General features: G+C 36.2%; 10 protein-coding genes, 5 long non-coding RNA genes and 1 pseudogene across 24 annotated transcripts; 10 read left to right on the top strand and 6 right to left on the bottom strand.

The window, feature by feature from the left end:
• Window positions 1–10,661: 10,661 nt before the first annotated feature.
• Window positions 10,662–15,011, top strand: LOC126729147 (uncharacterized). Of its 2 annotated transcripts, XM_050434845.1 has the most exons (5): window positions 10,662–11,257; window positions 12,988–13,156; window positions 13,984–14,016; window positions 14,165–14,259; window positions 14,512–15,011. In XM_050434845.1, the coding sequence occupies exons 1-5, from the start codon at window positions 10,895–10,897 to the stop codon at window positions 14,740–14,742; spliced, it is 891 nt and encodes a 296-aa protein (XP_050290802.1). In that variant the 5' UTR covers window positions 10,662–10,894; the 3' UTR covers window positions 14,743–15,011. The 2 variants fall into 2 exon arrangements, with proteins under 2 accessions (XP_050290802.1, XP_050290807.1); XM_050434850.1 differs by lacking the exon at window positions 13,984–14,016 and having other exon boundaries at window positions 10,664–11,257.
• A 2,287-nt stretch (window positions 15,012–17,298) lies between these two features.
• LOC126729135 (protein TOC75-3, chloroplastic) lies at window positions 17,299–21,628 on the bottom strand. Its single transcript, XM_050434836.1, has 7 exons — window positions 20,327–21,628; window positions 19,622–19,843; window positions 19,385–19,492; window positions 19,081–19,272; window positions 18,728–18,976; window positions 18,032–18,286; window positions 17,299–17,828 (listed from the first exon to the last, which is right to left on the bottom strand). Exons 1-7 carry the CDS (start codon window positions 21,509–21,511, stop codon window positions 17,589–17,591), a joined length of 2,451 nt encoding a protein of 816 aa, XP_050290793.1. The 5' UTR covers window positions 21,512–21,628; the 3' UTR covers window positions 17,299–17,588.
• Window positions 21,629–27,926: 6,298 nt separating this feature from the next.
• On the top strand, window positions 27,927–31,186 carry LOC126729124 (pentatricopeptide repeat-containing protein At1g11290, chloroplastic-like). Its single transcript, XM_050434829.1, has 2 exons — window positions 27,927–30,410; window positions 30,697–31,186. The coding sequence occupies exon 1, from the start codon at window positions 28,020–28,022 to the stop codon at window positions 29,877–29,879; it is 1,860 nt and encodes a 619-aa protein (XP_050290786.1). The 5' UTR covers window positions 27,927–28,019; the 3' UTR covers window positions 29,880–30,410; window positions 30,697–31,186.
• An 880-nt stretch (window positions 31,187–32,066) lies between these two features.
• Window positions 32,067–34,166, top strand: LOC126714006 (low-temperature-induced 65 kDa protein). The gene is made up of 4 exons (XM_050413992.1): window positions 32,067–32,213; window positions 32,420–32,677; window positions 32,864–33,586; window positions 33,938–34,166. The coding sequence occupies exons 1-4, from the start codon at window positions 32,135–32,137 to the stop codon at window positions 33,979–33,981; spliced, it is 1,104 nt and encodes a 367-aa protein (XP_050269949.1). The 5' UTR covers window positions 32,067–32,134; the 3' UTR covers window positions 33,982–34,166.
• Window positions 34,167–40,887: 6,721 nt separating this feature from the next.
• LOC126728999 (60S ribosomal protein L7-4) lies at window positions 40,888–44,946 on the bottom strand. The gene is made up of 7 exons (XM_050434769.1): window positions 44,780–44,946; window positions 42,781–42,962; window positions 42,588–42,685; window positions 42,443–42,500; window positions 41,545–41,624; window positions 41,340–41,442; window positions 40,888–41,256 (listed from the first exon to the last, which is right to left on the bottom strand). Exons 2-7 carry the CDS (start codon window positions 42,958–42,960, stop codon window positions 41,041–41,043), a joined length of 735 nt encoding a protein of 244 aa, XP_050290726.1. The 5' UTR covers window positions 42,961–42,962; window positions 44,780–44,946; the 3' UTR covers window positions 40,888–41,040.
• Window positions 44,947–64,114: 19,168 nt separating this feature from the next.
• Window positions 64,115–67,573, bottom strand: LOC126729011 (60S ribosomal protein L7-2). The gene is made up of 7 exons (XM_050434776.1): window positions 67,380–67,573; window positions 65,796–65,977; window positions 65,603–65,700; window positions 65,460–65,517; window positions 64,749–64,828; window positions 64,546–64,648; window positions 64,115–64,454 (listed from the first exon to the last, which is right to left on the bottom strand). The coding sequence occupies exons 2-7, from the start codon at window positions 65,973–65,975 to the stop codon at window positions 64,239–64,241; spliced, it is 735 nt and encodes a 244-aa protein (XP_050290733.1). The 5' UTR covers window positions 65,976–65,977; window positions 67,380–67,573; the 3' UTR covers window positions 64,115–64,238.
• Window positions 67,574–107,223: 39,650 nt separating this feature from the next.
• On the top strand, window positions 107,224–110,879 carry LOC126728983 (L-type lectin-domain containing receptor kinase SIT2-like). 2 transcript variants are annotated; one of them, XR_007656450.1, is made up of 2 exons: window positions 107,224–109,637; window positions 110,178–110,879. XR_007656450.1 is itself a non-coding variant. In XM_050434762.1 (1 exon), exon 1 carries the CDS (start codon window positions 107,421–107,423, stop codon window positions 109,461–109,463), a length of 2,043 nt encoding a protein of 680 aa, XP_050290719.1. In that variant the 5' UTR covers window positions 107,224–107,420; the 3' UTR covers window positions 109,464–109,841. The 2 variants fall into 2 exon arrangements, 1 of the variants encoding a protein (XP_050290719.1); XM_050434762.1 differs by lacking the exon at window positions 110,178–110,879 and having other exon boundaries at window positions 107,224–109,841.
• Window positions 110,880–114,893: 4,014 nt separating this feature from the next.
• On the top strand, window positions 114,894–117,992 carry LOC126729077 (uncharacterized). 4 transcript variants are annotated; one of them, XR_007656493.1, is made up of 5 exons: window positions 114,894–115,170; window positions 116,083–116,221; window positions 116,506–116,878; window positions 117,529–117,681; window positions 117,782–117,992. It is a non-coding gene; the product is annotated as an uncharacterized LOC126729077 (long non-coding RNA). The 4 variants fall into 4 exon arrangements; XR_007656492.1 differs by having other exon boundaries at window positions 114,896–115,170; window positions 116,506–116,562; window positions 116,675–116,878; window positions 117,529–117,992; XR_007656495.1 differs by having other exon boundaries at window positions 116,506–116,951; window positions 117,529–117,992.
• Window positions 117,993–119,657: 1,665 nt separating this feature from the next.
• LOC126728945 (L-type lectin-domain containing receptor kinase SIT2-like) lies at window positions 119,658–122,148 on the top strand. The gene has a single exon (XM_050434714.1). The coding sequence runs from the start codon at window positions 119,903–119,905 to the stop codon at window positions 121,964–121,966; it is 2,064 nt and encodes a 687-aa protein (XP_050290671.1). The 5' UTR covers window positions 119,658–119,902; the 3' UTR covers window positions 121,967–122,148.
• Window positions 122,149–133,354: 11,206 nt separating this feature from the next.
• LOC126728952 (L-type lectin-domain containing receptor kinase SIT2-like) lies at window positions 133,355–245,319 on the top strand. Of its 4 annotated transcripts, XM_050434737.1 has the most exons (3): window positions 141,941–142,244; window positions 154,871–154,942; window positions 243,325–245,319. In XM_050434737.1, exons 1-3 carry the CDS (start codon window positions 141,989–141,991, stop codon window positions 245,037–245,039), a joined length of 2,043 nt encoding a protein of 680 aa, XP_050290694.1. In that variant the 5' UTR covers window positions 141,941–141,988; the 3' UTR covers window positions 245,040–245,319. The 4 variants fall into 4 exon arrangements, with proteins under 4 accessions (XP_050290701.1, XP_050290694.1, XP_050290686.1 ...); XM_050434744.1 differs by lacking the exons at window positions 154,871–154,942; window positions 243,325–245,319 and adding an exon at window positions 133,355–133,772 and having other exon boundaries at window positions 142,178–144,204; XM_050434729.1 differs by lacking the exon at window positions 141,941–142,244 and having other exon boundaries at window positions 154,230–154,942.
• On the top strand, window positions 137,782–140,051 carry LOC126729115 (uncharacterized). The gene is made up of 2 exons (XR_007656512.1): window positions 137,782–138,167; window positions 139,790–140,051. It is a non-coding gene; the product is annotated as an uncharacterized LOC126729115 (long non-coding RNA).
• LOC126729103 (uncharacterized) lies at window positions 150,058–153,102 on the bottom strand. Of its 2 annotated transcripts, none has more exons than XR_007656508.1 (2): window positions 152,687–153,102; window positions 150,058–151,476 (listed from the first exon to the last, which is right to left on the bottom strand). It is a non-coding gene; the product is annotated as an uncharacterized LOC126729103 (long non-coding RNA). The 2 variants fall into 2 exon arrangements; XR_007656504.1 differs by having other exon boundaries at window positions 150,058–151,420.
• LOC126729095 (uncharacterized) lies at window positions 157,198–239,434 on the bottom strand. The gene is made up of 4 exons (XR_007656500.1): window positions 239,115–239,434; window positions 238,237–238,332; window positions 236,471–237,378; window positions 157,198–157,345 (listed from the first exon to the last, which is right to left on the bottom strand). It is a non-coding gene; the product is annotated as an uncharacterized LOC126729095 (long non-coding RNA).
• LOC126729069 (uncharacterized) lies at window positions 179,009–189,622 on the bottom strand. Its single transcript, XR_007656482.1, has 2 exons — window positions 189,494–189,622; window positions 179,009–179,315 (listed from the first exon to the last, which is right to left on the bottom strand). It is a non-coding gene; the product is annotated as an uncharacterized LOC126729069 (long non-coding RNA).
• On the top strand, window positions 233,627–236,098 carry LOC126728973 (L-type lectin-domain containing receptor kinase IV.1-like; annotated as a pseudogene).
• A 20,216-nt stretch (window positions 245,320–265,535) lies between the features above and the next one.
• Window positions 265,536–268,012, top strand: LOC126728942 (L-type lectin-domain containing receptor kinase SIT2-like). The gene has a single exon (XM_050434701.1). The coding sequence runs from the start codon at window positions 265,701–265,703 to the stop codon at window positions 267,732–267,734; it is 2,034 nt and encodes a 677-aa protein (XP_050290658.1). The 5' UTR covers window positions 265,536–265,700; the 3' UTR covers window positions 267,735–268,012.
• The last annotated feature ends 20,346 nt before the right edge of the window (window positions 268,013–288,358 follow it).

The following is a 288,358-nucleotide window of genomic DNA, read 5'->3' as shown; positions in this document are numbered from 1 at the left end:
GAAAAGGCAAGTCGAGGCGCTTGAGGAAGGCGAGGTGGGTCCTCGGAAGGGGACGAAACAACAGAAGGTGGTCCCAGATGCTCGGGACAAGAGATCCTGATCCATGGACAGCTGGGAAGAACAAAATATGGCTGATATGCGCATGACACAACGCACATGAAGTGTTCAGCTTGAAGTGGATGGGACTCCCATCCTTTGGAATGCCTTGGTCCGAGAATTTCAAAGGGGTCGAGTGGGGTATATAGCTGAAGCCCTAGAGCAGCCTTTACTCCTTCCCAAGGATATGGAAGCTTACAGGCGCTTTATGCAGAACGACCTCTTCCTGTCCCTGAAGAGGGACCTTGTTATAGTAAATAATCTACATACTTATGAATTTAAATGCTAAATCGTGCTTTTGTTTTTAACTCATATTATTTTTCTGTGGTCTTTGGGTAGATTACTCAACAAGTTTTCGTGGCCGAGGAGTGGTATCGTGTCGCTCGTAAACAGGTCGAGGCTGAGGCCCTCACTTGTGCCGATGTTGAGAAATCATTGGGGGCCCTTAAACAGGAGCAAATTAAGATGTCCGAGAAGCTTAAAGCGACAGACCAAGCTCATTTGAGTGCTGAGGCCAATTTAAAAACCGTTGAAAGGCAGGCTGAAGATCAGCGCCAAAAGCTGCACTTGACCGAGATAGATCTGGCCACACAAAGGCAGTTGGTCGTAGATCTTAAGGTTGAGTTGCAGAAAGCTAAGGAAGCAGCTCAACTGGCCAGGGAAGCAGCCGAGGCTAAGAAGCAGGCTTCATATCTGCTTGGTGTGGAGGAGACGCAGATAAGGCTCGCTGAGGAGCTTTTAGAGGTATGCAGGGATTATTGCAACGTAACATGGGATAGGGCCCTTAGCGTTGTAAGAGTCCCTGCAGACTCTATTTGGAGGCAACTTGGGAGTATATACTACCATCTGGATATCTGCGAAGTCCTCGGTGCCATCTCCTCTCCTTCTGCCCCTGCTCCAGAATCTTCTGAGCAGCCTTTGGCTATCCTAGATGCCTTCCCTCTTCCTAAAGCTTCGAAGGGATCCAACCAGGCTGGTGATCAAGGCCAGGGGGCTGAAGGGGAGAAAGACAAAGACAAGGGCAAGGGGAAAAAGCCTTTGCAGAGGCCAATGATGCTGCCAAGGATAGGGAAGCTGTAGCCAAGGCGAAGGAAGCAAAGGCCAAGACCCAGGAAGTTGATCCTAAGGCCAAGGATGCTCTATTTCCCAACCGAGCCAGAAGGAAGATCCTCCTGCTTCTCCTGCTAAAGTCTAACACTTAGGATTCTCTTTCTAATTCCTTTTGTAGTAGTTTTTTTTTTTTTTTAATTTTTTTTAAATGACACTATGTCAATGCGTACAATGTACTTTTCTTGTCATTTAATGAGAATGTTCTTCTCTTCATCTCCTGTTCTTTTGCTTTATGTACTTTGAAGCTTGTCATTTTTATACGTAGTATTGAACTGTCATTACTGTGTCTTCAATAAAAGCCAACAATAATACGTTGCTTAGTAGTCTAAGTAATTTGATCAAGTGTCAAGAGCAAAGTTGTGTATTAAGTGTTCGTATTGTGAATTGAACCTTATGTAATGAAGGTTGATATTGATAAATTAATATCATGTGAGGGAAAATAAAAGAGGTAGACAACCTGCATCTTGCTCATCACTTATGTAAATAAATATAAGTTTCAATTTACTTAAAGATTTCAACTCGAGGATGTAAACATAGCCTTGGATCTGTTTTGACAAAATAAAGGGGTGTTACAAAATGTTGATTTCCCTAAAGTGTGTGGTCCGAAGGACCTTACACAACTTAGATTCTGTTTATACGCTTATATAGATATCTTTGAGTGTTAATTTCATCCAAACATGTGGTTCGAGAGACCTGACATATCTTAGGATCTGTTTAAACACTTATGTAGATGCCCTTGAGTATTAATTTCCCCTCAGCCTGCGGTCTGAGGAACCATGCAGGACTTAGGTTCTGTTTAATACTTGAATAGATGTCAAAAGTAATTAATTTCCCCTAAGCCTGTGGTCCGAGGAGCCATACAGGACTTAGGTTCTGTTTAATACTTGAATATATGTCAAAAGTAATTAATTTCCCCTAAGACTGTAGTTCGAGGAGCCATACAGGACTTAGGTTCTGTTTAATACTTGAACAGATGTCAAAAGTAATTAATTTCCTTTAAGCCTGTGGTTCGAGGAGCCATACAGGACTTAGGTTCTGTTTAATACTTGAACATATGTCAAAAGTAATTAATTTCTCTTAAGCCTGTGGTTCAAGGAGCCATACAGGACTTATATTTTGTTTAATACTTGAACAGATGTCAAAAGTAATTAGTTTCCTTTAAGCCTGTGGTCCGAGGAGTCATATAGGACATAAGTTTTGTTTAATACTTGACCAGATGTCAAAAGTAATTAATTTCCCCTAAACCTATGGTCTGAGGAGCCATATAGGACTTAGGTTTTGTTTAATACTTGAATATATATCAAAAGTAATTAATTTCTCTTAAGCCTGTGATTCGAGAAGCCATACAGGACTTATATTTTGTTTAATACTTGAACAGATGTCAAAAGTAATTAGTTTCCTTTAAGCCTGTGGTCCGAGGAGTCATATAGGACATAAGTTTTGTTTAATACTTGACCAGATGTCAAAAGTAATTAATTTCCCCTAAACCTATGGTCTGAGGAGCCATATAGGACTTAGGTTTTGTTTAATACTTGAATATATGTCAAAAGTAATTAATTTCTCCTAAGCCTGTGGTCTGAGGAGCCATACAGGACTTAGGTTCTGTTTAATACTTGAATAGATATCAAAAGTAATTAATTTTCCCTAAGCCTGTGGTCCGAGGAGCCATACAGGACTTAGGTTTTGTTTAATACTTGAACAGATGTCAAAAGTAATTAATTTTCCCTAAGCCTGTGGTCCGAGGAGCCATACAGGACTTATGTTCTGTTTAATATTTGAATAGATTGAGTAACAGGAAGCATGATGCCTTTACACAACAAAAGAATTTATTGATAAAAGAAATTTTCATTAATAATAATACATTTTCAGGTTATTTACATTCCAAGGGCACGGTATTACATGTTCATCTAAGTCTTCTAGGAAATATGTCCCTACACCAGCTACAAAGGTGATGCGATATGGTCCTTCCCAATTGAGTCCTAACTTTTCCCATGTTGGGTTTTTTGCAGTGCCCAGAACCTTCCTCAATACCAAGTCACTAGGCACTAGTGGCCTTAGCTTTACCTTGGCATCATAACCTTGCTTAAGTTTGTGTTGGTAGTATGCCAATTGGACCATTGCAATTTCCCTTCTTTCTTCAATAAGATCTAAGCTCTTTTCTAGCAATTCATTGTTACTGCTCGGACTGAATGAGCTGGTCTTTAGCGTTGGGAAGTCCGTTTCTATAGGATAATAGATAATAGTCTCGGCTCCATAAGTCATTGAAAATGGGGTCTCCCCTATTGACCTGCGAGGTGTGGTTCGATAAGTCCATAGGACATGTGGCAGTTCTTCCACCCATCTTCCCTTCGCATCATCCAAGCTTTTCTTGAGTCCGTTCACTATGACTTTGTTAACAGCCTCGGTTTGTCCATTCCCCTAGGGATAGGCTAGGGTAGAATATTTGTTCATAATTCCTAATTCACAGCAGTATCTCCTAAAAGACTTATTATCAAACTGTTCGAGATGAGGGAATGAGGGACCCCGAACTGAGTAACAATGTTTTTCCAGAAAAACTTCTTAACGTCCACATCTCTGATATTTGCTAAAGGTTCAGATTTAACCCATTTAGTGAAATAGTCAGTGCCGACCAGCAGATACTTCTTGTTCCCTACTATTTTAGGGAAAGGGCCAACTATATCTAAGCCCTATTAAGCAAATGGCCAGGGGCTGGATAGGGGGTTAAGAACTCCTCCCGGCTAGTGTATGTTTAGTGCAAATCTCTGACATTGATCACACTTCTTCACATACTCTTGTACTTCTTTCTGCATATTTGGCCACCAATAACCCTGAGTGATGGCTCTGTGAGACAAAGACCTGCATCCTGTGTGGTTTCCACAAATCCCTTCATGTAGCTTCTCAAGGAGTAGCTCTGTCGCTTCAGGGTGAACACAGAGTAGATATGGCTCAGAAAAAGAGCGCTTGTACAATTTTTGGTACTCGGACAGCCAGAAACAAGGCGCCTTTCTCCTTATCTTATCAGTTTCTGATTTGTCTTCTGGCAAGATGTCCTTTCACAGATATAGTACTATAGGATCCATCCAATTGGGCCCTACTCTGATGTGGTGAACATGAACCGCTTGTCCCTTTACCTCCGTGGGTTTGCACAAGTCTTCGATAAGGATAACCCGAGGTAAGCTCTGTGCCGAGAAGGTCGCAAGCGTGGCTAGGGAATCGACGTGTGTGTTTCCACTCCTGGGGACGTGCAATAGGGTGAAGGATTCAAATCCTGATTGCAAATGCCTAACCTGACTTAAATACCCTTGCATTCTCTCATCTCTTGCTTCTAGTTCGCCCTTCACCTGGCCGACGACCAGCCTCGAGTCCAAGAACATCTTTACTGTTTTTCCTCCCATTCTTTGAACCATAAACATTCCCTCCAGCAAGGTTTCGTATTCAGCTTTATTATTCGTGGCCGAGAAGCCCAATCTTAGTGACTTCTCAATGGTGAGCTTCTTGGGTGAGATTAGAACTAGCCCCACTCCAAAGCCCCTTTGATTTGCCGCACTATCAATGTATACCTTCCAGAATAAAGGTTCTTGCAGGGAGATTGTGCCAACCATTTTCCATCCATGTTCTGTGTTGTTGATGTTTCTTCTAATGGGGGTTTAGCTAACTCGACCACGAGGTTTGCCAGTACCTGATCCTTGACAGAGGTACGGGGCACGTATTTGATGTCAAAAGCCCCTAGAATTGTGCCCTACTTTGCAATCCTCCCTGTGTATTCAGCACTTTGAAGTATGGCCCTAAATGGAAGTTGAGTTAGGACGATGACTATATATGCTTGGAAGTAATGGGGAAGCTTTCGTGTACCATGCACCACTGCCAGGATGGCCTTCTCTAGCAGTAGATAGCGAATCTCGGCCTCATGTAGTGATTTGCTCACATAGTAGACTGGCCGTTGTACTCTACTGTAAACTCGTATCAACACCAAACTTACAGCATGAGGGGCCACCGCAGGACCTCATCCATCTCAGGACTGGACATGATAGGTGGTCGAGATAGATATTCTTTAAGTTGTTGAAATGTCAAAACACACTTCTCAGTCCACTCAAATCCCTTTAATTTATTCATTAATAGGAAGAAAGGTCTGCATTTAACTGCGGATGAAGAAATAAATCGGTTTAGAGCAGCAGTCATTCCGGTTAGCTTCTGAACTTCTTTGGGATTCCGAGGTGGTTGTAAATTGTTTATCGCCTTAACCTGGTCGGGATTAACCTCAATTCCCCGATGGGTCACCATATAGTCTAGGAATTTTCCTGATCCCATGCCAAAAGAACATTTGGAGGCATTAAGGCGCAACTTGTGTTTTCTCAGTATTTCAAAAATATTTCCAAGGTCTCCCACATGCTCGGACACTACCTTACTCTTCACCACCATGTCATCTATATAGACTTCAATATTCTTGCCCAACTGAGGTTCAAACATCTTAGTCATCATTTTTTGATAGGAGGATCCCGTATTTTTCAAGCTGAAGGGCATTGCCTTGTAATGGTAATTTCCAGTGGGAGTAACAAAAGCTGTCTTCTCTTGATCATCTGGAGCTAGCGATATTTGATGGTATCATTGAAAGGCATCTAAAAAGCTCATCTGAGGATGGTCTACGGTAGCATCTACCAGCTGGTCTATCCGAGGCATAGGAAAGGGATCTTTTGGGCAAGCCCTATTTAAATTCGTGAAATCCACACACACTCGCCATTTTCTGTTCTTTTTCTTTACTACTACAGTATTGGCCAGCCACTCAGGATAGAAAAGTTCTTTGATAGCCCCTGCTTGCTTAAGCTTCGTCACCTCATCTTTGACAGCATCAAAATGATCTCTCGATGAGCGTCGAGGAGGTTGTTTTTTGGGGGGTAACAGATGGATTGACATTCAAATGGTGGCAAATGAAATTTGGGTTCACCCCTGAAGCTTCATAAGCATTCCACGCGAATACATCCATGTTTTTTCTTAGGAATTCAATTAGCTCTTCTCTCTCTTAGGGAGGCAGTTGGGAGTCGACTTGAAAGAACTTCTCCAGATCATTGCCAACAGCAACCTTTTCTAGATCTTCGCACTTTACTTCCTTAGTTGATCCATAGTCGGGCAATACCGAAGTTCTTGATTGCTATAAGTCCCTTTTAGCAGAGGCCAAGGACTCCGCATTGGGCCTATGTTAGATGGCAGCCACCATGCACTGCCTAGCCATGGACTGATTCCCTATAATCTCTTTAACCTGGTCATTGGACGGATACTTCACCTTCTAATGTAGGGTAGAAGAAACAGCTTCTAAGGCATGAAGCCAAGGTCTAGCCACAATAGCCATATAAAGTGAATAAACATCCACCACATTCGAATCGGTTTGTATGGGCAGTCTAATCTGACCTCTTGGAGTAACTGTCTTCCCCTCGAAACTTACTAGTGAGGAATTGTACGCTGTTAGGTCCTTGGGTTTCAAATTTAGCCCCTTGTATAGGTCGGGGTACATTATCTCAACAGCACTTCCCTGATCTACTAATACTCTTTTCACATCATACCCCCTATCCTGAGTGTGACCACCAAAGCATTGTTATGGGGTTGGATAGTTCCGATCTTATCGTCGGCCCAGAAGCCCAGAACCAGCGGAGCCTCTATTCTAGCTCTTTTTGGCTCTGAATTACTATCTTCGGTTGATAGCTGAACCACAGACATCATTCTGGAGGGACAAGAGCTGGTCCTACTAGGGGCAGCAAATATGACATTGATCGTTCCCAGAGGAGGTCTTGAAGAAGCATTTCTTCGAGGATTCGAACTTGTCTGCCCCACTTGGGTACTAGAATGGTGCAGCAGCTACTTCAACTTCCCTTCTCGGACCAACTAGTCCAAATGGCCCCACAAATTCCTACAATCTTCTATAGTGTGCCCCTGGTCCTGATGATATTGGCAATAAAGGCCCTGGTTACGTCTCATGGGGTTTCCAACCATCTTGTTTGGTCATTTGAAGATTGACTCGTTCTTAATCTTTTCTAGGACCTGATGCACCAGTTCTCGGAATACTGCATTAACGGTCTGGGTGTTGCTAGACCCTGATTGTCCAACAAAATCTCTCAAAGGTCGGTTGTTATTGAATCGGTTCGACCTGAAATCCCTCCTCTCCTGAGGGATAACCTTAGCCTTTCCTTTACCCAGTTGCTGGTCTTCCTCAACCCTTTTATACTTGTCAATCCGGTCCATGAGTTGGCGCAGGCTAGCGACAGGTTTTCCTGTTAGGGACTTCCTTAAACCATGCTCGGTTGGGAGGCCGCTCTTGAAGGTACTAATGGCGACGTCTTCAAAGTTACCATCTATCTCATTGTACATCTCTCAATACCTGTCCGAGTATGTTTTTAGGGTCTCCCCTTCTTGCATGGACAAAGATAATAGGGAGTCTAAGGGCTGAGGGACCCTGGTACATATGATAAAATGGGAGCCAAATGCCCGAGTGAGCTCCTTGAAGGAATTTATAGAATCAGTCCTCAAGTTGTTGAACCATCTCATCGCCACGAGTTCCAAACTGGATGGGAACACTTTGCACATCAAGGTTTCGTCCTTAAAATAGATAGTCATTCTCTAATTGAAATGGCTCACATGCTCCACCGGGTCCGTTTGCCCATTGTAGATGGTGAATGTTGGCTAATGGAAATGCCGAGGAAGAGTTGCCCTTTCGATCCTATGTGTGAAGGCGGACTTGGAAATCTGGTTCAAGGCTTTGCTCATCGCATCATTTCCTATTCCTCTGTGAGTTGGGCTCTTGCATCTGCGTTCACTGTAGTGCTCCTCTTCATATGAGAAGGATTTGCTAGGAGGAGTACTTGATTTGCGTCAATAACTGCTATCCTTTTCATCGTTAGAAGAGGAATCAAATGGGGTGGGAGTTCGTTTTCGTTGTGCATGGCATAATTTCTTCTTTAGCTAGTCGATTTCCCTTTGCATGGCTTTATTGTGTTGCTCTTGAGAGACGTGACTCCCAACTCGAGAGTGACTTTTGCTTGTATGCATAACATGCACGATGCCCTCTTGATCTCTTCTACACTCAAGGTTGGCGAAAGGATTTTCACATTGAGATGCCATGGATTCTGCCTGATGTGGGCTTGAATCTACCATAGTTAACCGTTGCTTTCACTATCACACAAGTTCTTCCCACAGACGGCGCCAATTGTAGGGTCTCGATTTACAGTCTAAGCCTAAAATGTATGGGATATTGGCCCAATGAGCCCAATACAATAAATTTGTAAAGAGTGAGTCCAAGAATTAGGCCCTAATGAGTTGAACAATGGCTAGTACTGAATTAAATGACAATCAAACACTAAATAAAAGATTCTAATATCAATAGACTTTCATTCCGAGGAGGTCACACTTGTATATATCGATCACAATTGAATACAAAGACAATTTAGATTGCTACAGTCTTGTTTCTCTCTTTTTTCTCCCCCTCTCTCAGGGAGGGTCTCTCACATTATATAGATCCCTCTAGAACATCTTAATTCTACACTTGTTGATCATTTGAGTCTCCACTTGAGTACCTGTCCCATCAGACACCCTATCTGGCTTTTTGTGAGTTGTGGTAGCCAAGGTAACACTGTTCAGAGGTCTTCTCCACATAAATGCGGCCAGAAAAGTAGCTACCATGAATTTAATGCAGTGGTAGCAGCTTTCCCCAAGATATTTTTGGGCTTCCTGTCTTCTTGTATGTTCATGAAGCATATTCCTATCATTGCAGCTTCTTGGAGGATCATTCTACTTGCTGGAATACATATTTGAGCTACACACGCCACATCCCAGGAGTAATTCCTCCTCGGATTACCTTTCATTCGTTCCTTACTCATGAGACTTTAAATTGGGACCCTAAATGACTATTTGCCCCTCCTCGGACCATTCAGCGTTCTCGGACAAAAGCCCAAGGCCCAACATATTATTGTAGACCTTTATCCCTACAATGTATATTTTTAAATACGTAAAAAAAGATCTTCATAGTAAAGCAATCTCCCTCCATTTCAAAAATAAATGGGAGAGGATGTTACTTTGCATATTTGTTTTTACTAATTTAGATACACAATTTATTGAGGTAACAAGATAGAATTCATAGATAAAAAAAATAAGTGTTTGGTTAATGAGGATTGAGGACCTTTAACCTTAGGATATTTGTTGATTGACTATTTTAGGAAAGTTTTTGTAACACTTTTATGAGAAATATAAAAAGCTTTCATAGAAACTAATTACTTTTTTCTTTTCCTATAAAAAATTTCTAAATATATTTCCTAAATTAGCTTCAGAGTATTCATTAACTTTTCCTAAAATGAATAATAATGGTTGGTACTGGGTACATATCTCCACCAATCTCAATTTATTGAGATAACAATAAGTTTAGAGGCATACCAAAATTGACAACAAATTTCACACAAGTCTAAGGTGGCAAATTATTAATGATGGATAATAAAGTAATATTAATAGTGGGCCCATATGAAAATTAATAATAACCTGCCAACTCAACAAGTGTAAAATTTATTGTATATGTAATAATACTCGTTAGATAATAAATTGCGAAAAGATTATAAAATATACTTCTCCGTCACCATTGCTCTATATATTTTTTGATTTAAAATAAATGATATAGAGAACTGTATATTAGACAAACATTTACAATTAGTGAACCACAAATGGTATTAGTATAGGGTTTACTAATTGATATTAGACTATGGTTTTGGTTGGAGTTTAAGACATATATTAACCATCAAGTGTTTCTCAAAAAAAAAAAAAAAAAAAAATATTAACCATCAATTTTAGGAAACATTTTATGAAAAATTTAAAAAGCTATAAAAAAAGTTAGTCACTTTTTCATTTTTCTATAAAAAATTCTTAAAATAGTTTACTAATGTATTCCTCAAAGAAATGTGTTAGTAAAACCCTTAGACTACTAGTATATAGTAGAGTGCGAATAATGGATACCCTTAAGTTCATGGGAAATGTTAATGAGTGCCTTTAGGGCACTGGTTAAGAATCTAGTTAAAGAAAGTTTTTATGGGAAAAGAAAAAAAAAACAATTAATGTTTTGACAGCTTTTTTCATTTCCAATAAAAGTGAAATCAAAACTTTTTCTAAAATGAATTGTTAATGAGAGTGCCCTAAGGACACTCGTTAGCATGACCCTAAGATCATTTATTAATGGACTATTTTAAGAGTTTTTTTTTTCTTTTTTTAAATTTAACAACATTTTTATGAAAAGTATAAAAAATCCTTAAAAAAATTAGTTACTTTTTTCTTCTCTTACAAAAAATTTCTAAAAATATATTCTAAACTAAAACCAATGCTCTTAGCATTTGTTAACTCTTCCCTTTTCCCTTTTCCCTGGACTAAGACAGGTAAATGTGTGTGCCTAGGATTATTTTGACCTATAAAATTTAATTCACTTGTTTGAAGAATAGAACGATAACATTTAAAGAATTAGCTAACTGAATCGAGGATCCTAATCTTGTGACCTTAAACAACACTATTTCCGACCGTGAATAATTACCTGCTCTGTAACAGAGTATATCAAGAAAACCGGACCACTAGTCAAAGAACAAGGCAGGAACCAAATCCAAAGCAACATGTCTCAACGAGAATCTTAATTGTCACGACATAGATTATAGTGGATTTAGTTTACTTGACGAACATGTGTGGGTTGGTTCTGCCTCTCACACCACACAACACCCTCCCCTGTTTCTCTGGCCTCTGTTCCAGATCTCTTCCTCACTTTTCGTTTCTCTCTTTGCAAAACCAAACCAAATCTTCGATACCCATTTGCAGATTCAGTTCTAAAAGTGAATCCAATCTTCGTTTTCTAGCTCCGAAGTCCTCCACGCCTGGTTTCTGGAATTACAAGAAGAAAAGAAGAAGTGGTATTACCTATTTGAGAGCGAGTCTCAGAGAGTCTCCTTATGAGGTTTTGGGGGTGTCTCCCTCTGCAACTCAGGGTGAAATCAAAAGGGCTTATCGAAAACTTGCTCTCAAGTATCATCCTGATGTCAATAAGGGGGTAAATTACTAAATTAAGCTCTCTATCCAATTTTTTCCCCTTTCTTGGTTAACATATAGGAAAAGTTAAAAACTCTATCTTTACTTTTTTTTCTTTTTTCCTGTGTTAATTGATTTTATAAGAATTTTCTTTTGATTGTGTCATAGTATGTTCTTTAATTCAATTTCTGCTTTACTTGCTTGAAAATGTGAATGTGAAACTGTTGGTGGCGGCAGTTCTATTCTAAGGAGTTTGATTAGATATGATTAGTATTTTATAGGAGTTTGGTTAGAAATAATTAGGTGAAAAAAATTTGTGGATTTGGCCTGAGAAATATTATGGAGAAGAATGGCAATGAAAATTTTGGAAACACGAGAAAACTAACCACACAATTATGACAAATTATATATGTATATCACATGTTGGGGATACGACTAGAGGCAATTTGTTAAATAAATAAATCCTTTTTCATTGGTGACTACGTAAATCATGAAAATCCAGACTTCTCTCTTGAACGATTTAAGAAAATTGGAATGGCCAAACGTCTTGCTTTGTGATAATTATGCCTTAACAACTATGATCACACCTAGAACTCTGTGAGAGCAATTCATAGAAGTACTTGAGACTCAAAACCTCATCGTGAATTGCTAATCCAAGGGAGTAGATATGTAATTTAGATGATCACTTCTACTTCAAACAATAAACTTTCTTTGAAGGGTAATTTCAACCACCTGTTTCCCCAATATGCCATTCATTAGGAAGATAGGATGAACAGTCATTTTATACTTCCAAGCCTAACAAAAGCCATTAGTAAGATTGATGCGTGTTTCACTATGAAGAAGAATATTTTTACATAACCTTGGCTATGTTTTGCCTTCTAGTTTATCTGCACCATGGACATTTTTTCTTTTTGTAATGTGGAGTTTGAAATGAATAAGAAATGTGGAGTTTGATCAAAATATCTAGTTAAATGTGTACTTCACTGGGTTTATTCATGCAAAGGCAAACTAATGACTTGCAAAAATTAGTGTGCATACATATTTCTTATTTTTAAAATATAATTTTTGAAATGATGTATTAACTGTCTCTAGGAACCCTACAGGTAGAGACAAGCTTATACAGAATCTCCTTTTATGTAGAAACCGGCCAGGATATTATGGTACTAAGGAGTTCATTTTAAGTTTCCATGTTCCTTTGTGGAGTGCTCAATAATCTCCACCTAACCTCATGTGTTATTATTGCTTTAACCTACCTCAGTTTGTAGTTAAGAAGTTGGATGAGCACCTATCTAAATATCATCAACCATTTTTATGCTTCTAGACTTTAAGCAGGCGCTGCTCCTGACCACAAATGATGTTAGCTATGGAGGTCTAGCATGAGAAACTAACTGACCATTCTTTGATGATTTCAACTGGACTTACATTCTACCAGCATACCTTTTTGTGTTTCTTATTATTGTATATTTTGGATGCTTTAAAAGATGAAGGAAAAAGTCCTTACCTCTTCACAGCATATTGTGTTTTTTTTTTTTTTTTGGCAGTTTATCTTGTACAACAATACTTTTCATTCTTGAGTTTTATTGTGCTGCTACCTTTTCTAGTTTATTATTTCTTGACACAAATAATTAGGAGTACACTACACCAGTTCATAGTTTGCATGCAGTTGGTAAAGCGTATTTAAATTTCTAACCTAAATCTGCTTCTTTAACGTGTATGTTGATAGATGGTGCTAATAAAAATTTTGATGCACAGGTGAATGCAAAGGAGAAATTTATGAGGATTAAACATGCATACAATACGTTGATGAGTTCTGAATCTAGGAGGAAATATAACACTGGAAATCGCAGATCCGATTATTCCTACTCAGATGCTCAAAGAAGCGAAAGTACAAAAACACAAGATGAAGAATTTTATGGTTTTGGTAAAAACTTATAATCCTATTAAAATCTAACTGATTTGGCAGGATTTAAAAAGTTTGTATGAACATGGAAGCCTATTTTCTAATTTATACTTAGTATTTACATGATGAAGGGTGTCTACTTCGATGCATTCCCTTTCAATGGTTGCAAGACTGCCTTTTTTTAAAATGAAATTCTCCATTTCATTTTTAAAATTTTTTTTGTACATTTTCTTCAGAGAAGGGGGATTTAAACCTTAGAAATCTCTGTTGGAAATACCAAGAAGTACCAATTGACCTAGATGTCATTGGCCTTTCTGCCACTGACATGTCACTATGTGGTTGGCAGAGTGACATGCGGGTTAAGTGGAACCTTAACCGAAGGAGATAACTTACAATGGACCTGTAAAATTTATCCTAACCATCCAAGTAACTGCATTCTTCAACAAGAAGGTTTTAAAGGAGTGTCTAGATTGACTAATATATTTGGATCAACAACTTGAACAAATTTATAATGAAAGGAATTTCCTAATGAACCTTTAGATCAATAGACTCGCTGCCTTTTTATGTCATCTGCATATTATCTTCTTGTTTGGTGGACTCTAGTGGTCCATGTCCGTGTTACCTTTGGTTTCCTCATAGCCATTACACCTGGCTTCCCTGCATGTCATCCATCCTTTTTATGTGTTCTGCAAAAACCATTTAAAAAAAAAAAATCCTCTTTGTTAGTCCTCCAAATGGTCAAAGAAAAGATTTTCTGCCCTTCTCCTTGTTGTCTATCTAATCCTTTTTCAGAGTTAGATTTATTCTCTATTCTCTATGTTCTTATAATTAAGCCCTTTATGCTGCAGGTAATTTTTTCAGGGATGTTCAAATAACAATAGGTAGATTTGTCCTCTCTGTTAGACATCATATAGGCCATAAAGCCAACTTTCATTATCCATAAATCTTGTTTGGCATCTGTTTACTTTTCCCCTTGATGCTGCAATATTACTTCATCAAGGTGGTCTAATTCTGGATTTGATGTCACAGAGGACTTCTTTAAAGATCTTCAAGAAGAATTCCGGAATTGGGAAGTGAATGCTGCTTCACAAGGAAAGCCAAAAAGCCTATGGGAAGAATTGGCGGTGAGACATTATTGTCTTTATCAGTTACAATGTATACATGAACATAATCATCTCAAAACTTTCTTCACAGATTTAATTTATAAAAAACACACACACACACACACACACACACAATATATATATATATATATATATATATAACTTTCTTTAAATATTTAAAATATTATGTATTCATGAAAACTTGTGTAATCTATAAGGAAGAGTCCCAGTGGAGGAAAACTATCTTATTTTCTGTAAATTTGCACTTGATAGGAAATTGGAGAAGAATTTGTGGAATTTCTTGAGAAGGAACTCAACATAACTGATGAAGAAGCATATAATAGCAGTGAAGGACCTAAGAAAGACAGTTCTTTTAGAACATCTGGGACAGAGAGAAGTGGAAGTGTTGGTAAAGAGAAAGCAGGAGAGGAGAGCAGCATTGAGGACAATATTAACGATATAGAAGCTAGTCTTGCTCAGTTGAAGAAGGAATTGGGTTTATAGCAGGAAATGCAGCTTTGCATTGACCCATGGTCAGCAGATGTTAAAGGTGAAGACCAAGTTTGTTTGCCACCTTAAACATGTAGAGGAAATGTTGTGCAGTGTCATTTTTAAATATCTTAAAATGGCTTTTAAGGCCTAAATCATATTCCTCTCAAATATTGTTGTAAATGAATCACACTGTTTATAAACAATTTAGGCCCAACTCAAAAGCATTTTTATATTCATTTATTAAGCAAATAATCCATGCTCAAGCTTAGGTTTAAGCTCAATTTTGAAACGATTTCAATTTAAATATAAACATATATAAAAATATGTTCTTGTACAAGCTTGTGAGTATGAGCTTGATTTTAAGTAAAATAATATGTACATATATATTTTTTATTTTTTTTGGTTGAGAAATCTCATGTACATAGATTTGAGATTGAATTGTGTAATTTTGTAAATAAGCATGTAACATATCGGATTATTATTTGTAATATTTTAATAATATAAATAATGCATATATAATTTTCAATAATACAAGGTTGATAAATCTAATTTATAAGTGTGGGCGGGCAAAAACTAGGCCTCGTGGACCACCATGGATTACAGCTAACAAGCCTCACACGATCTATTTATAATAGAACGATTGGGAATAAACACTCTACAATGGGAAGCTCAAATAGTTGATTTCATTGACAAAATACATGTTACCATGGTATTACAAGTATTACATCCTAGTTCCTTACTTATCCCCGTGGTGTTATACATTCTCTCTCTTTTTCCTAGGTTGTCTCACTTCTTTTTTTTCTCCAGACCAAAAAAGAACCTCCTCTATTTTGCTTCTTTCTCCTTATTTATAGGGACACTTCTTATTTTTATCCCTAGAGTTGTCCTATTGCCAACTAAATACTCAGGGATATTTTTCCTTACTTTATCGGTTTCCTCCCCTCCCTTATCCTTGAGCTTTGTCTTTTGGGGGATATTTTCTCTGTTTAGGTTGTGTCAGATGTAATTAATGCGGTAGAGGTTAGGTGAGGGCTCCCAAATTGATGCAGAGGTGAAAATCTCCAACCTTCTTGTGTGTTCTAGAAGTTTCCCGCAGTACTAGGCACCGTTTGGGAGCTACATGCGGATCATCCATGTGTCTTGCTTTTAGTAAGGTTTGTCCCTCACCTTCACCATGAGAGCCTTTTTCCCGTGATGTTTTCCTCTCTTGGATATGGGGAATGGTTCAGCTTTCTCTTTCTCACAACCCGTTGCCCTTTGGGACTCCTTTAAGCATATAGGCTTGGGCCAGTTCGTTCTCGTGGCCCAGTCAATTATTGGGCCTAAGGCCTGGACGGGGATTCTTTTACTTCCCACAATAAGTATAGACGAAAATTAGTCTATCTATTTAATTCAAATAATATAATTTCAATTATATTTTAATTATTAATATAAATTTGTGAAGGGGATATTTGAGTCATGGTGTCTACTATATATGGAGAAAGAACAATTTAATCAAATAAATAAGCTCAAGCTAGTTCAACAAGAAAATGGATTAAACTTGAACATGCAAGCTAACTTGGTGATGAACTTGAATTGGTTTGTGTTTGAAAAAAATAAATAAATGATGGTGATGACTGATGAACTTGAATTTGGTTTGTGTTGAAAAAAAATAAATAAATGAACTAATTTAACTTCAATACTCAATTTGGCTTGACTCATTTATAGCTTTAATTTCTCTTCTTTTTTATTTATAATTTTTTTTTTTTTGAAGTAACGAAAATTACAGCTATAATTTTTTATAAAAGAGTTTTGGAGGGAATATATGCAAGGACTGCATAGACTTGAGATATTGGACTAGCCAGAAATAAGCTTGTACATCTGCTGCTCTCTTTAAGCATTAATTGTACTTAATCGGCCAAAGAAATCAATCTACTTTTTCTTTTTCTTTTTCTTTTTTTCGCTTGCAAAAGCTACTAGCCTACTACAATGTTATGTTCAGACCATAGTAGAACAATTTGAAAATAAATTTCCACTTTTGACTCTTAAGAGATAGCAAGTGAGGATATCAATGAAAATTGTTTCACAAATGGTATTCCCTACCTTCCTCTCTCTTTCAGACTCTCCCCCTTTGTGTTAAGGGCAAGGTTGTTTTCTAAGGCTATTAACGTGTTGCTATCGTTTCAACTTTCAATTATAACAAAGGGCTGCATTGAGACTTTGAATCCAATAAAACAGTATCTAACCGAAATAGGCTTTTAGAAGCTGTTTACCAAAAAAATGAAGGTTGATTTATTTTACCAAAAAAAAAAGAAGGTTGATTTCACTCCAGCCAGACGGTTAACCCTCCCAAGTCCCAAACCCTATTTTTCATTTTGCTGGTAAACAAAAAGGGTAGTAAGGAAGTGACAGCACCCCAATCCATATTCTAGTTCTAGGAAGGTAACCCTGAGAAAGGATATTTATGACATGCTGCTAACATTGTAACAGTGGATTCAACCCAAGCATTCAATAATGAGAACGACCATGCATCAGTGATATACTTCTTTAACTAATTCACATGGTTTAGGCTTCTATCATACAGAGCACTGCAGTAAAATAAGAATATTTATTAAGCACTCATCTATACCATCCAGCATGTTGATCTTCTCACAACTCTTAGTTCTTTGAGAACCAGATATAGTTCATCAAAATCAGTCACCAAAAATAATAAAAATCAAAACAAAAACAAAAACAAAAATACATACTTCCACTCTAATTGAATCATATATATTAGTTTCAAGCATCTTAAAAAGCCTCTGCTAACGTACAACTCCAAATTATCCCAAAACCTAACGACCATAATGTAATCAGGGGAAAAAATTGAAACCAATTGCATCTCAGAACCTCTCCCCAAATCGGAAGAACAATGCACCAGTGCCGGAGTTATGATCAACAGCATACTCAGCTCGGACTAGACCTAGCTTTATACCAGCACCATATGAAGACCCATGACCCAGCCGTCTGTAGACTTCTGTTGGGTTTCCCTTGACATCCTTTGAACTTCCCAGATCATTGCCATGTTCTGCAAATGCATACACATGTGTACCTTTTATGGGTATCCGTAGCTCTGCTGCAAGCTGTAGGAAACGTCAGGACATGGAATCAGATGTTTTTTTTACCCATGGAGCAGTACAAATATCATAACCATAATCATATTTTGCATCCATAGGATATATAGATAGTAAGCTCTTTTAATTGCTTATAATTGAAACATTTAAGTATTTTAGGATGACTACATCTAAAGGACTGCTTAATCAAATATCTCTCCCATAATTCCTACCTCAAGGATGTTTCTGGCAGCGCCTATCTCACCCATGTTGTAACCCCTCACAGAATAGGGACCTCCAAGGGTAAAAGCATCATAACTTGGAAGGTCTCCAACACAGCCACCATAATGGCCATGAAGGACAAGGACAGGTGGTGGGGGATTACTAGCACCTTCTTCCACTTCCTTCAACGGGAAAAATCGTGTCAATGTTAGCTGGTGGCGGTTGAAGAACGGAAACTTGCTGCCAATGCCGAGGCCTTGGTCTACCTGCAGTTTATACATGAAATATGCTCAATAGATAGGAAATAAGATGAAGTGTAGAAAAATTGACAAACCAAGATGTGTAGTATAGAAAATTTGGCAAACTGGTGGACAACAATGTTCATGTATAGAGCAAAAACTTCTAATTCAAATTGTTCACAACTCCCAACCATCATAATAACTATGATATCCATTGAACACTAGTGAAATAGCTGGAAACAAGGACAGAAGTCCTCTTGACTCATCAGAAACTATCAAAATACCAAAAAGAAAAAGAAGGCTCCTGACAAAAATTGATTGGAAATAAGATGATCCTGCTAATATGGCTTCCTTCCTAAAGATCTTTTATGCATTTTTCTTCCTTCCAAGGTCTTTTCAAACCAAAATAGAAGTAGAAGGCATTCGCAAATAAAAATCAAGCTACATGTTACTAGAAGCTAAACTCACCTGAAATACATTCCTTGACCCAACTATAGCTCCATTTAAGAACTTGGTGTTATCGCGTGTAATGTTTGCTTGTAAAAAAGCCATTCGGTCAATGCCAGTACCACTGAGGGTTGTGGGAGGTCCGTCTGCACTAATTCCTCCACTGGGCAGCACTCTTTGGCCATTTGGACAGATATGACTGCTTTCATCACGTGTTGTTATCTCTTCCATTACAAGTCCATAAGTGAATTTGCTCTGCCGGGTGAAATTCTGCTAGGCATATAATGATAATATACATTGAGTCATCACCATAAAAAATTTACTGAAAATTGCTCACATAACAAACCAATAAACATAAAACCACAAAACAATACCTCTGTAATATTAGTCTTAACTCCAGCTCGATCAACCCATATAGGGGGGACTTCATCCACCCCTGGCCCACCAGTGAAGACCGGACTCAGTTTCCGGCTATTGAAGCAGCTCACTCGTAGAGTACGGTTGCGTGGATTATACACGCCATCCAAATAAGGATGTGCATACTCAAGTTTGAAAGCAAGATCATCCTGAGGAGAGAAGATATCAGAACATTGCACAGTACAGGATCTTCCACAGATGAAACTAAATCAATCATAGAACAAAATCGAGAAAGATAGTTTTACATTAAAGTAAGCTTACCTGAGGATTCAGGAAGTTGCTGGTAGTCACTGAACCCATAATGGATCTGTTTAGCCCACTGAGATTCCGGTGTTCAAAAGTAATAGTTCCACCAGGCTGTAATGAAGCCTAAACATGCGACATACACAAGAAAGAAGAAAATACAATGAGACCTTCAAAACTGTAACCCCAAAAATTTGATGATTTGTGGGGGGCAGACTGCAGAGAGCAGAGATATAAACAGACAGAAAAGTATACCAGAGTGGGACGCCCTCCACGTCCAGGAACAATACTCCATTCTGTAGCAACTTCAGCACTCTTCTGTTCTAGTTCTTTAAGCTTTATCTCAACAATTATACCTCCCTCATTCTTCTCATCAGGCCGTGGGTTCACCTCAATGTTTGAAAACAGACCTAGAGAATTAATGTTCCTTAGAGCTTGCTTCCCTGCCTCAATGTTAAAAACTTGGCCCGGTCGAAGCTGTCATCCCGATACATACATTCACCAACAGAAATAAACAACCAATCAATCATCCATCCAATCTCTTTTACCTATGAATCGCCCATTTAACGTTCAAAATAAAAGCGCACAGTTTTAAAGCCAATCACCCTCCTAAAGTTTGAAATCTGTAACTCTTAAATCAATAGCCAAATAGAAAAAGGTCGTGACTTGAAATCAAGGTGTGAGTTTGGGTTAGCTTTTCGGTTTATTTGCTTATGTACAGCTCTTTAAAGCCTCACTCTAGTTACAACTGTATAATTTTGCCAACTTTCAGCAAAAAGCTAATCCAAACACACATATATAATCCAAAAACCAACAATTAGGCAATTACCCATTACACAGAAATATTCAAACAAATTAAAAATCACCAACTTTAATTGCATAGTTACTAAAATCCAAAAAAACAACCAATTAGGCAAATACCCATTACATCAGAAGTACAGAACATAAAAATGCAAATACCTGTCTGGGCATTTCTCTTTTCACCACAGCAACCTGGGTGTTCCCTTCAACAACATTTCCAAGCTTATCCAAGAACTGAATATTACTCTGAGTAATGTCACCTTCCACCACCTCACAAACCACCTCCTTGGTATTCAAATTCCCAAAATTCACAACCTGAGCACATGCATACCCTTCATCATAGTACCACTTCTGAACCCGGTCCCTTATCCTCTGCAAAAGCCTTGCACTCACTTTCCCTTGATCCCTCAACATCTGCATTATCTCTCTATGCACCGGCGGCGACAACAAACACGGCCTCGCCCTCTCGATCCTCCTCTTGTAATCCTTCTCCAAACTCCTATAGTACTCTAGCTTCTCCTTATCGGTCATATCGGCGTCCATCTCTATCGGCTTCGATTGCGGCATTAGACCGACATTGATGCACCGGAACCTATCGGCCGATTGCCAAGTGCTCTCGGCGAAGGAAATGGTGACGGCAATCGTGCCGTCCGGATTGGTTTTCCCTTCCATGTCGACTTTCTCGAACATTCCGCAAGTGGCTAGGGTTTCGAGCTCTTTCTGGAGCTGCGATTTCGTGTAGGTACCGCCTGGCCGGAGAGAGACCATTTCGAAGAAAGAGTCGTCGGTTCCCACGGTGGTGTAGCGGCGGCGATCGAAGAAGAGGATCTCGGAGACTTTGTACTTCTTGAAGCCGCTGAGCTTGTTGAGCTGGACGACGATGTTGGCGGGAAGGCCATGGGCGTCCCAGTCCTGGTTTTGGGGCTCGTCGGCGTTGGCTGTCGCCGGAGAGAGGAGTTTGTTCCAGAAATCGTTGAAACCATCGCTTCCGCTCCCGTCGCCGCCGTTGCCTCCAAATCTACCACCGTTACCGCCGTTGGAGCCACCACCACCACCTCCGGAGGAAGAGGAGAAGGGGGAGGGGAGGGAGCGGAGGTGGAAGAGGAGAGTGGCGGCGGAGGTGGCGGCGAGGGTTTTGAAGAGGGGTTTGAAGGGAGAAGAGGATTTGAGGGGTTTAGTATTATTAGGGTTTTGAGAAGAGGAAGGGGAAACGTGACATTGAACGGTGCGTTTTGAGGAGGAGTGAGAAGGAGAAGGAGAAGGAGAAGGCAATTTGCGCCGTCGGGAAGAAAGAGCTGGGGTTGTGGAATGAAGATGGGTTGTTGGAGCGGCGAAGGAATGCATTCTTTCTTTCTTTGTTTTCTCAGAAACAAAGAAAGTAGTAGAGTGAAGAGATAAGGGGTGGGACTGGGGAGCAGCAGTGAAGTGAAAAAAAAGAGAAAGGAAGACGGGGTTTGGGTTTTTTTGGGGTTTGGGTTTTTTGTTTGTTTGTTTGTTTAATTGAGAAAAAACAAAAAAAAATACAGGGGAGTGGATGAGTTGGCACTTCCACCTAACGACTAACCACTAGTATTACACTACTATTGCCACTTGACTCTTTTTTTTGGACGGGGTTTGGGTTTTTTTGTTTATTTGTTTGTTTAATTGAGACCCAAAAAAAAAAAAAAAAGGGAGTGGATGAGTTGGCACTTCCACCTAACGACTAACCACAACTATTACACTACCATGCCACTTGGCTCTTTTTTTTTTTTTTTTTTTTTTTTAACTCAATTAATAAAGTCTCTGATAGTTGAATAAAAGATCTGTGATTCAATCTCCGTCTACATCAAAAACTGATTGGAATCTTGATCTTGAAGAGAGTAGTAATCTAATCTTCTATCATATATTTTGTTTGCACCCTTTGATGACTTGAGTTGACTTCTTTTGGGTTTGAGTTGTGTTTCAAAAGGTGGATGAGAGTTCTTCGGGTTTGGGGGCGAGATCTACAATGCTTGTCAAGACATTTTATTTTCTTTTAGAATAATTAATTCTTTCAATCTATCAACACACTTAATATCTCACATAATTTCACAACTTATTAACTTGTTCGAATGTGATCTAATTGTGCAATCTATTACTTTTTATAGACCATTCACAATTATATAAGTCAAAAAATTGTAAAATTTGGTATTGAAATGGTTGTGCCCATAATATTATTGCATAGATAATTATAAATTAAGTTCTTAATTACCAATTCAAAAGAGCCTTAGGCTAGAATGGATGTATAGGTACTCAATTTTTCCTTGCGTACCCGTATCTAATACATAACGTACCGGTATCATATTGGATACCTGTAAGATACATATCCAAGTCTTTTTTTTTTTTTTTTTGTGTGTGAAAAGAAAAGTGTCAATACATCTAGGATACACTTGTGATACAGCTTGAATACCTTTGTAACTCAATCTTTTTTTCTTTTTTCTTTTCTTGAGAAGCATTGTAACTCAATCCTTCATAGTGAGAGATAGCCCAAACTTGTATGAATTTTAATTTATATTATATATATATATATATATATTAGTTTCGAACATTTATCTAGCTATCCTTTATTTACTCATTTGGATTGGTTTGTATTCTAAACATTAGTTAATGCCTATAGATTCGCTTTATTATCCATTATTGCTCTTAAATTGATATATGTTTAATAATGTATGAAAAATAAATGCTTAACAATATATATAAAATATATTTAATAAGTAATTAATAAATGTATCCCTGACATATCATACCCTAAGTTTTTCAAGAAATATTGTGTCCATGTACTTGTACTCATGCATCTTTAGTCTTAGGGTTATTAGACTCCATGGAATTTTTTTAAGAGGGTTTCCTTGCACTCCTACTAAGGCTGGGTTTGGATTCAACTTTTGCGTTTTCAGCAGTTTTTTTTTTTTTTAGCCGGTTTTGTTGACTTTCCACGGTGAACAGTGCATCCATGCACTGTTCATGGACCCACAAATTCCACTTTTCAGCAACTTTTTCATTAAAAATAGGCCCCACGGCACTATTCACACATTTAAAAATTGTTTTGTTATAGTGTTTTCAGTTTTCAGTTTTCAATTTCAGCAAAATAAGTTCTCTCCAAACAGACTCTAAGTATTGCTTCAAACACTGATTGACAGCCCAACCCTCTAACCTTTTGCCTCATAAGCCTCTACCTTACCCTTCCCTCTTTCTCCCTTGTTATCTCACACCCCTCTATGTTTGCCAAACCCCTTCCATTCTTCCTCTCTTTCTTTTTATAGTCTCCCCTTAGTAGGGACCTAAATGATTACTTCTCCATCTTTTCACATGTGGCCCCCACTTTTGCTTAGAATCCCTCGTAAATTGGTTTACTTTGAAGATTTTCTTGAAATTTGCAATAGACGCCAAACAACGCTCGGTAGCAGATTCCCCCAAGGCACTAACAGTGTTCGGTTACCGATCCCATATTTGACTATTGAGTCTTTGGTTGTCCTCAGCCCATTTGTTGACATCGGGCCAAGCTAGTCCAATAACGACAAGCTATCCTCAAGTACTGATCCTATGTCTATATATTATGGATACTGGGTTGGGCCTATCCCCATGGGAGTGGGCCAATATTGGTCACTGACCCTATGTCCCTACAATTAAGTTTATATAACATTTTTATTTTTATTCTGTTGTCATTATTTTTATAAAAATATTTTAAACTAAATGGAAAAAATTTAATCCACTTGTATTGTATTCATCATTGACCCACACTCATCTATACATAAATAATATACTAAGTGTCTACTTAACTAATCAAATACTTCTTATGAAATAAATAAATAAAAACTAATTAAACGCTTGAACAATCACTAATTTATACTATTTTTTTCTTAACTCGCTAACTTTATAACAAAAGTTATTCTAACATAATAACAATACACAAACATGTGACAAACCTTTGTATTTCGTAATGATTAAATTATTTAAATTTATATATATGTGCGCACATTTACACACATAACAAATAATAATAATAATAATAACAACAACAACAACAACAATAATAATTGTGGGAGTAAATGATCTGAGCACATTTTTAGGCTATGGGCCCTGTCCGAGGATGATTAAAGGTCCACATATATGTTAACTAAAATTTGACACGTGGACCAAGTCTGAGGAGGGAAGATGTCAAGGTCATTCTGAAACAGACGAAAGTTGTGAATGAGAGGTCTGAGGAGAAAAGGTAGATTGGTTCACCAATCGAGGATCTCGAGGAGTAAAGACACCTTGGGAATACTTTCAGTAACTCCTTACATTGGAAAGTAAAGTTTCAGAGAAGACAACAGAGTCGTGCAAGCAACGAAAGGGGCAAATATCTGGGAAAGTGACTGCCACCTCCACATTTAATGCACTGCACCAACCAAACTGGCCGTATTTATGAGGAAAAAACACTTGAACAGTGATTTCACAACTCATAGCCCTTTCTACCACCTGTAGAAGGGTCTTAATGGGACAAGCATCTAAATGGTTCCCCTAAAATGTACGAATAGAGGGCTCAGATTCAATGAAATGGACTATATAAGGAAATGACCCCCCACATAAATAAGGGATGAACGCCTTACAAGAAAAAAGACATCAAGAGAGAGAGAGCACAACATCATTCTGTAAACATATCACTCTTTTTTCTTTTTTAATGAGAAACCCATCCTCAAACTTGCCCGATGAGGAGCTTATATTGAATTGTCGTTCTTTTCGATCATACTAATCGCTTTGGTTTTGTTGGTCCTAAGTTTGTAAATTCCTTATCATTGCACTTGATTCAGAAGCCCACTTTCTTAAAAAAATTCATTGTGTTGGGCTTGACTTGAAGGACTAGGGGCCACTATTCTAGGTGGGCTTGAGCTTTTCTTTTTAAGTCCTTACAATAATAATAACTAGTCTCACCACATGCGTTTCGCACGTACGATGATGCTCTTTTTTTATTTTGAGTTTAATATAATTTTTCAATTTTCAATTTTTAGTGAGGTTAGTAGAGGTACACTCTTGGTTGCTCCAGAAGCTTATAAACCTTGAGTGGGAGGGTTTTCTAACCGATGTGGGACTTGGGTGAGCCTAGGTGTCAATCACCACAAAGGCAAAAATCCTGGGGTTCCACACTCGGGGACGAGGACAAAACCGTGAGGGACTGGCTCCCCAAAGTGGACAAAAGCCTTCTAATGTCCCCACAGTTTTTTTTTTTTTTTTTTTTTTTTTTTAATTTTGTTGAATTGCAATTTTAACCCAATTTTTTTTATTTTTTAAGAATATAGATTATCTAATTAAATTAGGGGTAGTTTTGACATTTTTTGAAATCATAACTAACTTTCTAAATCTTCTTAATATTAATAATAATAATAATAATAATAATAATAATAAGGGATAATTACACATAACCCACCTGTGGTTTGGGCGAAAATCACTTTGCCTATCCGTGGTTTGAAAAGTATTACTTAACCCACTTGTGGTATGTTCCGTTTATTTTCCATAACCCACCTCTGTTAAAATCAGGGGCAAATAGGTATTGTTGCTCAAATTTTATGTCTCTCTCCTCCCCAAACAAAAAATAGAGCAAAAATACAAGAAAAACAAGATCAAAAAGTGGTATTTGTCTCTCTCTCAATTCACACAAATTTTAAACATGAAGAACGTACCCAAAAAAAATAAAAAGCCTAAGCCCCATTGCCTCTCTCACTCCTATTTTCTCAGAACCCAAACAATTCACAAACTAATTTTCATACTCTTTTCCTTTCTCAACAATTAAATAAACCAAACCACGCACCAAAACAACAAAACAAATTATACTCCACCTTAAGTTTCAGCTCTCAAAGTCCCACATTGCAAAACAATCTAAAAACCCCATCCCCCCAAATACCCATTTTTCTCTTCTTTTATTTCCCCCATTTTCCCACCACCCAAACACAACACAAACTAATCTTCATGAGCCTCCTCGATGAGCTCCTCGACCTGGCCACAACCGAGCTTCTTCTCGATGAGCTTCTTCTCTGTCACTCTTGGTTCAGATGCTTGAAGGTTGCAGTGACAGTAGAAGCAAGGGACGATGGCGGTAGGGGTAGGAAGACAGTGACAGCAACGGTGGCTTGAATATTTTTCATTTCTGGGTTTTCGTTTCACTTGTCGTGGTCGACGATGGTGGGCTTTGCTCGCCATGGGTTGTGGGCTGTGGGTGGGGGGCTTTGCTCGTCGGTAGTTGCTGGGTGTTGGGGTGGCTTTGGATGTTGGTTTGGTGGTTGTTTGGGTGTTGGTTTGATTGGTGGATGTTTGAGGCAGTGGGTCTTTAGGTGGCAGTTTTGGGTGGCACAGAACAATACTGGGATATCAGGGTCCTATAACTACTCTATCTCCCGGGTTAAGACTTCAGAGAAAAGGTCCAGTTTTAATAAGAGTGGTGGCTTTGGGCTCAAATGGTCGTGCTGGTGAAGGAAATGCAGCCGTTTTGGTAGAGAAGAACAAGTTGAAGGAAATGAGAGAAGAGTCAAAGTCACCCTCATCCTCATCAACATCATTTTCTGTACAGGATCTCCTTTAGTGATGTAAGCTGCACTAAACCCACAAATGAGATGAGAACAGACACAAAATCTAAAACCCTAAATCGAGAACAGACACAAATACGTTGATTTTCTTTACCGAAACTACCTTCCCTAGCTTCAATGTTGCGAAACTTGTGTTTTCTCCCTCTCCAGACACTCCAAACCACGAAGAACATGTTGACCTCACCACAGGTCTCTTTCTAGAAAATTTTCCAAGTTTTGGGTGTTTTGATTCGCGTTATGTTGTGTTTTGGGGTTAAGAGGTGTTTTTGTAACGGTTGGGCTTGAGGTGGGTTACGGAGATTGATGGAAACATACCACAGGTGAGTTAAGTGATACTTTTCAAACCATGGGTAGGCAAAGTGATTTTCGCCCAAACCACAGGTGGGTTATGTGTAATTATCCCTGATAATAATAACAACACACACAATTAGTATTAGACACACACTCACACATATATAATCTAAATCTATAATAAAGAGAGATATTCACAACTTACAAACACTTGCTCTTTACTTTGAAAGCTATAGATATATAGATAGTCAAATAGAGAAGATAAATATGATAATATATATGAGAGAGAGGGAGAGTGATCAATGAGTCAAATAGAGAAGATAAATATGATAATATATATGAGAAAGAGGGAGAGTGATCAGTGATTTGTGTTGTTGTTTGGTTTTGGTATGGACTAATCTAAGTTGTTATTTGATTTTGGGTTAGGCTGATTTGTGATCAAGGTGTGCAAATGAACCACCTGACATACACGTAGAGCATACACGTAGAGCCACCCACTATTACAACAATTTTAAAGATGGATAATTAGTATTTTACAATTTAAAGAAAAGTTAATAAAGATGCAACTAAATAATCGAATTATACAAAAATAGAAATAACTATTCTATTACAAGAGTTATTACAGCGTACAAAACACGTCTTAAATGTATTTTTCAATTTTATAAAAATAAATGTGACTTGAGCATTTTTATTATTTCTATAATAATATAGTTGTATACCTTTATATTCTTTTATGAAATAGTAAGATTTTACTCCTGGAAAATTTCAACCTCTTGAATATAAATTATATAATAATTTTTTTTATTTAAAAAATCCCTTTTAATTTTCAGGGGAGCTCATATTTTTTGGGTATCAAAAAATTTAAAAAATAATAATTATATTTATATAAAACATTAATAAAATTTTCAAATTTTTTGAGAGGACCATGGTGATAGCATCCACAGATTCCACACTTCAAACATTTTCACCTAGTTTTGTGTTAGGAAATGAGCTTGCGATCGTCCGCTTCTCAAATACGGTGCACCTTGTGGAAAGCAGCCAATCGGGTGGTTTCCCGCGCTCCAATGACCCACACTTTCCACAGTGACACTGACCCAGAACACGATTTTGTATGCTCTATCGAGAAGCTATCGAGGCCAGTTGATTTGGACCTTTTGGCTCAGTTTCAAGTTCATGGGTATGGGACTCTACTCAACCCTCACGTTCTCAACAAATTCATGTCCTTTTGCGCCAAATTGGGACTTCTTCATATTGGAATTCAAGGCCATTCAATTATTATCAAAATGGGTTTCGGTTCAAATGTGTATATATGCAGTGCTCTGGTAGATATGTATGGTAAATGTGGTGAAATTTCAAGCGCTCAGAAAATGTTTGATGAAATGCCTCAGAGAAATGTAGTCACTTGGAATTCTTTGGTTTCTGGGTATTTGCATGTTAGTTGCCCGGGAATTGCTATTGATTTATTTTTGGAGATGTTGCGAGTGGGGATAGCTCCAACTCCATTCAGTGTTTCGGCTGTTTTGGTGGGTTGTTCCCAATTGGAAGCTAAAAGGCTTGGAACTCAGGTGCACGGTCTAAGTTTAAAAGCAGGATTTTGCTCTAAGGTTGTTGTGGGAACAGGTTTAGTTGGTATGTATTCAAAGTGCTGCAGTGTGGATGATTCAAGGCGGGTATTTGATCAAATGTTGGATAAAAATATCTTAAGTTGGAGTTCCATGGTTACTGGCTATGCGCAAAATCAACAACCAGATGAGGCGATGGTGTTAGTAAAAGATATGCTGCATTGGGATCTTAAGCCAAATTATGTAACTTATAATAGTTTGCTGAGTTCATTTTCTAGTCCTAATTATTTGGATCATTGCAAGCAGATTCATTGCCGTGTAATTCAGGATGGTTTAGTGTCTAATGCATATATAGTGGTTACCCTTGCGATTGCATATTCGGAATGTGGTGGTAGCTTGGAGGAATTTCGGAAGATTTGTTTGAGTGTCACAAAATGGGATCAAATCTCATGGAACGCAGTCATTGCTGGGTTTTCTAATTTAGGTTATGGTGAGGAGTCCTTGAAATGCTTCTTTGAAATGAGGTTGGCTGGTGTTGATGTAGACTTCTTCACATTTGCAAGCATTCTAAAAGCTGTTGGAATTATTTCAGCTCTTGAAGAGGGGAAGCAGGTCCATGCTTTGGTTTTCAAAAGTGGACATGCTGCAAATTTATATGTCCAAAACGGGCTTGTTTCCATGTATGCAAGATGTGGTGCTATTGATGATTCTAAGAGAGTATTTATATCGATGGACAGACATGACATGATTTCCTGGAACGCTCTTCTTTCTGGTTGTGCTCATCATGGGTATGGTAGAGAGACTGTTCAATTGTTTGAACAGATGAGAAGAGCTCACATCAAGCCAGATAATACCACCTTCCTGGCTGTGCTCACTGCTTGTAGTCATGCAGGTTTGCAGGACAAAGGGCTTGAATACTTTAATTTGATGAGAAATGATGATTTTCTTGAACCTCCCCAAATGGAGCATTATGCTACAATTGTTGATCTTTTTGGTCGAGCTGGGAATCTCCATGAGGCAGAAGCCTTTATCAATAGCATGCCAATAGAGCCAGGACTGTCAGTCTACAAAGCTATTCTAAGCGCTTGTCAAGTTCATGGAAATAAGGAAATTGCTCTACGTTCTGTAAAAAAGATCCTGGAGCTGTGGCCGAATGACCCTGCAACTTATGTGTTGCTATCAAATGTGTTGGAGACAGGGGGTTACTGGGATGATGCATCCAAAGTACGGAAGCTCATGTGTGATTCAGGAGTGAGGAAAACTCCTGGTTATAGTTGGATTTGAGTGAACGAATAGGAAATGGATTCTGTAGTGTGACAGAAAAGGACTATTTGATACTCCCTTGGTGTCCCTGGGCAGTTGATCTTGAACTCGTTTGTTAAGAAGAGGCAGAGAGTAAACTTCTGTTAATGCCATACGGTGATCAGCTGAGTTGGGCATATTGAGAATGGGGTTGGAAGATCCAACACATTTGACATTCCATACTACTCAGGATAGTTTTTCTCCCATTACATAGTACAATCTCTCTCTCTCTCTCTCTCTCTGCAAAAGGTGAATAAAAAGAAAGAATGAAAGAAAACACTAAACAATAATACAACAGGGCTCATCCCTCAAAAGAGCGTCCAGAACCCTCCTAGGAAAAGCATCAGGCCAGATTGAACACTTAAAACCATTGAAGAAGCTCCATTTGGCAAGCTCATGGGCCACTACATTACCAAATTCTGCTGACCTAAGAGAAATCTATCTGATGAGCAGAGTTCTCTAGCTGTAATTGCTGAGTAGATGCAATTAGACCAGAAACTTCTCAATTCTAAGGTTTTCCAGCAGAAACTTAGCCCCCCCCCCCCCAACTATAACTTGTTTAGCTTGAAAATTATGATCAGTTGAATCTTATGCTTCAGAAAGAATATATGTAAAAGGTTTTTCATGTTTGAGTAGTAGCGGTGTAGCACCTTGTTCCAATTTTCTTGATTTATGGTGAATTCTCTGTGGGGACGATTCTAAAGATTTGGAGCATTTTTTACTGCATTTTCATTTAAAAACAATGGTATTTCTGCTGATGGTTGGTCAAGCTGACTGCTTGGTTATTTAACAATTTCAGGATAAATCAACTCATGGTTTTAACTTACAACTGCGGGGTGATCAGTTAAATCTTAAGCTCTTCTAACTTGTCAAGTTCGTAAGGAAATTGCTCCACCCTTTTTCAGTTGATCATACTGGACATACTGCTGATGTTATGCAATATCTTGTGCTTTATTGACCAATTGGCGGGACAAAAAGGCAACCATGGCTTTACCCATTAGGCATGTAGTTGTGGAGTTATAAAATGCCAATACTCGATGGAGCATCGCTCTTGAACAAATCAAAGTAGGTTGTAAATGGCATACCAAAGCCTCTAGTCCTTTACTAGTTGGGCTTATGTGGACGAAGGCTACTCCTAACTAGGAATGAACAACCACCCTTAGTGTGGAATCTGTGGATTATGTGCTTAGAAGAAGTCATGTTTAATTGCTCGTGAGACATTGTAGTCAAGATCTTTGTACACCGTTCTAGATTGTATTGCAAATCCAACTCTGATGGTGATTTCTTCCTTTATTCTGCATTTGGGAAAAAAATGTTGGGACATATTCTTTTGGGTAAAATGCAATTTTGAATATGGGGTAGGTTCGATTTTAAACGTTAAGTTTGGTCCTTCAATTTTAAAAAAAAATGTTATAATAATTTATTCCTTCCGTCTTTTATTTTTTTGTTTACTTGACTAATGGAATGCTTAGAAAGTAAAAGAGGTATGGCTTAGTTTTTCTCCTCTAAGAAATTTTGTTCTACAGTGCACTGCAACAATATAAAAAGAAAAGAGAACTTTCAAACCCAACAATGCAACGAGAGCACAATTTCTGATGTATTTTATCTTTCCAATTTTATTTTATTTTGAGAAGTTTTATCTTTCCGATTAAAGCATTTAGATTTGGATAAAAGTTGTACACACGTCCTTACCCACTTTATTTTGGACCATTAAAAATAAACTGTGTAAGGATGTGTGTACGGACTAATAAATACTACCCTTTAGATTTTATGCCAACTTTCACCATTAACCATGCAACGTAAGAGAATCCTATGCCTACTTCAATGGATCAGGAGATTCAGGTCCCCTCAGAGTCGTTGGCTATTTTAGATGCCCCTTAATTATGTCTTTCACAAGAAATTCCTGTCACAAGGCATAATCCTCAGGAAGAGGGAAAATGGTCGTTCCCATCCTGGTCAAAAATTTCTATTTCGACCCTATGCTTAATGAGTTGCAAGTGGCAAGCAAAAGTCAATGGCTACATTCTGTTGCCAAGTGTAATAATGGAGCCCACAAATATATGAACTAGATGAAATGTGGCTCTTGTTCATTGTCCATGCAAGAACCCCGGAATTGATCACCGTTCCTCTCTCTTAAATTTCTCTCAATGTTAAGAGATAAAGGAGCAGCATAACTTAGAGTTATTTGAAAAAGGCATAAATACACTAGGACCCTCTCTATTCTGAATTAAAAAACAATGAGTCTTGACCGCATGCATAGATATGGTGATAATCCTAAAAGTCCTACAAGCCCCACTTTTGAACAACTTCTCCGAGGTAATTCATTGCAGCCATGCCATCATTGGTTTTAAGCATCCTACATAAATTTGTGCTTTGGTCCAAGTGGTAGAGAGTTTGTTAGTACATATTCATACCATGAATTTCAAACTATATATAACATTGCTGGTTTGGTTTTTTTGTTAAATGTTACATTTAATGCTTGGAGCAATGAAAAATCCTTGTCTTGATCATGCTTTTCATAGGCGATGGTTCAAAGTGGTCACCAATCTCCTCATCACCTACATTTGGGAGGGATCATGACCCAGAAGAAGATCATGCCCATCCTCAAAAGAAATCAGTTCTCACCAAAGTGAAGGAGAAGGCCAAGAAATTGAGAAATACTCTCAGCAACAAGAAGAGGAATAGTGAGGATGATAACACCACACCTTCTTGGGGTGTCAGCTTAGATGATTATGAAGAAGAAGAAGAAGAAGAAGATGCTGAATACCTTGGAGCCCCAAGTAAAATCATTACACCCTCATTTTGTTTAACAGATATGTTCCTATGTTTTTTCTTTCTTTATTGTTTTATTGCTTTTTGTGAGGTAAACGGCAAAAACTTCAATGTGGTTTCCTAATTCCTAAAGCCCCTTATCAACAAAGTTCTAGCTTGGCGGATTCTGCTATATAATATCATTTCATTTTCAGTGTATGAATCGGAGCTGGCACCTGAGATGTATAGGGAAACTGCCAGGCAGCATCCAAGAGAAATACCTGTGATTTCTGAAAAGCATGTTTTGTCAAGCAGTGTCAATTGTAATGCTGAACAAGAAAAAGAGAAGACTACTAGTCCAAACAAGACAATAACTGAAACTGTGACTGAGAGGTTGGCACCAGCTTATGCTGCAGTATCGGATGCAACCTATGCGCTTGCCTCAAAAGTCCAAGGCCTCACAGTTTCAACACCAGCAGCTTCACAGACCACATCAAGGGAGGCTATTGCTCCACAGCCCTTGTCAGGCCAGACAGTTCCACAAACTTATTCAGGCACTTCGGTTCCACAAACTTATTCTTCCTCTTTTGCTCCTGAAATAGGAACGCATGCTAATCCTAATGAGCAAATATGGGATAAGGGTGTTTCAGTGAAGGAGTATTTGATGCATAAACTTGAGCCTGGGGAAGATGAGAGAGCACTTTCTCAAGTGATATCTGAGGCAATGAGTCCAAGGTCAAGGAGAACTCCGGGTGATATAGGTGTGGTGGAGAAGGTGAGAGAGGCTGTGACTTCTTTGCTCTGGCATGAAGAATCGTCCAAACACACAGCTGCGAATTCAGCTAAAAGCACAACATCTCACCTGCCAATTTCCACCAATGCACATTTGGCTAAAAACTCAGCATCACATATTCCGATCTCCACCAATGTTCATGAAGGTAATTTTTTTCCCATTCATTGTCAAATTTGATCATGAATGTAAGTGGAGACAAATTAACAAGCTTCAATTAATATTGCTAAATCATGGTCATGTGAGGATGTTGAAATCTTGTTGGACCAACCTACATATGCATGAGATGATATTTACAAAGTATTCCATTGAAGTTTCTTTGTAGACTCTGTGCTAACCATGGGATGCATTTGATACATGGCAAGAAATGACTTCGTCAAATGTGTATCTCTGATTAGTTATTAGAACAAGGTCCTGACCAGATTCCATGTACTATGGTTTTTATTATTTTTTATTTATGGTAAAATAATTCATCCTCATGTTTCTTTCTCTATTGCAGTTGGTGAGGAAGAAAATCATGGAAGAATACTCCAAGCCAATTAAATATGAGGAATCCTACTTTTGAAAAGGAAGCAAATTTCTGAATTATGTACAAGCTTTATGTATCAATAAGTAGTTCGCAGAGATAACTTCCTCTGTTTGAACAAGCTTTATATGGTCACCAATAAATTTTTTTTGCAGCTCTGTAAGTTAAAAAAATGTACAAATTAATCCAACAAATGTGAACCTCTCCCTGTCTATGAATTTTCAATGCTAATAAAATTTTACATTGTCAAATATGAGTCATGAACATGATTTAATGTATCGACAATACTAAATCAGTTAGCTGCAATAGCGGATCTGTTACAATATTGTGTAAGTGCCAATGTTATCAATATATAGCCGAGCTAGGTTGCTTTAGCTTGTAATTCTAGTGATGGGATGCTTGCCTCAGAGTGGTGAGATAATGATAGTTGTATTAGGCTGGCAGGTATATGAAACAAGAATTCCTAGATTCAAATGTAATCATGCAGTGGAAGAAAAAGAGCTGTTCTTGGAGATAGGCCTGCTTTGTTCATATAACACTGTCAATAGCTAGCTTAGCATGAGGCCAGTAATGCATTATTTGGACCTCAAAGCCATCTTTCTGGGGATAATACTCATGGTGCCATGATCCTTCTGCAGAGCTTGCTATGTTTTTCCTTCAGTGTATGAGAAGGTTGCTTCTGATTACCTAGCACGTATTGAAATCTTAGGGAGTGTTTTGGAAACAGCAACACTTGATGGTTCTAGATGATAATTTGATACTGGGGACTGTTATGTTGGCAGTTTTAGGAGTGTCAGGAGGAATCCTAAAGATTATGAATTTATGATGTATACAGGTTCTGCTACTTGTCAATAGCTTCTATAAGTAATATGAATTTACAGTCTATTAAAGTATACGCAGGATAGCATTAATTTACATCTTTCATTACTTACCAATGCTGAAGAGAAACTTCTTCTAGAATTTTCATCATTGCTTCCAGCAGTTTGATCAATGCTTTGAGCTGATGGGAGCTTGAGGACAGGAAAATTCACCTGTAGGCTAGCCTCACCTGCACAAGACAGCCTCACCTGCACCAATCAAATAATTAAAGGCTGAAATAGTGGCTCTCATTTTCATGAGAGAGAGAGAGAGTTGTAATAGTCTTCTAGAGCTTATTTCTGTCTCACTTTGAAATTTTGGACATAATAAAGGCACATGGTTGAGTTTTTTTTGCATCAAATCCATAATATCCAAAACCTTCACTTTCTTTTACTTGTCATATGAAGGAACATTCAATGTTGGAGATTGATTAAAAAATCCCCACTCTTTGCTGTTTAGAGTCCTAAAAGCGAAGTATTTTCCACATTCATCTTTTCTTACAGCAAATACACCCCGAAATTCTTCATACACATGGAGAAGCATTGTTGGAGCGAAACATGTCATTGAACAAGGATCTAGATGGAGAGTGGGTACAGGAGAGAAGATTCTGATTTGGAAGGATCGCTGGCTACCATGCCCATCACATACAAGGTGCAAAACCCACCTAACCCTTCCTGAAAATGCCACAGTAAACCTCCTGATTGACCAAAATACTGGTTGCCGGAAACACGAAAGTATTGATGCTGTGTTTACACCAAATGAGGCTCAAATCATTAAATCCATCCCTAAGTCGCAGAAATCATAAAGACATATTGATATGGAATGGGACAACTCGTGGAGATTTCACCGTTAAAGTGCTTACTACGTGTTGAGAGCAGCTGAAACTTGTAACACAACAGGGGAATGTTCAAATCCAAATAACAGTCAATTTCTGTGGAAAGGTATATGGGAGGTGAAACTTCCATCGCGGATCAAAATTCTAATAAGGAAAGCTTGCTGCAACGGATTGCCAACGAGACAAAATCTATACAAAAGGAAAATGTCTATCACTTAACATGTCCTCTATGTCAAGAGGAGGCTGAATCTGTAGACCATGTGATGTACTCCTGCGAAGTAGCCTAAGCTGTACGGAAGATGACTCCAGGGGCCTCTGGAAGTGAGTCTGCAGGTATTAAAAAAGTTACTGATTTTGTGGCTTTGGTTTTGAGTATTAGAGAAGTCTATTGTCCAGTTGATCTTCACTACAGCATGGATGATATGGAATGCTCAGAATGAACTAGTGTGGGACCAAAAGCATAGTTCTCCAACTCAAATCACCCAAAGAGCAGCAGCGTATACTACAGACTTCCTAGATAATCTGGACTTAAGGAGAGCTGTACCACATGCTCAAAGTAATAAATAGGAACTCCCTCCATCCCATCTATACAAGATTAACTTTGCCATTGAAAAAAAGGAGAATGAGCCAACTGGAGGCATGGGCGTTATAATCAGAGATGGTGAAGGTGAGACTATTGGGGTTGCTGTACCAAAATTCCAGAATTATGGAGACAAAGTGCAACTCATGACTGAAGCTGCCCTACTTGCTCTATCTTTTGCTGCTGACTTGAGTTTGTATGATATCATGATTGAAGGTGACTGCACAGATCTATTCCTAGCTCTACAAAATCCAGAGAAATGTCTTGCCCCTTTTGGAACATTGGTTAAAGACTTCCAGTGGATCACACTTCAGAAAAGTTGTTTTTAGTTTTACAAATTCTTTATATAATCAAGTAGCTCATGTAATAGCAAAGGAAGTGTTGGGTTACACATATGAATGAAGTCCCACATTGAATAAAAATGAGAAGAATGAGCGGTTAATATAACATAATTGAGCATATACCCATTGGGCTTAAGTCTTTTGGGTTAAAGTGTGTCTCTATATATTATATTAATTACTTAAGGAAGCTCCCCAAGATGTTTATTCCCCCAACAATTGGTATCAAAGCCCATGGTAGTGTGCAGCGAAGGTGGTGAGGTGCTCATGGTCCCTACCCAGCGAGGACAGAGAAAGCCTAAACGACCCACACATAAAGATCCTAGAGAAGAAAAAAAAAAGGCTCTAGTGAAAAGCCCATTAGGCAAGGGGGAGTGAGTAGGACTGAAGTCCCACATTGAATAAAGATGAGAGAAATGAGTGGTTAATATAATATAATTGAGTACATACACATTGGGTTTAAGCTTTTTGGGTTAAAGTGTGCCTCTATATATTATATTAATTACTCAAGGAAGCTCCCTAAGATGTTTATCCCCCAGCACGAAGTTCTCAAGAGAAATTCTATAGGAATTTGGGTGGAGGAATGCCCACCTTTTCTTCTTAATTCTATACATGAAGTTGTGATTTTTTGATGGTAGACTAGGTAGATATTGTAACCACTATTTTAAAAACCGGACCGGACCGATCGGTCCGACTAGTTCAGCCAGGAACTGAGAGACTATCCGGTAGGTTAAAAGCCCCAAAACTGGTCAACAATCGGAAAATCGGCCAAAAGCTGGGGTTGAACCGGAAATTAAAAAAAACGGTTCTATGTCCGGTTCGATTTTTAAAACTATGATTGTAATTGCTCTAGAACATGTCGATTGTATGCAAGAGATTTGATATTGTTTTAGAAGCCTTTCAATCGGAGATGTCTCCATCTTGTACTGAGCAAGTATACTCCTAGTGTATAGTTTGCTTTGTTTTGAATAAAAATTTCTGCCGTTTAATCTCAAAAAATGAAGGAACATTGGGTAAAAGGACAAGACCACTGCCTGAAAAATCCAAATTAAAGATGGCCGCATCTTCTAACATGTTGCCAGTCTATACAAGTTATTTCTACAAAAAGAATTTACTTCAAAAGCATTTAATCTATTATCAAGTGCCACTGTCTAAATAAATTTCTTGTTGAAGTATTAAGTTTTGAACGCTTGTAACAAATAAAATTGGTACAAGGAGTTGATCTGTCACATTTGAAGGAAAAAATAAAATAAAATTTGGAAAGTAAAAAAAGAAAAAGAAATCATATTTTGCTGTTGATTTTCTACACCCATTGTGGGGGTAATTGATAAGTTCCCTATGGCTATGCAGTTGTGGCACCACGTTTAGTCAGGAATACCCTTATCTGAAAAAAAAAAAAAATATATATATATATATATATAATAATTAAATTTTTTTATTTGTTTACCCTTAATAATAAAAAAAAAGTAGGAATACCCTCAACCAAAATTAGGAACACCCTCAAATAAAAAAATTAAAAAAAAATTATTTGTTCTACTTCCAAGCAAAAAAAAAAAAAAAAAAAAAAAAAGCCCAAAATTTTTTTTTGAACTAAAATCTAAAGAAAAAAAAAATTGTAACAGAGCAAGCCCACCAAGGAAAAAAAGCCCAACATCAATCTTAAACAACAAATTACAAACCCAATCTAAAGAAAAAAAAACAAGGTACAACAAACTCAACATGGTAGCAAACCCACAGATTCTCCAAAAAAAAAAAAAAAAAAAAAAAAAAAACCAAAACCCAATATACGCGATTACAACCTAACCTAAAGAAACCAAAGCAACAAATTCATCAAGTAAAGCAAAACCAGAACAGAGCACATCAACAACAACAACCAACGGACGGTGCCTCCGCCTCGAGCAACGCTACAACAGAGCAAATTGGTCATCACATCGGGCCTTAAACTCGAGCTCCAGAACTAGAACACATTGTGCATCGAAGATCAAAGATCGAACAGATCGGATCAAAGATCGGTCTTCCTTGCCTCGATGTGCTGCTCAATGGCGCCGCCCCTCAGCCTTAGGCCTCCCACTCCCTCAACCTCAAGGTATTTTATTTTTTCTCTCTTTAGTCTCTTACATATACTGGTTAATGGGTATGAGTTTCTCTTTTAGACTCTTTGTCTCTCTCTCTTTATCTGAAGACTGAAAGCAAATGAGAGTCTCTCTCTCTCTTTGAGACTTTATTTGAGACTTTATCTGATTGCTTAACTTTACCTTATCACTTTATTAATATTTGCCTATGTTTTTGACTTTATCCGTTGGTGTTAGTGTTGGTGAGATACAATTAATTGTCTTTTAGTGTATTGTGATTTGTGATTGTGAATTTTTCTAATTGGCTCTTGTGATTGGGGGCCATGAGGCTTGTCTGTTGAGTGGGGTTGGATGGGGGCATGGGGCCGGGGTGGGATATTTGAATTGGGGGAAGTAAATGCACATGGGGTGTGTGTACTAGTGCAACTAATAAACAATAATTTAATTAACCAATAATTAATTGGGGGAAGCAACTAATAAACAATAATTAATAATTTAATTAACCAATACATTATAAAAGACAAAAAAATTAAATTATGTTAGGCTAAACAACAATTTATAATTTTATAATTAATGAAACAATAATATAACAACTTATAGTTTATAAAAGACAAACCAATTAATGAAACAACTAAACAACAATAATTAATAATTTTATTAATATTTCAAATAAACTTAGAGTTTATTGTTTATTCTTTTGCTAGAATTATGGGCAAATATTTGATAAAAAAAACCATGTAGAAGACAATTGTAAATTTTATGTATTTACGTATTTTTTGATTGTTGTTGTTGTTGTTGTTGTTGTTATCGTCAATATACAATTTTTTTTTTATTAGATTGTGTAATTTAAGCTTGTTAAAGAACACCCTAAAAAAAATTTCTAGAGCCGCCACTGTGTTTATGAGAACTAGATGCTGACATTTTGGCTTATACTTTTGAATCCAAAGAAAAATAAAAATCATTGAAATTTTCTCGGTCATAGCAGTCTAGTGTAAAGCCCGTAAGACTACTTCTTTCCTATTCTGTTCAATACAATTACGCGTTCCCATCAAAGGGTTTTGCATAAGAAATACAGTGAGTAAAATATAATATTATACAACCTACTGTATTATACAAAACCAGCACCTAAACTTTTTGAAATCCTACAAAATTGCCTCTGAAAATCTACCTTTTTCTACAAAACCAGCACCTTTTCCCACTTTTCTTAAATGGCTACAGTTCTTACATCCCCTCCTTTTCTGATAATCCTCTACTTAATTAGTATTCCATTGAAATTTGCTCAAGATGTTAACTTCATCTATAATGGCTTCCATCAAGCCAATCTACATCGAGATGGAATTTCAAAAATCCACCCCAATGGTCTATTGCAACTAACCAACACTTCAAACCAACAAGTTGGTTATGCTTTCCACCCACTCCCTTTAAAATTCAACACAACTTCTACTTCTAGTTTAACCCCATCTCTTTCATTTTCCACAAACATTGTATTTGCAATAGTTTCTCAAATACCAAATTTGGGGGGTCATGGCCTTACCTTCACCGTCACTCCCTCTTGGGACTTCACCCACGCTGTAGCAAGTCAGTTTCTGGTACTCTTCAATTCCAAAGATGATGGCCTTCCAGCAAACCACATATTAGCCATAGAGCTTGATACTCTTCTGAATCCTGAGTTACTAGATATAAATAAAAACTATGTGGGAATTGACATGAACAGCATGATATCAGTTGAATCAGCTCCTGCATTATACATTCCTAATAAAGAAGGGAAGAATATAAGCTTGGACCTCTTTTTTTTTTTTTTTTTTGAGGGGAAAGCTTGGACCTCTTAAGTGGCAACCCAATGCACCATTGGATAGACTATGATGAAGCAGAAAAGATATAACACATAATAAATGCTTCTTATGGCCAACCATTCACTGTCTTTCTTATCATACATACTCTTTATTAATTTCGCTCCTTCTCGTACATACTCTTTTATTAATTTTGAAATTTAGAGAAAGTAGCCAAATAGCATATAAAATTGATGGATGGAAAACTAATACTTTCTTTTCAAGAAATTAACAGACGTTATATTTGGTTGTATCTTTTGGAGAACTATTCCGACATTGTTAATAATAAATTTAACTGGCCAATCAGACAGAACATTTGAATGTCACAACTCCCACAACCAGTGCTTTTTTTCTCCCTCTTAAAAATAAAAATTAATTTAACAACCCAATCTGTTAAAATAAAAACAAAGGTAGACACCATTAACTAGTTCTGATATTTTAAAAAAATATATATGAAATTGTCTAAGTTCAGACAGGAAAATTGGTGTTCAGATTACTTCCAGAAGCCAGTAACAAAAATAAAAATAAAAACCTCACTCCCCACTAACAAAATAGTGCAGTAGTCTAATTCATTCTCCTGATTAGCTCATTGATGAAATTCTCGCGATTTCCAGCATCACCTCCCTCAACATAGTGGTTCCTCTTCTTCTTTAGGCCACCCAAGGGTGCCTTCAGCTTAAACGGCCACAGGAAGTTGTTTGCCTGCTTGAAGTGAGGTCCAACTGTCATTATCTCATGGATGAGATCTTCTGTGCAGATAATGCCGTACTTACCCAGGGCCTGTGACAACATCATAGCATATAAGAAACAAGTTCAAGCAAAAACCTCCCTTTATAAAACAGCAGTTGCTTGGAATTACAAACCTGTTCAACGATGGCATTATCAGTCAAAGCAGTTCTCTGCTGGTTCAACTTTCCATATCCTCTCTTATAGATCAGTTCCCTCACACTCTTCAAGTTGGGATATCTATAAAAATGCACATCCAGCTAATGAGAGATGATGTAAATTTTGAACCAGACATGTTTATGCAAGGCAAATGAGACCAGAGGAAGAGAGGAAAATACGCACCCATAAGTCACATAAGGCTCAACCCTCTGGAGCATATTCACTGTAGCCTTGTTCACTTTCAAAAATACACCATTGAAGATCTGTTTTAAAGAAAATTAAAAAAGAAAGATGAACGAAATTAGCAGTCTTGTCTAAGAAATACGTTTAATCAACAAGGCATTTTGTTAAACAACATAGACAAAAATACATCAAGCAAATAGAACTTGAAGACATAACCATCATGATTAAATAGTACTCAAGCAGACTAGGAAATGGTAATCATGTTAGCCATAATTGATAACACTGGTTAAATAATTTTACTAATTTCCCTAGTCATTTAATTTCATCATTTCAGTCAAACATATTAAAATATTGAAAGATCATCATATACTTCTGGTCCTAGATTACTAATCAGCCAATCACTGTATACTGAAGATGTGTTATCAATAATACCAAACAGATTCCATTTTTAAGTCCACAGTCACCAAGTCCCAGCTTTCAGAATAAAAGAATCAGGCATAGTTTCAGATAAGCTTATCATAATCCTCTCAACAAAGGGCTTCAAGGTTTCAAACTATTCAACAGTAACCCTACTACAAATAGTGTCTACTTAATGCTTATATAAAGATCTAAAAGGTCAAAATAAAAAAGGTGCTTAGACCCAAACACCTTGACACTAGATGTTTGAGCTTTTTGCCTCAAAGATTTCTAGCTATGACTCAAGCAGCTTAAGCTTAAATAGCTTAAAAAACAAGAGTACTTTTACTAAAACTACCCAGTACAATAAGCATATAGTCTGAACCTCCTTAGACTTCAAAAGGATATATTTACCGTCATGACCAAGACAAAAACATAAATAGAAACTACAATAACCAGATACCATTTTATAACACAATAAGGGACAAGTTTCATGTAATACCTGTCTCAAACGCAAGAGCTGCAAGATCTTTCTTGTCTTTGGGTGCATGGCATTGATACTGTAAGTTCCAAATTCAAAAAATATAAGAACCTGGTGATCTACCATAAAGATTCATGTAACGGAATAATCAAACAGGAAAACTTACCCACGAATGCGAATGATAAACAGGAGCTTCGCCTCTGGGTCAACATAAAACCCACCTTTCAACTTTGCCTCACGCTTCAACCTAATCAGCTCCTTCTCCTGAATAGCTCAAACAGATAATCAATTATTAAGGAATCATCAAAACATAATACTCCAGTATGCACTAACAATTAGTACAGATGACTAAAACATACCTGCTCTTCATACTCCTTTGAGTACAGCTTGGCCCTATTGAAAATCAACTTCCGGTTTTCTGCATTTTTCTTTTTTGTAGCCTCAAGATCTTGCTTCTTTGCCAATGCCCATTCTTCTTCCCTCTTCCTCTTCTTCAACACTGACTCTGGAATCACTGTCTTGACTGCCTCTTCACCCATCTCTGCAGAAACAAAGATTAATCAAGAAATAAGCTATACAAGTTCTAAGAAAATATCAAAGATCATTTCAGCATGTTATATTTTGAACATCAATTAGAAGTCTACTACATAATATATGATCATTATCACTTCTAAGCATATATTTAATAAAATATCCTGTGTCATTGCTTCCAAAATTAGACTGCAAAAACAACCACTACTTCAGACAAATAAAAATTCAAACCATAAATCCTTTCACTGCACTTAGCGCTATTCTTCTCAATTGGTACTATAGTAATAGGTTTAATAGGAATTAGAGGATCCTATTTGATCGAGTGTTTATTTGGGAACTGTGCATCATAGAGATAATTGACACAGTCGAACTGATAATTATTTCCGGTTTTTGATACCACAAAACACAATAATTATGTGAAGTTCTATCATTATCTCCTTTGAATAATAAAAAATTAAATGGTAAATAGAATAAACAACAATAAGACTCATTCTTTATTCACCACAGGCAAGAAATGACAAGAAAAAAGATTATCGAATAGCCTTATTATAATTTTCAATAGAGAAATGACAGTATATATGAATAAACGCAAATTAAACAACCAAATTGAACCCAATACAAACTATGATAAGCATTCACAGATAAATGACGGACTAAAAACGAATTTATTTAAACCACCACCAGATATCAGCTTCACCACTACGGATTAGCTTCATACTAATACTTTGCCATGAACACATAAATATCTGGAATGAAATAATACTACCAATTCACAATTCCTGAATTTTACCAGCAACCAAACTAGGTTCAAATTATAATTTTTCTAGGTATGGGTCTAATCCTAGCACATTTAATTAGCTTAATCAAATATTATTTCTGTTGCCAATGAGATAAAACCCCCACAAATATAATGGTTACAAAAGATAAAGTTACTCAAAACTCAGGTTTCACTTAGCCCTCCTATTAGGATTATAGGAATCTATTATTCCCAACAAAGAATTATGCAAAAAAAAGGCCAAATTATATAAAGAACATAGATAAGTACAAGACTATAGTTTATTCAATGCGATAATTCAACAAACTAAACAAAATTTTCAATTTCCATGCTTTACCATTATTTTCCCAACTCCCAAATGTAAAACAAAACTTGAAACATAATGTGAACACTTAGCTCTCCTAGAAAGCAAATGGGGAAACAGTCATCGAAAAATCAACTCTATAATAGGAATCTATTATTCCAAACAAAGAACTATGCAAAAAAAAAAAAAGGCCAAATAAAATAAATAACACAAATAAGTACAACACTATCGTTTATTCTATGTGATATTTCAACGAACTACATAAAAATATTAATCAAGAAATAAACTACACAAGTTCTAAGCAAAAATCAAATGTTATTCCAGCACATTAGATTTTGAACATCGATCATAAGTCTACTACATAATATATGATCATTATCACTTCCTGTGTCATTGCTTCCAAAATTAGACAAATAAAAATTCAAATCATAAATCCATTTCGCTGCACTTAGCGCTATTCTTCTCAATAGGTACTGTAGGAATAGCTTAATACAACTACAAACTCCACAAAATCTTAACTTTCCACGCTATTAGCACCCAACCAGAAAATAAAATCAAAACCCAAGTAGCATACAACAAAATGTGAACACCCACAAAGCTTAAAACATTCACAAACCCTGGATTCATAGAAACCACAAGCTAATTGAACAGATCGAGAACAAAATGAAACATTACTTAGATTCAGAAAGAAATGAAAGGATTCATATTAGGATTTGAGCTGAAATCAAATATCTGAAGGGGAACTCACCGAAGTTTGGTCTTCTGATGTGCGCGTAGAGAGAGGCACTGAGAATTTAGGGTTTTCACTCGGCCGTGATAAAAAGAAGGCGAAGAGGGAAGCTAGGGTTTTGTAGTAGGGTTGATGCGTGGGCTTGGGATGTTTTGTTTGGGTTATGGGCTTGTGCAGCTCATTGCCCAATAGACCCGTTTTGCTTGTGGAAAATTGATACTTGGGCTTTGGTCATTTTATATTTGTTAGTCTATTTCATCCATAGCTCTAAGGTCAGTGTACAAGGCCCACTTCATGTGGGAAATAGTTGCATGGCCTTTGGTCTTTTAGGCCCGTTTGGTAAAGGAGTTTGAGTAATGTTATTTGTATTTTTTTGAAATACGTGTAAGTGATAAAGTGTGTGAAAATACGTGTAATGTTGTTTAAAAACTGAAAACAAGTTGTTTAACTACTTTATCAAACGGGACCTTAAATACTCAAGGATCCCTTTGCAAAATCATATCATATCATACTACATAATAAAAGTTGGGCTTAGAAGTCGTAGTTGCACTAAATGACTGCACCAAATTGCAAAAAAAAATTTAGATTTTTAAGAAAATAAATATAATTTTTTTTTTTTTTTGTTTTTATCTCTTCTTCTCCTATAATTTCTAAATTGATAAAAATCTTAATTTGATTATTGTAGGGGTATTAGGCCTAATAGCTTATTATCCATGTACATATTGGGCCTAAAGCCCAAGTCGAGGATTAGAGGTCGTCTGAGGAGGAGTAAACATTATCAAGGGAGTCTGTGTTAGTAGATGAAAATGTCAGTTTTGGTCATGATGGCATGAGAGGGTAGGCCAAGGACAAGTGTCACCTTGGCTAACCAAAGCCGAGGTTCGAATAGGTGATCAGCCATCCAGGGGAATGTTCCAGGGAGTTCTATTGGTATGGATTAGCATTGCAGAAACATAGGATAGAGGGGAATCCTAAAATATCTAAGGAGAAAGCTGCTACCACCGCATTAATTGCTTTGCAGCTAACTCTCTGACCGCATTAATGTGGAGGTGATACCTAAACAGTGGTTTTCAGCCTTACAGCTACTACATGAAGACTTTGGGAAGGTGCTGATGGGACAAGTATCAATACCAACTATTTGGCCAACACGTGGAGGGTAGAGATGAAAGGGGAAAAGAGTATAAAAGAATAATGAAGCAATGGGAAAATGGGATTGAGAAATTAAGAGAAAAACACTGTAGCAGTAAGAACTGACTTTGTAATCAAACCTGAAAGAAATATATAAGAACAGATCTCCTCGAACTTTGCTGAGGACGATTTTCTTCAGCATAAACATGTCTATTTTCATTCTCTTGTCATCTGAATCTACTTTAGTGTTTGTCTGATTCATTAAGGCCCAGTTTTTCCAATTCACTCTCTACAAATTCATTATTTTGGGCTTTTTGGGCCCAAGTCCATCCACCTTTTGGGCTAGGGACTCAAATTTAGTCCCTACAATTACAATCCAAACTCTTCATCTAATCATTTTATTATTATAATTTATAAGTTAATAAAAAATCTTAATTTGATTACAATTCAAAATCTTCATCTAATTCTTTTTTTATTTAAATTATATTACTACATATAAAAAAAAAAATATATATATATATATATATATATTAGTACACATAGAAAACAAAAACAACAACAATCTTCATCTATTCCTTTAAAAAAAAAAAATTATATTACTTCGTGTATTAAAAAAAAAAAAAAAGGCGAAATCTTCCTCTTCACATACGTGACTTTTTTTTTTTGGAGATAATTATTGTAACATCTTATTAATTCTTATCAACTTTTCTTCTATTGGTTTATCACTTATTTGGATAAAATTATGTTGATAACAACTGTAAGGGCGGTTTTTGGGGCTCAGGCCCAACAGGCAAGCGATTCTGGCCCAAAAGACCCTTAACAATGAATTTATAGAGAGTAGGTTACAGAACTAGGTCTTGACAGAGTAAACGTAGTTATAAGCAAGCCATGCAACCATTTGGACGTGGGGATATTCCTTTAAGCTTCTTGGGATAACAGTCCGTGGGGCTGTATCTTATGCTTTGTTCACAGAACTCCTTTCTCTTTCTCCCTTTTTTCTCCTTTTTTCCGATCGCCTGGCCATGGGGATTTTCTTCTCTTATATAGCATCCTTCGAACGATAATGACCCTACACTTGTTAATCATCTGGGCCTTTACTTGAGTGCCTGTCCCATAGGACACCCTCCTTCTTTTTTGTGAGTTGCACTGGCCAAGATAACTCTGTTCTCCTGTCCTTTCCACACTAATGCGGCTGGAAAAGTAGCTTCCTTGCATTTAATGCGGCAGTTGTGGTTACCCCCTGAACGTCCTGCATTTTCCCTTGATTTTGGATGACCTTTCACCATGTAAAGGGTGTGAATCAGACTCCCATTTGGTGCGTCCGAGGAGGTACTCCTCCTCGGACGCCCCTTAAGCAAGCCCGGCCCAACATGATTGGGCTGGGGGGTTCTCTGCCCGTGTCTTCGCTTCCTATTGTGGTTGGGCTTAATACGAGTACCATGGCCCAACGTTGACTGGCGAATTTTACCCCCACAATAGCCCCTCAAAATTCCGGCTTTTTCTTCTTGGTTTGAGGAGGAAAGACGGGATTTTGATGCCTACTGGACAGTTCGTTGTGGATTCCTGCTTCACACGTATGGGGGGCGCGCCCTCACGTGCCTCATTAATGCTGAAGGCGTTTAATGACCCGGGGGAAGGTAATTGCAGCTTTTTGGGGTTTTACACTCTTTCAATCCAACGGTTGGAAACCGGATCAACGGTGGACAACGTTTCATTTGCTCTAGACGGGAGTATGTCTGTCCAACTCCGTCTGAGTATATAATGTTTTGAAGGCGTTCATTCCTCATTTTTGACGAACACTCCAGTATCCAGAACGTCTCAGAGCCTTCTCCTTCAGTCCGTTCTTACTTTCGCCGCCATTCTCTTGAAGACTCCGTCGAGCTTCTTACCCGTAAGTGCGCGCTTTTTCTTCGTTATTCTTCATTAGTTAAACTGCCTTCACGTTGTCTAGGATTAGAGGGGATGGGTGGGCTTGAAAGAATGGTAGACTCTCCGGCCGGTATGGCGGGCTTCAGGGCGAAGTATCGTATTCCACCGGAGGTAGGTTTAGAATATTGCCATCAAGAGGACATTTTGTTCAAGAGGAGAACAGGGGAAGTCGCAATTCCAATGATAGCCTTCGTGGAAGGAGGAATGACGATTCCAATGGGGAGAATAACTAGGGACTACCTACGTGGTCATAGATTGACCCCCCATCAATGCACCGCGAACCTGTTCCGGATCCTGGGGTGTGCCGACGCCTTAAACGACCAGATGAACCTCGGCCTTTCATGGCACGACGTGGTTCATCTTTATAAATGCCATAAGCTCGGCGACTCATACTACCTAAAGTCTAGGACTGACGAAGTGAGGTTGATATCCTGCCTTCCCAAGTCCAGCAAAGGCTTAAAGGACGACCATTTGATCGTCTCCGGACCATGGCATGACGGCCTTCACTGTCCGACTAGGGCGGGAACGCCAGGTGGGGTGTCATAGAACTAGATTCCGTGGGGAGGACCTTAGTTTTGAGCTCCCCTCCCCCCTTTTTTCTTTTTATTTTAAACTTGTTGGTTTGGTTGCATGTCTCCTCGGACTAACATAAACCCTTTAACGGCCTTTGCAGACAAGGAGCGAACATCCCTTCGGTTGAGCTTGGTCAACATCCAGGCTCTAAATTACCTCCTGAGGTCTGAGATCTTCGTAAGCGAGGACGGACAACTACGGTCGGCTTCTTTGATTTTGGACTACGTTCCCCTCACTCGATCCTTGGTAGACGCCGGCCAAGCTATAAGGGCTGGCAGTCCGAGATTGGCACGCATTGACGTATCCATACCAGGGTTCCTCGCTGCAACAGACTTACCTCCTATTCAGCTGCCTCCCTAACGTGCCTTTCCCCCAGTGGTTATCCCGGAGGAGGAGGCTAGTTCTTCGCATTCATCCTTAGAGGAACAAATAGACCAGTTCCAATTTACCGAGGAAGGAGAGGTGTCGGTCAGAGTAGTAGAGCTCTCGGACTCCGACACCGATCTAGATCGCGCCTCAGCGGCTCCTGATACTGGTTTAGTCATCGCACAACCTGATATCAGCGAAGAGACAGAAGAAGAAGGAATGGATTTGTAGCCAAGGACTGGCCTCAGGGGCCTTCTATCTAACAGGACCAAGGGGCAGTCCTCCAAGGACGTCTCGAAGGGACAAACTGCCCCTAAGGCTCCTGCTCCTCCTCTCCCTCCCTCGTCGGATGCGGCGCTGCAGCCTATGCCTAACTTAAGGCGAAAAAGGCCTGTAGAAGAAATGGAGGAGGGAGAGATTGGCCGTGAAAAGGCCGGGCCTAAAAAGAAGGGCAAGGAGACGAAAGAGCCTCGAGAGAAGAGGACTAGGTCCACTGATAGCCGAGACGAGGCGGCCATTCTTAGGGAACAACGAACATGGTCGCCTCGGATCGAATTAGACGGCGCCCCAATCCCCTGGGATGCGACCCTATGGGAATCCCAACGAGGGCAGGCATCATTCTTGGCCGAGGCCCTGCAGCAGCCTCTTCTCTTGCCTCGTGATATGGAGGGTCTCAGAAAGACTCGTCAGCCAGAACTTTTCATGTCACTGAAGAGGGACATGGCCATGGTAAGTGGAATCTTCTATCTCGTCTCTATATTGTGTACCCTCTTATCGTCATGTTTTAAGAGTGTTTTTATTTCCTTTCGAGCGCAGGTCACTCAACAAATTTTTGTTGCTGAGGAGTGGGCCAAGAAGGCTCGTGAGGACTTGCATAGGGAGGCTCAGTCCCGCTCTGCCGCTGAGAAGGCCGCTGGCGATCTCAAACGGGATTTTGATCGTCAGAATAATGAAATAAAGGAGGTGAAGAAGGCTCATGCGAGTGCAGAAGCTGGCCTTAAAAATGCTGAAAAGCAAGCTGACGAGCTGCGCATACAGATCCGCCAATCTGAGGAGAAACTGACAGCGGAGCAGCAGGCAGTTTCAAAGCTCAAGGTTGAGCTTGCAAGGACCAAGGAGGAGGCTCACTTGGCCAGGGAAGCTGCCGAGAAGGCTGTGGCGGCTTCATATGAACGTGGAGTCCATGATACTGAGGTTAGACTGGCTGAGGAAGTTGCCACCGTCTGCAGGGAATACATCACCATGTCCTGGGGTGTAGCCCTGGATCGGGCAGCCGTCCCAGCAGATTCTGATCTCAGGAAGGCTGAGAACATCTTTTTCCCGGAGGACATACGCGAGGTTCCTAACGAGGTTGCCTCCACCAAGCCTCTTCCAATAGACTCCTCTATTCCCGAGGCTGGGGGCACGGAGTAGGCCGCGCAGGGCAAGTCACCCGAGGACAGCCTTCGCATTAGTGAGATCCTTGCACAGGCCAAGGAGATTGCCCCGGAGAACCAAGCAGCAGATGATCAGCCCGCTCTGACTCAGGGCTCTTAGGAAAGTAGTATAGGAATTTATTTGTTTTGCTTTTCGTGTTTTGTTCTGTTTTGCATTATTAATGTTTGTGAACCGAACCACTTTTAAGATTGAATGATAAAGGTTATTTCCTTTCAGATATCGTTGTTTTATTCTCTTTTGTTTTCATCATGAATGGATATCAGTTTTGTCATTTACTGTTGAAAGTTAAGTATAAATGAATACGTGAAAATAACGATAATTCATAATTAGGCAAAAACGGCTGCGAAGTTAATTTCCCCCAAGTCTGTGGCCGAGAAGCCGTGCAGGACTTGGGTTCCGTTTAACACTTAGTGAGAATCGTATAACGGTTAATTTCTCCCAAGTTTGTGGTCCCAGGAGCCATGCAAGACTTGGGTTCTGTTTAACACTTATTGAGAATCGTGGCGTGGTTAATTTCCCCCAAGTCTGTGGTCCGAGGAGCCATGCAGGACTTGGGTTCTGTTTAACACTTACTGAGAATCGTAGCGTGGTTAATTTGCCCCAAGTCTGTGGTCCCAGGAGCCATGCAGGACTTGGGTTCTGTTTAACACTGATTGAGAATCGTGGCGTGGTTAATTTCCCCCAAGTTTGTGGTCTGAGGAGCCATGTAGGACTTGGGTTCTGTTTAACACTCATTGAGAATCGTGGCGTGGTTAATTTCCCCCAAGTCTGTGGTCCGAGGAGTCATGCAGGACTTGGGTTCTGTTTAACACTCATTGAGAATCGTGGCGTGGTTAATTTCCCCCAAGTCTGTGGTCCGAGGAGCCATGCAGGACTTGGGTTCTGTTTAACACTCATTGAGAATCGTGGCGTGGTTAATTTCCCCCAAATCTGTGGTCCGAGGAGCCATGCAGGACTTGGGTTTTGTTTAACACTCATTGAGAATCGTGGCGTGGTTAATTTCCCCCAAGTTTGTGGTCCGAGGAGCCATGCAGGACTTGGGTTCTGTTTAACACTCATTGAGAATCGTCGCGTGGTTAATTTCTCCTAAGTCTGTGGTCCGAGAAGCTATGCAGGACTTGGGTTCTGTTTAACACTTAGTGAGAATCGTACCGTGGTTAATTTCCCCCAAGCCTGTGGTCTGAGGAGCCATGCAGGACTTGGGTTCTGTTTAACACTTAGTGAGAATCGTATCATGGTTAATTTCCCCCAAGCCTGTGGTCCGAGGAGCCATGCAGAACTTGGGTTCTGTTTAACACTTATCCCAAATAGCTGTACAGTAACACGGCATCAAGCATGGTGTCCTTCATTAATAAAAGTACCTTTTCAGGTTATTTACATTCCACAGACGTGGCACTACATGTTCGTCCAAGTCTTCCAAAAAGTACGCTCCAATGCCGGCCACGGATGTGATACGGTATGGGCCCTCCCAGTTTGGTCCAAGCTTTCCCCATGCAGGGTTCCTCGCGGTGCCCAGGACTTTCCTCAGCACTAGATCCCCGGGCGTTAAGGGCCTTGACTTCACCTTGGCGTCGTAGCCCTGTTTGAGCTTTTGCTGATAATAAGCTAGGTGCACTATCGCACTTTCCCTTCTCTCTTCGAGGAGGTCCAGGCTTTTCTCTAGGAGGCTGTTGTTAGCAATGGGGTTGAAGGCAGTAGTCCTCTGGGTGGGAAAGTTTATTTCTAGCGGAATGACGGCCTCGGCTCCGTAGGTCAATGAAAAGGGGGTTTCTCCTATGGACCTGCGAGGCGTGGTGCGGTACATCCACAAGACGTGGGCTAGCACTTCAACCCACCTCCCTTTCGCGTCGTCCAACCTCTTCTTCAATCCATTCACTATGGTTTTGTTGATGGCTTCCGCCTGTCCGTTACCCTGCGGGTAGGCTGGTGTGGAGTATCGGTTAACAATCCCCAGTTCATTGCAATATTCTCTAAAAGCCTTGCTGTCAAATTGGAGGCCGTTGTCCGAGATCAGGGTGTGCGGGGTCCCGAACCTAGTGATAATATTTTTCCAGATAAATTTCTTGACATCGATGTCCCTGATGTTTGCCAGCGCCTCAGCTTCGACCCATTTCGTGAAGTAATCGGTGCCGACGAGAAGAAACTTCTTGTTCTCGGCCGCTTTGGGGAACGACCCTAGTATGTCCAGGCCTCATTGTGCGAATGGCCAAGGGCTGGACAACGGGTTAAGCACTCCGCCCGGCTGATGTATGTTCGGGGCGAATCTTTGGCATTGGTCACACTTCTTCATATATTCCAGAGCCTCTTTATGCATGCACGGCCACCAGTAACCCAGCGTCATGGCCCTGTGGGAGAGGGACCAACCCCCCGTGTGGCTTCCACAAACCCCTTCATGTAACTCTTCCAGGATGAGTTCCGTAGCCCTTGGGTGTACACACCGCAAGTATGGCCTTGAGAACGAGCGTCTGTACAGTTTGGAGTCCTCGGATAGCCAGAATCGAGAAGCTCTCCTCCTGATTTTGTCAGCCTCAACCTTATCGACCGGTAAGGAGTCGTGCTTTAAGAACAGCACCAGAGGGTCCATCTAGCTAGGTCTTGCCCCGATGTTGTGTACCCGAATACCGTTGGGCTCCTCTTCCGTTGGGCGGTAGAGGTTTTCAACTAAAATAACCCGTGGAAGGGGCTAAGCCGAGGAGGTGGCTAGTGTGGCAAGAGAATCAGTATGGGTGTTCCCACTTCTGGGTATATGCGTTAAACGGAAGTCATCGAAATGGTTCTGCAGGTGTTTAGTCAGGGTAAGGTACCCTCGCATTCTTTCATCCTTCGCATCTAATTCCCTATTTACTTGTCCCACTATGAGTCTTGAATCCGAGAATATGCTCGCGCATTTCCCACCCAATTTCCGGATCATAGACATCCCCTCCAACAGTGCCTCATACTCGGCTTCGTTATTCGTTGCCGAGAATTCGAGCCTCAACGACTTTTCTACGGTTATCCCTTCGGGAGAGACTAGAATGAGTCCCACCCCGGAGCCCCTTTGGTTTGCTGCACCATCGATGTATGCTCTCCACCTATTGTGCTTTTGCTGAGAGACCGCGCCAACCAGTTTCCCATCGGCACTTGGTGATCCCGACACTTCCACCCCTTCTAGCGTGGGCTCCGCAAATTCAGCTACCAGATCGGCGAGGACCTGACCCTTTATGGCGGTGCGAGGCATGTATCTAATGTCGAATGCGCCCAAGATGGTTCCCTATTTAGCTATTCTTCCTGTGTAGTCGGCGCTACGAAGGACTGATTTCAGTGGAAGTTGGGTTAGCACAACTACTATATGTGCCTGAAAATAGTGGGGGAGCTTCTGCGTGGCTTGTACGACGACCAATATAGCCTTTTCGAGGGGGAGGTACCGGGTCTCTGCCTTCTGCAGCGATTTGCTTACGTAATACACGGGCCGCTGCATGCCATTGTCCTCTCGGATTAGCACTAGGCTCACCGCATGAGGGGCGACTGTGATGTATGCAAACAACACCTCGTCGGCGTCGGGACTAGACATGATCGGTGGTCGGGTGAGGTATTCCTTGAGCTGTTGGAAGGCTAAATCACATTCTTCAGTCCACTCGAAACCCTTCCACTTGTGCAATAGGAGGAAAAAAGGCCTGCATCTGTCCGCTGAGCGGGAGATGAAACGGTTTAAAGCAGCTATCATGCCGGTAAGCTTCTGAACCTCTTTGGGATTCCGAGGAGGTTACATGCTATGAATGACTCTTATTTGGTCAGGGTTAACCTCAATTCCTTGGTGGGTTACCATATAGCCCAAGAATTTTCCTGATCCCACCCCAAATAAGCATTTGGACGCGTTCAGTCGCAGCTTGTACCTTCTCAGGATTTGAAACACTTCGCCGAGGTCTCTGATGTGGTCGGCCACCAATTTGCTCTTTACTACCATGTCGTCTATGTACACTTCAACGGTTTTGCCCATCTGCTGTTCAAACATCCTAGTCATCATCCTCTGATAGGTCGACCCAGCATTCTTCAGGCCAAAGGGCATCACCTTATAATGATAGTTGCCAACTGGGGTGACGAAAGCAGTTTTTTTTTTGTCTTCGGCAGCTAGGGATATTTGATGGTAGCCCTGGAAAGCGTCCAAAAAACTCATTCGGGGATGTCCGACAGTCGCATCTATCAGTCGGTCTATTCGCGGCATTGGGAAAGGATCCTTCGGGCAGGCCCTGTTTAAGTCCGTGAAGTCCACGCAGACCCGCCATTTCCCGCTCTTCTTCTTTACCACGATTGCGTTTGCCAACCATTCGGGGTATAATACTTCCTTGATAGCCCCAGCTTTCTTCAACTTTGTGACCTCCTCTCTCACAGCGTCTGCGTGTTCCTTTGACGGGCGCCGAGGAGGCTGCTTCTTCGGTGTTATAGCCGGATTAACATTAAGGTGATGGCGTATGAGGTCTGAGTCAACCCCGGGGGCCTCGTAAGGATCCCAGGCGAACACGTCCTCATTCCGTCGAAGAAAATTAATTAGCACTGACTTCTCCTGTGCTGGTAATTCCGAGCCGATCTGAAAAAACCTCTCAGGGTCTGATCCGACGAGCACTTTCTCCAGCTCCTCACAGCTCACCTCCATGGCCGGTCCTCCATTACCCTCAGTTGGAACTGGGGTCATTGATTGCTATAAGCTATTTCCGGCTGAAGTGGAAGGTTCGCTGCTTGATTGTTGTGAAATTGCCGACACCATGCATTGTCTGGCCATTCCTTGGTTCCCTACTATCTCTTTGATTCGACCTTCTGACGGATACTTCACTTTTTGGTGCAAGGTTGACGACACAGCCCCTAGTGCATGAAGCCATGGCCGGGCCACAATAGCTGTGTAGGGGGAGTATGCATCTACGACGATGAAGTCCACTTCCACTACTTCTGAGTCTGTTTGCACAGGCAGCCTAATCATGCCTTTCGGGATGATGACTTTTCCTTCAAAGCTAAGCAGGGGTGAATCGTATGGCGACAGGTCTTCCTGCTTCAAGTTCAGCCCCTTATACAAATCTGGGTACATTATCTCCACGGCGCTACCTTGATCAACTAACACCCTTTTCACGTCATAACCTTCTATTCTGAGCGTCACGACTAGGGCATCATCATGGGGTTGAATAGTTCCTTGCTTATCCTCCTCTGTGAACCCGATTAATGGCGGGGCCCCCACTCTGGCTCTCTTGGATTCCCTTTCCCCTGGCTCCGTCGGGAACCTACCCACTGACATTACTCTGAACGGGCCGGAGCCAGTTCTCCCTGGTGCGGCAAGAATGACATTTATCGTGCCTATGGGTGGCCTCAATGCGCCTTGTCTGGTTTCGACATTCGACTGCTCAGGGTGGTGCAATAGATGCCTTAGCTTTCCTTCTTGGACAAGTCGATCCAAATAGTTTTTCAGGTTCCTGCACTCATCGGTGGTGTGACCGGGCTCTTGATGGTATGCGCAGTATAGATTCTGATTGCGTTTTGAGGGGTCGCCCGCCATCCTATTCGGCCACTGAAAGAAAGGTTCGCGCTTCACTTTTTCCAGGATCTCGTTCAATGGTTCTCGGAACACAGCATGGACTATCTGAGCTTCAGTAGGTCCGGACTGTTCCATGTAATCTCTTCTCGGCTTGTTACTACTGCTAAAGCGGTCCGACCTGAAGTCCCTCCTCTCCTGAGGGACAACCTTCGCCTTTCCCTTCCTAATATGCTGGTCCTCCTCGACCCTTTTGTACTTGTCTATTCTGTCCATGAGTTGTCACATGTTGGTGACTGGCTTCCCAGTGAGAGACTTTCTCAAGCCATGCTCTGTCGGCAGGCCCCTTTTGAATGTACTAATGGCGACGTCATCGTAGTTTCCTTCTATCTCGTTGTATGTTTCCCAATAGTTGTCCGAGTAGGCCTTCAGCGTTTCTCCTTCTCGCATGGATAAGGATAAGAGGGAGTTGAGGGGCCGAGGGACTCTAGTGCTGGTGATGAAACGGGAACCAAAAGCCTGTGTCAGCTGTTTAAAGGAATCTATGGAATTCGGCGGGAGGGCATCGAACCATCTCATTGCCAGGGGTCCCAAGCTGGATGGAAACACCTTACACATTAACGTCTCGTCCCTAGAGTGGATAGCCATCCTCTAGTTGAATTGGCTCACGTGCTCCACTGGGTCAGTTCGACCATTGTATATGGCAAACGTTGGCTGATTGAACCGCCGAGGAAGCACCGCCCTCTCTATTCTACGTGTGAATGGCGACTGGGAGATGCGATCCAGGGCCTTGCTCATGGCGTCATTGGCAAGGCCTTGGTAAGACGGGCTTTTGCGGCCGCGTTTGCGAGGCCGTTCTTCCTCATAGGAAAACGTCTCGCTCGGAGGGGTTCTTGACCTTCGTCTGTATTCGCCATCCTCACCACTGCTAGTGTCCGAGCCGGGTGAAGGACGTTTTCGTTGGGCTCGACGCAGCTTCTTCTTCAAATCGTCAATCTCTTGCTGTAGAGCCTTTCGCTCGTTGTGCTGGTGGGATGCATGATCCTTCCCTTTTGAGCAGCTTCTATTCGTGTGAGAGGTGTTCACATTGCCCTCTCGTTGATTATCTTGGTCCTTCGCTCGTTCGAGATTTAAAAAGTTGTCCTGTCGTTGAGATTCTGCACGTCCGATTTGGCGCGTACCTGATCCTTCCATCCCTTATTGTTTCACTTGTCGAGACACAAGTTCTCCCCACGGTGGGCGCCAATTGTAAGGGCGGTTTTTGGGGCTCAGGCCCAACAGGCAAGCGATTCTGGCCCAAAAGACCCTCAACAATGAATTTATAGAGAGTAGGTTACAGAACTAGGTCTTGACAGAGTAAACGTAGTTATAAGCAAGCCATGCAACCATTTGGACGTGGGGATATTCCTTTAAGCTTCTTGGGATAACAGTCCGTGGGGCTGTATCTTATGCTTTGTTCACAGAACTCCTTTCTCTTTCTCCCTTTTTCTCCTTTTTTCCGATCCCCTGGCCATGGGGATTTTCTTCTCTTATATAGCATCCTTCGAACGATAATGACCCTACACTTGTTAATCATTTGGGCCTTTACTTGAGTGCCTGTCCCATAGGACACCCTCCTTCTTTTTTGTGAGTTGCACTGGCCAAGATAACTCTGTTCTCCTGTCCTTTCCACATTAATGCGGTTGGAAAATTAGCTTCCTTGCATTTAATGCGGCAGTTGTGGTTGCCCCTTGAACGTTCTGCATTTTCCCTTAATTTTGGATGACCTTTCACCATGTAAAGGGTGTGAATCGGACTCCCATTTGGTGCGTCCGAGGAGGTACTCCTCCTCGGACGCCCCTTAAGCAAGCCCGGCCCAACATGATTGGGCTGGGGGGTCCTCTGCCCGTGTCTTCGCTTCCTATTGTGGTTGGGCTTAGTACGAGTACCATGGCCCAACGTTGACTGGCGAATTTTACCCCCACAACAACTTATTCTTCTTTGTGTGTTTTTTTATTTTATTTTAGGTTTTAATTTCTACATTAATTGATAATTAGGTTTAGGAAAAAAAATTCTATCCTATTTCCTCACAACTATCCATCACATCTATTCCTTTATTTATTTATTATATTACTTCTTGTAAAAAAAAAAAAAAAACAGCAATATCTTCCTTTTCACATATGTGACTTTTTTTTTTTGGGGAGATAATTATTGTAACATCTTATTAATTCTTATCAACTTTTCTTCCATTGGTTTATCACTTATTTGGATAAAGTTATGTTGATAACAACTTATTCTTCTTTGTGTGTTTTTTTAATTTTATTTTAGGTTTTAATTTCTACATTAATTGATAATTAGGTTTAGGAAAAAAATTTCTATCCTATTTCCTCACAACTATCCATCACGTTTTCTTTTCTTTTTTTTAAAAATTTTTTATGTTATGTTCACGTATGATTTTTTTATTTTATTTTTTATTATAACTCAAATTGCATCAATTATTTTTAAATTAAAAAAAAAGTAAATAAATCCGCTTCTTTGTTCTTATTAACTTTTCTTCTATGACTTTATCACTTTTTTGGATAAAGTTATGTTTCTAAAAACCTTCTTCTTTTTTGGATAACTTTAAAGTTCTAAGCTGATTATAATTTTTTTTAATTTATTTTAAATCTATCCTATTTCCTTATTGCCATCATTCACATTTACTTACTTTTTTTTTTTATGTCAACATTTTTTTTTTCATTCAATTTATATGACATATTTTTTGGATAACTTCTTCTTCTTCTTCTTCTTTTCTCTCCCCCATTATCAATAATTTTCATTCTCTTACGAGTCCTTCCTATGTTGTTTAGAAATCTAACTCTCCTTTGTTTTGTTTTGTTTTTTGTTTTTGTTTTTCCTTATTATGTAGGCAATTTGATGTTTGTGAAATCCATAGTAGAAGTCTTTATCAAACCTACCATCCAAACTATTACAGGTATGTATTTCTCTTCTTTGTTTTTGTGTGTGTGTGTGTGTGTGTGTGTTTTTTTTTTAAGGTTTTGCTTATGAGTCATAAATGTAATTTTAAATCCATGAAATCTATTATATAAACCTCTATAAATATTTACGCTTAATCTATTTATTGTTTAAGAATTATCAAATTTTGTATTCTCTCCTACAACAAAGGTTCCATATGTATTCGTGTTATGTTTATATATGCGTTATTAGATTAAATTAATTTTCTTGAGTTGTAAAATTTTTATTAATAAAAGGAGAATAATTGAGCAAAAGCATGATTTTATTTTTTAATTTATTATTTTTTTAGTTTTTGAGATAAAAGACAAACGTGTCCATTCAACTTGACCCAACTAAACCCAACGCCACCTACAGTTTGAAATTTTTTATTATTTTTAAATAAAAATTAACTAACCCAACTTAACCATAAGTGGAGTGGAGTTTAATTTGGTCAAATTGGAAGGACACATATTGCCATTGATGTCATTAGACTCCTACCATCACAAACAAGGATTGAAATAGACTTTCTTTTAACTTAAATATTATAGATTTTTTAATTATCAATATTTTAGAATGATTCTTGATTCTAAGTTTTAGTGGCAAAATAAGAGGGTGTTTGGTTTACTAAGGGCATGTTTGGTTTGTGCATTTCACTCAAAACTCAATTCTCATAACTCAAACTTCTAACGCATGTCTCATATCCTATTCTCTATTTTTTTTTCTTAACTCACTCAACAATGTGTTTGGCGAGAATATTGAGTTTATTTTCCAATTTAAAAACTCAACTTTAACTCATAAGATGTGGAGCCCACATATTTTTTTCCCCCAGAACGGTAACAGTCCTTCTCCCACCACAACCAATGTTATTTTCTCCCCCCCACTTCTCTTTCATTTTTCTCTCTAAAACTTTCATCTTCCTCTTTCATTTCGCTCTTCCCCACACATCAAAATAAAGAACCTAACCCAATCCTAGCTCATAAACACAAAGATACCTCATGTACACACATATCAACAAAAACAATCCTACCTTAAACACAAATGAAAGATACAAAACATAAACCTAAATCAAAACCCACAAATACAAAACTTATAAACATACAAACACAAACCCACAGATACCCAAATCAAAATTCCATTTTCCAAATCCTTAAACCTAAATCAACCAAATCCCCAAACCCACAAATAACCACAATATGTAGAGGGATTTTCTGCCATAGGTAAAGAAAAACAAGAAAAAAAAAATAGAGATAAAGGGGAGAGGAGAGAGGAACTTAAGGGTTTCAACCTAAAGGTATTGATCTAGAAAGGATGAGAGGTTGGAGCTCTCAAGCTTCGGCCATGGGTTTTGAAGTTGAGTAGCGAGATAGAGAAGAAGAGTTAGAGTAGCAAATGGAGGGATTGAACCACCTTTGATGGTGGTTGTGACAAATCTAGCCATGGAGGTTTGGTCGGTGTTTGGGACCTTTGGGCTGAAGATGAGAAGAAGAGGAGAGAACCTAGAAGGAACTTTAGGTTGTAGTTGCAGATGAGAAAAAGAGGAGAGGGAACGGTTTAAAGGAAGTTAAGAGAGAAAGAAAGAGAGAAGCAGGCGTGAAGTAAAGAAGAAGGAAAGAAAAGAAGAAAGATAGTTGGTATGAGAAAGATGAGGAGATTCAGGTTATGTTTTTAGATAATGACCACCAAAAGGGGCATTCTTCAGCTCTTAGAAGAGATGAGTGCTATTTGGGAAGAAAATAGAAAGAAACAAAACTAAAAAGAAAGGAAAAAGAGTATGGTATGGAGAGAGGGATAGAGCCATTGGAGTGAAATAATTATGGGTTGGTATGATTAGACAAGACTGAGCAGTGAGTCCCATAAGATGAGTGAAATTACAATAGTGTCATCGTAACTCATTTTTCATAACTCGAAAACACCCAAAATCTATTTTCATTTTTAGCAATTCATCACTCATTTTGTTGAGTTATGGGTGATGAGAAATGGGATTGAAAACTTGGTTAAAAGCATCCATGGCAATGGTGCTAAATAGCTATATTACTATTTTTGGCACCATTAAATACCAAAATGTGCCCTGCAATAGTGGAGCCAAAGCTATATTTTTTGGCTCTACATTTACAGTGCACAGCTACTTTTGGTTGTGCACTGCTATGCACTGTAGTTGAAAAGTTAAAAAAAAAAAAAAAATATATATATATATATATATTTATATAGATATATATTTATTTTGCTTTCACATTACTTTTCTTATTTTCTTTCTTTCTTCTGTGTTTCATTTTCCTCCGTGCATTTATTCTCCATGTCTCTCTCCTCACTACCTCTCCATCTGCTTCTTTCTTCCTCCACGCCGATTTGCACGAGCCCAGCCACCACAGACCCATCGTCGTCGACCTATGCTGACCCATCTTGGTTTCTCTTCTCTGTTCTCGGCATTTGTGCTTGTGTTTTGGCATGGATTTCGGGCTGTGTTTGTGTTTTGAGCTGGGTTTTTGTTTCGGGCATGAATTTCGGTTTGGGTTTGTGTTTTGGGCAGGAATTTCGGCCTCTCTCTTGTGTTTTGGGCGTGGATTTTCAGCCTCTTGGTTTGTGTTTTTGATCTGGATTGTTGTCGATCTGCTCATTTTTTTTTTCTAGTTTTTCTACTTTCTTTTTTTGTTCTTCTTCACTGGTTTTTGATGGGGATTGGTTACAATGGTGAGGTTGTGGCTGTGTAGTGATTTCTATAGCTTTGATGGTGGTTGCGGCTGTGTTTTGGTGCTTGAATGAAATATTATTTTATTATAGTGTTTATGTTATTTTATTATGTTAAAAGCTAAAATAAAACCACTGATGTTGGATGTTTTGTAATATGAGAAGATAAAATAGATAAAGTGACTTTTTGTGGTGCTAAAAAGCTAAAAATTTGCCTCCACTACTATGGATGCTCTAAACAAATTTCTCTTGTGTGAGACCCACCAAAAGTGAGTAATGGGTGATGGAAAATGAGTGATGAAAACAAGACAAACCAAACAAGCTCCAAGTTCTGTAACTCAAAACTCAGTTTCCATCGCCCAAACTCAGTGTGTTTGGTTCAGTTTTTGAGTTAAGTATTTATAACTCAAAATTTTGAGTTTGAGTCACTAAATATGGAAAATTTTTTTGAACGATTTAAAGTTTTGAGTTTTTGTGGTAGTATTGTAAATAAATGCATCCGTGTGGAGACCGTGTCAACAAGTTGTCTCCAACTCTATCTATGAACGTTACTTAGGGGTTGTTTAGATTTGTTGTTTTCCATCACCCATTATTTTGTTTTCATTACTCATAACTCAAAACTGGTGGGTCCCATAGTTGAACGTTTGTTTGGATTTGTTTTCAGTTTTTGTTTCCATCACTCAATTCTCTGATTTTTGAGTGATGAGTTATGGAAACTGAAAACACATTTTAGATGTTTTCAAGTTATGAAAAACTAAGTTATGTGGCATTTTTGTAAATTTACTCAACCGGATGGGACCCACTTATGCCTTGTCTCATCAAGTTGACTTCATGAGCATGTGCTCTCCCCCTCTCTCTCTCTCATCTTTTTTTTTTCCTCTTCAAACACACAGCTCTCATCTCCTCTCTTCACTAGACCTCCACAAACCCATAACTCAGTGCCACATGAGCATCACATGCCACCTCCACAGACCTATAACTCATCGCCACCACGAGCATCACGGCATCACCGGACCTCAAAACCCAAATGCCAAAAACATAAATCAGATCCATTCACAGGGCTGGGTCACGCCACCTCTACAGACCCATAACTCACTGCCACCACGAGCATCATAGTATCACCGGACCTCAAAACCCAAATGCCAAAACACATAAATCAGATCCATTCGTCGACACCGTTGGGTCATGTCGCCGCTACACGTTGGAGGAGATTAGGTGGCCCAGGTGACGGTGGAGATTGGCGTCCGAGCTGTTTGGATTTTAGCTAGGTTTGGGTTTGTGTTTTGGGAGAGTAACGGGGCTAAAGGGGTGAAGGGGGAAATGAGTAGTGAGGAAAATGGTGGGGAATGAGGGTGAGGCAGGTAGGCTAACTATACTCACTAACATGGTGCTTGGGTATGGGTCTCATAAAAAGTACAAATATTTGAGTGATGAGAAGTTGAAAACAGTGTGCCAAGCGTGCAGGGTTTAGGAAGCTGAGGTATTTTAAATGATAAGTGATGAGTGATAAAAATTGAGTGAAGAATGATAAGTGATGGTTTTTTAAAAACCAAACAGCCCCTTATTCTCTTTATTCTTTCTCATAAGACAAACTTCACTCCATCACTCCAACCTCCTTTTATTTATTTATTTATTATATCAAACCATCACTCCAACCTCAGTAAAGCACACCCACCGCAAAAAAATTTCATAAATTTCTTCCCTCTTCATAATCTTTTGTCCTTCCCTTTCCAACCCTAATTGGTGCCGCGTGGGGGAACTAAATCAATTTGGTGCACCATTGGGTTCCATATAATAAGTAGAAAATTTTAATTAATTATTAGGCCAACGTCAAAAATTATTATAAGAGGGCCTGGTGCCACAAGTGCATATGGCACCTTTTGGACATCTAGCTTGGGCCACCCTACTCTAGGTAGGGCTGTCCAGCACCCGCCCGGCTTGACGATCTTCGACCCGATAATCGCCCGATCTGAGCGGTGGTTCGGTCGACTATGGGTCGCCGGTGTGAAGACCCAACATGATTGGTTCAAGTCTCGGTTTGACGGCCTTAGAAACCGAAGAACCCGACCCGCCCGATGTGAACTTCATCGACAAATATAATGAGATCTCAACCCGCTCGATGTGAACATTCATCGACAAATATAATGAGATCTTGGTTCAAGTCTCATGTTCCGGCGAAAAACCGATAAGTCTAAACTCAAAACTCCATCGATATAATGAGATCTCGGCTAGATCTCGACAAATATAGCGAGATTTGGGCACAAACTCGAAGGATATGGAGGAATATTGGCCAGATCTGTCGAGATCCGGCCAAAATCCGGCAAGATTTAGACCCCCTGTAGCGAACCTGAAACCGCCCGATATGCACCTGAAACCGACAAGACCCGTTTCGGCCAATCCAAAGCTCCACACAAGTCGATTGCGGGTTCTGATTTCTCCCACCTGAGTCTGTCGGGTCGAGTCCAGGTTGGCACAAACCCGACCCAGGCCGACCTGTGGACACCCCTAGCTCTAGGAGTTGAGGGGAGCCCATTTTGAAATTTAGAAAAAGTAACCAAAAATCATATAAAATTATCGAAAGTGGTCACACATTCAACCAGATCAAGCTAACAGTCTCGAATTATCACTAAGGATGGAAAACTAACACTTTTTTTCCAAGAAATTAGTAGACGTTATATTTGGTCGTATCTTTCAGAGAACGGTTTGGACATTGTTAATAAGTTTAATTGGGCAATCGGACAGACTACAGAGCATTTGAATGCCATAACTCAATGAAAAAGTAATATATGAAATTGTAATTCAGAGAGGAAAATTGGTGTTCAGATTACTTCCTGAGATACAAAAAAAAAAACAAAAACCTCACTCTTCCAACTAACAAAATAGTGCAGTAGTCTAATTCATTCTCCTGATTAGCTCATTGATGAAATTCTCACGATTTCCGGCATCACCTCCCTCAACATAGTGGTTCCTCTTCTTCTTTAGACCACCCAAGGGTGCCTTCAGCTTAAATGGCCACAGGAAGTTGTTTGCCTGCTTGAAGTGAGGTCCAACTGTCAATATCTCATGGATGAGATCTTCCGTGCAGATAATGCCATACTTACCCAGAGCCTGTGACAACATCATAGCGTATAAGCAACAAGTTAAAGCAAACACTTCCCTTTAGTCCTTTACAAAACAACAGTAGCTTGGAATTACAAACCTGTTCAACGATAGCGTTATCGGTCAAAGCAGTTCTCTGCTGGTTCAACTTTCCATATCCTCTCTTATAGATCAGTTCCCTCACACTCTTCAAGTTGGGATATCTATAAACATGAACATCCAGTTAATGAGAGATGATGTGAATTTTGAACTACAGATGTTTATGCAAGACAAATGAAAAGAGGGAGAGAGAAAAATACACACCCATAAGTCACATAAGGCTCAACCCTCTGGAGCATATTCACTGTAGCCTTGTTCACTTTCAAAAATACACCATTGAAGATCTGTTTTAAAGAAAATTAAAAAAAAGAACAAAATTAGCAGTCTTGTTTAAGAAATGTTTAATCAACCAGGCATTTTGTTAAACCATATAGACAAAAATACATCAAGCTAATACAACTTAAAGACGTAACCATCACGATTAAATCAGCAGTCAACCAGACTAGGAAATAGTAATCATGTTTGCCATCATTTCAGTCAAACATATTAAAATAGTGAAAGATCATCATAGACTTCTGATACTAGATTAGATTGTTGGGCCAATCACTGTATACTGAAGATGTGTTATCACTAATACCAACAGTAACCCCACTAGAAATAGTGTCCACTTAATGCATATATAAAGATCTAAAAGGTCAAAATAAAAAAGTGCTTACACCTAAACACCTTGACACTACATGTTTGAGCTATGCCTCAAAGATTTCTAGGCTATGACTCAAGGAGCTTAAACTTAAAAAGCTTAAAAAACAAGAGTACATTTACTAAAAATACCTAGTACAATAAGCATATAATCTGAACCTGAGTTACCTTCACAAGGATATATTTACCCTCATGACCAAGACAAAAACATAAATAAAAACTACAATAAACAGATACCATTTTATAATACCATAAGGGGTGAGTCTCATGTAATACCTGTCTCAAACGCAAGAGCTGCAATATCTTTCTTGTCTTTGGGTGCATGGCATTGATACTGTAAGTTCCAAATTCCAAAATATAAGAACCTGGTGATCTACCATAAAGATTCATTAACGGAATAATCAAACAGGAAAACTTACCCACGAATGCGAATGATAAACAGGAGCTTTGCCTCTGGGTCAACATAAAACCCACCTTTCAACTTTGCCTCACGCTTCAACCTAATCAGCTCCTTCTCCTGAATAGCCCAAATAGATAATCAATAATTAAGGAATCATCAAAGCATAATACTCCAGTATGCACTAACAATTAGTACAGAGGACTAATACATACCTGCTCTTCATACTCCTTTGAGTACAGCTTGGCCCTATTGAAAATCAACTTTCGGTTTTCTGCATTTTTCTTTTTTGTAGCCTCAAGATCTTGCTTCTTTGCCAATGCCCATTCTTCTTCCCTCTTCCTCTTCTTCAACACTGACTCTGGAATCACCGTCTTGACTGCCTCTTCACCCATCTCTGCAGAAACAAAGATTAATCAAGAAATAAACTATACAAGTTCTAAGAAAATATCAAAGATTATTTCAGCACATTATATTTTGAGCATCAACCAGAAGTCTACTACATAATAAATGATCATTATCACTTCCAAGCATATATTTAATAAGATATCCTGTGTTATTGCTTCCGAAACTAGACTGCAAAAACAACCACTACTTCAGACAATTAAAATTTCAAACCATAAATCCTTTCACTACACTTAGTGCTATTCTTCTCAATTGGTACTATAGTAATAGGTTTAATAGGAATTAGAGGATCCTATTTGATCGATGGTTTATTTGGGAACTGTACATCATAGAGATAATTGACACAGTCGAACTGATAATTATTTCCGGTTTTTGATACCACAAAACACAATAATTATGTGAAGTTCTATCATTATCTCCTTTGAATAATCAAAAATTAAATGGTAAATAGAATAAACAACAATAAGACTCATTCTTCATTCACCACGGGCAAGAAATGACAAGAAAAAAGATTATTGAATAGCCTTATTATAATTTTCAATAGAGAAATGACAGCATATATGAATAAACGCAAATTAAATAAACAAATTGAACCCAATACAAACTATGATAAGCATTCATAGATAAATGATAGACCAAAAAATGAACTTATTTAAACCACCACCAGAAATCAGCTTCGCCACTAGGGATTAGCTTCATACTAATAATTTGCCTTGAACACATAAATATCTGGAAAGAAATAATACTATCAATTCACAATTTTCTGAATCTTACCAGCAACCAAACAAGGTTCAAATTAGAAATTTGCTAGGTTTGGGTATAATCCTACCACATTTAATTATCTTAATCAAATATTGATTCTGTTGTCTATTATATAAAACCCCCCAAATATAATGCTTAAAAGACAGTTATTCAAAACATCAACTCTATAATAGGAAACTATTATTCCCAACATGAAAAATAAAAAGGCCAAATAATATAAAGAAAACAAACAAGTACAGGACTATAGTTTATTCAATGTGATATTTCAACAAACTAAACAACATTTTCAATTTCCATGCTTTACCATTATTTTCCCACCTCCCAAACATAAAACAAAACAAAAAAAGATTCAATAACCAATAAGCATACAACAAAAATGAACGCCCAGAAAGCTTTATACAGCTACAAACTCCACACAATCTTAACTTTCCACGCTATTCCACAAGTTTCCCAGCACCCAAACAGAAAACACAATCACAAAGTTTAAAACATTCACAAACCATAGATTCAAAGACAACACATGCTAATTTAACAGATCGAGAACAAAATGAAACCTTGCTTAAATTGAGAAAGAAATGAAAGGATACAGATTAGGGTTTGAGCTGAAATCAAATATCTGAGAAGGAACTCACCGAAGTTAAGGTCTTTTGATGTGTGCGTAGAGAGAGGGACTGAGAATTTAGGGTTCTCTCGGCCGTGAAAAAGAGGAGGCGTAGAGGGAAGCTAGGGTTTTGTAATAGGGTTTGTAGTAGGGTTGATGCAACTGTGGATGCTTTGTTTGGGTTACTACGGGCATGGGCAGCTCATTGCCCAATTGACCCGTTTTGCTTGTGGGGGAAATTGATATGGGCTTTGGTATTTCTTTACTCCTATTTGTTTATCTATTTCGTCCATAGCCATAAGGTTAGTGTACAAGGCCTTTGCAAAATGATATAGGAAAAAGATTTTCTCCAAACTATACTTCAAATTACTTTAAAATGGTCACATGTGTCCTTTTAATTTTTTTTTTAGGTAAAAGACAGACTTGTTCATTCAACTTGAACTAACTAAACCCAACGCCACCTATGGTTTGAAATTTATTTATTTATTTATAAATCAAAAACAACTAACCCAATCCGATCAAAAAAAAAAAAAAAAAAAACAACTAACCCAACATAACCATAAGTGGAGTGGGGTTTAATTTGGTCAAATTAGAATGACGCATTTCACCATTTTAAAATGATTTGAACAAGGGCGCTACACACTCTTCAGGGGGTTCAAATACCTTTATTATTTTTAATATATATATTACCAGCTTAATTTACCCCTAAAAATAATTTGGTCATATACGGTCTATTTAGTCCTTTTCGGTCCACTTAGCCCACTTTGGTGCTATTCGGTCCATTCGCTCTTATTTAGTCCACTTTGGTCCTATTTGTTTAAATTTGCTTCATTTGGTCCAATTTGGTTCTCTTTGGTCCCATTCTCAATTCAGTCCACTTTGCTCCTATTCAAACCACATTGGTCCTATTAGGTCCACTTTAGTCCTATTTAGTCCATTTGGTTCTATTCAGTCCACTTTTGACTTATTCAGTCAAATTCAGAGAATTTTGTTCACTTTGGTTCTATTCGGTCCAAATTGGTCTTATTAGGTCTATCGGTCTAAATTAGTCTTATTTAGTCCAATTTGGTCCATTCTGTCCACTTTGGTCCTATTCGGTCATATTTGGTCCTTTTTAGTCCACTTTGGTTCTATTCGGTCCATTTTACAAACTTTGGTCTACTTCAGTCTGCTTTGTTCCAATTCAGACCAAATTGGTTCTATTTGGTTCACATTGGTCTTATTTGGGCCAATTTCGTCCATTTTGACCATTTCGGTCCTATTCAGTCCAATTTGGTTATATTTGGTTCTTTTTAGTGCATTTTTGTCCTATTTGCTCCACGTTGGTTTTATTCAATTCATTTTGTCTACTTTGGTCCTGTTTGGTTGACTTTGGTTCTATTCGGTCCATTCTATCAACTATGTTCCTATTCGGTCTACATTGGTCCTATTCGACTCATTCTGTCCAGTTCGGTCCACTTTAGTCCTAACAGGACGATTTTGTTTACTTTGGTCCTATTTGGTCCATTCGGTCTTATTTGGTCCACTTTGGTCCTATTGGTGAACTTTGGTCCATTCAGTTCAACTCAGTCCATTTGGTATTCGGCCCATTTGTGTCCACTTCAGTCCATTCAGTTTATTTTGGTCTATTTTGGTCCATTCGGTCTATTTTTGTATACTTACATAATGGTAAATGACAGGTTTTGATTGAGATCACCTATTCTAAATAAGTAAATCAATTAAAAAAATATATAGATCTCATACTTGTAATACCTAAAATCTTAAGCATAACATTAATTGTTGCTACATTCTTGATGAGCCATATTAACGTAGTATTTTGGTCCACTTAAGTTTAACTAAATTTAAGTGAAAGTCTTTCGAAACATGAAGGTTATGAATATACAAATACACTTTAGGGCTGTTACACATTTTTTTAACATCATTACTTTTAAATGAATTGCATGAGATTGATTATATATTCAAGTAAAATAAATAAATAAATAAATAAGTAAATATATATATATATATATATAGATGCGTTCAAGTTATATTTGATGTAACTTAATCAGAGTTGACCTATTAGATCCAACAGTTAGCAATCACTTTTTGCATGTCATAAATAAGTCAAAACTTTTGTCTATTCTCAAAAGTCATTCTCCTCTGTCTGTGTCACTGTAGCCTTGTTCACTTTGAAAAATACACCATTGAAGATCTGTTTTAAATAAAATTAAAAAAAAGAAGAAGAAGAACGACATTAGCAGTCTTGTTTAAGAAACGTTTAATCAACCAGGCATTTTTTTAAACCATATAGACAAAAATACATCAAGCTAATACAGCTTAAAGACATAACCATCACGACTAAATCAGCAGTCAACCAGACTAGGAAATAGTAATCATGTTTGCCAGGATTGATAACACTGATTAAATAATTTACTAATTTCCCTACTCATTGAAGTTTCTTTGTAGACTCTGTGCTAACCGTGGGATGCATTTGATATATTGCAAGAAATGACTTTGTCAAATGTATATCTCTGATTAGTTATTACTTATTAGAACAAGGTCCTGACCCTTCTACAGATACCAAGGACTATGGTTTTTACTTATGTTATAATATTTCATCTTCATGTGTCTTTCTCTATTGCAGTTGGCGAGGAAGAAAATCATGGAAGAATACTCCAAGCCAATTAAATATGAGGAGTCCAACTTTTGAAAAGGAAACAAATTTCTGAACCACGTACAAGCTTTATGTATCAATAAGTAGTTCGCAGAGATAATTTCCTCTGTTTGAACAAGCTTTATATGGTTACCAATAATTTTTTTTTGCAACTCTTTAAGTTAAAAAAAAGTACAAATTAATGCCAAAAAATGTGAACCTCTCCCTGTCTATGAATTTTTAAGGCTAATAAAATTTTATGTGGTCAAATATGAGTCATGAACATGATTTAATGTATCGACAATACTAAATCAGTTAGCTGCAATAGCTGATCTGTTACAATATTGTGTAAGTGCTAATGTTATCAATATATAGTTGAGCTAAGTTGCTTTAGCTTGTAATTCTAGTGATGGAATGCTTGCCTCAGAGTGGTGAGATGATGATAGTTGTATTAGGCTGGCAGGTGTATGAAACAAGAATCCCTAGATTTGAATGTAATCATGCAGTGGAAGAAAAAGAGCTGTTCTTGGAGATAGGCCTGCTTTGTTCATATAACACTGCCAATAGCTAGCTTAGCATGAGGCCAGTAATGCATTATTTGGACCTCAAAGCCATCTTTCTGGGGATGCTACTCATGGTGCCATGATCCTTCTGCAGACTTTGCTATGTTTGCCTTCAGTGTATGAGAAAGTTGCCTCTGATTACCTAGTACATACTGAAATCTTAGGGAGTGTTTTGGAAACAGCAACACTTGATGGATCTAGATGATAGTTTGATACTTGGTACTGTTTTGTTGGCAGTTTCAGGAGTGTCAGGAGGAATCCTAAAGATTATGATGTATACAGGTTCTGCTACTTGTTAATAGCTTCTATAAGTAATATGAGTTTACAGCCTATTAAAGCATACGCAGGATAGCATTACTGTACATCTTACATTACTAACCAATGTAGAAGAGAACCTTCTTCTAGGAAAAATAATAATAAGGCAACCCACTTGTTAAATAATGTTTAAAATAGGAAATTACATTAAGATTAGGCTAAGTTTCCTTTACAACCAGAGTTACAGGATATTAGTCTGTGAAAACAAATTAAGTGGCAATATTACTATTTCCTACAGATCAAGAAGCATCTTCAACCTGACATGGCTAATGCCTAAAAGGCTAGAGTAAGCTTGGGTTCAATTCTAGAATTTTCATCATTGCTTCTAGCAGTTTGATCAATGCTTTGAGCTGATGGGAGCTTGAGGACAGGAAAATTCACTTGTAGGCCAGCCACACCTGCACCCGTCAGCCTCACCTGCACCCATCAAACAATTAAAGGCTGAAATAGTGGCTCTCATTTACGTGAGAGAGAGAGAGAGAGAGAGAGAGAGAGAGAGAGAGAGAGAGAGAGAGAGAGAGAGAGAGAGAGTTGTAATAGTCTTCTAGAGCTTATTTCTGTGTCACTTTGAAATTTTGGACAAAATAAAGGCAAGTGGTGAGTTTTTTTTGCATCAAATCCATAATATCCAAAACCTTCACTTTCTTTTACTTGTCAGATGAAGGAACATTCAGTAAAAGGACAAGACCACTGCCTGAAAAATCCAAATTAAAGATGACCACATCTCCTAACATGTTGCCAGTCTTTACAAGTTATTTCTACAAAAAGAATTCACTTCAAAAGCCTTTAATCCATTATCAAGTGCCACTGTCTAAATAAATTTGTTTTTGAAGCATTAAGTTTTGAATGCTTGTAACAGATCATATTGGTATAAGAAGTTGATCTGACACATCTGAAGGAAAAAAAAAATTGGAAAGTAAAAAAGAAAAAGAAATCATATTTTGCTGTTGATTTTCTACACCCATTGTGGGGATAATTGATAAGTTCCCTATGGCTATGAGAACTAAGATGCTGACATTTTGGCTTATACTTTTGAATCCAAAGAAAAAAAAATCATTGAAATTTGCTCGGTCATAGCAGTCTAGTTTAAAGCCCAGATGACTACTTCTTTCTTATTCAGTTCAATACAATTACGCGTTCCCCATCATAGAGTTTTGCATAAGAAATACAGTGAGTCAAATATAAATATTATACAACCCACTCTATTATACAAAAGCAGCACCTAAACTTTTTGAAATCCATCAAAATTGCCTCTAAAAATCTACCTTTTTCCACAAAACCAGCACCTTTTCCCACTTTTCTTAAATGGCTACAGTTCTTACATCACCTCCTTTTCTGATGATGATCTATTTAATTAGTATTCCATTGAAATTTGCTCAAGATGTTAACTTCATGTATAATGGCTTCCATCAAGCCAATCTGCATCTAGATGGAATTGCAAAAATCCACCCCAATTGTAATACCCAAAAAAGAAAAAGAAAAAAGAGAGACTTAAAAAGGTGGGATATTTAAGTAAATCTTTTTGTGGGGTCAATTTTATAATTAATATTAACAATGGAGTTTTTAGAAAATAAGGTTGAAACCCTAGCTATATATAAGCTAATTTAAGTCAATGTATAATGACGGATATTTGAGAAATGAGACTACCCAAAATACTCAAGTAGAGAATGTTTGACTGCACACTTGAGGTAAGAACCTAAGAATCTCTTTCTTGTCAAATCTAAGCTGATAAGGGTAATTTTGTAATATTGGGACTACACATGGCAAGGTGTAGAGTGACGTCCCGAATAAGCCCGTTGGCCTTGTGTCTGTCAACACTTGACGAACCGGAGGTTTACAAAGCTGACGAGATTAACTTCTAATTGGGGTTGGAAGCTGATGTCGCCATGATGAAGGGAGGAACTAGGTTGACGGTTTTGATGTAACCCTAACTTGGTCTCCACGTATACGTATAAGGAAGTTTCTTGTGCCACACACCCAATGATGATCAAAAAGACTCCCATAAGGAAAGGATTCTGAAGAATACACTCATAAGGATTCCTATATGGAAAAGACTTCTAAGCCAAGGAAAGAGAGGTCAACCTTTCTCTACTATAAAAGCCTCAATACCTTCATTAGCCAAGGTACGCATAATTTACCCACTCTGACACTCTAAAGTTGTGAGAAATTCTAACTTGACCTTCAGAGGGTATTTGGCTGGCACTACACTGTGCTTTCTGCAAGGTCTTCTCTTTTTGTGTCGTGTAGATGTTGTTTCGAGTACGGGAGGACCGTGTAGCTTACTGTTGATTTTTCAGCATCATCAGTTGGCGCCGTTTGTGGGAAAATGAGCACTTTAGCCTGTTGCTTCCCAGACAAAGAGTTGCATGGTACTTACTCGCTCGATGGCAACTACCAACAACGTTCAGGGAGACAAGCCGTGACCCACTGCCCTGGAGAGGTAGGTTTAAACCCTCATGGCAGTGGTGGAACGTCTCACTAAACAAAATCAAGACCTTGAAGAAAAACTACGGCAGAAGAACGCCGCTATGGGTACCCAAGAGGAAGACTAAGAAGGTACCAGTGTTGAGAGGAGAGACTGAGAAGGGCCGGAAGGTAGTAACGCCCCGAGCAGACCGGAGTGACAAGACATGAGCCATCCTTCCACTACAGACACGGCTTCCTCTTACATTGTAGCAGAGATGCAGATGATGAAGGAACGGATGGACCTTATGATGAACGCCCTCAAAGGACAAATGTCCAGTGACCTCGATGATCTGGTCCACCAAACCGACTCGCCTTTCACCACTTCCGTCAACTCCTTTGTACTACCACAGAAGTTTCATATGCCCCAGATAGAAAGCTACGACAAAGTTAAGGACCCTCTCGATCATTTAGAAACTTTCAAGACCTTGATACACCTACAAGGAGTAGCAGATGAGATCATGTGTAGGGCCTTCCCTACGACACTGAAGGGTCCTACGAGAATTTGGTTCAACTGACTGACGCCTAACTCCATTAGTACTTTCAAGGAGCTAAGCACCCAGTTCACTTCATACTTTATTGGGGGCCATAGGTATAAGAAGTCTACTGCATGCTTGATGAGTATCAAGCAGCGAGAGGAAGAGACATTGAGATCCTACATTGCCCGCTTTAACAAGAAAGCGCTCTCAATTAACGAAGCTGATGACAAGATACTTGTAGTAGCCTTCATAAATGGGTTGAGGAAGGGTAAGTTTTTGTTTTCTTTATACAAGAATGACATGTCAGATGTACTTTACAGGGCCACCAAATACATGAATGTCGAAGATGTGCTGCTGGCTCGAGAGGAAAAGCCTAGGAAGAGAGAGAGGCAAGAAGACAAGTGACAGGACAAGGGGCGAAAGATGGCAAGAACCGAAGAGCGAAGGGATGACAGGTGCTCTAAGCCCCCAGTAGGGAGGTTCACAAGTTTCACCCCGCTAACCGCCCTAATCGATCAAGTCCTAATGCAAATCAAGGATGAAGGAGCCTTAACCTTCCCGGGAAAGCTGAAAGGGGACCCCAATAAACGGCCTAGAGACAGGTACTTCCGTTTCCATTATGATCATGGTCATGACACGATTGATTGCTATGACTTAAAGCAACAGATCAAAGCCCTTATCAGGCAAGGGAAGTTATAGAAGTTCGTCAGTAGGGAGAGAATAGATCCGCCTCCTCAAGAGCAAGCCCTTCGACGGGACAACGAGCGTCCCAGACCATGCCTAGGAGAAATAAGGATGATTATGGGAGGCACAGCGACCACCGGCTCGTCCAAGATGGCCTAAAAGACCTACCTCAGAATGTTTAGATGATAGGCGTCGCCTCGAAGATGCCGCGGATTGATAACCCAATTATTAGTTTCTCAGAAGAAGATGCTCGATGTCTTCACCACCCACATGACAACGCGTTCGTCGTTAGCATCGAGTAGGAGACTATAACACATACTAGGTCTTGGTCGACAACGAAAGCTTCGCAGACATTCTCTGCTACCCAGCATTCTAACAGATGCGGATCAATAGAGAACGTCTAGTTCCAACCAACGCTCCACTTGTCGGGTTTGGAGGAACAAAAGTATACCCCCTTGGCGTGATCACATTGCTTGTAATGATCGGGGACTATCCTCAGCAAATCACTAGGGATGTTACATTCCTTATGGTCGATTGCTCCTTTGCCTATAATGCCATTATAGGACGACTAACCCTTAACTCATGGAAGCCCATAACTTCAACCTACCACTTGATAATTAAATTCCCTATGGAGTACGGAGTAAGAGAATTGCGAGGAGATCAAGTAGCTGCGCGCAAATGCTACATCGCGATGCTGGAGATGGACGACCATCTACAGACCTTGAGCATAGAAGAACAGTGGATAGGGGCGAAACCTGTAGAAAGGCTCGAGGAGATACCTCTTGATAGCTCTAGATTGGATAGAACCACAAGGATTGGCACTCTCGCTAGCCCAACGGTTTGCCAAGAGCTTGAAGCCTTCCTCAAGGCGAATCAGGACGGGTATGCCTGGAGTCATGAAGACATGCCAGGAATCGACCCGTTAGTCATAGTACACAGGCTGAATGTGTCACCTTCCTTTCCACCCATCCGGTAGAAAAAGCTAGTATTCGCCTAAGAGCGAGACTGAGTAATAGCAGAAGAAGTCGGCAAGTTACAAGAGGTGGGCTTAATCAAGGAAGTTTACTATCCCGACTGGCTAGCGAATGTGGTGATGGTCAGTAAGGCCAACGGGAAATGGAGGATGTGCGTAGACTTCATAGATCTGAACAAAGCATGCCCCAAGGAGAGCTACCCTCTTCCACGAGTTGACGTACTGGTAGACTCTACAGCTCAGCACCAGCTACTAAGCTTCATGGACGCCTTTTTAGGGTACAATCAGATCCAGATGGATGAAGTAGATCAGGAGAAGACTTCATTTGTTACCAGCCAAGGTTTTTTTTGTTACAAGGTAATGCCATTCGGCCTTGGGAATGCGGGCCCAACGTATCAAAGGCTCATGAACAAGATGTTTACGAATTAAATCGGGAGGAATGTTCAGGTCTACGTCGATGACATGTTGGTAAAAAGCTGAAGAGAAGAAGACCATTTGAAGGATCTTGAGGAAACCTTCAGTACCCTTCGCTCCTACAACATGAAGTTTAATCCGAGTAAGTGTGCATTCAGAGTAATAGCAGGGAAATTCTTAGGTTTTATGGTGTCTCAAAGAGGCATCGAGGCTAACCCAGACAAGATCAGAGCCATAGTAGAGATGGCCCCCTCGAAGAACGTAAAAGAAGTGTAGAGTTTAAACGGTAAAGTAGCCGCCCTGAACAGGTTTGTATTAAGAGCGACGGATAAATGTTTACCCTTCTTTCGCACGCTGAAGAAATCTTTTGAATGGATTGCCGAGTTCCAGTGAGCATTCGAGGAGCTAAAGGCTTACCTTTCTTCCCCACCGCTACTAAGTCCTTCACAACCGGGGGAAGAGCTCTTCCTGTATTTGGCTATCTCCCCGGCAGCTGTTAGCGTGGCCTTGGTTTGAGAGGAAGACAAGGTTCAAAAGCCCATGTACTATGCCAGCTGGGCATTTCGTGGTGCAGAGGAGAGGTATCCACCCATGGAAAAGCTTGCCTTTGCCTTAGTTACAGCAGCCCACAAACTCAAGCCGTACTTCCAAGCTTACAGGGTAAACGTCCTAACCGATAAACCCTTACGACGGGCCATAAGCAACCCCGAAGCTCCTAGTTGGTTGGCGCTATGGGCGATAAAGTTTAGAAAGTTTGACATTTAATACCGCCCATGCACCGCTATCAAAGGGTAGGTCGTTGTTGACTTCATAGTAAAGTTTACCAAAGGGGAACACAAGAGGGCAGATGAATATCCGCAGTAGAGCATACATATAGACGGGTCATCCAACAAGCAAGCCGGAAGTGTTGGTGTTGTACTTCTCTCTCTTGAAGGGGACCAAATTGAATGGTCCGTCTCGACTTCCCTACCACCAACAATGAAGCAGAGTATGAAGCCTTAGTGGCAGGGCTTGATCTCGCCAAAGCAGTAGGAGCCACAAGAGTGATCCTTTACTGCGACTCTCAGGTCATCACTAACCAAGTAAACAGGGTCTATGAGTGTAGAGGTGAAAGAATGAAAAGATATCTGGACCAAGTAAGGAGAAGGGTAGACAAGCTAAAGGCCAAAATTATCTAAATCCCAAGAGGAGAGAATGAGCAAGCCGACCGCCTTACCAAAACCGCTTCAGCTGAACATATGACTACCCTGGGTAACGTACTCTTTTTTGTTCAGCTTTCTCCACTAATAGACTCCGTCGATATACAGGAGATAGGTTCCGAAAGCAGCTGGACCACGTCGTTAGTCTCTTACTTGAAAAACGGCATCTTACCAGACAGAAGGGAAGCCGTAAGAAAGTTGAAGGTCCAAGCAGCACGGTTCATTTTGATGAAGGACGTCTTATATAAAAGAGGTTTCCCCCGCCCATACCTGAGGTGTTTGGGTCCCGAGGAAGCGGACTGCGAAGGGATCTGCGGAAATCACTTAGGGTTACGATCGTTGGCACACAAGTTGATCTGAGTAGGGTACTACTGGCCCACCATGCAAAAAGACACTCAGACTTATGTCAGAACCTGCGACAAATGCCAAAGATTCAGCAATATCATAAGACAGCCATTCAAAGAGTTGATCCCTATGACAGCCCTATGGCCGTTCGCTCAGTGGGGTTTAGACATTATGGGGCCTTTCCTAATAGCCATGTGATAGCTGAAGTTCCTGGTAGTGGGGATAGACTACTTCACAAAATGGGTGGAAGTTAAAGCCTTAGCCACCATTACGGAGAAAAACGTGAGAAGCTTCGTTTGGAGATCCATCATATGCAGGTTTGGGATCTTTAGAGTCTTAGTCTCAGACAACGGGAAACAATTCGACAACGATTCTTTTCGGGATTTTTGCTTGCTATTAGGGATCATAAATCACTACTCCTCCCCCGCCCACCCTTAAGCAAACGGACAAGTTGAGGTCACGAACTAATCCTTGCTCAAAATTATTAAGACTCGGCTCAAGGGGGCAAAGGGTATATGGCCTGAAGAGTTGCCAAGCATAGTATGGGTGTATAGGACAACGACGAGGACACCTATAGGAGAAACACCATTTTGGCTAACATACAGAAGCGAAGCAGTCATTCCAGCTAAGGTCGGACTCACAAACTATAGGGTAGACAACCATGATAAAAGGAAAAACGGCAGGCTATGTGTCTAGTTGATGAAGTCAAGGCGATAGTAGAATAAAGGCTCGCATGGTACTAGGACCGCATGGCTAAGCACTACAACTCTCGGGTCCGATATAGAGACTTTCAGGTCGGAGATCTCATTTTAAGAAAGGTCATGGGTGCTGCTAGAGATCCTACCTAAGGAAAGCTCGGCCCTAATTGGGAAGGACCCTACCGAGTCACGTGATGGCAAAGGAAAGAAACCTACCACCTAGAGACAATGGATGGACGGAAGTACACCACCTATGGAACACCGAGCACCTACGGAGGTACTACCAGTAAAGAGGATAGCGTGAAGAGCAGCATCCCCTTATTTTTAGTATATCTTAGTTAAATTTAGCTACACTCCTCAGTTTTTCTATTTTGCTTTAGATTTTGCTACAATAACTCTTTTTTGAGCCCAAAAGGTAGGTTTTTTATTTATTTTATTTATATTTTTTAGAACTACTTTTTCTACAAATGCATTGTTTATCATAATAAGAGGAGTTTCATTCAGATATGACTCAATGTGTTTTTCCTACAATATATTATCAAGTCCATAAAGTGGACGAATTTGCAACTAAGTCCAAAAAGAGGACGAGTCCATAAAATGGACGAGCTTGCTTCCAAGTCCATAAGTGGATGAGTTTGATACGAAAACCATAAGTGGATGTATTTATCATCAAGTCCACAAAGTGGACAAGCTTATTATTAAGACCACCATATGGACGAGCTTATTATTAAGTCCACAAAATGGACAAAGTTTATTACTAAGTCCACAAGAAGTGGACGAATTTATCATCAAGTCCACAAAGTGGACGAGCTTATTAAGTCCACCAGATGGACGAGCTTATTATTAAGTCCACAAAATGGACAAAGTTTATTACTAAGTCCACAAAAAGTGGACGGATTTATCAACAAGTCCACCAGATGGGCGAGCTTATTTCTATGTCCACAAAGTGGATGAATTTATCATTAGAGGTCCAATAAGTAGACGAAGCCCATTACCAAAAAGTGGATGAGTCCAAAAAATGGGCAGGTCGTCCACTAAGTGGACAGGTCCACCAAGTTTATGGGTTTAAGCCCATAGAACACAGATTATCTCACGTATGGACAAAAGAAAGAAGACGAACATACAACAGTGAAACGTACAGAAAGGAATGGATATAAATCAACATAAGTTAGTCTTTACAAAATCAAGCCCAAAAAACAACAGGGCATTTTACAGTGACTTAAAAACAGAACAGATAAAAAAGATTTACATAAAGTTAAGAAGCTGGAGGGATTGGAGAGTTTCCGTTAACCTTCTCCCCGACAACATTGTCCTCGACGTTCATGGGCTCAGTGGATGGGACTAAGGAGGAGACGAGGGCATCTATAATTGGCTGGGCTCGGACGACATTACCATCCTTTGGGTTAGACTTAGTAGAGTCATTAGTTTCCTCATGGATAGTGTTGTCAGCAGGAGTAGACGGCAGAGGCTCGTCCATAGTAACCTTGGAAAAATCTAGATGAGGGTAGAGGGACTTAACCTGCTTAAGGCAGTCCTCAAACCCTTCACCATAGTATCCACCACAGAAATCTATGAATGGCTGCGAGGCCTTGTATTCATTTACAATGTCAGCTCTGGCCATCTCCACTTGTTCAAGGAGGGTTGTCAGCTCTTTCTCTACTTTCTCCTTTGCTTCTTGCTCACTCTTTATTTGACGACCCTCCTTTTGTAGCTTACCCTTCAAATTTTTTACCTCCTCATTAAGAGAGTGAATGGCACCTTTATATTATTCCTCCTCGTCCATCAGGAGCTCTATGTGCTTATGTAAGTGTGCAATCACTCCTTCTTTAGCGATGCCTCTATCTTTTGTAAAGCTTTCATATGCACCAACGCCTACAAGGCACAATAGCCGTCAGCTACTAGACAAGTGTGTAAGAAAGATAAACACAAAGGAAAACATACCCTTCTCAGCACAAGGATCTATATCCTTATCTCTGATGATGGATTCCACCATCTCCATGGCATAGTCCTTGTGTGTAAGAAGACGACAGTCTGGTCCCTAAGCAATAGGGCCTAACGACGTCATCAGACCCTTACCCACTCCATGGCTAGTCTTGGGGAGCATCAGCTTTTTTGAGGATTTGTCCCCAACGGTAACAACAGACTTCTTAGGTGGACAATCATCCTTTCTATCAGGTTTTCTCTTGAGTGCGCCCTTCCCGACAACTTTTGGAGCTGACGAAGACGCTCCATCCCCCTTCACCTTATTCTCTTCTTCTTTCTTCTGTTGGGCAGCGTATGCGCGCATTTGCACCCTCAACCTAGCAGCCTCCATTTCTACATACATTAAGTGACAGATATAAGTTAGGAGATGCCTAAAAAGTAAAAGGAATAAAGCGACGGGGGTAAATAAAAGATACTCATGACGACGAGAATAAGAGTTAAGTTTATGAGTTGCAGGGTTGACACTGGACCACCGCAATATGCGTGTAGCGTATTAATGGTAATCAAATCCCTACACTTGCGCTTTTCAAAAGGGATTTCAAGAACTCGTTGGATGAAGGCCTCCTGCTCACTGGTAATGGTTGGGTGAACACTAGCTGAAATAAGAATAGACGACGACATTAGAAAACTTGCAAGAAAATTGAAAATTTAGCAAGAAAAGATGACGGCATAAAACTTGACTCCTTAATTATGCCCCAAGTGTTATCAAAGCTGTAGAGCATTGTGTCCCACTCTTCTAGATGGCATACCTAATTTGTCCCTTTAACAAAAAAGTACCTATCCTTCTAGTTCCTGTTGGAATCGGGCATGTCTGATACAAGTCTTAGTACTTTTTTCAAAGCAGCAAAGTGATAAATCCCTTGAGAAGAGACAATATGTTGGGGCCGGTAGCACCAGGAAAACTCGTCTAGCGTAAGCTGATGGTTCCCTCCACTTAGACGACCCCACAAGATCTTCGATCCTATGAAGATCCTCCAGGCATTAGGGGCGATTTGGCTAATGGATAGACCGAGAAAGTTAGCTAGCTAACAGTGTAACGCAGTCATTGGTAACCTCAACCCCGCTGCCAGTGTAGCGTCATACATACCAGTATCCTCCGTCTCCCAGAATAGCACTTCTCAAACTTCCCAAGAAGACGGATTGGTATGTGATTTGGGATTTGGAAACGGTTTCTCAAATTCTTGAAAATCTTGGACGTTATCTTCGGAAGGAAATCATTTACAGTCCACATTTGAGGAAGTATGAATGGACGAACGTGCCCACTTTCAGGGTTTACTAAACTCCCAACCTCGGGGGTCCTACCATCTGTGTCATCTTCGTCCCAGTCACCCTTCATTACCCCGTCATCTTCAATCTCTTCCTCACCGTCAATTTCTCCCTCATCATTAACTTCTCCCTCGTCTATCTCTTCCTCATGTTCTTGTCTTATATAATCCCCATCCTCGTTAGAAGAACGGGCTGACATCTCTCTTTCTGACAACTAGGATTGACCCTCCTCGGGCTCTTGTCCTGTTTGGAAGACTTCGTTGTAGCCTACTTCTTCATGGACTGACGACTGCTCACTAATCGCTTCCCTAGTCATTTTTTACCTACAAGCGATGGAGTTATTCTATGCACTTAAGTTGACAGCCTCGTTAAAAAGCTACACTACCAACTAAAGCGCAATAATAAAATGATTGATAGGAGAAGAGAAGAGAAGACTTACCAAGTAAACGGTCTCACGACAAGGTTCTCCAAATAGTAAGCCCTCTCTCTCTCTGGATAGGCAATAAAATGGGGAGGATGAGAAAACTAAGGTATATATAGAATCAAAGGGTGCATGGAAGACGAAGCGACATCTTTATCCAGAAGCGGATCCAGTTGAAATGCGACACATGTTCAAACAATTAATGCACGGTGCTCGAGGGAACATCCATAAATGTCTCTTTCTTATCCCTGAATAAATACAATTAAATAAATAAAGGTAAAAGGCTGAACTCCACAACTAGTCAACTTTAATTGATGAGGTTATGGAGTAGGGGGCAGCTGATAAGGGTAATTTTGTAATATTGGGACTACACATGGTAAGGTGTAGAGTAACACCCCGAATAAGTTCCTTGGCCTTGTGTCTGTCAACACCTGATGAACCAGAGGTCTATAAAGCTGACGAGATTAACTTTTGATTGGGGTTGGAAGCTGACGCTGCCATGAGGAAGGGAGGAACTAGGCTGACGGTTTTGACGTAACCCTAACTTGGTCTCCACGTATATGTATAAGGAAGTTTCTCGTGCCCCACGCCCAATGATGATCGAAAAGACTCCGATAAGGAAAGAATTCCGAAAAATACGCTCATAAAGATTCCTATATGGAAAAGACTTCTAAGCCAAGGAAAGAGAGGTCAAACTTTCTCTACTATAAAAGCCCCAATATCCTCATTAGCCAAGGTACACATAATTTACCCACTCTGGCACTCTAGAGTTGTGAGAAATTCTAACTTGACCTTCAGAGGGTATTTGGTCGGCATCACAGCGGTGCTCTTTGTGAGGTCTTCTCTTTTTGTGTCATGCAGGTGTTGTTTCGAGTACGGGAGGACCGTGTAGTTTATTGTTGATTTTTCTGCATCAATATAAGCTTTATTTAGAATTAGAGTATTTTGACCAGTAGTGAAACTATTTAAATATTCAAACGTTTTAATGATGCAATAGAAGTTTTGATTTATATTTTGGAAATTTGGACACTAACTACCTCCAGATTTTTCTATGCTTAGTATTTTATTTATTTTATTATTATTTTTTATATATACACTTTGTTGCGATAAGTGTAGATTGAAGCTGTAGATTTTAGGTGTAATGAGTTAGGGGTCAGGTTTCTGCACAGTTTTTGTTTAAAAAACTGTACTCGAATTGATGGAATTGGAGAAAAACAAAATGTCTAGTAAGTATAGGTTTGAAGCCTGACAAGTTTTAAGAAAAAAAAAAAGAAAAAAAGAAAAAAAAAAGGAAGAAAGGTGTAAACGCAAGTGTAGTACTTGAAGATGGCCCATGTGCCTTGTCTTTCCTAGTATTACATGGTACTAGGAGTTATAGCCTTATCTCTAGGGCATTAATGGTGGCATAAAAAAAGAGAGAAAAATATTATGATGGTGTGGAATTTTGGTGTGAGATAACAGTTATTAGATTTTGTTAATAGTTTCTCTTGTGGCAGTTTAGGTGATATTTAAGGATTTTAGAGTATTCACAACAGTGGAGTTAAAAATTTAACTATTTGGCACTATAAAAAGTTACTTTATCTATTTTATCTACTCACATATTGCAACAGTGGATCTATTTTAGCTTTCAACACAATAAAATAATATAAATATCACAATAAAATAATATATCTACTACAATAAAATAATACATCACACTAAAAAAACATCACAAATTGGTCATCGTCACAATTCACAACTGTAAGGTTGAATTTAATCAACCATTTGTTGGCTTTATTCCATGACAAATTTGCTTGTAATATAGCACTTAGAAACCCTGTATTTAGGTGGGAATCATGTAAGGGTAGTGTGTGAGAGAGTGTGAAGAAATGCTCAAGACTGTGCAGTGAAGTAGGGACTCACGGCTTGATCTTGCGGGAGGCTCGCGGCTTGCAAGCCGCCAAAAGTCGCACACACGCAGAGCATGCAGGGGAGCTGAACAGTCATGCCACCTGGAGCACTACAGGACAAAAATCCAGACTGGCCATTAAGTTAGCTCGCAGCTTGAACTCGCGACTCAGTCAAGTCGCGAGGTCAAGTCGCCAGCCAGCCCTGTTTTGGAAAAACTGACTCTTCGCATTCCATTCTCACACCAGTATAAATACCCCTCATTCCCACAAAATATGTGTGGCTATTCAGAAAGAAAAACCCTAAGAGAGGTTTCTTTAAAACACCCACTCAATTAGAGAGAGCTACTCATTCTTAGAGAGAAATCTTTGTAGTCTTTTCTTATTCCCTCTCTCATTGTCATACCTATTGAGAGGAGATTTCTATCCAAACACTACCCACACCCATTTAGAGTGTTGAGTGTTTTTGGAGCTTTGGGAAGCATTGGAAGATGCCAAGGATGGCGGATGCTATGGTTTAGTAGCGGAATTCGGTAAGTTAGAAAAGAAAAAGGTTCGGCGCAACCTCGTTGGAGCCAGAAGCTTGGAGGGCTTAGGTACATCGGGTAGATTAGGCTTGGAGGGTCTATTGCTGTTCATGTATCCCAACTACATTTTCTAGTGGATTATTGACCGCTTGGAGGGCAGCGGAGATGTTTTACGCCGAGGGCTTCGGTTTCCTCTTCGATAACACATCGTGTGTTGTCCTTGTGTTTGCATCTCTCTTCCCTTTATCTTTGCCTTTTATTTTCTACTGTGGATGTGATTTATAATTGGCTTAGATTGTTTTCCAATTCTGTTTATAGCTTATGTTCATTTTTCGCACACTAGTTGTTTGACATAAAGCTTGAATTGGTTATTTTGTAAATTGGGGGTCTAAACGTTCAAGGGTGTTTATACACATATTTGAACTTTCAACAACCACTGTTAACCAAGAACAACCACCCACAAAAACCTTTTAGCCAGCCACATCCACCTCGACCACCACTCCACTAGCAACAACCTCTATGTGACAACCGTAACCCATGGCAAGAAAAAAAAATCAAACCACCACCAACACAACCACAACCACCAACACAGCCCACAACAATCACAACCACAGCTACCAAACCACCACCAACATAGCCAACAAACCACCATTTCAACCACAATCCACGGTCACAACCAAACCCACAAAAAAAATCAAACACCAAAAAACCCATGCGAAGAAGAACCAAAAAAACCAGCAAAAAAAAAAAAAAAAAAAAAAAAAAATCAGAAACCCATAAACCCAACAATCCAAAACCCATGAACCCAAAATTCCCGCTGTTGTTGATCATGGCACCGTATGGACGAGCGATGTTACGAATTACCATTGATGTTCTACGATGAGTTGGAGCTGATGTTACAATGGGTTTAGTGGAGAATCAACCCTTCGTCCATGCTGCCCACGCTGTCAACATCCTCGCCGTGCTTTGGTTTCCAATTATGCTTTGATCTCATCACTCTATCTGTACATCTCTCTTTCGGCTTGGGACTTGGGGCTTAGGTTGGTGAGTTGGGTCGGCAGAAGGGGTGGGTCAGAGCTGGGTCTGTGGTGGCGTGTGTCGGCAGCATGGGTTAGGGGGGGCGGCGGCGTGAGACGTCTGAAAGTTGAGAGAGAGAGTTGAGAGTTATGAGAGTTCTAAGAAGAAAAGAAAAAGAAAAGAAAGAAAGGAAAAAAAATAACATTTTAATAAGAGGGAGAATAAATTTTTTTATTTTTTTTAGCTTTTAGCTACAGTGCACATCTATTTATAGATGTGCACTGTAATGAAGGTAAATTTTTTACCTTTAGCTCCACTGCTATAGTGTGGATTTTTGTGTTTTGGTGGAGCTAAAATAGCTATATAGCTATTTAGCTCCATTGTTGTGAGTGCTTTTAGTGGAAGTGTTAGAGAGAAGTTCTTTTGTAGTGAAATAGTTGAGGTAAGTAACTTTATTCTAATTGGTTTTATTTTGCTTATATTACTGTATTTTCACTATTGAAATTTGTTTATAATTGTTATAATTTTATTTAATTGTTTTAGCTACGTTGATTTAAAGTAAAGAATAAAGAATCATTACAAATATATTTGATTATTGAATATATAATTATATATATGTATTTGAATGAGATATATTTTTGTTTGAACTATGATTTGATATATATATATATATATATATATGATTTTGGACAATTTGACTATGTTTTGACTCTGATATCCAGCTAATGGGCGTTATTCATTGGTACTTTGATACCCCCCAATGAGGGTTATTCATTGGTATTGAAACTAGTTCAATTGGGGGCATCATGAGTCTATCGTGTTTTTGGACCTAGCTAATGAGGATATACATTAGCACGAAACTAGTTTTATCTGAATTTGATGCCCAGTCACGGGAATATAGCGTAACCATAGTCGTAAAGATTGTTAAGAATATAAATTATGTTGAATATTTGAACTGTTTTAAGTCCTTGGAACCTATTGTAAATTATAGCTTTGATATATGGAAAACTGATTATTTTCTAATCTATCTATGATATATTTGTAAGATTAAAATATTCGATCTATGTACAACTTATTATTTTACAAATCTATTTGCTTGATAGAACTTATTAGGACTTTGGTTACTTATTGAGTTGTCAACTTATCCCCCTCTTTCCCCTTTTAGATTCTGATTAGGAAGAGTAGCATGTGTTTGGGCTTCTGCTGGGATGTGCGTATGACTGAAGTTTAGGAATCATTGGAATAAGATTTGGACTTTTATGTTTAAAATCATTTGGACTTTTAGTCTTAAAGGATTTAGTTTATTTTTCTTTTGATGTTGGAAGATTATTATTTGAAGATCTTTTGAGAATTGCATTATTGAAGATATTTTTGGATTTATTGATGAAATTTTCTTTGAGGATAATTCTTTAGTTATTAAGAAGGCCTTTCACACTTGTAGGGTGTAAACTTTGTAAGTGTGTGGTTGTTGTCACGTGCCTAGCTCTTACTTGGATTCGGGATGTGACAGAAAGTTATTATTTGCCTCCACAAAGTACCTGCTTGTATGGTTTATAATGAGTGGTAGTAGCGTAAAGGCATAGAAAGAAATTGATGGAATAGACTCTGTTAATGAAATTAAACTACAATTTGTGATTATGTAGATAGTATATAATTCAGTAAACCAGAAATCCGAATGACTGTGTTAATCAAAATAGAATAGACAGAAATGGCTTAAAGGCTGAAAGAATTTAGAAAACAAAAACAGCAATTGATCAAAGCTAGCATTTAGCACTAGTCCTTAACTCTTGGTTTGGGAGTTTATAAAGGAATGAGATGAAATGAATAAATTATAAAGGAATGGAATAAGTATAAGTAATAGCAAGGAATGAAATGAAATAGAATGAATTGAAGTGGAGTGAAACTAAATTGTCTTATTGGAAGTTAAAATAAAAAAGAAAAAAGAAAAAGAAAAAAACAAATAGAAATGAATGAATGAAACTTAAAATAACCTTGTTTGGGAATTCCATGAGAATGAATGAAATTATTATTATTATAAAAAAAAAAAGTAAAAGTACTTAAAAAAAAAACTGATTATGATGGCTTAAAAGTATGACTCATTTATTGTAAGACAACGATATTGAGTTACACAATTTGAGGAGATGAAAAAATAATGATATCTTTAAATAAAGTGAGGAAACTAATAAGAGGGGCAGTACTGGAATTTGGAAAATATAAATGGGTATTATAAATATTTTTGGTCAAAATTTCATCAAACTCCATCCCATTTTCCTTTAATTCCTTCCAATTTTGGGAATGAAAAATTGAGTTTTTAAGGGAGGGAATAATGCGTTCCAACCTATCCATTCTACTATATTTGAGAGTTTATAAAGAAAATGAATAGAATGGAATGTATAAAATAAAAAATAATGTAAAGGAATAGAAAGGAATTAACTATTATCTCTCTTGTTTGGATGTTTGAAAGGAAAAGAATGGAATGTGTATGTTTTTAGATCCCTTAAAAACACAATTGGATTAACCTAGGTAATTAGCTAAGTTATTACTTAGTCCAAATTCCAAATCTAGGTTATCACAATCAAATAATCATATCATGCATAGCAGCGGAAAGATAGATAACACAATGATATGATCATCCAGGAAACCAAACCGGTAAAAATCTGGGGAGGATTTAACCTAGCTATCCTCAAGGTAAACCTGAATCCATTATGAAAGAATCGAAGTTTTACAATAGGACTTAGACCACTAACATCCTATTGCTACCCACCAGTAGAAACTTACTGACATGATTACGTGCAAGCTTCGAGACCACAGACTCCTTCTTTCTTGGATTCTCCAGCAAGTACAAGCACACTCGCTTGTGTTTCTTTAAGTTCTTATGGCAGCAATTGAATGATCATTAAGTTCTTGAACGAATCTCATCTTGATAATCCTAAACTTGTGTAAAGGAAAGCTCCTCACAAATCTCACAAGAGATTTACATAAACAGCAATATGAGCAGCACTAAAACATGGCTAGGGTTTGCCTTACATACCTAGGGCAAAAACACAAAACCCTAAATGTTTTAAATGAACTAGGGCTGAGTTGGAATATTACAGAAAAACGCATTTTGCCTGAATTTCGATTGATCGAGCTTAAGCTTCGATCGATCGAACCAGGCCGAATTGCACTTTTAATTCTGCATCAACTTAAATCCAACTTTACATAAATGACACAACTTTGAGCAAGTCTAAACACAACTAAACATCTTGTTTTGATCATGGTTTGCCAACAATTTACATTAGAGTTCTAAATACATAAGTTTCTAAGTCTTTAGAACCTAACAAACTCCCCCTTTGGCAATCCGTGACAAAACACAATCAAAAGCTCAAAGTTTACAAAGAAAAACCCTTTACAAAAAATGGTCATAAAAAAAAATCCAATCCTAACTACCATCCATTAGTTGCAAGTGTAGACAGCAGTTCAATTGAATCAGCCTGTATATTTCCTGAAACACTTAAACAAAATGCATAATCGCATGTGTGGAAAATACAAGTAAACAAAATAAATTCTTGATTTCACTCAACACAAAATAAAGACATATATCAATGAATAACTCATAAATATAAATCAATAAGCAATGAAACAAGAAACATATAAAACATATAAAACAATAAATGTATCTCCCCTTATCATGAGTAGCCTAACAAAAAAAACAAGAGCTAAAAATGTAAATATAAAGTGAAGCACCTAAATACAATCTAATCTCCACAAGAACAAACAAACAAAAATGCTCTCCCCTTGAAAACAAAAAACTCTACAAGTGCTCAAATCCAAGATGTACTCCCCCTTTTTGTGACGGAATGCCAAAGGGCAATCAAAATCCATCATCAAATGGAGGTGGAGGTGAGGATCGTCGAAACTATGCCAACTCTGAGCACAAAGTACGGATCTCATCGAGCACATCCACCAAAATCTGTCCATGAGCCACCTGAACGGTCAAGACATGATCCAACGTACATCGAATGTCTGAATCATCTGAAGTAGTCAGTGGAGGAACATCAACATCGGCAGTAGCAGCACCGGACGCCTCAGCCGTATCAACACTTGTAGAAGAGGGAGGAGGGGGAACAGCACCAGATGACACACCTCTAGGACGCGTAGAGCCAACTCTCAAGTGAGTAGCCCTCTGCCTAAGGAAGGTGGCACCTATGACATGTACGGGCTCACCGGGAAGGAAGTCAGCTAAACCGAGAAACAACAAAATCTTATGAATGAAAATAGGATGGATAAGAGCATGAGCTACGACAGAACTCCTATGAACTTCGTTCAAAGAACGAAGAAACAGATGAGGGAAATTGATAGACACACCGGAAACAAAGGCGTACAAAAACACACATCGCTCAAGAGGGATGGTGTGGAGATGAGAAATAGGCCACAAAGAATGACACACTATCCTAAAGAAAAGATAGGCAGTCTCAGTAAGCTCAGCAGACATGATCCAAGGATCAAAACCCCATTGGATAGAAGACCCAGTAATGTAAGACATAACGTCATCTAGAGGTGGAGACTCTTCATAAGGATAGACAGGCTCCCTAACAATTGGAACCCCAAGAGTTTCAGCCACTATCCGAGGGGTAATGGTGAACTAAATACCTTGTATCCAACTCCTAACCAGGGTGTTGGAATCATAGACGTGGTAATAGAGATTCGAGAAGAACTCTCTAATCAGGGCGGTCGGGGGTGGATGATCTACCTCTAACAAAGGCAACCAACCTCTACTCTCAAGGTTTGCCCTAATGGCAGGATTAACTTCATCTAACACAATAGAACGCTTAGCCCAAATCTTTCTCTTACAGTTCAGTTTCTTATAGAGCTCTCTGCTTTTGTCATTCCTGAACAACTCACTCCTAGAGGGAGACTTAGAGGAAGTGGAGGGGGTCCTATGAGCTCTAGTCTTCCTAGGCATGGTGCTAGGATAAGGACAAAGACACAAAGCCAAAAAAAAAACAAAAACCAAGGGCAGATTGCAAGTTAGCACAAAAAAAATATAAAACAAAAATCTATATGATGCATGAACAGTTTAAATGTTATGATGCATGCTCTAATGCAGTGAAATTAAGTTCAAATGAAGTTCAAGTTCACAAAATTGGCTTGAGCATAGAGTTTCTAACAAAACCTCCAAAAATTGGAAAAACCACTTGTTCAATTTGTAAAAAATTGACCAATTGATCATCACACAAGATTGAATACATAAAATAATGATCAATTACATCAATTGAAACCAATTTGAACAAAATCCCTAAATTTGGATGAATACAAGCCCTAGAATTTTCAATTTCTCACAAAACACCAAATTGATCAAATTAAACATCATAGATCATGATTATAACATTATAGGAACAAAACTCAATGATCAATTTCAGAAAAAGTGGCTTGAATCATCAAAAACCCCAATTTGAAAAGTTCCAAAAATACCCAATGAATTGCATGAAAAAAATGCATGAAACCATGAAATAAATTGCAAAAGGAAGGGCAAAAAGGACTTATCGGCTTAGAGAGAGGAAAACCTTGCAAAAAATTTCGGAGGAAAACAACAAAAAATTTGTTGGTGAGCCTTGTCCAATTCGGAGAGAGAGAAAAGTTTTAAAAAAACTTTTTGAAAAGTAAGTTTGAACAAGTCAAACTCTGATTTTAAAAAACCTGATTCATGATTTTCAATTGATCGAAAATCTGTTTCGATTGATTGAAATAGACAGAGGCTTCTTTGAAAATTTTAAAAAAATTTCGATTGATCGAAAAACAGATTGGATCAATTGAAGCAGACAGAGGCTTACAAAATTTTTGAGAAAAAACACAGTTTTTGAAAATAACAAAGACACATTTTAGAAACACCTCAAAGCATTGAAATTGATGAACAAAATCCATGAGTATGTGATGAAATGTATTTCAAAAACAACTGTTTTAAACCCAGTTTTCCCAAAATTAAGATCATCAAACGTTCTCCATAAATTCTCAAGCATCAAATATGTTTTGCATAAAAACTCAAAGTATTTACAAACTTGGTTGGTCAGACCAAAGACACACACAAAACATGTACAATGTTTAGCAAAGAGTAACTTGTGTAGTGTGTGAAATGTGTATAGCAATTAAACACAAAGTCTACAAAATTCATCACATAGAATTTGAAATAGACTATTACCAAAAGAGTTACATCATATAACTCCCATATCTCCTAGATCATAAGCTTGCAATCATGTAAATTTCTTGATTTTGCCTCATATTGTACACACAAATTTTAATTATTCAGAAACTTATTAAAATAGCTGGGATAATGTACACACCAATTTTAGCAATTATTTGATTTAGCTTTAAGTCCAATAATATACACTCCAATTTTAGCATTTAAACCAAGGCTACACTTTATGATCTTTTTGTGCATGTGCTAGACTTTCTCGAGCACAAAATCTTACGATATGCACTAAGGTGTATATGATTGGCTAGTGAACAGTGATGAGATGGTTATTTATGCCTTTCTCTAAAGGTTTAAGTCCGACAGTCAAAGACATGTGACTTCAAGATCAAGACAAAGTGATTAAACCCATAAACATCTTTCCCACACAACATGCACTACAAAGTTTCAACTAGTAAAGTGTAATAAGTAAGCTCATCAAAGCTAAACAAAGCACAAAGGACATGTTATGTGAAAATAAATTGACCAACCTTGTTTTCAAAAACCAAGAAAATAGTGCAAGACACAACTTGCTTCCTTTTTCTTCCCTTTTTTTTTTATTAAAAAAAAAAAAAAAACAACCTAGAATGAAATGCATGAATGTTACGCAATGCAAATCCTAGAAACAAAGAAAACAAAAACCAAAGAACAACGGTCACAAAGAATAGCAATGAAGCACAAGGACCATGTTAGAAGGACTCAATTAGATTGAGCCTTTTGCATTCAAAACTTTTTAGATGACCACGAGCATTGGAGTTCTTATTCACATATGAATGATTTCTAACTCCAGGATTGGAATAAAGGTTTAGAGCCTTTACCAATTCACCAATGAGTACCATGGGATCTTGTGCTTGAGGCACATATACTTTTAGTTTGTTTGCACTTTTAACAGCTTGCAACTTGTAACAGTTTGGACGAATGTGTCCAGACTTGCACAAAAATGACAAACTCATGCAGGCTTATCATGTGACTTATCCTTAGAGTGGGTAGGCTGCTTAGGTTTAGACTATTTTAGTTCAATCCTAATCTTCTTAGGAGGTGTAACTTCTAAGGGTTTGACAACCTTACTCACAGAAGGTTCAGAAGAAGATGAAGGAACAAAGACAATGGAATTGGGTGCAGACACACTGATGCTTTCTAGAAAACCTAACCCAATTTTGTCAGAAGGAGACTTTTGAACACTAAGCATATGGTCAAGTTTGGAACTAGCAGACTTATTAGATTGTTCTCTAGAAACAGAAAGCTCATGTTCCAAATTCTTAACTTTATCAAGCAAAATCATGTTCTCAATCTTCACATTATTCAAAAGTTCAGTAGCATTAAACAATTTAACAAGCAAATTTTTCTTATCAAGCTCAAGAGATGCAATTTTCTACAAGCCTAATTCAACATTCATAGCATCCTTTGCAGAAACTTTGCAAATTTTATTGTAGGCTTCTTGAAGATCTGCATCCTCAGAGAGTTCCCCATCAGAAGAGTTCTATTCAGCAGATACACTTTCATTGACTACAGTAGTAGTAGTGAAAGCAATGAAGTTTCCATCCTCGTCACAACCAGACTCATCATCAGAAACTTCACCATTACTAAGGGTTATAGCCATAGCCTTACCCTTAGACTTCAAGTAAGTAGGACATTTAGATTTCATGTGACCATACCCTTGATATCCAAAACACTGAGGACCCATAGAATTATTAGAAGATTGACCTACTTTTTCTCTAGGTTTATCAGTGTTGTTAACCTTAGTGGGATTATTCTTCCTAAAGTTTCTAGGTTCAGCAGTGTTCTTATCACTTGCCCTTCTATTGTTGTTTCTAAGGAAATTCCTAAAGTTCTTATCAAGGTAAGCAATCTCTGTAGTAGAGAGATCATCATCAAATCCACCAACATCAACATCATCAACTGACTTAAGAGTCATTGATTTGGATTTGCTAGTCTTAGGTAGGTCCAACTTGTAGGATTGAAGAGATCCTACAAATTCATCAACAGGGATGAAGTCCACATCCTTGCTCTCAATGAAGGCAGTCACCTTAGGCCTAAAATCTTCAGTTAAAGATCTAAGAATCTTCCTAACAATTTTAGGTTGATCATAGATTTCACCCAAGTTATATGCAGAATTAACAATATCATTAAGTTTAACATAGAATTCATCAAAAGATTCATCATCAAACATCCTAATGCTTTCAAATTTAGAAGTTAATTGCTGCAATTTATTGATTTTGATAGCCTTTGTGCCTTCATGCATAGTTTAGAGGATATTCCAAGCAGTATAAGCAACCTCAATATTAGAGATTCTCTTAAATTCCTCCATAGAAACAGCGTTAAAGATAGCATTCATAGCTTTGCTATTGAACGCGGCTGCTTCTTTTTGAGAAGTTTGCCACTCACTAACAGGAGTAGTGGGCTTCTCCCATCCGTATTCGATGGAGTTCCAGACTCTCTTATCAATTGATTTCAGGAATGCTTTCATCCTTACTTTTCAATAAGCATAATTATTCCCATCAAAGTGAGGAGGAATAACAAGAGAATGTCCATGACAACAAGGGTCAAGGATCAGCTCAGAGATCAAAAGATCAACAACAAGAGAGCAACTTGCTTTGATACCACTTGTATGTTTTTAGACCCCTTAAAAACACAATTGGATTAACCTAGGTAATTAGCCAAGTTATTACTTACTCCATATTCCAAATCTAGGTTATCACAATCAAACAATCATACCATGCATATCAGCGGAGAGATAAATAACACAATGATATGATCACCTAGGAAACCAAACCAGTAAAAACTTGGGGAAGATTTAACCTAGCTATCCTCAAAGTAAACCTAAATCCATTATGAAAGAATCAAAATTTTACAATAGGACTTAGACCACTAATATCCTATTGCTACCCACTAGTAGAAACTTACTGACACGACCACGTGCAAGCTCCGAGACCACGGATTCCTTCTTTCTTGGATTCTCTAGCAAGTACAAGCACACCTGCTTGTGTTTCTTTTAGTTCTTATGGCAGCAACTGAATGACCATCAAGTTCTTAAACGAATCTCATCTTGATAATCCTAAACTTGTGTAAAGGAAAGCTCCTCACAGATCTCATAAGAGATTTACACAAACAGTAATATGAGCAGCACTAAAACATGGCTAAGGTTTGCCTTACATACCTAGGGCAAAAACACAAAACCCTAAACGTTTTAAATGAACTAGGGTTGAGTTGGAATATTGCAGAAAAACACATTTTGCCCGAATTTCGATTGATCGAGCTTAAGCTTCGATCGATTGAACCAGGCCGAATTGCACTTTTAATTCTGCATCAACTTAAATCCAACTTTACATAAATGACACAACTTTGAGCAAGTCTAAACACAACTAAACATCTTGTTTTGATCATGGTTTGCCAACAATATACATTAGAGTTCTAAATACATAAGTTTCTAGTCTGGTTGACTGCTGATTTAGTCGTGATGGTTATGTCTTTAAGCTGTATTAGCTTGATGTATTTTTGTCTATATGGTTTAAAAAAAATGCCTGGTTGATTAAACGTTTCTTAAGCAAGACTGCTAATGTCGTTCTTCTTCTTCTTTTTTTTTTTTTTTTAAATTTTATTTAAAACAGATCTTCAATGGTGTATTTTTCAAAGTGAACAAGGCTACAGTGACACAGACAGAGGAGAATGACTTTTGAGAATAGACAAAAGAATGAATTTATTTTTCCCTTTTTCTTTGTATGCAATTTTATTGGATTTTAACAAGTATGTTTTTAACATGGAGATTGAGACTATAAACTAATGAGTAATGACCTCCGCACACTAGGACAGTTTATTATTTCAACATGATTTGGTTATTATGGTGCATGCAGATTTGTATATGCTTGCAATCCTTTAGCAAACTCAATCAAAATATGAGCAAATATTATATTCATACTAACGATCATATCATGGCTCTAAGCCAACTTCAATTCTTTGTTTTTCAATGATTTTTAAACCCTTTTTTTTTTGCTCAAAACCTAATTTCCCAACAGCAAGATGCGATTAGGCTAACTATATATTACAAATTGCAGATGATATGCTTCCATTTATGCAGATGATTGCTATGGCCGATATTGGTTTTTCCTTAAATGATTCAGAGAGGGCAAAGATGCCAATTGCCAAGGTAAGCTCTAAGTCCAATTTCTAAAAAAAAAAAAAAAATGAGCCATGGTTAATAAATAGAGCCTCAAAATTTATAATTGAGTAGATGACAGATGTCTTAAACTTATAAGACAATTTTCTCCTAAACTTCTCTGAGCTATAGGCCTGTATTCTTGTAGCTAGCATGGTATTTTAACAAGTATGTTTGATTGACATTGTGAGTACAAGAACTAGATATTTGGATCTTTACAGACTAACACTACTACTTCTTCCTAACATGGGTGTCCATAGCTCCTCAAGCACACAACTATTTCTCTGGATGTGTTTAGTATCCCCATCTCTCTTACATGTACATAAGCTATTTGATAAAATTCCTATGTGATTTTTTTTTTGTTATTCTAGGAGTCATATTACATGGAGATTAGTAAGGAAGAAGATAAGTAAAGAATGTGATGCTATGTTGCTAATTTAATCAAGTTGAGATGTGTTTGTCGGCCTTCTTTTTTCTATGTCATTTTTTGTGATGTAAAAAAAATGTCTAGCTAGGTTGCTTATACCTCTAGACAATTAAAGAATTTTGAACAAAAATTACCCAAACTCATGATTTGGAATTGGCTGATGTGGTTTTTGCTTCAGATATGATGGTAAAGTATTGAATGTTAATAATAGGCCCTTGGTTACAAAATTGTTATGATCCGATATGTATGTATGATATATAAAAGGTCCATATATGATTTTGGATGAGGGATAGCATGAATGTTTTATATAAATAGTGTAAAGAACTCCACTCATTTTTCTTATGCTTTTTCAATTGAACTAGGATGGATTTTGTTTCTCCAACTTAAAATGAATGATTGGCTTTTATGTGCTACACCTATTCTTTGAACTTGCTTTCAAGTTTCATATGATTGTATTCTTTAAGAAAACATCTATTAAAAATTTGTTGTTTTTGATTTATGACTATTATGCTACTATTTTAAAGTTGAGTATGGACATTTTTAATAATGTTCACTTTCATTAGATGTTGTTTCTTTTACATGTACACAAGGTGTTTGATGGAATTTCTTATGAGTTCTAGAAGCCATAATACATGGAGAGTCATAAGGAGGAAGATAGGTAAGAAATGTGATGCTTTATTGTTGATCTAATCAAGGTAAGCTATGTTTGATTCTTATTACTATTTATCGATTAAAAATGTATTGCATATAAATGTTTTTTTTAACAAGGGGTTGCTGATATTTCCTAGAGGTATGAAAGGTTTGATTTAGCATTGACAAAAAGTAGATAACTCAATTCAATTATGATCCTTCTTTCATGGAGGAAATGAGGACAATAAGACAAACATCTCATGAGTTTCACATACACAGTTGCAGAACTAGTTCATAAACCATAGATATATGGAATATGCAAATGGACAAATGTCCATGTACAATGATAGAATTGCTAAGAAGTGTTCATAAAAGAAATATTCAACTTGTGGTGGTGTTCATAAAAGTAACGTTCAACTAGCATTGATAACACCTACTCTTCTAAGTTTATGAAATTTTACATGTATTACTTTTGTGATCTTTTGAAATTATGTTGTTTTAGGTTTCTACAAGTTCTGTGTTTATTTTTATTTTTATGTGAACTTTTATTCTGAACAAATTGTTTTTATTTTCATATATTTTCAAGTCAATACCTTGAACAAAATAAATAAATTTAATTTCTATTTAACTATCTCGTGCATCGCACGGGTTAGCGACTAGTTTAGAGTAATGTAGAATTATTATCATCAAACAAATTTTTTTGTTGCCTAGTTCAATTTGATATAAAGTACTTGAGAAAGATTGGTCACATCCTAACAATTAAACTTTGTTAAAATTCAGAAATTAGGATGTTAGATCTATCTCAAACTGCTTACATAGATTAGATTCTAGCCAATGTAGCATGTAATACTTCAAGAAAAGATTTTTTCCTTTTAAGTTTGAAGTTCCTTTATAAAGGACTATAGCCCTAAGACATATAAAAGGAAGAGCATATTAAAATGGTTTCTTATACCAAATCGATAAGAAGTCTTTATGCTATGCTAAATACTAGGCCAAATATCTATTTTGCGTTGGGCATGGTAAGCAAATATCAATTAAATCAAAGATCACTTAATTTAGTGGGAGTAAAGCATAAACTCAAATATCTTAGGAGAATGAGGGATTATATGCTTGTCCACCAAAAGTGAGGTTTTGATAGTTACTGGATGTACAAATACTAACTTGTAGTTTGATTGTGATTCATGAAGTTGGACTTCAAGATATGTGTTCATCCTAGGTGATGAAGATACACATTAAGCATAAGCATTATCTCATTAGAGAGATATGAGTACGTGAGGTGTAGTAGTAGAAAAGATAATTTATGCAATAAATTTGGTTGAAACTTGTTTCCAACCTTGCCTTAGAGTGACTATGAATTACTTTAAAGGGAAATAAGTGTCGGAGATTGTTAGGGTTTGTGCTCTAAAATCCAATTTATTGATATGTTATAAATAATTAAATTGTTTAATTATATGAGACTATTTATAAATGAACTAATGAGACATTATCTTAGTCTATGAGATGCATAGTATGTGATTTATGTGATTTAGTCATAGAAGATATAAGTCACAAGTTCTTTGTAAACTCAGAATTTTAGTTCATAGTCGGTGATGAAACTGAGCATTTTATCTGCGAAGACTATAACATATCAATTAAGAAGATTTGTCTTGATCATGGAAGTGGAGACTTCTAGTTGATATGTTAATATGTTTTAAGAGTTAAGCCATATTGAACTGGATCGCTGTGAGATTTATTATTCTCCTAACGACTGTCAAATGAATAATAAATCTCATAACTTCTATTTATATCAACTCTAAATCCTGAGAGAATAATGGACCTAATCATGAAGTGTAGGTTACTTTAATATATCAGGAGTGAGATCTAAAGTTATGATCAAAACCCCCAGCATGTTGAGTAGCCACATTTAGTGTTGATGGAACATATATTCTCAAAATGAAATTCATAATCTTTTAATGGAGATATAAAATATTCCCTTGAGATAAGTTTAATAGGTTTGGTTATTTAGAGTGTTGGGCCCAATCACTTTAGTAAGAAGTTACTAAAGTATATATTTAGGAAATGGATTTCATAAATATATGATGAATAACTTAAAGGATTAAACCGGGTACTCAAGGATTAAGATGTAGTAATTTTCAAAGTGGCAGTCAACTTTCATGACTTTGTATTACTACGAATATTTTAATAAAGCGGTTGCATATATAATAAAGTCATGAGATATAATTTATTAATAAGGCCTAGAGTGTAATTATATTCATATAGTGGTATTGAATATAATTAATGGTAATTTTGGACTTGTCAAGAGTTGATTGAAAAGCCCAAGGCCCATTGGAGCTAGAGTCTTATTTGTTCCCTTTTGGTCCCACTCCAAGTTATATACTAAAGCCCAATTGGAATGGCCTAAAAGGCTAACCCAATTAGATAATTAGTTATATATATAAGGAGAGAAACATACAGAATTTCATAAGGATTTTTCATTAAGATCATATAAGGAATGAAATGATGTGTATGCGAGTGTAAGACATTCTCTTATTCTCCCATTGGAAATTGATTGAGAGACCACACTTCTTGGGCATTAAGTGAAATTGGAGTGAAGATTAAACGTGTTCCCAAGTACTTCTAATCTTTTGTTTTTGAATTTCACCACATCAAGGTACGCTTTCTTGTTCTTAAATTTTGAAACTTACATAGTACATGTTATCAATTGCGAATGAAGTAGATCTGTTAATTTTCCGTTGCATATGTTTTGTATGCAATATAAACGTGTATTTTTCCAACAGTTAATACAAAGATCAGGGATGTTCTCTTTACAGTGAGACTTTATATTTTCTTCCTTTCTCTCTTTTTTTCTCAGGTCGGCATCCCCATTTCTGTGGGGACCCTTTCCTTATATAGTTCCCTCCCTTGCATCTCAACTCTCCATCTATTCAATTCTAGGAAATCCTTTGGATGCTTGTCCCATCAAGCCCTTCTAGAGGTGGTAGAAAGTGCTGTGAACTGTGAAGACACTGTTTAGATGTTATTTCCTCATAAATGCGGCTAGCTCAATTGGTGCAATGCATTAAATGTGGAGGTGGCTGTCACCTTCTCGGATATTTCTTCTTTTTGTTGCTTACACAGCTCTGTTATTCTTCTTTGAAGCTTTGCTTTCCGGTATAGTCCATTATTTAAAGTATTCCCGAGGTGCCTTTTCTCCTCGGGAATATCGGTCCATGGGCCAATTCGCCTTTTCTCCTCTGACTTCTTGCCTATGTGTCAGATTTTTGCTTACGTACATATGGCCCTTTTATCATCCTTGGACAAAGCCCTAGGCCCAACGATATGCTCAGATCACTTGCTCTCACATATGTAATATACCATGATTATGCACGGTCTATTCCTAATTAAGTAATATATATATATATATATATATATATATATATAAAAGCAAAGCTTAGAGAGAATTCAATTAGAATCAAAATTGGAATTTTCTTTTGTTAGCCTTTATAAAAATTAAATTATTTAGTTTTTTAGTGTTATTTTTTTCTTTAAACTAATGAGCATTTTTTTTTATGCTATTTTTATTCAGATATTTTGAATGCAAAGATCTTGAACCTAAAAAATTGTTTTGAGTTGAACGATCCTATGCACCCATTCCTATTCAATTTAGGAGATACTATTGGATCAATTTATTCTTAATATTTTGTGTTGTATTTAGTAGAATTTCAAGTACAATAATTGTGAATTGATAATGTGTATGTAGTATCCAATAATGATTTTCAAAATTATATACATAATAGTAATGTAATGAGAAATTTGGCGTAACTAATTTCATAAAAATTGTAAGGAAAAACTATTTTAGTACCTCTAAAGCTAACATTAGTAGCACCACTTCAATTTATCATTTCCATGTGTAAGCATGGGTTACATACTAGTCTATATCTATATATTACTAAAAGCTGAAGCGTAGCATTTAATGTTGCTACGCTCCAGTTGAGCCACCTTATCCTCCACTTCTTATTTTTTTTTAAAAAAAATCCATTTTTCCTTTATGATTTCTCTCTATTTTTTTTAAAAAAAAAATTAAATATAGATCATGAGCAAACATGTTGATGAACTCCATTAAGATAACTATTCATCTCCTTCTTAAAAAAGAAAAAGAAAAAAAAAAGATGACTATTCATCTGCTGCTGATCTACTACATATACTAAATCATCCCAATTGTTATCCATACAACATAAGTTATTATCTTCAGTTACGACTATTCACATCCTTCCATCCAAAATTGGAATTTGAAAGCAAAACGGTTTTTATATTATTACTAAAAGCTGAAGCATAGCATTTAATGTTGCTACGCTCCAGTTGAGCCATCTCATCATCCACTTCATACTTAAAAAAAAAAAAAAAAAAAAAAAAATCCTTTTTTCCTTTATGATTTCTCTCTAATTTAAAAAAAAAAAAAAAATTTCAAATAGAGATCATGGGCAAACATGTTGATGCACTCCATTAAGAAAACTATTCATCTCCTTCTCAAAAAAAAAAAAAAAAAAAAAAAAAATACTATTCATCTGCTACTAATCTACTTCATATACTAAATTATCCCAATTTTTATCCATACAACATAAGTTATTATCTTTAGTTACGACTATTCACATCCTTCCATCCAAAATTGGAATTTGGAAGCAAAATAGTTTCTTTGTAACGTAAACGCAGAGTTAGAGTCTTCTATCCAAATCACCCTTTCACTTTCAATAGCTAATCCAAATCTTATATATTCTGCCTATAAGTTCTCTCTCTCCACTTTAGTTTTTTTTTTCCCCAAATTTCTATACTTGGCCAATGCCCAGTGAATATGCAAGACAAAGGTGTGCAAACTATCAAGAATTCAATTCCACTATTGATTATTGCTTACAATCCCAGAGGAATTTATCGATTCTTTATTGAAATTTTGGATGATCAATTTCTTTTACATATCACTCTTGATTTTTGTTTAGGTGTGTTTCACAATGTTGAATTATCACTATATTTGTATTGCAACTTCTAATGACTTTTTGAATGGTTAGTATTTTTTGTTTAACGTTAAGACTACTAATTTGCTCATAAAGTGCATGATGTTATATTTCTAGAAGGTAGCCAACCAATCAATGTAACTCAAATTTTTTCTTTTTAAAAATAATTATTCTGTGTTTTTTCATTGAGTGACAAGACAAATTGTTTTTTTACCAACCATTGGCATTGGCACCCCTATCTATGTGTTTAGCAATATTCATGAACTCTTCTCTTAGCTATGTATTATGACTTTTACATATATGAATTTTGGTCTGTAAAAAATGTGTGCCTTTATTATTTTCAAGGTATCTCTCTCTCTCTCTCTCTCTCTCTCTCTCTCTCTCATTACATTTTTCTTATGTGTATCATGTTTGTATTTGTCTATCTAACTTATATATATAAATAAAATCTTTTGATGCCTTTTTTTTTTCCCTGCCCTTAAGGTTGGCCCTTACAATAAATAGATTTCATACTAAACAAAAACTCAATTATGTTGTCATCATTTTTGTTTGTTTGTTTTTTTAAAAATAAATTTTTAAGGGATATTGAAGGAGAATAAAAGTGAATTTTAGAGTAGCTTGGAGTTCCAATCTTTCTAGGTAGACATAAAAGTTTGAACTATTTTATACAAAAATTATTGTGTATATATGTCAATTTTTTCTCAACATTAAACTTATCTCCTTGGCATATTTTGTCTATGAAAGCCAAATAGAATCATTTGGCATTTCTTCAATGGTGGAATTGTCTCCCTCTAAAGACTCATATCTTAATGAATTTGATAGCTCTACTTAGTAAGCTTCTATTCTCTCTCTTTCTTACTCTATTCTCACAATTCAATATTTTATTACAATCACCAAATAAAAAATATCTAGATTGTTATTTTGATTATGTGGTCTCTTTGTGTTAATGGATTCTTATTATTTTAATCATATTTTATTCATAAGGTAATCGATTAGGGTTTGGAATTATTTTATGTAATGTGATTGTAATTATGGGTTACTTGGATTAAAATAATTCCTTTTGGAATTTTTTCTTGCAATGTGTCTCCAAGAAACTTAATACACGGTTCTCATGCCCAATAAAGATTAAAGCATTTTTATAGTTGTTTGGAATGAAAAAGTATCAATATATTTTGTGGGAGATATTTTTGTAACATTAACTTGACTTGATTCTTTTAACATTCATTTAGTGATAATCATTCTATAAATTGTTAGATTTTTTTAGAACTCAAAAGTTTTATACATAACTTTTTTTTTTTTTGAGAAATATTTTATACGTAACTTATTGTCTATAGAAAATGATATTTGGATTTTTTCTTTATTTTCTTTAAGTAGTGAAATTGAAGTAAATGTGTTCAATAGACTTTGTTTGTTGTTTGAGAACTTAGAATGTGGTGGAGTTGAGACATATTCCAGCTCTATAAATGTGTGATAATCTTTGCTTTGATTTATACAAATTGCTATAATTTTGATAATATATATTTTTCACCTTTATGTTTTTTTTTTTTTTTGTTACATTCGTTTGTGTAATTATGGTTGGTAATAATTTCTATGCAATATACAATCTTATTAATTGAATTTTCACTTTAACATTGTCCTATCTTAGTCATTATCCTTTGTAAGTGAGCTATGTTTGGATGATAAGGTGCTAAGGTGCTATGTGTCATATTTGGATTGACATATGACAAATTTCAACAATTAATTTCTCAATAATTCTTTACAATTCATAATAATTGTAAGTAAATAAGAACCAAATGATTATTTTTGGAAACTGCTCATGTTAATATCTTTTCAAAAATATACTTAAATTTTCATCTAATTATTTGAAATTTGTTAAAAGAATCTTAAATTTCTAGAAATTGTATTTGACAATGCAAAAATTCACTGAGATAAAATCTTTAACTAATGAAGCATTAAAATTTATTTAAGTTTCTAGACTTGCATTTCTTAATTTTAGATTGAATGTTTAAGGATTGTGTTCTTTGAAAAGATATGGATAAAAGGTTGGCTTATTAAACTAAATATCTAATAATAAATATTCAAATTACAAACGTTACTATATATTAGATACAAATGTTTAACTATTTAGCCACCCAAATTGATTTCAACTTTTCGTTTTCTTCTTTATTTTTTCAAGTAATTATTAAAATTGAATAGTTTAGTGGATACAATAAAAATTTCAAGCATAATCTACAACCTAAAGATGACTTTTGTGTCTCTTCGTTTATCTACACTTACAATGTTTCTTCTTCCAAATTTTCAATTTTTCACAACTGTATTTCTCTCTCACTCACACATCAATTATTTTTTATTTAAGCTTTACAATATATCTACCAATGTAAATTCTAGATACAATCACCCCATCATTTACAACAAAAAAATTAGCTCAATACTATTTGTTCTTCACATTTTTCAATCAAGCTTTAGTTTTCACCATTTTGAGAAGGCATCGATTGTTTTTGTCAGAGATTTTCAAAGTTAAGTCGGCAAATAGGATGACCATTGAGGTGAACAAAATGCACAAATAGAAATGAACTTTTTTCCCCCTTTCTTTTTGGTATTCTTATATTTAGTCTATGTGAAGTGATTTTGCTGTTTTCCTTCCTAAATTTTTTAATGATATTGACTTTTGTTACTCCTAATTGACTTAGAATTGGCAACACAATTTTGGGTTTGGCTTACCTCCAGTACTTTTTTAACTGAACATGTTCTTTTATTTTAAATATACAATAGCAAATGGTAGTGGGTTTTAATCCCTACATTTTATTTAGTTAGTGGATGATGTGGCAATCTCTCATTAAAACAAAAGAAGATTCATTTTAAAAAAGTACTGGAGGTAAGCCAAACTCCACAATTTTAGTTAATCTGAGTTTTTTTGGTAAGTTTTTACATTGCTTAGTTGATTATCTTTAGGGAAAATATAAAAAAAGAATAAGACAAAATATAATTTACCCTAGAGCATCATTATGCTATTAATGTTTTTATGTATAGATACTTAAGCAACTTGTGATTAATTCTATTTTGGAATCCCAATTATTCTTTTGTCTAGCCTTCTAGATTAATTTTTAGGGGTGCAAATGATAGTCTAGAGGTAAATACATTCTTTGTGGTGTCCCATATTAGTGGTTCAAACCCCACCATCCACCACTATCTACCTATGAAAAAAAAGAAAAAAAGGTTAGTGTTTGTGTTAGTTTGAATAGCATTTTATTTCCCATTATTTGCTTAAATATTTCATATATGCAATGCTTAATTCATATAACATTTTTATTAATGTTTTGTTTTTCCCCACCTTTTAGTCTATTTGTGGTTTTGAAATTGCACAAATTCTGTTACATAGAACCAGATTAAGCTTATGTTGTGGTAACAATGGAAACAATGCCTAAGGTGCCCCCACTTTTGACAAATTAAGCATTACACCACATAAACTTCTCAATAGGGTTGATTTCTATGACGAAGTCATTGGTATTTGTAATGCAAGCCTTAGTATGTACAACATATGGAACAGGAAAATGAATTTATTTGTACAAAGTTTTGAATAGTTTTGTATACCTACTCTGTAATTGTTGTAGTTTAAATTTGTCAATGTCACCTTCATTCTGAAGAGAAATCAGGAAAAACAAAGAGCAAACTAACATAGTTGATAGTGTTTAAAAATTCTTTGATTAATTCCTCTTGGTTGAATGTGTACACTCCTTATAAAAAATATCTTAATCTCACTAAGCTGAAGGTAGTAAACTATTTAATCATTTTGCCAAATTTTTGTATTAAAGTTATAGATTCTATCTACTAATAGACATTTGTGTTAGATGATTTATATATTTATAATTAGTTATTCAAACTAAGAATTCCCCGTCATATGTTACTCTTTAAAGATCTTATTAGCTATATAGATGTTATTTTTGGATTAATGAGACAAGATCAACAAAACATGACTTTTATATAATTATATCTAGATGATACTGTAATGTTATGATGGATAGGTTGGTCTTATTTTACTATATAATCTAAGTAATCATGTGGTTTATGAATTTGAAGAGTTATATATTGTGGGATTTATTCAAATGTTCATATGATGAATTTTTTTTTTTTGAGTTTTATTTTATTTTATATTTTCACTTTATGGTATATGATTTACTGATTACGAGAAAGAACGAAATGCTAATCTATGTTTAGGTGAAAAATATACCTATAAGAGTTGATTCACAAGTATCTGTATAGTAATTAACAGAGTATATATGGTTATAACTTGGTCTAATAGTTCTCACATAATAAAATAAGAGAACTTTTTTTTTATTGTATTGTGTTTCATATTTTTCCGCGCATTGCGTAGGTCAGCGACTAGTTTATGTACGTTTTTAGACCCCTTAAAACACAACAAGATTAACCTAATTAATTAGCCAAGTGATTACTTAGTTAAATTATCAAATCTAGTTTAACACAAATATATCATATTATTGTAAAGTGCGGAAAATAAAGAACACAACAATATGATAACCCAGAAAAATCAAACCGGCAAAAAACCTGGGGAGGATTTAACCTAACTATCCTTAAGGTAAAACAAATCCACTATGAAAGAATTAAAGTTTACACAATAGCGACTTAGACCACTAACATCCTATTACTACCTTGAGTAGGAAACTTACTACTACGACCACGTGATAGCTCCGAATCCACGAATTACTTCTTTCTTAGATTCCTAGCAAGTACAAGCACTCCCACTTGTGTATCTTTAAGCTCTTGAATCTGCAACTGAATTGATCACCAAGCTCTCAACATCAATTTTGAGATTGGAAACCCTAAGTGTATGTGAAGGCAAACACCTTTAGATCTCACAAAAGATTCACATACACAGCATAAAGAGCAACCACTAAATGTGGCTAAGGTTTTCTCTTTTATATTTAAGACAAAACATAAAACCCTATACGTCAAACGGGCTTGGGCTGAGTTGGAAAAATTCTGTAGAAAAATAATTTGCATGAACTTCGATCGATCGAGCAAAGTAGATTTACACAGTAAATCCTGCAATACACTCGATTCCAACTTTACACTTAAACACACTTTGAGCAAAACAAGACTAAAGATTTTGATCATGGTTTGCCAACATTACAAATTGAAGTTCTAATACATTTAAATCTAAAGTCTTACAACCCAACAGTTTAAATAATCAAGAAACCTTGCTTAAAATTTTTGGCTAATTGCAAATTAAGCCGGCCAGGTGTAAGAGGGATTGGCTGCAAGTAGCTTTTGTAGCAGTTAATCATTAATGCTCCAAGGCCTAGAAAAATGAGAGTTCTACCACACATTATATTATCAAATCTCACTGTCACAATAAATAGATCACTTTAAACAAGTAGATTGAAGTAAAGAGGGGAGTGGAGTACAAGGTTCCCTGATGTATGGGACAAGTCATTTCATTAGTGCTCCAAGGCCTAGCAGCTGGGTCCGAGTTTGTTGTAGATAAAATGAGAGTTCTACCACACATTATATTATCAAATCTCACTGTCACAATAAATAGATCACTTTAAACAAGTAGATTGAAGTAAAGAGGGGAGTGGAGTACAAGGTCCCCTGATGTATGGGACAAGTCATTTTTTCAACTTGCTTTACAAACGATATTGACTAGACACTCTTATTTTCTTTGAGTCAATTGTTTGGTCAGCCTAAGACTATGGTAACACAGACTCTGATGTTAAACTTGGGCAAAGCTCATTTCAATAAAAATCCTAGAGTTTAAACAAGCAAAAAGCACTCTCTACACAAAAATGAGGCTTTTCCCACTTTTACCATTGGGTACAATTCTTGTAATTCTGTATGTTTCCAATATTCGCATGGTCTTTGCTCAAAATGAAAACCAATTCATCTACAATGGCTTCCTTCAGGCCAAGCTGCATCTTGAGGGATCTGCTAAAATTACCAGCAATGGCCTACTGCTGCTAACCAATACCGTAAACATTTCATACCCGCAAGTTGGTCACGCTTTCTTCCAATCTCCTTTAAAATTCAACACAACTTCCTCAGGTTTAAGTCCATCTCTCTCATTTTCTACAAACTTTGTATTTGCCATTGTTCCACAAGTGCCAAATGTTGGAGCTAACGGCTTGGTCTTCACCATCAGTCCATCAAGTAGCTTCACCAACGTTGCAGGAAATCAGTATCTAGGACTCTTCAATTCTTCAAATGAAGGCCTTACTTCAAACCACATTTTGGCCATCGAGCTTGACACTGTTCTGAATCCAGAATTTGGAGATATTGATAAAAATCATGTGGGAATCGATGTGAATAGCCTGAAATCAGTTGATTCAGCTTCCGCAATGTATTTTTCCAATAAAGAAGGGAAGAATATAAGCTTGGAGCTCACAAGTGGGAATCCAATGCATCTTTGGATAGACTATGATGAGGCAGAAAAATTACTGAGTGTAACACTAGCCCCGAACGGAATCCCAAAACCAAACCAGCCTCTCATGTCAAAGTCCATTGATCTGTCTCAATATCTCTTGGAATCTATGTATGTTGGTTTCTCTGCAGCAACTGGTACACTTGTTCCAAGTAACCACTACGTTCTAGGATGGAGCTTTAATAAAAGTGGACAAGCACAAAGCCTTGATGTTTCGAAGCTTCCTTCACTTCCCCGACAAAGGAAAGCAAAAGAGATATCAGGACTAATGATCATGGTTTTGCTCATAGCAGTAGCACTTGTGCTGATAACAATCACTGGAACTGCTTACAATTCAAGAAGGAAGAAATTTGAAGAAATACGTGAAGACTGGGAAAAGGAGTACGGTCCTCACAGATTCACCTATAAGTATCTCTACAAGGCAACCAAAGGTTTCTCAGACAAAGAGCTTCTTGGAGCAGGAGGTTTTGGAAAGGTTTATAGAGGAATACTTCCTTCTTCCAATACACAAATTGCAGTCAAGAAAGTCTCCCATGATTCCAAACAAGGGATGAAAGAATTTGTGGCTGAGATTATTAGCATGGGAAGGCTGAGGCACAGAAACTTGGTCCAGCTCCTGGGATATTGCCGGCGAAGAGGAGAACTCCTCTTGGTCTATGATTATATGCCCAACGGAAGCCTTGACAAGCTCTTATATAGCAATGAAAAGCCAAACCTTAACTGGATTCAACGGTTTCGGATCCTGAAAGGAGTAGCTTCTGGCCTTCTCTACCTCCATGAAGAGTGGGAACAGATTGTTCTACACAGAGATGTAAAAGCAAGTAATGTTCTATTAGATGCTGAATTAAATGGAAGGCTAGGAGATTTTGGCCTTGCCAGATTATACGACCACGGCACCAATTCTCAAACCACCCATGTGGTTGGGACAGTGGGCTATTTGGCTCCAGAGCTTACTAGAACAGGGAGGGCAACCACTTGCACTGATGTGTTTTCTTTTGGGGCTTTCATGCTTGAGGTGGCTTGTGGAAGGAGGCCTATAGAACTACAAGGACTGCCTGAAGAGGTTGTTTTGGTTGATTACGTCTTTCTGTGCTGGGGAAAAGGAGCCATCCTTGATGCTAGTGATCCTAGATTGGAAGGTAATTATGTGGTGGAGGAAATGGAATTGGTTTTGAAACTAGGCCTGTTTTGCTCACACTTAGTGCCAGAAGCTAGGCCTAGCATGAGGCAAGTGGTGCAGTTTTTGGATGGCAATGCTAAGCTGCCAGAACTACCAAATGACAAAGCTTGTTTTGGTACATCTACAAGTAATGAAGTGTCTGATTTCTTGTTGTCATTTCCCTCATCTTTTAGCATAGCTTCTGCTCCTTCCTGTTCTAGCATTGATTCAATCCTCAGAAGTGGTCGTTGAATTAGTAGTATATTGTGCTATGGGTTGAATAGATCATGGATCAATGCTTGGGACCAAATCAGCAAGTGGCAAATACAAAACACCGATTGCTTGGGTGTGGTGAGAATAGAAAATAGAAACTTTTGAAGAATGTGATGTTTATAGTTGCTTTCGCTTAGTGTAGAAACTGTTATGGTAGTCTTCTTTCTTTCTTTCTTTTTCTTTTTTTGGATAAATTTTAGTAGTCTAACTTATGCTCTAAGTAGTGCCACAATAAGGTCAATTTTGTTGTTGCAAGCTTTATTGATCAATATTTACGTAGTGTATATTTACAGAACCATATTTATGCAGTATTTAAGAAGGCATCATCCATAAATCAATCAAATGTTTAGTTTTAAATTATTTAGTCACAGACCCATCTTGCGTGGGATTATGTGTTTTTTTTTTTTGGTAATGAGATATAAGATATAATTTGTTCTATGAAAATTTGTTGACCATAATTTCTTAAGATTTGCCATTTTGTTAAAAAATTCTTTGCCTACAAAGGCGAACCTGTTGAAGAGGAAAGTCATTGGTGAAGACCTTTGTGAGCAATGCAAAAACCAAAAGGAGGACGTGGTCCACTATACCACTGCCCAAAATTACTCGACCTGTGGTCAAATGTGAAGCTCTGGAATCATAGTTGCCTGATGCAGGTGACATCTTTTATTGATCTAATAGGTTGTGTTTTTGCAGATTACAGGGATCCTACACTCTACACTCTTCTCCATGGTGGCGTGGGCAATCTGGAACCGGAGAAACAATCTTGGCCTCCGAAAACTTGCAGCCCCACTCAACGAGCTGCTTGCTCAGGCACAAGACAGACTGCGCGAGTTTAAGCTCTACAATTCCTTGGCCATAATCCCAGTCGGTCGACCACCTACCAGTTGGCAAGCTCCGAGCAGCGATATCTACAAAGCAAATTTTGATGGTGCTCTATTTGCAGCAGAAAACAGCGCCGGTTTGGGAGTGGTTATTCACAATGCAGAGGGACAGGTCATGGTCGCTCTCTCTCGGAAAAAACCACACTACCCTTTACAGCTATTGAGGTGGAAGCAATGGCAGCAAGGAGGGCTTTGACGCTAGCACTGGAGACCGGGTTTCAGCAGATAACCTTGGAAGGGGACTCGCAGATGCTCATCTCAGCACTAGAAAACAACACTCACTCTCTGTCAAGTTTTGGCCACATAATGAAGGACATTCAGTATCTCGCCTCTTGTTTTTCAAAAAATACATTACTCTCACGTGTGTAGGCATTGCAATACTTTAGCTCATTCTTTAGCAATAAGGGCAGTTTCTTTATCTCAAATGCAAGTCTGAATAGAGGATATACCACTAGATATTCTTCATGTACTTCAAGCCGACTTAACTGGCCTTCCTAAGTAATAAAAGTTTGATCTTCTTTCTAAAAAAAGAAAGAAAAAAGAGAAAAGAAAAAGTAAACTCATTTAGTCAAAGAGGTATTACAGCACCTAATATTTTTCTCTTATGAGTTCCCCCTGCTTATCATTCTCTCTTTCTCTCTCCAAATGCAACATGGTCTTTAGGTATTTCTTTATAAATGTTTCTTTCTATTAACTACTTTTTTCTTTTTCATTTTTTTTTTTGAGAAAGAAAACATCAACTTTATTAAGAAAAATTAGCCATGTTCAGCAAGAAATACAGAATTTAGGTGTGGAGGAACATTCTCAGTCCACACTGAAAAACCTCTAACATGTCTAGCATGTTTAGATAGGTTATGCGCTACACTGTTTCCGGAGCGACGAACATGGGAAAATGAAACACAATTGCTTGCCACTAACATGGACTTTGCTGAGCCGAGTATGTGTCCATAGGTAGATAGGGACATCTCTTCCGAGTTCAGGGTCTTTTTCATTTTTTTTTAAATCTTAAAATTTTTAACTTTTTATTATAGAGTTTTAACCTATGGTGTCCACTTATGATGATTGTATTTTTTATCATCAGACCAAAATATCAATCGGTTTTTAGTATAGGTGGGGATTGAACCTCAGATCTCTTATTCAACTATTTTTATCTTAGTTACTCTTTATTTGCATATTTTGGGTGTTTTTGTTTTTGTTTTTTTTTGTTTTATACATACATACATACATATATATATATATATATATATATATTTTTTTTTTTTACATATGTCATTTATTTCTAACTTGAGTTATAGTCGGTTATGTTTTCCTAGATTTCTTCCATACAACTGAATTTTCTAAGCTTCAAATTTATTATTTCTATCTCAAATCCCCAAATCCAAAATAAGTAAATATTAACCCAAACTAAAATCAAACTAAAGTTATAAGAGGGAGAGAGAGGGTTTGTGATGAGGAATTAAGAAACATAATAGCAAAATGCATCAACCTAAAGAACTATCAAAGACATTAAAACTAATCAACCCAAAGTAGAGTTGTAAGAAAGAATAAACAAAAAAAAAAAACATAAGAGAGGAGAACATAAAAAAGAAAAAAAGTAACTAACTTTTTTTTTTTGAGAAGCAAATTTATTTATTTTATTTTTTTTTGTTGTTGATAAAACATGTAATGAATGGGAGAGAGAGGTGCACAGAAAAGGAGCTATACTTGATGCTAGTGATCCTAGATTGGAAGGCAACTATGTGGTGGAGGAAAGGGAATTGGACTTGAAAAATGCCAGCAACTAGGCCTAGCATGAGACAAGCGATGCAGTTTTATGGATAGCAATGCTGATATGCCAGAATTACCACAATGGCAATGCTTGTTTTGGTAACTTTACAAGTGTTGGAGCATCTGAGATCTTATTGAATAGTATCTTAAAATGTGTAAGAGGGATTGATTGAAAATTGTAATGCCTCAAAATCATAAGCAATAAAAGTTTATTTAATCTGAAAAATCCATAAAAATATTAAATAAAAGAAACCAGCAACCTAAAATCTCATCACAAATGTTAGAGCTCTAATCCACCAAAGACAAAACATCCTCAAAATAATTCTCCAGTACAATGTTTAATGCCATAAAAATCATAATAAACTCCTTAGTTCCACAAAATAATTCGTAACTGTTATCTTCCACGAGTCTCTACTCCAATAATTCTTCTAATGTATCTGTAAGGGGAAATAAAAAGAGGGGGGGGGGGGGGTGAGATAACTCAATAAGTGAAATTCACTAACATTAGGGTGTGGGAACAAACCTTTCAAATAAATAATTCTTACAACAATTCATAACTTGTAACTTATCAATATTTTGTCATCAAATATTTCATATAAAAAATAAAGTATTTTTATATTGTGAGTCATCATAATATATATATATATATATATATATCAATATCATCATATAAACAATTTTCTAGGCTTTTCTCATAGTCAACGTTTATGCCCCGTTGACAGGGTTGTGCTGTCTCCTTTTAAGACTAGAACCTCCTTTTCATCCCTTTTCTTAAGGATAGCTCCTTTGGACCCTAAATGTGCACTCCCTTACTAAGGAGCTTCCTTTTTGGATTTTCAATAGTATACACCCTTGCTAAGGAGCTATCAAATGTGCACTGTTCCCTTTTTTGGGACTGTCCTTTGCTAAGGACTAGCTGCAATATGATTGTCCCTTGCTAAGGACTAAATATAATATTGAGTTTTTAATCACGACTTGCCATAGGTTTTCAAATCACATTTCAATATGCTCACAAAAATATTCCATTCATAATTCTCAAAATTACCATTTTGTCATTCAAAAATTCAAAAATTACAAAACTAAAAAAAAAAAAAAGCTTTTTTTTGGGTACTGGCTTGTACTTAATCCGATACGAAATGTTGGCGGTATATGTATTGGTACGGCATCGACCATCTTGATGAATATTATTATTTGCTTCCACAAAAAAAAATGTTTGTGTGGTTATAATGAGTTGCACTCATGTAAGGGCAGTTAAAAAAAAAAGAAAAAAAAAGTTTTATAGAGAGATGGAGAGAGTGGAAGCAAGGATTTGTGTGATTTGGATTGATGACGTATATTCACATTAAAAAATCCTTGGTGGCTATTATTACTATTCTAAATTGTGTTTCATAGTGAACCCTAAGAAAGGTATATATAGGTGCTAAAGTGGCCTTGGGAGAATCTCTTGATTGGATTAAAATCAAGGACAATTAATGTTTTTTGATTTTTAGTCAATCAAGGATATTAACATGTGCTAAATGTGATATACATGATACACTACATCCCCCTCAAACTCAAGGTAGAAGCATAATGATGACTTGAGTTTGAAATGTAAACTTGTGAAGATGCCCTAAAAATGACCACGATTGACCATATTGAATGTAGAATGGGCCAGGCACAACGTATAATAAATTATGCAAAATGTTGGTGATGGCAACAAACGATGATGGATGAATGCTAGAAGAGAACTGCAAGAGCCTAAGAATGACTGCCCTAGTGACCAATTGCCAAAGGACGACTACGTTGGTGGCTTAAGGAATATTGGCAGAAGATGACATTGTGACAAAGCATGTGATTGAGTTGATGAATTTCACATAGTTTGAGTGCAAAAAGAATGAGTGATGGGCCAAGTTGTGAGACTTTAGAGCCTCAAGTAGGAAAATGGAGCACAAAATTGAAATTTATGTGAAAAAGATAGTGTAGAAAAATTCTCTATTCTAAGAAAAAGAATGTCAAGACAATGATGATCAAATGTGGTTAACACCTATATCGAGTGATGGTTGGCGGTGAAATGCTTGAAATCTAGTGAAGAACACAAAAAAGTGAATTTGGCACAATGTTAAAATAAAATAAAAATAATAAAAAGTTTTAGATTTAGAAGGAGAGCAAAGCAAGCCTTTACGTTGTATGGCCAAATGACTTACATCCGCAATAGAAAGCCTGCAATGACTACATTTTTTCTCTACTTATTTTTATTTTATCGTGGACCATAAATAGGAACTAAAATATACTTAAGAGAATTCTTTGATTGGACTAAAATCAACAACAATTAATGTTTCTTAATTTTTTTTTTTTTTGAGAAACGATGTTTCTTAATCTATATATATATATATATATATATACATAAAACCGAAGCTTTTCAAGCTCCCACATTTTTCCACATCAGCATTATTTAAAAAAAAAAAAAAAAATCTAAACACCGTATCTATTTATCCCCAAAACAAACCCGGTAAAATTTACTCAGTTCAACCCCTAAACAAAACCCAATATAAAAACACAAACTCAGCAGAGTAAACTCAATACAAAACCTATTTCTCTGTCTCTGTCTCTCCTTCAAACGCAAATTCAACCCTTATATATATAAAACCGAAGCTTTTCAAGCTCCCACATTTTTCCACATCAGTATTATTTAAAAAAAAAAAAAAAAAAATCTAAACACCATAACTATTTATCCCCAAAACAAACCCGGTAAAATTTACTCAGTTCAACCCCTAAACAAAACCCAATATAAAAACACAAACTCAGCAGAGTAAACTCAATACGAAACCTATTTCTCTGTCTCTGTCTCTCCTTCAAACGCAAATTCAACCCCTAAACAAATCTCTATCTCCTTCAAACGCTGTCTTTGTCTTTCTGTCTCTGTCTCTCCTTCAAATGCAAATTCAACCCCTAAACAAATCTCTATCTCCTTCAAACGCTGTCTCTATCTCTCTTCCCCTGCGACGATAAACGAATTCAACTAAGCTACAAATGCTTTGCCTCACAACCAACGGCTACAGGTATAATCTTTTATATTAATTTTGGGTGTTTAATAGGATTTAGGTTCGGCTATTTTGTTTGGTTTTGATTTACGAAATTGGTTCAGATTTTGTTTTGATTTAGAATTGGTTTTTATCAATACTCGAAACCCTATATGGGTTCTGCCTCAATTTTGGTTCCTTTCAATATATCAAATGTTAGCAAGAGCAAGAGCAAGCCGAAGGAGAGGACCTGTGATTTCTGTGATTCTAGGTTCATGATTTGAGATTTAAGTAGAGATTTTTGGATGACAATGGTGAAAGATGATTTCTGTGTATGGGCAAAGTTCATTCTTCACTTGATTCAATTATAGTCTAATCCAGTCATGGGTAATTTGACATAATTACAACAATTTTTTATTTATTTTCTATTATCTAGAACAAAATTGAGCAATTTAGGTTTGAAACAGTAATTGAACCCTGGAGCTGAGGAAGTTTAATTGCTGTTTGTTACGGTTACTACGCTGCTTCATGCTAATGCCATCAGCAGGATTTTGCTAGAAAACCCTTTAGAGTCATTCATTATGTGTTGATTTATGCAAAAGAGCTATGCTGATTTTTTTACTGCATGCAATGTACAAGTTACAGGGCAATGCAATGGTGTAGTGTAACAATGGCTGGGTTTTTATGCTCTTTAATGCAAACTTTATATTGCTTGACATTACACAGAGTTGTCATGCATTGCAATTTGTATCTCATACACATGTGATACTTGGCTTGATTATACCCTGTTTGAGTGTTTATCCTTGGTTATAAATTGTGGATATTCTGCCTCCTTTCACCACTTAGTTTGGACTATTGTAATCAAAAGCAAAAGGTGACCTTAAGTCGCCAATGCCTAATTTCAAAGCCTTATATCAACATCCTAACCACCATTGTATCAATTGAAAACAGGGCAGCCAAGTAGGTGAATTTACAGGACAAGTCTGGAACTTTGGTAGAAGAAAGGGTGGTGAAAATGGACAAATATAGCCAAGGCTTTGTGGTTGAGTTTCTATTTCCTTTGATAATTTTGAGAAGCTGCCAAGGCTTTGTGAGTATTTGTTATCTATGTAATTGACTTTTAGAAAAGTTTGTTTAATGATTTATATATGCTTCACAATTGTTCATAAGGAACTGTTAAGAAAATTTTAGCTTCACTACTATGACATTGATTTAAGGGCATCTTTGTAAGTATGTGTTTCCATGTTCTTACCATGACATACTTTACATGGTTTTTCATTTCATCACAACAAGCAATGGGGGATCGCATTCTAGATGTGTGAGGTGAATTAGGACTGACCATTTTTTTTAATATATATTTTTTTTAAAATTCAGTGGTGTGGGCATGGGAGGAAACCTTGCCGCTTTTACTTCAAAGTAGTTGTTTTCATGGTAAATTTTAATCAATCTCATGCTCAGGTACATGGATAGGAGAATCGTCTAATACAGGTTTCTTTTAAATGTGCTAATAGTAGGAGCTTCTTTACTATTTTATTTTCTGCAGGTTATTTATAGCTTCTGACAGCGATGATATCTCCACAACTATACAGTTCATCAATAAGGCAAGGCCATGGATTACATTGATGGTCGTTGGCTGGGAATATGGTGCAAACATGTTGACGAAGTACTTGGCAGAAGCTGGAGAGAATACATCGCTTACATCTGCCATGTGCATAGACAATCCATTTGACTTAGAGGAGGCTACAGGGTCCTTTCCTTATCACATGGCCATTGGTCAGAAGTTCACTGGTGGGCTGATAGATATTCTAAGATCTAATAAGGTTGGTGATTGCTTTCAATCTTCTATCTATTTTGGTTCAAATGCTTTATGCCCCTCCATTCTAGCATTGTTTTAATGTTGAACAAACATAATCATTGATGTGGTATGCTTTGAATTGTGTTGGCCACCATTTAAGTGTAATAACTTATACTTAATTTTTTAATTGGGAATAACTTATGTTTAATGTCTACTTAACTTCTAAGAACTATTTCAAGGCAAAGCAAAAGGGTTTAACATGGAGTTGGCTTTATTGGCAAAGTTTGTTCATGATTTTGAAAAAGCAATATCTATGGTATCTTAGCACAAGAGACGTGGTTGGGAATGTGAAGATTCATGTTCTCTTTATATAGGTCAAACTTATCTAACTTTAATACCATCATGCTTTGATTTTTGTTCAGGATTAGATTAGTCATGTCCTACATTTGTTTACTGTTTATAAATCTTCCTGTAAATACTCTGTTTATTTCAATCATTCTTGGCCTTTTTTGGTTAAAAAAAAAAATCAGTTGAAAGAGATGGTTTATTAAAACTTATTTTGGAGCTGTGCTAAAATTTCCCATGATAACAATAATATGCAGGAAACCCCCAAATCAAAAACCATAGCCCCTTCCTATCAAAAAAGAAACAAAGAAGAAGAAGAAGGAAAACCATAGCTTCTCATCCGTTTCTCTCTCCAGTCTCTATGCTTCACCTTTAGTGCACCTTCTCCTTTGTCTCTACTCCTAATGATGGTAAGCGATTAAAAGTAAATGAAGAGATTTGTTTTCTCTTTGTTTCACCTTCAGTTCAATTGACAACCGATTTCCTATTGGTTTTTTGTGAGCTTTGCAGAATTGGGATTGAAGGGAGCAAAATCAAGATGCCGTGGACGTCCTCTTTTGATTCAAATTCATAAAAGCTTCCTTACTCTCTTTCTCTCTCCATGTGGCATGAGGTCAAATATTTGTTTTCTCTGTTCTAAATAACAATTTATAGAACTCAATGTTTTATGTTAAATAAATATATGATGTACTCTTCTATATAATGCAGATTTGTTGTATTATGTTCTTTCTCTACTCTTTTTGAGTCATAGCAAAAGAATTTAACATTAGTAACTATATTCTATTTATTTATTATGAAAATAAGATTGTGATCATTATTGCAATTTGTTTATTTGTTTATTCATAGAATATATGTAACTATGAAAATATCTTCATTGCCAATGGACCTATGGTAGTGGTATTAATCTTTTTGGCATGTATGTATTTTTATGGAGCTAATATACAGGATTTCTTTTAGTGAAGATTTTATGTTATGCTTGGCTCTTCGCCATTTAGTTGTATTATTTGATTAGTGAGTCTTGAGACATTCTGATTTAGTCCATCAAATGATAATTGCAATATTGTTTTTTTCTTTTTAAAGAATCTTGTGCATCGCACGGGTTAGCGACTAGTTTTAGTTAATAAAGGATATATTTTTTTTTGAGATATAAAAGATAAAGTTATTAAAGGATACTAACATGTATTGAAGTCTAAGTGTTTTTTTTATTTTTTATTGGAGAAGATACTAAAGTCTAAATGTGATTTGCATGATACTAAATTTGATTTGCGTGATACACTAATAAGGGCATAGAAAGGAGTTGATGAATAGTATCTTAAAATTTTTTCTTTCTTTTTATTTATTTATTTATTTTTAAGAAAAAAGCTTTATTTAATAGGAACCCAACCTCTAAACTCGCATATTCTTTGAACGTATTCATTACAATGGCATACCTCAAAGGATCGTTGCCCTTAGGTATTCAAGCATACTTGAGACTTAGAAGAATGGTCTCTCTCTCTCTGAGTTTGTGTTTATTTTCACACGTGTATTGCATATGCACACATGTGCTAAGTTCATAAGTCATAACAAAACTGATAAACCTATTGGAAATGAGAAATTTGCAAATACGGTACTAAAATTTCTACTTTACTGCAAGAAATCAAGAGTACAGACAACAACAACTAAGATGAAAAATAGAGCACTGATTATGATAAAAATAAGAAATACTTCACTGTTTTGAGAATGACAGCAATACAGGATATAAATAAGTCCGGCCATTTTCAAAAAGCATGTAAATAGCAAAGTATATAGTAGGGGTGGCAATTCATGTTCACATGTTGGATTTGTGGTATGTATGAGTATTCAATTATATGGGACGAACAAGACACGTTTATTAAATAGATTACAATTCCTCAACCTTAAAATGATTCGTTTATTAAAGGAGTCAATTGTATTAACTCATTTATCAAATTTTATGAAAGAGAAAAAAAAAATACAATTTTTTGTATTAATCCAGTTGATCCGGACTATAAAAAAAATAAAAATAAATAAATAGAGAGGTGAGATGAGATTGAGGTTTGAGAGTGAGAGGCAGCTATGGGATGTGGGAGAATGCAACTACGAAAGAAAATAAGATTATATACCTAGGGTTTTGAAGGGTATATTATTAAAATAACATTTGGTTAAATGGATTAGAGAGGTCTAGTGTGTAGTATACGGTAGGCTAGATGTTGCTTAGAGTCAATAGTGGCTGCTAACATAATTGCTCCTAGCTGCCGGGTCAAAATTTGCTGCTGATTGTGATTGATAGATGAGATTTCTACCAAACATTAATTGTCCAATTGACGCAATATATAGAGTTCACACTAGCTGATAGAAATAGAGAAGGAAGCGGACTTACACAATTCCCTTGTGTATCAAGAAACATTTTTTCATCGTACTTAAAAAAAACATGGATGACCAGGATTGCATTTTTCTCAAGTTTACACTAGAGCTTCTTTTCCAATCACAGTTCCTATCTTCTTTGTGAGTCAACTGTTGTTATCCCATAACTATAATAACACAGATACTGGTGTTAAACTTGGGCAAAGAAGAAGACATAAATCTCTGAGTCAAGTGACTCTTAATCAAGACAAAACCCCTCTCTTCAGAAAAATGGACCTTTTTCAACTTTTCCCAATGGCTACAATCCTTGTATCACTTCATTTCCTGATAATTTTCTATGTTTCCAATATTCCCCTGGCCTTTGCTCAAAATGAAAACCAATTCATCTACAATGGATTCCATCCAGCCAAGCTGCATCTTGATGGCACTGCTCAACTTCTCAGCAATGGTCTGCTGCAGCTAACCAATAGCAAGAACATTTCATCCCCCCAAATTGGTCATGTCTTCTACCAATTTCCTTTAAAATTCAACACAACTTCCTCAGGTTCAACTCTATCTCTTTCATTTTCTACAAACTTTGTATTTGCCATTGTTCCACAAGTGCCAAGTAGTGGTGGTGGTCACGGCATGACGTTCACCATCAGTCCATCGTGGAACTTTATTCAAGCTGGAGGAAATCAGTATCTGGGACTCTTCAATTCTTCAAATGATGGCCTTCCTGTGAACCACATTTTGGCCATTGAGCTTGATACTATTGTGAACCCAGAATTTGGAGATATTGATAGAAACCATGTGGGAATTGATGTGAATAGTCTGAACTCAACCGAATCAGCTCCTGCAATGTATTTTTCCAATAAAGAAGGGAAGAATATAAGCTTGGAGCTCACAAGTGGGAATCCAATGCATCTTTGGATAGACTATGATGAAGCAGAAAAGTTACTAAATGTAACACTAGCCCCAACCAGAATCCCAAAACCAAACTGGCCTCTCGTGTCAAAACCCATTGATCTGTCTCAATATCTCTTGGAATCCATGTATGTTGGTTTCTCTGCAACTACTGGTTCCCGTGCTCCAAGTGACCAGTATATTCTTGGATGGAGCTTTAATAAAAGTGGACAAGCACAAAGCCTTGATGTTTTGAAGCTTCCTTCACTTCCTCGACAAAGGAAAACAAAAGAGATACCCAGACTAATGATCACAGTTTTTGTCATAGCAGTGACGCTTGTGCTGATAACAATCACTGGGGCTGCTTACATTATAAGAAGGAAGAAATATGAAGAAATACGTGAAGATTGGGAAAGGGAGTATGGTCCTCACCGGTTCATCTATAAAAATCTCTACAAAGCAACCAAGGGTTTCTCAGACAAAGAGCTTCTTGGAGCAGGAGGTTTTGGAAACGTTTATAGAGGAATACTTCCTTCTTCCAATGTACAAATTGCAGTCAAGAGAGTCTCCCATAATTCCAAACAAGGGATGAAGGAATTTGTAGCTGAGATTATTAGCATGGGAAGACTGAGGCACAGGAACTTGGTCCAGCTCCTGGGATATTGCCGGCGAAGAGGAGAACTCCTCTTGGTCTATGATTATATGTCCAACGGAAGCCTTGACAAGTTCTTATATAGCAATGAAAAACCAAACCTTAGCTGGTTTCAACGATTTCGAATCATCAAAGGTGTAGCATCTGGCCTTCTTTACCTCCATGAAGAATGGGAACAGGTTGTTCTACACAGAGATGTAAAAGCAAGTAATGTTCTATTAGATGCTGAATGGAATGGAAGGCTAGGGGATTTTGGCCTTGCCAGATTATATGACCATGGTACGAATCCCCAAACCACCCATGTGGTTGGAACTGTAGGTTATTTGGCTCCAGAGATTATTAGAACAAGAAGGGCAACCACTTGCACTGATGTGTTTTCTTTTGGGGCTTTCATGCTTGAGGTGGCATGTGGAAGGCGGCCTGTAGGGCAACAAGGACTAACCGAAGACATAATTTTGGTTGATTGGGTGTTTGAGTGCTGGAGAAGAGGAGCTATCCTTGATGCTAGTGATCCTAGATTGGAAGGTAATTATGTGGGGGAGGAAATGGAATTGGTTTTGAAATTAGGCCTGCTTTGCTCACACTCAGTGCCAACAGCTAGGCCTAACATGAGGCAAGTGATGCAATTTTTGGATGGCAATGCCAATCTACCAGAATTACCAGATGGAAGTACTTGTTTTGGTACACTTAACGGTAATGAAGAGCATGATTTCTTATTGCCGCTTCCTTCATCATCTGGCAAGGGTTCTGCTTCTTCCTTGTCTAGCACTGATTCAATCCTCATAAATGGTCGCTGAATAAGTTTGTTTCATGCTATGGGTCATATAGACCATGGATTAAGGTTGGGACCAAATCAACTGGTGGCAAATAGAAAGCCAACTGATTGCTTGGGGGTGGAGAGAAGAGAAAAGTGTAAATTTTGAAGAATATGATGTATACAGTTTGTTTGGCTTAATATAGAAACTTCATTTAGTTAGTAGTCTACTTATCCTCTAACCGGTACTAAAATAAGATTGATTCCGATGTAACAAGTTCTATAGATCAATATTTACGTAGGGAATTGCAGAAACTAGATTAAGTGTCTCATTAAATTTCAGCTTACTAAAAGCCCATAGCCAGCGATTGCTATCCTTTAAGAAGGCATCATCCATGAATATAAAAATCATCTATTTTTAAATTAACTAGTCACTAACCTACAAAAATGTGCGGAACAGTTTTGCATGAATGTATGATATATATACACTTGATGAAACAATTTCTCAATTGTCGAAGTCAAAATAATCACTCTCTCAGGGAATCAAAAGGTAAGAAAGGGAAATTTTCTATTCCTAAATAACATTTATTAATGAAATGTATTGTATCATCCCAAATACACTACTAGTAATTATTCTCCAATCCATATATGAGCATACATTTTATAGGAATTAGGGAAATGAGGGGGAAAATGGCTATTTAGCCTTAATTTTGGAACGTAGCCAAACAGTACCCTTTCAAACTTTGTAGCAAAATACCCTTATTTTAGAACTAAATATTGTTGATGTCGAGTTTTGCCTGGACATTAGCAATGTCAAGTTATATGCGTATTTTGCCACTTAGATTTTTTTGAAATTTGTGTAGAGTTCCACTTAAAATATGCATAGAACTCGACATTGATAACGTCGAGTTCTAGGCAAAACTCGACATTAGCAATATTGAGTTCTAAAACATGGTTATTTTGCTACATAGTTTGAAAAAGAGGCTATTTGGTTACATAGTTCAAACATTAAGGGTAAATAGCCATTTTCCCCTGAATGAGGGATGATACTCCACTCTTTAATATAAAAGAAGCATGAGAGAAACCAAAAAAACAAAAATAGAATTAAACACCAACGTAAGCAAAAGAATAAATAACCAAAATATAGTCATGGAGAACATGTCATTGATATATCATATAAAACTTGTCTCATACACCAAAAACATTAGACCATTGCATAGTTGATTATAGTTATAACAATAAAGCATGATTACATACATTTACAAACAGTTTACTCAATAGGAATTGTTAAGCCATGCCGTCTAGGTAACATTTCCATTTAACTTCTCATCTCCAACCACCTTTAAAATTCAGTGGTTACCTTTGCTTCCTGCCCAACACAATTCCATGGATTTTATTTTATTTTTCTTGTAGGCATATGTTAAATTTTTTTATTCACTTACCAGCACCACTATGGAGTGTCTATAAAACTACTTTGTAGCAGAGCTTCTCTAGTTCTCCAAAACCTTTTACATGTTGCTTACCATCTCCAAACTTCTGGATATATTTCTAATTGGCTTTTTTTTTGGCCAAGTTTTTGTTGAAGACCCTGATCATCAAGAGAAAAATACAATATAACCAAAAAATAAAAGAGAGAGAGAGAGAGAGAGAGAGAGAGAGAGATTTGACTGGAATAAAAGTCAGAGGAGAAAAGCTCCCATCTTCCTTCTCAATACAAAGCAACACCACATTACTTGACACACAAAATTTAGCAATGGTGGAGAGAAATATGCATCATAGAGCCTCCAGATTTGTTGATTTTCCTTGAACAAAAATAAAGTGAAAATATTCAATACGACATGTTAATGCATACAAATTACAAATTAAAAAAAAATGACATTTTAATCAAAACAGAAAGTACTGCATGTAAATTGGAAGCAAATTAATATTCATAGTTTTACTTGTCTAAAACAAATCCCAAATTGTGAGCTTCTTGAATATATAAGAAAGCCATGTACAATTACAGGCAAGCTCTATAAAAAAGAAGTAAGCATGATTATACTAATACATATAGAAATTGTTTTTGTGTGAAAACTAAATTAAGAATTAGTAAACTAAAAAGGGTACTGTGTCAAATTTTATATCAAGTCCAAATAAATAAAAAATAAACTAAAAATTTAAGGTGGAATAATAAATCATACAATTGATCATCCTTCAATGTTTGTAATCTTAAATATCTGTACAGGCTTTCATCAATTATTGACCTACTAAATATCAAGAAGAAAGTAATACAACTTAATATAGACTTGTAGATATGTGAATGCAGAAGCAACGTTTATTTCATGTCAGCTAGGCAGAGCAACATGCTTTCATCCCCTTGAGAACATTTTTAACAAACAATACAAGCATCACTCTAATAAAAATTTAATGAATCTCATGATAGTCTTGAATGTCATAACACTAAGAAAGATAACAAGTACCTAACAATACCTGACAGAACTCTTAGTTGCATCCAAATCAAAGTTCCCCTTGAGAACATTTTTAACAAACAATACAAGCATCACTCTAATAAAAATTTAATGAATCTCATGATAGTCTTGAATGTCATAACACTAAGAAAGATAACAAGTACCTAACAATACCTGACAGAACTCTTAGTTGCATCCAAATCAAAGTTCCCCTTGAGAACATTTTTAACAAACAATACAAGCATCACTCTAATAAAAATTTAATGAATCTCATGATAGTCTTGAATGTCATAACACTAAGAAAGATAACAAGTACCTAACAATACCTGACAGAACTCTTAGTTGCATCCAAATCAAAGTTTTCCAGTGATACCATCAAGCATATCAATTTGCTCAACAATCGGCTCTACTTGTACAGTTGTACATTAGTCCACAAATAACAACCATTCAAAAGAATCCGAAGAAAAAAAAAAAAAAATCAAATCTAGTCTGAATACTGAAATTTAATTAAACCATAATTATCAATCTAATCACCGTCAATTTTGATTTCAAAATTTTTGGTTTTTGTTTTTTCCTCCCCCCTTAAAATTCAACAAGAATAAACCTTATACACTAAGATAGCTAAGTTAATTGAAATTCAAATTCTTGCAATCTTCAAGATAATAAACAGTGAACAGTAATAAATGTACCAATAATGATCTGAACACTCTCCTCATAGTGCATTCTAAAGAAAGATTATTAATAGGATCAACATTTCCATGAACTATTAAGGTTCTTACGATTAAGGCCATGAATTCAGATTGCAACTTGTTTCATAAGACAATAACAAAGGAAACAGCATTAGAAATCCTACAAACCCCACTTCACACAAGTCCGTGAATAGTATGTATAATTTTAGTAGTCTTCTATATCTTATTTCAGTGTTACCTTGAGATTTTGAACACAATGAAGGCACAACTGGTTGGTTTTTTTTTTTTGAAGGAGCATCAAATCCTTAATATCCAAAACCTTCATTTTCTTTTACTCATCGTATGGAGAAACATTCAGTAGAACTGTAGAAGTACAAGACCACTGCTTGTAAAATCTAAACTAAATTGAGCTTTAAATTTTGAACTGAATTGCCAGTCTTGAAACGTTATTGACTTATTTCTAAAAAAGATTCACTTTAAAAGCAATGTAATCTATTTTCAAATGCCACTGTCCAAATAAATTTCTTGTGAAGTATATGTTTTGACTGCTTCTAATAGATCAAATTGAAATAAGAGTTTGATCTGAACCATTGAAGTAACAAATAGTTGCTCACAGGTGCCTATAGCAAGAAAAAGCAACCTTCCCAAGATCTTGTACGCACAAGTATCTTTCACATGGAAAATTTTAATTTCTAGAATTTTCTTTTGTTCATTTCAAGCGATGCCAAGGTCCTATACACTTTTCTAAAATGGTGTGCTAAGGAATAGTAGAGATATCATTCCGTCCTTTGTGTGTATGAATTCAAGAAGGGATTTAAACAACCATTTTTCCTGCTCGACTGCTCATACTGACCATGTCTGGATTAAGAGAAATATATATAGGTAGCATAAGACAAAAACTTTGCGGACAAAAACATTGGATGTGAATTTTGACAAAATCATCATTAAATTATATTTTTTTCTTATATTCTTCGTGCTTGCAAAATTTCCAAAAAATCAAATATCAATAACTATATATGATATCAATCAAATGTTTAAATTTCAAATTTTTATAGTCTAAAATTATGCATACAAAATAAGTTTATGAATCAAATAGTAAATAATATTCGATAGATACGAAATTTGACATGCATGTTAAGGATATAAAGAACATGCAATCTAACGGTTGCATTTTCAAAATATGTAATCATATTAATTTTTTTAATACAAGTTATAGTCATTAGCTACAACCAAGTTTGTAGCTAAACTTTGTTCAAAAAAGAATATTTCTTCTATTACTTATTTATGTTTGTGTTCATTGTTTATGAAAAATTGCACTTTCCATCTTTCTAGTTTTGAATGAAATGTTATTCGTAAAAAAAAGTTTGAGAGATAATATCTTAGGAGATTCTATTTGAGGTCTTAATATAACATATATGGATGCCATTCAACCCAATAGTTTAAGTTTATGAGTTGGGGAAAATTATATCTATGATATATCTAATAACAAAAGCCTTATAATTAATTTTTTAGGCCTCCTATTTTGCCAACTCATCCACCACATCCCTTTATATTTTCTCTCTATTTTTTTATTTGAATAAATTAAATATAGATAATATAAATTGTTCAGTTCACCACCTCAAATTCATTTTTTTCAAACTCAATTACTTTGTGAAAGTCACCATGGCATAGAAAGGGGGTTGATTAAGTAGTATTTAATTTTTTTTTCTCCAATGAAAGTCTCCATGGCATAAAATGACAATCGATCTCAATGCGTTTAGTTTGTTCATGGAAGATATCATTGTGAGCAATACAAATGACACTCTGGTTGTCACAATAAAGAGGAGTAGTAGAGGATGTGGATACACCTAAGTCTTTGAGAAGCCATCGTAGCCAAAGGAGCTCAGATGTGGTATCAGTAAGGGCACGATATTTTGCTTCTGTACTGGAGCGGGCCACATGAGTTTGTTTCTTACTTTGCCAAGAAATCAAAGAAGAACCAAGAAGAAAGCAATAACCACTGGTGGATCTGCGATCAGTGGGATCTCCTACCAAATCAGCATCAGAATATGCATGGAGAACAAGAGGAGACTCAGCAAAGTAGAAAAGACCATGGAAGAGAGGGCCTTTAGGTATCGAAGAATACGCAGAACAGTAGCATAGTGAGTCGATCGTAGAGCAAACAGATACTGACTCACTTGGTGAACAACATAGGAAATGTCTGGATGAGTGACAGTGAGATAAACTAGGCCGCTAACCAAGCATCTGTAAAGAGAGGGATTAGATAATAGTTTCCCTCCTAAGGGAGTTAGATGCGCATTAAGCTCAATTGAAGTTTCAACAGTCTTGCTATCAGTAAGTCCAGCTCGAGACAAGAATTCAGACGCATACATGGCTTGAGTAATATAAAGTCCATCTATAGAATGAGTGATTTCAAGACACAAGAAGTACCTGAGATGTCCAAGATCTTTCATTTCAAACTGTTGACTAAGAAAATCCATGAGTTCTTGAATGCTACTAAGGCCATCACTAATTATGATCATATCATCCACATACAAGAGAAGTAAAATAATGCCTTTGTTAGTGTGTTAAAGAAATAAGGCAAAATCATAATGACTGGCCATGTAACCCAAGCGAGAGATGGTAGAGCTGAATTTGGCAAACCAAGCTTGTGGAGCTTGTTTAAGGCCATAAATTGCACGTTGAAGGTGACAAACCTTGTTTGATTCAACAGAAAGACCAGGAGGAGATTGCATATAAACTTCTTCACTTAAATCACCATTAAGGAATGCATTTTTGACATTCATCTGAAAAAAGTCCTATTTACTGGAAGTAGCAACAGCTAAGAGGGCACAAATAGATGAGATACGAGCAACTGGAGTAAATGTTTCTTCACAATTAATCTCATACTCCTGTGTAAAATTTTTTGCAACAAGATGAGCTTTGTAGCGCTCAATGGACCCATCAGAGCAAGTCTTAATCTTGTAGATCCACATACAACCAACCGCAGATTTCCTAAGGGGGAGAGTCACCAAATCCCAAGTATGGTTTTTAGATAATGTATTAAGTTCCTCTTTCATTACAATCTACTATAAAAGGTTAGTGGAAGCCTCACGATAGGTGTGAGGCTCGTGCAGTGTAACAAGGGCAATGTAACAATGATAGTCAAGTAAATGTGCAAGAATGGATTTTACCCGAGTTGAGTGACGAGGTGGAATATCTTGTGAAAGATCTTCAAGTGGAGCAGGAGCAGGGGACCCAAGCTTGGGGTTGGGTAGCTCGTCTTCGACCTGTTCATCTTCAACTTGTTCATTAAAGGGTGAACTAGGAAAGGGATCAAGGATATCTGGTGGTTGGATAGAGAAGTCTATAGAAGAATCAAGAACAGCCTTAGGAGGATCAGGAATAGCTACAGAAAGAATATGTGCCTCATTTAGAGAAAGTTCTAAGACAAAGGAGGAAGATAGGGAGGCATGGAAGTGAGAGAGCTCGACAAAGGAGCGATGTTCCCAAAAGAAAACATTGTGAGAGATACGAAGACGATGATAGATAGGATCATAACACCGATACCCCTTTTGAGTTTCGCCATAGCCAAGAGATCAACAAAGCCTTGACCAAGGCTCGAGTTTGTTATACTTATGTGGCTGAAGAAGAACGAAACAAGTAGAGCCGAAGGAGGTGATAGTTTGGAGTTGACCCAAAAAGGCGTTCATATGGAGTTTGATTTTAGATAACAGGACTTGGAATGCGATTAATAGAATGTATAGCATGAAGAGTAGCTTCGTCCCAAAAAGAAAACATTGTGATGTATAGCATGAAGAGCGATGTTCCCAAAAGAAAACATTGTGAGAGATACGAAGACGATGATAGATAGGATCATAACACCGATACCCCTTTTGAGTTTCGCCATAGCCAAGAGATCAACAAAGCCTTGACCAAGGCTCGAGTTTGTTATACTTATGTGGCTGAAGAAGAACGAAACAAGTAGAGCCGAAGGAGGTGATAGTTTGGAGTTGACCCAAAAAGGCGTTCATATGGAGTTTGATTTTAGATAACAGGACTTGGAATGCGATTAATAGAATGTATAGCATGAAGAGCAGCTTTGTCCCAAAAAGCAGTAGGAACTTTGGCAGAGAGAATGAGAGCATGAACAGTGTCAAGAATATGACGAAGTTTTCATTCGGCTCTACTATTTTGCTGAGAGGTACTTTGACAAGTTAGTTAATGAATAGTGCCATAGGAATGCAAAACAACTTGGAAAGCATATTGAGTGTACTCAAGGGCTTTATCAGATCGAACATTTTTGATATGTTTGGAAAATTAAGTTTCAACCATTTTTGCAAAATTAGAATATACTTGCAATAATTTAGAATGATATTTCATATGAAAAATCCAACTATAGTGAGAGTAATCATCAACAAAGACAACAAAATATCAAGATCCACCAATACTAGAGACAAAGAAAGGCCCCCAAATATCAGAACGAATAAAGTCAAAGATATCAGTGGATATTGATTCACTAGTATTGAAAGGAAAAGCTGGTTGTTTTCCTAATTGACATGAAACATAATCAAAATTTTCTATAGACACTAAACCTAACAAACCTCTAGAAGCTAATTGTTGTACCTGAAAGAAAGATGCGTGACCAAGTCGAGCATGCCAAAGTGCAAGGGAAGGAATAGAAGAAATTGCAGTAGCTGCAGCAACAGAAATAGGAGAAACAAGTGGAAGACAAAGGTTGTCAACGGGAAACATACGCCCTACTCTAGGATTGATCCCAAGCTCCTATCCCGTCCTCGGATCTTGCACAATACACCTAGAATAGTCAAAGATAATACAATAACTCAACTTAACTAATTGTCCCACAGAAAATAAATTGTATGAAAGGTTAGGAGCATTGAAGACCCCAGGAACGGAGAGGTTGGAGGTCAAAACGGAACCTATATTATGACCAGACATTGTGGAACCATTTGCTGTGCGAATATTAAGAAGGTGTGGTGCAAGTTTAAGTTCAAAAAATAAGGACGAGTGAGGTGTCATATGATTACAACAAGCAGAATCCATAAGCCAAGAGGAAGGAGACATACTAGATAAAGCTGAGAGAGAAGAGGAATAAGATGCATTACCAACCATACGAATGACGTTAGCGATAATGTTTTTAAGGTCATTTGTGGACATGGTGAAAGTGCATCCTAAAGACTTAGATTGTGTAGAGACGGGAGTTATTAGTTGGACACTCTCTGTGTTAGTAACAGGAGCAGCAGAAATTAAAATAGCTAATTTGTTACGATGATAGCAAGTCCTAATATTGTAGCCAAAATATTTGCAAAAATTGCAAAAGCGTTTGTTGGATTATCAGTGACAATTATTGCAACAAGAAGAAGACCTGTCATTATTCTTCATTTAGAGGCAAAATATGTAAAAATGGACCGCAAAAATGAAATCTACGTGAAAAACTGGATAAGAAGCACCTAGACAGCAAAAAGTCAACTATGGCACAAAGTCAACGGTCAACTACTGCGGCAGTCAACGATTAAGTAGGCAGGATGACCTCAGCAAATTTCTAGAGCTGACGTGTCAAGTGATGACATCTCGGATGACGTTTGCAAGATTCCTAGTGGCACGTGGGCTAGACACACTGATCTTCAAGTGGGGCGTGAGGGCACGTGGAGCGTCCATTGATGCCGATTCCTTGCCGACGCGGTAGTTTGGAGGAGGACGATTTGGATGGTTGTAGTAGTGTTAATATTGGAGCAACACTGAAGGCGAATGGATAGTCTTCGCTGAAACTTTGACCGGCACGTGGAGGCGCGTGGTTGGTCAGATGGGGATGATTTCGGCGACGTTGAGTAGATCAGTTTAGGATCTACATAATGGTATCTTTGGTGTCATAATCGGAGGTCACAATTGACAGACTCGAGAAGGCAGTGGTCTTTTAGCAGCGGAGAGAGTGCTTTTGGTGGTAGAGATTTAGCCTTGGGGACCTCTGACGGCAGTGGAGCAGTCGGGAGAGGACGCAGAAAGCTTACTGACCGGAGAAGTTGAGGCAACGGAGAATACCAACAAAGACAAGACTGCAAGATACAAGAAAAGGTTAAAGCATTGGCATTGATACCATGTCAAATATTAGCTATGATATATTCCATATTGAATATGCTTGAATATATGCGGAAGAAAGAAGCATAAAATAGGAACACAAGAACACAAGGCTTCCGTAGTTCAGCCTTACAGCCTACGTCCACGAAGGAACCCCTTAAGGGCTACATCTTTATTATATAAGAGTGTAATACAAAACCTGTGTTATAATGAACCATAACATGAGTATATATAGTAGACTAAACCCTAAACTAATAGACTTGTAATACAAGTAGGAGACTTGACTTACACACAAAGTAGAATTAGGCTTGGACCTATACTAATGGGCTAATATATCTTTAACACTTCCTCTCAAACTCAAGATGGAAGCTTCATGAAATCTTGAGATTTGATAAGAGTGAGAAAATCCCTTGAATGAATTTTGGCTTTGTGATAGTGGTTTGAGGAAGACAATGGTTTTGTAGTGTTGATGCGACTTCTAACGGTGGCATGACTATACCGGAGAGTTTTGATGATAACAGTGGAAAGCCAAAAAAGATGAACGCAGCGAAGAAACATCGAGGAAGACAAAGATTGTTCTTAAACACACTATAAGGACAAAAAACCATGGCCACAGGAAGGTGGCTCTGATACCGTGTAAGAAATATTGAATGCAATAATATTGTATTTCATTGTTAAAGAATGTACATGAGAGCCTTTATATAGGAGGCATATATGTGTAGTACAAGAGTGTAGTACAAGCATGTGTGCTATACAAATAATTTAAGTGGGCCTAATGCTTACAACACTATACACGTTAACACTTATATTTTGTTATCGTTGTGGTATACTAGGTCATCAGGATCATGAATATAAAAAAATTACTAAAGGTTGTTTATCTCCAGATGACAATGGATTTCAATTTGGTCCCTGGCTTCGTGCTTCAGCTCCAAATATTAATAAAAAGAAGAATGGTTTTCAACAATCTAGATTGAGAGATGATGATGTTGATGATTTCATCACCACTAGAGAGGACAAATTTGAACCAATTTTTCCCCCACTATGCTGCCAATTGACAAACACTTTGATGGCTGGAAAAAATTGATGAGCTGACAGGTTTATAGTAACAAGATGGCCCCACCTAAAATTCCACTAAGCGAGATAATTCCAAATCCAACAAATAAAAAGAAAGCTCTACTATTGAGCCTTTAACCCTTCCTGTTCCTGCTAAATTCAAAACACCTGTATCCCCTCCGTCAAAATTCAAAATACCTGATAACTCTATCCCCACTCCAAATCTAACTCCTAAAGCACCAGAACATCCCCACATAGATTCTCCCAATGACCCTTTGGCAAATAAGCATAATCTAATTCCAGTTGCAAAATTTTCAAATAGGACAGACCCAGCCACAAAGGAAAGCGTTGACAGATATGGACAACAACAATTCAAATGAGGATAATTCAAATATGGATATGGAGATGGAACGTATGTCCAATTATACTGAGGATTGGCTGGGTCGGCCAAAAAGAACTTGCACTGAGATCACAGAAACGTATTCTTTAGAGTTCCAATTTTCAAACTTCTATCAAGAATTTGCCTAAGCTTTAACATGTGGGTAAGCGACCTTCATCAGCCTCGTCTTCTTTGAACTCTTCAATTCACCTTGAACATATGGGATGAACATGACACGTTTACTAAACAGATTACAATTCCTCAACCTTAAAATGATCCGTTTATTAAAGGGGTCAGTTGTATCGACTCATTTATCAAATTTTATGAAAGAGAAAAAAAAAAATTTGTATTAATCCAGTTAATCTAGACTATAAAAAAAACAAACAAATAGGGAGGTGAGGTGAGATTGAGGTTTGAGAGTGAGAGGCAGCTATGGGATGTGGGAGAATAAAACTAGGAAATAAAATAAGTTTATATGCCTAGGGTTTGGAAGGGTATATATCTAAAATGACATTTGGTTAAATGGATCAGACAAGTTTCGTGTGTAGTATACGGTAGGCTAGATGTTGCCTAGAGTCAATAGTGGCAGCTAACATGATTGCTCCTAGCTGCTGGGTCAAAGTTTGTTGCTGATTGATAGATGAGATTTCTACCAAACATTAATTGTCCAATTAACGCAATATATAGAATTCATATTATCTGATAGAAATAGAGAAGGAAGCAGACTTACAAGATTCCCTTGTGTATGCACCAAGAAACATTTTTTCATCATACTTAAAAAAAAACATGGATGACCAGGATTTCATTTTTCTTAAGTTTACACTAGAGCTTCTTTTCCAATCACAGTTCCTACTTGACTAGACACACTATCTTCTTTGTGAGTCAATTGTTCTGTTATCCCATAACTATAATAACACAGATACTGGTGTTAAACTTGGGCAAAGAAGAAGACGTATATCTCTGAGTCAAGTGACTCTTAATCAAGCCAAAACCCCTCTCTTCAGAAAAATGGGCCTTTTTCAACTTTTCCCAATGGCTACAATCCTTGTATCACTTCATTTCCTGATAATTTTCTACGTTTCCAATATTCCCCTGGCCTTCGCTCAAAATGAAAACCAATTCATCTACAATGGATTCCATCCAGCCAAGCTGCATCTTGATGGCACTGCTCAACTTCTCAGCAATAGTCTGCTGCAGCTAACCAATATCAAGAACATTTCATCCCCCAAGTTGAATTTTTGAAATCAAATTTTGAATACCCAACCCAAAGAACTTTTCTCCTTTTATTTTTGAATTATTGATTTACATGAAGAAAATTACACCGTTAAAATCCCCAAAGATCCATCACTTAAAGTAGACCATATAATATGCACCTCCAACGTATAAATAGAATTTGAAATTTTGAATTAACAAAGGCAATGGCATCGTTTTTAGGCAAAATGTTGAGATTAGAAGCATTGGGATATGAACATGGTTCCATGTGACACCACAGAGCAGGGTCACCAGACATAGTGGTGGTCCCAATTAGGAGTCAATTTGTTTGGCCCACTCCATTTAAAAACATCTTCAAATTTATTTATGTGTGATTGATGGTCCTCATGGAGCTCCTTAAATAAGATCTTGTTGTTTTCTTCTCCTTCATCACAATCACAGGTTGGGGATAAGATTAGCACTTTATAGCAGTCTTTCAAATTGGATTACAAATATATGAATCTACAGCTTCCAGTATAACATCTATCTTTTTTTTGTACTTATCACATTTGTTGGAGAAAGCAAAACGCGGGGCCAAGTTAATTATGAAATTGGGAGGAAAAGGAATATCATATCCCTGAATTTTTTTTCCAGACTTTTTGGCTTTTTTAATTAAGGCAAGTCTTTGGGGTATACGAAAAATTGAAGCCAATGTTTTTGTCTAGACCTGTTTTAGTTTTGGACACGAAAACACACCTTAATTATAAGAAATAATGATAATGATTGATGATGATGCAACTTTATCAACTATGGGAAGTTAGTGATTAATTGCAAATAAAGTTTCCATATTGTCCACAAGATTAAGCAATGGGTTTTAATTATAAATTCTGCACCACAGCTGAAATAGAGTGAGGAAGCATTATGGTTAATTACTTGTAAACCAGGTGGGCTTAGTATAATTCTGCAAGATGTAGGAAAGCAGAGAAAAACAAGTTTTATGCAAAGAAAGTCTTCCTCGGTAAAGTCCAAGGAGAGTAGTTCTTGATTATATTACTCTTAGATTTGAATACAATTTTAGTTCTCAATGCTACAATGTTTTCTTTTCCAATTCTCTGATCCCCCCTTGCAATGGGACTTTTCTCCCTTATATTACCCCCCTTTACTCCATCTTAACTCTCCACGTGTTGATCAAACAGCTAGCTCTAATTCTTGTCCCATTAGCACCTTCTTGAAATTTTTAGTGGTAGCTGTAAGGTTGAACATCATTGTTCAGGTATCATCTCCACATTAATGCGGCCAGAGAGTTAGTTATAGAGCATTTAATGTGGTGGTAGCAGCTTTTCCTTAGATATTTCTTACTTTCCCCTTGTCTTATTCCTTCATGATGCTTATCCTCACCATTAGAATTGCCCAGAATATTGCTCTTGTTGCATGTCAACCAATCTGAACTTTGCTCCGTTAAGCCAAGGAGGCATTTATCCTCGGACCACTTTCCTGAAGCCTCATGACCAAACCCCTTTCTCCATTCACTATTTTGTACTCTCACACTAACGTTTACCTATCCTCGGACTATTAAATGTCCTCGAATAGGGCTCACGGCCAAACATACACTTTTGGGCCTATCATCCCTACATATATATATATATATATATTAATAGGTAAAGTTGAGAAAAAATCTATTTAGATTTCAAAATAGAATTCAATTAGAGTTTAATTTTGCATCACGTATCCCATCTAATCAAAAATTTTAAATTTTTGTACTAAGTTAGTTAGTTCAGTGTAAAAATTGGATTTTAATTAGAGTTTAATTTTATGGCACATCTATATATATATATATGTAATAATAGGTAAAGTTGAGAGAGAATCTAATTAGATTTCAAATTTGAATTCAATTGGAGTCTAATTTTGTACCACGTGTCCCATCTAATCTAAATTTTTAGATTTTTGTGCCAATTGAGTTAATATAATGTAAAAATTGGATTTTAATTAGAGTTTAATTTTGAGACATGTGTTTTATCTAATCCAAGTTTTTTTTTTTTTTAATTTTTTTACCAAATGAGTTAATTTAGTGTAAAAAACAAGGAGTCCAATATAGATAAACCATAAAAAATATAATTTTTGAATAATTTTATATTTATGAGCCTTTTTTTTGTAGAACTAAAAACAATTCAAATTTATTAGTCATCTATATATATATATATATATATATATATATATTAATAGGTAAAACTGAGAGAAAATTTAATTAGATTTCAAATTGGAATTCAATTAGAGTCTAATTTTGCGTCACGTGTCTCATCTAATAAAAAATTTTAAATTTTTGTACTATGTAAATTAGTTTAGTGTAAAAATTGGATTTCAATTAGAGTTTAATTTTATGACACATGTCCTATCTAATAATAATAATTTTTTAAAAAAAATTTTGTGCCAAATGAGTTAATTTATAGTAGAAAATGAGGAGTCCAACATAAATAAATCATAAAATACATAGTCATATATCTCACACTATATATAAAATTAGAGGAAGAGAGAATTTGAATGATTTTATATTTATGAGCCTTTTTTTTATAACTAAAAACAATTCAAATTTATAAGTCATATATATATTAGTAGGTAAAATTTAGAGAAAATTCAATTAGATTCTATAATTGAAATCCAAATTTGCGCCATGTGTCCTAAATTATTTATTTTTAGAGAGAGTTTTATTTCTTAATTTTGGAATCAAATGTGAGATCATATCATAAATATCCATTCAAGTGAATTATTGTGTACAAAAACCAAAAAGTTTAGAATTAATTAACATAAAAATATTTAAAAAAATGGACAATTTACATTTTCTACCTCATAACATTCTTACAAGATTAATTAAAGAGTTAAAAAAAATGAATATTAATAATATATAAATTATATATGTAAGAATTATACTATACATCATAATGTGTATCTTTTAAATATATCTATGCATATGCATGAGGTTACAAGTTAGTATATATTAATAGTTAAAACTAAGAGAAAATCCAATTAAATTCTAAATTGGAGTCTAATTTTGCGCCACGTGTTTGTGTATCAAGTAAATTATTAGGTTCACAAATCAAAGAATCTAAATTCAATTAGATTCTAAATTGAATTTTAATTAAAGCCCAATTTTGCGGCATGTGCCCTATCTAATTTTTTAATTTTTCTGGCAAATGAATTATTGGGTACAAAAATCAAAGAGTCTAGATCTAATTAGATTCTAAATTATATATATATATATATATATATGCAATTATGATTGTTTTTAAATAGGATTTTACTAATGTGTGCCCTTAGGGCACACATTAATTTCTATTTTTGAAAAAAATTTCTCGAGAATTGAAAAAGTAATGACAACTTTTTTAATTCTCGAGAAAATGTTTTCAAAAACAGAAAACTTAATGTGTGCTCTAAGGGCACACATTAACCGGACCCTTTTAAATATACCCGTGTATATACACGGGGTTACGTACTAATTTAAATCATAATAAAATCTTACTTAAAATTATTGGCTTATTGCAAATTGAGCCGGCCATGTGTAAAGAGGGATTGACTGCAAATAGCTTTTGTAGCAGTTAACCATGAATGCTCCTAGGCCTAGCAGCTGGGTCCAAGTTTGTTGTAGATAAAATGAGAGTTCGACAAAATATTATATTATCAAATCTCACTGTCACATAAATAGGTCACTTTAAACAAGTAGATTGAAGTAAAGAGGGGAGTGGAGTAAAAGGTTCCCGGATGTATGGGACAGTCATTTTTTCAACTTGCTTTACAACCGATATTGACTATCAGGATTGCATTTTGTGGCATAAAATTGACTAGACACTCTTGTCTTCTTTGTGAGTCAATTGTTTGGTTAGCCTATTACTATGGTAACACAGACTCTGACGTTAAACTTGGGCAAAGCAGAAGGCTCATCAATATATTACTAAAAGCTGAAGCGTAGCGTTTAATGTCGCTGCGCTCAAGTTGAGCCACGTCAGCGGCCACGTCATCCCAATCCTTTTTTTTTTTAAATTTTTTTTTACCTACAATTTTAAAACAATTTTTACAAGTTTCAGAATAATAAATCCCAGTATTATATGTATAATAAATCCCAGCCCACTCTCTATCTATTTACTTCTACCATAAAGCCCAGCCCAAGGCCTTTTCAACTTAAAAGAAAGATTTGAAACCGTGGAACCTTGAAGGGTTGTGTGTGAGAAGCACAGTGTGATACGCTTCAGCTCTATGGTTTCACAGTAACGGTTTCAAGGACAACCAAAGAGTCTGAAAATCTCCCCACCTTCCTACTCTACGATTTCACAGTAACGTCCGCTTATCTGAGTTCTTTCCTTGCTGTCTTCCTCTCCTCACAATATATAAATACTTACGGAACCTGGCTGATTTAGTTAGGTATCTCTAAACCCCAGTTGTTTTTGTGCTCCATTATTTTGCTTGATGTTTTTGGTTTCCCTTTTTGCATTTTGTTACTGCCTCTTTCGTGGAATGGTGTGGATGATTGTTATGGTGGCTGTGGTTTTTAATTGGTGCACTGTCTGACAGAAGCTACAGAAATACTGCCAGTAGTTTGTCTTTTGATTTATATGGATTGGTAGTAGTGGCTTGCTGCCTGTATGTTTTTTCTCTAACAAAGTGAATTTTAATCTTATGTCTTTGAAATTGTATCTGTTGCTATAATATGCTTGAATTAGAGTTTATTATTTTAATTGCCTTGGTCATTATAGGATGATTTCAAAAGGGAAAGAACAACCAAAAGTTGAATTAATATGTGATCATACAATTATTTGTTGTGGCATTTCCCCCTATCATAATTGTGGGTATGGGATGAAGACTATGTTATCTTTGTTTTGATCAATGAAAGACCTCGCACAATCAGAATGAGGAAGGGATGCAATGCTGTAATGTTCTTTATGTTTTGCTTTCTGGAAAATTGTAATGTATTTTTTAGTAAAAATGGTAGGTGTATTGTAGGACTATCAAGCCAAATTTGAATGCTACCTAAAGGATAAAAAATAAAAATAAAATAAAGTTTGCTAAGTGCTAAACTAGCCATGATAATTGATAATAAGATTAGATTTGGGATTGGTTTATAATTTAGCGTGTGTTTTGAATTGGATTAATTGACGGACTATTTATTTTATTCCTATTCATAAAATTTTAATGGAATTGTTTTGGATAGCTAGAATGCTAAATAGAGTGGAGGATTTCATTGCAAATCTATTTTATTTCATGCAAATTTTAGAGCATTTTATAACAATAAAACCATCATAATATCAGAACCATAATCATTAGTAGTGGCATCAGCAACAAAACCAGAAGTTTCAATTGGATTTGTCATGTGGTTTCACATTCAATTGTTCTTCTTCCATGTGTTCACAAAAAATTAACTAAAGGTATCCATGGTTGAATTGTTAACTAACAGCTCCTACCCATGTATAAGAATTTTGTTATGAAGCCTATTTGAATGCAAAATATCTAATAAAATGTTTGACAGAAAGTGCAGTACATGTTTCTAATGCATCTTCTAGCCACTCGATAATTTAAGTTAACAATGACAATGACACTGGAAGTGTCACTTAGGATGAATCTTTTGGTTGTCCATGGTTGAATTGTTAACTAACAGCTCCTACCCATGTATAAGAATTTTGTTATGAAGCCTATTTGAATGCAAAATATCTAATAAAATGTTTGACAGAAAGTGCAGTACATGTTTCTAATGCATCTTCTAGCCACTCGATAATTTAAGTTAACAATGACAATGACACTGGAAGTGTCACTTAGGATGAATCTTCTAAATCTAGCCACGTGATATATAGCTTATGCACAATTGTTTAATTCATTATATGTGATTAGTTTGACTCTATTCAATTTAATAGAAAATTGTCATCCAAAATTTTAATCAAAGTCAAAGGTTTGTGTTAATTTGTCGTCAACAGAATGTCCTCTGTTCTTGATTTCATAGATGCCATAGTTAAAAGCATATGAAACTTGATATATGCGTTTTGTATTTTCAGAGAGGCAAGTGGTGTTGTGGACCTCTTAAGGATGATACAATCAATTTTTTTGACCTTTGAGACCCCAATGCTCTGAAGGTGAAATTTTCATAACTATGTGGGGTTACTTTGATTTGTTTGTGATTGTAAACAAATATTTTGTTGAAGATTCATGGAGTTAATATTTTTAGCCACTGTAACACATAAGGGTTCAAATAAAAAATCATGTCAAAATCCAAGACTAGATTGTGATTTATATAATATCTGTTTCAATCTCTCTCTCTCTCTCTCTCTCTCTCTCTCTCTCTCTCTCTCTCTCTCTCTCACAAGAAAACCTTGACACTATTTTCTGTTTGTTTGTCATTGTTTTTTATTTATTACTATTTAAATCTTTCATATTGAGGGCAAGTTGTACATTTAGGTGATTATGCTGAGGTGTGAAAATTTCCATATTGAAGTTGATGAGGATGTAGAGATATATGTGTAAAAAGACGAAGATGTGTTATCATGAAATCACTCAGTGAACATTTTTTTCAAGAATTTTTGAAGTTGATGAAATATTTTCCTCAAATTGAGAAGTTTTAATTAACTGCATACTTTTTTTTAAAATCTATGCCTCTTATGTCATGTCACTACTATTTAAGCACGATGAGCTAAGGAAAAAGAAATCAACATTGAGATTAGTGTCTACAACATTTTTCAGCAACCATCTTGATGCCTTAGAACATGGTTAATTAATTATTTCCTAGATGTAGCCTTATATACATCATTAAGTTCAATAATTTAGTTGATTTTCAAAAAAGTTCAGTAATTTAGTCTTCTTATGAGGTCCATTCTGTGAAATAATTGCTACCAAAGGCCAAGCTTCAAAACATGGTTGTATACATAATACATTTCGAAGTACAAAAAAATAAAACTGCTATTGTTTTGGGTCTTTTGTCTATTGATCTCATTCAAAAGGAAGGTGTTAATTGCAATTATAGCAGTTGGAAAATCAATTGTGGAACAATAAGTTATTTAATGAATTTTTGACAGAAATTCACATGCTTGGTAGTGGAAGGTTTTAACACAAAGTGAAAGAGTAAAAACAAAGGTAGATTAAAAGCAAAAAAGGAGGGAGATTAAAAAGAATGAGGTTGGTCTAAAAAACTATTATAGTTTAAGTTTTTGGGTTGGTCTTACCTTGTGATATTTTAATTTTTAACGGAACTGCATAAAGACAGGAATCTCCAAATAGTCTTAGAAAAATGGTCTTCATGATACTTGTGTGAACTTACTTACCAAGTAGGAAGACACTATAGATAGATGACATAAAATATTATATATTTTTTTAGTGTTTGAGTGTGTATTTGCATGTGAGTGTTTGTGTTCATTTATCAAAAGATTAAAAAAAGAAAAAAAAAAAAAAGGGTCTTGGTGTTCAATGATGTGGACACCTGTCACCGTTTTGATTACTATTTTACTTACCAGTTGCTCACAAGTTACCTATTAATTTACATGTTTTGACATTGGATTGTTTTTTCAAGTATTTCTAACTTTTAATTATAAATAAAATGAAAAGGCTTTGCTAAAATATTCTTTATATTTTTATTTGGTTGTGTAGGTTGTTCATATTTTCTACCAGTTGATTATGGAATATCTATTAAATTGCAAGTTCAACAGCTATAAAATGAAAAGGCTATGCTAAAATATTTTTTATATTTTCATTTGGTTGTGTAGGTTGTTCATATTTTCTATCAGTTGATTACGGATTATCTGTTGAATTTCAAGTTCAACAACTAGATTGTTTCGTAAAGTATGTCCAACTCTCAATTAATGAAATGACTATTATAAAATTGAGATTATATTATCTTTTTTTGTGCTAAAATAATTTTTATATTCTCTTTTGGTAGGGTGTTCATATTATCCACCAGTTATTTGAAATGATTTTTTGCTATAATGACGGTTAAATGATGGTTGGTAGGACTTAAGTAGTAATACATTGAAAATTATTCAAAATTATTTGAATTTAAAATTCAATATCGGAGCCCAACTATTGAGAGGGCTTAAGTAGTAATACATTGAAAATTATTCAAAATAATAACACAATCATAAATAATAATAATAATAATAATAATAATAATAAATCAAAAAATTATCACGCGCAACGCGCGGGTCTGCGACTAGTTTCTATAAAAATCCTATAGTATCAAACAAGCAAAAAGCACTCTCTACACAAAAATGAGGCTTTTCTCACTTTTACCAATGGTTACAATTCTTGTAATTCTGTACGTTTCCAATATTCACATGGCCTTTGCTCAAAATGAAAACCAATTCATCTACAGTGGCTTCCTTGGAGCCAAGCTGCATCTTGATGGATCTGCTAAAATTACCAGCAATGGCCTACTGCTGCTAACCAATACCGTAAACATTTCATCCCCGCAAGTTGGTCACGCTTTCTTCCAATTTCCTTTAAAATTCAACACAACTTCCTCAGGTCTAAGTCCATCTCTCTCATTTTCTACAGACTTTGTATTCGCCATTGTTCCACAAGTGCCAAATGTTGGAGGTCACGGCATGGCCTTCACCATCAGTCCATCAAGTAACTTCACCAACGTTGCAGGAAATCAGTATCTAGGACTCTTCAATTCTTCAAATGAAGGCCTTACTTCAAATCACATTTTGGCCATCGAGCTTGACACTGCTCTGAATCCAGAATTTGGAGATATTGATAGAAATCATGTGGGAATCGATGTGAATAGCCTGAACTCAACTGATTCAGCTTCTGCAATGTATTTTTCCAATAAAGAAGGGAAAAATATAAGCTTGGAGCTCACAAGTGGGAATCCAACGCAACTTTGGATAGACTATGATGAGGCAGAAAAGTTACTGAGTGTAACACTAGCCCCGAACGGAATCCCAAAACCAAACCGGCCTCTCATGTCAAAGTCCATTGATCTGTCTCAATATCTCTTGGAATCTATGTATGTTGGTTTCTCTGCAGCAACTGGTACACTTATTCCAAGTAACCACTACGTTCTAGGATGGAGCTTTAATAAAAGTGGACAAGCACAAAGCCTTGATGTTTCGAAGCTTCCTTCACTTCCTCGACAAAGGAAAGCAAAAGAGATACCCAGACTAATGATCATGGTTTTTCTCATAGCAGTGACGCTTGTGCTGATAACAATCACTGGAGCTGCTTACATTATAAGAAGGAGGAAATATGAAGAAATACGTGAAGATTGGGAAAGGGAGTACGGTCCTCACAGATTCACCTATAAGAATCTCTACAAGGCAACCAAAGGTTTCTCAGACAAAGAGCTTCTTGGAGCAGGAGGTTTTGGAAAGGTTTATAGAGGAATACTTCCTTCTTCCAATACACAAATTGCAGTCAAGAAAGTCTCCCATGATTCCAAACAAGGGATGAAAGAATTTGTGGCTGAGATTATTAGCATGGGAAGGCTGAGGCACAGAAACTTGGTCCAGCTCCTGGGATATTGCCGGCGAAGAGGAGAACTCCTCTTGGTCTATGATTATATGCCCAACGGAAGCCTTGACAAGTTCTTATATAGCAATGAAAAGCCAAACCTTAACTGGATTCAACGGTTTCGGATCCTGAAAGGAGTAGCTTCTGGTCTTCTCTACCTCCATGAAGAGTGGGAACAGATTGTTCTACACAGAGATGTAAAAGCAAGTAATGTTCTATTAGATGCTGAATTAAATGGAAGGCTAGGAGATTTTGGCCTTGCCAGATTATACGACCACGGTACCAATCCTCAAACCACCCATGTGGTTGGGACAGTGGGTTATTTGGCTCCAGAGCTTACTAGAACAGGAAGGGCAACCACTTGCACTGATGTGTTTTCTTTTGGGGCTTTCATGCTTGAGGTGGCTTGTGGAAGGAGGCCTATAGAGCTACAAGGACTGCCTGAAGAGGTTTTGGTTGATTACGTCTTTCTGTGCTGGGGAAAAGGAGCCATCCTTGATGCTAGTGATCCTAGATTGGAAGGTAATTATGTGGTGGAGGAAATGGAATTGGTTTTGAAACTAGGCCTGTTTTGCTCACACTTAGTGCCAGAAGCTAGGCCTAGCATGAGGCAAGTGGTGCAGTTTTTGGATGGCAATGCTAAGCTGCTGGAACTACCAAATGACAAAGCTTGTTTTGGTACATCTACAAGTAATGAAGCGTCTGATTTCTTGTTGTCATTTCCCTCATCTTTTAGCATAGCTTCTGCCCCTTCCTGTTCTAGCATTGATTCAATCCTCAGAAGTGGTCGTTGAATTAGTAGTATATTGTGCTATGGGTTGAATAGATCATGGATCAATGCTTGGGACCAAATCAGCAAGTGACAAATACAAAACGCCGATTGCTTGGTGTGGTGAGAATAGAAAATAGAAACTATTGAAGAATGTGATGTATATAGTTGCTTTCGCTTAGTGTAGAAACTGTTATGGTAGTCTTCTTTCTTTCTTTTTTTTTTGATAAATGTTAGTAGTCTAACTTAAGCTCTAAGTAGTGCCACAATAAGATCAATTTAGTTGTTGCAAGCTTTATAGATCAATACTTACAGAACCATATTTATTTAGTATTTAAGAAGGCATCATCCATAAATCAATCAAATGTTTAGTTTTAAATTATGTAGTCACAGACCCATCTTGCGTGGGAATATGTGTTTTTATTTTTATTTTTTTTTTATATAATTTGTTTATTAAGATTTGCCATTTTGAAAAAGTAAACTCATTTAGTCAAAGAGGTATTATAGCACCTAATATTTTTCTCTTATGAGTTCCCCCTATTTATCATTCTCTCTCTCTCTCTCTCTCTCTCTCTCTCTCTCTACAAATGCAACATGCTCTTTAGGTATTTCTTTATAGATGTTTCTTTCTATTAACTACTTTTATCTTTTTAATTTTTTTTTAAATCTTAAAATTTTTAATTTTTTAAATAGAGTTTTAATCTATGGTTTCTATTTATGATGATTGTATTTTTTATCATCAGATTAAGATATCAATTGGTTTTAGTATAGGTGGGGATTGAACCCCAAATCTCTTATTCAACTATTTTTATCTTCTTTTTTTTTTTTTTATGAGAAAACTATTTTTATCTTAGTTACTCTTTATTTGCATATTTTGGGTGTTTTTGGTTTTTTTATACATACACACACACACCAAATATATTTTACATATGTCATATATTTCTAACTTGAATCATACTCAGTTATGTTTTCCTTGATTTTCTTCCACACAACTAAAATTTCTAAGCTTCAAATTTATTATTTCGATCTCAAATCCCCAAATTCAAAATAAGTAAATATTAACCCAAACTAAAATCAAACTAAAGTTATAAGAGGGAGAGAGAGGATTTGTGATGAGGAATTAAGAAACATAATAGCAAAATGCATCAACCTAAAGAAGAACTATCAAAAACATTAAAACTAATCAACCCGAAGTAGAGTTGTAAGAAAAAATAAACAAAAAAACCATAAGAAAGGAAAACATAAAAAAGAAAAATAGTAATTAACTCTTTTTTTTGAGAAACAAAATTTTTTTTTTTTTTTGGGTTGATAAAACATGTATTAAATGGGAGAGAGAGGTACACAGAAAAGGAGTTATACTTGATGCTAGTGATCCTAGATTGGAAGGCAACTATGTGGTGGAGGAAAGGGAATTGGACTAGAAAAATGCCAGCAGCTAGGCCTAGCATGAGACAAGCGATGCAGTTTTATGGATAGCAATGCTGATATGCTGGAATTACCACAATGGCAATCCTTGTTTTTGTAACTTTACAAGTGTTGAAGCATCTGAGATCTTATTGCCAATTCTTTCAGCATTTGGCAAGGGTTCTACGCCTTCCTTCCTACCATTGATTCAATCCTCAAAAGTGGTAGTTGAATTACTTACATTTCATACTATGGGTAGATTAGATCATGGATCAATGCTTGGGCTCAAATTACATCAATATTATACACACAACAAATTTCACAATTTTTTTTAACAACTTGTTGAGTATGTAAATTGTGATTGGTGCAACATCACTTTCATTGAAATCACTGTTGACATCACTTTTATTATAGATCAATCATTATCAGTCATCTTAACATGTGTAAAAAATATTGTAAAATTTATTGTGCCATTACACGTAATGATCAAATTAACCAGTGACAGACAAAAAGCTTAGAGATTGCTGCTTGGGTTGTGTAGAGAAGAGGGGGGGAAAAAAAGGAACTTGTGACGAATTTGATTTATATTGTTTCTTTCTCTTAATATTGAAACTGATATTAGGTAGGTAGTAGTCTACTAAAGCTTAGTATAACAATAAGATTAATTTCGTTGTTACAAGCTTTATAGTTTATAGATCAATATTTATGTTGTATATTGCAGAAACTAGATTGGATGGCTCATCAAATTGCAGAAACTAATTCAATATTCTACGTTTATTTTATTTTTTATTTTTTGTTAAATTGGGTGGTTCATCCAAAACTTTTAGAATACTGACAACCTACAGCCAATAATCACTATGTATGAAAATCAAGGGAGTTAATCTTGTACCGGAGGCTGTACCAGTTTGACCAATGGAATGATATATTTTGGTACTAGTCAATACCGGTGTACTGTTTCGGGTTTACCATTATTTTATATATATATTATAATAAATATAAAAATTTATCATAAAATATTATCTCAATTCATAAAAATTATTCATTGTTTTAGACTTTAACATCAATTTAAAAAAAAAAATACAATATAAAAAATAGAAAGCTTAATTATTCAGTGCATGCTAAGAAAATAAATAATACTAATAAGTTAATGCAAATAAGTTACCATTCTGCCCTTACAAAAATTCAAAAATTACAAAACTTATAAAAAAAAAAAAAACTTTTTTATTTCTTGTATTGGTCGGTAATGCTCGAAATCAGCCGGTATGGCCGGTATTTAAATTGGTACGAAACGTTGGTGTTTTGATATCGGTATATGTACCAGTTTAGTACATACTGGCCGGTATCGGTATAGTATCGACCACTTTGATGAAAATTATTATTTGCTTCCACAAAAAAATGTTTGTATGGTTATAATAAGTTGCATCATGTAAGGGCCATTAAAATAAAAAGAAAAAAAAAGTTTTATAGAGAGAAGGAGAGAGTGAAAGCAAGGGTTTATGTGATTTGGCTTGATGACATACATTCACATTAAAAATTCCTTGATGGCTATTATTACTATTCTAAATTGTGTTTTACAGTGAACCCTAAGAAAGGTATATATAGGAGCTAAAGTGTCCTTGGGAGAATCTCTTGATTGGATTAAAATCAAGGATAATTAATCTTTCTTGATTTTTAGTCAATCAAGGATATTAACATGTGCTAAATGTGATATGCATGATACACTACATCCCCCTCAAACTCAAGGTAGAAGCATAATGATGACTTGAGTTTGAAATGCAAGCTTGTGAAGATGCCCTAAAAATGACCACGATTGACCATATTGAATGTAGAATGGGCCAGGCACAATGTAGAATAAATTATGCAAAATGTTGGCGATGGCAACAAATAAACGACGATGGATGAATGCTAGAAGAGAACTGCAAGAGCCTAAGAACGACTGCACTAGTGACCAAAGAGTGGTTGCTATGGCCGAAGGATGACTACATTGGTGGCTTAAAGAATATTGGCAGAAGATTACATTGTGACAAAGCTTGTGGCTGAGTTGAAGAATTTCACATAGTTTGAGTGCAAAAAGAATGAGTGATGGGCCAAGTTGTGAGACTTTGGAGCCTCAAGTAGGAAAATAGAGCACAAAATTGAAATTTATGTGAAAAAAAATAGTGTAGAAAAATTCTCTATTCTAAGAAAAAGAATGTCTTGACAATGATGATCAAATGTGGTTAACACCTAAATCGAGTGATGGTTGGCGGTGAAATGCTTGAAATCTAGTGAAGAACACAAAAAAGTGAATTTGGTACCATGTTAAAATAAAACAAAAATAATAAAAAGTTATAGTTTTAGAAGGAGAGCAAAACATACATTTACGTGGTATTGCCAAATGGCTTACATCCGCAATAGAAAGCTTGTAGTGATTACATTTTTTCTCTACTTAATTTTATTTTATTGTGGACCATAAATAGGAGATAAATAGGAACTAAAATATACTTAAGAGAATTCTTTAATTGGACTAAAATCAACAACAATTAATGTTTCTTTTTTTTTTGGAGAAACAATGTTTCTTAAGTTTAGTTAATAAAGGATTTTTTTTTTTTTTTTTTTTTTTTTTGAGATATAAAAGATAGTCAATAAAGGATACTAACATGTACTAAAGTCTAAATGTTTTTTATTTTATTTTATTTTGGAGAAGATACTAAAGTCTAAATGTGATTTGCATGATACTAAATTTGATTTGCGTGATACACTAATAAAGGCATAGAAAGGAGTTGATGAATAGTATCTTAAAAATTTTTCTTTCTTTTTATTTATTTATTTTTAAGAAAAAAGCTTTATTTAATAGGAACCCAGCCTCTAAACTTGCATATTCTCTAAACGTATTCATTACAATGGCACACCTTGAAGGATCATTGCTCTTAGGTATTTAAGCATCCTTGAGACTTAGAAGAATGGTCTCCCTCTCTCTCTCTCTCTGAGTTTATGTTTATTTTTACCCGTGGAATGCATATGCACGCATGTGCTAAGTTCTTTTTTTTTTTTAGATAGAATTTCTACTCTAACCTAATTTAAATGTATATGTGTGTGAAACTCCCTTTTGGAGACTTGAACCCCAGCTCTTGCCCCCACGCCCTGTAAGCATTTATACTTATAGAGTGATCACCGCACCAAGGGTGCACAATGGGTACTTGTGCTAAGTTCATAAGTCATAACAAAACTAATAAACCTATTGGAAATGAGAAATTTGCAAATATAGTACTAAAATTTCTACTTTACTATGGTTGTATTTGGATGACAACATTTGGATTTGGATTTGAAATCCACTGATTTAAAATGCCTTGATTTGAAATATTTTGATTTTAAATTCCTTGTTTGGGTCTTTTTAAACAAAGAAGAATTTGAAATTCCATTGTTTGGATATCTAAATTTGGATTTGGATTTGGATTTGGATTTTGATTTAAGATCAATAAAATATATTTTTTTAATTAATATTTTTCTTAATCCTTCTACATTTTAATTTTAGTAATATTTTTAATAAATACATGAGGTAATATTAATAATTCAATCGACAAGATAATAACTAAATATCTTTAGTCATAAACAACTAAAAAAATATTTTGCCAATTATTGACAACTAAAATTTTTATATCAACTAGAGAAAAAACCCAAATGACAGATTTTTTAATAAAATTCAAAATCTCAAACTAAAAAATTACTCTTCAATTTCACTTATTAATGGTTTTGTCACAAAGTACTTCCTATGCAAACATATTCCAACAAGCATAACAAAAAACTCCACTAGCAAAGGCAAAAATCTCATCACCCCTTCCTCATTTACTTCAATCTCCTCTCTTTTACATTTTCGTTGAATGGATATATCTCTTCCATCATTGGTCATTTTTGTCTTTGTTAATTTTTCAAAATACAAACAATAAGAATCTATAACTAAAAAAAAAGGTTATCAAAGAAAATCCATGAAATCACACCAAACAAATCAATGCAATTGCAACTACAAATATGAATAATAAATAATTAACACAACTAAAGGTAAGCAGCCCAGTGACAGCTTGGTCAGCTTCAATCCATGCAAAGTAAAAGAAGGGAACACCCTCGATTTTTTGGGAATCTTGTTCCTTGAACTCCGAAATTCTGCTATATTTAATATTTTCGTAGCTGCTACAAATTTACTTTCAAAGATTATTAGGACAAACAAAGTCAATATCAAGTGGCTACTTGTCATTTTACTTTCTTGAAAGTTGGAATAAATCACTGCATATTTCTTCCTTGTTGACTCTGAACAAAATGACTAGGTACATAAGTACATTGCTCTTGATCCGGGTAAATGTATTCCAATATTGTCATTAGTAGTGATGGAAGAAATAATTGTCCACAAGGACACAATTGGACAATGAGTTTATTACCAAATATCAGAAGAAAAAGTACTTACATTTTGTTCATGCACGGATGGTGCATCAAATATGAATTTTGAAATCTACAAGTAATGTATAATCTGATAAGTAAATTATTCTCTCTCACACATACACACCCAATGCTTCTCTAGGGGTCCAAAGATTATTGAAGAATAGAAAATAAAGTATGGAAGGGAAAAATATAAGAAGGAATTAATAAATGAACTACAATATGATAGTACCAATTGCATGCACAGAAGGGAAATTTATCACAAAATGGAAAACTTACAGAACATTGAGACCATAACCCAATAATTTGAGCAAAATATTAATTGCTTCCTCCATTCCCCATTACACTGATAAAACCTATGAAGCATGGGTACGTTTCGGGACTCGAGTGTGGGGGCGGGTGCGGGACTTGACAATTTTTGAAAAAGTAGGATGCGGGTGCGGCGGGACTCGGCGATTAAAAAATTATTAAAAATATTTTTATTTATATTTTCTATATATTTTTACTATTAAAATATTCTTAAAAAACACATTACTATGCCTTAATTCACAAAACAAAGAAAGAAGAAGGCAAGAAACACATTACTATGCCTCTGAGGTGGGAATTTAAATACGATATCTCTAATTATTTAATAATTTGTTTTTATTAAAAATCACTTAGAAACTTATATTTTCTCCCCAAAAAAAAAAAATTTACAATTTGATACCCCTCTACCTTTTTCATGTTGGAGCTTTTGTACTGTTACTTTACGCAATAAGAAAAAAAAAAAAAAAAAAAAAAAAAAAAAAAAAAAAAAACTCAAATGCGGCACCGATGCATGGGCAACCGCATCGGGCCGCGTCGGACTTGGGTGTGGCACCCTCCCAGCTGCGTCTGTGCTTTCTAAGATAAACACAAACCCATTATTTTATTCTTAAAAGTGCAGCTTCTAAGTCCTAATATACATAAATCTTCAATCAGCTAGCTCTTACACAATGTAAGTCCATTGTACCAGAGGCATTTTCAAACCTCTTACCTCTTAACAATTCAACTAGGTACCTTTTCCCACCCTTCAAAGTTTCTTCCCAAATCCAGATAATTAGAACAACTTAACAAACTCTACGTGCTTTTTTTTTTTTTTTACTTACTGGTTTCAAAGCATAATTTTCCCACAAGTTTTCCCCATCAGCCATCAAGAAGGGAAAGCAACTCTCATGCACAGAATTCCCAGCATTGGAATTAGAAGGGGAAGAACCATCATTATTACCTTGCAGTCTCACAGTCTCTGGCTCTTGCTCATTCATTTCACAATAAGCCCCACCTTGATTGTATAGGGAAGACTCATTGAAAGATGACAAGGGGTGGACTTTAAAGCACAAATGTTGGGGGAACCTCCACATTCCCACTTCCATTTAAGCTCACTCCTTGTTTCTCTAGTGAACAAAATTACCTCAAGTTCTTCAAGTGGTGGATGGCTTAGTGAAAATGACTTCAACAAGGATAGGCTTGATCTTTTTTATTGGTTGTTAGCTGCACTCAGCCTCATCAACTTCTTTAATTACCTTTTCTGCTCTAAATGGTAATCTTATAATCCATCTCTATCATCCACTACTCCACCACAAGACTATAACAAGGAAGTGTGATTTTAGCTAGAGTTCATTGGTCACACAGACAAGTTGGCTGGTAGCCCCAATTACAATTGTCAGTATTAATCTTTAATCTATTACCATCAATCAATACGTCCAAAATAGACAAAAGAAATACACCTCAAAGCTATTAAATAAATTAGACCCAGCTCATTCTTGAACTATTAGAAATGCATTTGTGAAAAGATTTTAACAAGTACAAAAAACTCAAATGAGAAGGTAGCAAAATTCTGTTCCAAAGGTTCAAAGAGATTTTATACTTTCAAGTAGATTGTACATGTGCAACCTTCATATTTAAGGTTACCTTTGAATTCTAATTACCAGCATAAAATGAGAAGGTAGCAAAATTATGTTCCTAACCCAGAAGGCAGCTTAGAAAAGGAATTCAATGTTGACGGATACCATAAGCCTATTTAGGAAAATCAAATTTGAAAGAGAGCAATTGAGATCAAGACTGGACTTTTGGCAAGCCAAGTCAAATCTGATTAATCTCAATATTTAAGACCAGGCTCAAGTTTCTACTCTGAATATATATTATGCTGAGTAATCTTGTGGATATTGTGGTTACACAGGAGTCAAAGTGGTACATGCATGAAGGAAAAAATGTATTCTACAAGGGAAACATTACTAATGATCAAGTCTTTGACAGGCAGGTACAATGTACACAGTCAGCAACATAGGCAACTTGGTAACATGATGATAATCTGGTGGTATATAGAGAAAGAAGACATAAAACTGATGAGGTACGAAAGAATTGGCAATAAGCACCGATAGCTATAAAGGGAATATTTAACAAGTGATGGACAAATGATGATACAAGTTTTGAAGCTAAAGCAACAAATGGAATGAAAAAAATTTATGGGATGTATAAGCATTCACTATGACAGTAGTCCTCACTTTCCATCATCACAATATCATTGGTTCAAATGAATATTCTCTCACTTATTACTTCACAACTCATATTGAAGCATTTCATCAAACACATAATTTGCATTACAAACCCACAAATGAAAATAAAAATAGAAAATAAAAACAAACCCAAAACATATCATTGAAAATACCATGAAACAAGATGCACAAACAAATCAAACAAAACCCACAAACAATCAAATTAAACCCAAGCAAACCCACAAATAAATCAAATAAAACCCACCGGAAAAACCCACATCCCTTTTGAATTTAGATTTAGTAGAAAGAGAGAATTAGAGAGGTTAAAGAGGAAGATAAGAGTTGAGAGAACAAACCTATAGTTGCCTTGCCGAGAGAGAGGGGGAAGAAGAGTTTGTGAGTTACGGCTAGGAAGAGAGACACGGAGAGCCCAGAGAGAAACAGTGTGCGTGAGAGTGAGAGATTTCTAAATTCCTGGGTTTTTGAGGGTATTTCAAATCCATGGATTTGGACCCTGAAATCCAAGATGTATTTGGGCCAAATCCAAATCCAATTCTTTTAAGTTATCTAAACAAAGGATTTAGATTTGGACCCCCTCAAATCCAAATCCAAATTCATGTCATCCAAATCCAAATACAGTACTAAAATTTCTACTTTACTGCAAGAAATCGGGAGTGCAGACAACAACAACTAAGATGTAAAATAGAGCAATGATTATGATAAAAATGAGAAATACTTCACTGTTTTGAAAATGACAGCAATACAGGATATAAATAAGTCCGGCCATTTTCAAAAAGCATGTAAATAGCAAAGTATATAGTAACTTAGTAAAGGTGGCAATTCATGTCCACATGTTGACAGGGTCGGATCCAAGTGGGGACTCGGGTCCCTCGTGGACTCGAAAGTTTTTTTTTAATAGTTTAATTTTCAGTAAAAAAAATTAAAAAAAAAAAAACTATACTTGAGCCCCCCTTACTTTGTAGTTTAGGCTCCCTCCAAAATCATGAATCATCAACCTAGCACATGTAAATTAAAAAAAAAAAAAAATGTAAAAAATCAATAGTATTCTGTGTATTAAAAAATAATATTGTTTTGTGTCTTTTGTTTTTGTTGGTAGATGATTGCATCTTAATATATTAAGAAACAATGATTTTTGTGTATTTGAATTTTTTTGATTTTTGATTTTTTTTTTTTCCGCTTATCTCCGGCCCTCCCTAGCTTGAAATCTTATGTCTGTCCCTGCATGTTGGGTTTGTGGTATGTCGACTTATGAGTATTCAATTATAAGGGACGAACATGACACATTTACTAAATAAATTACAATTCCTCCACCATAAAACGATCCGTTTATTAAAGGGGTTAGTTGTATCAACTCATTTATCAAATTTTATGAAAGAGAAAAAAAAAATACAATTTTTTGTATTAATCAAGTTGATCTGGGCTATAAAAAAAAACAAACAAACAAATAGGGAGGTGAGGTGAGGTGAGATTGAGGTTTGAGAGTGTGAGGCAGCAATGGGACGTGGGAGAATGCAACTAGGAAAGAAAATAAGTTTATACGCCTAGGGTTTTGAAGGGTATATTACTAAAATGACATTTGGTTAAATGAATTAGACAGATTTTGTTTGTAGTATACGGAAGGTTAGATGTTGCTTAGGAATAAGTCTAGTGCCACACATTGTGGCACAACAAATACCACAACTCACCCATGTGACGAGTTGTAATTAGTGAAAAGGTGATGATACCTCTCCACCAACCATAACTCGTCACATGGGTGAGTTGTGACAATTGTTGTACCACAATATGTTGCACTAAACTTATTCAATGCTTAGAGTCAATAGTGGCAGCTAACATGATTGCTCCTAGCTGCTGGGTCAAAGTTTGTTGCTGATTGATAGATGAGATTTCTACCTAACATTAATTGTCCAATTGACGCAATATATAGAATTCATACTAGCTGATAGAAATAGAGAAGGAGGCGGACTAACAAGATTCCCTTGTGTACGCACCAAGAAACATTTTTTCATCATACTTTAAAAAAAACATGGATGACCAGGATTGCATTTTTCTTAAGTTCACACTAGAGCTTCTTTTCCAATCACAGTTCCTACTTGACTAGACACACCATTTTCTTTGTGAGTCAATTATTCTGTTATCCCATAACTATAATAACACAGATATTGTTGTTAAACTTGGGCAAAGAAGAAGACATATATCTCTGAGTCAAGTGACTCTTAATCAAGCCAAAACCCCTCTCTTCAGAAAAATGGGCCTTTTTCAACTTTTCCCAATGGCTACAATCCTTGTATCACTTCATTTCCAGATAATTTTCTATGTTTCCAATATTCCCCTGGCCTTTGCTCAAAATGAAAACCAATTCATCTACAATGGCTTCCTTCAAGCCAAGCTGCATCTTGATGGATCTGCTAAAATTACCAGCAATGGCCTACTGCTGCTAACCAATACCGTAAACAATTCATACCCGCAAGTTGGTCACGCTTTCTTCCAATTTCCTTTAAAATTCAACACAACTTCCTCAGGTTTAAGTCCATCTCTCTCATTTTCTACAAACTTTGTATTCGCCATTGTTCCACAAGTGCCAAATGTTGGAGGTCACGGTATGGCCTTCACCATCAGTCCATCAAGTAACTTCACCAACGTTGCAGGAAATCAGTATCTAGGACTCTTCAATTCTTCAAATGAAGGCCTTACTTCAAACCACATTTTGGCCATCGAGCTTGACACTGCTCTGAATCCAGAATTTGGAGATATTGATAGAAATCATGTGGGAATCGATGTGAATAGCCTGAACTCAACTGATTCAGCTTCTGCAATGTATTTTTCCAATAAAGAAGGGAAAAATATAAGCTTGGAGCTCACAAGTGGGAATCCAACGCAACTTTGGATAGACTATGATGAGGCAGAAAAGTTACTGAGTGTAACACTAGCCCCGAACGGAATCCCAAAACCAAACCAGCCTCTCATGTCAAAGTCCATTGATCTGTCTCAATATCTCTTGGAATCTATGTATGTTGGTTTCTCTGCAGCAACTGGTACACTTATTCCAAGTAACCACTACGTTCTAGGATGGAGCTTTAATAAAAGTGGACAAGCACAAAGCCTTGATGTTTCGAAGCTTCCTTCACTTCCTCGACAAAGGAAAGCAAAAGAGATACCCAGACTAATGATCATGGTTTTTCTCATAGCAGTGATGCTTTTGCTGATAACAATCACTGGAGCTGCTTACATTATAAGAAGGAGGAAATATGAAGAAATACGTGAAGATTGGGAAAGGGAGTATGGTCCTCACCGGTTCATCTATAAGAATCTCTACAAAGCAACCAAGGGTTTCTCAGACAACGAGCTTCTTGGAGCAGGAGGTTTTGGAAAGGTTTATAGAGGAATACTTCCTTCTTCCAATGTACAAATTGCAGTCAAGAGAGTCTCCCATAATTCCAAACAAGGGATGAAGGAATTTGTAGCTGAGATTATTAGCATGGGAAGACTGAGGCACAGGAACTTGGTCCAGCTCCTGGGATATTGCCGGCGAAGAGGAGAACTCCTCTTGGTCTATGATTATATGTCCAACGGAAGCCTTGACAAGTTCTTATATAGCAATGAAAAACCAAACCTTAGCTGGTTTCAACGATTTCGAATCATCAAAGGTGTAGCATCTGGCCTTCTTTACCTCCATGAAGAATGGGAACAGGTTGTTCTACACAGAGATGTAAAAGCAAGTAATGTTCTATTAGATGCTGAATGGAATGGAAGGCTAGGGGATTTTGGCCTTGCCAGATTATATGACCATGGTACGAATCCCCAAACCACCCATGTGGTTGGAACTGTAGGTTATTTGGCTCCAGAGATTATTAGAACAAGAAGGGCAACCACTTGCACTGATGTGTTTTCTTTTGGGGCTTTCATGCTTGAGGTGGCATGTGGAAGGCGGCCTGTAGGGCAACAAGGACTAACCGAAGACATAATTTTGGTTGATTGGGTGTTTGAGTGCTGGAGAAGAGGAGCTATCCTTGATGCTAGTGATCCTAGATTGGAAGGTAATTATGTGGGGGAGGAAATGGAATTGGTTTTGAAATTAGGCCTGCTTTGCTCACACTCAGTGCCAACAGCTAGGCCTAACATGAGGCAAGTGATGCAATTTTTGGATGGCAATGCCAATCTACCAGAATTACCAGATGGAAGTACTTGTTTTGGTACACTTAACGGTAATGAAGAGCATGATTTCTTATTGCCGCTTCCTTCATCATCTGGCAAGGGTTCTGCTTCTTCCTTGTCTAGCACTGATTCAATCCTCATAAATGGTCGCTGAATAAGTTTGTTTCATGCTATGGGTCATATAGACCATGGATTAAGGTTGGGACCAAATCAACTGGTGGCAAATAGAAAGCCAACTGATTGCTTGGGGGTGGAGAGAAGAGAAAAGTGTAAATTTTGAAGAATATGATGTATACAGTTTGTTTGGCTTAATATAGAAACTTCATTTAGTTAGTAGCCTACTTATCCTCTAACCGGTACTAAAATAAGATTGATTCCGATGTAAAAAGTTCTATAGATCAATATTTACGTAGGGAATTGCAGAAACTAGATTAGGCGTCTCATTAAATTTCAGCTTACTAAAAGGCCATAGCCAGCGATTGCTATCCTTTAAGAAGGCATCATCCATGAATATAAAAATCATCTATTTTTAAATTAACTAGTCACTAACCTACAAAAATGTGCGGAACAGTTTTGCATGAATGTATGATATATATGCACTTGATGAAACAATTTCTCAATTGTCGAAGTCAAAATAATCACTCTCTCAGGGAATCAAAGGTAAGAAAGGGAAATTTTCTAGTCCTAAATAACATTTATTAATAAAATGTATTGCATCATCCCAAATACACTACTAGTAATTATTCTCCAATCCATATATGAGCATACATTTTATAGGAATTAGGGAAATGAGGGGAAAAATGGCTATTTAGCCTTAATTTTGGAATGTAGCCAAACAGTACCTTTCAAACTTTGTAGTAAAATACCATTATTTTGGAACTAAATATTGTTGATGTCGAGTTTTGCCTGGACATTAGCAATGTCAAGTTATATACGTATTTTGCCACTTAGATTTTTTTGAAATTTGTGTAGAGTTCCACTTAAAATATGCATAGAACTCGACATTGATAACGTCGAGTTCTAGGCAAAACTCGACATTAGCAATATTGAGTTCTAAAACATGGTTATTTTGCTACATAGTTTGAAAAAGAGGCTATTTGGCTACATAGTTCAAACATTAAGGGTAAATAGCCATTTTCCCCTGAATGAGGGATGATACTCCACTCTTTAATATGTCCTGTCACTTGTAATGGTTAGCCACACACACAAGAATTTTATTTTTTGATCTTTTTCCAAGCAACCAAACAACAATGATCAAATAAAAGAAGCATGAGAGAAACCAAAAAAACAAAAGTAGAATTAAACACCAACATAAGCAAAAGAATAAATAACCAAAATATAGTCATGGAGAACATGTCATTGATATATCATATAAAACTTGTCTCATACACCAAAAACATTAGACCATTGCATAGTTGATTATAGTTATAACAATAAAGCATGATTACATACATTTACAAACAGTTTACTCAATAGGAATTGTTAAGCCATGCCGTCTAGGTAACATTTCCATTTAACTTCTCATCTCCAACCACCTTTAAAATTCAGTGGTTACCTTTGCTTCCTGCCCAACACAATAGCATGGATTTTATTTTATTTTTCTTGTAGGCATATGTTAAATTTTTTTATTCACTTACCAGCACCACTATGGAGTGTCTATAAAACTACTTTGTAGCAGAGCTTCTCTAGTTCTCCAAAACCTTTTACATGTTGCTTACCATCTCCAAACTTCTGGATATATTTCTAATTGGCTTTTTTTTTGGCCAAGTTTTTGTTGAAGACCCTGATCATCAAGATAAAAATACAATATAACCAAAAAATAAAAGAGAGAGAGAGAGAGAGAGAGATTTGACTGGAATAAAAGTCAGAGGAGAAAAGCTCCCATCTTCCTTCTCAATACAAAGCAACACCACATTACTTGACACACAAAATTTAGCAATGGTGGAGAGAAATATGCATCATAGAGCCTCCAGATTTGTTGATTTTCCTTGAACAACAATAAAGTGAAAATATTCAATACGACATGTTAATGCATACAGATTACAAATTTAAAAAAAATGACATTTTAATCAAAACAGAAAGTTCTGCATGTAAAGTGGAAGCAAATTAATATTCATAGTTTTACTTGTCTAAAACAAATCCCAAATTGTGAGCTTCTTGAATATATAAGAAAGCCATGTACAATTACAGGCAAGCTCTATAAAAAAGAAGTAAGCATGATTATACTAATACATATAGAAATTGTTTTTGTGTGAAAACTAAATTAAGAATTAGTAAACTAAAAAGGGTACTGTGTCAAATTTTATATCAAGTCCAAATAAATAAAAAATAAACTAAAAATTTAAGATGGAATAATAAATCATACAATTGATCATCCTTCAATGTTTGTAATCTTAAATATCTCTACAGGCCTTCATCAATTATTGACCTACTAAATATCAAGAAGAAAGTAATACAACTTAATATAGAATTGTAGATATGTGAATGCAGAAGCAACGTTTATTTCATGTCAGCTGGGCAGAGCAACATGCTTTCATCCCCTTGAGAACATTTTTAACAAACAATACATGCATCGCTCTAATAAAAATTTAATGAATCTCATGATAGTCTTGAATGTCATAACACTAAGAAAGATAACAAGTACCTAACAATACCTGACAGAACTCTTAGTTGCATCCAAATCAAAGTTTTCCAGTGATACCATCAAGCATATCAATTTGCTCAACAATCGGCTCTACTTGTACAGTTGTACATTAATCCACAAATAACAACCATTCAAAAGAATCCGAAGGAAAAAAAAAAAAAAAAAAAAAAAAAAAAAAAATCAAATCTAGTCTGAATACTGAAATTTAATTAAACCATAATTATCAATCTAATCACCGTCAATTTTGATTTCAAAATTTTTGGTTTTTGTTTTTTCCTCCCCCCTTAAAATTCAACAAGAATAAACCTTATACACTAAGATAGCTAAGTTAATTGAAATTCAAATACTTGCAATCTTCAAGATAATAAACAGTTAACAGTAATAAATGTACCGATAATGATCTGAACACTCTCCTCATAGTGCATTCTAAAGAAAGATTATTAATAGGATCAACATTTCCATGAACTATTAAGGTTCTTACGATTAAGGCCATGAATTCAGATTGCAACTTGTTTCATAAGACAATAACAAAGGAAACAGCATTAGAAATCCTACAAACCCCACTTCACACAAGTCCGTGAATAGTATGTATAATTTTAGTAGTCTTCTATATCTTATTTCAGTGTTACCTTGAGATTTTGAACACAATGAAGGCACAACTGGCTGGTTTTTTTTTTTTTGGAAGGAGCATCAAATCCTTAATATCCAAATGCCACTGTCCAAATAAATTTCTTGTGAAGTATATGTTTTGACTGCTTCTAATAGATCAAATTGAAATAAGAGTTTGATCTGAACCATTGAAGTAACAAATAGTTGCTCACAGGTGCCTATAGCAAGAAAAAGCAACCTGCCCAAGATCTTGTACGCACAAGTATCTTTCACATGGAAAATTTTAATTTCTAGAATTTTCTTTTGTTCATTTCAAGCGATTCCTAGGTCCTATACACTTTTCTAAAATGGTGTGCTAAGGAATAGTAGAGATATCATTCCGTCCTTTGTGTGTATGAATTCAAGAAGGGATTTAAACAACCATTTTTCCTGCTCGACTGCTCATACTGACCATGTCTGGATTAAGAGAAATATATATAGGTAGCATAAGACAAAAACTTTGCAGACAAAAACATTGGATGTGAATTTTGACAAAATCATCATTAGATTATATTTTTTTTCTTATATTCTTCATGCTTGCAAAATTTCCAAAAAATCAAATATCAATAACTATATATGACATCAATCAAATGTTTAAATTTCAAATTTTTATAGTCTAAAATTATGCATAGAAAATAAGTTTATGAATCGAATAATAAATAATATTCGATAGATACGAAATTTGACATGCATGTTAAGGACATAAAGAATATGTAATCTAACGGTTGCATTTTCAAAATATGTAATCATATTAATTTTTTTAATACAAGTTATAGTCATTAGCTACAACCAAGTTCGTAGCTAAACTTTGTTCAAAAAAGAATATTTCTTCTATTACTTATTTATGTTTGTGTTCATTGTTTATGAAAAACTGCACTTTCTATCTTTCTAGTTTTGAATGAAATGTTATTCATAAAAAAAAGTTTGAGAGATAATATCTTAGGAGATTCTATTTGAGGTCTTAATATAACATATATGGATGCCATTCAACCAAAAAGTTTAAGTTTATGAGTTTGGGCAAATTATATCTATGATATATCTAATAACAAAAGCCTTATAATTAATTTTTTAGGCCTCCTATTTTGCTATCTCATCCACCACATCATACACTTTTTTTTTCCTTTATATTTTCTCTCTATTTTTTTATTTGAATAAATTAAATATAAATAATATAAATTGTTTAGTTCACCACCTCAAATTCATTTTTTTTAAACTCAATTACTTTGTGAAAGTCACGATGGCATAGAAAGGGGGTTGATTAAGTAGTATTTAAATTTTTTTTTTCTCCAATGAAAGTCTCCATGGCATAAAATGACAATCGATCTCAATGTGTTTAGTCTGTTCATGGAAGATATTATTGTGAGCAATATAAATGACACTCTGGTTGTCACAATAAAGAGGAGTAGTAGAGGATGTGGATACACCTAAGTCTTTGAGAAGCCATCGTAGCCAAAGGAGCTCAGATGTGGTACCAGTAAGGGCACGATATTCTGCTTCCGTATTGGAGCGGGTCACATGAGTTTGTTTCTTGCTTTGCCAAGAAATCAAAGAAGAACCAAGAAGAAAGCAGTAACCACTGGTGGACCTACGATCAGTGGGATCTCCTAACAAATCAGCATCAGAATATGCATGGAGAACAAGAGGAGACTCAGCAAAGTAGAAAAGACCATGGAAGAGAGGGCCATTTAGGTATCGAAGAATGCGCAGAACAATAGTATAGTGAGTCGATCTTAGAGCAGACAGATACTGGCTCACCTGGTGAACAACATAGGTAATATCTAGATGAGTGACAGTGAGATAAACTAGGCTGCTAACCAAGCGTCTTTAAAGAGAGGGATTAGACAATGGTTTCCCTCCTAAGGGAGTTAGATGCACATTAAGCTTAATTGAAGTTTCAACAGTCTTGCTATCAGTAAGTCCAACTCGAGACAAGAGTTCAAAGGCATACTTGGCTTGAGTAATATAAAGTCCATCTATAGAATGAGTGATTTCAAGACACAAGAAGTACCTGAGATGTCCAAGATCTTTCATTTCAAACTACTGACTAAGAAAATCCTTGAGTTCTTGAATGCTACTAAGACCATCACTAATTATGATCATATCATCCACATACAAGAGAAGTAAAATAGTGCCTTTGTTAGTGCATTAAAGAAATAAGGCAAAATCATAATGACTGGCCATGTAACCCAAGCAAGAGATGGTAGAGTTGAATTTGGCAAACCAAGCTTGTGGAGCTTGTTTAAGACCATAAATTGCACGTTGAAGGTGACAAACCTTGTTTGATTCAATAGAAAGACCAGGAGGAGATTGCATATAAACTTCTTCACTTAAATCACCATTAAGGAATGCATTTTTGACATCCATCTGAAAAAGTCCCATTTACTGGAAGTAGCAACAACTAAGAGGGCACAAATAGATGAGATATGAGCAACTGGAGTAAATGTTTCTTCACAATCAATCTTATACTCCTGTGTAAAATATTTTGCAATAAGACGAGCTTTGTAGCGCTCAATGGACCCATTAGAGCAAGTTTTAATCTTGTAGATCCACATACAACCAACCACAGATTTCCTAAGGGGGAGAGTCACCAAATCCCAAGTATGATTTTTAGATAATGCATCAAGTTCCTCTTTCATTGCAATCTACCATAAAGGGTCAGTGGAAGCCTCACGATAGGTGTGAGGCTCGTGCAGTGTAACAAGGGCAATGTAACAATGATAGTCAAGTAAATGTGCAGGAATGGATTTTACCCGAGTTGAGTGACGAGGTGGAATGTCTTGTGAAAGATCTTCAGGTGGAGCAGGAGCAGGGGACCCAAGCTTAAGGTTGGGTAGCTCATCTTCGACCTGTTCATCTTCGACTTGTTCATTGAAGGGTGAACTAGGAAAGGGATCAAGGATATCTGGTGGTTGGATAGAGAAGTCTATAGGAGAATCAGGAACAGCCTTAGGAGGATTAGGAGTAGCTACAGAAAGAATATGTGCCTCATTTGGAAAAAGATCTAAGACAAAAAAGGAAAATAGGGAGGCATGGAAGTGAGAGAGCTCGACAAAGGAGCGATGTTCCCAAAAGAAAACATTGCGAGAGATACAAAGACGATGATAGATAGGTTCATAACACCGATACCCCTTTTGAGTTTCGCCATAGCCAAGAAATCAACAAAGCCTTGACTGAGGCTCAAGTTTGTTATACTTATGTGGCTGAAGAAGAACGAAACAAGTAGAGCCGAAGGAGGTGATAATTTGGAGGTGACCCAAAAAGACGTTCATATGAAGTTTAATTTTGGATAACAGGACTTGGAATGCGATTAATAGAATGTATAGCATGAAGAGCAGCTTCGTCCTAAAAAGCAGTAGGAACTTTGGTAGAGAGAATGAGAGTATGAACAGTGTCAAAAATATGACGAAGTTTTCATTCGGCTCTACTATTTTGCTGAGAGGTATCTTGACAAGTTAGTTAATGAATAATGCCATAGGAATGCAAAACAGCTTGGAAAGCATATTGAGTGTACTCAAGGGCTTTATCAGATCGAACATTTTTGATATGTTTGGAAAATTAAGTTTCAACAATTTTTGCAAAATTAGAATATACTTGCAATAATTCAGAACAATATTTCATATGAAAAATCCAACTATAGTGAGAGTAATCATCAACAAAGACAACAAAATATCAAGATCCACCAATATTAGAGACAAAGGAATGCCACCAAACATCAGAATGAATAAGGTCAAAGATATCAGTGGATATTGATTCACTAGTATTGAAAGGAAAAACTGGTTGTTTTCCTAACTGACATGAAACATAATCAAAATTTTTTGTAGACACTAAACCTAACAAACCTCTAGAAGCTAATTGTTGTACTTGAAAGGAAAATGCGTGACCAAGTCGAGCATGCCAAAGTGCAAGGGAAGGAATAGAAGAAATTGTAGCAGCTGCAGCAACAGAAACAGGAGAAACAAGTGGAAGACGAAGGTTGTCAATGGGAAACATACGCCCTACTCTAGGATTGATCCCAAGCTCCTGTCCCGTCCTCGGATCTTGCACAATACACCTAGAATAGTCAAAGATAATACGATAACTCAACTCAGCTAATTGGCCCACAGAAAATAAATTGTATGAAAGGTTAGGAGCATTGAAGACCCCAAGAACCGAGAGGTTGAAGGTCGAAACGGAACCTATATTATGACCAGACATTGTAGAACCATTTGCTATGCGAATATTAAGAGGGTGTAGTGTAGGTTTAAGTTCAAAAAATAAGGATGACTGAGGTGTCATATGATTACAACAAGCAGAATCCATAAGCCAAGAGGAAGGAGACATACTAGATAAATCTGAGAGAGAAGAGGAATAAGATGCATTACCAACCATACGAATGACGTTAGCGATAATGTTTTTAAGGTCATTTGTGGACATGGTGAAAATGTGTCCTAAAGACTTAGACTGTGTAGAGATAGAAGCCATTAGTTGGACACTCTCTGTGTTAGTAACAGTAGCAGCAGAAATTAAAACAGCTAATTTGTTACGATGATAGCAAGTCCTAATATTGTAGCCAAAATATTTGCAAAAATTGCAAAAGCGTTTGTTGGATTGTCAGCGACAATTATTGCAACAAGAAGAAGACCTGTCATTATTCTTCATTTAGAGGCAAAATATGTAAAAATGGACTGCAAAAATGAAATCTATGTGAAAAACTGGATAAGGAGCACCTAGACAGCAAAAAGTCAACTATGGCACAAAGTCAACGGTCAACTGCTGCGGCAGTCAACGATCATGTAGGCAGGATGACCTCATCAAATTTCTAGGGCTGACGTGTCGAGTGATGACATCTCGGATGATGTTTGCAAGATTCCTAGTGGCACGTGGGCTGGACACACTGATCTTCAAGTGGGGCGTGAGGGCACATGGAGCGTCCGTTGATGCCAATTCCTTACCGACGCGATAGATCGAAGGAGGACGATTTGGATGGTTGTAGCGGCGTTAATATTGGAGCAACATTGAAGGCGCATGGATAGTCTTCACTGAAACTTTGACCGGCGCATGGAGGCGCGTGGTTGGTCAGATGGGGATGATTTCAGTGACGTTGAGTAGATCGATTTAGGATCTACATAATGGTATCTCTGGTGTCATAATCGGAGGTCACAATTGACAGACTCGAGAAGGAAGTGGTCTTTTAGCAGCGGAGAGAGTGCTTTTGGTGGTAAAGTTTCAGCCTTGGGGACCTCTGACGGCGGTGGAGCAGTCGGGAGAGGACGCAGAAAGCTTACTGACCGGAGAAGTTGAGGCAACGGAGAATACCAACAAAGACAAGACTGCAAGATACAAGAAAAGGTTAGAGCATTGGCTCTGATACCATGTCAAATAATAGCTATGATATATTCCATATTGAATATGCTTGAATATATGCGGAAGAAAGAAGCATAAAATAGGAACACAAGAACACAAGGCTTCCGTGGTTTAGCCTTACGGCCTACGTCCACGGAGGAACCCCTTAAGGACTACATCTTTATTATATAAGAGTATAATACAAAACCTGTGTTATAATGAACCATAACATGAGTATATATAGTAGACTAAATCTTAAACTAATAGACTTGTAATACAAGTAGGAGACTTGACTAACACACAAAGTAGAATTAGGCTTGAGCCTATACTAATGGGCTAATATATCTTTAACACTCCCTCTCAAACTCAAGATGGAAGTTTCATGAAATCTTGAGATTTGATAAGAGTGAGAAAATCCCTTGAATGAATTTTGGCTTTGTGATAGTGGTTTGAGGAAGACAATGGTCTTGTAGTGTTGATGTGACTTCTAACGGTGGCATGACTATACCGGAGAGTTTTGACGACAGCAGTGGAAAGCCAAAGAAGATGAATGTAGCGAAGAAACATCGAGGAAGACAGAGATTGTTCTTAAACACACTATAAGGACAGAAAACCATGGCCACAGGAAGGTGGCTCTGATACCGTGTTAGAAATATTGAATGCAATAGTATTGTATTTCATTGTTAAAGAATGTACATGAGAGCCTTTATATAGGAGGCATATATGTGCAGTACAAGAGTGTAGTACAAGCATGTGTGCTATACAAATAATTTAAGTGGGCCTAATGCTTACAACACTATACACGTTAACACTTATATTGTGTTATCGTTGTGGTATACTAGGTCATCAGGATCATGAATAAAAAAAAAATTACTAAAGGTTGTTTATCTCCAGATGACAATGGATTTCAATTTGGTCCCTGGCTTCGTGCTTTGGCTCCAAATATTAATCAAAAGAAGAATGGTTTTCAACAATCTAGATTGAGAGATGATGATATTGATGATTTCATCACCACTAGAGAGGACAAGTTTGAACCATTTTTTCCCCCACTGTGTAGCCAATTGACAAACACTTTGATGGCTAGAAAAAATTGATGAGCTGACAGGTTTACAGTAACAAGATGGCCCCACCTAAAATTCCACTAAGCGAGAAAATTCCAAATCCAACAAATAAAAAGAAAGCTCTACTATTGAGCCTTTAACCCTTCCTATTCCTGCTAAATTCAAAACACCTGTATCCCCTCCGTCAAAATTCAAAATACCTGATAACTCTATCCCCACTCCAAATCTAACTCCTAAAGCACCAGAACATCCCCACATAGATTCTCCCAATGACCCTTTGGCGAATAAGCATAATCTAATTCCAGTTGCAAAATTTTCAAATAGGACAGACCCAGCCACAAAGGAAAGCGTTGACAGATATGGATAACAACAATTCAAATGAGGATAATTCAAATATGGATATGGAGATGGATCGTATGTCCAATTATACTGAGGATTGGCTGCGCCGGCCAAAAAGAACTTGCACTTAGATCATGGAAACGTATTCTTTAGAGTTCCAATTTTCAAACTTCTATCAAGAATTTGCCTAAGCTTTAACACGTGGGTAAGCGACCTTCATCAACCTCGTCTTCTTTGAACTCTTCAATTCAGCCCAAAAAAAAAAAAAAAAGCTATTTGTTCAGATAGTTTGAATGTTTCTCAAACATTTGTTGGGGGTAATCTTCCACCCCCTCTCCAACATGAAGATTTTAAGTCTTAACTGTTGAGGGCTTGGGATCCCAAAGGTACGTAGTAGAATTGTAGAAAAACTCCACTATTTGGCAAGAGAAAAATGTCCCAAAATTCTTTTTTTGTCTGAAACTCGTTTGGATATGGATGATTTTTTCGTAGATTAGAGAAAAAATTGGAATTAATAGCTGGTTTTGCAATATCCAAAATTGGATCTAGTGGTGGCTTGGCCCTCCTTTGGGCGGATAGTGTGGATTTGGATATCCTAATTTTTTCCTCACATCACATTGATGCTATAATAAATCAAGAGGGCATTGTTTGATGCTTTACTGGTTTTTATGGACATCCTAAAACATCAAGAAGAGGAGAATCTTGGGATTTATGAGTCAACTCCATGCATCTATCTCTTTTCCTTGGCTTTTATTAGGTGATTAATGAAATTTTGCATTCTGATGAGTATTGAAGTAATGGATCCCGGCCTTGTAATCAAATTGCTAAGTTCACAAAGGCTGTGGATGATTGTTTATGGCTAGATGACTTGGCAATTAGTGGAGATTGGCTTTGCTTTTTTGTCTAAGTATTAGTTTTTGCAAGGTGTCATTACGTGTAGTTTTGTTTATGTTTATGTTTTTATTTTTTTTTATTTTTTAATTTCTTTTCACCGTATACCTTTACAATGTAATCATGCTGTCTCAGCTTTGGCTAGTGCCGTAAAGGAGGAAAAAGAGACCATTGTTTGGTTAGAAGAATGCCCATCTTTTCTCTTCTTCATTGTACAACATGATTTTTCATAAATAAAGTCTACTATTGTTTTTGCTAAAAATATAAAAAATAAAAAATTCAAATAAATTATTTCTAATCACACAGACAAAAGATTAAAAAAGAAAATACCCACTTAATGTAAGAATAGGGTTTGCTTAAAGCCTAGGCTTAAAGGCCCCCAATGAGTCCATTGAAAAAAGGCCCCAATATTAATATAATAACTAATTGTTTTCCTTTATTTTTTTAAAACTTAAGTAGTTTTTTTTATTTTTTTATTTTTTTTATAAGAAAAAAGAACTTAAATAGTTTGTATGCCCTTTCTTCCACATCTAAGAAAGGCCCTAAAATATTGGGCCATAAAAGTATAACCCAATTGAAACTCTAATTTAAAAAAAAAATAAAAAAAATAAAAAATATGTAAGTGGATCTAATCATCATTGACTATTAATTTTCATTAAAAGCTCGAGAATTTAAATTTTGTAAACTAATCTCTCACATGGTAGATTGTTAACATTAGCCACTTAATCTCCTACTATATGACTACACACTAGACTCTCTCTCTCTCTCTCTCTCTCTCCCTCTCTCTCTCTCTCTCTCTCTCTCTCTCTCAATATATGTAAATATATTCAAATGCATGTATTATTTACAAAATTTTATTAATAATGCTGTTACCGTTGTTTATGTGTAAAGAGAATTTTAAAATTAGAAATGATAAAATTTTATTTAAGATTGATTATGTTACAAAAATATTAAGACTAGATATTACTAATTAAAAAGAGATGTATAAAAAACCTTAATACAAAACTTAAATTTTAATTTCAAGAAGTAAGAAAAATATTTTTTTTTTTACAGCTAGTTAACTAATGATATAAAAGTTTAATAATATTATTTAATTAAAATTTAGACATAAAAAAGGATCTCACTTAATTTATCGTCTTTGGCATCAAACTCCATTGAATGGATCCTAACACAATATAAAGTCTCTTATTTTATGTCTTTGTTTATAACTATTTATGTATTTGTTTATCATTTGAGATCTGTTGGGTCTATGATGTTAATAGGAGAATTACATATAAAAGACCAAGGGTCAACCTTAGGCTTAGGTCTTGCCTAGGGGCCCTCATCAAATAAAGGCCCCAAAATTATAAAATAAACAATTCACCAACTTTAATATTAGTTTTTTATTATTTTTTTTAGAGAGTTTTAACCTATAGTGTCGCTTCTGATGATAATTCTTTATCATTAGATTAAAATACCAATCGGTTTTTGTTGTAGGCAGAGATTAAACCTCATCTCTTCTATTCAACTATAAGAAATTTTACCAATTGTCAAATAATTGGAATCCACACTATGGTAGTTTGTTGAGTTAGCATGCAATCTGTTTTTTTGTTTTTTGTTTTTTTTTGTTTTTGGGTGGAACAGTGTTACATTACAGAGGGAATTGACCTGAGTTTATATTGGTAGTTTGGTACAAAATTTTTTGGGCATTCTAATGTGTGGACTGAGAGCCTACAATTCAACCTAATGAAACCTATTATTGCCCCTGCAATTTGGGTCTTTTTCTACGGAGGTCCACTAAAAAAAACTAGGAGATTTTGATGGTCAAACATGTAATATAATAATTATTGATGATTGGAAAAGACTATGTATATTTACATTCCAAATACATGTTATAGAACTTATTGAAAATATTTGTTATAATTATTTCTTTAGAAAATTATTTTACAAATTAAAATTGTTAAAATCCTTCATAAAATCAAATTTATCACAGAAATATCAAGTGAATTAGTCATATTATTAATTGAAAATGAGATGTTAGCAAATTTAAATAAAAAAGAGTTAAATATTAATTTTACATCTAAAATAGTAAGAAGATTGGGTTTTAAATAAAAAATTACTCCATGAAATATATATATATATATATATATTTACAGAACCATATTTATGCAGTATTTAAGAAGGCATCATCCATAAATCAATCAAATGTTTATTTTTAAATTATTTAGTCACAGACCCATCTTGCGTGGGAACATGTGTTTTTTTTTTGGTAATGAGATATAAGATATAAATTTTTTTATGAAAATTTTTTAGAGCATAATATATTAAGATTTGCCATTTTGAAAAAGTAAACTCATTTAGTCAAAGAGGTGTTACAGCACTCAACATTTTTCTCTTATGAGTTACCCCTGTTTATCATACTCTCTCTTTCTCTTTCCAAATGCAACATGTTCTTTAGGTATATTTTTTTTGTCTTTTGGATCTTTCTATTAATTACTTTAACATTTTTTTTATAAAGTTTTAACGTACGGTGTCCACTTCTGATGTTTGTGTTTAGTAGCGATGCCAGGAACTTTTTGTAGGGGGGCCAAGCTAAATGTAACAAAATTCTTAAAGTTTATTTATTTATTTATTTATTTTTAATTTAAATGGAAGATCCAAACAAGTAATTTATGCCATAAGAATTAAAAATGAATCATTTATAAATTATAAAGGAGCCATTCAAGTTTTTTTTTTTTTTTGGTTGATAATTTTGATAGTTAGAATGGGAAAAGAAAGATTCAAGCTCTAGATGTAATGGACACATCAAGAAATACCAACAAAATAAAACCAAATAAAGTTTGAAATAAGATAATAATACAAAATATAAATACATCACTCAGTATATACAACTCTATATTATATATATATATATATATATAAAATTTAAGTTATAAACTCAACCATACCATTTCTATATATAACATAATAATATATTATAAACAAATACACAAACATCAATTCACCTTCCGCCACATTTTTTAAGTGTTGTACAGCACATAAAAAGTTACTTTCTTTTTAACCACACATTCAGCTAGTAGCTTTCGCTCAAGTCTCAGAGCTCAAATCCTGGCTTGGAATGGGCGAGCCAGTAAAGAAGCCACTATCACACCTAGCCAACTAGAACCAAGTCAATGTTCCAGCACTTTCATGCCTCCACTGTAAGATTCTTTAAAAAACCTTCTCCTCTCTTGCTATGTGTGTGTTAAAAATACTTAGTATTCTTCCCAAAAAAAAAAAAAAAAGCTAGTAGCTTAGTTATCTTCCCCCCAAACATAACTCACAATAAAAAAGAACGACAGTACATAATAGCAAAAACAGAGCGAGATACTAATGGTTGCCTTTGGAATTAATTGGAGCAGGAGCGTGGAGCCGAGGAAATGACATTCGTAGATGCACACAGCATAATTGTATGTGTGGGGATGTAAAATCTATTCCCCGAGGAGTTTGCACAAATTCTCACTCGTACTATTTAAACAACATACATATAAGAAAACAAAAAGGGAAAAACACTCCATAATGGGAAACTCAAGCAATTGATCTCTCTAAACTCATGTACTACAACTTCAAGTTAGTTATTATAATAGATAACTCTCACGTTCCTATGGTGTTATCTTTACTCTCTATCTCTCTCCTTGGTAGATTTTTCTTATCTCTGTTTCTTTCTCCACTTTTTTTCCGATCTTTTCTCTTTTACCACTCTCCTCCTTTTATAGCTTCAATCCTTGTTCTTATCACTACAGCTGTCTTGTTGCCTGCTAGAGCCTTAGGGATATTTTCTTCAACTTTATCGGATTCCTCCCCTCCCTTATCCTAGAACTCTGACTTTTGGGGGTTGTTGGTATTGTTCAAGTTGTCTCACTTGTATTTTAATGCGGCAGAGGTGAGGTAAGAGCCCCATCATTAATGCAGAGGTAAAGATCTTTAACCTTCTTGCATGTTTCAGAAATTTCTCGTGGTTCTAGGAATATCCTAGAAATCACGCGTGGATCACTTGTGCACCGTACCTCGGGTAAGGTGGTACCTTACCATCTTCGCGGGAACTAATCTTTTGTGTGACTCATTTTTTCCATGGTACTTAGGATGACCTAGCTTTCCTCCTTTCAGGGTTTATTACCCATTGAGCCTTCATTTCAAAACATATGTTAGGCCCAATTCTTTCTCGTGCCCCAATTGCTTCTTGGGTTGGTTTGTCCGAGAGGTGACTGTTCCACTCCCTACAGTATGATATAGATTTTTTTTTTTTTGTTTTTGTTTTTTGTTTTTGGATTTGGAATATGTTAAAAGGAGATTTGGGGCTTTGCTAATATTTGGAGAGCTATAGGTTGAGGAATGGGCCAATGGTGAATTTTTTTTGTTGTTAGGCTTTTTGTACCAGATTCATTTTTTTTTCTTTGGTTCTTTTTTTACCAATTTAATTTGAAAAGTGTTACGTACACAATATTTTCACATTACTTTCACAATATTTTACATTTATTGGACTAGTTCAAAAATTTTAGATGCCAATTTTAAATTTTGAGAGTCAATTTTAAAATTTGGAGGGGCCGGTGAATAAATTTACATGTAATTTTAGTAATTTATAAATTTTCTTTTACTAGCTCTAATGGAGAATTCAAAAGGCTAGGGGGAGCCATGACCCCCCCTAGCCCCAACGTGGCTCCGCCCTTGATTGTGCTTTTATCATCTGACTAAGATACCAATAAATTTTTAGTATATGCGGGGATTGAACCCTATATCTCTTATTCAACTATTTTTTATCTTAGTCACTCTTTCTTTTGGGTTTTTTTTTTTTTGGTTTATATATATATATATATATTTTTTTTTTTTTTACATATGTCATATATTTCTAACTTGAGTCATACTTGGTTATGTTTTCCTAGATTTTCTTCCACACAAATGAATTTTTTCTAAGCTTCAAATTTATTGTTTTGATTTCAAATCCCCAAATCCAAAATAAGTAAATATAACCCAAACTAAAATCAAACTACAGTTATAAGAGGGAGAGAGAGGATTTGTGATGAGGAATTAAGAAACACAACAGCAACATGCATCAACCTAAAGAAGAACTATCAAAAACATTAAAACTAATCAACCCAAAGTAGAGTTGTAAGAAAGAATAAACAAAAAAAAAACCATAAGAAATGAGAACATAAAAAAGAAAAATAGTAATTAACTTCTTTTTTTGTTGATAAAGCATGTATTGAATGGGAGAGAGGTGCACAGAAAAGGAGCTATACCTGATGCTCGTGATCCTAGATTGGAAGGCAACTATGTGGTGGAGGAAAGGGAATTGGACTTGAAAAATGCCAGCAGCTAGGCCTAGCATTAGACAAGCGATGCAATTTTATGGATAGCAATGTTGATATGCCGGAATTACCACAATGGCAATGCTTATTTTGGTAACTTTACAAGTGTTCAAGCATTTGAGATCTTATTGCCAATTCTTTCAGCATTTGGCAAGGGTTCTACGCCTTCCTTCCTACCATTGATTCAATCCTCAAAAGTGGTAATTGAATTACTAGCATTTCATACTATGGGTAGATTAGATCATGGATCAATGCTTGGGATCAAATTACTGTTGGGTCCCAAATAATATTATCACAAATATTAGCAATTCAAAATAGCAATCACACACAGGAACACAAATATTTATGTGGAAAACCCTTTCTCTTTGAAGGGGAAAACCACAGGACAAACTTCGAATAATTTCACTATTATCAAATCAATTACAATAATTCTTGTGTATGCCTCACAGCTAAAGAAAAAAATCTCTCTTATTTTTCTTTGCTCTTACACACACAAATTATCTTTCTCAAAGGCGACAATCCTTTTTCTTTTCTTTTTCACTTTGCAGCACCCACCTTTTTTTTCACTGTGCAGCACACTTCTTTTCTTCTTTTCACTATATCTCTATATATATGTGAAACACACGTCCCAAGCTTTATATAAAAGCTCCTGCCACTGCCTGCCATTCTCCTAATTACATTAGGAATAGAAGTTTTATTCATGTAGACCACTTCACCTATTTCCACTTGCAATAGAAGTCTAAGTGGGCTGGACTATGGTGCATGTGCACCTAACAATCTCCCCCTCCAGCCCACCAATGGGAGGAGATCTTCATTCTATCTCTTCAATTCAATTTTTAGTCAAGCCAACACAAGGCTTGATCTTCTTCATTATCTTCACCAATACTGAAAACACCTCATCAATGTCAATCCCTTTCATTCTCAAATAATTAATCTCATATCGGATATCCTTAATCCAATCTCTTGGCTCCCCCTCGTTAGAAGCCCAATTATTCTGGAAGCTAACAGTTTGATGTTCTCCAGTAGTCCTCTTCTCATGAGGTTCAACAATTTCTAGTGGAGGATATTGCTCCCCCTACTCAAGCCCTATAGGATCTTTCACTTCATCGTCATCCCATGTAGCCTTAGCATCTTCATATTTTTCATCACTTACCACTTCCTCTTCTGAAGCACTATTAGGCAATGAGAATTTCACCCTCTTAGTTTCAACACCATTAATCCCAACATTTATCTTTGGAGTTTTCTCAAAATTTTTAATCTCATTGAACTTCTTCTTACAGGTCTTCACATGAGTCCTGTACAAACCGCAACATGCATGTCCTCTTGCAACAACCAATGGCCCTTTAGTAAGTTTCCATCTTCCATTACCAAGGTAGTTACAATAACCCGCTCGATCCATGGCCAATGTAGAAAACACATTCATCCTTAAATCTGGAACATGTTGCACATCCTTCAACATCATAGTGCTACTAACATTGGTTTCAATGCACACCACCAATTCCCACAATTTTTGAGTAACTAGAATTACCCATCTTCACTATACCAAAGTCTCCTGCTTTGTATGTGGTAAACAACCCCTTCGTAGGGATTATATGGTGGGCAACTGTAGAATCAACAACCAATTCAACATCATTATTAGTAACATGCTCACACTTTTGCTCTTCAATAGCAAGCACCATAACATCCTCATCAATCACAGAAGCTGAAGTATTTTTCTCACTATCATTCTTTTCATATTTTCCTTTATTTTGTTCCTTATTCCAATGCCAACAATCTCTTCTTAAGTGACCATTTTTCCCACAATGGAAGCATTCTCTAGTTTCCTTGAACTAAGATCTATCTCTTGATTGTGACCTACCATTGAATTTTTGATCATTAGGTCCTCTGCTTCTACCTCTACTCTTGTTCTTTGTGACAAAAGCTTGATCTTGTGCATTGCCTATATTTGCATCTCTCTTGCGAACCTCTTCACTTAAAATCAAACTTCGAATATCATCATATTTGAGTTTGCTTTTCCCTGCATAATTACTCACCACCATTCTCATGGCTTCTCAATTGTTTGGTAAAAAAGCCAAAAGTATCAATGCATGAACCTCATCATCAAATTCAATTCCCACTGTGGATAATTGATTTGTGATTGTATTTTGCACTACAGGAGTGCTTTCTGCCTTCTTCAGATTAAATAACTTCTTCATCAGATACACCTTGTTATTAGCCGACGACTTTTCATACATGCTAGAAAAAGCCTTCATCAAATCCACTGTTGTCTTTTCTTTCACAACATTGTGCGCAATTGATCTTGACAGAGATAATTGAATAACTCCCAATACCTGTCTAACAAAAAGGTTCCAGTCTTCATCCTTCATAGTTTTAGGTTTCGTCCCCAAAAGAAGCAGATGAAATTTCTTCCCATAGAAATAATCTTCAATCTGCATCCTCCAATATGCAAAGTCTGTTCCATCAAATTTCTTAATTCTTGAACCCTTGCCTTCTTCTCCAGCCATTGCTTCCACTCTAACCATAGCTCTGATACCACTTGTTGGGTCTTGAATAATATTATCACAAATATTAGCAATCCAAAATAGCAATCACACACAAGAATACAAATATTTACGTGGAAAACCCTTTTTCTTTGAAGGGAAAAACTACGGGACAAATTCCGAATAATTTCACTATTATCAAATCAATTACAATAATTCTTGTGTATGCCTCACGGCTAAAGAAAAAAAAAATCTCTCTTATTTTTCTTTGCTCTCAAACACACAAATTATCTTTCTCAAATGTGAGAATCATTTTTCTTTTCTTTTTCACTATGCGGCACCCACCATTTTTTTCATTGTGTGGCACACCTCTTTTCTTCTTTTCTTCTTTTCACTCACTCTCTCTCTCTCTCTCTCTCTCTCTCTCTCTCTCTCTCTCTCTCTCTCTCTCTCTCTCTCTCTCTCTCTCTCTCTCTCTCTCTCTCTATATATATATATATATATATGTGAAACACACGTCCCAAGCTTTATATATAAGCTCTTGCCACTGCCTGCCACTCTCCTAATTACATTAGGAATAGAAGTTTTATTCATTTGGACCACTTCACCTATTTCCACTTGCAATAAAAGTCTAAGTGGGCTGGACTATGGTGCATGTGCACCCAACAATTACATCAATACTATATACACAACAAATTTCACATTTTTTTTTTTTACAATTTGTTGAGTAGGTAGATTGTGATTGGTGCAATATCACTTTCATTGGAACCACCATTGACATCACTTTTATTATTGATCAATCATAATCAATTATCTTAACACGTGTGAAAAATATTGTAAAATTTGTTGTGCCATTACACGTATTGATCAAATTAACCAGTGACAGTCAAAAAGCTTAGAGATTGCTACTTGGGTTGTGTAGAGAAGAGGGAGAAAAAAAAAAAGAAAAAAGAAAAAAAGAAAAAAAGAGAGGCACTTGCGAAGAATATGATTTATACTATTTCTTTATCTTAATATTGAAATTGATATTAGGTAGGTAGTAGTCTATTGAAGCTTAGTACAACAATAAGATTAATTTCATTGTTACAAGCTTTATAGTTTATAGATCAATATTTATGTTGTGTATTACAGAAACTAGATTGGATGGCTCATCAAATTGCAGAAACTAGTTCAATCTTCTTCGTTTATTTATTTTTTTTTTTTTCTTAAATTGGGTGGCCCATCCAAAATTTTTAGAATACTGACAACCTACAGCCAATAATCACTATGTATGAAAATTAAGAGAGTCAATCTTGTATCGAAGGCTGTACCAGTTTGACCAGTGGAACGATATATTTTGGTACCAGTCAATATTAGTGTACCGTTTCAGGTTTACCATTATTTTTTATATTTATAAATGTATATTATAATAAATATAAAAATTTATCAAAAAATATTATCTCAATTCAGAACAAATTATTCATGGTTTTAGACTTTAACATCAATTAAAAGAAAAAAAAAAACACAATATAAAAAATAGAAAGCTTAATTATTCATTGCATGCTAAGAAAATAAATAATACTACTAAGTTAGTGCAAGTATGTTACCATACTACCCTTACAAAAATTCAAAAATTACAAAACTAAAAAAAAAATAAAAAAAAAAACCTTTTTTATCGGCCGGTATTTAAACCGGTACAAAACATTGGCGTTTCGATACTAGTATACGTACTGGTACGGTACATACCGGCCGATATTGGTACGGTATCGACTACCATGATCAAAATTATTATTTGCTTCCACAAAAAAATGTCTTTATGGCTATAATGAGTTGCAGTCATGTAAGGGATATTAAAATAAAAAGAAAAAAAAAAGTTTTATAGAGAGAAGGAGAGAGTGGAAGCAAGGGTTTATGTGATTTGGCTTGATGACATACGTTCACATTAAAAAATCCTTGGTGGCTATTATTGCTATTCTAAATTGTGTTTTAAAGTGAACCCTAAGAAAGGTATATATAGGAGCTAAAGTGGCCTTGGGAGAATCTCTTGATTGGATTAAAATCAAGGACAATTAACGTTTCTTGATTTGTAGTCAATCAAGGATATTAACATATGCTAAATGTGATATGCATGATTCACTGCATCCCCTTCAAACTCAAGGTAGAAGATGACTTGAGTTTGAAATGTAAGCTTGTGAAGATGCCCTAAAAATGACCATGATTGACCATATTGAATGTAGAATGGGCCAGGCACAATGTATAATAAATTATGCAAAATGTTGGCGATGGCAATAAACGACGATGGATGAATGCTAGAAGAGATCTGCAAGAGCCTAAGAATGATTGCACTAGTGAGCAAAGAGTGGTTGCTATGGTCGGAGGATGACTACATTGGTGGCTTAAGGAATATTGGCAGAAGATGACATTGTGACAAAGCATGTGATTGAGTTGACCAATTTCACATAGTTTGAGTGCAAAAAGAATGAGTGACGGGCCAAGTTGTGAGACTTTGGAGCCTCAAGTAGGAAAATAGAGCACAAAATTGAAATTTATGTGAAAAAAATAGTGTAGAAAAATTCTCTATTCTGAGAAAAAGAATGTCTAGACAATGATGATTAAATGTGGTTAACACCTAAATCGAGTGATGGTTGGCAGTGAAATGCTTGAAATCTAGTGAAGAACACAAAAAAGTGAATTTGGTACCATGTTAAAATAAAATAAAAATAATAAAAAGTTTTAGATTTAGAAGGAGAGCAAAACATGCTTTTACGTGGTATGGCCAAATGGCTTACATCCGTAATAGAAAGCCTGTAGTGACTACATTTTTTCTCTACATAATTTTATTTTATCATGGACCATAAATAGGATATAAATAAGAACTAAAATATACTTAAGAGAATTCTTTAATTGGACTAAAATCAACAAGAATTAATGTTTCTTAAATTTTTTTTTTTTTTTTTTTTGGAGAAACAATGTTTCTTAATTTTAGTTAATAAAGGATATATTTTATTTTGAGATATAAAAGATAAAGTCAATAAAGTATACTAACATGTACTGAAGTCTAAATGTTTTTTATTTTATTTTATTTTGGAGAAGATACTAAAGTCTAAATGTGATTTGCATGATACTAAATTTGATTTGCGTGATACACTAATAAGGGCATAGAAAGGAGTTGATGAATAGTATCTTAAAAAATTTTCTTTCTTTTTATTTATTTATTTGTAAGAAAAAAGCTTTATTTAATAGGAACCCAACCTCGAAACTTGCATGTTCTCTGAACGTATTCATTACAATGGCACACCTTGAAGGATCATTGCTCTTAGGTATTCAAGCATCCTTGAGACTTAGAAGAATGGTCTCCCTGTCTCTCTCTATGAGTTTGTGTTTATTTTCACACATGTAAGCGCATGTGCTAAGTTTATAAGTCATAACAAAACTGATAAACCTATTGGAAATGAGAAATTTGCAGATACAGTACTAAAATTTCTACTTTACGACGGTTGTGTTTGGATGGTGACATTTGGATTTGGATTTAGATTTGAAATCCATTGATTTAAAATGACTTGATTTGAAATCCTTTGATTTTAAAATTCCTTGTTTGGGTCTTTTTAAACAAAGAGGGATTTGAAATTCATCATTTCAAATTCCATTGTTTGGATATCTAAATTTGGATTTGGATTTAACAATAAAATATATTTTTTAATTATTATTTTTCTAAATCCTTCTACATTTTAATTTTAGTAACATTTTTAATAAATTCATGAGGTAATATTAATAATCCAATTGACAAGATAATAACTAAATATCTTTAGTCAAAAACAACTAAAAAAATATTTTGCCAATTATTGACAACTAAAATTTTTATATCAACTAGAGAAAAAACCCAAATGATGGATTTTTTTTCATAAAATTCAAAATTTCAAACTAAAAAATTATTCTTCAATTTCACTTCTTAATGGTTCTCTCACAAAGTACTTCCTACGCGAGCATATTCCAACAAGCATAACAAAAAAACTCCACTAGCAAAGGCAAAAATCTCATTGCCTCTTCCTCATATACTTCAGTCTCCTCTCTTTTACGTTTTCGTTGAATGGATATATCTCTTCTGTCATTGGTCATTTTTGTCTCTATTCATTTTTCAAAATACAAACAATAAGAATCTATAACTAAAAAAAAAGGCTATCAAAGAAAATCCATGAAATCACACCAAACAAATCAATGCAATTGCAACTACAAATATGAATAATAAATAATTAACACAACTAAAGGTAAGCAGCCCAGTGACAGCTTGGTCAGCAAAGTAAAGGATGGGAACACCCTCGTTTTTTCTGGAATCTTGTTCCTTGAACTCCGAAATTCTGCTATATTTAATATTTTCGTAGCTGCTACAAATTTACTTTCAAAGATTACTAGGACAAACAAAGTCTATATCAAGTGGCTACTTGTCATTTTACTTTCTTGAAAGTTGGAATAAATCACTGTATATTTCTTCCTTGTTGACTCTGAACAAAATGACTAGGTACGTAAGTACATTGCTCTTGATCCGGGTAAATGTATTCCAATATTGTCATTAGTAGTGATGAAAGAAATAATTGTCCACAAGGACACAATTGGATAATGAGTTTATTACCAAATGTCAGAAGAAAAAGTACTTACATTTTGTTCATGCACGGATGGTGCATCAAATATGAATTTTGAAATCTACAAGTAATGTATAATCTGATAAGTAAATTATTTTATCTCACACATACACAACCAATGCTTCTCTAGGGTTCCAAAGATTATTGAAGAATAGAAAATAAAGTATGGAAGGGAAAGATGTAAGAAGTAATTAATAAATGAACTACAATATGATAGTACCAATTGCATGCACAGAAGGGAAATTTATCACAAAATGGAAAACATACAGAACATTGAGACCATAACCCGATAATTTGAGCAAAATATTAATTGCTTCCTCCTTTCCCCATTACACTGATAAAACACAAACCCATTATTTTATTCTTAAATGTGCAGTTTCTAAGTCTTAATATACATAAATCTTCAGTCAGCTAGTTCTTACACAATGTAAGTCCATTGTACCAGAGGCATTTTCAAACCTCTTACCTCTTAACAATTCAACTACGTACCTTTTCCCGCCCTTCAAAGTTTCTTCCCAATCCAGATAATTAGAACAACTTAACAAACTCTACGTGCTTTTTTTTTTTTTTTTTTTTTTTAACTTACTGGTTGTGATTGCCTTAGTTGAGTTTCAAAGCATAATTTTCCCACAAGTTTTCCCCATCAACCATCAAGAAGGGAAAGCATCTCTCATGCACAGAATTCCCAGCATTGGAAATTTGGAATTATAAGGGGAAGAACCATCATTATTACCTTGTAGTCTAACAGTCTCTGGCTCTTGTTCATTCATTTCACAATAAGCCCCACCTTGATTGTATAGGGAAGACTCATTGAAAGATGACAAGGGGTGGACTTTAAAGCACAAATGTTGGGGGAACCTCCACATTCCCACTTCTATTTAAGCTCACTCCTTGTTTCCCTAGTGAACAAAATTACCTCAAGTTCTTCAAGTGGTGGATGGCTTAGTGAAAATGACTTCAACAAGGATAGGCTTGATCTTTTTTATTGGTTGTTAGCTGCACTCAGCCTCATCAACTTCTTTAATTACCTTTTCTGCTCTAAATGGAACTCTTATAATCCATCTCTATCATCCACTACTCCACCACAAGACTATAACAAGGAAGTGTGATTTTAGCTAGAGTTCATTGGTCACACACACAAGTTGGCTGGTAACCCCATCAATATGACCAAAACAGACAAAAGAAATACACCTCAAAGCTATTAAATAAATTAATCTTTAATCTTTAATCTATTACCATCAATCAATATGACCAAAACAGACAAAAGAAATACACCTCAAAGCTATTAAATAAATTAGACCCAGCTCATTCTTGAACTATTAGAAATGCATTTGTTAAAAGATTTTAACAAGTACAAAAAACTCAAATGAGAAGATAGCAAAATTCTGTTCCAAAGGTTCAAAGAGATTTTATACTTTCAAGTAGATTGTACATGTGCAACCTTTATATTTAAGGTTACCTTTGAATTCTAATTACCAGTATAAAATGAGAAGGTAGCAAAATTATGTTCCTAACCCAGAAGGCAGCTTAGAAAAGGAATTCGATGTTGACCGATACCATAAGCCTATTTAGGAAAATCAAATTTGAAAGAGAGCAATTGAGATCAAGACTGGACTTTTGGCCAGCCAGTCAAATCTGATTAGTCTCAATACTTAAGACCAGGTTCAAGTTTTTACTCAGAATATATATTATGCTTAGTAATCTTGTGGATATTGTGGTTCCACAGGAGTCAAAGTGGTACATGCATGAAGGAAAAAATGTGTTCTGACAGTTTTTAGACCCCTTAAACAATTGATTAAACCTAGATAATTAGCCAAGTTGTTATTTAGTCCAATTAAACAAGTCTAGGTTAACACAAAATAAAAGATCAAATCATGCAAAGCAGCGGAAAATAAATAACACAAGATATGATCACCTAGGAAACCAAACCGGTAAAAACCTGGGGAGGATTTGACCTAACTATCCTCAAGGTAAACTTGAATCCACTATCTTGAAGAATCGAAGTTCATACAATAAAACTTACAAGCCCCCACGCTCGACTTCTTATTGCTACCAACTAGTAGAACTTACTGACACGACCACGTGTAAGCTCTGAATCCACGGACTCCTTCTTTCTTGGATTCCCACCAACTACAAGCACACTCGCTTGTGTATTCTTTAAGCTTTAATGACAGCAACTGAATTGATCATGAAGGTGTAGATAAATCTTTTCCTTGAAAACCCTAAGCTTGTGTAAAGGAAAGCTCTTCTAGATCTCACAAGAAATTTACACAAACCGCAAATATGAGCAACCCTAAAACGTGGCTAGGGTTTGTCTTTTATACTTAGGACAAATAAGAAACCCTAAAAACGTTTTAAAACAAATAGGGCTGAGTTGGACGAATCTGCAGAAAAGCATTCTGCCCGAGTTTCGATCGGTCGAGCCTAAGCTTCGATCGATCGAGCCAGGTCGAAAGGCACAATGCCTCCTGCTTTAACTCGATTCCAACTTTACATTGACACACAACTTTGAGCTAGCTTAAAACACTTCTAAACACATTTTTTGATCATGGTTTGCCAACAATACATATTAGAGTTCTAAATACATAAAATCCTAAACTTTAGAACCTAACAAACTTCCCCTTTGGCAATCCGTGACAAAACACAACTTAGAAGCTCAAAGTTTACAAAATGAAAAGCCCTTTACAAAATAATGCTCATAAACCAAATTCAATCCTAACTACTATCCATCAGTTGCAAGTGTAGACAGCAGCTCAATTGAATCAACTTGTATATTTCCTGAAACACTAAACAAAATGCATAACCGCATGTGTGGAAATAATACAAGTAAACAAAATAACTTCTTGATTTCAAACAACACACAAATAAAGACATATATCAATGAATAACTCATAAATATAAATCAATAAGTAGTTTGAAACAAGAAACAAATAAAGTACCAACAAAACATAAAAACTCCCCCTAACATGAATAACCCATCAAAAACAAGGTAAGAGCTAAAAATGCATAAGTACAAAGTGAAGCACCTAGATACAATCTAAACTCCACAAGCTCCAACCAAAAACAAATAAACTCCCCCTGAAAACAAAAACTCTACAAAGTACTCCCCCTTTTTGTGACGGAATGCCAAATGATATCCATCATCAAAAGGGAGGTGGTCTAAACTACGCCAACTCTGCACGCAAGGCACGAATCTCATCTAGCACGTCCACCAAAATCTGTCCTTGAGCAGCCTGAACGGTCAAGACATGATCCAACGTGTGACGAATGTCTGAATCATCCGAAATAGTCGGTGGAGGAACATTAGTATCAGCAGCAGTACCTGTAGAAGAGGGAGGAGGGGGAACACCACTAGATGACGCACCTCTAGTACAAGAAGGAGCAACTCTCAACTAAGCAGCCCTCTAACGAAGAAAGGTGGCACCTATGGGAGCAATCACATGAACAGGCTCACCAGACGGAAAACCATCTAGACCTAAGTAGAGCAAAATCCTATGAATGAAAATAGGATGAATCAGTGCATGCCCTACGGCAGAACTCCTATGAACCTCGTTCAAAGAACAAAGGAACAAATGAGGAAAACTGATAGACACTCCAGAAGCAAAGGCGTACAAAAACACATATCGCTCTAAAGGAATGGTGTGGAAGTGAGAGATAGGCCACAAGGAATGACACGCAATCCTAAAGAAGAGATAGGCCGTCTCGGTAAGCTCAGCGGATGTGATCCAAGGATCAAAACCCCACTGGATAGATGACCCAGTGATGTAAGACATGACAACGTCTAATGAGGGTGACTCATCATAAGGATAGTCAGCATCCCGAACAACCAGCACCCCAAGAGCCTCAGCCACTACCCGAGGGGTAATAGTAAACTCTACACCTCGTATCCAACTCCTAACTAGGGTGTTGGAATCATAGATGTGGCAAGAGAGGTTCGAGTAGAACTCTCTAATCAGGGCGGTCGGGGGTGGATGATCTATCTCTACGAGAGGCAACCAACCTCTAGACTCAAAATTGGCCCTAATGGCCGGATCAAGCGCATCTAACACAACAGCTCGCTTAGACCAGATTTTACGCTTACAGTTCAAAGTGTCATAGGCTTCTCTACACTTATCATTCTTAAACAGCTCAACTCTAGTGGGAGACTCAGAGGAAGTGGAAGTGGTCCTATGGGCTCTAGTTTTCCTAGGCATGGTGCTAAGATAAGGATCAAAACACAGAGCGAAAGAACAAAAAAAAAGCACAAAACTAAAACCAAGGGCAGACTGTAAGTTAGCACAAAAACAGAATATAGAATAAAAATCTATATGATGCATGAACAAGTTTAAATGTCATGATGCATGTTCTAATGCAGTGAATACAGTCCAAAAGGTTCAAATTACAAAATTGGTTTGATCATTAAGGTTTTTAACACAAAAACCCAAAAATTTGAAAAATCACTTGATTAATTTGAAAAATATTGACGAATTGATCATTACACAGGATATAATAACAAAAATAATGACCAAATACATCAATTGGATAAGTCAATTTCGTCAATTTAAGCCAATTTGACAAAATCCCCAATTCGGATCAAATTCAAATCCTAGAATTTTCAATTTTTCAAAAACCACAAAATTGATCAAATTAAACTATAGGGAACATCATTATAACATCATAGCACAAAAACCCATTGATCAATTACACAAGAATATGTTCGAATCATCAAAAACCCCAATATGTTTGAAAGTGCCGAAAATACCCATGATAATGCATGAAAAATGCATGAAATCAAGAAATAAACTTGAAAAAGAAGGGCAAAAGGGACTTACTGGCTTCTAAGGACAAAAACCTTGCAAAAATCTTGAAGGAAAACGACAAAAAAATGGATGGTGGAGCCTAGAGCCAACGCAGAGAGAGAGAAAAGCAAAGAACTATTTGAAAAGTGCATTTGAAAAAGTCTAATTTTGCTTTTTTAAAAAACCTGATTCACGAGTTTCGATCGGTCGAAAATCAGCCTCGACCGGTCGAAACAGACAGAGACTCCCTCTCTCAAATTTTAAAAATTTTAAAAATTTCGATCGATCGAAAAACAGAATGGACCGATTGAATCAGGCAGAGGCTCACCATATTTTTAAGGAAAAACACAATTTTTGAAAAACAAGATGATTTAACTCAAAGTATTGAAATTTAAGAACAAAAATGCATGAGTATGAGATGATATGATTTTCCAATCAAGAATTTTAAGCCCAAAATTCCTAAAAACAAAATTTCTTGTATTCTCCACAAATTTTCAAGCAACAAATTTAGTTTGCACATAATTCAAAGTAATTGCAATAACTTGGTTGGTCAGACCATAAACACACACAATAACATGTACAATGTTTAACAAAGAGTAACTTGTGTAATGTGTGCGACTAGCAAAGACTTGAGATACATGTGAGGTGATATGTGAATAACAATCAATCACAAAATCTATAAAATTCACCACAAAGAATTTAAAAGAGACTATCACCTAAAGATTTACATCATATAACTCCCACATCTCCTAGATCATAAGCTTGCAATCATGTAAGTTTCTTGTATTTATGTCTCATAATATACATTCCAATTTTAAGTTATGTGAGTTTGACATCAAGCCTAATAGTATATACCAATTAGATTTTAAGAATTAAGCAATTTAACCGAGGCTTCACCTTATGTTCTTTTTGTGCATGTGCTACACTTTCTCGAGTACAAAATCTTATGATATGCACTAAGGTGTTCATGATTGGCTAGTGAACAGTGGTGAGATGATTATTTATGCCTTTCTCTAAAAGTTCAAGTCCAACATTTAAAAACATGTGACTTCAAGATTAAGACATAGTAATAAAAAACCATACACATCTTTCCCACACAACATGCACTACAAATTTTCAACTAGTAAAGTGCAATAAATAAGCTCATCAAAGCTAAACAAGGTACAAAAAACATGTTATGTGAAAATAAATTGACTAACCTTGTTCTCAAAAACCAAGAAGAATAGTGCAAAACAAAATGTGCTTCCTTTTTCTTCCTTTTTTTTATTTTTTTTTTATTTTAATAAAAATAAAAAAAACACCTAGAATGAAATGCATGAATGTTATGCTATGCAAATCCTAGAAAAAAAAAAAAAAAAAAAAAAAAAAAAAAAAAAAAAAAAAAACAAAAACCAAAGAACAATGGTCACAAAGGGTAGAGCAATGAAGCACAAGGACTATGTTAGAAAGACTCAGTTAGATCGAGTCTTTTGCATCCAAAACCTTTTAGTTGCACCACGAGCATTGGAGTTCTTATTCACTTGAGAATAATTACCAACTCCAGGATTGGAATAAAGGTTTAAAACCTTTACCAAATCACCAATAAGTACCATAGGATCAAGTGCTTGAGGCACTTGTACTTTTGGTTTGTTTGCTCTTTTAGCAGCTTGCAGCTTGTAGCAATTTGGATGGATGTGTCCAGTCTTTCCACAAAAGTGACAAACCCATGCAGGTTTATCATGTGTCTTGTCCTTAGATAGGGTAGGCTTCTTAGGCTTAGATTCTTTCAGATCAACCCTAATCTTCCTAGATGATGAACCTTCTAAGGGTTTAGCAACCTCACTCACAGAGGGTTTGACAGTTTCACTCACTATCTCACTCACTGAAGGTTCAAAAGAAGAAGATGAAGGAACAAACTTAGTGGAATGGGGAGTGGACACATAGATGCTATCAACATAACCTAAACCAATTTTGTCAAAAGACGACTTTTGAACACTCAGCATTTGATCAAGTTTAGAACTAGCAGATCTAGTAACAGATAAATCAAGTTCCAAAGATTTAACTTTATCAAGCAAAAATATGTTTTCAGTTTTCACATTGTTCAAAAGATCATTAGCATCAAACAATTTAACAAGCAAATTTTTCTTTTCAAGCTCAAGGGATTCAATTTTCTTCAGGCCAAGTTCAACATTCATAGCATCCTTTGTAGCAACTTTGCAAAATTTGTTATAGGCCTCTTGAAGATCTGCATCTTCAGAGAGTTCCCCATCAGAAGGGTTCTCTTCAATAGATATGCTCTCATCAACTATAGCAGTAGCAGTGAAAGTAATGAAGTTTCCATCCTCATCACAATCAGACTCATGATCAAAAACTTCACCATCATTAAGGGTTACAGCCATAGCCTTACCCTTATACTTCAAATAGGTTGGACATTCAGATTTCATGTGTCCATACCCTTGACATCTAAAACACCGAGAGCCCAAGGAATTATTGGAAGATTGACCTACTCTTTCTCTAGGTTTATCATTGTTATTAACCTTAGTGGGATCATGCTTCCTAAAATTTCTAGGTTCAGCAGTGTTTGTGCCTCTTACCTTTCTATTGCTATTCCTGAGAAAGTTTCTAAAGTTCTTGGCAAGATAGGCAATCTCTGTAGCAGAGAGCTCATCATCAAATCCACCACTTTCAACATCATCAACTGACTTAAGAGCCATTGATTTGGATTTGGTAATTTTGGGTAGATCTAACTCATAGGATTGAAGAGATCCTACAAGCTCATCAACAGGGATGTAGTCCACATCTTTGCTTTCAGTAATGGCAGTCACCTTGGGTCTAAAGTCTTCAGTCAAAGATCTAAGAATCTTCCTAACAATTTTAGGTTGATCATATATTTCACCCAAGTTAAAAGCAGAATTAACAATATCATTCAGTTTAGCATAGAATTCATCAAAAGATTCATTATCAGACATCCTAATGCTTTCAAATCTAGAAGCCAATTGCTGCAATTTGTTTATTTTGACAGCCTTTGTGCCTTCATGCACAATCTAGAGGATATTCCAAGCACTATGAGCAATCTCAACATTCGAGATTCTTTTAAATTCCCCCATAGAAACAGCGTTAAAAATCGCATTCATAACCTTACTATTAAACGAAGTTGCTTCTTTCTGAGAAGTTTTCTACTCACTAACAGGAGTAGTGGGCTTCTCCCATCCATATTCAACGGAGTTCCACACCCTTTCATCAATGGATTTCAGGAAAGTTTTCATCCTTACTTTCCAGTAAGCATAATTATTCCCATCAAAGTGAGGAGGAATAACTAGAGAGTGTCTATGTTCCATGACAACAGGGGTCAAAGATCAGCTCAGTGATCAAATGATCAACAACAAAAGAGCCACCTGCTCTGATACCACTTGACAGTTTTTAGACCTCTTAAACAATTGATTAAACCTAGGTAATTAGTTAAGTTGTTACTTAGTCTAATTAAACAAGTTTAGGTTAACACAAAATAAAAGATCAAATCATGCAAAGCAGTGGAAAATAAATAATATAAGATATGATCACCCAAGAAACCAAGCCGGTAAAAACCTGGGAAGGATTTGACCTAGCTATCCTCAAGGTAAACTTGAATCCACTATCTTGAAAGAATCGAAGTTCATACAATAAGACTTACAAGCCCCTACGCTCGACTTTTTATTACTACCAACCAGTAGAACTTACTGACACGACCACGTGCAAACTCCGAATTCACGGACTCCTTCTTTCTTGGATTCCCACCAGCTACAAGCACACCCGCTTGTGTATTCTTTAAACTTTAATGGCAGCAACTGAATTGATCATCAAGGTGTAGATAAATCTTCTCCTTGAAAACCCTAAGCTTGTGTAAAGGAAAACTCCTCTAGATCTCACAAGAGATTTACACAAACCGCAAATATGAGCAACCCTAAAACGTGGCTAGGGTTTGCCTTTTATACTTAGGACAAATAAGAAACCCTAAAAACGTTTTAAAACAAATAGGGCTGAGTTGGACGAATCTGCAGAAAAGCATTCTGCCCGAGCTTCGATCGGTCGAGCCTAAGCTTCGATCGATCGAGCTAGGCCGAAAGGCACAATGCCTCCTGCTTTAACTCGATTCCAACTTTACATTGACACACAACTTTGAGCTAGTTTAAAACACTTCTAAACACATTGTTTTGATCATGGTTTGCCAACAATACACATTCGAATTCTAAATACATAAAATCCTAAACTTTAGAACCTAACATGTTCTACAAGGGAAACATTACTAATGATCAAGTCTTTGACAGGCAGGTACAATGTACACAGTTAGCAACATAGGCAACTTGGTAACATGATGATAATCTGGTGGTATATGGAAAAAGAAGACATAAAATTGATGAGGTACGAAAGAATTGGCAATAAGCACCAATAGCTATAAAGGGAATATTTAACAAGTGATGGACAAATGATGATACAAGTTTTGAAGCTAAAGCAACAAATGGAATGAAAAAAATTTATGGGATGTATAAGCATTCACTATGACAGTAGTCCTCACTTTCCATCATCACAATATCATTGTTTCAAATGAATATTCTCTCACTTATTACTTCACAACTCATAAACAGTTTATTGAAACATTTCATTAAACACATAATTTGCATTACAAACCCACAAATGAAAATAAAAATAGAAAATAAAAACAAACTCAAAACATATCATTGAAAATACCATGAAACAAGATGCACAAACAAATCAAACAAAACCCACAAACAATCAAATTAAACCCAAACAAACCCACAAATAAATCAAATAAAACCCACCGGAAAAACCCACATCCCTTTTGAATTTAGATTTAGTAGAAAGAGAGAATTATAGAGGTTAAAGAGGAAGATAAGAGTTCAGAGAACAAACCTGAAGTTGCCTTGCCGAGAGAGAGGGGGAAGAAGAGTTTGTGAGTTACGGCTAGGAAGAGAGACACGGAGAGCCCAGAGAGAACCAGTGTGCGTGAGAGTAAGAGATGGCCAAAATTGGAAATTAACACTATTTTTCAAATAATATAATTAGTAAACACTATTTTCAAACTATATATATTACTAACACCGCTTGAATATTGAGTCTTTAAAACTCGATTTATAAATGGATCTTTTTTTTTTTTTTTTTTTGTTGATCGAAATAAGGTAGAATAGTATATTTGAATAAAACAAATACAAAAGGTGTAAGGAAGGATCTCAAGCCATGCAGGCCTACCCAATAGCCTGGGTATAAGTACAAGGACAGACTACCCACTGCCAAAAGCAAAAAAAAAATTGTATAAAATACAAAACAAAAGTTGGGTAGTCATAGAAAAAGGTATAAAATACAACTAAAAGTTAAGTAGTCATAATCATGTCATAATTAATTTAATAATTATTTAAAATATAAATAAATATAATAAATTAGTAAAAATTGGAAATTTAACTAAAATAGTTCAAATAAATATAGAAATTTATTTTGCAAATAAACATTTTCAACTTAAGATTTATGGTGAATTTATTATAGAATTAACGTTATTCTAAATATTAATTCGACATAAGAATTTATTTTAAAAATATTATAAAAATATTGTGTAAAAGTATCTTAATTTCTAACCTAAAACAAATTTAAAACTTTTTTTCTTTTTATTCCCTTCATTCAGCATCACGTCTGGTCTCATCAAGACATCAACTTCACCCATTTTTATTTTTATTTCCCCAAGGCTTCCATTTCCCAAAGTTTACTCTGCACCACACCTTTTAAAACAATCTCTACAATAAGTCAGCCATTTTTACTTTTAGTCTTCTTCCTATATTTATCTTCTTTCATCTAAGTTTCCTTTGTTTTTTCTGTCACTCCAACTTTTCACACTTTTTTTTTTTTTTTTAACCTATCTTAAGTTTTCTTAAACCAATTCAATTTCTATATTTATTTGAACTATTTTAGTTAAATTTTCCATTTTTACTAATTTATTATATTTATTTATATTTTAAATAATTATTAAATTAATTATGAAATGATTGTGACTACTCAACTTTTAGTTGTATTTTATACATTTTTCTATGACTATCCAACTTTTGTTTTGTATTTTATACATTTTTTTTTTTTTTTTTTTTTTGCTTTTGGCAGTGGGTAGTCTATCCTTGTCCTAGTGCCCAGGCTATTGGGTAGGCCTACATGGCTCAAGACCCTTCCTTATACACCTTTTGTATTTGTTTTATTTAAATATAATATTCTACCTTGTTTCGGTCAAAAAAAAAAAAAAAGACCGGCTTATAAATCGAGCCTTAGAGACTTGATTTCCAAGTAGACGTCACGTGGATAAAACGCCACATCAGACGTGATCAGACCATGAAAACCGAGTTTTTACGACTCGATTTATAGCCCTCCACAACTCGCCCATGGGGGAGAGGTGATGGTGAGTCCATGTGGGGACACCCCTCCACCAATCACAACTCGCCATATGAGCAAGTTGTGGCATTTATTGTGCTACAATATGTGACACTAGACTTATTCGTTGCTTAAAGTCAATAGTGGCAGCTAACATGATTGCTCCTAGCTGCTGGGTCAAAGTATGTTGTTGATTGATAGATGAGATTTCTACCAAACATTAATTGTCCAATTGACGCAATATATAGAAGTCATACTAGCTGATAGAAATACTAGCTGACTGAAATAGAGAAGGAAGCGGACTTACAAGATTCCCTTGTCTATGCACCAAGAAACATTTTTTAATCATACTTGAAAAAAACATGGATGACCAGGATTGCATTTTTTCCAATCACAGTTCCTTCTTGACTAGACACACTATCTTCTTTGTGAGTCAATTGTTCAGTTATCCCATAACTATAATAACACAGATACTGTTGTTAAACTTGGGCAAAGAAGAAGACATATATCTCTGAGTCAAGTGACTCTTAATCAAGCCAAAACCCCTCTCTTCAGAAAAATGGGCCTTTTTCAACTTTTCCCAATGGCTACAATCCTTGTATCACTTCATTTCCTGATAATTTTCTATATTTCCAATATTCCCCTGGTCTTTGCTCAAAATGAAAACCAATTCATCTACAATGGCTTCCTTCAAGCCAAGCTGCATCTTGATGGATCTGCTAAAATTACCAGCAATGGCCTACTGCTGCTAACCAATACCGTAAACATTTCATCCCCGCAAGTTGGTCACGCTTTCTTCCAATTTCCTTTAAAATTCAACACAACTTCCTCAGGTTTAAGTCCATCTCTCTCATTTTCTACAAACTTTGTATTTGCCATTGTTCCACAAGTGCCAAATGTTGGAGGTTACGGCATGGCCTTCACCATCAGTCTATCAAGTAACTTCACCAACGCTGTAGGAAATCAGTATCTAGGACTCTTCAATTCTTCAAATGAAGGCCTTGCTTCAAACCACATTTTGGCCATCGAGCTTGACCCTACTCTGAATCCAGAATTTGGAGATATTGATAAAAATCATGTGGGAATCGATGTAAATAGCCTGAACTCAACTGATTCAGCTTCTGCAATGTATTTTTCCAATAAAGAAGGGAAGAATATAAGCTTGGAGCTCACAAGTGGGAATCCAATGCATCTTTGGATAGACTATGATGAGGCAGAAAAGTTACTGAATGTAACACTAGCCCCGAATGGAATCCCAAAACCAAACCAGCCTCTCATGTCAAAGTCCATTGATCTGTCTCAGTATCTCTTGGAATCTATGCATGTTGGTTTCTCTGCAGCAACTGGTACACTTATTCCAAGTAACCACTACGTTCTAGGATGGAGCTTTAATAAAAGTGGACAAGCACAAAGCCTTGATGTTTCGAAGCTTCCTTCATTTCCTCGACAAAGGAGAGCAAAAGAGATACCAAGACTAATGATCATGGTTTTTCTCATAGCAGTGATGCTTGTGCTGATAACAATCACTGGAGCTGCTTACATTATAAGAAGGAAGAAATATGAAGAAATACGTGAAGATTGGGAAAGGGAGTATGGTCCTCACCGATTCATATATAAGAATCTCTACAAAGCAACAAAGGGTTTCTCAGACAACGAGCTTCTTGGAGCAGGAGGTTTTGGAAAGGTTTATAGGGGAATACTTCCTTCTTCCAATGTGCAAATTGCAGTCAAGAGAGTCTCCCATAATTCCAAACAAGGGATGAAGGAATTTGTAGCTGAGATTATTAGCATAGGAAGACTGAGGCACAGGAACTTGGTCCAGCTCCTGGGATATTGCCGGCGAAGAGGAGAACTCCTCTTGGTCTATGATTATATGTCCAACGGAAGCCTTGACAAGTTCTTATATAGCAATGAAAAACCAAACCTTAACTGGTTTCAACGATTTCGAATCATCACAGGTGTAGCATCTGGCCTTCTTTACCTCCATGAAGAATGGGAACAAGTTGTTCTACACAGGGATGTAAAAGCAAGCAATGTTCTATTAGATGCTGAATTGAATGGAAGGCTAGGTGATTTTGGCCTTGCCAAATTATATGACCACGGTACAAATCCCCAAACCACCCATGTGGTTGGAACTGTAGGTTATTTGGCTCCAGAGATTATTAGAACAAGAAGGGCAACCACTTGCACTGATGTGTTTTCTTTTGGGGCTTTCATGCTTGAGGTGGCATGTGGAAGGCGGCCTATAGGGCTACAAGGACTGACCGAAGACATAATTTTGGTTGACTGGGTGTTCGAGTGCTGGAGAAGAGGAGCTATCCTTGATGCTAGTGATCCTAGATTGGAAGGTAATTATGTGGGGGAGGAAATGGAATTGGTTTTGAAATTAGGCCTGCTTTGCTCACACTCAGTGCCAGCAACTAGGCCTAGCATGAGGCAAGTGATGCAGTTTTTGGATGGCAATGCCAATCTACCAGAATTACCAGATGGAAGTACTTTTTTTGGTACATTTAAAGGTAATGAAGAGCATGATTTCTTATTGTTGTTTCCTTCATCATCTGGCAAGGGTTCTGCTGCTTCCTTGTCTACCATTGATTCAATCCACATAAATAATTGCTGAATAAGTTTTTTTCATGCTATGGGTCATATAGACCATGGATTAATGGTTGGGACCAAATCAACTGGTGGCAAATAGAAAGCCTACTGATTGCTTGGGGGTGGAGAGAAGAGAAAAGAGTAAATTTTGAAGAATGTGATGTGTACAATTTGTTTGGCTTAATATAGAAACTGCATTTAGTTAGTAGTCTACTTATCCTCTAACCAGTACTAAAATAAGATAGATTCCGATGTAACAAGTTCTATAGATCAATATTTAAGTAGGGAATTGCAGAAACTGTATTATGTGTCTCATTAAATTTCAGCTTACTATCCCATCAAAAAAAAAAAAAAAAATTTCAGCTTACTAAAAGCCCATAGCCAGTGATTGCTATCCTTTAAGAAGGCATCATCCATGAATATAAAAATCATCTATTTTTAAATTAGCTAGTCACTAACCTACACAAATGTGCAGAAATTTTTTGCATGAATGTATGATACATATACACTTGATGAAACAATTTCTCAATTGTTGAAGTCAAAATAATCACTCTCTCAGGGAATCAAAAGGTAAGAAAGGGAAATTTTCTATTCCTAAATAACATTTATTAATAAAATGTATTGCATCATCACAAATACACTATAATTATTCTCCAATCCATATATGAGCATACATTTGATAGGAAGTAGGGAAATGAGGGGAAAAATGGCTATTTAGCCTTAATTTTGGAATGTAGCCAAACAATACCCTTTCAAACTTCGTAGCAAAATACCCTTATTTTGGAGTTCAATATTGCTGATGTCAAGTTTTGCCTGGACATTAGCAATGTCAAGTTATATGCATATTTTGCCACTTAGATTTTTTTTTGAAATTTTGTGTAGAGTTCCACTTAAAATATGCATAGAACTTGACATTGCTAAAGTCGAGTTCTAGGCAGAACTCAACATTAGCAATATCGAGTTCTAAAACAGGGTTATTTTACTACATAGTTTGAAAAAGAGGCTATTTGGCAACATAGTTCAAACATTAAGGCTAAATAGCCATTTTCCCCTGAATGAGGGATGATACTCCACTCCTTGTAATTTGGACAATACTCCACTCTTTAATATGTCTTGTCACATGTAATGGTTAGCCACACATACACAAGAGTTTTATTTTTTGATCTTTTTCCAAGCAACCAAACAACAATGATCAAATAAAAGAAGCATGAGAGAAACCAAAAAAACAAAAGTAGAATTAAACACCAACATAAGCAAAAGAATAAATAACCAAAATACAGTCATGGAGAACATGTCATTGATATATCACATATAACTTGTCTCATACACCAAAAACATTAGACCATTGCATAGTTGACTATAGTTATAACAATAAAGCATGACTACATACATTTACAAACAGTTTACTCAATGGGAATTGTTAAGCCATGCCATCTAGGTAACACTTCCATTTAAGTTCTCATCTCCAACCACCTTTAAAATTCAGTGGTTACCTTTGCTTCTTGCCCAACACAATTGCATGGATTTTATTTTATTTTTCTTGTAGGCATATGTTAAACTTTTTTATTAACTTACCAGCACCACCATGGAGTGTCTATAAAACTACTTTGTAGCAGAGCTTCTCTAGGTCTCCAAAACCTTTTACATGTTGCTTACCATCTCCAAACTTCTGGATATGTTTCTAATTGGCTTTTTTTTTTTTTTTGCCAAGTTTTTGTTGAAGACCCTGATCATCAAGAGAAAAATACAATATAAACAAAAAATAAAAGAGAGAGAGAGAGAGAGAGAGAGAGAGAGATTTGACTGGAGAGGAGAAAAGCTCCCATCTTCCTTCTCAATACAATACAACACCACATTACTTGACAAGCAAAATTTAGCAATGGTGGAGAGAAATATGCATCATAGAGCCTCCAGATTTGTTGATTTTCCTTGAACAAAAATAAAGTGAAAATATTCAATATGACATGTTAATGCATACACGTTAAAATTTTTTAAAAAATGACATTTTAATCAAAACAGAAAGTTCTGCATGTAAACTGGAAGCAAATTAATATTCATAGTTTTACTTTTCTAAACAAATCCCAAATTGTGAGCTTCTTGAATAGATAAGAAAGCCATGTACAATTACAGGCAAGCTCTATGAAAAAGAAGTAAGCATGATTATACTAGTACATATAGAAATTGTTTTTGTGCGAAAACTAAATTAAGAATTAGTAAACTAAAAAGGTTACTGTGTCAAATTTTATATCAAGTCCAAATAAATAAACTAAAAATTTAAGGGAAGAATAAATCATACAATTGATCGTCCTTCAATGTTTGTAATCTTAAATATCTGTACAGGCCTTCATCAATTATCGACCTACTAAATATCAAGAAGAAAGTAATATAACTTAATATAGACTTGTAGATATGTGAATGCAGAAGCAACGTTTATTTCATGTCGGCTGGGCAGAGCAACATGCTTTCATCCCCTTGAGAACATTTTTAACACACAATACAAGCATCACTCTACTAAAAATTTAATGAATCTCATGATAGTCTTGAATGTCATAACACTAAGAAAGATAACAAGTACCTAACAATACCTGACGGAACTCTTAGTTGCATCCAAATCAAAGTTTTCCTGTGAAACCATCAAGCATATCAATTTGCTCAACAATCGGCTCTACTTGTACAGTTGTACATTAGTCCGCAAATAACAACCATTCAACAGAATCCGAAGAAAAAAGAAATCAAATCTAGTCTGAATGCTGAAATTTAATTAAACCATAATTATCAATCTAATCACCGTCAATTTTGATTTCAAAATTTTTGGTTTTTGTTTTTTCCTCCCCCCTTAAAATTCAACAAGAACAAACCTTATACACTAAGATAGCTAAGTTAATTGAAATTCAAATACTTGCAATCTCAAGATAATAAACAGTGAACAGTAATAAATGTACCAATAATGATCTGAACACTCTCCTCATAGTGCATTCTAAAGAAAGATTATTAATAGGATCAACATTTCCATTAACTATTAAGGTTCTTATGATTAAGGCCATGGATTCAGATTGCAACTTGTTTCATAAGACAATAACAAAGGAAACAGCATTAGAAATCCTACAAACCCCTCATAAAAAGCCAATTCAAAAGTTCTCAAGTTTTCAACATCTATATTCTCAGAGATTCAAAAAAAAAACAAAAAAGCCAATACCCTAAAAAAACCCCATCTAGCTTTCTAAGTAACCCTTTTACAAACAGAAGGTGCAGATCATGAACCCAATATCCATACAAAGTCAGAAACAAATACCCAAAACAAGAACTCAATAATCCATAACAAATAGACAAACCCACACCTCAAAACAACCCATTTATCCTCTAAGAAACCTTTCAACAAACAGCTTGTCTACATATATTCAATAATCCTAAGCATATAATTAAAGTCACAAAAAAAATAAAGAAAAACCCAAATTCTTGACAAACCCAAATCTACCTTTTGAGAACAGACTGAGTATCAACGGTCTTAGCAGGAGGGTTTGGGTGATTCGGCGCCACGGCCACAGCCACAGCCACATCATTGTACCCAGTAATGGTTGCCATAGGTATAAGAAGACCGTTCTTTCTTGTTATTTCTCAAAAAGCAGATAGACAGAGAAGAGAGGAAAAAGAAAAAGAAAGGGAAAAGGAGCCGTAGGCTGTTTTGGGCTTTTTCGAATTTAGAAGAAAGGGTCCTTAGGGTCCTAAATAAAAAAATAATTAATGGGCCGGATATTTCCATAAAAAAAAAAAAAAAAAAAAAAAAAAAACTAATCCTATAAATATATTAAAAAACTAATGGGCCGAATAGCATAACCCGACCCAACCTTCTTCTATTCTAAATAACTAATGGGCCTTGGATTTTTAAAAAACTTCTTAAAAAATAATAATAAAGGATCAACCTTTCCATGAATTCTTAAGAACCTTCAAGTTTATGAATTGAAGACCAACTAAAGCATAGTGCTCCCACAATTAAATTAACCAAAAAAAAAAAACCACAATTTCTAATCACTCCTCATAATTGATTAGCTTTGCAGTGACTAAAATTAAGAAATCAATAAAAACTCACAGCTTCTAATCACGATCATTTTCATTCATGAGTTCTTCTTCTAAGGCTTAACTTGAAAATTGAAGGTCGAAAGCTGTGAAAACTCTAATTGAAAAGTGGTCTGTTGCACACTACACTATTGAGATAAGAAGAGAATAAAGGGGGAAAGGAATTAATTAAATTGGGAGGATGAAAATGGGGGAAGCGCTAAACGTTCACGTGAGAATGGTTGAATTAAATTAGCGGGATTTAATTCCAAGGGAGTTGGCAATTGAAAGGAATAAATGTTCTGAAAGGAATAATACCTTTACCCTTATGAAACAAAGGAATAAATGTGTTCTCTATTGACCTAAATTGTTCAAATTAATGAACCAATAATGATAAAATTAAATAAAATTTTCAAAAAATAACTAAAAAACGTACCCAAAAATGTAAATATTTGTGGCGGGCAAAAATAAGACAGGCTAATTTTTACTTCATACAATTAATTTATAGAGATGGAATGCCAATCAACCTTTGTTACCCTTGTTTAAATTAGTTAAACTTGAAATGAAAGGATAAGTACTAGGAATGAGTATGAGACAAAGAAATTGATTAACAATAGTCTCAGTTTGCTTAAATTATGTTCCTCAAGATTGATTCGAGGTACAGATTTACACTTGTTCTTGTATTAAAATGGTGTTACTTTCTTTTTCTCTTTCTTTAGATGTTTCATCCCCTCTTCACAGAGGCCTCTCTGGCTTATATAGTCACCCACGTTGTATCTTGGCCTTCCATTTGGAGGGCTATGATTCATTTCCCTTGATACTTGTCCCATCAAGGTCTTACTAGAAGGTTTCTACACTGGGTCATGAGCTGTGATGACATTGTTTAGGGGTCATTTCCACATTAATGTGGCCAGTTAAGTGCGTTCAGAGCATTGAATGTTGAGGTAATGGATACTTTATTTGTATTCTCCTCTTTCTTGGTCTGAGACCAACTTTCCCTCTCTTCCTCGGTTTGTGTTCGATGGTTTTCAGTATTGGACTTCGGTCCTTTGAAGGATGCGTCAGTATCCTTGGGGTCCTCGGGCATTCTAGTTTCCTTAGGCTTGTGGTTGTGTTATCGTATTTGCCCCGAGGATTCTTTGATAGTGTTTTTCGAGATGTGTTATTCTGGCATTGATCTCTTCTTGTTCACTCCTGTCCTCGACTTCTCATCCTCCCATAATATTGTTGCTGATCGTATGATTATGAAATTTAAACTTTTTATTCCATTAATTATAAATACATTATATTATACTAAAAATAATGCAAACTTGAAACACTTTCAAATTGCATATTTGTTATAGATAACCTATTTATTCATTTGTTACAAAATATTTTCATTTTCTTGCACATCGCACAAGTCCATGAATAGTATGTATAATTTTAGTAGTCTTCTATATCTTATTTTAGTGTTACCTTGAGATTTTGAAGGCACAAATGGTTTTTTTTTTTTTTTTTGGAGCATCAAATCCTTAATATCCAAAACCTTCATTTTCTTTTACTCAACGTATGGAGAAACATTCAGTAGAACTGTAGAAGTACAAGACCACTGCTTGTAAAATCTAAACTAAATTGAGCTGTAAATTTTCAACTGAATTGCCAGTCTTGAAACGTTATTGACTTATTTCTAAAAAAGATTCACTTTAAAAGCAATGTAATCTATTTTCAAAAGCCACTGTCCAAATAAATTTCTTGTGAAGTATATGTTTTGACTGCTTCTAATAGATCAAATTGAAATAAGAGTTTGATCTGAACCATTGAAGTAACATATAGTTGCTCACAGGTGCCTATAGCATGAAAAAGCAACCTTCCCAAGATCTTGTACGCACAAGTATCTTTCACATGGAAAATTTTAATTTCTAGAATTTTCTTTTGTTCATTTTAAGCGATGCCAAGGTCCCATACACTTTTCTAAAATGGTGTGCTAAGGAATAGTAGAGATATCATTCCGTCCTTTGTGTGTATGAATTCAAGAAGGGATTAAAACAACCATTTTTCCTGCTCGGCTGTTCATACTGACCATGTGTGGATTAAGAGAAATATATATAGGTAGCATAAGACAAAAACTTTGCGGACAAAAACATTGGATTTTGAATTTTGACAAAATCATCATTAGATTGCATTTTCTTCTTATATTCTCTATGCTTGTAAAATTTTCAAAAAATCAAAGATCAATAACTATATATGTCATCAATCAAATGTTTAAATTTCAAGTTTTTATAGTCTAAAATTATGCATACAAAATAATTTTATGAATCGAATAGTAAATAACATTCGATAAATACGAAATTTGACATGCATGTTAAGGACATAAAGAACATACAATTTAACGGTTGCATTTTCAAAATATGTAATCATATCAATTTTTCTAGTATGAGTTGTAGTCATTAGCTACAACCAAGTTTGTAGCTAAACTTTGTTAAAAAAAAAAATTATTTCTTCTATTACTTTTTTATGTTTGTGTTCATTGTTTATGAAAAACTGCACTTTCTATCTTTCTAGTTTTGAATGAAATGTTATTCATAAAAAAAAGTTTGAGAGATAATACCTTAGGAGATTCTATTTGAGGTCTTTATATAACATATATGGATACCATTCAACCCAAAAGTTTAAGTTTATGAGTTTGGGCAAATTATATCTATGATATACCTAATAACGAAAGCCTTACAATTAATTTTTTAGGCCTCCTATTTTGCCATCTCATCCACCACATCATATACTCTTTTTTTCCTTTATATTTTCTCTCTATTTTTTATTTGAATAAATTAAATATAGATAATATAAATTGTTCAGTTCACCACCTCAAATTCATTTTTTTCAAACTCAATTAATTTGTGAAAGTCACCATGGCATAGAAAGTGGGTTGATTAAGTAGTATTTAATTTTTTTTTTTCTCCAATGAAAGTCATCATGGCATAAAATGACAATCGATCTCGATGTGTTTAGTCTGTTCATGGAAGACATCATTGTGAGCAATATAAATGACACTCTGGTTGTCACAATAAAGAGGAGTAGCAAAGGATGTGGATATACCTAAGTCTTTGAGAAGCTATCATAGCCAAAGGAGCTCAGATCTAGTATCAGTAAGGGCACAATATTTTGCTTCAGTACTGGAGCGGTCCACATGAGTTTCTTTCTTACTTCGCCAAGAAATCAGAGAATAACCAAGAAGAAAGCAATAACCACTGGTGGACCTGCGATCAATGGGATCTCCTGCCTAATCAGCATCAGAATATGCACAAAGAACAAGAAGAGACTCAGCTGAGTAGAAAAGACCATGGAAGAGAGTGCCTTTTAGGTATCGAAGAATGCACAGATAGCAGCATAGTGAGTCGATTGTGGAGCAGACAGATACTGGCTCACCTGGTGAACGGCATAGGAAATGTTTGGACGAGTGACAGTAAGATAAACTAGGCTACTAACCAAGCGTCTGTAAAGAGAGGGATTAGACAATGGTTTCCCTCCTGAGGGAGTTAGATGCGCATTAAACTCAACTGAAGTGTCAACAGTCTTGCTATCAGTAAGTTCAACTTGAGACAAGAGTTCAGAGGCATACTTGGCTTGAGTAATATAAAGTCTGTCTGTAGAATGAGTGATTTCAAGACACAAGAAGTAGCTGAGATGTCTAAGATCTTTCATCTCAAACTGCTGACTAAGAAAATCCTTGAGTTCTTAAATACCACTAAGGTTATTACTAATCATGATCATATCATTCACATACAAGAGAAGTAAAATAGTGCATTTGTCAGTGCGTCGAAGAAATAAGGCAGAATCATAATGACTGGCCATGTAACCCAAGTGAGAGATGGTAAAGTTGAATTTGGCAAATCAAGCTCGTTGAGTTTGTTTAAGGCCATAAATTGCACGTCGAAGATGACAAACCTTGTTTGATTCAACAGAGAGACCAGAAGAAGGTTGCATATAAACTTCTTCACTTAAATCACCATTAAGGTATGCATTTTTGACATTCATTTGAAAAATGTCTCATTTACTGGCAATAGCAACAACTAAGAAGGCACGAATAGATGAGATACGAGCAATTGGAGTAAATGTCTCTTCATAATCAATCCCATACTCCTGTGTAAAACCTTTTGCAACAAGACGAGCTTTGTTGTACTCAATCGACCCATCAGAGCGAGTCTTAATCTTGTAGATCCACTTACAACCAACCACAGATTTCCCAAGGGGGAGAGTCACCAAATTCCAAGTATGGTTTTTAGATAATGCATCAAGTTCCTTTTTCATTGCAATCTACCATAAAGGGTTAGTGGAAGCCTCACGATAGGTGTGAGGCCCGTGCAGTGTAGTAAGGGCAGTGTAACAATTATAGTCAAGTAAATGTGCAAGAATGGATCTTATCCGAGTTGAGTGACAAGTTGGAATGTCTTGTGAAAGATCTTCAGGTTGAGCAGGAGCAGGGGACCTAAGCTCAGGGTTGGGTAGCTCGTCTTCGACCTGTTCATTTTCCACCTGTTCATTAAAAGGTGAACTAGAAAAGGGATTAAGGATATCTGATGGTTGGACAGAGAAGTCTACAGGAGAATCAAAAGTAGCTACAGGAGGATTAGGAGTAGCTACAAAAGGAATATGTGTCTCATTTGGAAAAAAATCTAAGACAGAAGAGGAAGATAGGGAGGCACGGAAGTGAGAGAGCTCGACAAATGAGCGATGTTCCCAAAAGACAAAATTGTAGGAGATACGAAAACGATGAGAGATAGGATCATAACACCGATACCCCTTTTGAGTTTCGCCATAGCCAAGAAAACAACAAAGCCTTGACCGAGACTCAAGTTTGTTATGCTTATGTGGCTGAAGAAGAACAAAACAAGTAGAACCGAAGGAGGTGATAGTTTGGAGGTGACCCAAAAAGGCGCTCATATGGAGTTTGATTTTGGATAACAGGACTTGGAATGCGATTAATAGCATATATAGTATGAAAAGTAGCATCACCCCAAAAAGGAGTAGGAATTTTGGCAGAGAGAGGAAGAGCATGAACAGTGTCAAGAATATGACGAAATTTTCATTTGGCTCTACTATTTTGCTAAGAGGTACCTAGACAAGTTAGTTAATGAACAGTGCCATAGGAATGCAAAATAGCTTGGAAAGCATATGGAGTGTACTCAAGAGCATTATCAGATCAAAAATTTTTGATACGTTTGGATAATTGAGTTTCAACCATTTTTGCAAAATTAGAATATACTTGCAATAATTCAGAACGATGTGTCATATGAAAAATCCAACTATAGCGAGAGTAATCATCAACAAAGACAACAAAATATCGAGATCCACCAATACTAGAGACAAAGGAAGGACCCCAAACATCAAAATGAATAAGGTCAAAGATATCAATAGATATTGATTCACTAGTATTGAAAGGCAAAGCTGGTTGTTTTCCTAACTGACATGAAACACAATCAAAATTTTCTGTAGGCACTGAACCTAACAAATCTCTAGAAGCCAATTGTTGTACCTGAGAGGAAGATGTGTAACCAAGTCGAGCATGCCAAAGTGCAAAGGAAGGAATAGAAGAAACTGCAGCAGCTGCAGCAATAGAAATAGGAGCAACAAGTGGAAGACGAAGGTTGTCCTTGGGAAACATATGCCCAACTCTGGGACTGATCCCAAGGTCCTGTCCCGTCCTTGGATCCTGCACAATACACCTAGAATAGTCAAAGATAATACGATAACCCAACTCAGCTAATTGTCCCACAGAAAATAAATTGTAAGAAAGGTTAGGAACATTAAAGACCCCAAGAACCGAGAGGTTGGAGGTCGAAACGAAACCTATATTATAACCAGATATTGTGGAACCATTTGCTATGTGAATATTAAGAGAGTGTGGTGCAGGTTTAAGTTCAAAAAATAAGAACGAGTGAAGTGTCATGTGATTGCAACAAACAGAATCCATAAGCCAAGAGAAATGAGACATACTAGATAAAGCTGAGAGAGAAGAGGAATAAGATGCATTACCAACCATACAAATGACATTAGCGATGATGTTTTTAAGGTCATTTGTGGACATGGTGAAAGTGCGTCCTGAAGACTTAGACTGTGTAGAGTCGGGAGCAATTGGTTGGACACGCTCTGTGTTAGTAACAATAGCAGCAAAAATTAAAACTGTTGATTTGTTGTGATGATAGCAAGTCCTAATATTGTGGCCAAAATATTTGCAAAATTTGTAAAAGCGTTTGTTGAATTATCAGCGACAATTATTGCAACAAGAAGAAGACATGTCCTTATTCTTCATTTAGAAGCAAAATATGTAAAAATGGACCACAAAAATGAAATCTACGGGAAAAACTAGGTTTGGAGCACCTGGACTGCAAAATGTCAACGGTCAAAGTCAAAGTCAATGGTCAACTACTGTGGCAGTCAACGATCACGTAGGTAGGATGACATCAGCAAATTGCTAGGGCTAACGTGTCAAGTGATGGCATCTCGGATGACGCTTGCAGGATTCCCAATGGTGCATGGGTTAGACGCGCCCATCTTCAAGTGGGGCATAAGGGCGCGTGGAGTGTCCGTTGATGCCGATTCCTTGCCAATGTGATAGATCGGAGGAGGATGATTCGGATGGTTGCGGCGGCGTCAATATTGGAGCAACACTAAAGGCGCGTGAGGCGCGTGGATAGTCTTTGCTGAAACTTTGACCGGCGCGTGGAGGCGCATGGTCGGTCAAATGGGGATGATTCCGGCAGCGTTGAGTGGATCTATTTAGGATCTATAGAATGGTATCTCTGGTGTCATAATCGAAGGTCACAATTGACAGACCCGAGAAGGTAGTGGTCTTTTGGCAACAGAGAGAGTGCTTCTGGCGGTAGAGATTCAGCCTTGGGAACCTCTGACGGTAGTGGAGCTGTCGGGAGAAGACGCAGAAAGTTTACTGACCGGAGAAGTTGAGGCAGCGGAGAATACCAACAAAGACAAGACTGCAAGACAAAAGAAAAGGTTAGAGCAGTGGCTCTAATACCATGTCAAATATTAGCTATGATATATTCCATGTTGAATATGCTTGAATATATGCGGAAGAAAGAAGCATAAAATAGGAACACAAGAACACAAGGCTTCCATGGTTTAGCCTTACAGCCTATGTCCACGGAGGAACCCCTTAAAGGCTACATCTTTATTATAAAAGAGTGTAATATAAAACCTGTATTATAATGAATCATAACATGAGTATATATAGTAGACTAAATCCTAAACTAATAGACTTCTAATATAAGTAGGAGACTTGACTTGCACACAAAGTAGAATTAGGCTTGGGCCTATGCTAATGGGCTAATACATCTTTAACACCCCCTTTCAAACTCAAGATGGAAGCTTGATGAAATCTTGAGATTTGATAAGAGTGAGAAAATCCCTTGAATGAATTTTGGCTTTGTGATAGTGGTTTAAGGAAGACAATGGTCTTGTAGTGTTGATGTGACTTCTAACGATGGAATGACTATACCGGAGAGTTTTGATGGCAGCAGTGGGAAGCTAAAGAAGATAAACGCAATGAAGAAACACCGAGGAAGACAAAGATTGTTCTTAAACACATTGTAAGGACAAAAAACCATGGCCACAGGAAGATGGTTCTGATACCATGTTAGAAATATTGAATGCAATAGTATTGTATTTCATTGTTAAAGAATGTACATGAGAGCTTTTATATAGGAGGCATATGTGTGCAGTACAAGTAAGAGTGTAATACAAGCATGTGCTCTGTACAAATAATTTAGGTGGGCCTAAAGCCTACAACAGTATACACGTTAACACTTATATTTTGTTATCGCTGTGGTATACTAGGTCATCAGGATCATGAATGTAAAAAAATTACTAAAGGTTGTTTATCTCTAGATGACAATGGATTTCAATTTGGTCCCTGGCTTCGTGCTTTAGCTCCAAAGATTAATCATAAGAAGAATGATTTTCAACAATCTAGATTGAGAGATGATGATGTTAATGATTTCATCGCCACTAGAGAGGACGAATTTGAACCAATTTTCCCCCCACCCTGCTGCTAATTGAGAAACACTATGGTGGCTGGAAAAAATTGATGAGCTGGCAGGTTTACAGCAACTAGATGGCCCCACCTAAAATTCCACTGAGTGAGATAATTCCAAATCCAACAAATCAAAAGAAAGCTCTACTATTGAGCCTGCAACCCTTCTTGTTCCTGCTAAATTCAAAACACCTATACTCCTTCCGTCAAAATTCAAAATACCTGATAACTCTATCCCCACTCCAAATTTAACTCCTAAAGCACCAGAACATCCCCACATAGATTCTCCCAGTGATCCTTTGGCGGATAAGCATAATCTAATTCTAATTGACGATTTTTCAAATAGGACGGACTCAGCCACAAAGGAAAGTGTTGACAGATATGGATAACAACAATTCAAATGAGGATAATTCAAATATGGATATGGAGATGGATCGTATGTCCAATTATACTGAGAATTGGCTGGACCGGACAAAAAGAACCTGCACTGAGATCATGGAAACATATTCTTTAGAGTTCCAGTTTTCAAACTTCTGTCAAGAATTTGCCTATGCTTCAACACGCGAGTAAGCAACCTTCATCAGCCTTGTCTTCTTTGAACTCTTCAATTCACCAAAAAAAAAAAAAAAAAAATGCTATTTGTTCAGACAGTTTGAATGTTTCTCAAACATTTGTTGGGGGTAATCTTCCACCCCCTCTCTAACATGAAGATTTTAAGCCTTAATTGTCGAGGGCTTGGGATCCCAAAGGTATGTAGTAGAACTATAGAAAAACTCCACTATTTGGCGAGAGAAAAATGTCCCAAAATTCTTTTTTTGTTTGAAACTTGTCTGGATATGGATGATTTTTTTGCAGATTAAAGAAAAAATTGGAGTTAATAGCTGGTTTTGCAATATCCAAAATTGGATCTAGTGGTAGCTTGGCCCTCCTTTGGGCGGATAGTGTGGATTTGGATATCCTAATTTTTTCCTCACATCACATTGATGCTATAATAAATCAAGAGGGCGTTGTTTGATGCTTTATTGGTTTTTATGGACATCCTGAAACATCAAGAAGAGGAGAATCTTGGGATTTATGCGTCAACTCCATGCATCTATCTCTTTCCTTTACTTTTATTAGGTGATTAATGAAATTTTGCATTCTGATGAGTATTGGGGTAATGGATCCCGGCCTTGTAATCAAATTGTTAAGTTCACAAAGGCTATGGATGATTGTTTATGGCTAGATGACTTGGCATTTAGTGGAGATTCGTTTTGCTTTTTTGTCTAAGTATTAGTTTTTGCAAGGTGTCATTAGGTATAGTTTTGTTTTTGTTTTTGTTTTTTGTTTTTTTTTTTTGTTTTTAATTTCTTTTCACCGTATACCTTTACAATGTAATTGTGCTATCTCAGCTTTGGCTAGTGTCGTAAAGGAGGAAGAAGAGACCATTGTTTAGTTAGAAGAATGCCCATCTTTTCTCTTCTTCATTGTACAACATGATTTTTCATAAATAAAGTCTACTATTGTTTTTGCTAAAAAAAATAAAAAATAAAAAATTCAAATAAATTATTTCTAATGACACAGACAAAAGATTAAAAAAAGACAATACCCACTTAATGTAAGAATAGGGTCTGCTTAAAGCCTAGGCTTAAAGGCCCCCAATGAGTCCATTAAAAAAAAGGCCCCAATATTAATGAAATAACTAATTGTTTTATTTTATTTTTAAAAAACTTAAATAGTTTTTTTTTAGAAGAAAAAAGAACATAAATAGTTTGTATGCCCTTTCTTCCACATCTAAGAAAGGCCCTAAAATATTGGGCCATAAAAGTATAACCCAATTGAACTCTAATTTAAAAAAAAAAAAAAAAAAAAAAAAAAATTTGTTAGTGGATCTAATCATCATTGACTATTAATTTTCATTAAAAGCTTGAGAATTTAATTTTTGTAAACTAATCTCTCACATGGTAGATTGTTAACATTAGCCACTTAATCTCCTACTATATGACTACACACTAGACTCTCTCTCTCTCTCTCTCTCTCTCTCTCTCTCAATATGTAAATATATTCAAATGCATGTATTATTTACAAAATTTTATTAATAATATTGTTACCGTTGTTTGTTTAAAGAGAATTTTAAAATTAGAAATGATAAAATTTTATTTGTGATTGATTATGTTACAAAAAGATTAAGACTAGATATTACTAATTAAAAAAGAGATGTAAAAAACTTAAATTTTAATTTCAAGAAGTAAGAAAAATAATTTTTTTACATCTAGTTAATTAATGATATAAAAGGGTAATAATATTATTTAATTAAAATTTAGACATAAAAAAAGATCTCACTTAATTTATCGCCTTTGGCATCAAACTCCATTGAATCGATCCTAACACAATATAAACTCCAAAAATGGTTTTTTCTCTTTAAAATCTGCTTACTTATTGGCAAGGGGTTTAAACCCTTTGAACCTTGATACTATTACAGTGGATTGGGTGTGGAAAGCTGAAACTTATCCTAAGATTCAATTTTTTCTATGGCTTTGTCTTCACAATAGCGTGCCCACCGGGGAAGTTTTGGGTTCAAGGGGTTTAAGTCTTGATCCCATATGTAACTTATGTCATCAAAGCATGGAAACAATTGATCATCTCTTAAGGGGCTGTCGGTTTGCTCGAGACTTTTGGCAGCAAATTCAGTTCCCGATTTGCATGAGGGAAACTTTCAATTTACTAGTTGGTAAATGGCTTGAAGTCAACTGTAAGGCAGATATCAAATACTATAGAATGGGCATTCCTTGGAAGATTTTGTTTCCCATGGGAGTGTGGCAGTTATGGTTACATTGAAACAACTTTATTTTCAAAACTGGCAAAGTGAACCGGTCATGTTTCAGGAGGAGTATTAAGGATAGTGCTGAGTTCTTCTCTGTTGGGTTGAATGCTAAGTTGCCTAAAGCCAAAACTGTTGTTGCAGTGGGTTGGGAGAAATCTCCATTGGGTTGGGTGAAGCTCAACTCAGATGGTTTTGCTCTAGGCAACCTTGGACGTGTAGGTGGGGGCGGTGTGATTAGGGACCATGATGGGAAATGGTTGAAAGGCTATGCTCGGCCACTTGGTAGCACCAGCAATTGTATGGCTGAACTGTGGGCTCTTAAGGATGGTCTTTTATTAGCTAAGGAAATGGGGCTGAATAACCTCATCATTGAGTTGGATGCTTTAAGTGTTGTTTTACTCTTGAACAATAATACCACCAACTTGATTTTGGAACCATTACTAAATGATTACAGGAACCTGGTGCGGGAGATACCCAACATGCAGATAATGCACATCTTTAGGGAGGCCAATCAATGTGCTGATGCAATGGCCAAACTAGGTGCAAGCAGCTTAACTTCTTTTGTTGTATTTTTGCATCCACCGCCTGTGGTTGAAAGAATTCTAGCTAATGATAAAGCTAGATTGTGTTGTAACAGACTTGTTAATGCCTAGTTTAATGCTATTTCCTTATTGACCAAAAAAAAAAAAAAATTACATATAAAAGACCAAGGGTCAACCTTAGGCTTAGGTCATGCCTAGGGGCCCTCATCAAATAAAGGCCCCAAAATTATAAAATAAACAATTCACCAACTTTAATATTAGTTTTTTTTTTTTTTTTTTGAGAGAGTTTTAACTTATAAGGTCCACTCCTGATGATAACTCTTTATTATCAGATTAAAACATTAATCGGTTTCTGTTGTAGGCAGAGATTAAACCCCATATCTTTTATTCAACTATAAGAAATTTTACCAATTTTCAAATAATTGGAATCCACACTATGGTAGTTTGTTGAGTTAGCATGCAATCTGTTTGTTTGTTTGTTTTTGTTTTTTTTTTTTGTTTTTGTTTTTTTTTTTTTGGGTGGAACAGTGTTACATTACAGAGGGAATTGACCTGGGTTTATATTGGTAGTTTGGTACACAATTTTTTGGGCCTTCTAATGTGTGGACTGAGAGCCTACAATTCAACCTAATGAAACCAATTATTGCCCCTGCAATTTGGGTCTTTTTCTACGGAGGTCCACTAAAAAAAACTAGGAGATTTTGATGGTCAAACATGTAATATAATAATTATTGATGATTGGAAAGGACTATGTATATTTATATTCCAAATACATGTTATAGAACTTATTGAAAATATTTGTTATAATTATTTCTTTAGAAAATTATTTTACAAATTAAAATTGTTAAAATCCTACGTAAAATCAAATTTATCACAAAAATATCAAGTGAATTAGTCATATTATTAATTGAAAATGAGATTAAACGTTCAAAAGTGTTTTTGTACACGTTTTTGAACTTTCAATTGGTATCAGAGCGGGTACACATCTGTTTGGTTTTATTACCATTGTGTGATCCTTGACTCCCTTTCTTTTTGAGATGGATAGGTCTCAATCCCTTAATGCACCTCCATATTTTGATGGAAGTAATTATGCGTTTTGGAAGGTTCGTATGAGAGCTTTTCTATGCTCTATTGATGAATCCGTGTGGGATGCTGTTGAGATTGGTTGGACCAAACCTGAGGCAGCTAAATCCACATGGGATAAGGCAGCACTTGCTGCATTTAATGCTAACAGTAAAGCACTAAATGCTATTTTCTGTGGTGTGTCTCCAGATGAATTTCACAGGATTTCTCACATTACCATTGCCAAAGATGCATGGGAGATTCTGGAAACAACTTATGAAGGCACGAAGAAAGTAAAAGATACCAAGTTACAAATGCTGACCACTCGGTTTGAGGAGCTCAAGATGAGTGAGGATGAGTCTTTCGACTCGTTCTATGGGAAGTTAAATGAAGTGGTTGTCAGTAAGTTTAACTTGGGGGAGAAGATGGAGGACTCTAAGATTGTAAGGAAGATCCTTCGATCATTGCCGGAAAGCTTCCGTGCTAAAGTGACAGCCATTGAAGAGAGCAAGGATCTTGACGACATCAAGGTACAGGAGCTGGTTGGATCTCTACAGACCTATGAGATGTCGCTGCCAAATCAACGGAAGGGTAAATCCCTTGCTCTAAAGACTGTTAATGAGAAGGTGGAAGATCAAGGCTCATCAGGAGAAGATATGGTGGACAAGGATGTAGCCTATCTTGTTAAAAATTTCAAGAAGTTTTTGAAATTCAAAAACAATGGAAAATTTGATGATAAGAGAAAATTCCAAAATTCTGGAAGGGAGAAGAGGGATTTCAACAGGAAAGATGGAAAAGAATCCCATTCCACACAAGGTGTCACTTGTTTTGAATGCAACGGGCATGGACACTTCAAGAAGGAATGTCCTAATTACTTGAAATCGAAAGGCAAGGTGTATGCCACAACCTTGAGTGATTCAGACTCGTCCAACTCAGAATCTGAAGAGAGCTGTGATGGAGAAGGGAACTACTCAGCTTTCATGACGATTGCTCATGTTGAGTCTTCGGATGAATTGAATTTGCTTGTTCAAGACCTTGGAGAACATAGTGAGGATGACTCACTAGGAATTGTTGAAGAATCAGAAGCTGAAGAAGAAGAAAGCACAGCTACTCTTCAAGAAAATTACAACTCACTTTTGGAGAAATCTGGTGAATACACAAGGGTGGCCAAGGCTGCTGTGAGAAAGATGAAGAAGGCTGAGAAGGACTACAAAAGTCTCCTAATCCGGTATAGGGAGGCCAAATGCGAGATTGAAACTTTGAATGGTGAGCTCTCCGAAGCTTACACTAAAGTGAGATTTCTTGAAAGTGAGGTTGTTCAAGCAAATGCAAAAATAGAGAGGGTCACCACCAAGAAGCTTGACGATGTTATATCTTCTCAAAAGAGCTTCTCAGACAAATCCGAACTGGGATATAGCGGAGGAAGTAGTTCAACTGGAAATGTCACCAAAGAAGTGAAGTTTGTCAAAGCCAAAGATCCAGTTGCAGCTGACCCTATTGGTGTGAAGCTCGAGGTGGAGGAGAAGAAGAATGTGGTGGACCAACGGATGCTGAATCATCGTAATCAGTATGTGGGCAGGTCTGAATCTCGTGCCAAGTCACGTCCTCGACCACAAAGAGGACCTAGAGGAATGTATGTGTGCCATTATTGTGGACTTCAAGGGCACACTCGACCAAATTGCCAAAAGCTGAGAGCAAAGAGCAGTGCAACTCCTCAAAGGTCAGGAGGACCCAGAATTGATAGGAGAACTTGGGCAGGGGATCAACATAGAGAGCAAAATGGAGATCCCGGAATGATGAACGTGATGAAGATGATTGGTGCATTTACCAACTGCTTGGAAAGCTTCTCACGAAGGTTTGAAAGCCCTAACTCCCGTACCCAATCCTTTAAGGAAATCACCCCAAACGCAAGTGACGTGTGGGTGAAAAGGGGTACTCATGCATAAGCATTACAACATGTCCATGCATTAATACTTCCTATGCTTTGTGACTATGTTTGTTTGGTATGCTTGTTGTTTTTGATTTTGGTTGTTTGTTTGTGAATATTTCTTAATTGTGTTTTATCAATCTTTTTGTTTCTTGAGTCAAAAATCCAAAAATTACATAAAAATTTGAAAATCAAAAAAACTTGATTGACTTTGTTGAGTTTTTGTCTTAAAACTCGTTTTGCCTTGTACCTTTGTGCTAATGGCTTTGTGCATTTTCGAGCATTGCTTGTTTTCATGCACTCATATCACTATGGGAAAAATCTTGAAATCTATGTGATTGTTGTAAATAGATCTTCAAACTTGTCATGAATGATTAGTGAATGGTTATGTTGATCTTGAAACATGCATAGACTTGTGTCTATATCTCTTCCCACTTTTTATTTTTTTTTGCTAAAAAGAGCTCACAAAATGTAAATCTCCAAATGAAAAGAGATATTGAGCTGCAAAAGCCTGTCGCACATTCTAGTATTTGACTAGGAAAAAGGGTAAGCGACCTTATATTAAAAGTGAAATTTCTTTCAAAAAGGCCAAAGGCCTGTTCTTCAAAGAAAAATGTTGTCTATACCTCTCACAATGAGAGATGATTGCCTCAAAAGATCAAATGTTATGGCTGAAAGTGGAGCAAAATGAAAAGCTCCAAGTTATGTTATCAAGTTATGTGGGAGGTCATATATTCATATTTCTATAATTGAGATTGGTCACATGATCTAGTGCTAATTGTGTATGCCTTGGTTGAATTGATCATTGAAGCTTCACATTAGACAAAGGACTATCTCATTGTTGATATCCACACACAACACACAAGTTTTTGTTCGATAAATGCCATATTCATTTGTGTGATTGTACTTGATAAAATGTGTTTTCACATGCTCAATCTTTGTTAATTCAAGCACAAAAAGATTTTTGAGTGTTTTAGGTGTTTTTGGAAAGTGTTTTGTTGGAAAAATCTGAAAATTTCAAAAATACAGTTTTGCCCTGTTTTGGCGGCTCAGTCGCGGGTATGTCAAGTCGCGAGCCTCAGTCGCATCTTCGCTGGTCAGTTTTGGCGACTTGTTCGCGAGTGGAAGGTCCAGTCGCGAGATTCACTCAGAGATTTTCGCGGCTCATCTCGCGACTCACTCGCGGGTAGACCTTCCAGTCGCGAAAAACACTTAGAAAAATTTTTCAAAATTTTGTTCTTAAGTGCTTTGGCGGCTTGATCTGGCGACTGTGTGGCGACTTAATCCAGTCGCGAAAATCGCGTGTTTTGCAGAAACAGGAGCAGTTTTTAAACTTTTTCAGTTTTTCCCTCGAATTTTTGTGACTGTTCATCTTCTCTCTAAACACTCTCCCTCCCAAACACTCCGTGCTCCCTTTTCCAATCTCTTGTGTTGCACTCTTTTAGCTCAAAATCGTCAAGTTACAGGTATGGGTTTTCTGTTTTACCCTCTTTTCTACTTGATTTTGTGCTTTTACCCTTGATTTTTCGCATTTGATTGTGTTTTTGAAATGGGTTTGAGTTTCGGTCTCTGCTTCTTGTTCTTGCTTAGCTTGTGGATGCTATTGCTATAGTTTGTGTTAAATGATTGTCATATGCTTATTACTCTTCATCTTGTGCTTAGCTAAGTGTTTATTTTATTTTAATCTGATCTTTGAGCTGTTGAGTGATTTCTATTGGTTCTGTTTGAGGTTGTGAGTTTTACTGTGCTAGATCTGCATGTTTTAGTGTGTTAATCTGTGGGAAGCTTCTGTTTGGATCATTATATTGTTTGAGTGTCATATTTTCCATTATCTGTCTCAATGTCATTTATCTGCCTTCAGGATAGTTTCACCATGTTGTTCATGTGTTTCCTATCCTAGGCTTGGTTTATCCATATGTTTGAACTAAATAGCTTGCTGTTTAAGTGTTTGAAGTTCACTTGTTTGGTTGATATCTCTCTCTGTTTACTACATGGTTCTGACTGGTTCTGCACATATATTGCTATATGTTGTTGTGGCCTTTTCTGATTGTTCACAGATGGCACCTTCACCTCAGAAGAAGAAATCTACTGCGAAGAAGGCTGACAAAAGACTTAAGATGGATTCTAGATTGTTTAGGTCAGTCCACCACTTTGAGAGATACAAGGATAACTTCTTGAATGCAGGAATCATTCAAGAGAGATTTGTGGATTTGGAGGATTTAAGGCAAACTTTTATTCCCAGTTGTTTTGAAGGAAGGGGATGGGAAAAGCTTTTGGGTGGTTTCCCTGTTGTGTGTGAACCCTTAATTAGGGAATTCTACTCAAATGCTGTGATAAAGGACAATGAATTGAGTTGCTGGGTGAGGGGTAAAGAGTTTGTCTTAGATGCTCATGTCATAGATGATGCATTAGGGCTTGAAGGATTAGATGATGAAGAATTTATCAATTACAAGGATAGGAGTGTGTCTATTGAAACAATTCAACAAAGGATAGGTGGGCAGAGAGAAGGGAAATGTTTGAATACCACTGCCTTTCCAGTGGACATGAGGTGCCTTACCATAATCATGATGTTTAACCTCTATCCCATTAGGAAATTGACTACAATCAACTGTGCTAGAGCAGTCTTTCTGATGGATCTCAAGGAAAAGAACTTCATAGACATAAGTTCCCACATTTATGACACCATTGTGGATGAGACCAGAACAACCTCTAGGCCTAAATTGATCTTTCCAAGTTTGCTTATGAGGATTTTTAGGAGTAAAGGAGTTCCAATCCCTCAAGACATCAGTCCAATGTCTACACCCTCTGCAATCAACAAGCTTACCTGCAAAAGGATAAGTGTTAGGCTTCCAGGAGAAGAAGATGAAGGTGATGAAGGAGAGGCTGCTCCAATGGAGACTGAAGCAGAAGCAGCTGGACTTGCATCAACTTCAACACCTAGGAGAAGTGGCAAAAGACACAGAGCTTCAACCTCTGCAGACACACCTCCAGATGCTTTCCAGATCATTCTGGAAAGGCTTGATGGGATCAGGGCAGTCCAGACTGAGCATTCTGACAGGATGAGAGCCATGCAAGACCAGATTGATGTCTTGGCTGCTACACTTGACAGCTTCACAACTCAGCATGACAAGTGACCCTTTGGCCATTCCATGTCAAAACCCTAAAACAGACTCTAGACTTAACATGTGAGTTGAGAACAGTTGATCAAAACTCACTCACACCTAACTCTAGAAGCTGTGAAGCACTTGAATCATATGAACATAAACTCCTGAAACACAACAATACACCATGATCATTGTAAGCAGAAAATTATAAATGCATATGAAACAGGCAACATGAGATCAAGCAAAAATGGAGTTAATAAACAAACCATGGCTTGATCAACCAAGTGAACACCACAAGGTAGTGATCACAGTGCTCATTCACAGTTGGAATGAACACAAGGACATACAAGTTAACAAGCACAAGGCAAGACACTTGTATGCTCAACACTCAACCAATGCATAGCACACAAGGCATATGCATCCAGGAACAATCCTACAAGGGCACAAGAGTGACAGTACATTCAAAATATATTTAAAGAATAAACCAAGAGTATATGAAAAGAGTTAGAAACAGTTATACACCAAAACACAGTGTATTAAAACCATAAAAACCATAAAAACACTAATTACTCCCCCTCAACAAATTACTCCCCCTTAAGAGCTGCTTTTCTGCTTCTCAATTATCAATGAACTTCTCCCCCTTTTTGACATGGAATGGCCAAAGGGTCACTTGTCATGCTGAGTTGTGAAGCTGTCAAGTGTAGCAGCCAAGACATCAATCTGGTCTTGCATGGCTCTCATCCTGTCAGAATGCTCAGTCTGGACTGTCCTGATCCCATCAAGCCTTTCCAGAATGATCTGGAAAGCATCTGGAGGTGTGTCTGCAGAGGTTGAAGCTCTGTGTCTTTTGCCACTTCTCCTAGGTGTTGAAGTTGATGCAAGTCCAGCTGCTTCTGCTTCAGTCTCCATTGGAGCAGCCTCTCCTTCATCACCTTCATCTTCTTCTCCTGGAAGCCTAACACTTATCCTTTTGCAGGTAAGCTTGTTGATTGCAGAGGGTGTAGACATTGGACTGATGTCTTGAGGGATTGGAACTCCTTTACTCCTAAAAATCCTCATAAGCAAACTTGGAAAGATCAATTTAGGCCTAGAGGTTGTTCTGGTCTCATCCACAATGGTGTCATAAATGTGGGAACTTATGTCTATGAAGTTCTTTTCCTTGAGATCCATCAGAAAGACTGCTCTAGCACAGTTGATTGTAGTCAATTTCCTAATGGGATAGAGGTTAAACATCATGATTATGGTAAGGCACCTCATGTCCACTGGAAAGGCAGTGGTATTCAAACATTTCCCTTCTCTCTGCCCACCTATCCTTTGTTGAATTGTTTCAATAGACACACTCCTATCCTTGTAATTGATAAATTCTTCATCATCTAATCCTTCAAGCCCTAATGCATCATCTATGACATGAGCATCTAAGACAAACTCTTTACCCCTCACCCAGCAACTCAATTCATTGTCCTTTATCACAGCATTTGAGTAGAATTCCCTAATTAAGGGTTCACACACAACAGGGAAACCACCCAAAAGCTTTTCCCATCCCCTTCCTTCAAAACAACTGGGAATAAAAGTTTGCCTTAAATCCTCCAAATCCACAAATCTCTCTTGAATGATTCCTGCATTCAAGAAGTTATCCTTGTATCTCTCAAAGTGGTGGACTGACCTAAACAATCTAGAATCCATCTTAAGTCTTTTGTCAGCCTTCTTCGCAGTAGATTTCTTCTTCTGAGGTGAAGGTGCCATCTGTGAACAATCAGAAAAGGCCACAACAACATATAGCAATATATGTGCAGAACCAGTCAGAACCATGTAGTAAACAGAGAGAGATATCAACCAAACAAGTGAACTTCAAACACTTAAACAGCAAGCTATTTAGTTCAAACATATGGATAAACCAAGCCTAGGATAGGAAACACATGAACAACATGGTGAAACTATCCTGAAGGCAGATAAATGACATTGAGACAGATAATGGAAAATATGACACTCAAACAATATAATGATCCAAACAGAAGCTTCCCACAGATTAACACACTAAAACATGCAGATCTAGCACAGTAAAACTCACAACCTCAAACAGAACCAATAGAAATCACTCAACAGCTCAAAGATCAGATTAAAATAAAATAAACACTTAGCTAAGCACAAGATGAAGAGTAATAAGCATATGACAATCATTTAACACAAACTATAGCAATAGCATCCACAAGCTAAGCAAGAACAAGAAGCAGAGACCGAAACTCAAACCCATTTCAAAAACACAATCAAATGCGAAAAATCAAGGGTAAAAGCACAAAATCAAGTAGAAAAGAGGGTAAAACAGAAAACCCATACCTGTAACTTGACGATTTTGAGCTAAAAGAGTGCAACACAAGAGATTGGAAAAGGGAGCACGGAGTGTTTGGGAGGGAGAGTGTTTAGAGAGAAGATGAACAGTCACAAAAATTCGAGGGAAAAACTGAAAAAGTTTAAAAACTGCTCCTGTTTCTGCAAAACACGCGATTTTCGCGACTGGATTAAGTCGCCACACAGTCGCCAGATCAAGCCGCCAAAGCACTTAAGAACAAAATTTTGAAAAATTTTTCTAAGTGTTTTTCGCGACTGGAAGGTCTACCCGCGAGTGAGTCGCGAGATGAGCCGCGAAAATCTCTGAGTGAATCTCGCGACTGGACCTTCCACTCGCGAACAAGTCGCCAAAACTGACCAGCGAAGATGCGACTGAGGCTCGCGACTTGACATACCCGCGACTGAGCCGCCAAAACAGGGCAAAACTGTATTTTTGAAATTTTCAGATTTTTCCAACAAAACACTTTCCAAAAACACCTAAAACACTCAAAAATCTTTTTGTGCTTGAATTAACAAAGATTGAGCATGTGAAAACACATTTTATCAAGTACAATCACACAAATGAATATGGCATTTATCGAACAAAAACTTGTGTGTTGTGTGTGGATATCAACAATGAGATAGTCCTTTGTCTAATGTGAAGCTTCAATGATCAATTCAACCAAGGCATACACAATTAGCACTAGATCATGTGACCAATCTCAATTATAGAAATATGAATATATGACCTCCCACATAACTTGATAACATAACTTGGAGCTTTTCATTTTGCTCCACTTTCAGCCATAACATTTGATCTTTTGAGGCAATCATCTCTCATTGTGAGAGGTATAGACAACATTTTTCTTTGAAGAACAGGCCTTTGGCCTTTTTGAAAGAAATTTCACTTTTAATATAAGGTCGCTTACCCTTTTTCCTAGTCAAATACTAGAATGTGCGACAGGCTTTTGCAGCTCAATATCTCTTTTCATTTGGAGATTTACATTTTGTGAGCTCTTTTTAGCAAAAAAAAATAAAAAGTGGGAAGAGATATAGACACAAGTCTATGCATGTTTCAAGATCAACATAACCATTCACTAATCATTCATGACAAGTTTGAAGATCTATTTACAACAATCACATAGATTTCAAGATTTTTCCCATAGTGATATGAGTGCATGAAAACAAGCAATGCTCGAAAATGCACAAAGCCATTAGCACAAAGGTACAAGGCAAAACGAGTTTTAAGACAAAAACTCAACAAAGTCAATCAAGTTTTTTTGATTTTCAAATTTTTATGTAATTTTTGGATTTTTGACTCAAGAAACAAAAAGATTGATAAAACACAATTAAGAAATATTCACAAACAAACAACCAAAATCAAAAACAACAAGCATACCAAACAAACATAGTCACAAAGCATAGGAAGTATTAATGCATGGACATGTTGTAATGCTTATGCATGAGTACCCCCTTTTCACCCACACGTCACTTGCGTTTGGGGTGATTTCCTTAAAGGATTGGGTACGGGAGTTAGGGCTTTCAAACCTTCGTGAGAAGCTTTCCAAGCAGTTGGTAAATGCACCAATCATCTTCATCACGTTCATCATTCCGGGATCTCCATTTTGCTCTCTATGTTGATCCCCTGCCCAAGTTCTCCTATCAATTCTGGGTCCTCCTGACCTTTGAGGAGTTGCACTGCTCTTTGCTCTCAGCTTTTGGCAATTTGGTCGAGTGTGCCCTTGAAGTCCACAATAATGGCACACATACATTCCTCTAGGTCCTCTTTGTGGTCGAGGACGTGACTTGGCACGAGATTCAGACCTGCCCACATACTGATTACGATGATTCAGCATCCGTTGGTCCACCACATTCTTCTTCTCCTCCACCTCGAGCTTCACACCAATAGGGTCAGCTGCAACTGGATCTTTGGCTTTGACAAACTTCACTTCTTTGGTGACATTTCCAGTTGAACTACTTCCTCCGCTATATCCCAGTCCGGATTTGTCTGAGAAGCTCTTTTGAGAAGATATAACATCGTCAAGCTTCTTGGTGGTGACCCTCTCTATTTTTGCATTTGCTTGAACAACCTCACTTTCAAGAAATCTCACTTTAGTGTAAGCTTCGGAGAGCTCACCATTCAAAGTTTCAATCTCGCATTTGGCCTCCCTATACCGGATTAGGAGACTTTTGTAGTCCTCCTCAGCCTTCTTCATCTTTCTCACAGCAGCCTTGGCCACCCTTGTGTATTCACCAGATTTCTCCAAAAGTGAGTTGTAATTTTCTTGAAGAGTAGCTGTGCTTTCTTCTTCTTCAGCTTCTGATTCTTCAACAATTCCTAGTGAGTCATCCTCACTATGTTCTCCAAGGTCTTGAACAAGCAAATTCAATTCATCCGAAGACTCAACATGAGCAATCGTCATGAAAGCTGAGTAGTTCCCTTCTCCATCACAGCTCTCTTCAGATTCTGAGTTGGACGAGTCTGAATCACTCAAGGTTGTGGCATACACCTTGCCTTTCGATTTCAAGTAATTAGGACATTCCTTCTTGAAGTGTCCATGCCCGTTGCATTCAAAACAAGTGACACCTTGTGTGGAATGGGATTCTTTTCCATCTTTCCTGTTGAAATCCCTCTTCTCCCTTCCAGAATTTTGGAATTTTCTCTTATCATCAAATTTTCCATTGTTTTTGAATTTCAAAAACTTCTTGAAATTTTTAACAAGATAGGCTACATCCTTGTCCACCATATCTTCTCCTGATGAGCCTTGATCTTCCACCTTCTCATTAACAGTCTTTAGAGCAAGGGATTTACCCTTCCGTTGATTTGGCAGCGACATCTCATAGGTCTGTAGAGATCCAACCAGCTCCTGTACCTTGATGTCGTCAAGATTCTTGCTCTCTTCAATGGCTGTCACTTTAGCACGGAAGCTTTCCGGCAATGATCGAAGGATCTTCCTTACAATCTTAGAGTCCTCCATCTTCTCCCCCAAGTTAAACTTACTGACAACCACTTCATTTAACTTCCCATAGAACGAGTCGAAAGACTCATCCTCACTCATCTTGAGCTCCTCAAACCGAGTGGTCAGCATTTGTAACTTGGTATCTTTTACTTTCTTCGTGCCTTCATAAGTTGTTTCCAGAATCTCCCATGCATCTTTGGCAATGGTAATGTGAGAAATCCTGTGAAATTCATCTGGAGACACACCACAGAAAATAGCATTTAGTGCTTTACTGTTAGCATTAGATGCAGCAAGTGCTGCCTTATCCCATGTGGATTTGGCTGCCTCAGGTTTGGTCCAACCAATCTCAACAGCATCCCACACGGATTCATCAATAGAGCATAGAAAAGCTCTCATACGAACCTTCCAAAACGCATAATTACTTCCATAAAAATATGGAGGTGCATTAAGGGATTAAGACCTATCCATCTCAAAAAGAAAGGGAGTCAAGGATCACACAATGGTAATAAAACCAAACAGATGTGTACCCGCTCTGATACCAATTGAAAGTTCAAAAACGTGTACAAAAACACTTTTGAACGTTTAGACCCCCAAAAACCAATTTAATCAACACACGCAATATGTTAAACAACTAGTGTGCGGAAACTTAACATATGCTATAACATGGAATTGATTAAACAACTATCTAAGCCACAACAAAATAAACCACAGCAGATAATGTAAAGGCAGAGATAGAGAGGAAGGAAGATGCAAACACAGCGATAACACCAGATATGTTATCGAAGAGGAAACCGAAGACCTCGGCGAAAAACCTCTCCGCCGCCCTCCAAGCGGTAATCAATCCACTAGAAAATACAGTTGGGATACAAGGACAGCAATAGACCCTCCAAGCCTAATCTACCCAATGCACCTAAGCCCTCCAAGCTTCTTGCTCCAACGAGGTTGCGCCGAACCTTTTTCTTTTCTAGCTTTCCGGATTCCGCTACTACACCGTAGCATCAACCAATGAATATTGGCTCCTTCCTAACTGCTTCCCAGAACTCCAAACGTCTGTCTCACAGAGATGATAATGGTGAGAACCAGGTTTGGTATAATGCCTCTTAAGGATTTGACAATGGAGAGGAAGAAAGTGAGGGATTTTGATGAGACTCTAAGGTAGAGATTGTGGGTGAAACAATCTGGTTTTTCTTTAGGGTTTCTCTCTCAAAATTCTCTCTGGAAGCTCTCTTTCAATCGTGGGTTAAAAGGGTATTTATACTGGAGTGAAGAGGAATGCGAAACGTCAGGTTTTTCCAAAACTGGGGTGGCTCGCGGCTTGACCAAGTCGCGAGATCCAGTCGCGAGTTAACCGTATGGCCAGTTGTCCTGTAGTGCTCCAGCTAGCATGACTGTTCATCTTCCAGCATGCTTGGCACGTGTGCATCTTCTGGCGGGTTGAAGCCGCGAGTCCACCCGCGAGTCCCAGCCGCGACACTCTGTTTTCTTGCACACTCTTGAGCAATCTTCACACTATCTCACTCACTACCCTTACAACAATCCCACCTAAATACAGGGTTACTAAATGCTGAATTACAAGCAAATTTGGCACGGAATAAAGCCAATTAGATGGTTGAATAAATTCAACCTTACAGAGATGTTAGCAAATTTAAATACAAAAGAGTTAAATATTAATTTTACATCTAAAAAACGTAAGAAGATTGGGTTTTAAATAAAAAATTACTCCATGAAATATATATATATATATATTTACGTAGTGTATATTTACAAAACCATATTTATGCAGTATTTAAGAAGGCATCATCCATAAATCAATCAAATGTTTATTTTTTAAATTATTTAGTCATAGACCCATCTTGCATGGGAACATGTGTTTGTTTTTTTTGGTAATGAGATATAAGATATAATTTTTTTTATGAAAATTTTTTAGAGCATAATATATTAAGATTTGCCATTTTGAAAAAGTAAACTCATTTAGTCAAAGAGGTGTTACAACACTCAACTTTTTTCTCTTATGATTTCCCCTTGTTTATCATTCTCTCTCTTTCTCTCTCCAAATGCAACATTTTTTTTTTTTTTTTTTGGATCTTTCTATTAATTACTTTAACATTTTTTTTTATAGAGTTTTAACGTATGTTGTCCGTTTCTAATGATTGTGTTTAGTAGCGATGCCAGAAACTTTTTGTAGGGGGGCCAAGCTAAATGTAACAAAATTCTTAAAGTTTATTTATATATATATATATATATATATATTAATTTAAATGGAAAACCCCAAACAAGTAATTTATGCCATAAAAATTAAAAACGAATCATTTATAAATTATAAAGGAGCCATTCAAGTTTTTTTTTTTTTTTTTTGTTGTTGATAATTTTGATAGTTAGAATGGGAAAAGAAAGATTCAAGCTCTAGATGTAATGGACACATCAAGAAATACCAACCAAATAAAGTTTGAAGTAAGATAATAATACAAAATTTAAATACATCACTCAGTATATACAACTCTATATTATTTTATATATATATATATATATATATATAATTTAAGTTATAAACTCAACCATACCATTTTTATATATAACATAATAATATATTATAAAAAAATACACAAACATCAATTCACCTTTCGCCACATTTTTTAAGTGTTGTACAGCACATAAAAAGTTACTTTCTTTTTAACCACACATTTAGCTTGTAGCTTTTGCTCAAGTCTCAGAGCTCAAATCCTGGCTTGGAATGGGCGAGCCAATAAAGAAGCCTCTATCACACCCAGCCAACTAGAACCAAGTCAATGTTCTAGCACTTTCATGCCTCCACTGTAAGATTCTTTAAAAAACCTTCTCCTCTCTCACCGTGGGTGTGTTAAAAATACTTAGTATTCTTCCAAAAAAAAAAAAAAAAAAAAAAAAAAAGCTAGTAGCTTTACTATATCTTCCCCCCACACATAACTTACAATAAAAAAGAATGACAGTACATAATAGCAAAAACAGAGAGAGATACTAATGGTTGCCTTTGGAATTAATTGGAGCAGGAGCCTGGAGTCGAGGAAACGACATTCGTGGATGCACACAACATAATTGTATGTGTGGGGATGTAAAATATATTCCCTGAGGAGTTTTGCACAGATTCTCACTTGTACTATTTAAACAACATACATATAAGAAAACAAAAAGGGAAAAAACACTCCATAATGGGAAACTCAAGCAATTGATCTCTCTAAACTCATGTATTACAACTTCAAGTTAGTTATTATAATAGATAACTCTCACGTTCCCGTGGTGTTATCTTTACTCTCTATCTCTCTCCCTGGTAGATTTTTCTTATCTCTGTTTTTTTCTCCACTTTTTTTCCGATCTTTCCTCTTTTACTTCTCTCCTCCTTTTATAGCTACAATCCTTGTTCTTATCACTACAGCTGTCTTGTTGCCTGCCAGAGCCTCAGGGATATGTCCTTCAACTTTATTGGATTCCTCCCCTCCCTTATTCTCACTTGTACTATTTAAACAACATACATATAAGAAAACAAAAAGGGAAAAAACACTCCATAATGGGAAACTCAAGCAATTGATCTCTCTAAACTCATGTATTACAACTTCAAGTTAGTTATTATAATAGATAACTCTCACGTTCCCGTGGTGTTATCTTTACTCTCTATCTCTCTCCCTGGTAGATTTTTCTTATCTCTGTTTGTTTCTCCACTTTTTTTCCGATCTTTCCTCTTTTACTTCTCTCCTCCTTTTATAGCTACAATCCTTGTTCTTATCACTACAACTGTCTTGTTGCCTGCCAGAGCCTCAGGGATATGTCCTTCAACTTTATTGGATTCCTCCCCTCCCTTATTCTCACTTGTACTATTTAAACAACATACATATAAGAAAACAAAAAGGGAAAAAACACTCCATAATGGGAAACTCAAGCAATTGATCTCTCTAAACTCATGTATTACAACTTCAAGTTAGTTATTATAATAGATAACTCTCACGTTCCCGTGGTGTTATCTTTACTCTCTATCTCTCTCCCTGGTAGATTTTTCTTATCTCTGTTTCTTTCTCCACTTTTTTTCCGATCTTTCCTCTTTTACTTCTCTCCTCCTTTTATAGCTACAATCCTTGTTCTTATCACTACAGCTGTCCTGTTGCCTGCCAGAGCCTCAGGGATATGTCCTTCAACTTTATTGGATTCCTCCCCTCCCTTATCCTAGAACTCTAACTTTTGGGGGTTGTTGGTACTGTTCAGGCTATCTCACCTGTATTTAATGCAGCAGAGGTGAGGTAAGAGCCCTATCATTAATGCAGAGGTAAAGATCTTTAACCTTCTTGCATGTTTCAGAACTTTCCCGTGGTTCTAGGAATATCCTGGAAATCATGCGTGGATCACCTATGCACCGTACCTCAGATAAGGTGGCACCTTACCATCTCCACAGGAACTAATCTTTTGTGTGACTCATTTTTTCTGTGGTACTTAGGATGACCTAGCTTTCCTCCTTTCAAGGTTTATTACCCATTGAGCCTTCCTTTCAAAACATATGTCAGGCCCAATTCTTTCTTGTGGCCTAATTACTTCTTGGGTTGGTTTGTCCGAGAGGTGACTGTTCCATTTCCCACAGTATGTGATGATTTTTAGACCCCTTAAAAACACAATTGGATTAACCTAGGTAATTAGCCAAGTTGTTACTTAGTCCAAATTCCAAATCTAGGTTATCACAATCAAACAATCATATCTTGCAAAGCAGCGAAAATATAAATAACACAATGATATGATCACCCAGGAAACCAAACTGGTAAAAACTTGAGGAGGATTTAACCTAGCTATCCTCAAGGTAAACCTGAATCCACTATGAAAGAATCGAAGTTGTTCAACAAGACTTAGACCACTAACATCCTATTGCTACCCACCAGAAGAAACTTACTGACATGACCACGTGCAAGCTCTGAAACCACAGACTTCTTCATTATTGGATTCTCCAGCAAGTACAAGGACACCTGCTTGTGTTTCTTTAAGTTTTTATGGCAGCAACTGAATGATCGTCAAGTTCTTGAACGAATCTCCTTCTTGATAATCCTAAGCTTGTGTAAAGGAAAGCTCCTCATAGATCTCACAAGAGATTTACACAAACAGCAATATGAGCAATACTAAAATGTGGCTAGGGTTTGCCTTATACACCTAGGGCAAAAATACAAAACCCTAAACATTTTAAATAAACTAGGGCTAAGTTGCAATTCTGCAGAAAACGCATTCTGCTTGAATTTCGATTGATCGAGCTTAAGCTTCGATCGATCGAACCAGGCCGAAATGCTATAATAAATCTGCATCAACTTAAATCCAACTTTATATAAATGAACCAACTTTGAGCAAGTCTAAACATGACTAAACATTTTGTTTTGATTATGGCTTGCCAACAATACACATTAGAGTTCTAAATACATAAGATCCTAAGTCTTTAGAACCTAACAGTATGATATAGATTTGTTTTGCTTTTTGTTTTTTGTTTTTGGATTTGGAATATGTTAAAAGGAGATTTGGGGCTTTGCTAATATTTGGAAAGCTATGGGTTGAGGAATGGGCCAATGGAGATTTTTTTTTTTTTTTTTTTGTTAGGCTTTTTGTACCAGATTCATTCTTTTTTTACCAATTTAATTTGAAAAGTGTTATGTCCACAATATTTTCACATTACTTTCACAATATTTTACATTTATTGGACTAGTTCAAAAATTTTAGATGCCAATTTTAAATTTTGAGAGTCAATTTTAAAATTTGGAGGGGTCGGTAAATAAATTTACATGTAATTTTAGTAATTTATAAATTTTCTTTTACTAGCTCTAATGGAGAATTCAAAAGGCTAGGGGAAGCCATGACCCCCCCCCCCCCCCCCTAGCCCCAACGTGGCTCCGCCCTTGATTGTGCTTTTATCATTTGACTAAGATACTAATAAGTTTTTAGTATATGCAGAGGATTGAACCTTAGATCTCTTATTCCACTATTTTTATCTTAGTCACTCTTTCTTTGCATATTCTGGGTTTTTTTTTTTTTTTTTTTTTTTGGTTTATATATATATATATATATATATATTTTTTTTTTTTCCCTTACATATGTCATATATTTCTAACTTGAGTCATACTCGGTTATGTTTTCCTAGATTTTCTTCCGCACAACTGAATTTTCTAAGCTTTAAATTTATTATTTTGATCTCAAATCCCCAAATCCAAAATAAGTAAATATAACCCAAACTAAAATCAAACTAAAGTTATAAGAGGGAGAGAGAGGATTTGTGATGAGGAATTAAGAAACACAACAGCAAAATGCATCAACCTAAAGAAGAACTATCAAAAACATTAAAACTAATCAACCCAAAGTAGAGTTGTAAGAAAGAATAAACAAAAAAACCATAAGAAAGGAGAACATAAAAAAGAAAAATAGTAATTAACTTCTTTTTTTGTTGATAAAGCATGTATTGAATGGGAGAGAGGTGCACAGAAAAGGAGCTATACCTGATGCTAGATTGGAAGGTAACTATGTGGTGGAGGAAAGGGCATTGGACTTGAAAAATGCCAGTAGCTAGGCCTAGCATGAGACAAGCGATGCAATTTTATGGATAGCAATGCTGATATGCCGGAATTACCACAATGGCAATGCTTATTTTAGTAACTTTACAAGTGTTCAAGCATCTAAGATCTTATTGCCAATTCTTTCAGCATTTGGCAAGGGTTCTATGCCTTCCTTCCTACCATTGATTCAATCCTCAAAAGTGGTAATTGAATTACTAGCATTTCATACTATGGGTAGATTAGATCATGGATCAATGCTTGGGATCAAATTACTGTTAGGTCCCAAATAATATTATCACAAATATTAGCAATCCAAAATAGCAATCACACACAAGAACACAAATATTTACGTGGAAAACCCTTTCTCTTTGAAGGGAAAAACCACGGGACAAACTCCGAATAATTTCACTATTATCAAATCAATTAGAATAATTCTTGTGTATGCCTCATGGCTAAAGAAAAAAATCTCTCTTATTTTTCTTTACTCTCACACACACAAATTATCTTTCTCAAAGACAACAATCCTTTTTCTTTTCTTTTTCACTATGCGGCACCCACCCTTTTTTTAATTGTGCGGCACACTTCTTTTCTTCTTTTCACTATCTCTCTCTCTCTCTCTCTCTCTCTCTCTCTCTCTCTCTCCATATATATATATATGTGAAACACACGTCCCAAGCTTTATATAAAAGCTCCTGCCACCGCCTGCCACTCTCCGAATTACATTAGGAATAGAAGTTTTATTCATGTAGACCACTTGCAATAGAAATCTAAGTGGGCTGGACTATGGTGCATGTGCACCCAACAATCTCCCCTTCCAACCCACCAATGGGAGGAGATCTTCATTCTATCTCTTCAATTCAATTTTTAGTTAAGCCAACACAAGGCTTGATCTTCTTCATTATCTTCACCAATATTGAGAACACCTCATCAATGTCAATCCCTTTCATTCTCAAATAATTAATCTCATCTTGGATATCCTTAATCCAATCTCTTGGCTCCCCCTCATCAAAAGCCCAATTATTCTCAAAGCTAACAGTTTGATGTTCTCCAGTAGTCCTCTTCTCATGAGGTTCAGCAATCTCTAGTGGAGGATATTGCTCTCCCTGCTCAAGCCCTCTAGGATCTTTCACTTCATCGTCATCCCATGTAGCCTTAGCATCTTCATATTCTTCATCATCTACCACTTCCTCTTCTGAAGCACTATTAGGCAATGAGAATTTCACCATCTTTGGAGTTTTCTCAAAATTTTTAATCTCATTGAACTTCTTCTTACAGGTCTTCACATGAGTCTTGTACAAACCGCAACATGCATGTCCTCTTGTAACAAACAATGGCCCCTTAGTAAGTTTCCACCTTCCATTACCAAGGTAGTTACAATAACCTACTTGATCCATGGCCAATGTAGAAAACACATTCATCCTTAAATCTAGAACATGTCGCACATCCTTCAACATCATAGTGCTACCAACACTAGTTTCAATGCACACATCACCAATTCCCACAATTTTTGAGTAACTAGAATTACCCATTTTCACTGTACCAAAGTCTCCTGCTTTGTATGTGGTAAACAACCCTTTCGTAGGGATAATATGGTGGGGGGCTGCAGAATCAACAACCCACTCAACATCATTGTTAGCAACATGCTCACACTTTTGTTCTTCAATAGAGAGCACCATAACATCCTCATTAATCGCAACAGCTGTAGTATTTTTCTCACTATCATTTTTTTTCATATTTTCCTTTATTTTGTTCCTTATTCCAATGCCAACAATCTCTTCTTAAGTGACCCTTTTTCCCACAATGGAAGTATTCTCTAGTTTCCTTGAACTGAGATCTATCTCTTGATTGTGACCTACCATTGAATTTCCAATCATTAGGTCTTCTGCTTCTACCTCTACTCTTGTTCTCCGTGACAAAAGCTTGATCTTGTGCATTGTCTATATTTGCATCTCTCCTGCGAACCTCTTCACTTAAAATAAAATCTCGAATATCATCATATTTGAGTTTGCTTTTCCCTGCATAATTAATCACCACCATTCTCATGGCTTCCCAACTGTTTGGTAAAGAAGCCAAAAGTATCAATGCACGAACCTCATCATCAAATTCAATTCCCACTGTGGATAAATGATTTGTGATTGTACTGAACTCATTCAAATGTTGCGCTACAGAAGTGCTTTCTGCCTTCTTCAGATTAAATAACTTCTTCATCAGATACCCCTTGTTGTTAGCCGACGGCTTTTCATACATGCTAGACAAAGCCTTCATCAAATCCACTGTGGTGTTTTCTTTCACAACATTGTGCGCAATTGATCTTGACAGAGTTAATCAAATAACTCCCAATACCTAAATATCAAAAAGGTTCTAGTCTTCATCCTTCATAGATTTAGGTTTTGTCCCTACAAGAGGTAGATGCAATTTATTCCCATAGAGATAATCTTCAATCTGCATCCTCCAATACGCAAAGTCTATTCCATCAAATTTCTCAATTCCTAAACCCTTGCCTTCTTCTCCGGCCATTGCTTCCACTCTAACCTTAGCTTTGATACCACTTGTTGGGTCCCAAATAATATTATCACAAATATTGGCAATCCAAAATAGCAATCACACACAAGAACACAAATATTTACGTGGAAAACTCTTTCTCTCTAAAGGAAAAAACCATGGGACAAACTCCGAATAATTTCACTATTATCAAATCAATTACAATAATTCTTGTGTATGCCTCACGGCTAAAGAAAAAAAAATCTCTTATTTTTCTTTGCTCTCAGGCACACAAGTTATCTTTCTCAAAGGCGACAATCCTTTTTCTTTTCTTTTTCACTATGCAGCACCCACCTTTTTTTTCACTGTGCGGCACACTTCTTTTCTTCTTTTCACTATGTCTATATATATATGTGAAACATACGTCCCAAGCTTTATATAAAAGCTCCTGCCACTCTCCTAATTACATTAGGAATAGAGGTTTTATTCATGTAGACCACTTCACCTATTTCCCCTTGCAATAGAAGTCTAAGTGGGCTAGACTATGGTGCATGTGCACCCAACAATTACATCAATACTATATACACAACAAATTTCACTTTTTTTTTTTTTTTTACACAATTTGTTGAGTAGGTAGATTGTGATTGGTGCAATATCACTTTAATTGGAACCACCGTTGACATCACTTTTATTATAGATCAATCATAATCAATTATCTTAACACGTTTGAAAAATATTGTAAAATTTGTTATGCCATTACACATATTGATCAAATTAACCAGTGACAGACAAAAAGCTTAGAGATTGCTGCTTGGGTTGTGTAGAGAAGGGGGGGGGGGGGGGAGGGGAAAGGAACTTGCGAAGAATATGATTTATACTGTTTCTTTCTCTTAATTTTGAAATTGATATTAGGTAGGTAGTAGTCTACTGAAGCTTAGTATAACAATAAAATTAATTTCATTGTTACAAGCTTTATAGTTTATAGATCAATATTTATGTTGTGTATTGCAGAAACTAGTTCAATCTTCTTCGTTTATTTTATTTTAATTTTTTGTTAAATTGGGTGGCTCATCCAAAACTTTTAATATACTGACAACCTACAGCCAATAATCACTATGTATGAAAATCAAGGGAGTCAATCTCGTACCGGAGACTGTACCAGTTTGACCAGTGGAATGATATATTTTGGTACCAGTCAATACCGGTGTACCGTTTCGGGTTTACCATTATTTTTTATATTTATAAATATATATTATAATAAATATAAAAATTTATCATAAAATATTATCTCAATTCAAAACAAATTATTCATGGTTTTAGACTTTAACATCAATCAAAAGAAAAAAAAAACACACACACACAATATAAAAAATAGAAAGCTTAATTATTCATTGCATGCTAAGAAAATAAATAATACTAATAAGTTAATGCAAGTAAATTACCATTCTACCCTTACAAAAATTCAAAAATTACAAAACTAAAAAAAAAAAAAAAAAAACTTTTTACTAGCCGATATTTAAACAGGTACGAAACGTTGGTGTTTCGATACCGGTATATGTACTGGTACGGTACATACCAGCCGATACCAGTACGGTATCGACTACCTTGATGAAAATTATTATTTGCTTGCACAAAAAAATGTCTGTATGGTTATAATGAGTTGTAGTCATGTAAGGGCTGTTAAAATAAAAAGAAAAAAAAAAGTTTTATAAAGAGAAGGAGAGAGCGGAAACAAGGGTTTATGTGATTTGGCTTGATGACATACGTTCACATTAAAAAAATCCTTGGTGGCTATTATTACTATTCTAAATTGTGAACCCTAAGAAAGGTATATATAGGAGCTAAAGTGGCCTTGGGAGAATCTCTTGATTGGATTAAAATCAAGGACAATTAATGTTTCTTGATTTTTAGTCAATCAAGGATATTAACATGTGCTAAATGTGATATGCATGATACATTGCATCCCCTTCAAACTCAAGGTAGAAGCATAATGATGACTTGAATTTGAAATGTAAGCTTGTGAAGATGCCCTAAAAATGACCATGATTGACCATATTGAATGTAGAATGGGCCAGGCACAATGTATAATAAATTATGCAAAATGTTGGCGATGGCAATAAATGGCGATGGATGAATGCTAGAAGAGAACTGCAAGAGCCTAAGAACGATTGCACCAGTGACCAAAGAGTGGTTGCTATGGCCGGAGGATGACTACATTGGTGGCTTAAGGAATATTGGCAGAAGATGACATTGTGACAAAGCATGTGATTGAGTTGACCAATTTCACATAGTTTGAGTGCAAATGGGCCAAGTTGTGAGACTTTGGAGCCTCAAGTAGGAAAATAGAGCACAAAATTGAAATTTATGTGAAAAAAATAGTGTAGAAAAATTCTCTATTCTAAGAAAAAGAATGTCTAGACAATGATGATCAAATGTGATTAACACCTAAATCGAGTGATGGTTGGCGGTGAAATGCTTGAAATCTTGTGAAGAACACAGAAAAGTGAATTTGGTACCATGTTAAAATAAAATAAAAATAATAAAAAGTTTTAGATTTAGAAGGAGAGCAAAACAAGCCTTTACGTGGTATGGCCAAATGGCTTACATCTGCAATAGAAAGCCTGTAGTGACTACATTTTTTCTCTACTTAATTTTATTTTATTGTGGACCATAAATGGGATATATATATATATATATATATATATATAGGAACTAAAATATACTTAAGAGAATTCTTTGATTGGACTAAAATCAACAACAATTAATGTTTCTTAATTTTTTTTTTTGAGAAACGATGTTTCTTAATTTTAGTTAATAAAGGATAATTTTTTTTTTTTGAGATATATAAGATAAAGTTATTAAAGGATACTAACATGTACTAAAGTCTAAATATTTTTTTTTTTGGAGAAAATACTAAAGTATAAATGTGATTTGCATGATACTAAATTTGATTTGCGTGATACACTAATAAGGGCATAGAAAGGAGTTGAAGAATAGTATCTTAAAAATTTTTCTTTCTTTTTATTTAATTATTTATTTATAAGAAAAAAACTTTATTTAATAGGAACCCAACCTCTAAACTTGCATATTCTCTGAACGTATTCATTACAATGGCATACCTTGAAGGATTATTTTCCTTAGGTATTCAAGCATCCTTGAGACTTAGAAGAATGGTCTCTCTCTCTCTCTCTCTCTCTCTCTCTCTCTCTCTCTCTCTCTCTCTCTCTCTCTCTCTCTCTCTCTCTCTCTCTCTCTCTGAGTATTTGTTTATTTTCACACGTGTAATGCATATGCACGCATGTGCTAAATAGTCATAACAAAACTGATAAACCTATTGGAAATGAGAAATTTGCAGGTACAGTACTAAAATTTCTACTTTACTACAAGAAATCAAGAGTGCAGACGACAACAACTAAGATGAAAAATAGAGCACTGATTATGATAAAAATGAGAAATACTCCACTGTTTTGAGAATGACAGCAATACAGGATATAAATAAGTCCGACCATTTTCAAAAAGCATGTAAATAGCAAAGCATATAGTAGGGGTGGCAATTCGTGTTCACATGCTGGGTTTGTGGTATGTCGACTTATGAGTATTCAATTATATAGGATGAACATGACGCGTTTACTAAATAGATTACAATTCCTCAACCTTAAAATGATCTGTTTATTAAAGGGGTCAATTGTATTATATCATTTATCAAATTTTATGAAAGAGAAAAAAAAAAAAATACAATTTTTTGTATTAATCCAGTTGATCCGGACTATAAAAAAACAAACAAATAGGGAGGTGAGGTGAGATTGAGGTTTGAGAGTGAGAGGCAGCTATGGGACGTGGGAGAATGCAACAAGGAAAAAAAAAAGTTTATATGCCTAGGGTTTTGAAGGGTATATTATTAAAATGACATTGGTTAAGTGGATTAGACAGGTTTCGTGTGTAGTATACGGTAGGCTAGATGTTGCTTAGAGTCAATAGTGGCAGCTAACATGAGTGCTCCTAGCTGCTGGGTCAAAGTTTGTTGCTGATTGATAGATGAGACTTCTACCAAACATTAATTGTCCAATTGACGCAATATATAGAATTCATACTAGCAGATAGAAATAGAGAAGGAGGCGGACTAACAAGATTCCCTTGTGTACGCACCAAGAAACATTTTTTCATCATACTTAAAAAAACATGGATGACCAAGATTGCATTTTTCTTAAGTTTACACTAGAGCTTCTTTTCCTACTTGACTAGACACACAATCTTCTTTGTGAGTCAACTGTTGTTATCCCATAACTATAATAACACAGATACTGGTGTTAAACTTGGGCAAAGAAGAAGACATATATCTCTGAGTCAAGTGACTCTTAATCAAGCCAAAACCCCTCTCTTCAGAAAAATGGGCCTTTTTCAACTTTTCCCAATGGCTACAATCCTTGTATCACTTCATTTCCTGATAATTTTCTATGTTTCCAATATTCCCCTGGCCTTTGCTCAAAATGAAAACCAATTAATCTACAATGGATTCCATCCAGCCAAGCTGCATCTTGATGGCTCTGCTCAACTTCTTAGCAATGGTCTGCTGCAGGCTGCAGCTAACCAATATCAAGAACATTTCATCCCCCCAAGTTGGTCATGTTTTCTACCAATTTCCTTTAAAATTCAACACAACTTCCTCAGGTTCAACTCTATCTCTTTCATTTTCTACAAACTTTGTATTTGCCATTGTTCCACAAGTGCCAAGTAGTGGTGGTGGTCATGGCATGACGTTCACCATCAGTCCATCGTGGAACTTTATCCAAGCTGGAGGAAATCAGTATCTAGGACTCTTCAATTCTTCAAATGATGGCCTTCTTGTGAACCACATTTTGGCCATTGAGCTTGATACTATTCTGAACCCAGAATTCGGAGATATTGACAGCAACCATGTGGGAATTGATGTGAATAGTCTGAACTCAACTGAATTAGCTCCTGCAATGTATTTTTCCAATAAAGAAGGGAAGAATATAAGCTTGGAGCTCACAAGTGGAAATCCAATGCATCTTTGGATAGACTACGATGAAGAAGAAAAGTTACTAAATGTAACACAAGCCCCAACCAGAATCCCAAAACCAAACTGGCCTCTCATGTCAAAACCTATTGATCTGTCTCAATATCTCTTGGAATCTATGTATGTTGGTTTCTTTGCAACTACTGGTACCCGTGCTCTTGGATGGAGCTTTAATAAAAGTGTAAAAGCACAAAGCCTTGATGTTTTGAAGCTTCCTTCACTTCCTCGACAAAGGAAAACAAAAGAGATACCCAGACTAATGATCATGGTTTTTCTCATAGCAGTGATGCTTGTGCTGATAACAATCACTAGAGTTGCTTACATTATAAGAAGGAAGAAATATGAAGAAATACGTGAAGATTGGGAAAGGGAGTATGGTCCTCACCGGTTCATCTATAAGAATCTCTACAAAGCAACCAAGGGTTTCTCAGAGAAAGAGCTTCTTGGAGAAGGAGGTTTTGGAAAGGTTTATAGAGGAATACTTCCTTCTTCCAATGTACAAATTGCAGTCAAGAGAGTCTCCCATAATTCCAAACAAGGGATGAAGGAATTTGTAGCTGAGATTATTAGCATGGGAAGACTGAGGCACAGGAACTTGGTCCAGCTCCTGGGATATTGCCGGCGAAGAGGAGAGCTCCTCTTGGTCTATGATTATATGTCCAATGGAAGCCTTGACAAGTTCTTATATAGCAATGAAAAACCAAACCTTAGCCGGTTTCAACGATTTCGAATCATCAAAGGTGTAGCATCTGGCCTTCTTTACCTCATGAAGAATGGGAACAGGTTGTTCTACACAGAGATGTAAAAGCAAGCAATGTTCTATTAGATGCTGAATTGAACGGAAGGCTAGGTGATTTTGGCCTTGCCAAATTATATGACCATAGTACAAATCCCCAAACCACCCATGTGGTTGGAACTGTAGGTTATTTGGCTCCAGAGATTATTAGAACAAGAAGGGCAACCACTTGCACTGATGTGTTTTCTTTTGGGGCTTTCATGCTTGAGGTGGCATGTGGAAAGTGGCCTGTAGGACTACAAGGATTGACTGAAGACATAATTTTGGATGACTGGGTGTTTGAGTGTTGGAGAAGAGGAGCTATCCTTGATGCTAGTGATCCTAGATTGGAGGGTAATTATGTGGTGGAGGAAATGGAATTGGTTTTGAAATTAGGCCTGCTTTGCTCACACACAGTGCCAACACAAGGCCTAGCATAAGGCAAGTGATGCAGTTTTTAGATGGCAATGCCAATCTACCAGAATTACCAGATGGAAGTACTTTTTTTGGTACATTTAAAGGTAATGAAGAGCATGATTTCTTATTGTCGCTTCCTTCATCATTTGGCAAGGGTTTTGCTGTGTCCTTGTCTAGCACTAATTCAATCCTCATAAATGGTCACTGAATAAGTTTGTTTCATGCTATGGGTCATATAGACCATGGATTAATGGTTGGGACCAAATCAACTGGTGGCAAATAGAAAGCCTATTGATTGCTTGGGGGTGGAGAGGAGAAAAGAGTAAATTTTAGTTAGTAGTCTACTTATCCTCTAACCAGTACTAAAATAAGATTGATTCTGATGTAACAAGTTCTATAGATCAATATTTAAGTTGGGAATTGGAGAAACTAGATTAGGTTTCTCATTAAATTTCAGCTTACTAAAAGCCCATAGCCAGCGATTGCTATCCTTTAAGAAGGCATCATCCATGAATATAAAAATCATCTATTTTTAAATTAACTAGTCACTAACCTACACAAATGTGCGGAAAAGTTTTGCATGAATGTATGATATATATATATATACACTTGATGAAACAATTTCACAATTGTCGAAGTCAAAATAATCACTCCCTCAGAGAATCAAAAGGTAAGAAAGGGAAATTTATTATTCCTAAATAACATGTATTTATAAAATGCATTGCATCATCACAAATAAATTATTCTTCAATCCATATATGAGCATACATTTGATAGGAAGTAGGGAAATGAGGGGAAAAATGGCTATTTAGCCTTAATTTTGGAATGTAGCCAAATAGTACCCTTTCAAACTTTGTAGCAAAATACCCTTATTTTAGAACTCAATATTGTTGATGTTGAGTTTTGCCTGGACATTAGCAATGTCAAGTTATATGCATATTTTGTTACTTTGATTTTTTTGGAAATTTTGTGTAGAGTTCCACTAAAAATATGCATAGAACTTGATATTAGTAGGCAGAACTCGACATTAGCAATATCGAGTTCTAAAACATTGGTATTTTGCTACATAGTTTGAAAAAGAGGCTATTTGGCTACATAGTTCAAACAATAAGGCTAAATAGCCATTTTCCCTTGAATGAGGGATGATACTCCACTCCTTGTAATTTGGGCAATACTCCACTCTTTAATATGTCCTGTCACATGTAATGGTTAGCCACACACACAAGAATTTTATTTTTTGATCTTTTTCCAAGCAACCAAACAACAATGTTCAAATAAAAGAAGCATGAGAGAAACCAAAAAAACAAAAATAGAATTAAACACCAACATAAGCAAAAGAATAAATAACCAAAATATAGTCATGGAGAACATGTCATTGATATATCATTTATATCTTGTCGCATACACCAAAAACATTAGATCATTGCATAGTTGATTATAGTTATAACAATAAAGCATGATTACATACATTTACAAACAATTTACTAAATAGGAATTGTTAAGCCATGCCATCTAGGTAACACTTCCATTTAAGTTCTCATCTCCAACCACCTTTAAAATTCAGTGGTTACCTTTGCTTCTTACCTTTTTTTATTCACTTACCAGCACCGCCAGGGATCTCTATAAAACTACTTTGTAGCAGAGCTTCTCTAGTTCTCCAAAACCTTTTACATATTGCTTACCGTCTCCAAACTTCTGGATATGTTTCTAATTGGCTTTTTTTATTTTGCCAAGTTTTTTGTTGAAGACCCTGATCATCAAGAGAAAAATACAATATAAATAAAAAATAAGAGAGAGAGAGAGATTTGACAGGAATAAGAGTCAGAGGATAAAAGCTCCCATCTTCCTTCTCAATACAAAGCAACACCACATTACTTGACACAAAATTTAGAAATGGAGGAGAGAAATATGTGTCATAGAGCCTCCAGATTTGTTGATTTTCCTTGAACAAAAATAAAGTGAAAATATTCAATATGACATGTTAATGCATACACGTTACAAATTTTTAAAAAATGACATTTTAATGAAACAGAAAGTTCTGCATTTAAAGTGGAAGCAAATTAATATTCATAGTTTTACTTGTCTAAAACAAATCCCAAATTGTAAGCTTCTTGAATAGATAAGAAAGCCATGTACAATTACAGGCAAGCTCTATAAAAAAGAAGTAAGCATGATTATAGTAATACGAATAGAAATTGTTTTTGTGTGAAAACTAAATTAAGAATTAGTAAACTCAAAAGGGTACTGTGTCAAATTTTATATCAAGTCCAAATAAATAAAAAATAATCTAAAAATTTAAGGTGGAAGAATAAAGCATACAATTGATCATCCTTCAATGTTTGTAATCTTAAATATCTGTACAGGCCTTCATCAATTATCGACCTACTAAATATCAAGAAGAAAGTAATATAACTTAATATAGACTTGTAGATATGCGAATGCAGGAGCAACGTTTATTTCATGTCAGCTGGGCAGAGCAACATGCTTTCAGCCCCTTGAGAGCATTTTTAACAAACAATACAAGCATCACTCTACTAAAAATTTAATGAATCTCACAATAGTCTTGAATGTAATAACACTAAGAAAGATAACAAGTGACTAACAATACCTGACTGAACTCTTAGTTGCATCCAAATCAGAGTTTTCCTGTGAAACCATCAAGCATATCGATTTGGTCAACAATCGGCTCTACTTGTACATTAGTCTGCAAATAACAACCATTCAGAAGAATCCGAAGAAAAAAAAATTAAATCTAGTCTGAATACTGAAATTTAATTGAAACCATAATTATCAATCTAATCACCTTCACCGTCAATTTCGATATCAAAATTTTTGGTTTTTTTTTTTCCTCCCCCCTTAAAATTCAACAAGAACAAACCTCATACACTAAGATAGCTAAGTTAATTGAAATTCAAATACTTGCAATCTTCAAGATAATAAACAGTGAACAGTAATAAATGTACCAATAATGATCTGAACACTCTCCTCATAGTGCATTATAAAGAAAGATTATTAATACTTAATAGGATCAACATTTCCATGAACTATTAAGGTTCTTACCATTAAGGCCATGAATTCAGATTGCAACTTGTTTCATAAAACAATAACAAAGGAAACAGCATTAGAAACCCTACAAACCCCACATAAAAAGCCAATTCAAACATTCTCAAGTTTTCAACATCTTTATTCTCAGAGATTCATAAATAAATAAAAAAGCCAATACCCCAAAAGACTCCATCTAGCTTTCTAAGTAACCCTTTTACAAACAGAAGGTGCAGATCATGAACCCAATATCCATACAAAGTCAGAAACAAAAACCCAATACAAGAACACAATAACCCATAACAATAGACAAACCCAGACCTCAAAAAAAAAACTCATTTCTCCTCTAAGAAGCCTTTCAACAAACAGCTTGTCTACATATATTCAATAAGCATCACCATATAATTAAAGTCACAAAAAAGAAAAAGAAAAACCCAAATCTACCTTTTGAGAACCGACTGAGTACCAGCGGTCTTAGCAGGAGGGTTTGGGTGCTTCGGCGCCACGGCCACAGCCACAGCCTGCACCCAATAATGGTCGCCATAGGTATAAAAATACCCTTCTTTCTTGTTATTTCTCAAAAAGCAGAGAGACAGAGACGGAGAAAAGAGGAAACAGCAAGGGAAAAAGAGCCGTTGGCTGTTTTGGGCTGGATGTGGATGTTTAAGGGCACGTGAGTTTAAACAATTTCTACAATATTTTTTCTATTTCCAAAAACACTTCAACAAGGTTACTATAAGTATATAACTCCATTATCATACAGGTACCAAATAAGTGTAGGTCAGGCTGGGCTTTTTTGAATTTAGAATAAAGGGTCTTTTGGGTCCTAAATAAAAAATAATTAATGGGCCGGATATTTTCATTAAAAAAAAAAATATTTGATATGTTCACAATATTTTTACAACAAATTTTAAGTGGTAGGTTGTTACTTGTTGTTATTGTTGGGGCAAAATAATAATCTTAGTGTTAGGTTTAAATTCCAACCAATAACAACTAAACACCTATGATTTGTTATAAAAATATTATGAAAATATTGTGGACGTAGCATAACTTGGCTCAACCTTCTTCTTTTCTAAATAACTAATGGGCCTTGAATTTTTAAAAAACGTTCTTAAAAAGTAATAATAAAGGATCAACCTTTCCATGAATTATTAAGAACCTTCAGGTTTATGAATTGAAGACCAACAAAAAGCATAGTGCTTCTACAATTAAATTAGCCAAAAAAAGAAAGAAAAAAACCACTATTTCTAATTACTCCACATAATTGATTAGCTATGCAGTGACTAAAATTAAGAAATCAATAAAAAATCACTGCTTCTAATCACAATCATTTTCATTCATGAGTTCTTCTTCTCAGGCTTAGCTTGAAAATTGAAGGTTGAAAGCTGTGAAAACTCCAACTGAAAAGTTGTCGGTTGCACACTGCACTGTTGAGATTGAGATAAGAAGAGAATAAAGTGGGGAACGGAATTAATTAAATTGGGAAGTTGAAAATGGGGGAAGTGCTAAACGTTTACGTAAGAATGGTTGAATTAAATTAGCGAGATTTAATTCCAAGGGAGCTGACAATTGAAAGCAATAAATGTTCTTAATGGAATAATACCTTTATCCTTATAAAACAAAGGAATAAATGTGTTCTCTATTGACCTAAAATGTTCGAATTAATCAACCAATTATTCTAAAATTAAATAAAATGTTCACAAAATAACTAAAAAACTTACCCAAAAATGTAAATTTGTTGCTGAAAGTATGATTATGAAATTTAAACTTTTTATTCCATTAATTATAAATACATTATATTACTCTAAAAAATAATGCAAACTAGAAACACTTTCAACTTGCATATTATTTGTTACAGATAACCTATTTATTCATATAAAATACTCCATTACAAAATATTTTCATTCTTCTGTGCATCGCACAAGTCCGTGAATAGTATGTATAATTTTAGTAGTCTTCTATATCTTATTTCAGTGTTACCTTGAGATTTTGAACACAATGAAGGCATAAATGGTTGATTTTTTTATTTTTTTTTTTATTTTTAAGGAGCATCAAATCCTTAATATCCAAAACCTTCATTTTCTTTTACTCATCGTATGGAGAAACATTCAGTAGAACTGTAGAAGTACAAGACCAGTGCCTGTAAAATCTAAACTGACTTGTAAATTTTCAACTGAATTGCCAGTCTTGAAACGTTATTGACTTATTTCTAAAAAAGATTCACTTTAAAAGCAATGTAATCTATTTTCAAATGCCACTATCCAAATAAATTTCTTGTGAAGTATATGTTTTGACTGCTTCTAATAGATCAAATTGAAATAAGGGTTTGATCTGAACCATTGAAGTAACATATAGTTGCTCACAGGTGCCTATAGCATGAAAAAGCAAACCTTCCCGAGATCTTGTACGCACAAGTATTTTTCACATGGAAAATTTTAATTTCTAGAGTTTTCTTTTGTTCATTTCAAGCGATGCTAAGGTCCTATACACTTTTCTAAAATGGTGTGCTAAGGAATAGTAGAGATATCATTCCGTCTTTTGTGTGTATGAATTCAAGAAGGGATTAAAACAACCATTTTTCCTGCTCGGCTGTTCATACTGACCATGTGTGGATTAAGAGAAATATATATTGGTAGCATAAGACAAAAACTTTGCGGACAAAAACATTGGATGTGAATTTTGACAAAATCATCATTAGATTGTATTTTCTTCTTATATTTTCTATACTTGCAAAATTTCCAAAAAATCAAAGATCAATAACTATATATGTCATCAATCAAATGTTTAAATTTCAAGTTTTTATAATCTAAAATTATGCATATAAAATAAATTTATAAATCGAATAGTAAATAACATTCGATAGATACGAAATTTGACATGCATGTTAAGGACATAAAGAACACGTAATCTAACGGTTGCATTTTCAAAATGTGTAATCATATTAATTTTTTTAGTATGAGTTGTAGTCATTAGTTACATCCAAGTTTGTAGTTAAACTTTGTTTAAAAAAGAATATTTCTTCTATTACTTTTTTTATGTTTGTGTTCATTGTTTATGAAAAACAGCATTTTCTATCTTTCTAGTTTTGAATGAAATGTTATTCATAAAAAAAGGTTTGAGAGATAATACCTTAGGAGATTCTATTTGAGGTCTTAATATAACATATAAGGATGCCATTCAACCCAAAAGTTTAAGTTTATGAATATGGGCAAATTATATCTATGATATATCTAATAACAAAAGCCTTACAATTAATTTTTCAGGCCTCCTATTGTGCCATCTCATCCAACATATCATACACTTTTTTTTTTTTCCTTTATATTTTCTCTCTATTTTTTATTTGAATAAATTAAATATAGATAATATAAATTGTTCAGTTCACCACCTCAAATTCATTTTTTTCAAACTCAATTACTTTGTGAAAGTCACCATGGCATAGAAAGGGGGTTGATTAAGTAGTATTTTAAAAAGTCTTTTTTTTTTTTTTTTTCTCCAATGAAAAAATTTTCTTTTTTTTTTCGGTAAACCAAGATATAATATTAACTAAGAAACAAGTCTATTACAAAACAAGTTAGCATTATCAAAAGCTAACCCATTCTCTAAACTTGCAATGGCACTGGCACACCTTGAAGGATCATTGCTCTTTAACATATTCAAGTCCAAGAGACTTAAAAGAATGGTCTCTCTCTCTCTGAGTGTGTATGTATCTTCACAAGTGCATTTCATACGCACCCGTGTTAAGTTCATAAGTCATAACACAAACTGATTAACCTATTCGAAAGGAGAAATTTGCAGAAAAGAGCTACAGTACCAAAATTTCTACCAGAAATCAGTAGTGCAGACAACCGAAACTGTGATGAAAAATAGAAAACTAATTATGATAAAATTCAGAAATACTTCTCTTTATTGAGATTGGCAGCAATACAGATAAATAAGTCCTGCCATTTTCAGACAGCATGTAAATAACCAAGCATCTAGAAGCCTAGACGTTGCTTAGAGTCAATTCAGACAGCAACCATGACTGCTCCTAGCAGCGGTGTCAAAGTTTGTTGCTGATTGATAGACAAGAGTTCTACCAAACATTACAAACATGATTACATCTCATTGACCAATTGACAGAATATAAAGAATTTAAGCTAGCAGAAGAAATAGAGAATTTGACACTCTTTATCTACTTTCTGACTAAATTGTTTGGTTAGCCCATGACTATGGCAACATACATACTGATGTTTAACTTGGGGAAAGAAAAAGACTCATTTCTCTGAGTCTGAGACTTTTAAAATAACCAGAAGCCTTCTCTTCACAAAAATGAGCCTTTTCCAACTTTTCCCAATGGCTACAATCCTTAGATCACTTCACTTTCTGATAATTCTCTATGTTTCCAATATTCCTCTGGCCTTTGCTCAAAATGAAAACCAATTCATCTACAATGGCTTCCTTCAAGCCAAGCTGCATCTTGATGGATCTGCTAAAATTACCAGCAATGGCCTACTGCAGCTAACCAATACCGTAAACATTTCATACCCGCAAGTTGGTCACGCTTTCTTCCAATTTCCTTTAAAATTCAACACAACTTCCTCAGGTTTAAGTCCATTTCTCTCATTTTCTACAAACTTTGTATTTGCCATTGTTCCACAAGTACCAAATGTTGGAGGTCACGGCATGGCCTTCACCATCAGTCCATCAAGTAACTTTACCAACGTTGTAGGAAATCAGTATCTAGGACTGTTCAATTCTTCAAATGAAGGCCTTACTTCAAACCACATTTTGGCCATCGAGCTTGACACTGCTCTGAATCCAGAATTTGGAGATATTGATAAAAATCATGTGGGAATCGATGTGAATAGCCTGAACTCAACTGATTCAGCTTCTGCAATGTATTTTTCCAATAAAGAAGGGAAAAATATAAGCTTGGGGCTCACAAGTGGGAATCCAATGCATCTTTGGATAGACTATGATGAGGCAGAAAAGTTACTGAGTGTAACACTAGCCCCGAAAGGAATCCCAAAACCAAACCGGCCTCTGATGTCAAAACCTATTGATCTGTCTCAGTATCTCTTGGAATCTATGTATGTTGGTTTCTCTTCAGCCACTGGCACACTTGTTACAAGCGACCACTATGTTCTTGGATGGAGCTTTAATAAAAGTGGACAAGCACAAAGCCTTGATGTTTCGAAGCTTCCTCCACTTCCTCAACAACGGAAAACAAAAGAGATACCGGTACTAATGATCATGGTTTTGGTCATAGCAGTAATACTTGTGCTAATAACAATTACTGGAGCTGCTTACATTATAAGAAGGAAGAAGTATGAAGAAATACGTGAAGATTGGGAACGGGAGTATGGTCCTCACAGGTTCATCTATAAGAATCTCTACAAAGCAACCAAAGGTTTCTTAGACAAAGAGCTTCTTGGAGCAGGAGGTTTTGGAAAGGTTTATAGAGGAATTCTTCCTTCTTCCAATATACAAATTGCAGTCAAGAAAGTCTCCCATGATTCAAAACAAGGGATGAAGGAATTTGTGGCTGAAATCATTAGCTTGGGCAGGCTGAGGCACAGGAACTTGGTGCAGCTCCTAGGATACTGCCGGCGACAAGGTGAACTCCTTTTGGTCTATGATTATATGCCAAACGGAAGCCTTGACAAGTTCTTATATAGCAATGAAAAACCAAACCTTAACTGGCTCCAACGATTTCGAATCCTCAGAGGAGTAGCATCTGGCCTGCTTTACCTTCATGAAGATTGGGAACAGGTTGTTCTACACAGGGATATAAAAGCAAGTAATGTTCTATTAGATGCTGAATTAAATGGAAGACTAGGAGATTTTGGACTTTCCAGATTATATGACCACGGTACCAATCCTCAAACAACCCATGTGGTTGGGACTGTGGGTTATTTGGCTCCAGAGCTTACTAGAACAAGAAGGGCAACCACTTGCACTGATGTGTTTGCTTTTGGGGCTTTCATGCTTGAGGTGGCTTGTGGAAGGAGGCCTGTAGAGCAACAAGGACTTACTGAAGAGGTAATATTGGTTGACTGGGTGTTTGAGTGCTGGAGAAAAGGATCAATCCTTGATGCAAGTGATCCTCGATTGGAAGGTAATTATGTGGTGGAGGAAATGAAGTTGGTTTTGAAACTAGGCCTGCTTTGCTCACAGTCAATGCCAGCAGCTAGGCCTAGTATGAGGCAAGTGACGCAGTTTTTGGATGGCAATGCTAATCTGCCAGAATTACCAAATGAAGGTGGTTGTTTTAGTACCTTTAAAGGTAATGAAGCGTTTGATTTCTTATTGTCGATTCCGTCAACATCTGGCAAGGGTTCTGCTGCTTCCTTGTCTAGCACTGATTCAATCCTCATAAGCGGTCGCTGAATTAGTTGTGTATCATGCAATTTTTAGAATAGACTTTGGATCAATGCTTGGGATAGTTGGGACCAATTCAACCAGTGGCAAATTGAAAACTTACTGATTGCTTGGGGTTGTAGAAGTGAAAATAGAAACTTTTGAAGCATAATGTTGTATATAGTCTCGTTTGCTTAATATAGAAATTGCAGTTAATTTTTAGTCTACTTATCCTCTACTTTGTACCACGATAAGATTAGTTCTATTGTTGTAAGCTGTATAGATCAATAGTTATGCAGTATATTGCAGACATCGGATTAGGCGTCTCTTTAAATTTTAGAATACTGAAAGTCCACAGCCTGTGATTGCTCTCCATTAAGAAGGCATCATCCATAAATAAATAATTAAGTAATTGTCTATTATTAAATTAATGGTTAAGGTGAAAACATAAGCAGGATTTCCATAATGTGAAATCTAATGTTAACGTGAAAACTTAAAACCCTTGGGCTCCATTAATTACAAATAAGTCCTTGTATATTAAGATCACTAGTCGCTAACCTGTATTATGCACAAGATTAGTTAATAAAAATTAAATATATTTATTTTATTTGAAGGTACATTTATTTGAAAATGAATGAAATTAAGTAAAAATATAACCGTACGTGCTTGAGGAGGCTCTCACATGGTTTTAAAAATTGGTACGATGAAAGAACCGGAAAAGAAGCTAATTATCGGTTTTCTGGTCGGACCGAGGTCCAACCGATGGTCGAACCGGTGAGCATAAATAATTTAATTATTATTTATTTAAATTATATAAATAATTAATAATTTTTTAATATACTAAAACTAACAAACCAATAGTAATGTTTTGGATACTAATTTTTTATTAGTATGATGAAGGTCATAATGTTTTGGATACTATGGAAGTTTTCCCTTATGTTGACTTAATAATAATAAGGAAAAAATATGATTTTTACCATGTAAACACACTTATTAACCTGAAATTACCCTACCGCTGGAGATAATACCGTACCGCTAGAAGACTGAGTTGGACTATGATGCTGTAAAATGACTAATAATATAACAAACTAACAACAGTAACGTGTTTATTGTGTTTTATTGTTGTCTTCTTGTTAGGTTGTAGTCTCTATCTCTTGCTTGGGCGGACTTACACAACACCGAAAGCCTTTGGGCTTTATTTCAAGGGCCCATCGTCGAGTTTTGGCTTGGCTACCCCATATTCTATTTGGGAACATCAAAATTTTCCCCTCAACATTCTGGTGACTTCACTGGGGAGCTCCCGAGATTGAAGAGCTTGAATTCCTCCCGGGAACACACGAAACAAAGATATGAACTAGGTAAATAGAAATGGAAAAAAGATGTTTCCAATTCATCAAAGAGCCAACCATAGTGAAAGTTTATCGTGCCCTCGAGGTTGCATAATAGCCAACAAGAAGCAAGGCAACATGATGTTAGCCCAGTGGTACAAAGTTAGCACTCTACAGCTGCACTTGATGCCAAATTTTGGAAGAGCAGCCTCTACTGCCTTGCGGCCTTGCTGCAGCCTCTACAAAGCTAACATTATGTATATATAAGTATACACACACACACACACACACACATATATATATACACGTATGTATATGTAAGTGAACACTCTTTTCTTTCCTTCAAAAAAGAAACAATTTTTTTTTTCTAAAAGAAAAAGTTGTCCTCAATGTGAACAGTACAATATTTACAAATGGTTAGTCAAAAAGAAAAAGATAACAATGCACATATGAATGTTTATATACATGCATAGAAGAATGGGCACTATTTGTTTTCTTTCAAAATCACAAAACTTTCTTACTTTGCCTTTGGCTCAAAAATGGTTTTTGCAGAAAAAAAAAAAAGGGGCACTACAGCTACGGTTGGAGGTGTCCTTTGCTATGTACTGTGCAATATCCCCACATGAACAGTGAGAAAAGACATGTGCATACATGAAAAAGTGGCAATGGACAATCCCTTTTATGCAGAAAGTTTCTTTAGGCATGAACCCTTTTACAAGGCAATGTCCATAGTTGACTAGTCCTTCTTTCACATTAGATGTTGGTGCCTACAATTGAATGACCTTTTGCATGCATAAAAAAGTAACAATGGGCAGCCCCTTTTATGCAGAAAAATCCCTTTTATGCAGAAAATTTCTTTAGGCATGAACCCTTTTACAAGGCAATGTCCATAGCTGACTAATCCTTCTTTCACATGAGATGCTGGTACCTACAATTGAATGACCTTTTGCACAAGTAATAATAGCACTTATAGCTGAACAAATCATAAGTTTTTCTATAGCTTTTAGGCAGAAAATTTCTTTTAAGCATGAACCTTTTACAAAACAATGTCCATGGTTGACTAGCCTTTCCTTCGCATGTGATATTGGTACCTACAATTGAATGACCTTTTGCACAAATAATAACAACACTTATAACTGAACAAATCACAACTAAATGAGTTTTTCTATAGATGAATGAGTTCGCATACATGAATAGTAACATCGCCTACCACTAGGAGAGTTTTTTCCCCCTATTACATGGACCAAAAAAAAAAGAGAAGTCTTTATAACTAGAGAGTCTCAAAACATGTAGTAACACATCAGATACATATTACATCCCAACAGAGTTGCCCACTAGAAAAATGAACTAAAGCATGAGTAGCCTAATCCAATAAGCCACCAAAGGTTTCCGTGGAGGAGGAGCCACCGCTGGTGGGTAAGGACAGCATGATGGAATTTTTTTGACTTGTCAAAAGGGATAGTTTCGCTGACTTTGCTGCAATTTCTTTCTCTAAATCTGCAATCTTCACCGCAAGTTTAGCCAACTTCATCTCATCATCATGAATGATGCATGAGGCAGCGGTAGTTTTGAGCCAATCGAGAATGATCCCAAAATAAGTTTAAAAGCATTTTTTTTTATCCCAAAGAAAGGAAAGCACAAGGAAGCATCTAGCAGCAAATCACAGCCACAATGTGAATAAACTCGGCTACGAAATGGAAGTATATATTGTTACTCATGATGACGCGTGAGGCTTAGTTGCCTTAAATAGAAGGGTACTAGGTCGAATGAAGCTAGTACAAAACTTACGGCTGTATCCAGAAGAGAACACATCTAATGGAAAAAGAATTCTTGTCCAGCGGTATAGCTGAACCATTCAAGGAACCTCCAACAGTACTTGACGTACCTTCTCCGTCTAATAAAAAGTACATTGACATATTTGCTTAGGAGTACAACATGATGCTCAATCCAGATCGTAACTTGGTGATACATGCTCTCAACATCAAACCATGGAGAGACCTATCGTGGCATATGGACTCTCCAACGTTATACTCACGTCATCATGCTGTTGGACTGCCATAAGTTCACTAACATACGACTGGAGCCATGAACTTTTAAGATAAGTCATTATGTCGCTATCTTTAAATTTATTTTGAGTATATGTTACTCTACTATGCTCATATCACTTAGTACAAATTACTTTAATATTATATCACATTCATCATTCAATTAAAACTATCGCGTTAAATATATATTACTTTATCGCAACCATTGATCGAAAATTATTATGTGAAACATATTGTTTGTTTCAACCATCGTTATGCTTCTTATACTTTGGAATTTGTCTATTTTGTAGGCATGAAACCCCTTATCATAACTCCTTGCAACTAAAAACATCAATATTATCCTAATCGCTAAAAGAAATCCTTCTTGTACCAACCATTGAACCAAGTAGATTGGCGGTCATCCCTTAAAGAAGCTTTGTCGCCATTGAAGTCATGGCAGCCCCACACATATTCAAGACCATGGTGACTCCATCATGTTGCTAGAATCATTATATTCACATCAATGGAACCCTTGGAATCTCAAGCATCATCAAGGGTATCAACTATCCCACACTTGGGGGGCTTATGATCTAAAATGCCTGATCAATCTAACATCCCTACATCCAGGGACATTTGTCTTGAAAAAGAAGTCTATAACAACAGCTATTATTGTCTAGCCATGGCAAAAGGCGAAAGTCTCATGAAACCAATCAATGGCAAATGGTTGCAGCTTTGTCATACTCAATAATCATATTTTCTGCAAAGTGCTTTGGGAATAGAGAGTAAGCATTATCTTTACTCTAAGACATGAATATCTTACATTTATTTCAAAACTATAAATACCCCTTGTGATAAATTAACCAATTAATTTAGCCAAGTGAATTAATTAAGTTAATTAACATGCAAACGCGTGGTAGCACAAACAAATCACCAATAAACTAAGTATGCAGCGGAAAATAAATTTGACACGGTGATTTGTTTACGAATGGGGAAAACCAACACAGCAAAAACCCCACCGGGTGATTTTAAGGTTACCACTCCCGAAATTCCACTATTATCACAATAAACGATTACAAGTAAAAGAATCCCAGAACCTTATACCAACCTACAGTTGAACCCTTACCCCAATACCCAATTGGACTTGTTTTGTAGTGAAAATTTCTCCTTTTGATGCACGGCTCCCAGTACGTGACTAACCAGTTGCGCGGATCCTAGTACGCAACTTCAATCACCAACTAGAGAAGTTTGTTGGCTGCAAAGTTCTTCAGTTCATCCCAACGATGAAGATCAAGAAGATGCTTTGTCATAAAACCCTACGGTGCATAAACACAGCAACTTCTTCACAAGAACGATGAACTAGGGAAAAACTGTGTCTCCAGTCACAAATTGCTTGAACAAACTTTGCTCAACACTTGTGCAATTTGTGTACACTTTGATGGCCCTTAAAATAATCCTTTTATATGTCAAGGATTGTGAGAAGAGAAAGCCCAAACACATAATCACGGATTGGAGTCAAAACAGAACTGGAATTCCGTTTTTCATAAACCTTGACAGATACCTTATCTGTTGAGCTGCTGTCAAGCCACGAGGCTGAACAACTCTTTTAAGCTCGATAGATGGCTAGCTGTCGAGCTTTAATGACAGGCACTTTTCAGCTTGAATCTTGGACAGACTTGCATGGCTTCAACACTTGATCTTGAAACAAAGTTTTTTGAAGTATTAAACGCATCCTAGACCTACCCAAATACAAGTAAAGTGTGTTTTGTCAAAAGATTAGCCAATTACATAAAATAGTGACATATGTTCCTAACAAGTGAATCACATATGTCCTAACAATCTTCCCCTTTGGCAATCCGTGACAAAACCATAACAAACAAATGAACATATAAGAGAAGTCATAAATCACTAAACTCATATTCACTTGTTGAATACAATAAAATCTATCCTAACACAAACTCTTGAAAAACTTTGCAAGAAAAGAGTTTATGGCAAGTAGACTTTGACAACCTGTATTTCTGAAACACTTTAAGCAAAACTCATCAAGGCATCTTTGTGTGAAACAGAAATAATATATTGCATACAAGTAATAAGAACCATGTGTATAAAGAAAGAAAAGAAACAACACATGCAAGGATAGGTGAAAGAAACGTACATCAACATATAAAGAAAATAAGTACAATGTATGTCAATAATGGTCACAAGACCTAAGGTACAAGAATAAATGTATCTAAAGTAGAGAAAAGAAAAAGATACAAGTAATCCTCACTACATCCCTCAAAATGCACTCTCCCCCTAACAAAAATCTCCTATGCTAACCCTCCCCCTAAGTATGACTACTCTCATAACCAAAACTACTCCCCCTTTTTGTCACGAGTGACTAAGGGTAAGAGTGTCAAGTAGACATCTCGTCATCGCTGGGTGAGCTAGCATCGCCATCATCCTTATCATCAGAATCAACATTATCATCATCATCAGCATCATCAGCATCACTCTCATCCGCAGGGGCTACAGGAGTGGAAGGCATAGTATAACCACCCATTTCAGCCTGATGTCGAGCAATGCGTCCAACACGGGTGTTCACCTGACACAACTCATCATTGAGAGTGTCGAGGCGAGCATCCATGTGCTGAAGTTGCGCCATGATGTCCTCTAGAGTCACTCCGCTCATTGAAGAGGAGGAAGCGGATGTGGATAGAGCAGAAGGAGTGGGAGGAGCTGCCATACCAGATCGCCTCAATTGAAACTGCGCTTCGCTCCATTTAACGGTAGCGTAGTTAATAGCACACATAACGGGGAAGTGGCCGGAAGAGGGAAAAGGAACAGAAAAATGGCATAAAATTCGAGTGATAGCCGAAGGGAAAATGAGCTTATCACGGGTAGCCGTATCCCTATACATATCTATAATGGAAAGAATAAAATGTGAAGGACAATTAATAGTAAGATGTTCTAACAAGGAAAGCAAAAATCGAGCACGAGGCTCTGTGATAGAATTATAGTGAGAGAGTGGGTGCAAAACAAAAGTCATCACCATGTTCATGAATCTAGGACCTTTAGCAAAGGCCTTACATGGTGTAAACTGACAATCACCCCAATCAGAAGGGCGCTCACAGAAAGCAGAGATCATCTCGTCTTTGGACACAGTCCTCAGACGCTCACATTTGGGGTAGTTAGGATGCTTTACCCTTAGAACACGAAGCACATCTGCAACAAATTGCAGTGTGACAACAATGCGTGTACCTCAAACGCGAGTAGAAAAGAGAGGTACGGAAGAATCGAGTCCATGCATGTTGAAGTAAAACTCCTGAATCAGCACGAATGGACATGTGACCGGGACGTCACACAGTGACTCCCAACCCCGACTGTAAATGACATCGAGAAGGTCAGTGTCGGAAAAGTCTGCCAAAATGACTCGGCGTTCCGAATGAACACCTCGTCGAGAAAAGTTCTTCAAGAAGTCCTTTCGGGCATTCTCATCACGGAACCAAATAGAAGAAGGGGTAGGATCAGAAGACGAAGTGGATGCCCTAGAACGCAAAGGGTTCTGGGATGGAGTAGACTTACGTTTTGGTGCCATTGACGCACTAACGTAAACTAAAGAGTGAGGGGGAAGAAAGAAACACTCAGAAAAGATCTAAACAGTTCAAATATAACAAGTATATTGAAAAAGGAGTACGTATGCATGGAGAATGTATGAACATATAACATGCAAAAGAAATTGTATCATGGACTCAGTCCAATCCAAACCTATCAGCACACAATCAGTTTAACATATATAATACACATCTAAATGCATGAAAATATAGTTATAATGCATGTGTGATGCAATGCATGAGGTTTTGAACTCATTTAATTAAAAACCCATCCCAAAATTCAACAAAAACTCAACAATTTTGAAAAACCCAAATTTTTTTCAAAAACCCCAAAACCTAGGGTCTAAATGCATGAAATGCATGAAAAAAAATGAGAGAAAAAGAGATCATACCAAGTGATTTGAAGCAAGGAAAGGCTGAAAATCACGTGGGTTGAAGGTTTTGAGAGAGAAGAAAGTGTTTGGGAGGTGAATATGCGCGGATAGATTGAGAGAGATCGAGAAAATGAGGATCGGATCGCGTTGAAGCCTATATATAGATCCTTAGTAATTCTTGACAGATAGAGGTGTCGAGAGGTATCGAGCCAAGTGTCGAGACAGGTGTCAAGAAAACAGAACGTCAACAGATGCAGCTGTCGAGAGGTGTCGAGGAAGAATTCATCAGACACGATCAAAGAAGCTCGATCAATCCACCAGCTGTCGAGAAGCTATCGAGGGTCCAAGAACTGTTTCGATTGATCCACCAATTGTCGAGACAGCTATCGAGATTGCGATAAGAAACAACTTAAGATCTCGACAGAAAGGCCAGGTGTCGAGGAGGTGTCGAGGTTGCTTAAAAACAGTTTTTCAAGAAGGGAAAAACATAGATATGAATGCAATAAAGCATGCAACTCAACCAATGATCCAATCAACATTTTAAACTCTAAAAAACATCTCTCAACAACAATTTTTATGCACATGGATCCCAACACACACACACACACTAAACAAGTCTAACCAATGTTATATTTCAAAAACAAGTCAAGACAGTTTAGTGAGCATACATTAACACATGTAAACCTTGTGATGGCCAAATCACATTGTACCTGCACATGTATCAAGAGTAGCAAAGAATATTGCGTGTTGTGTGTGAAAAACATTGCAAGATTGCATAAGTGTATACATGTTATGACGATTTGAGATATGAGAAAATTTCTTTAACTCACACACAATCATAACTGTTTGATAGGGACTATCACCTTCGAGATACATCCTATAACTCCCACATCTCCTAGAATACACGCTTGCAATCATATTTAAAGCATTTTGATCTTTTTGCATATTTTTCTTTTTTAAGAAAATCATGCATGAGCATATAAGAGAGAAAAGAAATACCCAATTATGTTAAGCATTTGACATTCCAATTTTGCTATGCCGAAGCACACAAATGTCATTTTATGATTGGCGGACAACAGTGGTGAGATGGTTATTTATACCTTTCTCTTAGGATTTTCTAGTCCTTCTCGTCAAAAAGAGTGATACGAGTGTTAAGTACAAGAGATTACTTAATCTTACTCATCACAAACAAGAGCCACAAAGCTCACTTACTTAGTTGTGCATAGAGATGCTCATCTAAGCTACAAGAGATACAAAGTTTAGAAAACTTTGTTTCAATGGCCATCCAAGGTACACAAGTACCAATGTACACAAAACACACACTGATTTTGTATTTTTCTGATTTTTCAATTTTTTTTAATTAATTTTTATATGAAAAAAAAAAAAACTAAAAACAAACAAAAACATGTTAAACAAAGCAAAGCAAAAAAACTAGACTGACTCAAAACTTGAAAGCAAAACACACAAGTAATGCACACACAAAACAAGTAGAGAGAAAGAGAAAAGTGATAGAATCACTTGGAGCCCTTTTCCTTCCATGCCTTGGAAGAACCTTTCCTTTGAGTGAACCCTTGAACCGGCGGTGAGGGGGAAGAATTGAAACCGTTCAAGTTCGAAAGGAATATGAGGGCTTTGAGAAGATCTCCAAGGGGAGCAAGAGAGGATTGAAGCTGATTCTAGCTTCCAGATGCGATCATGCCGTTGCTTTGTTGAGTGGCTAACCACTTATAGCAATTTGGTCTAGTATGACCGGCAACTCCACAATGATGACAGAGATGCTGCTTCTTCTATTTAGGCTTTTGAGAGTTAGCCTTCTTAGCCCTAGGGTTTTTAGCTTCCTTCTTATCTTGCTTAGGGGGTGCTCCTAAGATAGATTTACCTTTGTCTATGTTCTCACTAGCTATATTAGTTTTAACATCATTGTTCTCAATAACATTATTACTAGGAGGAACAAAAACAGTAGTACTAGTAGAAGCAATATTAGAAGAAGAGAGACCATACCCTAAAACTGTTCGATCAGAAGCAGATTTCTGAAGACTGAGCATCTCATCAAGCTTTGCACTTGAAGTCCTCTCCAATTGAGCTCTAACTTGAAACAGCTTCGCCTCAAGCTTCTTGGTCTTCTCAGCCAAGAAATTGTTCTAAAACCTCAGTGCTCCAATAGTCTGATTAGCTTCATTAAACTTTGTGGAAAGCTCTTCACGATCAAGTTCCACATCGCTGAGCATCTTGGTGGTCAGCCTATAAAGTTTCTCATGTTTCTTAGAAAGCTTGTATAATTTCTCATAGGCTGTATGAATATCATCTTGATCATCTATCTTCTCAAACTTGGACTCCACCAATTCCTCTTCTTCATCCACATCTTCAACAATCTTCTCAATAGGATTGACAGTAGTAGTGAAGGCATTCAGGATTCCGTCATCCTCATTGTCGAAATCATCCTCAAGCTCAGTGTCGCTCAAAGTAGCAGCAAGTGCCTTGCTCTTTCCAATACTCTTGAGATATGTAGGACACTCCTGTTTCATATGACCGAAGCCTTAACACCCAAAGCACTTAGGTCCTGCGGGAACAGTGTACTGATTGCCATCCCTAGCATCCTTCTTCCCTTTGTCTTGACTCTTGAGCTGAAAAGAACCGGATTGCCTGCGGTACTTGTCGAAGCCCTTCCCATTGGCATTCTTCATGAATTTCTTGAATTGTCTGGTGATGTAGGACTTCATCTTAGAATCATCATCGTCTGAAGACTCATTCGTGTCACTGCTCTTGGCCTTCAGTGCCTTGCTCTTACCTTTACCCGATTTGCCAATTCTAGTTAACCCTAGCTCGTAGGTTTGTAGATTGCCAACTAGCTCTGTTAAAGGAATCTTGTCAATATCCTTTGATTCCTCGATCACCGTGATCTTTGTATGGAATCTTTCGGGCAGAGATTTGAGCACTTTCCTCACAATCTTGGGTTCAGGAATGGTTTCCCCAAGATTGAAGGCTAAGTTCACTATGTCCTTTAGCTTGGCATAGAACTCATCGAACGACTCATCCTCCTCCATCTTAATCTCTTCGAAGATTGTAGTGAGCCTCTAAAGTTTCGAATCCTTGACAACCTTAGTTCCTTCATAGGTTTTCTGGAGGATGGTCCATGCCTCCATGCCTCCTTAGCAGTTTCAATAGAGGATATCTTCTTGAACTCCTCATTAGTGACTGCATTGAATAAAGCATTCAATGCCCTGTTGTTGAAGTTTGCCACCTTGATTTTGGCATCATCCCAATCGGCCGACGCTTCCTTTGGCTTGGTCCTGCCAATCTCTACAACTTGCCACACCTTCTCATCTAGAGACTGCAAGAAAGCTCTCATGTGTACTTTTCAGTATGCATAGTTAGTACCATTAAATAAAGGAAGTATAATTAATGACTGTCCTCTATCCATGACAAACAGGGGTCAATGAATCAACACAGAAAAAATTAACCCTAATCAGAGTGTGCCTGCTCTGATATTACTTGATAGGCCAAAAACGAATTGACCCCTTGTGATAAATTAACCAATTAATTTAGCCAAGTGAATTAATTAAGTTAATTAGCATGAAAACGCGTGGTAGCACAAACAAATTACCAATAAACTAAGTATGCAGCGAAAAATAAATTTGACATGGTTATTTGTTTACGAATGAGGAAAACCAACACGGCAAAAACTCCACCGGGTGATTTTAAGGTCACCGCTCCTGAAATTCCACTATTATCACAACAAGTGGTTACAAGTAAAGGAATCTCAGTCCCTTATACCAACCTACAGTTGAACCCTAACCCCAATACCCAATTGGACTTGTTCTGTAGTGACAATTTCTCCTTTCGATGCACGACTCCTAGTACGTGACTAACCAGTTGCGCGGATCCCAGTACGCGAATTCAATCACCAATTAGAGAAGTTTGTTGGCTACAAAGTTCTTTAGTTCATCCCAACGAAGAAGATCAAGAAGATGCTTGGTCACAAAACCCTACGGTGCACAAACACAGCAACTTCTTCACAAGAACGATGAACTAGGGCAAAACTGTGTCTCCGGTCACAAATTGCTTGAACAAACTTTGCTCAACACTTGTGCAACTTGTGTACACTTTGACGGCCCTTAAAATAATCTTTTTATATTTCTAGGGTTGTTAAAAAAGAAAGCTAAACACATAATCACGGATTGGAGTCAAAACAGAACTGGAATTCTGTTTTTCATAAACCTTGATAGATACCCTATCTGTCGAGTTGCAGTCGAGCCACGGGGTTGAACAGCTCTTTTAAGCTCGATAGATGGCTAGCTATTGAGCTTTAATGATAGACACTTTTCAGCTTGAATCTTGGACAGACTTGCATGGCTTTAACACTTGATCTTGAAACAAAGTTTCTTGAAGTAATAAACACATCATAGATCTACCCAAATACAAGTAAAGTGCGTTTTGTCAAAGGATTAGCCAATTACATAAAATAGTGACATATGTTCCTAACAAGTGAATCACATATGTCCTAACATTTTAAGATACGTTTTTACATAGATATTTGTATTTCAAACTTACTTGCAAGGACAAACCTTTTGCAACTTGCCATTTTCAAAATAAATTGTTTAACTTCCATGATTGTATTTTGGCTCAATTATACCAATCTTTCAATGATCAAAACACTTTTCATATTTCAAACCTCTACATATTCAAAATTGAAGGCAGCCTTGATGGTTGGGATTCTTCAAAATTAAATGGTCATGCATTTAGCAAGTGATTTCAAAAATAGATATCACCTATATGACGATGCTTTAATTTTTTGAGCCTAAGAATTGTAATTTCTGACAATCAAAATATCTTGACAAAAGAAATTTGTGGCTAAATAAAATACAGTCTACACGGTTGAACTGATTTCAAGTTATAAAACACAACATGCATGACTAGAACCAATTTTCAAAACATCACATATAATACAACATTTACGGCTATATAGGTTTACAACATACTTCACATTACATAGTGATTACGTTACATTACATTACATCATAATACATCACAAAAGCAAATTTTTGAAAAGATACACCTAAGAAAATATAAGAATCTACTCCAACAAAACCATTGCCAAAGATCTCCACTAGAGGGGAAACACCGTTGAAAGATACATGATCTCATCCCTTTGATCAAAGGATAAAGTTCAGCCATCATTAAATGCAATATTCTCCTCGGTTCAGCTATCTTCATCATCACAAGTAGTACATGATTCAACTGCACAACACATGATATAGCAAAATACAACTAGAACAATAGTCCTCTCATACCAACACCAATCTTGCATCCAACCATGAAGCTGGAATATTTCTTTACAATATCTCCAAATACCCTTGACGATCAATCTTTTCAAGAGCAATGACAACAAATTTTCCATGCACTGCCATGAAGTAAGAGACCATAGTTAAATATCCAACAGTAACAACAAAAGAGCAAATGAACAGTATCAAGACATAATTCCTTCTAGCAGTATGAGCAATTTCAGATCATACTTGGAGATTCTTTTATTCTAAGGAACATCATGAATATATGGCAGAATCACAATTAGAACTCTTCAAAAGCAGTCTCTCTAGCTGTAACAAAATCAGTAAGGCTTTTGTCAATTGCCATTATGTCTTCAACGGCAAAACCTAAAGTGAAAATGCATCAACAGTAAATATTCATGATAAGAAAGAGGGAAGGGGCATAAAATTACCGAAGTCTATATCCGTATCCTCAAATCCATCATCATACTTCCTCGGCTATGTCTTGTTATTATCACCAAGCTGCTGGAACCATAAGGGTAGAGAAATGCAAGGCCATGAATGAAGACAAGGAATAGAAGAGAAAGGAAAGAAAGGATGTAAGAAGATAAGGAGTTCTTGAAGAAACCTCTTCCATAGGTTCATAAATCTTCATCCTATCAGCAATGGTCTTCCTCTAAATTGCTTCATCATGACAATTGGACCTATGGAACCAATAGTTAGGTTAACAAAAGTATCAGTTTGATCTAAATAACCATCATCGGAGGGTCTAGATTCATCACGATTGGAATTCTCACTAGATTAGACTTGGGGGCTTCCACCACAGTGTTATTCTCTTAATCCACTCATCTGGATATCTCTTCCATGAACCAAACAACTATCAAATTTAGCATCTCTAGACTCTAGCGGTGTATTAGATTATGGAATGCAATCTCATAGCGGAACAATATCACATCACCAATGATATTGGCTTTATGAAGGGGTCAATAAAACACTTTATTATCAATCTTTCAGCTTATTTAATTAGGCCAATCAATAATGGGCCCATAAAGACCCATAAATCGAATGGGGGCTGGCAGATGCTCTTATCGCCGGATACAAAAACATCAGTAGCTGATAGTTTTTAGACTCCTTAAAAAAACACAATTGGATTAACCTAGGTAATTAACCAAGTTGTTACTTAGTCCAAATTCCAAATCTAGGTTATCACAATCAAACAATCATATCATGCAAAGCAGCAGAAAGATAAATAACACAATGATATGATCACCTAGGAAACCAAACCGTTAAAAACCTGGGGAGGATTTAACCTAGCTATCCTCAAGGTAAACCTGAATCCACTATGAAAGAATCGAAGTTGTTCAACATGACTTAGACCACTAACATCCTATTGCTACCCACCAGTAGAAACTTACTGACACGACCACGTGCAAGCTCTGAAACCACGAACTCATTCTTTCTTGGATTCTCTAGCAAGTACAAGTACACCCGCTTGCGTTTCTTTAAGTTCTTATGGTAGCAACTGAATGATCATCAAGTTCTTGAACGAATCTCCTTCTTGATAATCCTAAGCTTGTGTAAAGGAAAGCTCCTCACAGATCTCACAAGAGATTTACATAAACAGAAATATGAGCAGCACTAAAACGTGGCTAGGGTTTGCCTCATATACCTAGGGAAAAAATACAAAACCCTAAATGTTTTAAATAAACTAGGGTTGAGTTGGAATTCTGCAGAAAACGCATTCTGCCCAAATTTCGATTGATCGAGCCTAAGCTTCGATCGATCGAACTAGGCCGAAATGCTTTATTAAATCTGCATCAACTTAAATCCAACTTTACATAAATGAACCAACTTTGAGCAAGTCTAAACATGACTAAACATCTTGTTTTGATCATGGTTTACCAACAATACACATTAAAGTTCTAAATACATAAGATCCTAAGTCTTTAGAACCTAACAGTAGCAACTGGAGCCCATGCAATTTCATCACTAGAATATCTCTTCGTAGCACCCGCTTCAGAGGAGCACTAATTGGACTATCCTTCTCAAATTACTATTGAAGGGCTCGTATCATCTTGCCAACGGCTCCAATTCCACCAATAGCTAAATTCTCTTTGTCAACTACAAATGCAAAAGAAAAACTCAATCGAGAAGAGTTGAATCAGAAAAGGAGGATGGAAGAAGTTTGGAATGAGATAAAAGGGTTCTTATAGTCTTAGAAAAAAGGAAGAAGCTCTCTCTTTCAAGCTCACCATCTCACTCTCTCTCTTTCAACCCATGCAACACAGGCTTATGGACTCATTCAAACTCACATATGTGACCAAAGGCAACTTGATCACACATACTCAGGGGGCTAAAGGTTGAGGTACAATTTTTTCACTCAAGCCACATGCTCTAATCCTATTTAATCACTTTTATTTATTCACAAAAAATACCAATATATCACCCATATATTATTTTGGGCCTCCATGAATATTTCTCATCGGCCCACAAATATTTCCTATCTCATTATCTATAATTGGTCACCATTTTTCAAAAAAAAAAAAAAAAAAAAAAAAAAAAAAAAATCGCAAGTGTGATCCTAATATTTTTCTTTTAAAAAATATAGTATTACTAATAACTTGATCACACGTGACTCTAGGGGCTGAATGTTAGGGTACTTTTCTTTTACACCTAACTTTATTTGAGTGCCACCTATTTATACCACTATAAATCATTGTGTTTTCCCAAATATTTTTTGGCTCTATTATTATGTTAATCACAAATATTTCATATCTCATCTAAATTGGGTCATGATATAAACTATCACAAAAAGCCCAAAAAACTCCTATTTTATCAAATTTTATTATCATTATTTAACTAAGCCCAAAACCGGCCCTATGAACCCAATACACACATCTTATTCTATTTAAAGCCCAAGAATACTTATGCTTGACAATATTTGAAAAGCCCATGATTCAAATCCACGGCAAAACAATTTTATCAATAGAATTCAAATCCATAATCAAAGCCCATGGTTTAAACCCATGACAATTTATTTATCCAAAAGCCCAATTCACATTGGCAATATAAAAGCCCAATTCTCATTTGCAACACCAAAACCCAATTCTCATTGGCAATATCAAAAGCCCAACTCACGTTGGCACTATTGGAAGCCCAAGCTAACTACTTAGCATTATTTATCGAAAGCCCAAGGTTATCAATACTTGGCAAAATACTATATCATAATTATTTCACTTAAAAGTCCAATAATGAACAATACTTTAGATTCTTAAATCTATTACTATAATATTACAAGCTCATGGAATTTATGAATTATCTACTCTCAAAACCCATGGCGATCATCTTATAAAAGCCCATGGAAAGATATGATTATTAGACCCATGACATTTATAGACTCCTGTTCACTATCTATCTTACATCACAACATTCATAATATTTATTACCAAAACTCATGGTAATTATTCATCCTACATGTCCATTATGATTATCTATAGAGAAACTCATGAGAACATCACAATATTCCATTATAGTGGTTGTTACCATATTTATTTAAAACCCATGGTAAATTTTATTCTCAAGAAAAATGTTGGAGGTCATTATTCAAAAAAGCCCCAAAGAAAATATCATTTACAAAGTAATCCATAGTAAAAATTATGAGAAGTTATTTAAAGCCCATGGGAATTAATACCCAAAATCTATCATAAATATTTATTAAAGCTCATAGATTCATTTTATTTCTACTAACAACTAAAGCTCACAAGGAGTAAAAACCCAATGGCAAAGCATGTCTTTAATGCCCATTTTATAGGCCCAAGAATCTCGTGGAGTAGGGAACAAGCCCAAGTAAAGAAAGGGCCATGTTGCCCAACTAAAAGTGCTGAAATGGAGCAAAGTTCCAGCCCAAAAAGGTCCCAGCAAGAGGCTTGAAAATGGGCAATCAGCCCTTGTTCATCCCTAACCAAAGAAACAACTAGAGACCCCTGCAAGAGAACCAAGCCTTTGAGGATGAACTAGGGGCTGTCCCATCAGTTTTCTGCCACCCTCTGCTTGACGTGAACAGTGCCCAAAGGCTGTCATATCAGTTGAAGTCTAAAGGATGATGAGACTCTATCATCTTCCTCAAGATTGCACCTTCAGCGAAAGGGGAGCTGATACCAAATCATCCAAACTTCAACAAATTGATGCTATAAATGTTAAAAACGTTCAAGACGTGATTCATGTCCTAAGCCCATGAATCCTAAAGAGGAAAAATTAGGAACATGTGGTTGGAGGGCAAAAAGGGATCTCTAGCGGAACCCCCTGAAGTGAACTTAGAGTTTGACACTTGGCTTGAGGTGTTGAATCTTACTTCTTGGGAGTCCAAATCTCAGTTGCAGCATTAGGATTTGCTCTTGATACACGCCTCAATCACATTGATTAGGCTCAGCCCTAGAAAACATGGCATTTAATGCAAAGCACTCTAAAACCCCATCATTGCCCAAAGAAGGAAAACAGCCCCAAAAGCGAATCTCCCATTTTTAGGCCAAATCCAGGTTATTAATTCAGCTATCAAGCTCCCTTGGATCAGACCTACATTTTTTGGACTCTTGTTAATTAATGATTCTAAGCTCCATCATAAAAGCATAAGCATCTCAGCCCACAAACACACAGCCACTCCTTCTGAAACTCTTGGTTTGTTTACTACTTTGCTCGTGGTTTAGCTTTCCTCAAGCTTACCAGTCATCATCTTTAGCCCACAGTCATCTAATCTCAGATACTCTTTTCCCCTTTCACACAATCACAGCCCATAAATGTCTCTCAACTAGTCATAAACAGCCCACCACTCACAAAAAGCCTTAACCTCAGTGTTAATCCCATTCCACTCACTCAAAATAACCCACATTACCTCATTCATGCCTTATGCACACATACTCACCAAAATCTTAGTTTAATACTTGCAACACTAAGCTGGGATCTCTTTCTTCATTCATTCCATCTTATTTTTCCTCTTTTATTTGTAACTATGAAGCCTTTAATCCTCGTTTATTATTATTATGATGAAGGCCATAATGTTTTGGATACTATGGAAGTTTTCCCTTATGTTGACTTAATAATAATAAGGAAAACATATGATTTTTACCATGTAAACATACTTATTAACCTGAAATTACCCTACCGCTGGAGATAATACCGTACCGCTAGAAGACTGATTTGGATTATGATGCTGTAAAAAGTCTAATAATATAACAAACTAACAACAGTAATGTGTTTATTGTGCTTTATTGTTGTCTTCTTGTTAGGGTGCAACCTCTATCTCTTACTTGGGTAGACTTACACAACACTGAAAGCCTTTGGGCTTTATTTTAAGGTCCCATCGTCGAGTTTTGGCTTGGCTACCCCATATTCTATTTGGGAACATCAAAATTTTCCCCTCAACAATTACCAATTTCCAAGGATAGAGTCTTTAGATCTACTTCTTGAACTTTAGTATAATAGTGAAATAGAGAGAATTAGGGTTTAGATCTCTTTTGTGCCAAAAAGTGCTCTCTCTCTCTCACATTTTTAGGCGATGCCAATTTGTCCCTATGTAGTCTAGAAAGTACAACACGAATTAGGGTTCAAAGAGATGACCTAATGGGCCATTTTAGAAATAGATTATGCGATTCTTGATCAATGGAGGATGTATTAGCTATATGTTAACAATTTTCAAGTATGTGTTGAGAATCTGAAAACTCCTTTTTCCTTGAGCAAAACTTAGGTCTTTTTCTTGAACTTGAAAATACACATTCTAACTTAATAAAACTTACAATTTGTCATGGTTTTCCAACCCTTAACTTACTAGGTGTGCGTTTGGCTCCAAATTTTACTATTCAGCTGATTTTTTCTACCATTCATTGGTCCCATTGCACTTTTTGGTACTATTTATGGATCACACAGTACTATTTCAGCTAACTTTTATCTTTATCTACAGTACTTTTAACAAAAAAAATTCAGTTGCAGCAAAATAAACGGAGTCCAAACAGACCCTAGATCTACCAAATCTACAATATCTAAAACCTTCACTTTTCTGTTACTAAACATATGGAGGAACACTATAGAAAGTTGACTAGACTAGTACTTGCTACAAACTATTCACTAACAAGAAATTTAGTGTCCACTTAGGAACAACTTTTCTAGCTTTTTGCTAAAAGTATTGTAGATAAAGGTAAAAATTAAATAAAGTAAGTAAGTGACTCATACGGAACCTGCAAATTGTAGGAACAATAAGCAATAATCTAGCTTATAAGTGTATTTCAAATTGGCACTTAATCTATATTTTATATACATATAATTTTTAATAGTCTTTCAATTGTTTATTTCAGTGTTACCTTCAAATTTTGGACACAATCAAAGCACAATTGGTTGAATTTTTTTCATCAAAACCTTAATATCCAAAACCTTCACTTTCTTTTACTTATCATTTGGAGGAACATTCAGTAGAAGAACAAGACCACAGCCTGGAAAATCTAAATCAAAGATGATCAGTAAATTTTTGATCAAATTGCTAGTCTTGAAAACCTTCACTTTCTTTTACTTATCATTTGGAGGAACATTCAGTAGAAGGACAAGACCACAGCCTAGAAAATCCAAATCAAAGATGATCAGTAAATTTTTGACCAAATTACTAGTCTTGAAAAGTTATTCTTACAAAAGATTCACTTTAAAAGCAATTTAATTTATTTTCAAGTGCCACTACCTAAATAAATCTCTTGTGAAGTATATATATAGGGTGGTTCTAATAGATCAAATTGGTATAGGAAGTTGATCAGAAATTCAGAATTATTAAAGGAAAAAAAAAAAAAAAAATGTTGCTCACAGGTTGTTGCGGCTCTAGAAATCTAGTGTATTCATTAATAAATTTAAATTATAAAAAATCTTATAAAAAGAGAATTTGAATATATCAACATCACTAAAAAAAAAAACACACACACACACACACACATACACACAGAGACAAATACATGAAGTTTTACAATCCTCTACTAACAAAATGAAAAAGAGAAAATTGACTGATAAAAGATAAAGCGAGAACTAAAACTCTAAGGTAAGAGTAATAAAGTGAGAGAGAGTTTGAAACAACGATAGAGAAGAGAAAAATGAGGGGAGGGAGAGAGAGAGAGGCAGAGAGCAACAGATAATAATTGTAGTGACTGTGAGTCGAGGTATTGAGGAAATCAGAGCTGCCAACACTATTGAGAAGCACAACAAATTGTCACAATATTTTCACAATAACTGAGATGTTAGCCCATTATAGGTCAAAATAAAATTAATAAAATATTAGACTGGGACCACCATAATTAAATACAAGGGTGTTGTGAAAATATTGTGAAATTTTATTGTGTGGATAAAATTTCTCTAATTTTTATTGTAATGCTTTTAATATTTTTTTGTTCAAGGGATTAAGGATTAAGGATTATGTTTGGGGTTATGATTATTTTCGGGATTCTCAAGTCAAAGTGGTCAATATTTTTTTAGGTAGACAAAACATTTTAGTTTTAAAATAATTATATATAATTTTTATTTTGCAAGTATAGTCTTAGGATCCTATAGCATGAAAAAGAAACTTTCCCAAGATACACCTCCCCAAAATCCTGTATACACAAGTATCTTTTGCGTTGAAAATTTTAATTGCTAGAAATTTTCTTTTGTTCATTTCAAGCAATGCTAAGGTCCTAGAATACAATATTCTAAATTGGTGTGCTATGGAAAGATAGAGTCAGTATACTTTGTGTTTATGAAGTCAAAAAGGGATTCAAACAACCATTTTTCTTGTTCTTACTTACCATGTGTGGATTAAGAGAAATGTAGGTAGCATAAGACTAAATTCAGGGTAAATGAAACTATACACAAGCTCATCCTATCTGATGTAACAGAAAATTTGGCTTCATGTAAGAAAGTAAAAGCTACTGATGTAATTAGAATATTCCTTCTAGTACCTATACTGGATTTGAACAAAAAAAATAATCGGGCTAAAGAATGAAAAAACGAAAAAAGAAAAAAAAAAAGCCATTTTCTGGGAGTTTTGTGACATTTTAAACAAGCAAAAGCTCTGTATTCTCGGAGATGAACCTTTTCCCCACTTTTTCTTAATGGCGACTGTGGTTATATCACTTCCCTTTCTGGTAACTCTCTACTTCATCTTTAAACTTCCATTCATGTCTGCTCAAAATGACCAGTTCATCTATAATGGCTTCAATCAAACAAATCTGCGTCTAGGTGGAATTGCAAAAATCCACTCCAATGGTCTATTGCAACTCACCAACACTTCAAACCAACAAGTTGGTTATGCTTTCTACCCACTTCCTTTAGAATTCAACAATTCTTCTTCTTCTTCTTCTGTTTTACCTCGGTCTCTTTCATTTTCCACGAACTTTGTATTTGCAATAGTTCCTCAAATGCCAATGTTGGGTGGGCATGGCCTTGCCTTCGTCATCAGTCCCTCACGGGAATTCACCTATGGTGTAGCCAGCCAGTATCTAGGAATCTTCAATACATCAAATAATGGCAGTCCAACAAACAACATATTAGCCATTGAGGTTGATACTGTTAAAAGTCCTGATGTACAAGATATAGACAGTAACCATGTGGGAATTGATGTGAATGGTCTGGTATCAAATGAATCAGCTCCTGCAACCTACTTTTTTGGTCAAGAAGGGAAGAACAGAGGCATGGAGCTGATGATTGGAAAACCAATGCATCTTTGGATAGACTACAACGAAACAGAAAAGTTACTGAATGTAACACTAGCCCCGACCAGCATCCCAAAACCAAACCGGCCTCTCTTGTCAAAACACATTGATCTGTCCCAATATCTTTTGGAATCTATGTATGTTGGTTTCTCTGCAGCCACTGGTGCAGTTGCAAGTGACCACTATATTCTTGGATGGAGCTTTAATAAAAGTGGACAAGCACAAAGCCTTGATGTTTCGAAGCTTCCTCAACCTCCCCAACAGAGGAAAAGTAAAGAGAATCCAGTAAGAATGATCGTAATTTCTCTCATAGCAGTTGTGGTTGTGCTGGTATTGGTCACTGGAGCAACTTTTATTTTTAGGAGGAAGAAATATGAAGAAAAACGTGAAGATTGGGAAAGTGAGTATGGTCCTCACAGGTTCATCTACAAGAATCTCTACAAAGCAACCAAGGGTTTCTCAGACAAAGAGCTTCTTGGAGCAGGAGGTTTTGGAAAGGTTTATAAAGGAACACTTTCTTCTTCCAATAGACAAATTGCAGTCAAGAAAGTCTCCCATGATTCAAAACAAGGGATGAAGGAATTTGTGGCTGAAATCATTAGCTTGGGCAGGCTGAGGCACAGGAACTTGGTGCAGCTCCTAGGATACTGCCGGCGAAAGGATGAACTCCTGTTGGTCTATGATTATACACCCAACGGAAGCCTTGACAAGTTCTTATATGGAAATGAAAAATCAAACCTTGATTGGCTTCAACGATTTCAAATCCTCAAAGGAGTAGCATCTGGCCTTCTCTACCTCCATGAAGAGTGGGAACAGGTTGTTCTACACAGGGATGTAAAAGCAAGCAATGTTTTATTAGATGCTGAATTAAATGGAAGGCTAGGAGATTTTGGCCTTGCAAGATTATGTGACCACGGTACCAATCCTGAAACAACCCATGTGGTTGGGACTGTGGGTTATTTGGCTCCAGAGCTTACTAGAACAAGAAGGGCAACCACTTGCACTGATGTGTTTGCTTTTGGGGCTTTCATGCTTGAGGTGGCTTGTGGAAGGAGGCCTGTAGAGCAACAAGGACTTACTGAAGAGGTAATATTGGTTGACTGGGTGTTTGAGTGCTGGAGAAAAGGATCAATTCTTGATGCAAGTGATCCTCGATTGGAAGGTAATTATGTGGTGGAGGAAATGAAGTTGGTTTTGAAACTAGGCCTGCTTTGCTCACAGTCAATGCCAGCAGCTAGGCCTAGTATGAGGCAAGTGACACAGTTTTTGGATGGCAATGCTAATCTGCCAGAATTACCAAATGAAGGTGGTTGTTTTGGTACATTTAAAGGTAATGAAGCATTTGATTTCTTATTGTCGATTCCGTCAACATCTGGCAAGTGTTCTGCTGCTTCCTTGTCTAGCACTGATTCAATCCTCATATGCGGTCGCTGAATTAGTTGCGTATCATGCAATTTTTAGAATAGACTTTGGATCAATGCTTGGGATAGTTGGGACCAATTTAACCAGTGGCAAATTGAAAACTTACTGATTGCTTGGGGTTGTAGAAGTGAAAATAGAAACTTTTGAAGCATATGTTGTATATAGTCTCGTTTGCTTAATATAGAAACTGCAGTTAATTTTTAGTCTACTTATCCTCTACTTTGTACCACGATAAGATTAGTTCTATTGTTGTAAGCTGTATAGATCAATATTTATGCAGTATATTGCAGTCTTTGCAGACATCGGATTAGGCGTCTCTTTAAATTTTAGAATACTGAAAGTCCACAGCCTGTGATTGCTCTCCTTTAAGAAGGCATCATCCATAAATAAATAATTAAGTAATTGTCTATTATCTATATATATATATATATATATATATAAAACCGAAGCTTTTGAAACTTTCACATTTTTCCACGTCAGCACAACATTAAAAAAAATAATAATAAAAAAATAAAACAAAAAAAATAAAAATAAAAAAACAAAAAAAATAAAACACTACCCGACTGCCATTACCTTCCTCCCACACGCCATTCAATTTCTAGGTTTATTGCTATTGCCTTTCTCTTCATTCTTTTCCTCCATTCGAATTAGAATTAAAGGTATGCTATTTGTTTTTTGTGGAAACTAAGCTACTATTTTAGTGTGGATTTCTTAACTTTTTTTTGAATTTAGGTATATGTTTATGTTTTTGTATGGAAACTGAGCTATTTGTTTTTGTGTTTTTTGAATTTTAGTTATATGTTTTTGTGTGTGGAACTGAGCTATTGGTCAATTTTGAATTGTTTTTGTGTGGAAACTGAGCTATGATTTATTTTTTACCCTAGCCTATTTTGTATTCTAGAGTTGATTGAATTGTAGTTTTTGTGCACACACTTAGATAATCAATTTGAGTATATGCGATTATATGTTTTTGTGTGGAAACTGAGCTATTGGTCAATTTGAATTGTTTTTGTGTTTTTTGAATTTTAGTTATATGTTTTTGTGTGTGTGGAAACTGAGCTATTGGTCAATTTTGAATTGTTTTTGTGTGGAAACTGAGCTATGATTTATTTTTGTTTAGTGGAAACTGAGCGAGGTGGAGTTATCAACTTGCTTCTTGATAATCTTAGCGAAATTGATGTGGAGTTATTCATTCATGATACCTACCATGGGTTGGCCAACTTGTAGGAAAATAAGCTTGCCTTGAGAGAAGCTTTATTGAAATATGCACAAAACTTACACGTTTATATATCTCTAGCATTCATTAATGCAATATTTCAATTAAGAGGGTGATTGAGGAAATTGTTTCAATTAGTTATCTGCTGAATCAGCAATAAACAAAAAAAAATTATTTCCCTGTGCACTTTTGTTTTAGCTTGAGCATAGTATATCTGCTGCATTTTTTTTTTTTCAATTTGTCAAACCAGTGCCTAGCAACCTTTTTTACACGTTTTTATTCTGAATATTATACTTACTCTAACCTCCATGTATCCAAGAATTTTGATCAAGCTCAAATGTGCGGTTTAAATTGTGTCCATGATCCAATGTTATATTTTCATATTACTTTTAAATCTATAATAGTCTCAAGTCAAAGTTTCTTTATTGTCTATTTTTAACCTCTTAAGACTTTGTCGGGTTTGAATTTGTTTAGTGGAAATTGGGCGAGGTGGAGTTTTAATATCATAGTATATTGTAGTGTTCTGTTCACAAATTTGGATTTATTTTTTCTATTTGTAAGTAATTTGTGTTTGTGATGAAGAAGAACCAGACATTCATGATCCAATGTTCTATTTTCATTTTACTTTTGAATCTATAATAGTCTCAAGTAGTACCAAATACTGTGCACTTTTGTTTCAGCTTGAGCATAGTATATCTGCTGCATTTTTTTTTTCCAATCTGTCAAACCAATGCCCAGCAACCTTTTTTACACGTTTTTATTCTAAGCTTGCCTTGAGAGAAACTTTATTGAAATATGCACAAAACTTACACGTTTATATATCTCTAGCATTCATTAATTCAATATTTCAATTAAGAGAAATTGTTTCAATAAGTTATCTACTAAATCAGCAATAAACAAAAAAAATTATTTCCCTGTGCACTTTTGTTTCAGCTTAAGCATAGTATATTTGCTGCATTTTTTTTTCAATTTGTCAAACCAGTGCCTAGCAACCTTTTTTACACGTTTTTATTCTGAATATTATACTTACTCTAACCTCCATGTATCCAAGAATTTTGATCAAGCTCAAATATGCGGTTTAAATTGTGTCCATGATCCAATATTCTATTTTCATATTACTTTTAAATCTATAATAGTCTCAAGTCAAAGTTTCTTTATTGTCTATTTTTAACCTCTTAAGACTTTGTCAGGTTTGAATTTGTTTAGTGGAAACTGAGCGAGGTGGAGTTTTAATATCATAGTATATTGTAGTGTTCTGTTCACAAATTTAGATTTTTTTTTTTCTATTTGTAAGCAATTTGTGTTTGTGATGAAGAAGAACCGGACATTCATAATCCAATGTTCTATTTTCATTTTACTTTTGAATCTATAATAGTCTCAAGTAGTACATCTTAAGTAGTATCATTGTGTGTCAAGAGTTTTTTTTTTTTTTTTTTTTTTTTTTTTTTTTTTTTTGTTGGCTGTATATATGTGTACATAATAATGATGTTTGTTGGCTGTACATATGTTTTTGTTATTGGCTTCTCATAAGAGTTTGATAGAATTCCTAAATTTTATATATCTCTAGCATTCATTAATGCAATATTTCAATTAAGAGGGTGATTGAGGAAATTGTTTCAATAAGTTATCTGCTGAATTAGCAATAAACAAAAAAAATTATTTCCCTGTGCACTTTTGTTTCAGCTTGAGCATAGTATATTTGCTGCATTTTTTTTTTTCAATTGGGACAAATACTTCTAAATCCCATCCATATTTTCTGCAATGTTTATCTCTTCTTTCAGTGGTGTAGCATAAGTACTACAAACTAACTCTATTATTAAGTCTCCTGATATATATGTTTGCAATTGCTAGTCAATAATGTTTGTGCCACATTCAAAACAGTAGGAGTGTGCTGTTACATAATTAGATATGCAGAAAGTATGGCTTTAATCTATTTGACTTTTCTACTGCTTTAGGGATGTCAATGGGGTGGTTTTGGATGGGGCGGCACCAAATTGAATATGACCCCTATTAAATTTGTCCCGTCCTCCATTATTGCTCTTTCTCTTTATAAAGTCTAATATTTACTTATAAAGAAAAGATCCACTGTTATCTCACCTTTAATAGACTTGAATTTAATATTAGGTATATGCAAGTACCTATCCTAGACTGTTACACAAGTTGCAATGAATCTACTAAGCAAGCAAACTCTTAATGTTACTCAAAATTTCAAATAGCCCCCCTGCTGTTCCAATTGCCCTCAAATTAAGAGCAAATCAATGGACATGAGAAGGAGAAAAACCTGAAGAGAGCTTTGGTTGCATCTTTTGTGGTTGTTGTTAACTTTGGTTTGGTGGCACATTTGTGGAATAATCTGCTGTTAATTTGAGGGAAACTGGAACAGTAAAGGGCCATTTTGGAATTTTTGAGCTATAATAGGGCATTGATCGCTCAGTTTCAGATATAAGGGGACATTGCAACTTGGGTGATAGTTTTGGTGAATATTTGTAATTTATCCCAAATATTATTTAATCCAAAAATATGCTCATAACCTAATTATATGCCCAAGAGAAGAGAAATTTTATTAGGGATGGGGTAGGGAAGGTCACCTGACTAACAAAATAACAGTGCCCAGCAACCTTTTTTACACGTTTTTATTCTAAGCTTGCCTTGAGAGAAACTTTTCATGATCCAATGTTCTATTTTCATTTTATTTTTGAATCTATAATAGTCTCAAGTAGTACCAAATACCAATCCTTATTTTTTTAATAAAAAAAATGTCAAATAGTATCATTGTGTGTCAAGAGTTTTTTTTTTTTGGCTGTATATATGTGTACATGATAATGATGTTGGCTATACATATGTTTTTGTTATTGGCTTCTCACAAGAGTTTGATAGAATTCCTAAATTTTATATATCTCTAGCATTCATTAATGCAATATTTCAATTAAGAGGGTGATTGAGGAAATTGTTTCAATAAGTTATCTGCTGAATCAGCAATAAACAAAAAAAATTGTTTCCCTATGCACTTTTGTTTCAGCTTGAGCATAGTATTTTTTTTTTCAATTTGTCAAACCAGTGCCCAGCAACCTTTTTTACATGTTTTTATTTTGAATATTATACTTACTCTAACCTCCATGTATCCAAGAATTTTGATCAAGCTCAAATATGCGGTTTAAATTGTGTCCATGATCCAATGTTCTATTTTCATATTACTTTTAAATTGTGTTTGTGATGAAGAAGAACCAGACATTCATGGTGCAATGGATTTTTTTCTTCTTTTCATTTTGCGTTTGTGATGAAGAAGTTGCTATATATGTCTACAGTGTAATGGGGTGGTAGAATATTGCTTATTGTATTAATTTGTGTATGTGTGTGGTGAGAGTTTTTTTTTTTTTTTTTTTTTTTTTTTTTTTTTTTTTTTTTTTCCGTTTTGCGTTTGTGATGAAGAAGAACCAAACATTCATGATCCAATGTTCTATTTTTATTTTACTTTTAAATCTATAATAGTCTCAAGTCAAAGTTTCTTTATTGTCTATTTTTAACCAATTTGAATATATGTGATTATACAGAAGTAAGTATTATTTAATTTAGCAAAATTACAAATATGATATTAAGATGTATATGTTGTAGTACATTCCTCAACCTGTTCTATTGCCAGGTTTACATTAGTGATACTTCAAATGAATGTAGCAACAACTTATCAATTGAAGAAGATGGTGATTGTACAAAATTTCAAAAACTTGATGTTCAAATCAATGTGCAACTCACACCAACATCTGTACTCAAGGAAAACAAAAGAGCATATTCAGGGACTACTACAAAGCAACAAAGAAAGAAGATACAAAAAACACTTTAAAGTTGTCTTTCAATCTCTAAGATTTTCTATGCACAAATTGAAACATAGAGGAATTAAACTCTTATATTTAGTTATTTGAGGATTTTTTTTAGTATAGCTTTAACTGTTTGTCTATATACATTTAATTTCTAAATATTGTAGTATTCTCTTTACATTTAAAAAACTCATGAGACTCAATTTGAATTGTAACTTATCATGTTTAAATAATTTATTTTGAATTTTAAGTAATTAATATTTGCATTGGTATGTTGTTGAGATTCAATAGTTGTGTCTTTAAAATCAAGAGGAATTGAAAAACAATATCTAAACTTCAACGTTTTTTAAATATAATGAATGCATTAAATATTTAGTGGAAGACATCAAATAAATGAAATTGAAAAATAAGAATGTGCTACCAGAGAATCGATGTTGAATTCCAATAGCTAATGTCACACCATTTGGAAAAAATTGGTAGCTTTCCCGTGCATCGCACGGGTTAGCGACTAGTTAAATTAATGGTTAAGGTGAAAACATAAGCAGGATTTCCATAATGTGAAATCTAATGTTAACGTGGAAACTTTAAACCCTTGGGCTCCATTAATTACAAATAAGTCCTTGTATATTAAGATCACTAGTCGCTAACCTGTATTATGCACAAGATTAGTTAATAAAAATTAAATATATTTATTTTATTTGAAGGTACATTTATTTGAAAATGAATGAAATTAAGTAAAAATATAACTGTACGTGCTTGAGGAGGCTCTCACATGGTTTTAGAAACTAGTACGGTGAAAGAATCGAAAAATGAGCTAATTATCGATTTTCTAGTCGGACCGGGGTCCAACTGATGGTCGAACCGGCGAGTCATAAATAATTTAATTATTATTTATTTAAATTATATAAATAATTAATAATTTTTTAATATACTAAAACTAACAAACCAATAGTAATGTTTTGGATACTAATTTTTTATTAGTATGATGAAGACCATAATGTTTTGGATACTATGGAAGTTTTCCCTTATGTTGACTTAATAATAATAAGGAAAACATATGATTTTTACCATGTAAACACATTTATTAACTTGAAATTATCCTACCGCTGGAGATAATACCATACTGCTAGAAGATTGATTTGGACTATGATGCTGTAAAAGGACTAATAATATAACAAACTAACAACAGTAACATGTTTATTGTGTTTTATTGTTGTCTTCTTGTTAGGTTGCAGTCTCTATCTCTTACTTGGGTGGACTTACACAACACCGAAAGCCTTTGAGCTTTATTTCAAGGGCCTATGGTCGAGTTTTGGCTTGGTTACCCCATATTCTATTTGGGAACATCAAAATTTTCCCCTCAACATTCTGGCTACTTCACTGGGGAGCCAATCATAGTGAAAGTTTATCGTGCCCTCGAGGTTGCATAATAGCCAACAAGAAGCAAGTCAACATGATGTTAGTCCAGTGGTACAAAGTTAGCACTCTACAGCTGCACTTGATGCCAAATTTTGGAAGAGCAGCCTCTACTGCCTTGCAGCCTTGCTGCAGCCTCTACAAAGCTAACATTATGTATATATAAGTATACACACACACACACACACACACACACACACACATATATGCACGTATGTATATGTAAGTGAACACTCTATTTTCTTTCCTTCAAAAAAGAAACAATTTTTTTTTTCCTAAAAGAAAAAGGTGTCCTCAATGTGAACAGTACAATATTTACACATGGTTAGTCAAAAAGAAAAGAAAAAGATAACAATGCACATATGTATGTTTATATACATGCATAGAAGAATGGGCACTATTTGTTTTCTTTCAAAATCACAAAACTTTCTTACTTTACCTTTGGCTCGAAAATGGTTTTTGCAGAAAAAAAAGGGGCACTACAGCTACGGTTGGAGGTGTCCTTTGCTATGTACTGTGCAATATCCCCACATGAACAGTGAGAAAAGACATGTGCACACATGAAAAAGTGGCAATGGACAATCCCTTTTATGCAGAAAGTTTCTTTAGGCATGAACCCTTTTACAAGGCAATGTCCATAGTTGACTAGTCCTTCTTTCACATTAGATGTTGGTCCTTACAATTGAATGACCTTTTGCATGCATAAAAAAGTAACAATGGGCAGACCCTTTTATGTAGAAAAATCCATTTTATGCAGAAAATTTCTTTAGGCATGAACCCTTTTACAAGGCAATGTCCATAGCTGACTAATCCTTCTTTCACATGAGATGTTGGTACTTACAATTGAATGATCTTTTGCACAAGTAATAACAGCACTTATAGCTGAACAAATCATAAGTTTTTCTATAGCTTTTATGCAGAAAATTTCTTTTAATCATGAACCTTTTACAAAACAATGTCCATGGTTGACTAGCCTTTCCTTCACATGTGTTTTTGGTACCTACAATTGAATGACCTTTTGCACAAATAATAACAACACTTATAACTGAACAAATCACAACTAAATGAGTTTTTCTATAGCTGATTGAGTTCGCATACATGAATAGTAACATCGCCTACCAATAGGAGAGTTTTTCCCCCCTATTACATGGACCAAAAAAAAAAAAAGAGAAGTCTTTATAACTAGAGAGTCTCAAAACATGTAGTAACACATTAGATACATATTACATGCCAACAGAGTTGCCCACTAGAAAAATGAACTAAAGCATGAGTAGCCTAATCCAATAAGCCACCAAAGGTTTCCGTAGAGGAGGAGCCATCGCTGGTGGGTAAGGACAGCATGATGGAATTTTTTTGACTTGTCAAAAGGGATAGTTTTGCTGACTTTGCTGCAATTTCTTTCTCTAAATCTGCAATCTTCACCGCAAGCTTAGCCAACTTCATCTCATCATCATGAATGATGCATGAGGCAGTGGTAGTTTTGAGCCAATCAAGAATGATCCCAAAATAAGTTTAAAAGCATTTTTTTTTTTTTTTTATCCCAAAGAAAGGAAAGCACAAGGAAGCATCCAGTAGCAAATCACAGCCACAATGTGAATAAACTCGGCTACGAAATGGAAGTATATATTGTTACTCATGATGACGCATGAGGCTTAGTTGCCTCAAATAGAAGGGTACTAGGTCAAATGAAGCTAGTACAAAACTTACAGCTGTATCCAGAAGAGAACACATCTAATGGAAGAAGAATTCTTGTCCAGCGGTATAGCTGAACCATTCAAGGAACCTCCAACAATACTTGACATACCTTCTCCGTCTAATAAAAAGTACATTGACATATTTGCTTAGGAGTCAACATGATGCTCAGTCCAGATCGTAACTTGGTGATACATGCTCTCAATATCAAACCATGGAGAGACCTATCGTGGCATATGGACTCTCCAACGCTATACTCACGTCATCATGCTATTGGACTGCCATAAGTTCACTAACATACGGCTGGAGCCACGAACTTTCAAGGTAAGTCATTACGTCGCTATCTTTAAATTTATTTTGAGTATATGTTACTCTACTATGCTCATATCACTTAGTACAAATTACTTTAATATTATATCACATTCATCATTCAATTAAAACTATCACGTTAAATATATATTACTTTATCGCAACCATTGATCGAAAATTATTATGTGAAACATATTGTTTATTTCAACCATCATTATGCTTCTTATACTTTGGAATTTGTCTATTTTGTAGGCATGAAACCCCTTATCATAACTCCTTGCAACTAAAAACATCAATATTATCCTAATCGCTAAACGAAATCCTTCTTGTACCAACCATTGAACCAAGTAGATTGGCGGTCATCCCTTAAAGAAGCTTTGTTGCCATTGAAGCCATGGCAGCCCCACAATATTCAAGACCATGGTGACTCCATCATGTTGCTAGAATCATTATATTCACATCAATGGAACCCTTGGAATCTCAAGCATCATCAAGGGTATCAACTATCCCACACTTGGGGGGCTTATGATCTAAAGTGCCTGATCAATCTAACATCCCTACATCCAGGGACATTTGTCTTGAAAAAGAAGTTTATAACAACAACTATTATTGTCTAGCCATGGTAGAAGGCGAAAGTCTCATGAAACCAATCAACAGCAAATGGTTGGAGCTATGTCATACTCAATAATCATATTTTCTGCAAAGTGCTTTGGGAATAGAGAGTAAGCATTATCTTTACTCTAAGACATGAATATCTTACATTTATTTCAAAACTATAAATATCCCTTGTGATAAATTAACCAATTTATTTAGCCAAGTGAATTAATTAAGTTAATTAACATGCAAATGCGTGGTAGCACAAACAAATCACCAATAAACTAAGTATGCAGCCGAAAATAAATTTGACACAGTGATTTGTTTACGAATGGGGAGAACCAACACGGCAAAAACTCCACCGGGTGATTTTAAGGTCACCACTCCCGAAATTCCACTATTATCACAACAAACGGTTACAAGTAAAGGAATCTCAGTACCTTATACCAACCTACAGTTGAACCCTTACCCCAATACCCAATTGGACTTGTTCTGTAGTGACAATTTCTCCTTTTGATGCATGGCTCTCAGTATGTGACTAATCAGTTGCGCGGATCCCAGTACGCAACTTCAATCACCAACTAGAGAAGTTTGTTGGCTGTAAATTTCTTTAGTTCATCCCAACGATGAAGATCAAGAAGATGCTTTGTCATAAAACGATGAACTAGGGAAAAACTGTTCTTCAGTCACAAATTGCTTAAACAAACTTTGCTCAACATTTGTGCAATTTGTGTACACTTTGACGGCCCTTAAAATAATCCTTTTATGTGTCTAGGGTTGTGAGAAAAGAAAACCCAAACACGTAATCACGGATTGGAGTTAAAACAGAACTGGAATTCTATTTTTCATAAACATCGACAGATACCTTATCTGTTAAGCTGCTGTAAAGCCATGAGGCTGAACAGCTCTTTTAAGCTCGGTAGATGGCTAACTGTTGAGCTTTAATGACAGGCACTTTTCAGCTTGAATCTTGGACAAACTTGCATGGCTTCAAAGTTTCTTGAAGTATTAAACACATCCTAGATCTACCCAAATACAAGTAAAGTACGTTTTGTCAAAGGATTAGTCAATTACATAAAATAGTAACATATGTTCCTAACAAGTGAATCAGATATGTCCTAACAATCTCCCCCTTTGGCAATCCATGACAAAACCATAACAAACAAATGAACATATGAGAGAAGTCATAAATCACTAAACTCATATTCACTTGTTGAATACAATAAAATCTATCCTAACACAAACTCTTGAAAAACTTTGCAAGAAGAGAGTTTATGGCAAGTAGACTTTGACAACCTATATTTCTGAAACACTTTAAACAAAACTCATCAAGACATCTTTGTGTGAAACAGAAATAATAGATTGCATACAAGTAATAAGAACGATGTGTATAAAAAAAGAAAAGAAACAACACATGCAAGGATAGGTGTGTATAAAGAAAGAAAAGAAACAACACATGCAAGGATAGGTGAAAGAAACATACATCAACATATAAAGAAAATAAGTACAATGTATGTCAATAATGGTCACAAGACCTAATGTACAAGAATAAATGTATCTAAAGTAGAGAAAAGAAAAAGATACAAGTAATCCTCACTACATCCCTCAAAACGCACTCTCCCCCTAACAAAAATCTCCTATGCTAACGCTCCCCCTAGGTATGGCTACTCTCATAACCAAAACTACTCCCCCTTTTTGTCACGAGTGACAAAGGGTGAGAGTGTCAAGGCAAGCATCCATGCGCTGAAGCTGTGCCATAATGTCCTCTAGAGTCACTCCGCTCATAGAAGAGGAGGGAATGGATGTGGATAGATCAGAAGGAGTGGGAGGAGCTGTAGTACTAGACTGCCTCGATCGAAACTGCGCCTCGCTCCATTTAACGGTAGCGTAGTTAATAACACACATTACGGGGAAGTGGTCAAAAGAGGGAAAAGGAACAGAAAAATGGCATAAAATTCGCGTGATAGCCGAAGGGAAAATGAGCTTATTACGGGTAGCCGTATCCCTATATATATCTATAATGGAAATAATAAAATGTGAAAGAAAATCAATAGTAAGATGCTCTAACAAGGAAAGCAAAAATCGAGCACGAGGCTCCGTGATAGAGTTATAGTGAGAAAGTGGGTGCAAAACAAAAGTCATCACCATGTTCATGAATCTAGGACCTTTAGCAAAGGCCTTACATGGTGTAAACTGACAATCACCCCAATCAGAAGGGCGTTCATAGAAAGCAGAGATCATCTCGTCTTTGGACACAGTCCTCAGACGCTCACATCCAGGGTAGTCAGGATGCTTTACCCTTGGAACAGGAAGCACATCTGCAACAAACTGCGGTGTGACAACAATGCGTATACCTCGAATGCGAGTAGAAAAGAGAGGTACTGAAGAATCGAGTCTATGCATGTTGAAGTAAAACTCCTGAATTAGCACGAATGAACATGTGACTGGGACGTCACACAGTGACTCCCAACCCCTACTGTGAATGACATCAAGAAGGTCAATGTCGGCGAAGTCTGCCAAAATGACTCGGCGTTCTGAATGAACACCTCATCGAGAAAAGTTCTCCGAGAAGTCCTTTCGGGCATCCTCATCACGGAATCGAATAGAAGAAGGAGTAGGATCAGAAGACAAATTGGATGCCTTAGAACGCAAAGGGTTCTAGGATGGAGCAGACTTATGTTTTGGTGCCATTGACGCACTAACGTAAGCTAAAGAGTGAGGGGGAAGAAAGAAACACTCAGAAAAGCTCCAAACAGTTCAAATATAGCAAGTATATTGAGAAAGGAGTACGTATGCATGGAGAATGTATGAACATGTGACATGCAAAAGAAATTGCATCATGGGCTCAGTCCTATCCAAACCTATCAGTACATAATCAGTTTATATATAACACACATCTAAATGCATGAAAATATAGTTATAATGCATGTGTGATGTAATGCATGAGGTTTTAAACTCATTTAATTAAAAACTCATCCCAAAATTTCAACAAAAACTCAACAATTTTGAAAAACCCCAAAGTTTTTCAAAAACCCCAAAACCTAGGTCTAAATGCATGAAATGCATGAAAAAAATGAGAGAAAAAGAGATCATACCAAGTGATTTGAAGCAAGGAAAGGCTGAAAATCACGTGGGTTGAAGGTTTTGAGAGAGAAGAAAGTGTTTGGGAGGTGAATAGGCGTGGATAGATTGAGAGAGATCGAGAAAATTAGGATCGGATCGCGCTGAAGCCTATATATAGATCCTTAGTAATTCTCGACAGATAAAGGTGTCGAGAGGTATCGAGCCAAGTGTTGAGACAGGTGTCGAGAAAACAGAACGTCGACAAATGCAGCTTTTGAGAGGTGTCGAGGAAGAATTCATCAAACACGATCAAAGAAGCTCGATCGATCCACCAGCTGTCGAGAAGCTATTGAGGGTCCAAGAACTTTCTCAATTGATCCACCAGCTGTCAAGACAACTATCGAGATTACGATAAGAAACAACTTAAGATCTCAACAGAAAGGCCAGGTGTCGAGAGGTGTCGAGGAGGTATCGAGGTTGCTTAAAAACAGTTTTTCAAGAAGGGAAAAACATAGATATGAATGCAATCAAGCATGCAACTCAACCAATGATCCAATCAACATTTTAAACTCTCAAAAACATCTCTCAACAACAATTTTTAAGCACATGGATCCCAAAACACACACACACACACACACACACACAAAACAATTCTAACCAATTTTATATTTCAAAAACAAGTCAAGACAGTTTAGTGAGCATACATTAACTCATGTAAACCTTGTGATGGCCAAATTACATTGTACCTGCACATGTATCAAGAGTAGCAAAGAATACTGCATGTTGTGTGTGAAAAACATTGCAAGATTGCATAAGTGTATACATGTTATGACGATTTGAGATATGAGAAAATCACTTTAACTCATACACAATCATAAGTGTTTGATGGGGACTATCACCTTCGAGATACATCTTATAACTCCCACATCTTCTAGAATACACGCTTGCAATCATATTTAAAGCATTTTGATCTTTTTGCATATTTTTCTTTTTAAGAAAATCATGCATGAGCATATAAGAGAGAAAAGAAATACCCAATTATGTTAAGCATTTGACATTCCAATTTTGCTATGCCAAATCACACAAATGTCATTTCATGATTGACGGGTAACAGTGGTGAGATGATTATTTATACCTTTCTCTTAGGACTTTCTAGTCCTTCCCGTCAAAAAGAGTGATACGAGTGTTAAGTACAAGAGATTAATTAATCTTACTCATCACAAACAAGAGCCACAAAACTCACTTGCTTAGTTGTGAATAGAGATGCTCATCTAAGCTACAAGAGATACAAAGTTTAGAAAACTTTGTTTCAATGGCCATCCAAGGTACACAAGTACCAATGTACACAAAACATACACTGATTTTGTATTTTTCTGATTTTTCAATTTTTTTATTAATTTTTATATGAAAAAAAAAACAAAACAAAACTAAAAACAAACAAAAACATGTTAAATAAAGCAAAGCAAAAAAACTAGACTGACTCAAAACTTGAAAGCAAAACACACAAGTAATGCACACACAAAAACAAGTAGAGAGAAAGAGAAAAGTGATAGAATCACTTGGAGCCCTTTTCCTTCCATGCCTTGGAAGAACCTTTCCTTTGAGTGAACCCTTGAACCGGCGGTGAGGGGGGAGAATTGAAACCGTTTAAGTTCGAAAGGAACATGAGGGCTTTGAGAAGATCTCTAAGGGGAACAAGAGAGGATTGAAGCTGATTCTGGCTTCCAGATGCAATCATGTCGTTGCTCTGTTGAGTGGCTAACCACTTATAGTAATTTGGTCTAGTATGACCGGCAACTCCACAATGATGACAGAGATCCTACTTCTTCTGTTTAGACTTTTGAGAGTTAGCCTTCTTAGCCCTAGGGTTTTTAGCTTCCTTCTTATCTTGCTTAGGGGTTGCTTCTAAGATAGATTTACCTTTGTCTATGTTCTCACTAGCTATATTAGTTTTAACATCATTGTTCTCAATAACATTATTACTAGGAGGAACAAAAACAGTAGTACTAGTAGAAGCAATATTAGAAGAAGAGAGACCATACCCTAAACCTGTTCGATTAGAAGCAGATTTCTGAAGACTGAGTATCTCATCAAGTTTTGCACTTGAAGTCCTCTCCAATTGAGCTCTAACTTGAAACAGCTCTGCTTCAAGCTTTTTTGGTCTTCTCAGCCAAGAAATTATTCTAAAACCTCAGTGCTCCAATAGTCTGATTAGCTTCATTATACTTTGTGGAAAGCTCTTCACGATCAAGTTCCACATCTCTAAGCTTCTTGGTGGTCAGCCTATAAAGTTTCTCATGCTTTTCAAAAAGCTTGTATAATTTCTCATAGGCTGTATGAATATCATCTTGATCATCTATCTTCTCAAACTTAGACTCCACCAATTCCTCTTCTTCATCCACATCTTCAACAATCCCCTCAGTAAGATTGACAGTAGTAGTGAAGGCATTCAGAATTCCGTCATCCTCATTGTCAAAATCATCCTCAGGCTCAGTGTCGCTCAAAGTAGCAGTAAGTGCCTTGCTCTTTCCAATACTCTTGAGATATGTAAGACACTCCTATTTCATGTGACCGAAGCCTTGACACCCAAAGCACTTAGGTTCTGCGGGAACAGTGTACCGACCGCCATCCCTAGCATCCTTCTTCCCTTTGTCTTGGCTCTTGAGCTGAGAAGAATTGAATTGCCTATGGTACTTGTCGAAGCCCTTCCCATTGGCATTCTTCATGAATTTCTTGAATTGTTGGGTGATGTAGGACTTCATCTTAGAATCTTCATCGTCTGAAGACTCATCCGTGTCACTGCTCTTGGCCTTCAGTGCCATGCTCTTACTTTTTCTCGATTTGCCAATTCTAGTTAACCCTAGCTCGTAGGTTTGTAGATTGCCAACTAGCTCTGTCAAAGGAATCTTGTCAATATCCTTTGATTCCTCGATCGCTGTGATCTTTGCATGGAATCTTTCGGGCAGAGATCTGAGCACTTTCCTTACAATATTGGGTTCAGGAATGGTTTCCCTAAGATTGAAGACTAAGTTTACTATGTCCTTGAGCTTGGCATAGAACTCATCGAACGAATCATCCTCCATCTTAATCTCTTCGAAGCTTGTAATGAGCCTCTGAAGCTTCGAATCCTTGACAACCTTAGTTCCTTCATAGGTTTTCTGGAGGATGGTCCATGCCTCCTTGCCTCCTTAGCAGTTTTAGTAGAGGATATCTTCTTGAACTCCTCATTAGTGATTGCACTGAATAAAGCATTCAATGCCCTGTTGTTGAAGTTTGCCACCTTGATTTTGGCATCATCCCAATTGGGCGGCGCTTCCTTTGGCTTGGTCCAGCCAATCTCTATAACTTGCCCCACCTTCTCATCTAGAGACTGCAAGAAAGCTCTCATGTGTACTTTCCAGTATGCATAGTTAGTGCCATCAAATAAAGGAGGTATAATTAATGAATGTCCTCTATCCATGACAAACAGGGGTCAATTAATCAACACAGCAAAAATTAACCCTAATCAGAGTGTGCCTGCTCTGATACCACTTGATAGGCCAAAAACGAATTGACCTCTTATGAGAAATTAACCAATTAATTTAGCCAAGTGAATTAATTAAGTTAATTAGCATGAAAACGCGTGGTAGCACAAACAAATCACCAATAAACTAAGTATGCAGCGGAAAATAAATTTGACATGGTGATTTGTTTATGAATGGGGAAAACCAACTTAGCAAAAACTCCACCAGGTGATTTTAAGGTCACCACTCCTGAAATTCCACTATTATCACAACAAGCGGTTACAAGTAAAGGAATCTCAGTACCTTATACCAACCTACAGTTGAACCCTTACCCCAATATCCAATTGGACTTGTTTTGTAGTGACAATTTCTCCTTTTGATGCACGGCTCCCAGTACGTGACTAATCACTTGCGCGGATCCTAGTACACGACTTCAATCACCAATAAGAGAAGTTTGTTGGCTGTAAAATTCTTTAGTTCATCCCAATGATGAAGAACAAGAAGATGCTTGTTTACAAAACCCTACGGTGCACAAACACAGCAATTCTTCATAAGAATGATGAACTAGGGCAAAACTGTGTCTCCGGTCACAAATTACTTGAACAAACTTTGCTCAACGATTGTGCAACTTGTGTACACTTTGACGGCCCTTAAAATGATCCTTTTATATGTCTAGGGTTGTGAAAAAAGAAAGCCTAAACACATAATCATGGATTGGAGTCAAAACAGAACTGGAATTCTGTTTTTCATAAACCTTGACAAATACCCTATTTGTCGAGTTATAGTCGAGCCACGGGGCTGAACAGCTCTTTTAAGCTCAATAGATGGCTAACTATTGAGCTTTAATGACAGGCACTTTTCAGCTTGAATTTTGGATAGACTTGTATGGTTTTAACACTTGATCTTGAAACAAAATTTCTTGAAGTATTAAACACATCCTAGATCTACCCAAATACAAGTAAAGTGCGTTTTGTCAAAGGATTAGCCAATTACATAAAATAGTGATATATGTTCCTAACAAGTGAATCACATATGTCCTAACATTTTAAGATACGTTTTTACATAGATATTTGTATTTCAAACTTACTTGCAAGGACAAACCTTTTGCAACTTGACATTTTCAAAATAAATTGTTTAACTTCCATGATTGTATTTTGGCTCAATTATATCAATCTTTCAATGATCAAAACACTTTTCATATTTCAAATGTCTACATATTCAAAATTGAAGGCAGCCTTTATGGTCGGGATTCTTCAAAATAAAATGGTCATGCATTTAGCAAGTGATTTCAAAAATAGATATCACATTAATGACCATGCTTTAATTTTTTGAGCCTAAGAATTGTAATTTTTGACAATCAAATATCTTGACAAAAGAAATTTATGGCTAAATAAAATATAGTCTACACGGTTGAACCAATTTCAAGTTCTAAAACACAACATGCATGACTAGAACCAATTTTCAAAACATCACATATAATACAACATTTATGGCTATATAGGTTTACAACATACTTCACATTACATAGTGATTACGTTACATTACATTACATCACAATACATCACAAAAGCAAATTTTTGAAAAGATACACCTAAGAAAATATAAGAATCTACTCCAACAAAGCCATTGCCAAAGATCTCCACTAGAGGGGAAACACCGTTGAAAGATACATGATCTCATCCCTTTGATCAAGGGATAAAGTTCAGCCATCATTAAATGTGATATTCTCCTTTGTTCAGCTATCTTCATCATCACAAGTAGTACATGATTCAACTGCACAACACATATGATATAGCAACATACAACTAGAACAATAGTCCTCTCATACCAACACCAATCCAACCATGAAGCTGGAATATTTCTTTACAATATCTCCAAATACCCTTGATGATCAATCTTTTCAAGAGCAATGACAACAAATTTTACCGCCATGAAGTAAGAGACCATAGTTAAATATCCAACAGTAACAACAAAAAAGCAAATGAACAGTATCAAGAAATAATTCCTTCTAGCAGTATGAGCAATTTCAGATCATACTTGGAGATTCTTTTATTCTAAGGAACATCATGAATATATGGCAGAATCACAATTAGAACTCTTCAAAAGCAGTCTCTCTAGCTGTAACAAAATCAGTAAGGCTTTTGTCAATTGCCATTATGTCTTCAACGACAAAACCTAAAGTGAAAATGCATCAACAGTAAATATTCATGATAAGAAAGAGGGAAGGGGCATAAAATTACCGAAGTCTATATCCGTATCCTCAAATCCATCATCATACTTCCTTGGCTATGTCTTGTTATTATCACCAAGCTGCTAGAAACATAAAGGCAGAGAAATGCAAGGCCATGAATGAAGACAAGGAATGGAAGAGAAAGGAAAGAAAGGATGTAAGAAGATAAGGAGTTCTTGAAGAAACCTCTTCCATAGGTTCATAAATCTTCATCCTACTGGCAATGGTCTTCCCCTAAATTGCTTCATCATGACAATTGGACCTATGGAACCAATAGTTAGGTTAACAAAAGTATTAGTTTGATCTAAATAACCATCATCAAAGGGTCTAGATTCATCACGACTAGAATTCTCACTAGATTAGAATTGGGGGCTTCCACCACAGTGTTATTCTCTTAATCTACTCATCTGGATATCTCCTCCATGAACCAAACAACTATCAAATTCAGCATCTCTAGACTCTAGCGATGCATTAGATTATGGAATACAATCTTATAGCGGAACAATATCACATCACCTATGATATTGGCTTTATGAAGGGGTCAATAAAACACTTTATTATCAATCTTTCAGCTTATTCAATTAGGCCAATCAATAATGGGCCCACAAAGACCCATAAATCGAATGAGGGCTGGCAGAAGCTCTTATCACCGGATACAAAAACATCAGTAGCAACTGGAGCCCATGCAATTTCATCACTAGAATATCTCTTCGTAGCACCCGCTTCAAAGGAGCACTAATTGGATTATCCTTCTCAAATTACTATTGAAGGGCTTGTATCATCTTGCCAACGGCTCCAATTCCACCAATAGCTAAATTCTCTTTATCAACTACAAATGCAAAAGAAAAACTCAATCGAGAAGAGTTGAATCAGAAAAGGAGGATGGAAGAAGTTTGGAATGAGATAAAAGGGTTCTTATAGTCTTAGAAAAAAGGAAGAAGCTCTCTCTTTCAAACTCACCGTCTCACTCTCTCTCTTTCAACACATGCAACACAGGCTTATGGACTCATTCAAACTCACATATGTGACCAAAGGCAAGTTGATCACACATACTCAGGGGGCTAAAGGTTGAGGTACAATTTTTTCACTCAAGCCACATGCTCTAATCCTATTTAATCACTTTTATTTATTCACAAAAAAACCAAAATATCACCCATATATTATTTTGGGCCTCCTTGAATATTTCTCATCGGCCCACAAATATTTCCTATCTCATTATCTATAATAGGTCACCATTTTTCAAAAAAAAAAAAAAAAAACTCGCAAGTGTGATCCAAATATTTTTCTTTCAAAAAATATAGTATTACTAATAACTTGATTACACGTGACTCTAGGGGCTGAATGTTAGGGTACTTTTCTTTTACACCTAACTTTATTTGAGTACCACCTATTTATACCACTATAAATTATTGTGTTTTCCCAAATATTTTTTGGCTCTATTATTATGTTAATCACAGATATTTCATATCTCATTATCTAAATTGGGTCATGATATAAACTATCACAAAAAGCCCAAAAAACTCCTATTTTATCCAATTTTATTATCATTATTTAGCTAAGCCCAAAACCTGCCCTATGAACCCAATACACACATCTTATTCTATTTAAAGCCTAAGAATACTTATGCTTGACAATATTTGAAAAGCCTATGATTCAAATCCATGGCAAAACAATTTTATCAATGAAATTCAAATCCATAATCAAAGCCCATGGTTTAAACCCATGGCAATTTATTTATCCAAAAGCCCAATTCACATTGGCAATATCAAAGCCCAATTCTCATTAGCAACACCAAAACCCAATTCTCATTGGCAATATCAAAATCCCAACTCATGTTGGCACTATTGGAAGCCCAAGCTAACTACTTAGCATTATTTATCGAAAGTCCAAGGTTATCAATACTTGGCAAAATACTATATCATAATTATTTCACTTAAAAGTCCAATAATGAACAATACTTTATATTCATAAATCTATTACTATAATATTATAAGCTCATGGAATTTATGAATTATCTACTCTCAAAACCCATGGCGATCATCTTATAAAAGCCCATGGAAAGATATGATTATTAGACCCATGACATTTATAGACTCATGTTCACTATCTATCTTACATCACAACATTCATAATATTTATTACCAAAACTCATGGTAATTATTCATCCTACATGTCCATTATGATTATCTATAGAGAAATGCATGAGAACATCACATTATTCCATTATAGTGGTTGTTACCATATTTATTTAAAACCCATGGTAAATATTATTCTCAAGAAAAATATTGGAGGTCATTATTCAAAAAAGCCCCAAAGAAAATATCATTTACAAAGTAATCCATAGTAAAATTTATAAGAAGTTATTTAAAGCCCATGGGAATCAATACCCAAAATCTATAATAAATATTTATTAAAGCTCATAGATTCATTTTATTTCTACTAACAACTAAAGCTCCCAAGGAGTAAAAAACCCATGGCAAAGCATGTCTTTATTGCCCATTTTGTAGGCCCAAGAATCTCGTGGAGTAGGGAACAAGCCCAAGCAAAGAAAGGGCCATGTAGCCCAACTAAAAGTGCTGAAATGGAGCAAAGTTCCAGCCCAAAAAGGTCCCAGCAAGAGGCTTGAAAGTGGGCAACCAGCCCTTGTTCATCCCTAACCAAAGAAACAACTAGAGACCCCTACAAGAGAACCAAGCCTTTGAGGATGAACTAGGGGCTGTCCCATCAGTTTTTTGCCACCTTCTGCTTGACGTGAATAGTGCCCAAAGGCTCTCATATCAGCTGAAGTCTAAAGGATGATA

This window comes from Quercus robur, chromosome 1 (genome assembly GCF_932294415.1).
Source record: "Quercus robur chromosome 1, dhQueRobu3.1, whole genome shotgun sequence".
NCBI lineage: Eukaryota > Viridiplantae > Streptophyta > Magnoliopsida > Fagales > Fagaceae > Quercus > Quercus robur.
The sequence above is the reverse complement of the archived record's forward strand: the minus strand, read 5'-3'. Positions and strand labels throughout refer to the sequence as shown.

What these genes read in the sequence shown, in the direction of transcription:
- LOC126729011 (XM_050434776.1), bottom strand. Translation starts at nt 65,975, where the DNA reads ATGGGTGAAGAGGCAGTCAAGACGGTGATTCCAGAGTCAGTGTTGAAG. An exon ending in TTTATCATTCGCATTCGTGG is followed by an intron (nt 65,518 to 65,602) that starts GTAAGTTTTCCT and finishes TGGAACTTACAG; the next exon opens with TATCAATGCCATGCACCCAA. An exon ending in ATAACGCTATCGTTGAACAG is followed by an intron (nt 64,455 to 64,545) that starts GTTTGTAATTCC and finishes ATGTTGTCACAG; the next exon opens with GCTCTGGGTAAGTATGGCAT.
- LOC126728952 (XM_050434729.1), top strand. Translation starts at nt 154,597, where the DNA reads ATGGGCCTTTTTCAACTTTTCCCAATGGCTACAATCCTTGTATCACTT. An exon ending in ACAAGTGCCAAATGTTGGAG is followed by an intron (nt 154,943 to 243,324) that starts GTCACGGTATGG and finishes CAAATGTTGGAG; the next exon opens with GTCACGGCATGGCCTTCACC.
- LOC126714006 (XM_050413992.1), top strand. Translation starts at nt 32,135, where the DNA reads ATGAGTCTTGACCGCATGCATAGATATGGTGATAATCCTAAAAGTCCT. An exon ending in TTTTGAACAACTTCTCCGAG is followed by an intron (nt 32,214 to 32,419) that starts GTAATTCATTGC and finishes TGCTTTTCATAG; the next exon opens with GCGATGGTTCAAAGTGGTCA. An exon ending in TGAATACCTTGGAGCCCCAA is followed by an intron (nt 32,678 to 32,863) that starts GTAAAATCATTA and finishes TTTCATTTTCAG; the next exon opens with TGTATGAATCGGAGCTGGCA.
- LOC126728983 (XM_050434762.1), top strand. Translation starts at nt 107,421, where the DNA reads ATGAGGCTTTTCCCACTTTTACCATTGGGTACAATTCTTGTAATTCTG.
- LOC126728945 (XM_050434714.1), top strand. Translation starts at nt 119,903, where the DNA reads ATGGACCTTTTTCAACTTTTCCCAATGGCTACAATCCTTGTATCACTT.
- LOC126729135 (XM_050434836.1), bottom strand. Translation starts at nt 21,511, where the DNA reads ATGCATTCCTTCGCCGCTCCAACAACCCATCTTCATTCCACAACCCCA. An exon ending in TTAAGACTAATATTACAGAG is followed by an intron (nt 18,977 to 19,080) that starts GTATTGTTTTGT and finishes TATGCCTAGCAG; the next exon opens with AATTTCACCCGGCAGAGCAA. An exon ending in CTGCCAGAAACATCCTTGAG is followed by an intron (nt 17,829 to 18,031) that starts GTAGGAATTATG and finishes CGTTTCCTACAG; the next exon opens with CTTGCAGCAGAGCTACGGAT.
- LOC126728999 (XM_050434769.1), bottom strand. Translation starts at nt 42,960, where the DNA reads ATGGGTGAAGAGGCAGTCAAGACAGTGATTCCAGAGTCAGTGTTGAAG. An exon ending in TTTATCATTCGCATTCGTGG is followed by an intron (nt 42,501 to 42,587) that starts GTAAGTTTTCCT and finishes TGGAACTTACAG; the next exon opens with TATCAATGCCATGCACCCAA. An exon ending in GAGCCTTATGTGACTTATGG is followed by an intron (nt 41,443 to 41,544) that starts GTGCGTATTTTC and finishes GCATTTTTATAG; the next exon opens with ATATCCCAACTTGAAGAGTG.
- LOC126729147 (XM_050434845.1), top strand. Translation starts at nt 10,895, where the DNA reads ATGTGTGGGTTGGTTCTGCCTCTCACACCACACAACACCCTCCCCTGT. An exon ending in ATCCTGATGTCAATAAGGGG is followed by an intron (nt 11,258 to 12,987) that starts GTAAATTACTAA and finishes TTTGATGCACAG; the next exon opens with GTGAATGCAAAGGAGAAATT. An exon ending in GCCTATGGGAAGAATTGGCG is followed by an intron (nt 14,260 to 14,511) that starts GTGAGACATTAT and finishes TGCACTTGATAG; the next exon opens with GAAATTGGAGAAGAATTTGT.
- LOC126729124 (XM_050434829.1), top strand. Translation starts at nt 28,020, where the DNA reads ATGAGCTTGCGATCGTCCGCTTCTCAAATACGGTGCACCTTGTGGAAA.
- LOC126728942 (XM_050434701.1), top strand. Translation starts at nt 265,701, where the DNA reads ATGGCGACTGTGGTTATATCACTTCCCTTTCTGGTAACTCTCTACTTC.